Source organism: Mirounga angustirostris, unplaced genomic scaffold (genome assembly GCF_029215605.1).
Source record: "Mirounga angustirostris isolate CCGP_5_RB_7025 unplaced genomic scaffold, mMirAng1.0.hap1 SCAF_12, whole genome shotgun sequence".
In the NCBI taxonomy this organism is placed as follows: domain Eukaryota; kingdom Metazoa; phylum Chordata; class Mammalia; order Carnivora; family Phocidae; genus Mirounga; species Mirounga angustirostris.
This window is the reverse complement of record NW_026991720.1, coordinates 12,696,329-12,983,591: the sequence shown is the minus strand read 5'-3', so window position 1 is coordinate 12,983,591 and position 287,263 is coordinate 12,696,329. Positions and strand designations below refer to the sequence as shown.

The 287,263-nt window shown below is 44.0% G+C and overlaps 6 protein-coding genes and 3 long non-coding RNA genes across 28 annotated transcripts in view; 5 read left to right on the top strand and 4 right to left on the bottom strand.

The window, feature by feature from the left end:
- TMEM178B (transmembrane protein 178B) overlaps positions 1 to 23,897 on the top strand; it is a 341,694-nt gene extending 317,797 nt beyond the window's left edge. Inside the window, exon 4 of the mRNA XM_045864163.3 lies at positions 14,204 to 23,897. Within this exon, the coding sequence (XP_045720119.1) occupies positions 14,204 to 14,454 (251 nt within the window). The 3' untranslated portion in view covers positions 14,455 to 23,897. The remainder of the gene's footprint in view (positions 1 to 14,203) is intronic.
- On the bottom strand, positions 8,082 to 27,901 carry LOC123835236 (uncharacterized). The gene is made up of 3 exons (XR_006788686.2): positions 27,812 to 27,901; positions 9,722 to 9,831; positions 8,082 to 8,306 (listed from the first exon to the last, which is right to left on the bottom strand). It is a non-coding gene; the product is annotated as an uncharacterized LOC123835236 (long non-coding RNA).
- A 50,150-nt stretch (positions 27,902 to 78,051) lies between these two features.
- Positions 78,052 to 81,475, bottom strand: LOC123835233 (uncharacterized). The gene is made up of 3 exons (XR_006788685.3): positions 81,337 to 81,475; positions 80,850 to 80,972; positions 78,052 to 78,346 (listed from the first exon to the last, which is right to left on the bottom strand). It is a non-coding gene; the product is annotated as an uncharacterized LOC123835233 (long non-coding RNA).
- A 14-nt stretch (positions 81,476 to 81,489) lies between these two features.
- On the top strand, positions 81,490 to 163,624 carry AGK (acylglycerol kinase). Of its 4 annotated transcripts, none has more exons than XR_010406339.1 (17): positions 81,490 to 81,629; positions 84,717 to 84,834; positions 105,484 to 105,513; positions 108,353 to 108,392; positions 111,214 to 111,293; positions 116,901 to 116,976; positions 121,666 to 121,758; positions 123,685 to 123,717; positions 124,782 to 124,876; positions 132,390 to 132,459; positions 146,323 to 146,402; positions 149,640 to 149,697; positions 153,370 to 153,517; positions 153,925 to 154,022; positions 158,227 to 158,399; positions 159,507 to 159,577; positions 161,482 to 161,520. XR_010406339.1 is itself a non-coding variant. In XM_064574878.1 (17 exons), exons 2-17 carry the CDS (start codon positions 84,734 to 84,736, stop codon positions 162,749 to 162,751), a joined length of 1,296 nt encoding a protein of 431 aa, XP_064430948.1. In that variant the 5' UTR covers positions 81,490 to 81,629; positions 84,717 to 84,733; the 3' UTR covers positions 162,752 to 163,624. The 4 variants fall into 4 exon arrangements, 3 of the variants coding, with proteins under 3 accessions (XP_064430948.1, XP_045720116.1, XP_054361144.1); XM_064574878.1 differs by lacking the exon at positions 158,227 to 158,399 and adding an exon at positions 162,614 to 163,624 and having other exon boundaries at positions 161,482 to 161,566; XM_045864160.2 differs by lacking the exons at positions 105,484 to 105,513; positions 158,227 to 158,399 and adding an exon at positions 162,614 to 163,624 and having other exon boundaries at positions 161,482 to 161,566.
- Positions 163,625 to 166,807: 3,183 nt separating this feature from the next.
- On the bottom strand, positions 166,808 to 210,973 carry DENND11 (DENN domain containing 11). Of its 7 annotated transcripts, none has more exons than XR_006788684.3 (10): positions 210,387 to 210,663; positions 193,025 to 193,124; positions 191,919 to 192,077; positions 181,691 to 181,844; positions 176,200 to 176,338; positions 175,046 to 175,177; positions 174,680 to 174,830; positions 173,802 to 173,870; positions 169,667 to 171,532; positions 166,808 to 168,186 (listed from the first exon to the last, which is right to left on the bottom strand). XR_006788684.3 is itself a non-coding variant. In XM_045864158.3 (10 exons), exons 1-9 carry the CDS (start codon positions 210,652 to 210,654, stop codon positions 171,337 to 171,339), a joined length of 1,368 nt encoding a protein of 455 aa, XP_045720114.1. In that variant the 5' UTR covers positions 210,655 to 210,663; the 3' UTR covers positions 166,808 to 168,186; positions 171,318 to 171,336. The 7 variants fall into 7 exon arrangements, 5 of the variants coding, with proteins under 5 accessions (XP_045720114.1, XP_054361143.1, XP_045720113.1 ...); XR_008505222.2 differs by having other exon boundaries at positions 170,151 to 171,532; XM_045864158.3 differs by having other exon boundaries at positions 171,318 to 171,532.
- Positions 210,974 to 215,911: 4,938 nt separating this feature from the next.
- LOC123835229 (uncharacterized) lies at positions 215,912 to 256,156 on the bottom strand. Of its 4 annotated transcripts, XR_010406338.1 has the most exons (3): positions 255,951 to 256,156; positions 218,372 to 218,461; positions 215,912 to 217,518 (listed from the first exon to the last, which is right to left on the bottom strand). It is a non-coding gene; the product is annotated as an uncharacterized LOC123835229 (long non-coding RNA). The 4 variants fall into 4 exon arrangements; XR_010406337.1 differs by lacking the exon at positions 218,372 to 218,461; XR_006788682.3 differs by lacking the exon at positions 255,951 to 256,156 and having other exon boundaries at positions 218,372 to 220,043.
- Positions 220,055 to 250,780, top strand: WEE2 (WEE2 oocyte meiosis inhibiting kinase). The gene is made up of 11 exons (XM_045865193.2): positions 220,055 to 220,482; positions 232,318 to 232,514; positions 234,072 to 234,123; positions 236,299 to 236,471; positions 238,131 to 238,252; positions 243,442 to 243,588; positions 244,238 to 244,345; positions 244,462 to 244,547; positions 245,725 to 245,895; positions 247,581 to 247,723; positions 250,624 to 250,780. Exons 1-11 carry the CDS (start codon positions 220,138 to 220,140, stop codon positions 250,778 to 250,780), a joined length of 1,701 nt encoding a protein of 566 aa, XP_045721149.1. The 5' UTR covers positions 220,055 to 220,137.
- A 7-nt stretch (positions 256,157 to 256,163) lies between the features above and the next one.
- SSBP1 (single stranded DNA binding protein 1) lies at positions 256,164 to 272,329 on the top strand. 8 transcript variants are annotated; one of them, XM_064574874.1, is made up of 8 exons: positions 256,164 to 256,362; positions 256,833 to 256,899; positions 259,045 to 259,105; positions 259,708 to 259,848; positions 260,073 to 260,160; positions 261,627 to 261,715; positions 265,250 to 265,323; positions 272,181 to 272,329. In XM_064574874.1, the coding sequence occupies exons 2-7, from the start codon at positions 256,876 to 256,878 to the stop codon at positions 265,291 to 265,293; spliced, it is 447 nt and encodes a 148-aa protein (XP_064430944.1). In that variant the 5' UTR covers positions 256,164 to 256,362; positions 256,833 to 256,875; the 3' UTR covers positions 265,294 to 265,323; positions 272,181 to 272,329. The 8 variants fall into 8 exon arrangements, with proteins under 8 accessions (XP_064430944.1, XP_064430942.1, XP_064430943.1 ...); XM_064574872.1 differs by having other exon boundaries at positions 272,178 to 272,329; XM_064574873.1 differs by having other exon boundaries at positions 272,016 to 272,329.
- A 7,365-nt stretch (positions 272,330 to 279,694) lies between these two features.
- TAS2R3 (taste 2 receptor member 3) lies at positions 279,695 to 282,621 on the top strand. Its single transcript, XM_045865087.2, is given in 2 exon segments — positions 279,695 to 281,785; positions 281,788 to 282,621. Coding segments are annotated over 2 exon segments (948 nt in total). The 5' UTR covers positions 279,695 to 281,235; the 3' UTR covers positions 282,186 to 282,621.
- Positions 282,622 to 287,263: the final 4,642 nt, after the last annotated feature.

Below are 287,263 nucleotides of genomic sequence, written 5' to 3'. Positions count from 1 at the left end.
TATTCGTTCTCATTTAGGACTTCACATGTCATTAATACATTTCTGTTTTTCTATTTCTCTGTGTAACTAAGCTCTGTCGTGAATGAAACAAAAAAGAATCCTTTTTATCTTAAAAAAAAAATGCTTAAGCAGCTTTATGTGAAGGTAAAATGTAAATTAGTGTGATATTTGACCCCCCTGATTTTGGCCCTGGGTAGGAAGGAATGCCAATAGATGTGTTCTTCGCACCCCTCCCCCTAACAAAACCTAGGAATTTCTTAAAGATCCCACCATACTTCCAGGCTACAATTTATTTAATGAAAGTACCCCCTCTGGCTCAGCTCTTACCATTTTCAGACAAGTTCCATTGCCATCACATTTCCCAGAAGCCTCTGGGTCCAGCTTTTTACGGTGCCTGAGTTCGTATGGCCAAGGGGCAGTTGGACAGTTATCTCCTGATCTCAGCATTCCCACCAGGGCCCATAAAGTAGGAAAGCTGTCTCTTCAGGAGGACACGCCACCTTTCAAGACTCTATTTCCCAAGGAAGAAGAGGGGACTGACTTCTCTGCTGAGGCTGGCCAAGAGGCTGAGCTCGTGGGGCCTAGCACCATCTGGGTCCCCTGCCCCTGCTTCCTTCTCCACATGGGCAGCATTCCCAGGTTGAGGCCCCAGGGTCAGGCTGGCATCAGGAGGCCTATTTGTCTCTCTTTTCTGGGCCTACCAGTGTGAGTCAACACTTCAGGGTGAGTGTGTCTGCTTTGCAAACTGGAATGTTCCCTTAGGCGAATCATCCTAAAATGTCAGCCTGGGGGAAGGTATGGGTGCCCTTGAATGTGGCCAGGGGTCAAGTCACAGTTGCCATGCTATAGCCTTATCAGTAATAAAGCTGATGTGTTTTTGCCCCGTTGGCCTCCTTTCTATGACTCTCTTCTCACTACAGTATGAGTTCGGAAAGCCAAGATGAGTAATTATCATCCCCCAAATCTCCAGGAGAAAAAAGGGGTGGAAAGAGGTACCCAGGTTGAGACCCATGGATGAGCCAGGAGGAGCTGATGGGAGGGGAGGGCCCTTTCCATGGGCTGGGGTCCACACTGAGCTGCTGGGGGTCCTCTTCTGACCACCAGCTTACTCTGTCCACTTAGCTTCTGGCCAACTGGGAAGCTACAGTCTTACTGAAAGAAAGTTAAAGCTGTGATCTTGATTCGTTTCCTTTCTCGACCTCCTACCCTACACTGGCTAGGAAACTCCTGTTCCTCCACAGGAGCTCACCCCCCCGCCGTGGCACAAATAAGGAATGAAGCTGTGTACAGGTTATGAAAGGTCTTCCAAGTTTTCTGAAGAATTCAGCAGTGAGAGTTTTATTACCTGAGCCATGACTCTGAGTGGTTCCCAGAACCTCCTCGGGGCCGCCTTTGGTCATGACAGAGGCTCTTCTCCCAACCTAGTTGATAGGTCTTACTGAAGCACCACTGTGTACAGGGGAAGAAGAGGACTTCTCTGCTTATAATGCTTACAGTCCAGCCCCAGAGACAGTCCACATGCATGAACAATGAGAGCCAACATAACAAGCGTCCAAGGCATGGATCTGAATCCGGCTCCCATACTTGCTAGCTGTGTGACCTTGGGCAATCTCCTTAACCTCTCTGTGCCTCACGTTCCTTATCCACACCTCATAAGGTTGCTTGGAGGATTAAAAGAGCTAACATGTGTAAAGCACTTGCACCAATGCCTGCCACGTTGTAAATATTGCATATCAGTATTTGATCCATATAAAGCTATATATGTATTCAGTGACCCAGTGGTGAGGTGACATCAGCTCAAAGAAAGGCCAGCCCAAGCTAACAAATATGCCAGGCATATGGAGACATAAACCAAACCAGGTGGCAGACTCGCCTGATCTTCTGGCTACCACCCCAAGCCTCTTCCTGTCCTAATTAACATGGCATTGGCTCGGATCAGAAAGGGTAGAAGCCTGAGAGATTTCTTTCAGGAGCCAGTTTCTTCCAGACACTTAAACAGCTGGGCCCCCATCCTTCCACATTTAAAGTCAAGGCAGTTTAGAGCAGAGCCTCATATGCGCACTGGTGTCGAGTAATGACATCTCATGGTCTCATCCAGCAGCCCTTCTGTGCATGTCAGGAGGTGAGAAGCAGTGTCTTCTCTCCAGGTGGCTCGTGTTTGACAGAATAACTGGCAGCCCATCCTAGAGCAGTTCAGAGAGAATGGAGCCATCTTACCCCCATACCAAGAGTCAGGGCATCACTTAACTGGAGGGATCACAGAGATCTAGCCCTTCCCTCTGTGTATTGCATGGTTGAGGGATCACGGCCAGAGAGATGAGATGATCTGCCCACTTCGTGGGCCAGGGATGGGACCAGAACTCAGATTTTCTGATTCTTGGTGGAGTTCTCCTTCCACTATGCACATCCCCTCTGGCTGTAGTTCTCCTACCAGGCAGCGGGTGTAGACTGCCTTAGTGTACCTCTGGGCCAGGAGAGCCTTAGACCACCAAGACAGGAATTCCTACGTAATGATAGGTCTACTTGTGCTGGGCTTCCTGCTGGCCCTGGGGGGTGATGTGGCTTGTGTACCACTTAAGAACATCATTGACCGGAGCAACCAAGAAGCCGTAGCATCAGAGATGGTCTGTAGGAGGTTTTGAATTACTTCCAGCCTTGTCCCAAGCAAGAAACCCAGGACAAGATCGCCCTCCACCCTAGAGATTCTCCACGTTTGCTCTGCCGACCATCGTCATCCACCAGAAAGGGTTGGCCTACAAAGAGAAGGAGAGAACAGAGAAGCAGCGGCAGGAAGATGGCATGCGCTGAGTGGCTTTACTCTTGGAAGCTCACTGTTCACAGCTTGAGAATGTTCCTTTCTGCACAGCTGTAGATGCCACTCTCAGTTTAGTTAAGAAGCCAGTTGGATCCCACCAACTCTCAGCTCTGAACCAAGACCCAGATGGATAGGAAGCTCCAAAGATTCACATTGAGAAAGATGTGATGCTGTACTCTTGGTTCATTGTCTTTCTAGAACTCTTCACGCAGACATAGATGCCTATCATATGGAAAACTCATAGCTCACCACAGACCACCCACCTCTGATTTTCCCAATTCTTGCTCCATGAAGCATGAAATATCCCAGGGCAGGTGGGCAAAAGTGGAGTGGGCCAGTGGTGACTTTTTCTGGGGGATTTTTCTTAATGGGGGCAGTGGGAGCAAGTATAATGTATAGTTCTCAGATGTTTCTGCAACCAGATAGTCTAGGTTTTACGGCAAAATCAGGTATTTGCTCTGTCGCGTATGCTTTGGGACCTTTAGTAAGTTATTTAACTGGAGATTACATGTGGATTATATAATGTATGTTCTGTGCTGCACGTATTTGCACACATTTGTGATCCCAGCCTCGAGGTACAGAAGTTACACCACCTGAGACTTGCTTCGAGTCAGCTGCCTATGTCTGAATGAATCTTTACGATCCCAGAATGGCTTCCCTGTGAGAAAGAATGGTGGTAGTTTTACCAAAAAAAAAAAAAAAAAAAAAAAGGAAACTGTACTGTGTAGACTAAAAATGATAAAAAGATAACTCTCACAGTCCACTATATACTAGGTGTTTAATAAATGAGTGTGGGAGAATTCTAGATGCCGCCCCTATATGCCAGAGGAACCAGGTCAGAAGCTTTGTGGCAGCTTGAAAAGGTCCCCAACTCCTGTTACATACGGATTCCCAACACTGCTATTGGGGCTGCTTCCTTTTACCCATCCTGGTTGAACCACAGGCTTACAAGCTTCTCCACCCATGTCATCATGTAACCCTTGCTGGATGCTGTAACCTCTCTGAGCCCAAAGATAAGTTCCGTTACTGAGGAGGATCTGTCTCAGAAATGTATTCTGAGATCTTCCAAATCCTGTGGTTCTGGTTCCACAAAGTCCACAGAATCAAGAGTCCTGAGTGAGTCCTTCCTCTGGAAGCAATTGCTTCCCTGTGTGGCATTTACCCTGGGGCGGGGCCGGGGCCTGGGGGGCACGTGGAATGGGTGATGGAGAGGAAAACAGCAACTTCATTTTTTTCTTGTCCTCCAGAACAATTTTTCCTCACCCTCCTTTAAAGCCTTCCATTTCTAATATTATACCTTATGTATAGAAAGCAATTTCAACTTCTGTAAGCCTTTTCCCATTTATTATCGCTTTTCAGAATAATCCTGCAGAGAGGGTATTATTGCAGTGCAGAGTTTCTGTGAATATAAAAATGCTTCCTGAAACCCAAGGTGCCCAGTGAAACTGGGTAGGTGCGCACATGCGATCAGAACGGCTTAGGAGGGAGGACGGAAACGGAAAAGGATGGGAGGACCGGGCATGGCGTCAACTTCATTCCCCTCTAGGTTTCAAAGCCCGTATTTTCACTTGAAAGCCCGATAGCCTGGAAGTCCATTTCTTCTAGTGACATGGAGTTCATGCTCAGCGCTGTGTGTGATGCTGAAGGAGACATCACTTCCACGCCAATTCTGGAGAAAGTGAGGTCTAGCTGAACACAAACTAAAACAGAGAACAAGAAGGGGTCCCTATAATTGTCAGGTCACCTGTTCCAGACCAAAAAAGCTTTGTGGATTCAGAAAACATACGAATAATCTTGAGCTGGGCATTCTCAGGGAAGGCTTCTTGAGAGATGGGACTTGGCTTAGACCATCAAGGCTAGCTGGACTCTGCGTAGACCAGGTGGAGGATGGAAATGTCCAACTCCAGTCAAGGACATCGGACAGAGGTTCCTTGACCTTAGTAAATTCCCATCACAAAAAGCACTTGAACACCACCAATGCCCCCCTCCATTTGCTTAGCCCTTGAGATGTTTGCACAGGTTTGCGAAGGCTCCGTCTTTGGTGGAGAGGCTACGGAGCCATGGATGTTGTGATCAGATCTAAATCGATACCCAAAAGAATAAATGGATTGATGGGTATTGAGTGGCAGTAAGCATAGATACATTGGTGAGGAAGACCAGGTGGGGAAAAACCCCAGAAGATGCCCCGCATCTATTGTTTTCTATGGCTAGGTTTAGATACCTGTTGTAGATATAGGGAGGCCATGAAGTCTGGAAATAAAGATGGTCTTATTTTATCGTGGATTATAATGTTATGGTAATAAGCCATGTATTATGTATTCACCTGTTGCATTAGATTGCTAGGGCTGCCAAAACAAAAAAACCGTGGACCGGGTGGCTCAACCAAGAGAAATTTATTTTCCCACCGTTCCGGAGGCTGGAAGCGCAAGATCAAGGCATCAGCGGGGTTGTCTCCTCTGAGGCCTCTTTCTCGGCTGGCAGACGGGCTACCCTCTTGCTGCTGCCTCTTCCCTTGGCCTTCCCTCTGTGCATGCAGCTGCCTGGTGTCTCTTTGTGTGTCCTCATCTCCTCCTCTTGTAAGGACACCAGTCAGTTTGGATTAGGGACCCCCCCCCCCCAACAGCCTCGTTTTAACTTTATTAGCTCTGTGACAGCCCTGTCTTCTCTACGGTCACATTCTGAAGCACAGGGGTTAGGGCTGCACCATAGGAATTTCTCGAGGACACAATTGTGTCCCTGACATCAGTGCTTCCGGATTTGGTGGCCACCATACGGGGTATGAAAACAAAGGCATAAGGCTCCGGGTTCTAGGTTGGGAATCTGGAAGCATTGTCTTGAGAACCGATACCAAGCTGTATGCACGGGCCAGTCCCTTTCAGTGCTTGAGTTGGGGACGTTGCATTAGGGGGGTATCAGCATGCCTAGACATAGCAGTCTGGTAGCACGGAGACGCACCCTGCTTGCCTGGCGGCGGGGGTGGGGGCTTAAGGGGGTGCGGCGCTCCTGCCGTGTCTCTGCTTAGAGCGTTTGCAGAGTTTGCAGAATGACGGATGATTTTGTCCAAACTCAGGGCGCCATGCCTTGCAGGGTGTTCTTGGAGCCTGTCACTGCTCCATGCGTCATCCCAACGAACCCTAAGGCACCTTGGATGTGAAACCCCACGTGGGCTCCCTGTTGGCTGTTGGATGCAATGGTGTATAATTCAACAGTAATTTATATTCCATGCAGGTCTGAGCAAAGCTATAAAGTGCTCTTGAGAGCTAAATGCTGCCGAGACATTTAATCTCCGCAAAGGAAGGGCTTAGTATACATCAGCTTCCCGGGATGCAGATGCTGCTGTTGGAGGAGGAGGGACCCTTTTTCTGTTTGCCAATTTGCTTCTTTATGGTGTTAAAGACCAGAGCGGGGCTCGCAGGGGAGTGTGTGAGGGAGGACTGGGGCTGCCGCTTAGACGTCCCTGACCCCTGACGTGCATGCCCACACAGGCACGTCTGCAGCCACCGATCTGCAGCACGCTGGTGGGCTCTGGGCAGAACAGAGGCCCTTTGGCCACGAAGCAACAAGGGAATGGACGAGCGAGGGCTAGGGATACACAGACGTCATTCCTCCTTCCCAGGAGCAGAAAGTGTCACGCAGATGGATTTCCTGCCCTAGAAAGCTGCAGGAATGATACTCCAGTGAAGTTTTGGGCGCCACTTGGTCACATAAGGAATGGATATTTGGGAAAGTGCCTGTGCACACAATATGTAACTGCCCTGCATTCCTGTGAGAACCTTCTCGAAGGTCTCGGTTTCCTGGCTGATGGCTTCTTGAATTAGGAAAAGCATTTCTGCTGCCTAACCTGAGACTTCAGTGTTGCTGCTGTTTGTACACAGGGTCCATTGCTGGGGCATTACTCACATGGCTTCTCGGACAATCCCTGAAGGGGGTGGAGACACATACCCCCCCCACCCCGATCCTCTGTGTGCTCATATAGCAGCAGCCCCACGGGAGGCCCTGCCCACACCTCACACACCTGCAATCGTGCTCAGGAGTGAGCTGAGCAGGGGTTAACACCAGGACTCTGAATATTGGCTCTAAGATTATTGAGCTTTAAGGTGGTCCTGGGGTGGGACCATTATTGGGCTGCTGATTAAGTGTTCCTTGGTGACAACTCAGGGTGGTAGAGGAGTTAGCTGCCCCCAAACCGTGTAACCCCAGCGTGGCATGTCTCAATATAAGCAACACATTCCAGGCGTCTGCGTGTCCCTCCTCGCTGGGTGAGGGCATGATGGTTAATTTAATTTATGAGCAAGGATTTATCGGTCCCTGTGGCAGTACCACCGAAGGGCGCCGGAGTGAGGGAACCTGCAAGGGTGACTGATCTGTCCCACGTAGCCCAGGACTTTCCAGTTTTAGGATGAAAATCCCACATTCCAGGGCCACAGCCCCACCCCCACCACCAACCCCCAGGCAAACGAGGATGGATGATCACCCTACTAGGGAGGCAAGATTTTGAAAGAATAAAGAAGTCAGGAGCTTAAGGGAATTGGGGTTTGTGGGGAAAGTGCTGGAAACCTGTGTGTAGCCAAGGATATACCTTGACCATTCTGTGTCGCTGGGGGTTGGGGACACATAATTATAGAGCATAGGATATCACATAATACCACACGGTCCTGTGACTCCATCACGTAGTGGTGGCATCTCCAGTCAGAGAAGAGGGTGAAGTTGCCCGAAGGAGTGTGTTACGTGGGACGAGAGCTTGGGAACCTCAAGTCTGCCAAGACGAAAGGAGGATGAGAAGCCCCTGCAGGAGACGGGGCGGGACAGAGAGATGGCACGAAGCCGGGATCAAGGGGCAGCTGGGAAACTGAGGGAGGAGATACCAAGCAGGGGGAAGTCATCAAACAGCTGAGAAACTGAAACTCGGGGGTGGGGGCCTGGAGGGGGGGGACTGGAATCTAATATCTGGCAACCCGGGAAGTGCTAATTAGAGATGGCAGCGATGTGGAGGAGGTGGATGGGGAAAACTGTGTTTGGTGTTGGAACAGGAGCTGGGAGCTGGCAGGCCGGCATGCAAACTGGTTCCTCTCCCACCCCCCCTCGAGCCTCAGCTGTGCCTGGAGCGAGGGGGCCGGCGACGGGGCGGGCAGCAGCCTGGGAGCCCCGCAGGCCCTGTCCTCCTCAGCCGCGGCCCACGGGACACAGACCGGTGGGACCAGGCCGGGGCTGTGGGTTTGCAAGGTCGCGAGTCCTGAAGAGCTTCAGGTGGGAGCGTCATCAGAGGAAGCAGGTGGCGTGTTTGAAGAACCAGAAGGAAGCATTATGTTTGCCTAGTTCCTTCCGCCTGTTGGCCATCCTTCCCACTCCCAGGTGGGGTTCGCAAGCAGGGACACTAGAGGGGTCTGGAGGCTGCTGTTCTCTTGGAGCTGGAGGATCTCCCAGCACAGCCTGTCGTCTGCGTCTCTTCTGGCTGGACTTCCTGAGCTCTGAGTCCATGCGAGTGAGGGTCCTGGCACAGAGAGGGGCAATTAGATTTCACTTCTCCTTCCAACTGGCTGGCTGCTTGGGGCTGCCTGGAGGGGCAGGGCTGAGTGGGAGTCTAAGGCCCCTTCCAGGACCAGCGGCAGTGAGGGCTGAGACTGATTAGCTTTTTCTGCCAAAGGCATAGACTTGCAATTATGGGAACAGTCCATCAGACTTTGCTCTCCAATGCTTAGTCCCTGTAATGGCCTCCGTGAGGCCCCCTTGCGAATGGACAAGCCTGGTGCTCTTCAAAAATGTTGAAATCTCTGGACTCCTTTCTTCAAATGGAATTTCACACGGACACAGATCAAAGCAGGGCTATTCTGGCCAAAGAGAGGAGAGAGGGCTGGAGCCTCTTCTCCATCTCCCAGGGACAGCTCCTGAGACAACAGCTGGAAAACCACTGGGGGAGGCACTATTTTAGGAGGAGGCCAGAGAGGATCTCTCTGGGAGGATGACATTTGAGGAGTCAAGGTGAGAAATGAGGCCAGATAGGGAGGCAGGGTCCACTCGGGTAAGGAGTGTGGGTTTCGTTCTGAGTGTGATAGGAAGCTTATTGGAGGGTTGTAAGCAGGGGAGAGAATTCTGATCTGATTAAATTTTTAAAATATCACTGGCTACTCTACGGGGGCAAGAACAGAAGGTAAGCTAGCAGGGGCTTGTTACAGCAGCTCACGTAGTAAAGGACAGACGCTGGACTAGGCTAGAGCGGTGAGCCTTTTGGAACCAAGAGGCACAGGGACGGTGGTACATGGGCATGCCTTCTCATCTCTTCGTAGAGACCTAGGACAGGGGGGTGCTGAGGGTGAAGGAGGGACGCTCTCCAGACCAGGGAGGACCCCCTTCTGTGTACTACCTGGGGGGAATCCTGTTCATCCTTTCAGAACCCTGCATCACACCTGCCACTTCTCACAGCCAGGTCCAGAGCACACAGCAGAGCCTGGCTCTGGAAGGAAGAGCTTGGGGCGGAGTTCTTCTCACATAACTGCTATACTCTGACTATAGTTAGCCTTAGAGTCTGATTGGAATTAGGCCCAAACCCCAAGCCATGGGGGGAATTATTAAGAGGATGTGACTATGCATTATTCCTTGGATCCTCACTTAAAAGTCTCAGTAAGTGCTCATGGAGAATAATATGACAGACCCTGAAGACCTAGCCCCACAGGCTCCAGTCTGCTGCTGGGGAGGGGAGCGGAGGACCTCACACTGTTCTTGGGTGAATGAAGAGGAGGCCACCGTCCTTCAGCTGAGGCAGGGTTTCCACAGAGGCTTTTCAGCATCTGTGGTAGTTCTGCCGGAGAACCCCAGAGAGCTGTGGAGGCAGCAAGGGGTGGGGGCGTTCTGCACCCCACACCCCCCAGTTAGTCACCGGTTTACAGGTCTGAGAATTGAGTTCCTCACCTGAGAAAACTGGGTCAGTCAGGCTCCTCGCCCACCTTTGTCCCGCATCACATTCTTCACTCTCCGGGACTCTGGTCAAAGTCCTCCTTGAAGTGGGTTGTCAGAGGATGCTGCTGACGAACATGGCAACACGTTATCCATTCAGTCCATTTATCGAGGATCCACCATATACATGCATATATCCATGTCTTTTCTTTTTTAAGATTTATTTATTTGAGAGAGAGAGCGCACAAGCAGGGGGGAGGGGCAGAGAGAGGGAGAGGGAGAATCCTAAGCAGACTCTGTGCTGAGCGTGGAGCCCAACACAGGGCTCGATCCCAGAACCCTGAGATCATGACCTGAGCCGAAATCAAGAGCCGGCCGCTTAACCGACTGAGCCTCCCAGGCGCCCCTGTGTATTTTCATTTCTATTTCTTAATACACATTTTCAAGTTTGACTCTAGAAGCACAGAAGTACGTAAAATGATCAATCCTCGATCGTAACGGACAACAGCAGCGTCATGTGGAAGCTTAACAGCACGTGCTCCAGCCCTGGCCCCTTAGTCACACAGAACTTCCCAACAAGTAGCTTAGATGACTGGCTCAGAGGGCCGGCTTTGGTGAGAGCCCTAGAAGTGTTCGCCCATGGAGGGGAATATTGACAAGAGCTAACAAACAGAAATTTTAAAAAGGTTCCAAAGTCACAGAACAACTGTCAGGAAGGTAAGGCAGGAAGATCCCCCAATTAACTCCATTAACATAACACAAGATGTATTCTGTCAATAAGCTGGGCCATTTCCAATTGGTAATTAGGTCCGCATGGACCTCATCTCTTTACTCTCAATTTATCAAGCACATCTTTTCTGTCCTGTTCCCTCTACTCGCAGAACACACCGTTAAAGCAGTAGATAGAGAGCTTTTGCAGCTACGGGCAACTTGGGAAGATCAAAAGTTCTGGAGGTCAACCTTCTCCCCCAGAACAAATCACTTGATTTAATCAGGAGGATAGAGCACCTTTGGATGGGAAGAAATGTCTCCATTTTTTAAAGCATCCTATGTAGGTAACAATTTATATAAAGTCCTTGGGTGACCTCCTCACACACACAGCTTCAATGTATAAGATGATTCAGTCCACATCTCTAGCTCAGAACTTTTTTTTAAAGATTTTATTCATTTATTTTAGATAGAGAGCACAAGCAGGGGGACTGGTAGAGGGAGAGGGAAGGAGAATCTCAAGCAGACTCCGAGCTGCGTGCAGAGCCCGACGCAGGGCTGGATCCCATGACCCTGAGATCATGACCTGAGCCGAAACCAAGAGTCAGATGCTTAACGAAGAGTTGGATGCTTAGCCACCCAGGCGCCCCTCTAGCTCAGAACTTTCTATCAGGCTCCAGATCCATGGTTCCGAGTGCCTTCCAAGGGCAGCTCCGATTTGACCTCAGCACGCACGCACACATGCATGCACGCACACATGCACGCACACACTCACACACTTCCTGTCCTATGTCTAAATTTTAGAAATGATATCTGCACACTCAGGTTCCCGAACCAGGCAGTGGAAGAAGCGTACTTGAGGCACAGCGGGCCGGCTCTGGTTTGTTGGGATGTGGATTATTTGCACTCGCAGCCTGTCACTTTCTCTCTGGCCACGCCCCACAGGCTGCCCCTTCCTTCTGCACCACCTCTGCTCCTTCCTTCACCTGGCTCTCTTACACAAAGGCCCTCTGCCCTAACCCAAGGCTCTCACCAGCTTGATCGACAGAAATCAGCTGAGGGACTTGTAAAAACCAAAAGATTCCCCCAACCTCTGCCCTGGGAGATGCTGACTCCGCAGGACCAAGGTAGGACCTAATCCGCTGTGGACACCATAGAATTCCGTCTGAATCCCAGGGTACAGCAAGAGGGGCAGGGCTGCTTCGTAACTCCCCGAACTTTGGGACCCCTGTTCAGGCAGGCAATGATGGTGCCATATGTGTTTGTGCATGCTTAAGTGCATGGCTTTCGGTCGCCTCCATAAGGAATGTTCACTGAACAGTTATTCACTGCACCCTGCTCCCTCCACGCCAGCCCCCACCTCCCTTCCTCCTGGCCCTTGCAGCAGGCTCCTTAGTGGTCTTTGGGAGTGCAGATCAGAGCTACCAGAGGATCTCAACACCTTCAGTCACTCCGCGGAAAGCTTGGACCTCTCAGCTCAAAGAGCAGTGTTCACTGGGTACCTGGGGCTTGCTCTGGCTCCCCCTCCAACGGCCATGTGCTAGAAGCACCCTTCACCACGTGCACAGCTTTATAGTAACATCTTTGTTCGCAGGTGTAATTCCTTTCTTAATCCAAAATGAAATCACTAGGTCAAAGGTGTGAATATTTTGAGGATCACTTTCCTGTAAGGAAACACCAGCTTACACTTCCTTCCCCTGGAGGCCATGGGTTGGTCCATTTTACTGTTCCCTCACTAGTTTTGGAAATAATCATTAAAAAACAAAGCAAAACAAAAACCAAAACTCAGCTGATTTGATTATGTTCTGTTACTGCAGTTTTATTTTTCAAGTCTTTTGCTGTTGGCAAAATTGAGTGTTTTTCACTTGTATTGCTCATTTGTAATTTTTTCCCTCTGTCCTCTGAACTTCGGACTATTAATTTTCATCTTTCTCTACTAAAACCTTTTCCCGACTTAGTGGTCCCAAAGTGTAGTCACTGGACCAGCACCATCAGCATCACCCAAGACCTTGTTAAAAATCCAAAGTCTCAGGGCCTCTCCCTCACCACAGGCCTACCAACCAGAAACTGTGGGGGTAGGGCCCAGCCCTCTGCTTTAACAAGCCGTCCAAGCCTCCGGACTACCCTACCCCAGACAGAGTGATAGAGAATTCATCTTGAGCCCAGGTACATAACAGGAGGGACCCACCTTGCATGACTTAGCACAGAGGATAAGACTGCACGCTCTGGAACTAGCCTGCCCGAGTTCATAGCCTGGGTCTACCAGTTACTAGCTGTGTGATTTTAGACAGATGGCTTAACCTCTCTGGGCCTCAATTTCTTCAATCAAATAGGGATAGGGACAAAATAGGGCTAAGCATATAACCTACTGCATGGATTTATTTAGAGAATGACAGTTTCAATACATGTTAAGCACTTAACACAGTTCCTCGCACACAATGCTTAATAAACGTTAGGTACCGCTCCCTGCACTGTGGACATTGAAGTTATTGCACGCTCATGGGCCTGAGGCCCGGAAGAGACGAGGTTGGATCTTAAAGAAACTTGACCATCAGGGAGCAGGTGGTCTTATAATAAATATAATTATAATGCCCTGGATTCTTGTTCCCACCCCCTAAAATTCTTCCTTCCTCCAACCCAACCCAGCCTTCTCAGACTTCACAGGTCCTTCCTCCCCTATCAGGGCTGACAGAAGGACCGTGAGACACAGCCAATATTGAGAAAAGCTCTTGAACTCATTTTGGGGATACCACATACCTCTAATGGTTAAAAATGGGTTTATAATTCTCATTTTTATAACATTCTATGTCTTAAAGCAGCCTTCTCATTGAAGGTTCCTAGGAGTCTTTTTTTTTTTTTTTTTTTTAAAGAGGAGGTCCCCTCGTTCAGTAAGTTTGTGAAATACTCATACGGCTAGGTTAGATGCATGAGCTCATGCTACTGTGGGTGATAAATCTTCACGGGCGAGAAGTTGCGTACAGAGTTTCCCAGAGATGTGGACTCTGCTACCGCTTTGTAAAGGAGTATCTCCTAGGGTCAGTGTTCCATGGAGAATGCCTTGGGGAATGTTGTCTTGCAGGAGAAGGAAAATCCAGTGTTGTATAAGAACATTTTATGTAGGAAAGAATAGAGATCGTTTTCTCTTTAAAAAAAGTAGCAAACAGAGGCGCCTGGTGGCTCAGTCGGTTTAGCGGCTGCCTTCGGCTCAGGTCATGATCCCAGGGTCCTGGGATCGAGCCCCGCATCGGGCTCCCTGCTCAGCAGAGAGCCTGCTTCTCCCTTTCCCTCTGCCTGCCGCTCTGCCTACTTGTGCTATCTCTCTGTCAAATAAATAAATTTAAAAAAATCTTAAAAAAAAAAAAAAGTAGCAAACGGGAGGGGGGAGGTGTTTTTTGTGTCTCCCAAAAAAGACAGTGAATTTTCAGTGCTTTAGAAAAATGAATTGAATCCTTTTCTTCTGCCCCACTACACACCGTACATGAAACTCTACTGTGGTACTCATTTAGTATTTTCCCACAGGAGAGACTTGCCAAGTTTTTCCAAGACCAGGCAATTATTGGAAAGCAAGGAAGCCATGATCTCTTCACGCTAGTCTCCTCCCTGTGAATATTTCCAGATATTGATCTTGTTTGCAGGTGCCTCGTACCTGGGTCTTCTCATCTTTCCTACTCAAGAGAATTGAAAAGGCCATCAACCTCACTTCTCTCTCTCTCTCTCTCTCTCTCTCTCCCTCCCTCTCCTCCCCCCTCTCCCTCTCCCTCACCCCGTGTTCCCTCCCTCGCCCTCCAGGAACCTTCTGCATCATTTCACTGTGCACCTGTGTGGCTGGAATCAACTTCGAGCTGTCACGCTACCCACGCTACCTGTATGGACTTCCCGATGACATCAGCCACGGCTACGGATGGTCCATGTTCTGTGCGTGGGGGGGCCTGGGCCTCACACTGATCTCGGGATTCTTCTGTACCTTGGCCCCTTCTGTCCAACCTGTCCCGAGGACCAACTGCCCTAAATCCAGACCCGAGAATGGGACAGTGTGCTAAAAAACCCATACATATATATATATAAATATATATATAATATACATATATAAAACAAACTAACTCAAGATGATGCCACTGCCAAGGTAGAGGTGAGTTGGCTCAGGCACCCGCATCTCGTCGGACTTTGTGTTGCCTCATCACCAGGATGGGGAAAGCGTCCCCATCATGTGGCTCTTCCATCCCTTCTTAACTTTTGGCTCCATGGTTTCTTGAAGACAGAACGAACATCACCCCCCCGTGGTAGCGTCCTGATTCCCGTCCCTCACGAGGATGGGGTGGTGGGCCGGGAAGGGACATGTCGCCAGTGGTGTCTGAAGCGGCACGGATGTAGAGAAGGTGGTGCCGCCCTTGGGCCCGCAGTGAGGACACCACCCCAACACCGATCATATCGCAGAGAAACAAAGCCCGTACGTAGTTCATAGAATGTAACCAGATCTTTGAGATCATTTGCAGAACCACGTCTCCTGATCTTCCTGTTCTGGTTCCCTTCCTGGCCCACCAGCGACACATGAGAAGTGGGAGAGGAAACAGACCGAGAGGAAGTTTTCTCTTCGTTGCCGAACTTTTGGACCAAGCTTTAGAGGTGGGAAGGGGGAGAGAACAACGTGCTGAGAGGCAAGATCCACGTCAATAAAGGGACACTTCAGTGGATGCTCAGAAAACCCAGTCTTACCTTCCAGCTGCCTTATACCCAGTTAAACAAGAGGCCGCCCTGCCCCTGACCACACCTGCCGTCCTGCTCGGGCAGACTGGAGCCTTGGAGTAACGCTGTGATGTGTGCACGTGCGTGCGTGTGTGTGCGTGTGCGTGCAAGACGACGCCTGGTGGTTTCCTTTTTTTCCTTTTCACCTTTTAAAATGGAAAGACTGCATCCTGACTTGTCTCCATCATTTGTGGTGTTTTTGCGGCCCGGGGCGGAGGCCCGAGACCGAGGGAGAATAACGAACGGGCAAGCCAGTGTGGGCGCCTGTTCCGTAGCTTTGGATCCCTGGCGTGTGTGCGTGTGGTGGATGTTCTCTGAGCGTGGGCTTTTAGCGTTTGTGTTGCATTTTTCTATTATTTGTAATGTGCAGCTGAAATTCCCAGAGGGCAGAACCAAGAACAAACCCACTGGGCCTCAGAGGGCCCCGTGGTCCTTCACGTCACAGTTCTGGGATGCCACAGGATTTAGTCCTCTAAATCTGGGAGTTCAAGGCAAAGCTGGGTGCCAAAGCCATGAGAGAAGAAGGGGAGCACGGTTCAGGAGGGAGAAGGAACGTTTCCTCTGTTGCTGTTGTACAAGTACGTACCAAACCAAACCAGACCTTCACTCCCCATCGTGGAAGCTGTCCTTTGTCACTGGACATCTACCCCTCTCCTAGGGGCGACCTCTGTACAGATGAAAGAAAATGGGTCACATGCAGAGAGAGCACCTCCACGTCCCATGGGCTTGAGTTTGTACGATATTGTGTAAATTAATGGAGAACTCTGGACTCTTTCCATCTTTTTCCTTTTCCTCTTGATATTCAAGGCCATGCATCCCCTAATAGCCGTCATAGTGGCTGGCCCCCAGACAGAGGTGGCAGAAGTCCAGCCCAGTGTCTCAGGCTCATTTGAGCCGATTGGCCCTGCAGGTGTGGGCTAACCACGAAGTCAGCCAGAGTCGTGGGAGCTGTAGGGACGAGCATCTGCTGGGAAGAGTGGGCAGGAGCCGCTGACAGTCACCTTGGGGACCCTGCGGGGGCTGCGCAGCCCTGGGGAGGCAAAGAGTGAATCCCCGAGCTGCACAGTCCTGGGTCAAACCATGCAGCTGAGAATTCAGTTGCTTCATAACGAAGAGTGCTCGGGGCACTTTGCCAACGACAGCTCACCAGCCTTCCTTCCCATCCACGCACCTGTGTCATCTACCTGTCTTCTGATCTATCTTCCTACCTTTCCCACCTTTCCTCACCTACTAACCACCTCTCCCTCTTCTGTCCACCAGGCTACCAGTCCTGCCTGTCTCCTCATCTGCTCTCTCTGACTGTGTGTGTGTGTGTGTGTGTAATTCACATCCAGATGGAACATCCCATGGGCATGAATGGCCTGAATGTGGGGTGTCTGTATATGTGTAACCCTCCGGTGCATCTTCGGTGTGTTTGTATCAATATAACCCGGACGCGGGTGTGGATGTACTACTCAAGGCTTCCTCCCCACGACACTGGGCGGCTTCTGCAGAAGGTCTCACATGCGCTTGCCCCTTGTATGGGTGTGCCGAGAGATGTGGGATGAGGTATGGAGCAGGAAATGCTATTACCTTCCAACTGGGCTTCTAAGGATTTTTAAAATAAAGGATTTATTCTTTGAGAAGAGAAACCATTTTCAGAAAAACCCAATTTTTCTATTGTATATGGAATTTAAAAAAAAATTTTTTCTTGAAGAGTTAAGATTTCCCCCTTCGAGGCATACTGGGGCTTGAGGAAAAGTGAGAAGCATCCCAGATTGAGAGGCCTTGTGTCTTCCTTCCAAGTGTCTTGAGTGGGCTCCGCCAAGCAGGGAGGGGCAGGTGTCCATGAGCGTCTGTTTGGGGAACAGAGGGCTTGTCTGTGACCAGACCCAAACTCCAGCTGTTTCCCAGCAGGAAGATGGGGAAAGCATTTCGAAAGGGGGCAACTTGATACCATTTAAACTTCTCTTAAGCAGCCATGTTTGAACATACTGCTTCACCGACCTGTGACTATTTATACCTTCTTTTTTTTATCCCATGCTTGCCATAAATGGATCAGCCACTCTTTCCAGCTACTCATCTTTAGGATCGACCCTTAATTGTGTCCCTTCAAAACCTTCCTGAAATGTTAAGAGATTCCTGAGAAAGAAGTCAACCACCTGGGCTTACCTCAACCATCAGGAGAGCGGGAACGTTGAGCCAGATAGGAACAGATACACTCTGAGGTCTGAACCTGCTTGGGGCCAATAAAAAGCCTAAGCCACGGGTCAGGATGGAAGCCCTGTACAGATGGCAAGTCCTTGCCTGGGTGGCCTCGATCCCTCCGACCTAGGGGTCCAGGGTAAGACCTGCCGCCCTGTGGTATCATCGAGGCAGTGGCCTGGCTGAGGAAGGAGAAAGGGAGGGGGAGGGAGAAGGACGAAGGAGCCTCTGCCAACTTCACCTCATGGTAGAACCCAACCTTTGGATTGAATTTAGGGTTAGCAGCCTCATTAAAGCCCCAGCCCTGACCCCAGGTCAAGTTCAAATTTCTTAACAGGTGTGCGTGCAAGTTCTCTGACCATGGATGTGTTTTGAGCTCCATGTGAATCAGCCTTAAGCATGGGCCCATTTCAGCTTTCATTTCCTCCCTTACCCTATGAGATTGGGGATTCAGGGAAGTGGAACGTCTGCCTGGAAAGAGGTCCTATTTTTTTCTCTCCCCGTTTTGGGAGCTTTGGTTTCTCCATGTTTCCTTTTCCTCTCCCTCCACTCACTTCCACTTTCCTTCTGCATCAACTTGAAATAGTTGATTGAAAGAGTTCAGGCATTTGTCTCCAGAGGGGCTCATTCTCACACTCCAAGCAGCCACCTTCCTCGTCTGTTGTGGCTGCAGGCTTCAAAAGGAGGTCGGTAGCTTCCTGGCATGGAAATATTAAAAAAAAAAAATCTAAATGTGCCTATTACAGCTTCAGTCCTCCTGAAAGCCTCAGCCTTTCAATAACGACATCCTCTCAGCTTCAGGGATCACAAAGTCAGGAAGACTCAACATCTCCACCAAATCATGACAAAGCCTTCCTTGATCATGTGTCCATATGCAGCACCCTGAGCCCATTCTGGTATCTTCTCTCATTGGGGGTGAGTGGTTCCACCTAATAGTGCTTGCCTTTCCTTTGATAAGGGAAGATGATCTCCTGGAACTCTTTGAGTATGGGCCCTCCCTTGTAATAGTCCTCCACCGTCATGAGAAGAGGTCTGAAATGAACCACACGTAGTTGTTCTGATTTAATGGGGGATGTGCTGCTTAGGTCCCTAAAGCTGCCCACCGGAGTCAGACTCAGCGTAATGAAATCAAGCACCCAGAGGCATTGACTCTGTCTTCACCTGGCTTACTCTGGGAGCGTTAATTAACTGGTTTTCAAGCGTCTGAGGGAAAGAAGTGGAAAGAAATACACTCTGGTCATCTTTGGTGTGGTTTGTGAGGGTTGCTTGGGTGATTCTCGCAGCTAAAGGGAAGCTGCCTTTTCGGAAAATGTTCCTCCTTGCTCCAGGGGCCAACCATCCCAGTGGACAAATCCAGCCCTCTGAGTCTAGGGAGAGGTGATTTCACCATATTTAGAAATCACTGGTGCCTCCCGGCCAGGTGGGCTCCTGTGCTGTCTTCTAGCTGGTATCCGGCAGAGTAAGGGGACAGGCTTTTAAGCCCACCGGAGCTGATAGACACAGGAGATTCTGGTGTCTCTCAAAGCAGTCAGCTTGGTGGGCTGTGTTTGCACTCTTCCCACGGCTGCCTCCCTGGTGCAAAATGTTTCTTAAGCATTATTGTTAGTTCTTAGACTACACTATTATTGGCTATTGGGTTACCTTTTCTGAGTAATAGGAAACTGTAGAAAATTAGAAAAATAGAGAACAACAACAACAAAAAGACTAGAGGATTGTTTATAATTCCATCACTCAGGGGCATCCTGATGGTCACAGCTCCAGCAACTTCCAGCAACTTCTGGTTGTCTTGGGCTGGCAGTCGGGGCTAGGGGTGTAGTCCCAGACCGCAGAACCACACTGGTCTGCGTGGACTTGACCCTGTGTTCCTAGCAGAAGGAGACTGCAAAGAGACTTTGAAAAAGGTCAATGCCAGAGCTTAGGGATGGGCAGAACAGAATGAAGAGATTCCTACTTTGGGAATTTTTTTTCCTTTTCTCCTTTTTTTTTTTTGAGAGCTATCTCAATCTAATTGTAGGTGTAAGAGCATGGAAGCCAGAGTAACTCACTAATTAAGCTATGCTCTGTAACACAGTTACTGTAAAGTTCATTTCAGCTCTGCACTAAAATGATTTGTGACTCGGGGCACTAGGTCTTCTCCATACTTGAACTTCCTCATCCACAGAATGAGGACACTTTACCTCGTGGCATGTTAGGGTGACAAAGACATTGCAAAGTGATTTGCAAACAAGACGTGTCACATGAATTATGCACCGTTCAAATGATTCGGCAGCAGCAGAGCCCCCGCCTGCGTGGAATTCTTCCGTGTGGTGTCTGGACCTCACTGCTGAAAGGACAATTGAGAGTGAGCGGTCACCTTGGCCACCAAACAGGACCGACCCTATCCAGCTTCAGCACATGGGATTCTAGTCTCTCATTTGGGTCCCTCACAGAGGTTGACTCCTTAATTTACCCATTCTCAGGCTTCCTTCCTTTGGTCCAAAGCCAATTTTGCAAAGGGCACTCTTAATCCTTCTTGATTAATCCCAGAGGTCATGGAATGAGTAAACCATATGAAACAAATAGCATATACGAGCTGAAACAGTTAACTATTAAGCAGGGGCCAGTGCCTTTTTTTTTTTTTCTTTCCTGTAAACACTGATTTGTAGCTGTACATGCCCTACTGGTGGGAACAGATCAGGCTCTGAAACATTTTAATGGTCTTTTAAGTTTAAGATGGGAACAAGTTTCAAAGAACTGGAATCTTCTTTCTCTTGTCAGTTGGTGAAGCAGATGGCTTCATCAAAAGCATATGGGTTCTCATAGGAAGTCCTTTGGATGGTGCATTCACTAGGTGATGTTCTGGGTGTGATCCTATTGGGGAAAAACCGAATCCTAGGTTCTAGACAAGAATGTGCTTCCAAAAGGGTCTGCACACTTTGTGCTTTGCAGGGGATCCGGGTTCAGTGTGACGGTGAGACCTTCTCTAAGGGAAGTCCAAGTCCTTGCTCACTGGTAGGGAGAGAGCCCGGCCAGGAATGGGGGGACTACCCAACTATAGGGGGTGTTCGTTCACTACTGAGAAGCAGAAAACGGGGTGTAAGCATGGGGCGTGCACACAGCAGCAGCTCACACCTGGCCTCACTTTGACAGATGCCGACCTCGGCAACCGCCGCCCTGTTCTTCATTTCCAAGGACTGGGTGTTGCTTCTTGGGGGAACTCTCTGTGTCCCTCTCCCCCGTCTCCCCCGACTCCCTCTGGCCCAACCTTTCCCTTCCTTCCCTGGTCGCCTGGAGAGCCTTTCGAGGCTGAATGTATCGGTGTGTCTGTGTTGTTGTGGACGTGATGATGCTTTTCACATAAGCAGCTCTCACTAACTCATTCTCAGACTCCTTTCCCACTTCCACCCGTGGTGTGACTGTTTTAGATCCAAGACTCTCTGTAAAAATGTATAGATAAAAGCGGGAACTGAAAATAAGGGGGAGGGAATTGAGACTAAGCAAATGCATTGATGGAGCCCTCAGTTTTTGGAGGACTTATGTAGACTGCCCTAAAATCCTGAACCTGGGCAGGATTTGAAGGGAGGGAAGTCGTTGGCACAGGAGTTTGTTGTGGTTTTGTGTTTTTCTTTGTTTTTTGTTTGTTTGTTTGTTTTTCTGGTTGTTTCTCTGACAGTCACTAGTGTCTGCTTGGGACCCTGTGTTCTAAAGCTTTTTTGCCTTTGAAGTAAAAATATATGTTCCAGAAAGTAAAAGTGAGTCATCAAAGTCTGAAGGGTGAAGGTCATCGCGAAGGTCAACACAAAGACCTGATCCTGGGTTCGCACTCGTAGCTTCGTCTCTGGCTCACTTGGGGCCTCGGGCGAGTCTCGTTACCTCACTGTCTCTGCATCTTCTCGGCCACACGGGGAGCAGGGGGGCTCCCGGGGGCACCACGTCTCCTTGGCCATTCTGCTGCTATTCTTAGAGGCTTCGAGCCCCCGCGGGTGCTCGCTTGCCGCCTGAAGGCCCGTTTGGAGGGTTTTACTCCCTGCTCCTCTTGCCCCTCTCACTCCTCAGAAAGTAACCTTGCGCTAACAGCCAGTTTGTGCTCCAGTCCAAAGCCTTTGATCTACCTTTTTGTTCTCAGATGCCTTTTCCCACCCACTTTGCCATTCTCATTTTACTGTCCTTACCAACAGAGTTTTGCCAGCTGGGGTAGGAGAAGAGTATCAGAGGAGAGGGCGCCTGTGAATTGCTTGTCATCTGTGACTCACTGTACAAACCTGGTTTGCGAGGTCAGAAGCGGGTAGGCCGGCTGGGGGATGCCGCCACGTCAGAACGAAGAAAGCACTGGGGGCTGGGGGGTGGGGTAAGGGCAGTGGGCAGCAGCTGTGAGTTGCCAGTGGAGGAAAGATAAACCTTTCGGAAGGGGAAAAGGCAGAGTCACCAGAGCATCCTCCGCAAAGCAGCGAGACGGATCCCTGAAAGGCCAGGCACTCTGAAGTAAGGGAATGGGTAATCCGATAGCACAAGGAGCTGCCTCCCCTAGGACTGAGAAGATGAAGGGCCCTTGTGGGGGGCGAGGGGTTCACACCAAGCTTCACCTAACCCTCCCATCCATGGCGCCTTCTGTCCAAACCTTCCTCCCTTCCGACAGGCCACAGTGATCATCATCCTGGGACCGGCTTCAGGAAGGCGATTTAGACCAGTGCCGTCCAACGGAGATAGAATGTAAGCCACATATGCAATTTTGAATATCCTAGTACCCCCCCCTTAAAAGTCCAGATAAACAGGTGAAATTCATTTTAACACCTATTTCAACCCAACATATCAAAAGTCATTATTTTAACATGGAATCAATATAAAACATTACTGAAATATTTTACATCTGTTGTCTTTTCATGAAGCCTTTGAGATCCAGTGTGGATTTTATTCTTAGAAAACACTGCAGTTTGGACCAGCCACATCTCCAGTGCTCAACAACCACACGTGGCAATTGGCTGCCAGAGAGGGCAGCAAAGGTTTAGACTCTTTGTTAAGAGACCGAATAGGACCCCCTCCCCTGTAAGTCACTCGGATCTCCCAGCTGACAGAGGCCAGAGGTTGGCTTTGGCCAAGAGTAGGGAGCACAGCAGGGGTGGCCAGGCTGCCATCCTGGCCCCTGAAATTCCACCTCACCTGCCTAGTCGGAGGGGAGGACCATTGCTTGTCAAATACATGTCACATCTGCCCCACAGGGTGTCAGCACTACCCCTGGGCATGGTGCCAATGACTCATCAAAGTTCTAGAGGCCAGAGCAGGTCACTTTCTTCATCTACGGGAGCATCAACTTATCCCTTATGCCCACGTCCTTTATCTTACAATGGAGAGGGGGGCCAGACAGGCCTCCTCGTGGTCAAGAATAATGATCACATCATTTTGTCATCTAGTCCCAGTCACCTGCTAATAACATCTCACCAATATTGGGAGCTGTTTTTTTCAACCCCTTAATTTCCTTACATTTGTATCTTAAAGTCAAGTGCTGAAAGGGGATGTACTGGAGAGAGCAGTGACCACGGGCAAGGCTGGGTTTTCTAGGAGGTGGTGGTGACAGATTCTGTCCCTTGCACTGGGAACTCAGCCCACCATTGCCTATCTGTCCTCGCTAACTAGGGACCTTCCTTAGATGTGAAGAAACCTCTTCTCTTTGGGGCTGGGGTGGATGGGGAAGAAGACAAGTTGCAAGATCTTAGCACAGAGAACAGAATAAAATGCAAGCAGGCAACCCCTGGGCATTCTCAAAGCATTTCAAAGAGCCAGTATGACAAGATTTAACTCATTTAAAATAGAACATTCTGAGCCGTATGTATGTTACCAAGTGAAAGAAAATGAGCCGATTTGGTGAGTATGTTTTATATATGTGGTCATTAGACAGGGGCCGTAGCTGACGAAACTCTCAAACACCTGGGGAGTGTTTATGGTCCACCAGATTATTGCTTGGTCAATATAAATTTCTATGAATTTACCTTTCATTTGCATAGTGCTTTCTGATTGGTTAGACAAGGAGTGGTGTGTACTGCAGGATTCCAACACCACCTCCGCCCTGGGAGGTAGCAATTCCTGCGGTTATTGGTGCTAAAATAAGATTAAATATTATGTTAATTCGTTCTGATACGATGTGAATAAATGTGTTGTTTAATCTTAACAAGTATGCTACATCTTATCAGATCTATTGTACTGTCTGTTCCTTCTCATAATTAATTAATTACAGGAAAGGTGATCCAAACCAGATCTTGAAACTGTTGTGCTATTCGGAAAGGTGAATTTAACAGGGAAGTGGGAGGGGGGATGAAAAGGGAAATTGCCAGGTTCCTGTGATTTTTGCAAGGACTGAGGAAGCAGAGAGCATTTGGGGACTTCACTGACACTGACTGCATCTTGCAATTTTCTTTTTCAAATTGGCAGAAATATTGTCTTTCCATCGATTGAAGAAAAAAAAAGTGTCTGGTAATTAATTAAATGACTTGTTCATGGAAAAAATAAAAATAAATAATCTGTCAGTTGTGGAATGTAAACTGATTAAACAATTAAATAAAGAAGATCATGTTGTGTGTTTTAAGTAATTGTGTCTGCTTGTGGGGGAGGGGGAGATGCTGCAGTGTTTGGTAGAGAGCCACATTTTCCCCTCAGGTTTTGTATAGAAAAAAGAACAGCTCTTATATAGATAACAGATTGAAGACTAATCCTGGAGGAAATAGATCATAAACATTTCAAGTATGTGTAAGCAAGTACGTGCTTTCAGAGTTGGGTGAGAGCGGGAATCGGAGAGCAATTCAGAAGAGAACAAGAAAGAAACTCTTGTTCTTTTTCTCCTATTGTTGGCTTTAGTAACTTTTTGAAAAGTGCTTTATAAGATGCTGGAATTACTGGTTCCATTCTAGCCCCGAAGCCTCTTTTCCAGCTATCAGTGAGGAGAGAAATTTCTCTCTTCTGTCTTCATCATCTCTGTCCCTCACTTAGAATCACAGTTCCCATCCACCCATGTGCCTTTTAAAAGTTGCTGACTCCCCCCGGGGTAGGACAGCTCAGAAAGAAGACAGTGGGAGGCACGTGTGTGTTAAAGGGCATTATGTGTCAGTCGACACTAGTTTTAAGCAAAAGAAACTGGCTCCATCTGGTGCAAGTGGAAAAGTAGTTTACTGAAAAGCATGGGTAGCTGGAAGCCCATAGCACAGGCAGGAGGAAGCAGCCAGCCAGCCAGAATCACAGCCCAGGCTAACTTGGACCCCCGCCGATGCTGCTGTTGGACTCCCGGAGACCCTATGGGGCTGTCTCTGCCACCAGCTTCACCGCGATGAATTCCCGGCTCCCTCCTTCAGATCAGAATCCCAGGTGAGTGCACCATCCCAGGGGGTCCGGAAAACAGGCCTAGAGCCTTTTATTTCTCTCTCCGGTGGTAAGCTCCACCTTCCACCAAGATCAGACAATTCTCCAAACCCAGGAGGAGGCATATAAGGCTGGGCAGACAAGAGGGGGGAAATGTCCATTAGAGGTGGGATCCCCGGGGGAGAGGAGGGATCCCTGAATGAGAGGTATGTTGCTGCATCTTTGTGGTGCGTCTGGATAGTGGCCACGAGGGTATGTGTCTAATCGTCATGACCGTCATTAGCGCCGTGGCCGACAGCCTCCGTCAAAAAATGTGCATCGGGCTGGACATTGTACACGAAGACCTGCATAGATTTCATCTGAAAAGGAACACTAATATAGGCAGAGGGACTTGAAAAGGAGAGAACAAGGATTGTCATCATCATCTTGGAGGTAAGCAGTAAAGCGTTTCAAAAGTAAGTACAGGTCAAAGGTAAGTGCCTTACAGAATGGGTGGGGGAAGGGTTATAAATAAAGAAACACGTGAAGAAATGGGAGGCGGGAATCCTAAGGGCCCCCTCCACTCCTTGGTAGTCATGTCCCTTGGAAGAGAGAGAGAATGGAAACCCCACTAATGTTAAGAAATGAGCAAGGCTTTTCAACCCTTGTGAATCAGGGGGACTTCATGAGCTTCTGGTCCAGCCCGGGTGGGGATGAGGGGGCTTGGAATGATGCTCCCCTCAGGTGCTATGAATCTGTGCTGCAGAATTCCGACCTGAGGGGTGCGTGGAGGTGTCAGCAGCTACGTGAGGCGTAATGCGCGGATGCCCCACAGACAGCCTCAGGGGGAGCCACAGAGACACAAACAGTCTGGGTCTCCTTTTTCCAATGAAGCCCAACTTTGATTTCGGTGTCTGATGAATTATGCAGTCCCCTCGGTTTGTGGGAAACACACCTACTCCCTCGCACCCCAGCACCTGTGCTTCCAGGAACAAAAGTACCCCCAGGATGAGCAACTGTTACATAATTGGAGAAAGGCAGCTCCTTGAACTGTGACCAAGTCCCCCAAATCTCCAGGGTGGTCCACGAGGGATGCTGTCCTCCAGGAAGCCTTCCTTTCCTGAATGTCCATCCTGCTGGGTGCCCACCCCCGGAACCCCATGGCACCATGCTGTGTGTCTCTCTCTCACTTAGGGCTTCTGAATGAAATTGGTGTTTTCCTTGGGATCTCCTCAGGAACTGGGTTTTCTTGAAGAGCAGGGATTCTGACTTGACTCATCTTCCTATCCCAATGACTAGTATGGCCTGGTGGGTAGGAAGTGCTCAGTAAAAACTGATCTGAACCAAACTAAAGGCTTCCCCAATCCACCCACCCAAGTTGGCCCTCAGTACTGGTGTCGAGTTCTTCTCTAAGTGTTATCGGGGTCCTCAAGTCCACCCTCAGATTCAGTGATCTGCTAGAAGGTCTAACAGAACTCAGAAAACCTGCTACACTCAGGATGACGGTCTACAACACTGAAAGGACACAGATTAAAATCAGCAAAGGGAAAAGGTGCATAGGGCAGAGTTTGGGAGACACAGGACACTAGCTTCCAGTCCACGATCCACTCTCCCAGTGGATTTATACGGACGGCACTTAATTCTCCCAGCACTGCTGTGTGACAAAAAGAGTATCGCCTGGCCCAGGGAAGCTCACCCAAGCCTCGTGTCCGGGGATTTGGGGGAAGTCTGTTGTGTAGGCCTTGAGTGCTCATACAGCGGACCTTAGCTCTCAGCTTCCAGCCCATCCTAAGGTCAAACTGACACCCCATGGACAAGGCCTCCGCTGTAAATCACAGTGTAAACTATCTAGCATGGCCCAAGGTAAAACAAGGTGAGCCAAGGCACGCTCATCAAGCAGGATATTCCAAGGACTTAGAGGTGATCTCCCAGAAGCCAGGCAAAGGCCACACCTTCTTTGGAATTGTGGGGCTTGGGCAACCCAGAGCTGCAGAGTCAACCCTTTATTGTTCACACACTAAGTTCTGTGGTAAGTTAGATCACACAAAACATGGTTCCTCTCCGTGTTAACAGCTCCTCTCCGGGTATTCTAGATTTCTTCCTTATCCCCTTGACCCTCTACAGACAAGCCCCAACCCTACCCTTTGCAGGTCACTTGCTGAAGCTCTTTGTCCATGGTCTCCTTCCCATCCCAGCTCTTCAACCGGCTCCATGCCCCCTTCACAAGGTGCTGGGGGTGGGGGGGTCTAGGGGAGGGAGCACAGGTGCTCGAGTCTTTGAGCAGATCTGGATTCAACTCTGTCTACATACAAGTTGTGTCACGTGGCCTTTTCAGCTGGTGTGCTTGCATGTACGTGACTGGGCACTCTCAACACCACTTCAGAAAGTGAAAGAGGGGACGGTAGGAGATGCCTGGCCCCGAACCGTTAGCCCAGTGCCTATCAGCCACCCCACACCCCTGCCGTTTGACTTCTCATTCTTTTTTTTAAGATTCTATTTGTCAGAGAGAGAGACGGAGCGCAAGCAGGGAGAGAGGCAGGCAGAGGGAGAAGCAGGCTCCCCACTGAGCAAGGAGCCTGAGGCGGGACTCGATCCCAGGACCCCGGGATCATGACCCGAGCCGAAGGCAGACGCCCAACCAACTGAGCCACCCAGGGGTCCCTGACTTCTCATTCTTAAGCAGGCTCCACGTCCTACCCCCTTAGGAAGGCTTTCTGAACTGAGATTTGTGCAGCGTTCGATTCGCACACGTATCCCAATCGGTCACCACACCAAAAGCCAGTGGACAATGGACACACTGATTGCTTAGATACAAACTCGGCATGTATTGTATTCAGCCACCGCGTATTGTATTCAGCCACCGCATAGTCAATACAACTCTTCTACATAGGCATACAGCTCTGTGCGATAAAATCATCCCTTGAGATATTTTTAACTCAGGAGAGGAGAACAATCTGGGATTGAAAATACTCTCTCCCTTTGCGGAGGACTTCCTTTTCTAGGAGTGAGAGAAATGCTCTAGAACCTTGCCGCTCCCATCACCGTCCCCTGGGATCTTGCTAGAAATGCAGAATCTTCCATTTAACCCCAGATCCACTGAATCAGAATTTGCATTTTAACATGATCTCCAGGCAGTTTGGATGCCCGGGTCTGGAACATTTCACTTACCTAGCTACGTGATGTGGAAGTTGTTTTCAACACTTCTGTTAATCTCTTTTATCTAGGATAGAGATCACAGGAGGATTCCAAAGGACAATGAGAAAAATCAGTGGTCTGAGGTTTCAAGCCACACCGGAACAGGTATCGTTTTAAACTAACGTCCCAAGAAAGATCCTTTCTGCTGGGTTTAACCCTGGTTCTTAGGGGAAGCACCAGGGGAACAAGGCCACGTGATGAGGTTTTGTTTCTCCCCATGAGCAGCTGTCAGGCAGCATTAACACCAGAGCAGCTGTGTCCGGGCAGGTGTGCGTGAGTCCACGTGGTTTTCAGGCACCCTAGGAGAGCAGGCTCGCAGGGGCCCGAGGGGGAGGCTTTTGCTCCTCCCTCTTCCATAGGAAGCCTGGACTGTGAGACCAAGCAGATCCAAAGAATGGGGATGAGAAGCCCATCACCCCGATGTCCCTTCTTTTGTGTTCTTTGTGAGCTAGATGGCAAGGACTTAGTTCATGATAGTGTAACTTACTGGAGTCAGACCGCTTGCGTTCGAATTTGGTACCACCTGCCAATGGCATAACCTCTGGCAAGATACTCAGCCTCTGTGTGCCTCGATCTTTCCCTCGACAAATGAGGGTAATAGCAATACCTACCTTGTACAGTTGTTGTGAGGATAAAATGCGTTAACATTTGCCGCATGTTTAAAACAGTGCTTCACATAGAGTAGGTCCTATCTATGGATTTCTTATTACACCTTTGCAATTTTAAATGGCCTCTGTGAAGTCCCACTGGCTAATGAGACCTGAGCAGAAGGTTTGACTGTGGGGCGAACTGTGAGGACAGAGCTGTGGGAAAGAGTGGTGGTGGCAGATTTCTGCAGCACGTCCCCGTGCAGGTGAGGGGGTAGCAGGTGTGTGTGGGGGGGGATGGGAAGGCCTGTCTCCACGGGCAGTTGACAGTACCCCCAGCACGTCCATTCCCCTTCCCTGATTTTCCCCCAGAGAACTCACCATATTGACAATTATCATGATAATAGGATCTTCCTCAGGCTTTCATGCTTCATCTCCCCATTGCCCAACTTCTTAGGGGTTGGTTGAACCTACCAAGTAAAATGGAGGTTCCTTTAGCTCCCTTCAGTCCTGAGGATAAACTGCTGAGATGGACAGGCATTCAAAGATATTTTGAATGGGCTTAGCATATCTGGCACTGAGGATCCCGAGCCAGCAAAGGTCTTCACCATCTGTCCCAGACTACACGGTTCTCCCCCGAAGGTGGTGTAATTCCGGTGCTGTGAACTCAGAGATCACAAAGCATTTTAGTGGTTTAAAACACTTGGGGATATCACGACCAGCCTCAGATTTTATATGTAGTCATCACTGGCCTTCTCGGGATCTCAGTCACAAGAAGGATCCTCTCTGAGAAGAAAAAAGAAACAATTCCAAGAGATGTCAAAATATCAGGGTTCAGTGGGGACACAAAGCTTTTCCTCTTCTGTGTACCCCTTCCCTCCAAAGGAATCTCTGAAGTTGGTTTTCTTAATCTTTCCAAGAGTCTCCAAATTCCTTGGGTGTTTACCACCATAATTAGTGGTTTTAATAACCTGATAAATGTTCTAAAATTGTAGGCCTGAAAAGATAATTATCTCTGAGGTTCATAGACTAGAACACGCATGTGTTGGGAGCAAAAAAAAAATCAACTTTGATAATCTATATCTACAAGGTGAATGGAAGAATCCCCAAAAGGTACTGCTTTGGAATATGAAATGATGTCTATGCAAAGTAGTTCTCATTAATTCTGAGCCAAATGGTCATAAAAACAAAATGGCCTTCAGAAAGTACTCTAGCTATCCAAGCTTGAGAATCTGGTTTCTGGCCCCTAGAGGTCTGCCTTTTAATATAACTTTTAAATGTTGAAGGATTGAGCTTCATCTACACTAAAATTAGGACTAAGCAAAAATAAAATCTATCCTTAGCTATTTTGAAGGCCAAGTGTGGATTTATCTCGTTGAATATTCCATATTCTGGCATACGCATTTTCTTCTAGAATAACGCAGTTCCTCTGATACTGAAGAATATTCTGAAACTAAAATACACAATGGCTTTTTGCCATTTTAGAGGGAAAAATTTGATACGCCATCCTAGCCACACTAAAACTTCAATTAGAAGAACCAAAGGATTCTTACCTTAAAAAAAATTTTTTTTCATTGGAGAAAATAAGTTGCACACACACTCACACATTCACACACACACAAGAAGGAAGAGGGGATGTACTGCAATCTACCACCCAAAGAAGGTAATCACCAATAACGTTTTGACATAATTTCCTTCCAGCTCTTATTTTTTAAATCATAGTAAGCAAGCTGGTTATGCAGCATGAACAATATACCAGCTTGTAAAAATCAGAAGCATGCTCTTCCTTGCACGAAAGCTTTGACCTTCAGTCCTTCATCATATCATCTTCCTCCTGCAACATCAAAATGCTTTGGCTTGAAATGAGGCCAGACTCCAAGCACCAGTCCCAGACTCGATCTGGAAATCTATCTCAGTTTTCAGTCCTTCATATTGCCTTCAAGTGCACGACAGTGAAGCTCTGCTTTTAATTTTGCCCCCTTTTATCCCTTAATAATTAGCACAGTTGTTCTGCCAATAGCTACACTTCTAGTTGGCTTTTCCTCCATAATTAAATGGCTTTTCTTATTAGAACTTAAAGTGTTGCTTTTCCTGTTGGTAGCTTTTTGAAGGATTATATACAGAATATTCTATCTCTTCCCTTCCTCCCTCAATATCTTGCTCTCTCACTCTCTCCCTCTCCCTCTCCCTCTTTCTCTCTCTCTGCACACACACACACACACACACACCACTGAGTCCCACCAGAAGACCAGAAGTAAGCCTGAATACATAGCTAGGAGATGGGGAAAAGCTGTTCAGAAGGACAGTTAGGGTGTAGAGGGTTGGATGTGCATTCAGAGTTTCTGCATATTTTTGTACAAAATGACTATAATGCAAATAGCATCCCCCAGATTTGTGCAGTGTACAACCTGGACAACATTTACGGTGGCCCAGTGATGCAATACCAAGGCTTCAGATTTTGGCCTAAATAACAGAAAGGCCTTCTTCCCTGAGCACCTAATCAAAAGGGAGTCCTTCTCAGTACTGCCTCTGCTGCGACCACTAAGTTGTAGCATCTGCATCCCCCGATTCATTGCAACACTGTTCACAATAGCCAAGATGTGGAAACAACCCAAGTGTCCATCAGTGGATGAATGGTTTAAAAAATGTGGGCTACACATAAAAGGAATATTATTCCATCTTAAAAAGAAGGAAATCCTTTTGAAGGATTTGCAACAACGTGGATGAACCCGGAGGACGTTATGCTGAGTGAAATTAGCCAGTCACTGGACAGGTACTGCATGATGCCACTGATGGGGAATTTCTGAAGGATCAGACTCATAGAAGCAGAGAATACAATCGTGGCTGCAGGGGCTGGAGTGGGGAGGAAATGGGGGGCCATGCTATCCAGCGGGTGGGCAGTTGCACTTCTGCAAGATGAATAAATTCTCAAAACCCGCTGTCGATGAAGTACCTGGAGTTAACAGTATGGAATTGTACACTTCAGAATCCATTTGTTAAGAAGTTAGCTCTCGTGTTAAGTGTTCTTACCAAACACACACGCACACACACATACACACAAGACACGAGGAAACTCTGGAAGGAGCTGGATGCCTTACCCCTTGTAACGGTCTCACAGGTGTTTGCCTGTGTCCAAAGCCACCAAATCATGAGTTAAATGTGTGCAGCTGTCCTCAGTTATCCTTCGGTAACATCGGGAAGAACATTAGGGGACGCCTGGTGAAGTGGAGGGAAGAATTCAACTCTCCTGCCTCAAAACATTCCAAAATGGAAAATTGAAAAAAATAAAGGCAAGTAAACAAAAAGCAAGTCCTTTCCTGTTAGGCTTGAGCTCAGGCCCTCACTTTGTGCCCGGCCTTGGGCTGCACTCTTGTACTAATGTGGTTTTCCGCCTGGCCCGCTGCAGGTGCGGGGGTGGGAGGGCGTGGGGAGGGCAGAGGCCAGTCCGTCTGAACTGGGGGCCGCAGAGCCCAGCACGGAGCCAGCAGCAGGCACGCCGTGGCGTGTGAAGGGTGGGTGAGCAGAAGGCCAGCAAGCCGGCCAGCGGGAACCAGGTGGGCACAGGCCCCTGAGGCAGGTTTCCATAATAGGGCCTCCAGAAGGAGGGGAGGGAGGGACAGAAACGGACATGGGAGCAAATACCTTCCGCGTATCCCCTCTGCTTTTGTTCCATTTTCGTGGTTTCTGGAAACAATGAGCAAATGAACCGCCTGCCGTTCTGGCTTTGCTGCTCATCACCCCCTCTTCCCCTTCACTCTGTCCCCCAATTGTCTGTCTCCTGTCACCAGTGGGAGGAGGTCATCCAAACCACGACCTCCCACGTGGGCTTAGAAAAGGCTCTCTCTCCCCGTGTCTTGGATCCGTTTTCCCCCCTTTCCCCTCATTCCCCCAAACACAGTCTTGGGATCTTAGAGATGCGTTAAAGGGGGAGAGTGTTGTATGTGCCGCCATGGGAGATGGGGGGTGTGGGGGGCGGGGACGGGGAATCTACGGAAATCGCCAAGTAACAGTTTTGCCGGCTGTCTGGTTGCCAAGGTAATTGTGATCCTTCATGTCGAGGCTCTGACCAGTCGTGGCCGGTGAGGACCGGAGTTCTGCGTCCACCCACAGAAGCCAGCTGGGCTCTCTGGGTCGTATCTGTGAAGACCCCCACCCCAGCTCCCTTGTGCCATCTCCCTCCCTCTCTGACCTGTCATGAAGCAGCAGACTGTCACCTTTGCTCTTCGAACAGAGTCTTCTGTATGTTTGGGGGGCGGCGGGGAGGGAAGCTATCACATCTGCATGTGTGAGCACTTGTGTTCAGATAAAGGACAGGGATGGTGACCTGCAGACGTTCGAGCAGCAGATATCCAGTCTCTTCACACCCTGAGCACTGTTGTCTTCGAAAGACAGAGAAGCTGTCCACCCCTCAGCCTTCCCTAGCTGCTTTTCTGCTAAAGGATCCATTCATTGCGAAGATAGAGATGCACACCTTTCCTGGCAGCTGTAACCCCACCTTTTTGGGGGGGCTGTTCCCCATTCTGTGTCCACCAAACGACCACGAGAAATGAAGATTCTCCTTTTGTTCATTTCCCCCTCCCTCCCTTTACACGGCTAACTCATCACCTCCTGTGCTCCCACCTACACACAGAGCAAGGAGAAGGTATCTGCAATGGTCTTTAAAAAAGTTTTTCAAGAGTTTTTGGCAGGATTTTCAATTTCCTGCCAATATGTCTTTATTTGACTCTTTCCCCTTCCTTCCCCTGTCTTCTAGATTTTTATAGGCAATACGTTTTTTTTTTTTTTTTCTTGCGAAGGGAAATCGGATTGCTGCTAATAGAAATGCAATGGGGAAAACACTAGGCATGATTTAGGACCACCTGGGGATCCTCATTTTTCTAAGAACAATTTTATGGCACTTTATAATTTATATATGCATACATGATCTCATGTGATAAGAGAGGTTCCAATGGCATTGCCTGGCTTCCAGAATCATTGACAAATCTTTCTTTTTTCTTCCTTTCCCCCAGCCCTATTTCCAGTCTCCTCACTAACATGAGGATATGCTGAAGGAGTATCTGTGGGTTTTAAACAAATACTATATTAAGATTTTGTGCTTTAAAATGAAAGCGGCTTGTAGTATATCTACTATGAAGTATGGCTACTTCATTTTGAAAAGCATGTATCTGCCGAGAGGAGAAGATAAGGATCCCCTGACCCTAACATCTCTCTTTCATAGGGAGAAAAGGAGACAGATTTTGTAACTTTTATTGAATTTATTTATTTATTTATTTATTTATTTTAAAGATTTTATTTATTTATTTGACAGAGACACAGCGAGAGAGGGAACACAAGCAGGGGGAGTGGGGGAGGGAGAAACAGGCTTCCCAAGGAGCAGGGAGCCCGATGCGGGGCTCGATCCCAGGACCCTGAGATCATGACCTGAGCCGAAGGCAGATGCTTAACCGACTGAGCCACCCAGGTGCCCCACTTTTATTGAATTTAGTAGACATTTATTGATCCAGTCACCATCATATAGAAATTAGAACTTGACTCTAGGTTCAATTATTGCAGTGGGGTTATTTTTTTCTGCTCTTTTCCTTTCTTCATCAGCCTTGTCTGAGAGTATTTAGATTTGTGGGGTTTTTCCCAACCCCCAAATTCTAAGAAAGAGGCAAAGGTGACTCGGGAATTAATGAAAGTCACCCAGGGAGAGAGGGACAAACCTGAGACTTGAATTCAGTTCTGGCCCTGGATCTTGCTCTTCTAACATTTAAAAATCATATTTAAATCATTTTAGGAGACAATTTGAACAAATTTGAACATTGACTGGATTATTTGCATATATTCAAAAATCACTGTTACCTATTTTAGGTGTGTTAATGGTAATATGAGTACGTCTTCCTAAAAAGACCTTAAATTTGTAGGTAGACCCTGAAATAGTTGTGGCTGAAATGATAAGAAGTCTGGAATTGCTTCAAAATAATACAGGAGGTAGGGAATCGGCAGGTGTACAGATAAACAAGATGGGTCATGAGTTGATCATTGAAGCTAGGTGCTGGGTATATAGGGATTCATCACACTATTTTTGCTACTTTTATATATGTCTGCAATTTCCCATAATAAAAATTATAAATTAAGTTATAAAAATTAAAAGCGTGTTTTGCCCAGGTACTACCTTCCCAGACAAATAACATTGCGTAAGATCCTAATTTAGGGGTTTGGATCTAGTTTCTGCTGGGAACCAACCTATCAAATCTCAAAATAGTTTGCAGAACAGACATCAGGATTGAGAGAGCAGCTAAATATTCAGGCACAAATAGGTCACTGTTGAGGGAAGCCAAGAATCCCCTGGAAATGCAGGGAGCATGTCATTGAGTTACCAAAAATAAGCGCAGCTTCTGACAGATGTCCCCTCTGAGAAAAGCACAACTGTGCTCTCTTCTTCTGTGGAGTCAGCACCAAGGACCCCCAAAATAGCACCAACAATGCTTTGTTGAAGAGCCAAAGAATAACAAAAGACGTTTTGAGTTCTTTCCCCCACACGCCTGTTGGCCTTCCTTCATAGAGCCTTCTCCAAAAGAAACCTTCTTGGGTGCCATTGGTGGGTGGGTAAATCGGTGGAGGCTCTTTAGAGGACAGTTGAACAGAATCAAAATTTTGAAGGCATTTGCAGCAATTCTCTTTCTTGCAATTTTCCTACAGCTATATTCATGTGCAGACACTTATACAAGGATATTCACTGCAGCATTGTTTGCTGTCGCAAACACCATAAACAAGTTCACATTCATTCTTGGGGAATGGCAAAGGTGAATATGACCATATGGTGGAATACCCTGCAGCCATTAAAACAATCAAGGTCCATCTCAGTGTGTTGATATAGGGAGAGGTACAAGATAGTGCTCGAAGTGAAAGCACTAGGCATGTGGTTTGGTCCTATAGGAGACTAGCAGTTTCTGGAAGGTGTGGGGGATTATCCTTGGATGCAGTTGAGGCTCAACCTAGGCTGCGGGAGGAGAATGGACAGAGATGATGTTCAGTTCTGGGTTTGTCGAATCACAAAGCATGTGCCTCCAACATTTAATGGGCACTTTAGGTTGACGCAGTTGGCCTTCTGAAATTCTGGTGTCACGTGCTTGAGGATTCGGCCACTCTCTGCTATGTTCCCCATTTTGTTGGCCCTGTGTGCCCCAGAGTGCTTACTGAAGGAGCCCCTAAATTCTGGGACCAGAAAGAACAAGCAGAGCTCATGCTCCTATGGAGAAGCAAGGACCATCTGGCCACTGTCAGCCACTGGGGACTTGGCTTCCTGAGTTCTCCTACTGCAGGTGGGATGCAGTGTCCTCTTACTATATTTTTTTCCAGGGATTTCTTTTGAGGCAAGATGGGAAAAGCCTGCACTAGGACTTTTCCACTTCCAGTCCTTGCTCTGCAAGAATCTGGTATGTGATGCCTATGAGGCTCTTTCTCCTTTGTGTGTCTTTCTTCTTCTCTTTCCTTCTTTTTTTCAGGAGAGATTAAATGAAGCTTAAAAACCTCTGTAGAAGGTCAGAGAAGACATGACAGAGAACTGTTGTAAAGTCATTACTGCCTTTCTCCAAAATATGAAATTACTGCATCAGATTTGTCTAAAATCAGGAGAATCCTATGTTTTTAACTTCTGGAAGTCAGCATTGAGTCTCTGAGGTTGAACTCTCTCTACCACCATACCCAACATACCGTTATGTAAGCCATTCAAGTATGGAGGTAAGGGAGGAGTGGTGCGGACTCCCACAGGGATCTGCTGAAGACCAAGGGAGAAAATCTTTCACATACAGGCTGAAAACAAGTTCAGAAATCAGGTGGGGGCCACAAGGCTTCTGTGGCCAGTGTGGGGGGTCCAGCCATGAGCCCGAGTCTGCTCAGGGGCTTCCCTCTTGAATTCCCTGTAACCAGCATGTGGAGGTGGTAACTTAGTAAGAGCCCAGCACAGGTAGAGAAGTCTGTCCTTAATAAGAATTGATTATGCTGGGCTTTCAAGTCTTTGCAGAAAGAGACCTCAGGCAGGGGATCTTAACCTTGACTGGAAGGAGAGGAGAGAGATGGGGCTTCTAAAATTCTGTTCTGAGAGGACAACAAGGTGAAGGGAAATTTCTAGCTGGAATTCCCTCCCTGTTTGCCCCCTCTTTCTTCCTAGCCACTCAAGCAATCAGACAATGGGTGGAATCAGTGAAAAGCTTGCCTTCAGCTATCCAGATTCCTTAACTTATATTCTAAGTAATGATTTCCTGTCACTTTGTTCCCTGTTCTGGGCTCTTGCATTTCAAAGTGTGGCGAACTGGGCATCGTTTTCGACAGAGCTGACTAATGGAGATCGTAGCCTGATGATTGCTTCCTGGGCTTTGCATGTCATCCTTCTATAAATACAGCCTGGGATCATTTTGGCTTTTCAGCAATAGCCCTCCCTGGCTGTAGCCCTCCCTCTGTGGTCAACCAAGACCTCTCTAGTCTCTTCATGTTGCACCTGTGCCTAATCTGTCCTCCCCAACTCTGTCTGTCCATCACTGGCTTCTCTGTCTCTAAATTTACCACCTTCCAGATTCCCACTCTTAGACAATATGGCATGAGATTAGCAGGAGCCAGAACTATTCAAACTCTGTTCTCTTTCACTATTGTCTAGGAAGAGAAAACATCTTCACATTGGAAAGAGTATTAAGTAAACGCAGGGTGGTGGAGAAACCACTGTGTACAAAGTGGCAGTACATGTTCCAGTGAAAGGGGCTCACACTACAGAGCCCTGGGGTCAGAGGCCAGCTCCACTTTTCAGTAACCATGTGACCTTGGACAAGTCATTGAATCTCTTTGAAATTGTTTCCCTACCTCTAAAAGGATGCACTTTGAGGGGCGCCTGAGTGGCTCAGTTGGTTAAGTGGCTGCCTTCGGCTCAGGTCATGATCCCAGGGTCCTGGGATCAAGCCCCGCATCGGGCTCCTTGCTCAGCGGGGAGCCTGCTTCTCCCCTGCCTGCCACTCCCCTTGCTTGTGCTTGCTCTCTGTCTCTTGCTCGCTCGCTTGCTTGCTCTGTGTCAAATAAATAAATAAAATCTTTAAATAAATAAATAAAAGGACGCACTTGGAGTCCTTCATCTCTAGGCAACTTTTCAAAGACTCAAACTTCAATACCCTACCATAAAATACTCTATGAAGCTTATTACTTGGTCCCTTTTTGAAAACATATGGCTTTTTGGAGTTCCAGAGTTAGGTGGAAAAGACAAAGCCTGGCTTCATGCTCTAAACCTCAGGATGTTTTGTTGATCTCATGTATGACACATTATGGAAACAAGAGCATGGATGTATTCCACCTACTTCTAAAGCTTACATTCTGAAAAAAGGTAATAGGAGTAAGAGGAAAACTTCTCCTATTGGGACATCTTCATTATCTCTTGGTTCTGGCACTTTCTACTCATGAGAGCGACTTGCGGTATTATTAGGGAAAAGTGAGGTTGCCCTGTGGGCTTCATCTCGAATTCTAACATGGCTGACTGGAAGGTCTTCTTCTCAGTTCTTGGCATCTTGTGACAATTAGCTTGGCCCCTTGGTACTACAGGCCTTCATATGTTCAGCATCCAAAGATTAGAAGAATCCCAACATGTATAGATTCTTCATATCAACTCGGGAGAAGATTTAAAACATCCTGAGATGGATGAGAAGCTTCTCACCAGGTGGCCGTGTTTTTAGTGGAAGATGTTCAGGCTGACAAAGTCCTGTTCCATTGCCTCATCCTACAGAATTCCGCAAGAATCAGAAGAAACAATAATTGATCTCTTTGACTGCAGACCTTTGCCACTTACGAGTCCACAATGGCTCCCTGGTGCTTCTGAAGAGCACCCTCCACAAAGTTTGCTTAAAGTCTAAATAACTTTGTCCTGGGGTGTGTCAAGAAGTGGTCCTATGATCTCCTAGTCACAGTGGGTAATATTTGAGGAATCATGAGAGAGATAAATAAAATTGGATAAACCATCAGATGGAATCCCAACCATGGAAAATCAGCTCAATGTCAATGCCAGGCAATAAACTAAGATTTCTTTAAAGAAGGAGGGGACCATGAGATCTAGAAGGGCACAGGGGCCCCAGGGATGGCAGGTGCATGCTGAGAAGTTGTACCATACAAGCTGTGTTTTGAAATATTTTAATGGATTACTTGGCTGGAAAATTTCAGGGGCTGCTGTAGATGGAAATGTGTGTGTACTTTAGAAAATCTTTTTAAATTGTCATCCATAAGAGCTTTGTGGATAAGATAGAGAAATAAGGAATGTAGTATTTTGGAGTGCATTTTCAGCTTGTGGTTGATTACCCATACATTTTCTGAATATTTCTGGGTCAACATGGAAGTGGGTGGTTACTCTTAGAGCTTCTGTCTTAGTCTCGGTGCTTCCAGCATCGTTGTCAAAAACTGGGAGAAGAACAGAAAGAATAGGCATGTCAAGTTTGCCAGTGACCTGGAGCCAGGAAGGACTGTAATGTTTTCACTGACAGCATCAAATTCAAAGTGATTTTGGGCGCCTGGGTGGCTCAGTTGGTTGGGCAACTGCCTTCGGCTCGGGTCATGATCCTGGAGTCCCGGGATCGAGTCCCGCATCGGGCTCCCTGCTCAGCGGGGGGTCTGCTTCTCCCTCTGACCCTCCCCCCTCTCATGCTCTCTCTCTCTCATTCTCTCTCTCAAATAAATAAATAAAATCTTTAAAAAAAAATTCAAAGTGATTTTGATTGGATTTAACCTTGAGCTGCAACAAAAAATATAAAGCCCTATATTCTGGGTTCAAGATCAGTTGTACACATGCAGAATGGGGGAGATGTAGCTTGGCAGAGGTCCATCGGAAAACATCTTAGTATTTCAGGGTGCGTGGCTAGCTTATCCGGAGGAGCATGTGACTCTTGATCTCGGGGTCGTGAATTTAAGCCCCACATGGGGTGTAGAAATTACTTAAATAAATAAACTTTAAAAATGAGGAAAAGAAAACCTCTAGTATTTCAGCTGACCACAAGCTTAATGGGATATAGCTTTAAAACTAAGCTAACAGGGGCACCTGGGTGGCTCAGTCGTTAAGCGTCTGCCTTTGGCTCAGGTCATGATCCCAGGGTCCTGGGATAGAGCCCCGCATCGGGCTCCCTGCTCCGCGGGAGGCCTGCTTCTCCCTCTCCCACTCCCCCTGCTTGTATTTCCTCTCTCGCTGTCTCTGTCTCTGTCAAATAAATAAATAAAATCTTAAAAAAAAAAAAAAAAACTAAGCTAACAGTCTTCAGTTTCTCTTACCAGGAGTAAACTGTCCAGGCACAAAGTATTTTTTCGCCCTACATATTATGCTGGTCAAAGATCTGGTGAGCCATGTGTAATTGTTGACCTTTACAATTTTAAGAGAGCCACTGAATTGGGCTGTGCATAGAGGAGAGTGTCTAGGGTGAGAATAACCATAATACATGAAAATATTGGGATTTCTTTTTATCACTTTTTAACCAAAATGTATTGATCATTAAGTATGTGCCAGGCACGATAATAGTTCTTGGAAATGCTCATAAATAGACACACAGCATGGTCCTATTGTCAAGGTGCTGATAATCTAGATGGGCATCAGAGGTAAACAACATGAGGCAGATGAAGGAGATGCTACAGAGTGATGAGCATCGGAGGGGCAGGTGCGAGGAATTCTGATTAGAAGGATCAGGAAGAGGATCACGAAAGCTCAGAGGAAGTGAACTTTGAGAACCATAACCTTTTAAAGTTAGAAGAAACCTGTTTTGTTTTGTTTTTTTTCCTTTTTCTGATGCTTATAAAAGAGGGGAATGACTTCTCAATGGTTGCTTTGGTTCCAAAACTCTTTGGTATGGCGCAGGTCCCTCTCATATCTGAGGATTGGGCCCTGTGTGACAAGGTCACACAGCTAGTTGCAGTCTTAGAGTTAGAATTCCATGGCCACATGGTCCTACTGAATTTCATCCAGTTGTCTTTTCCTGTGGGCCAATTTTTTCCCAATTGCTAAACTGTATTTTGCATGATTTTCTGGTAGAATTCAGCTGGCCCGCCAAATTTAGAATTGCCTGACAATTTGACAGGCACATACTCAATTCCTTTGTCCAGATCACAAAGCCTATGACCAGAATAGATCCACCCTCAACCCAGAGCAGGTGGCTCACCACTAGGTATGTCCCAGGCCCCTCTCCAAGGATTCTTGCCAAGGACAGGATGGATGTGAAAAGACCTCAGGCTTGTGAGTGAAGGAAAAATAAGCTGTACTGGAAATTCTACGACATTGAGGAAAAGGCAGCCTTGAAAATAAAGTAAATAATCATACTGACCTCAGTGAAGTAAGTGCATATGCCTTTGACCCTATTGAAAATAAAGGAAGGAGGGGTGCCTGGGTGGCTCAGTCGTTAAGCATCTGCCTTCGGCTCAGGTCATGATCCCGGCGTCCTGGGATCGAGCCCCACGTCAGGCTCCCTGCTTGGCGGGGAGCCTGTTTCTCCCTCTCCCGCTTACTCTGCTTGTGTTCTCTCTCGCGCGCGCTGTGTCCTGTGTCTCTCTGTCAAATAAATAAATAAAATCTTAAAAAAAAAAAAAAAGGAAGGAAGGAGAAAGAATCAAAAGATAAATTCTATAGTTTAGTATCTTAAAAGCATGTGTGCCCTGCTGTTTGCACAGCAGGAGGATCCCCAGAAGTTATTTACTGGGGCTTCATGATCAGAATTTGCATCTAGAAGCTTCTTTTTCATTGGCTCTATCTTTCTATGCTGAGATAACTCTCCTCAAAGGTAGGGTGGGCTCCCATGGGTTGATTGTCCCTCCGCACCCTCCCCCCCACCCCGCTCTTCCCTGCTGTCCTCATTAGCTCTGGCTCCATTAGAATCCCTGGGGTCCAGGGGCACCTGGGTGGCTCAGTCGGTTAAGCGACTGCCTTCGGCTCAGGTCATGATCCTGGAGTCCCGGGATCGAGTCCCACATCGGGCTCCCTGCTCAGCAGGGAGTCTGCTTCTCCCTCTGACCCTCCCCCCTCTCATGCTCTTTGTCTCTCATTCTCTCTCTCTCAAATAAATAAATAAAAATCTTTAAAAAAAAAAAAAAAAGAATCCCTGGGGTCCAAAGAGCACCCAATTCCAGTTGGAACCTCCTAGAACCCAGAAGATTCTCTCCACATTCTATAGTCTTCTCTTTATCTACATCATCTCATGTTTTTGGTATTGATACAAACAAGATCTTTATACTCCTTACAATAGTTAATTTTATGTGTCAGCTTGGTGGGGCCACAGTACCCAGATATTTGGTCAAACATCCAGGTTGGATGTTGCTGTGAAGGTGTTTTTTAGATGAGAGGAACATTTAAAGCAGTAGACTTTGAGTAAAGCCAATTACTCTCCATAATTTGGGTGGGCCTCATCCAATCAGTTGAAGGCCTAAATAGAAAACAGAGTGAGGTCCCCAGAAGGAAGACGGAATTCTGCCTTACAATGCCTCGGAGTTGAGCTGCAATATCAGTGCTTCCCTGGATGTCCAGCCTGCAGGCCTACCGTGCGGGTTTTGGACTTGCTGGCCTCCACAGTCACGGGAGTGAATTCCTTAAAATCTCTCTCTCTCTCTCATTCACTTGCTCACTCTCCTGCTCTCTCTCTTTCTCTCTCAACAGGATACAGACACACACACATCTTATCAGTTCTGGCTCTCTAACCTCATATACTCTCCCAAATAGAGGACCCATAGTTCAAGCCCCCACTCAGTTTTTCCTTAGACCCCAGAAATAATCTCAGTCCCTCCTTGATAGGAAAATCAGGCTCCAGATATGAACTTCCTCACTTTCCAAGCAGTTACCTGGGCTTGTACATGCCCTCGCTTGTTACCCTCAAACTAAGAAAAGATGACCCTTCTCCTGTTTTGGGTTAGTCCCTCTCCCTGTGCTCTGGATTTGAATGAACCCTTCACTTCTTCCCCCAAACCAGGACCTGGCTCCATCTATCATCACCCCTCTCTCTGGTACGTAGAGACTCACATCCATCTCCTTCCCCAGTACCTAAAAGTGTGTTCAACTGTCTCCCACGTTTTATAAAAGGAAGCAAAACAAAATCTCCCCCAAACCTCAAATGGCACCTTATCTCTCTCCCTCCCTTCACAGCCAAGTGCTTCCTCCCACTCATTCTCCAGCCGCCACATTCTGCCTTCCGCCCCTCACTGTGCCATGAAATCCATGCCACCAAAGACAGTGGTCCCTGGCTGCCGAGTTCAAGGGCAGCTTTTTGGTCCTACTTTGCCTGGCCCTTCTGCAGCTTCCGACACTGACCACTGCCCTTCCTGGGCCTCCCAACCCCCAGATGCCACGACTTCATTCCTCCTGGCATTCACAAAGTGAAGGATTCCAACCACTGGTGACAGAAGGGGTCATTTTAGATGCTGTAAGACCACAGCCAGGGCTGGGTATACCGTGTAAAATCTCTGCATCTCAGCCCTGCCTCGACGTGGGATAAAACGGGAGTTGCAGAGTGAGAAGAGAAATTCTCTTAATTCTCTTCAAAGTCTTCTGATTGGAACAACGAAAAAGTCTCTCTGTTTGCAATTAGTGTGGCTTTAACATTTTTTCTAATGCTTGCTGATCTTCCTTTTCTAAAATGAAAAAGGAGAGCAGTCTTGTAGCCTTCTCTGGGCCAGTCGTCACCAGCTGGAATGTAGAAACAGGGTTTTCTTTTCCATTTGTGGTTATTTTTTAGGAGTACTATCTGTGGGCGGGAAGGGATGTTACTTTCTCATTTATTATATTGATAATACGTTTCCTTTCAAATAGTCTCATAAAAATTAATCAAAGTCGAGGTGAACTGAGAAAAAAACTAAGAAAACCATAGCCCAGGTGAGACAGGCCTGGGGTAGGCAAATGCCCACGTCTGGGAAACTCTGGCTTCCCTGCTGGTGTTTCTCAGGACTCTGACCTTGACCCTCATCTCTCGCCCAATACATTTGTGATTTCTCGTCTGGTCACATAGATTTGATATAATGTTGACTCCAGTATTTCTCTCTCTCTGTAGCTCTCTCCTGAGCTGTTAATGCAGATTTAACCACCTATGGGATAGCCTCACTAGATAGCCCACAGGCCGGCCACATTCAGCATTTTCTAAACTAAAGCCATCATCATCCTTTCCGTCCCCTATGCACTACCCCCCAAAGAATGGCACCAGCTTGTCATTATCTAAGTGGGAAAACTGGGAGTCACCCTTCGGACCTCCCTTTCCCTCATCACCGCCCTCTTTTACTCAACCTGAGTGGGCTCCCTCCTTTCCCTCCTCTCTGCCCTGCACTCAGACACCTCACCTCTTGGAAGGGTCTAACTGCCCCTCACATGCAGTGCCACGGGGCCTTGGAGTCTGGGGGTACCTACCATTCCCCGCCTTAGCCTCAGGCTGCTATTTTCAGCCACATAAGGAGACAAATGGGCCATTTGAGGACCATGTCTTAACCTGAGGTCCACAAATGAGCCATGGGGGTGACTTGAACCCACTGAGATTGATCGCAAACCTTTGTGCATATGGCTGTAAATGCATTTTTTCTAGGACACGAGCCCACGACTGTCGTCAGCTCCTCAGGGAGATCTTTAAGGCTAAGAGGGGAACCCCTTCTTGCCACACTGAACCATCATGAAGATTAACAAGTAGATCAAGTGAGACTGGATAGCATTTAAGGTTCTCTCCTCCAGCTTCAACCAGTCTTTCCCTGGGAGCCTCCCCATCATCAGTACCCTTTCCCCCACAAACACATACCTTTTAAAGCCCTCGGCTTCTACAAAGGCAAACTGCTTAGATAATAACATTCACTGTTGGAGGTACCTCCATCTTATATGGGCAAAGAAGATAATGTGGATAGATACATGCCTCCAGGAAGGAAAAATGCAGAGCTACAATACCACAGGTAACTTTCAAATAATATTCTTCGAAACTCCAGTAGGGTACATGGGGCTTTGGGGGAAGGAGCATATGTGTCTCAATGGCACAGAGAAGGAAATGCGGGGTTTTGGGGTGATCATTATTATAACAAAAATAACTGCCATTTATCAAGTTTACTATTGCCAGGTGCCCTGCAAATCACTCCGTGACATTAAGTCCTGTCGCTGTCATTTACCAGATGAAGACGCTAAGGCGTGGAGTAATGAACTTACCCACAGTCACAAGGCTAGACAGATGGGGCGGGGGGGGGGGGCTGGAATTCAAAGGTGGATCTGTTTGACCCTAACCACGATGCTATCCAACAAAAGCATGATAGATTTTTCAGTTTCTGCTGCTACGTAAACCACAAAACAAGAGTCACAGTCACGCATGTTCTGTACTGTGAGAATTACAAATATTTTATCAAGATAGAAAATAAAAATCTACACTTCTCTCTCTGAAGGCTCTGTGCTCCCCCCTCCCCCCCAAACATTTCATTCAGACTATGTCTATGGGTTTTTTGAGGGTAGCAGGTGGAGAGACGAAGTTGCTTGCTGATCAGTGATTGTATGACGGCACAGAGACACACTTTGAAACATGGGCTTTCGTGCGAGAGTTTTTGCAGTGGCCTCCTTAGCCTCCAGGAACAGCATCCTGGGGATGTAGGAGCACTCGGCCATGCAAGGCTGCAGGGGGGCTGCAGGAGGCCGTCCACACCCAGCTGGCCTCTCCCTCACATCCCGCTGGTGTTACAGGGACCCACGGGTTCAGCGAAGATGCTGGGGTTGGTGTCCACAGAACGGAGCCAGCCTTAATGCCCGAAGCTTGCCCAGATTTTCAGGGAGAAGAACCCCCGCAGGATCCCAAAGATCGGGCTAAATTTGAGGGAACTCTGAAGTGAAAGGTTAAGATGCTGGGACATAGGCGTCCGAAAGATACCGGAGGAACAGAGGGGGCGCTGGTGCAATAGAAGGGATAACCGTCACCCACCATTTATCGAGCACTTACTAGGTGCCAGGTACCGATCCAAGGAATTTACATCTAAGGCTCACAACCATGGAAGACGCCAAATCCATTTCTTTCTCCTCCTGGAAACACAGACCCCATTTCCCAGCCTGCCCTGCGGTTGGAGGAGCCCCATGACTAAGTTCTGGGTACTACGGGACGTGCGTCGCTTCTCCCGCCTAGCCCATCCCCAAATCATCTCTCTCCACCTAGCAGTTAGCAGAATCACAAAAGAGAAGGAACGTGGGCCCTTAAATGTCCATTTGGAAGGCCGTGCACCCAATACCCACTTGGACCATTACATGTGGGAAGCAAACCTTTAGATGTTAAGCCATTAAGATTTGAGGGCTTATCTGTTTTAGCAGCTGGAGTCCCCTACAAGATCCCGCAAGCCCACGAGCGGTGCTCTTCCTATCATCATTTCCAAATGAGGATCTTCAAACAGAAAGCTCTCCCAAGGCCACAACTCATAAGTGCTAGTGTCAGGACTCAAAGCCAAGCCATTGGGCCCCAGAGTCCCTGCTGGCAGCCTCTAGTTCTTTCCTATAAAGGGTTGTGGGGACTGAAGGAGACAACGCATGCACAGTGCCAGCACGGTGACTGACCCTTAAAGCTTGTTATTGTTCATGATTGTGATGAGTGTCCTCTGGGCCTTCATGGACTCCTTAAGATCCTACCCTACCACCTTGCTACCTCCCTACTCCCATGCTGACCCTAACTCACTCTGTCTGTGTCTCTGACAGTCTTTAGGGAATGCACTTACTATTTTCCTGCCTTCTTTTTTGGGAGCAATTATAGGTGTAGAGTGAGGTTCCACGTGCAAGCTGGGGCACACACGGGTTCCCTGCGGAATGAGGCTGACGGCCCTACAGCGAAGTTACTGGTTTTTCTCACCAGCTTGAAAGAACCTCTCATAGGTATGTGAATCAGATTGGAGGAGGAATCAAAGTTGGGGGGAATAGCTACTCGGATAGAAGACTAAACCGAGACTCTAGCAGTTCTCAACAGGCTGGAATGATGGGGCCAACGCCAAGAAGAAATCTAATAGAGAAAAGCAAATGGCAGATTCTTCGAGGAAAAGGACCCGAAAGGTCATTGAGCTTCTGATTAAATCCTTGACTTGATGGATTCCCTGCCTCCTGATTTTTACTATTCTAGTCACACCTGTTTCTATCTGATTATCTCCAGGCGTGTGAAGAAATTACTGTATCTGTTTTAAAATCTTGTTAAACTCCAATTAAGTGCACTGAGCCAGCTTAGATTTTTAAACCCCAAGCTTTTAAAGCAGATGTCTCTGAAGCAGACTGGTATGTAATCCCGAGTGTGTGATCTTTGCTTTGGGAAGTATTTAGTGAGTCAACTTCAGCATTGTTGGGTATTGATTAGAACAATGGTCCTGCGGGGGGGGGGGGGGGGGAGCTGAATCTACAGGTGAGATGGTCATTCTGTTTGTTCCAGTCACCTGAAGCAAAAGGGGCCACACAAAGGGCAAATACGTATTCTTCTAGTAAACTAGAAGGCAGGTAATTAGAACCAATTTACTAGTTTTCCACGAGAGAAACGTTAAGAGGTTTGATATCTGGCTAAGTTGCTAAAATCTCAGCCCCTCCAAAATGTTCTAGCTTTAAAAGACTCAGAGTAAACTATTTCAACTCCATCTAGCAGGAAACAAAGGGGTAGACTGAGTGAGTGGCAATGGGATCACTATGAATTAAAACACAAAACCAGTCTTTCCTAAATTGAGCTAGGCATCAGCGGCTCTGGTTTTGCCTCCTAAACCACAGTCTCCCAGGACATGGCCTGGGAACTTGCATTTTAGCAAGGTCCTAAGACAGTTGTTGTGCTTATGTAAGCCTCTGGAATAGAAAGAAAATACCTCTAAATATTCCCCGTTTCTTTATAGAAATAGAAGACCTACCATTTGAAACAATAATTTATGTTCTGCTAACACTAGTTTATGCAGCTCTGGTTTTATTCAAGATTCCTATTTTTATACAAAAAGTCTAATTGAGCAGAAAAAACCCATGCTATTCAATACTCTGTAGAAAGCCTAGCGGTTTGGATTCTAAACCCATGACCAAGTCACCTCCCCGCCCCCCTGCTTCATTGGACGGCAGAGTACCGAACAGAAAACATGTACCCAGAAGAAAATGGACTCACGGCTGCTGGGTGTGTGAGCCCAACCTTGAGTCCTAACAAACATTCACAGTAGGAATGACCCAGGCAAAATACAAAGGCACGTCCCTCCCAATTATTTTTACTGTGGGTCAATTCATGTTTGGATATATCCTTATCTGCTCAGCTGTCATCATTGTGTGCGGGCCAATATGTGTGCTCATTATACTGGATGAGAAGGCCTCCTTCCTCTTGCGTCCCTTTGCTCTGTGGCCTAGTTTTTGCCTTGGGGAAAATCCTGGGCAGGTCTTAAGATTTTCCTGGTGCTTGCAATCACAAGAACTGATTTCTTTTCGGAGTTACTATGTCCAGTCCCGTGTAATAAGGAAGTCCGCTTAGAACTCTGCTCCTCCTCCAGGTCTTCTGCCTCCCGTACAGGACTGGGACAGGGTGGCTGCTCCTCTCTTTTCTCCACTGGCTCTGCCCCCACTAGCTAGCTGCTCTTTCTGGCCCTGGTGAGGGTAGGGGAAGGGATTGAGGGAAAAGGTACCGTTTCTGGTTGCCGTAATGGTGGCAATCTCTGGCCTTGGTAGGACTGCAGAGCTGACTCCTCACTCAAGGCTTTCTACTGTGGTTTCTCTGAGATTCCCCACTAGAACCTCCCAGTGCCCTCCCAATGAGCCAGGCGATGGCTCCTCCCAATGGCAGCTTAAGCCTCCAACACTCAGGCTTTCAAAATCGGGGTCCGCCCTTCTGCTGGGTTGGTCTATCCTCCCAGGCTGCACTCCTCGGCCAGGTCCTTTTGAAGATGGCTCCAGGTCATCTTCTAGCATGTCCCACATTTATTCCACCAGGAAACATCATTGCCTATAGTTATGTGTGCAAGTGCATATTGTTTCCAGGTCAGTTTTCTCTCTCTCTCCCTCTCCCTCTTTTGCCATCTCAAGGCTTTGTCTTTACATTTTTCAGGCATGTATTATATACTAGTTCCCAGTATGCCCCAGAAAGAGGCCTGGCTGCCAGGTAATCCCTAGCAACCCCTGCTGACTTGAGGGGAGGACAAAGCATCAACATTCTCTGCAAAGGAATGGTGTCCTCCTTGGTTCTCCAAGGCCTTCTCTTTCATAGGACAGAGGATGGACTAACTCTGGTGACACTGGTTTAATCTCATAAGGTGTCCTGCCTGTGATCTAACATCCATTAGGGCATGGGGGGGGGCAGGACATGTATTACATCGCTCTCTACCTTTGGGGACTCCGTGCAAATAAGCAGATCTCGGGAAGGGCAGGATCAAACATTCTGTTTTGTTTGTATAAGTATAGCCATGTCCGTGGGTGCCAACTGGGCACAGGATAGCTGAAAAACCGATCAAGATGTTTTCTTGAGGAAACAGCATGAATGAGAATGGATGTGAAGGCATGTGGTAAATATAAAGTGATGGAAATGTCCATGCTATTCTCCGGTATTTGCGTGGGCCTCAAACTGGTGGGTGGAAAAGCAGAGAATCTGAGAAAATAGGGAGGAGAAACCCCCTGAAGGAGTGGTAGAGGGGATGGAAAATTTCACAAGAACAAGTGGACAAAGAATTTCAGGACATTAAATGAGCCCTGTAGAGAAACCCACTAGAGAAGGGAAGCTTGCGCCCAGCAGACACGTACGGGTCTAGCTCCCCTGTGATTGTGGGGATCAGCCTGGCTTAGAGCCATTCTCCTCGGTGACCTGCCCGGTATGTTACAGATGCTTGGGTCCGCTGTTTCCTATCACTGCATGATCCAGTTCTGTCAGTCCCCCCCATCTCTTTTGGAAACCATGGGACGAGGTGATCTCGAAAGTCCAATCCAGCTCTGAGAGTCTAGAAGGCGCTTTATGATTCAAAGACATCCCAATTATGGAAGCTAGCTCCAAAACCTTTCACAGCCGTTCTATCCTGAGTGCAGTCTGAGACTGAGCTCAGAAATGAGGCAGTATCTCCTGGGAAGCAAAAAGACTTAACTTCTTAAGAATGTTTATTTATAAGGCAGAACGCAGCTGGGACTTGCCATCATCTGGAGCCTACTGAGCGGTAATCTGTCAAGGTAACAAGGACGTCCATGTTTGGCCAGTATCACCAAGGCCAAGGGTTGGCGATGTGGCAAGCTAGGGGAACTTCCTAGTGTAGTTATTCCAGAAAGCGGGCTAGAGAACCACTAGAATAAGCTGAATCCCAGTGAAGGAGCACCAGGAAACCTTGGGAGCAAAAACAGGAGGACATACAGCAAGAACTAAAGGGAAGAACAGATCTCTAAGAACAGAGGCCTGGTAGGTGCTTGGTAGACCTGGACAGTTCGGAGAACTTCAGGGTGTGGGTTGGAAGCCTTGAAGAGGCAGGAATGCAAGCAGCGGGGACAGCAACCACTCATTGCCTTCCCCCAGATCCTGGGAACCTGGCCAAAGGGATCCCAAACCAGGTGATACCTGGAAAGGGCATTCAACTCCCGAGGAGATATTTGGGTGAAATGAGCACACCATTACCACCACTGTTCAGATGTAGCTAATGTGATGACGTGGTTTCCTTAGGTGGATGGTCCTGTCCAACTAATTACTTTAAAACTACACAGTATATGTCAGCTGCTCTCGTCCCTTACTATACACAGCTGAAAAGTCAATTGTGCATTTTAACAGACAGGCTTGGGTGGAATTGGGCCGTGAGGAGGCTTGATGGTAGTAGAAGAAAGTTCCCCAAGGTGCCTGAAGAAAAAAGCCTTCATCTGGGATAGCTTTGGGGATATCCTATTATGAAATGCCCTGCAGAGTCAGTAACTTCCACTCGTCTCCGGTGTGGCCCAGACGGAAGAAAAACAAGGGAGAAGAAACGCAAAAGAGCCAACAAAAGGAAGAGAGACAGAACAAAATCCAGGCAGACCTGATGGAGTGGAAGAGTGAACGGGCCCTTGAGGTCAGAGGCCTAGGATGGCCAGCGAGGGGTGGGGGGAGGAAGGGAGTTGCCTTCAGCACTGCCCAGCCCCACCTGTGCCTGGACTTGATTCCCCCCACCCCGTTCCCCCCCACCCCCACCCCAGCGCTTCCCCTAAGTGGCTCTATCTCTTCTGCACATGCTCTGTCTGCTAATCTCAAAAATGTTGCCTAGCATTCAGAGGAGAAAACCAGAAAGCGGGTTTGATCTTTTGTGGCTGATTCCTTGGCCGCGGATGCTTCCAGGCAGCCCTCTCCCGAGCGCCCGAATGACAGCCCCTGCACCCTCCACCCCACCCCGCACTCCTCGGCCTCCCGTTCCCAGCGCTGGGGTTTTCTGGCACAGCGGGCCGAAGTCCGGGGGCGGGGGGCAGCCTGCGCTGCCGGAGACCAGCGGCAGGTGCGACCAGGTAAGCCCAGGTGTGCTCAGGTCCGCCCAGTCACGGCGTGCGGCGCGTGGGGAGCAGAGCAGCTCGGGAGGGAGGACCAGCCTCGCTCCCGTCGTCTCTCGGTGGGCCGGTGGGTTTATTCCAAACGGAGACTGCAAAGTGGGAGCTTGGAGTGTCTTCAGGGGGTCAGAACCTCGCGTGCCAAGCACAAAGGGGCTTGCTTGTTCTTTCCCGCACTGGCAATTTGCCCTGCCTTCGTCTGAGTCTCTGCTGCCCCTCCTTCCCCGCCCCTGCACGCTCCCCCTCCTTCCCCGCCCCTGCACGCTCCCCCTCCTTCCCCGCCCCTGCACGCTCCCCCTCCTTCCCCGCCCCTGCACGCTCCCCCTCCTCCGCTCTCCCTGCTCTCCCGGGTGGGAGACGGGGCCGTCCTGCTCCCCCAATGGGGGCGCTCGGGCTCCGGGGCGCCCAATGAGCTGCGCGCGCCCGCGTAGTAACAGCTCCGCTCCCTTTCCCAGGCGGCCGCCCCCCGGGGCTCTTAAAGACACCCTGCCCCCTTTCTGCGCAGCCGGCTCTCCTCCCCACCCCCACCCCCACCTTTGTGTCACCTCTGGAAGGCTCTGGCCCTCTCGCTCTTTGGCTCCTACACCCCTTTCTCTCCTGTGTGACTTTCGCCTGGAGCTCCTCTTCTTTTCTCTCATTCACAGGCTTTTCTCTTCTCTGCTAGCCTTTCCCTCTCTTTCTTTTCCTTGTTCCTTCTTGAATCCCTTCCTCAGCTATCTTCCTAGCCAGGGGTAGCATGTGACAGCAGTGAAACCTAGCTGAACTGGGGAATTGGGATGAGATGCTAGAAATAAGTAAATTTAGGACACACTTCATTGACCAGAGCCCAGGTAATATACCTAGTCCTTTCCTGATGCCTCAGGTGGGCAGTGTTCCGGAGGAGATGTGGTTGGAGGAATCTTCCCGGGTTGACTGCCCTTTGGGGTCAGCATGGTTTGGTCCTCCACTGTGCATATTCAGAAACTTGTCTTTTTGGTTCACTGGGAGCAACCACTCATTGCAAAGTTGACTTACACTATGCCACCCACAAGAGAATAAGGACAATGCATTAATTTACTGGCAGGGATAAGCCTTTTGTGTAAGGAGTGGGCTAGATGCTGGCCAATCCTGCAACTTCTCCCTGGGCGGGTAGGGAGAATAGATAGACTCAGCTTCACTTGCCCATAGGTGGAACCGCCTGATTGAGTTTCAGCCAATGGAATGTGGGCAGAAGTGATAGACATGCTACTTGCAGACCTGGCCATAAATGTCCCAAGTGCTGGAAGTGAAGGGCTCTGCAACAGGAGACATACAATGGAAGGCTCTTGGATCTTTGAGTCACCATCTGGAAGAGAACCACCAGGAGAGATGCCTGACCCACATGGACTGTGATGTGGACAAGTAAACTTTTACTATATGATGACACTGAGCTTTAAAGATTGTTTATTCCATATGATAGCATCACTGTATCTTTCTAGAGAAAAATAAGTTGTTTCCACTGTTCTAAACACTCTCTTCCCATACAAGGTACTAATATGGAAACCTGTACAGAGAAAACTTGTTCTCAGAGGCTTGCTGGGTTAGCCAGAAGTGGACCAAAGCCCTGAGAGGTATTTATTTAAGCTGCGGTGCATTTCTGCCTTAGCTGGGGAGATACTGGAAAGGAGCTAATGGAAGTAAGGTAGATGAAGGCATTAAAATGGTCATTCCCCAAGCATAGGCTACTTCCTAGTCACCTGTTCATCTTTTGATTTAGGAGTAGGGAGAGGAGTATGAGGACCAAGAAAAAAAATGGTACCAACTCAAGTTCGGGGAGAGGATGGAAGTGCTCAGATTTAAAAACATCATGCAGGGGCACCTGGGTGGCTCAGTCGGTTAAGCGACTGCCTTCGGCTCAGGTCATGATCCCGGGGTCCTGGGATCGAGCCCCGCATCGGGCTCCTTGCTCTGCGGGAAGCCTGCTTCTCCCTCTCCCTCTGCTGTTCCCCCTGCTTGTGTTCCCTCTCTCTCTCTCTCTGTCAAATAAATAAATAAAATCTTTAAAAAAAAAAAAAAACATCATGCAGTTTCATGCCAAGATAGAGAAGACTCTGGGCTGGCCAGGAGGGAATTGGCCCCACCCTGGGGAGTCACGGAGTCATAAATTAAGTTCCAGGGGCACATGTCCCACTGCCTAATCCACATCTCCACTCAAATATCTTCCACTCGGAGGCATTCCAAATATAGCAGGTCCAAAGTTCTTCCCGAAGCCCACCTCCATCTCAGTCAGGGTCTGTTCTGTTTTCCCCATTTCTCAGGCCAGAAACCATAGTCTCAACTAGCTCTTCTCTTTCTCTCATGCTCCACACTTAATCCATTAGCAAATTCTCTATGCTCTACCTTCCAAATACATGAGGGGCACCTGGTTGGCTCAGTCGATTAAGGATCTGACTCTTGATTTTGGTTCAGGTCATTCTCAAGGTTGTGAGATCAAACCCCACATTGGGCTTTCTGCTGGGTGTGGAGCCTGCTTAAGATTCTCTCTCTCCCTCTCCCTCTGCCCCTCCCCACCCTTTCCCTCTCTAAAAAATAAATAAATAAAAATACATGGAGAAGTAAGCTACATTTTACCATCAGGCAGCTACCGCCCTATATCCGGCTGCCATCGTGTCTTACTTACATCCATTATTGCAGAGGCCTTCCAGCTGGTCTCCTTGCACCCATCCTTGCTCCCCTCCTATCTGTTCTTCCTACAATAGTCATACTGTTTTTGTTTAAAAATGGAAATCAGATCATATTGCTTGAACTCTCCAAATGCTTGCCATTTTGCTGAAAATAAAACTGAAATTTCTTATGGTGGGTCTACCAGGCCGGCATGGTTTGGGCCCCCACCTCCTCTCTGATCTCATCTCTGCCATTCCCTCCAGCAGAAGCTGCCAATGCCCCGTCCACATCCCCAGGGTTGCCCCAAGGTTACTGTAGACACAGACGGGGCCCTAGGCTCCAGTGGCCTACCTGTATCTGCCTGAAGGCATTCTGTGACCTCAGTGAGGAGCAGGTTCCAAAGGCCATTTTCATCAGTGAGCCGGGAATTGGATACATACCCAGCTTCCTGACTGCTCCCTGGGGCAGTTCTGAGGCATATTCCTTATGGTCTCAGAGATCTCTAGCGGGGGCAAACCTCAGGAGCCCACAGTGGTAACCCACTCATTAATGTCCCACTTAGTAGATTACCGTCCTTCCCTCTTTCACGTCCCCATCCTCTTTTAGTGCTTCGTAAGATCACCTCCAGAATAAACCACTTACATCCAGACTTTTGTCTCAAGGAGTTCACAAACTAAGAGACCTCCAAGTCTACCCCAGCAACACCAGCATCCTGTTTCTAGAACACATCAAACACCGTACCACCTCAGAGCCTTTGCACCTTCTGTTCCCTCTGCCTGAAATACTCTTCCTTTCCTGTCTTTCAGGTCTCTGCTCAAATATCATCTTTGTATTATGTAGGAACCCTGGCCCCCATGAATCGCTCTCTGTCCCCTTTCTCTGCTTTATTTCTCTTCTTTATTTATCACCTAAGGCTAGCAAACCCATTGTATGTTGGTTTACTGACTGTCACACCCAAGCAAAAGATAAGCTTCATAAAAGGGACTTAGTCTGTTTTGTTTTGTTCTGTTCTGTTCCTGGCAGGGTCAGGAGTGGTGTCTGGCATACAATAGGTCGTTCAGTAAATATTTGCTGGACAAATGGGCATTGAGATAGAGAATAGGAAGAAAGGAAAGAATGTTTGTGACCACAGTCACAGACATGCTGTGTGTCTTTAATGATCTTTGTTGGTAAAAGCTCAAAGTCTACAAGATGCGAAATGTACCACTGTATGAGAAAGATCTTAGGTCATCCTCCATTTCCTATTTTCCATAAAAGAATTTTAGTCTTTCCCCCAATTAAAATGAAGAAGAGAGTTAATTTCACAAGGATCTCTGCTTTATGACTTTTCTTATAAGAAGTATTTGAGATCCTAATTATAGCACCGTTCACAATTTTTTTTTTTCAAGAACTAGCAGACTTGAATAGATTGATGCTAATGAGTAAGCCTGACAGAAAATATGCGAGGTAGCTCCCAAACCTGTTCTGTTGGGTTTGAGGAGTCGACCTGAGCTCTCTTCCTCCTCATCTCTGGTTTTCCTTGGCACCCTGTTCCTGTGGGTGTGATCTGGGTCTCGCCTCCACATTAGGTCACCCCTCAGGCCCCCATTGAAACATCACCTCTCCCTGACTCCCCTCTAACGCTGGAAGCCCCTGCCGGGTGATTCTCCTTCATGGCGTGCTTCCGTTTCCCTTTGTGGCATCTTTCAGGACCCGTAGTCACATCATTATTTATTTCTTGCCATTTCCTTAGTTATTGCCTTCCTAGAGTGCAAGCTCTCTGAGGGCGGGCCCACGTCCACTTTGTCACAACCTCATGCAGAGTGTCTGGCGGACAGTAGACTCTATAAAGATTCGATGGACCCAGGAATGAAAGAGCACATAAAGGCAGGTTGGCAGCGGCGTGCTCAGGTGGGATCACCGGCCCAGTGCGGGGACCCAAGCCTCCTGACGCCCCCTCCGAGCCCTCCCCGCAGGCCCTCCCTCTCTCTGCTTCACCAAAGCTGTGAATCACCTCGCTGACAGGCAGGGTCATCTGAGAAAGTAGAAAGAGGAAAAGAAAAATGAGGCACGGGTGGGTAGAGTGGAGAATCTAGGCTCTTTTAACAGCCACTTTTCCTTATTTCTTGCTAAAGTATTGGCACCTTTAAAAGCCTTGGCTGTCCTCCCCAACCTCCCCACTCAATCACAAACCACAGTGCCTCGAGAAAATAAAGGGGGAAAAATCAATGTGCTAAATCTTCACTGGGCTCAGTAGCAACTCCCCATGTGGCTTCCCCCCTGCTGGCCGGCCAGCTAAACTCTCAGGGCCTCCCTCTGAAAGGGACTCCAAGTTCAGATGTGGTGGGGAGGACTTTCATGTTAAAAATGTTCAAAAATCATTATCTGAGTTGTAGGTGGTTGAGTTGAGAACAGAATCATATTTATTTTGAAAAAGTTAAATATGACTTATTTTCATTTCTCCTTTAAGTCTTCTTTCAGCCCCACCCCTTACCCCAAGTCTGAGGGAGTTTACTGCCCCAGGGAGGGAGAAGGTGGGTACAACTAAGGGGTAATGAACCTTTGGGTATCAAATCTCTTAATCAAGAGCCGGGACTGGAAAGCTGGGTGTTGTGGAAAGAGAACAGGGATTTCTAGATTCCCAGACTCCTCCTCTGACATGTGGAGAGCCATGCCCAGTTGGTAGATGAGTGGGTTTTAGAAAAAGGAGGTCCGCATCAGAGAGAAGACCTATCCCAGTGGGTGCTAGAAAGGACGGTATGAAGGGCAAGGGGAGACCAAGCTAGGACCTGAGATCATATAGGTTCTTGTCGCCCATTCCTAGGGTCAGGACCCTGATGTGTGTGTGTGTGTGTGTGGAGGTGGAGGTCAGGGGAGAGAAACGTAGAGAAACAGGTAGTTATGGGGGAAACTGAGAATATCGAAGTGAAGGGCTTCTGTCACCCTGGGCTTCTGGCCCATCTTAGAGGAGGCTGCCAGTTCCCAGCTGAAGACCCACCTGTGCAGGATGACAAAAGAGCAGTTGCTAGGCATCGACCAAGGAGGTGGCTGGATGAAGGGGCCAGCTCAGGGAGAGCAGAGCATCTGGAGTTCTCATCTGGCCAAGAAAGGATGTGGAGAGTGCTGGGTGGGGGGCAGAGAGAAGCTTGGGGTTGGGGCTGAAAGAAGTCAGTGGGCAAGGACTTCCTTTTGTTCATTGTTGTATATCCAGCACTGGGAGCACTGCCGGGTACATAGTAGGTACTTGATCAATATTTTTGACCGAAATGATTCAATGAAGGTTCTAGGTACCCCCCCACCTCTGCTACCATAAGGCCCTGAATACTGTCTACCTTCCCACACACCATCCTTTAAGGGAATAGGGTGTGGAGGACATCTGAACAACTGAGCTTTACACCACAAAGTAGGTGGGTGATATATTTAAAAAGACCATTTATAGCAAAGTAATTGGTGAAATACACACTGATTAAGTTTTAATTTTGTTTCTCTTCGTGGTTTCGCATTGGGATGAGGGGCTGATACCGTAGAGCATATCAGTTATGGGAAATAAAAAAGCATATCTGAGTGAACTATAGAAATAAGCATACATATGCTTCACTGTGGCTCCTCACCTGAGTTCAAGGGTGTGTGTGACCAACCTGCTGTTGTATGTGATGCTACAGAGGATGCATGAGGCAAAACAGCCGTCTAAAAGCTATCCAGCTAGTCGGGGTGCTATGCTACGTACTCTGTAGCTGGAGACATCCTTGGGACAGCATGTGGCTGGGTCCAATGACACAAAGCCACAAAATCTTTGAACAAGTTGGCCTGGAGGAGGTTGCACGCCCCTCCGTGGTGGTGGGTTGTAGGGGATGCGGCTGCAAAGACATGGCAGCCAGTGGCGGATCTCAGTTACTTGACTGAGTGGGCCAGGCTTGGAGCAGGTGAGGGGAGGTGTGACCTCCCAGAACTCACCATCTGTGTCCCTCGCTTGGGAGGCATTCCTCAAGACAACCGCTCCGAGGAAGGCTTCAGTAACCATGATAGGGGTTGAATAGGGAAACACTGGTTGCCATAATTGTAGGAAAAGAAGAGGTCATTTGAAGTCTCACAGGAAAGGAATCCATGCCCTGGCATGCATGTCTGGATGGTGTAGGAATCTTGGCCAACAGAAGCTTTATCTCTGCTATCAACATTCATGACAAGATGTCTAGATGTGGCTGTTAGGACACACCCTGACGGTTTGTCATCTTTTGTAACTCAGGGATTGTTGCTCTTTGACCAACAAATGTGGATTGCCCACTAAACGTGTCCCTAGCAGCCCATGATGGGGAAGAACTGCCTTCAAGGAGCTGACTTGCCAATCAGCGTGGCCCTTGCTTTCACAAGGGTACGTGAACTGGCCAGTCCAGCCCCTCCCACACATCTCTGCCAATGGGGAGCAGTTCTGCATGGTTCCTCTATTGATGATCTGTTGCTGAGTAAACAATTATCCTGAAAATTTAGGGATTGAAAAGAGCAAACATCTACTTTTTCACAATTCCTGCAGGTCAGGAATCCGGGAGTGGTTTAGCTGGTGCCTCTGGCCCAGTGTCTCCCGCAGGCTGTGGTCTTCCCTGGAAAGTCAGAGGGCCACTTGGAAACTCACTGGTGTGGCTGTTCCTGGGTGCTGTAGTAAACTCCACCATCTGGGCCTCTCCACTGGGCTGCCCCCATCACAGGTGACAGCAATAGGTAAAAAATATTTAACCATCTGAGCCACCCAGGCGCCTGGTAAAAAATATTTAATAAGGAAGGGGACCACAAGCATGTCATTTTTTTAAAATAGGATAATATCATTTTTTTTAAGATTTTATTTATTTATTTGAGAGAGAGAGAATGAGAGACAGATAGCAAGAGAGGGAAGAGGGTCAGAGGGAGAAGCAGACCCCCAGCTGAGCAGGGAGCCCAATGTGGGACTCGATCCCAGGACTCCAGGATCATGACCTGAGCCGAAGGCAGTCGCTTAACCAACTGAGCCACCCAGGCGCCCAGCATGTCATTTTCTTAAACCTTTCTATGGAAGCATACACAGAGAGGAAAAGCATACAAATCTTGCCTGTACAGCTCAATAAATTTTCATAAAGTGAACACACTCATGCAACCACCCAGGTCAAGAATTAGAACATGACTGAGAAGCATCCAGAAGTGTCCAGAAGCATCCAGAAGGCCCAGCCCTTCTCTTAGTCATTGCCTTTCCTCTTCTTACCTAAATCTAGCCACTTCCTTGACTTCTAGCGCCATGTTTGCCTATTGTAGTTGGGTTTTTTTTTTCAGCTTTATTGAGGTATCATTGGCATGTTTGCTTGTTTTTAAACTTTACATAAATGGAATCCTGCCATAGGTTTTATTTTGTGCTGGCTCCTTACTTACCATTATGTAAGGTCCATTTTCACTGTAGCATGAAGTTGGGACTTATTTATTTCATTGCTGTAAAGGATTCTCTTTTATAAACATACCACAGTATAAAATATATAACAATCTATTCTACCGTTGATGTATGTTTGGGTTATTTCCAGCTTTTGGCCAATAAAGACTTCTCTAGACATCCTTATACATGTCTTTGGATGCACATGTGCATGCATTGCTGTTGGCCATTGTGGTAGGCAGAATAATAGTCCCCCAAAGATGTCTACATCCTAATCCCCAGAAGCTATGAATACGTTACATTTCATGACAAAGGCGAATTAAGGTAGCAAATGAAAGTAAATTTGCTCATCAACTAAACTTAAGATAGGAAGATTAACCTAGAAGATCTGCCTGGGCCCACTGTAATCACAAGAGTTTAAATGTGGAAAAAGGGGCAGAAGAGAAGGTTGGAGTGATGCACTGTGAGAATTCACCCACTGTTGCTGGATTTGGGACCATCATCCAAGGACTCTGGGCAGCCTCCAGAAGCTGAAATGATTGAGGATTCTTCCCTAGAAGAAACACAGCCTTGCTAACACCTTGATTTTAACCCAAAGGAGCCATTTTGAACTACAGAACTATAAGATGACAAAAATTTTAAGAAGTATTTAAAGGTTTTACTCTTTAAAAATAATACAACATAAGAATTCACAGTAATAGTTAGGAATAGCAACAAAGACCACTCCTTCCCCCAGGGAATGGAAATAGACACTTAGCAAAGACACTACATATCTAGAAATTTGCACCTGATTCTTCAGAGAGATGTCAGATATGATCCACTGGAAAATGTCTTTCAGAGTATCATTTTCTGAAGTTCCCCTTTGAGACCTGTTTTTGGTGGCTTTCGTCATAGCCAGTGGCCGATACAGGTGTAAGAGGTAATTTTTGATGTACTTAATCACTCAAGAGATTTTCTATGATAGCAAAATTTTGTTTGAGGTTCATAAGATGATACATTTGTTGTTTTAAGCCACTGAGTTCATGGTAATTTGTCATGGCAGCAACAGAAAATTAATATAATGATCTTCCTATCAGTAGAAACGTTGGGTATGCCTATGTTCATCGTTTCTAGATATTTCATCAAACAGGTTATACCAGTTTTACCCCCACCAGGTATGTGGGAGTGTTCCCCTTGCTCCAAGTCTTCATCATGGCCTGATATCATCAGTTTTTTTTTAACTATAGCCATTCTGTCATGGTATCTCATTTTTATTTCAAGGTGCAATTTTATTTCAAGATGATTACTAAGGAGGTCAAGTAACTTTTAGTGTAATCATTGGCCATTTGATCTCTTTGGTAAAGTGCCTCATCAACTTTCTAGCCACGTGATTCCTTTTTGCTGTTGTGGTAAAGGAGAAATGGAATTTAGAACATAACCCTCCAGTTCTATTCATAAAACCATTCTGCATCCTCAAGTCACAAAATTGAGATTCTCTTTAATGTTCTATGAGACTTTTTTCTTTTCGTACTCTTCTATAAAAATAAGCATCATTAAGCATCGGACTCTTGGTTTTGGCTCAAGTCATGATCTCAGGATCCTCGAGCCCTGCATCAGGCTCCACGCTCTGCAGGGAGTCTGCTTGTCCTTCTGCCTCTGTCCCCCTACTCGGGCTCTGTCCCCCTACTGGTGCTCACACTCTCTCTTTCAAATAAATAAAATCTTTAAAAAAAAGAAAGAAAAAAGAAAGAGAAGCAGCTTCTGCCTGTTTATCACAGAATGGCAGTTTTAGTGAGCTTGCAATACACACACACACACACACACACGCATGCACGCACAGAGTTAAGAACACGTAGGGGTATCAGGCAGTGCAAAGAAATAGGCAACAAGTACAAAAGTCCCTAGCAAATATTTTTAAAAACAGTAGTCATAAATACCAACAGACTATTAGGATGTTATTTATAGGCTAATAATCTCTGCATGAGGCTATTTCACTCACAGGCTCTGTGATGAGTGTATTAGGCCTGGGTATTGAATGTTAAGATCAAAATATGCTTTTCTTTAGCTGATATAGCTTCCAAAATTAATCATTCATACAGTCAGTGACTCATACAATCCGTTCCAGTGTGCTCTGCTACTTGTTAGGAGATTTTTATTTAATTTAAGCATTTTCATTATTGTGGATTTTTATTGTGCACTGTTCAGTTCTGAGTCTTGGGCAATTGTTGTAATAAGGTTACTAGTCGGAGGCTGCAGATAAAGAACAGCAATTCAATAATTAAAAGGCAACCAAGAGTGCAATCTGTCAAATAGGAAAAAAAAAAAAACCCCACAGATCTGAAAGTGCATGAGGATGAGCTGAAAGCCAAAACTATTAATGTAAAATATGATTATTTCCAGAGGTGAACCAATATGGGTGGCAGCTCCCGTGTTACAGAGGGGATTTTTGTAAGATAATCAGACCAGCGGTGTGTTAGCAGGACAGTCCTGAGTTTCATCTTCCCCCAAGTCTTAGATGATCTCTCAGAATTCCCTTTTAAAACCCACTTTCAGGGTTTTATTAGACCAGGTTCTACTTCTTCCTCTTCCTATTTATTCCTGTCCTTACCTACTACCACTCCTACCTTCCCCATGGTTTTCTGTGCTCAGTAAGAGTAAGATTTTTGCGGATAAGGATCTGGTTTTTTCCTTTTTGTGCCTCTTTCTAAATATCTTTTGGAATTGCCGGTTCACCTCTGCTTTCATCACCCTAGTTCAAGCCACAGTGTCCTACTTTGCCTCCTGTGGACTCCTGATCTCTCCACATCCATCCTTGCCCCACCCCACCCCCCCTTACAGCCTCCGCACAGCAGCCAGGGGAATCTTGTTGCCACACAAAGATGTTCCTGTCATTCCTGCACTTAAAATGGATTGCCCTTACTTCAAACTCCTCGACATGGCCTGAATGGCCCTACCTGGTCAGGCTCTGGCCTGCCTCACCAGCCTCTTCTAGAACTACTCTACCCTCTTCTTCTCTGTGCACCGCCTTTCAAATCCAAAACCACACTGTGCTCCTTACCGCCTCAGGGCCTTTGCACATGCGGTTCCTTCTGAGTGTGGAAAGCTTTCTCCCGGCCTCTAACCCCTTCCGCCTGGCCCATGGCCACCAGTCCCTCCGGCCTCAACCTAAATATCACTTCTTCAGACCAGCCCTCCAAGTTGTCCCAGACTAGGTCAGGTCATGTTACTGTTTGTTCTCAGCAACCTTTATGTGCCCTTCCTAGTACTTACACGGTTGTGAATTTTTAATTGCATAATTCATTTCTGCCTTCACTTTGCTGAGTGCCCACGATATGCCTGTGCGAGATTGTTATGGCTGTCATAAGAAATATCACAGACTGGGGGCACCTGGGTGGCTCAGTCGTTAAGCGTCTGCCTTCGGCTCAGGTCATGATCCCGGGGTCCTGGGATCGAGCCCCACATCGGGCTCCCTGCTCAGTGGGAAGCCTGCTTCTCCCTCTCCCACTCCCCCTGCTTGTGTTCCCTCTCTCGCTGTCTCTAATAAAATATTGAAAAAAAAAAGTATCACAGACTGGGGGGCTTCCACAACAGAAATGATCTTCCCACAGTTCTGGAGGCTGGGAGTTAGAAATTAAGGTGCTGGCAGCTTTGGTGTCTTCTGAGGCCTCTCTCCTTTGTTTGTAGATGATGACCTTCTCTCTCTGTCCCCTCTTTTGTTTTTCTAATGTATTGCTCAAGTGTCTAAGTGATTACTTAGCTGAAAGCAGATGCCTCTCTTGGGAATTTTCACTCCCCTCCTCCACCACGTCAAGGAATTCTGGAGGTTTGCACGGTCTCCAGAGGAGTTAGTATGGTCTCCATACCCCAGAGAGCAAATGAGGGTGTCGTCTGACTTTTACTGCTATTAACTCTCAGTACCACAAGGTGTCGCTGTTGACAAACTTGCTCTGCGCGGTCCGCCCGTGGATGCTGATATGCTCTGGGACCATGATGCCTCCCAGAGGCTCACCTCCCATCCCAAGCTGCTGTGGTTCTTTAAGGAGAGCAATCCCATATCTTCAGTGTTATATTCTATAAAAATGCCCCCAGCTTCTTCTAGCGCATCTCTGCTTTCATTCTTGTTCTAATGGATTATCCTTAAAGTGGAGAGGAAGCCAAGATTTCAAAAGACACTGGAGAAAAGAATTGGTAGGAAAAAAGTTAAAGATGCTGGTTTACATATGAAATCCTTGTATTACATCGTGTCAAATAGCCGTAGACTGAAATCTTGTAATTTAGTGTATATCTCTATCGAATTGAACTCCAAAACATTGGGAGAAAGAAGAATAATCACTGGAGAGTGCCGAGGACTGATATCAATTCCTTGCCTGCAAGTACTTAGGACATAGAGAAAAGCAGTCTGGATCTGGAACAAGAAGATATGGGTTCAAGTCCTTGCCCTGCTGTTTAATTAGTTGCATGAACCTGAGAAGTCACTTGATTCCCTTGCCCTTCATGCCCATATCTATAAACTTGGGACAATACCAGTCCTTGACATCTTACAGTGCTCTTGTGAGAAACAAGTGGATTGATCTGAAAACTGCAAAGCACTATGTAAATATGAGGTCTTTCCAAACAGACTTAAAAAAATTAACAGACTGGTTTTTTGGGAGCAGTTTTAGGCTGACAGCAAATTTGCTCAGAAAGTACAAGGAGTTCCTGTATACCCTGACTCCCTCTGCAATTTCCCCCACTGCTAATGTTTTGAATCAATTAGTTACAATTGATATGTCAATACTGATGTATTACTAGTAACTAAAGTCTATCGTTTACATTAGGGTTTATTCTTGGGTTGTATGTTGTATGGGTTTTGCCAATTGTGCTATGACATGTATCCACTGTTAGATTATCAGACAGAATAGTTCTACTGCCCTAAAACTCCCCTCTGCATCTCTTCCTCCCTCTCCTCCAGCCCCTGATGACCACTGATCTTTTTGCCGGCTCCATAGCTTTGTCTTTTCCAGATGTCATAGGGTTGGAATCATAGAGTATGTAGCCTTTCCAGATTGGCCGGTTTCCCTTAGTAATATGCATATAAAGTTCTTCCATGTTTTTTCATCGATAGCTTGATAGCTCTTTTCCTTTTATTGCCGAATACTTACTCTTCCATTATGAATGAATTCCCCATAGACTTTTTTTTTTTAAAGACTTTTATTTTTTAGAGCAGTTTTATTAGGCTTGAAACAAAATTGAGAGGAAAGTACAGAGATTTCCAGTATACTCCCTGCCCCTACACATGCAGAGCCTCCCCCGTTATCAAGGCCACTCACCGGAACGGCTTGTTTGTTACAATTGATAACCTATATTGATACATTATAATCACCCTACTTCTCTAGTTTACACTAGGGTTCACTTTTGGTGTATATTCTATGGGTTTGGACAAATGTATATCTATCAAAGGTATTTCTATCATTCATCTCATACAGAGTATGTTCACTTCCCTAGGCTTTTTATTTAAAACAACCAAAGACTACATTGTAATAGAGTTAAACTAAAATAAATATCAGTAGCTCCATTAAAGAGAAAAAGAAGGTGCTAAGGTCACCTTGATATGGGGGTGGGCGGGCAGAGAAGTTACATGGCCTTCAGGCAGATAGTGTATGCTAAAGGGGGAGGTGTTATGGGCCAGTTGTAAGTACAAGAACCACAATATTTCCACCTCTGCTCCCTCCTGGAAACACAGCTCAGCTGCCAGCAACCTGGTCCCCTCAGTGCAGGACCTGAGCAGTCCCCTGATGCGTGGTACCTGGGTTTGGTGCTGATGGCAGACTAAGAAAAAAAAAATGCTCATGTCCAGGATCTCTCAAACTACCTCACTCCTGGCTGTATGCCTGATATGTAAGAGCATGCAATAAATGCTTGAATGAATGAGTGGCTGAAGAAACAGGAGAGGCCCCAGATCTGGGAACTGAGGGAAGGTTCTGGGAGGAGGCAGAATGATCTGGTCAGTAATGATTTTGCGATAAACCCCTGGAGATACTATTGCCAAGCCCAAGACCCCCTTTACCAACTGCTGAGCACTGCAGAGGGACTGTTTGCATTAGATTCAAGCCAAGATATCCCCAAGATCCCTGACAAAAAAGGAAATAGGAGCCTGGTACCAGCCAATAGACCCAGAGGAAATTAACACTTGTGCGGGTTTATCCCTAGTCTTCTTCTACAGCCGGATCTTCAGCGCCACCCAGTGGTGCTCCCTTGGGGCTCACTGCCCAACCAAAGCACCCAACAGGGCTTCATGCCCTCCTTTAAAGCTGGTAGGATTAAAGCCTTCCTCTTAAGGTTCAAGATAAGAGACTATGTGGAAATAAGGAATAAATCGAGAGCTTTAGATTTAATGTCAGAGAATTTTAAGTCACAGAACTTAATCTCAGCAATTACATACACAATTAGTAGCAGGATTTTGTATCCATGCTTATCATTCTGCAGTTTTGGAGACGGAGCAGTTTTTGGACAATGAGGCCAAGATCAAAGGTTAAAGCTGTGCAAAGGAAATGCAGAACTGAGAGGTGGAAAAGAGAATCGGATCCAGCCCCTGTCATTGCCATTTCACAATTAAAGCAGAAAGGCTTCGTTAAATGTCCAAGGTCAAATGTCCAGTAAATGAGGCAAGGACCATGATTGGGTGGAGTGTCCTTTTTCTTTTCCTATGCTGCTTCAAAGTGCCCTCTTGCTTTTGATATTTTCCTGTTTTGCTACAATTGCTCTGATATTCTCCTACAAACGGGTCAGTCTTTATTCTGTTTTATACTCACAACCTGTTCTCCTAAAGGCTTGGGTTACTCTGTCCCTCATGCAGGAGCTAGAATTCCTGACATTTCTTATAATGTAGATGGCATTTTTACATCTGTTATATACATTAAATATCTTATATATAATGTCAATCCATATCCCTTTTATCGGTTATAAAATTTTAGGTTCATTGCTACATGTAACATTTAAAATCTTATTAATGCAATTCACAATGGATTTTTAAATCTGCATTTTCTTTAAGAGCATATGGTTTGGAATTGAAAGAACACACATGTATTTGGCATTAGATACTGAGTCGGGGATAGCACCTTCAATAACCCATTTTATCTTCATGACTAGCCCTATAGGTAAGTTAGAACATTATATTGACAATGAGACAGAGATTCAGACATTTTAAATAAGCACCCACATTGGCATAACAACTAGACAGAGGAGCTGGACATTGAACCTGAGTTTCCTGTCTTGAAGGCTAGTAGTATTTCTACCAAACCACTTGACTCTACCAGAATTGAAACCAAGAAGTGAAGTTTTATTCCCAGCTTAAACAACACATAAAACACTATCTCTTATATCACCCTTGGGAAATTTGCATGCTCATTTGTATGTCAGAGGTTCTATTGAATTCTAATATAGACACATGGTTAGCCTCGTGATTCCCAAGCTCATGGCATCATTGTTTTGTTGTTGTTGTTTGGTACGTGTGTGTAACTATTTTTTTTTAAAGATTTTATTTATTTGAGAGAGAGAGAATGAGAGAGAGCGAGCACATGAGAGGGGGGAGGGTCAGAGGGAGAAGCAGACTCCCTGCCCAGCAGGGAGCCCAATGCAGGACTCGATCCAGGGACTCCAGGATCATGACCTGAGCCAAAGGCAGTCGCTTAACCAACTGAGCTACCCAGGCACCCATGTGTGTGTAACTATTGACTTCCTTCTGAAATAGTGCTCTATAAACACACCGTGAGCAGTGCAGGCCGGAGAGTCTGGGGAGATATGGACTTGAGAGGTAGTTGCCAACCGAAGGAGGATTCAGTCTTTCAAGGCAGGTTCTGGGTTTATTTGCCAAAAATAGCTTAAGGCATAATTTAATTTAATTTTATTTTATTTTATTTTTTAAGATTTTATTTTATTATTTGACAGAAAGAGACACAGCGAGAGAGGGAACACAAGCAGAGGGAGTGGGAGAGGGAGAAGGAGGCTTCCCGCAGAGCAGGGAGCCCAATGTGGGGCTCGATCCCAGGACTCTGGGATCATGACCTGAGCCGAAGGCAGACGCCTAACGGCTGAGCCACCCAGGTGCCCCAAGGCATAATTTTATTTTTAAATTCTTGTTTGTGACCTTCTTTGTTCAAGGAAGAATGTAGGAAAGCAGGAGTTCGTGGCATGGTGATGATCTCCATGGTTCTCCATGAAGATGTAAAATTATCTATGCTGTGGTATCATTTCTGCTCCTTTCTGTGGCATCTGTGACATCTCCCACCTTGTCTTGTACCTCTGTTGGTCTCTCTTAACCTGCCCACGTCCACACGCACTGGGCTTCAAAGTGACCTCTGACACCCACTCTCATTTCCTCAGCATTTTATCAGTTTAATGTTAGGGGGAGAAATCTGATCAAATTCACATTGATTATATTATCAGTCCTTAGTGCTTCAGGAGTATTTGCAATTGGAATAAATAAATCTCTAACTGGAAAATTTCAATTAGCTTTGGAGAGATCTGAGGAAAAAGGTATCAAAGATTGTCTGTCTCTCTAACCCCAAACCTGCCTATTCTATTTTCCCATGTCATTCAGTGTCTGCCAGTGGATTCAGTGCTGCCCAGACTGGGACTCTCATCCCAGTCCCAAATCTAGGACAGGAGGCACAGATAAATAGATGCAGAAAAAGCATTTGAAAGAAATGCAACAACTATTCATGATAAAAACTCTCATAAAACTAGGAAATGCAGGGAATGCTTTTAAACTGATGAAGGGCATCTATGATCAACTTTAGGTATGATCATTCTTTTTATTTTTCCTTTTTTTTTTTTTAAGTAAGGTTTATCCACAACATGGGGCTCAAACCTAATGGCCCCAAGATCAAGAGTCACATGCTCTACTAACTGAGCCAGCCAGGCGACCCTATGATCATTCTTTTTTTTTTTTTTTAAAGATTTTATTTATTTATTTGAGAGAGAGAGAATGAGAGAGAGCACATGAGAGTGGGAGGGCCAGAGGGAGAAGCAGACTCCCTGCCGAGCAGGGAGCCCGATGCGGGACTCGATCCCGGGACTCCAGGATCATGACCTGAGCCGAAGGCAGTCACTTAACCAACTGAGCCACCCAGGCGCCCCCTATGATCATTCTTAATGGTGAAATTCTGAATGCTTTTCTCCTTAGATCAAATATCAGACAAGAATGCCCATGCTTATCAATCCTATTTCATATTACCTTATTAATTAAGTAGTAAAATAAAAAAGAAAAAATAAAATGCATTCAGATAAAAAGGAAGTAACACTGCCATTATTCACAGCTGACATGATTGTATACATAGAAAATCCTTAGGCATCTACCAAGAAAAAACACCATAATTAATAAAGGAGTTTAGTAAAGTTACAGGATCTAAATTGCATTTCTACATTCTAGAAATGCACCATTAGATATTGAAATTTAAATAGTACCATTTACAGTAATACTAAAAACATGAAAAACATAGGATATATTGAACAAAATATGTGCATGACATGTATACTTAAAGCTTAAGAAACATTACTGAGATAAATTAAAGACACCTAAATAAATGGAGAGAAATACCATGTTCATGGATTGAAATATTCAATATTGTAAAAAGGTTGTTTCCTTGCCATCAAAATCACAGTAGCCTTTTTTTATATAGAAATTGACAAGATGACTTTAAACTCCATATAGAAATTCAAAGAACCTAGAATAGCCAAAGTATTTTGAAAAAGAAGTACAAAATTGTAAGATTTACACTACTTAATTTCAAGACTTCCTTCAAAGCCTTATTAATCAAGATAGTATTGCATAAGGATAGACACATAGACCAACAGAACAAAATAAAGAGTCCATAAATAGATCTATGTATCCGTGGTCAAATGATTTGCAAATGTATTTCAGTGGGAGGAAGGATAGGATCTTGGAAAATAATGCTGGAACAACTGGATAATCATATGGAAAAAAGAAACCTCACCCCTTACAACATACCACTCACAAAAATTAACCTAAAATAGATCAAAGACTTAAATATAAAAGTGGAAACTATAGAACTTCTAAAAGGAAACGTATAAAATCTTAATGATCTTGGGTTAAAGATCTTAATAAATTTCTTAAATAGGCCACATAAAAATGAACCATAAAAGAAAAAAAAATCAATAAATTGTACTTGACCAAAATCTAAATCTTTTGCTCTTCAAAAGACACTGTTATGAAAATGAAAAGGCAAAACATAGACTGGGAGAAAATATTTGCAAAACATACCTGAAAATGAAGTTGTCACTAAAATATGTAAAGAACTCTTAAAATTCACCTAATTTTTTCACCTATTTTTTCAAAATGAGCAAAATATTTAAATAGATGCTTCACCGGAAAAGATACATAATAGACAATTCGATCCAGTAGGATATCTAGAATTTAAAAACTGACATGCCAAATGTTGGTGAGGATATGGGGCCACTTGACCTCTCATACACTGCTGGTGGGAATGTGAGATGGTACAACCACTTTGGAAAATAGTTTGGTAATTTCTTAAAAAATTAAATATATTCTTATCATACAACTCAACTATTCCATTTCTATGCATTTACCCTTGAGAAACGAAAACATAAACAATAGTCTACACAAAGACTTGTATACAAATGTTAAATGCAGCTTTATTCATAATAGCCCAAACTTTAAAATGACCCAAACATCTGTCAATGGGTGAGTGGATAAACAAATTGCAATAGACCCCAAGAGTAGGCTACCACCAGCAGGAAGGGAATAAACTGTTCATACACACAACAACGTGGATGAATCTTAAAGACACTATGTTGAGAGAAAGAAACCAGGGACAGAAGGTGACTACTGGGTAATTCCACTTATATGAAACTCTAAAAGAGAGAGATGTCATTTACCCTGGCAGAAAGCAGAGTCATGGTTGCTTGCTGCTGGGGCAGATTAGGGGCATGAGAAAGTTGGCTAGGAAGGGTGAGAAGACACTGGGGCGGTGATGGAAACGTTCTATATCTCCATCATGGCCATTACAGGAATATGTACAGTCATCAAAAGTCACCAATCTGTACAGTTAAAATGGGTGCATTTTGTCATTGGTAAATTATATGTAGCAGGGAATTGGAAGATCAGAAGGGGTAGGTTTTGGTATATTTCTATGTTGAAGTGGATGGGTTTTGAGTAGGTGTATATGCTAAGAGGGAAGGACAGTGGAGATGGAGGGAGAAAATACTGCAGAGAGAAGATTACTGATGAGGCACGTTTCTCAAAGAGGAAGAAGGGGTGCTGTGCAAAGCGTAGGTGGGTGCAAGAACCTTGGATGGGAAGAGGGAACATCCTCTCCCAGAGCTTATGGTGGAGGAGGGTGGTGTGTGGTATTGTTTGAGTAAATATGCCTGTAATTTAGTATGCGGGAGGGCAGAGAATGGAGGAAGTTCATGGTTCGTTCAATCCTTAATATGTATTTTCTGCCAAAAGAAGAACGTTGTCACTGCCTTACAGAATTTAGAACACTGTGGTGGGAAGAAGGGTCAGGCATTAAATAACCACATAACTAAATATATAATTGCAGATTATTATGAATTCCATAAAGGACACAGGAGCTATGGGTGAGTGTAGCAGGAGGAACCTGATTTAGACAGATGATGCAGGGGAGGTCTGTTGGATGAAGTAACCATTAGGCTTGGGGGAGGAGAATGAGTGGGAACAAGGTGATGAGGGGCTGCAGTGGAGACCTTGAAGTTGGAAAGATTTTGGTACATTTTGATACAGAAACATAGTTATGGGTGAATTTTTTTATTTTATAAGAAAATGAAACCATAGAAAATGAATATGTATGTGAATTTCTAATCATTAGAGGGCTCTCTAGGACTAAGATTCATCCACATAAAGTTCAAAGTTTTTGTTTTGTTTTTCACGTCAAAGGTATCATAAACCAAGCACAAAGGCAAATAAACCAGGAAAATGTTTGCAACAAACAAATCAAAGGATTACCATCCAAAATCTATAAAGAGCATGTATCAAATTGATGAGAAAAGCATTAAAATTTCAGTAGAATCCAGTTACTATAGTATCTTTCTAAAATGTGATATTTTGATCATTAAATAAAGTCAGAGAATTTTAAAAATAAAAATAAGCATAGAAGACATGTTGGGAAAATATAAAAATATAAGTAAAACACATAGCAAATATTTTATGGAAGAGAAAATAAAAATGGCCTGATGGCTTAAAAAGCATTTTTTACTCATAATCAAAGAAATGTTTGAAAAAATATGAAATGCCATTTTCCCAACAATTAAATAAGTAGAAATTGGGGGAAAACATTAATCATGGTGAAGGTGCTATCCCAAACAGATAATGGGAATATAAATTGGTTATGTTTTTATTTTATTTTAAAGATTTTATTTATTTATTTATTTTAGAGAGAGAGAGAGAGAACGAGTGGGGACCAGGGAGAGGGAGAGGAAGAGAATTTCAAGCAGACTCCCAGCTGAGCATGGAGCTGATGCAGGGCTTGATCTCACAACCCTGAGAAGGGTTGATCTCACAACCCTAAGTCGCAATCAAGAGTCGGACACTTAAATGACTGAGCCATCCAGGCATCCCGGTTATAAGTTTTTAATAAAACAGTCTGGGAATATGCATCTGGAACCTCCAATATATTTCCTCTGATTCCAGTTGTAAAAATTAGCCCTAGGAATGCCATCATAAATGACTTCAAAGATCTTCATTTGTTTTTTAGTTAAAACCTTTTTTAAAGCCCTATCTTTTAACCATGAAGGGATGTTAAACAGTGATGTATCCAAATGTTGCAATATCACACATTAATTAAAAAGGATTTAAAAAATACTGTGATCTATGGTCACCTAGAACTATGCTATGCCACCACTGAGGATAAGAGACTTTCCCTGCTACTCTAATCCAAAGACATGGTATTGGCTGGTACACTCCATTAATGCTATCACAGTGAAGGAAGGGTGCTGGGGCCTCCACCACAAGAAGGCACATATTTTTGAGGCAACAAATACGAGATTTGTGTGTGCTGCAATGGCCCACTTCACAGGTGAATGAAAAGCTCTCAGGTTTGAGTGGGTTCAGAGCATGAGAAACCTCCTTTGCTGCGCTGGTACCATCAACTGGGTCCTTCAGCCATTAAGACCTAGCAGATCTAGTGCCCCCAGGGCCTAGGGGCCGATTAGGATGTTGAGTGGAGCTCAGAGCAAGACCCCGTGAAGGATCCACAGATTTGCTTTTATTTTCCCTTGCCTGTCATGCCTTGCCAGAACCACTGTCTGGGGACATATCAGAGGCCTTAAAAATGGTCTTGGTGTCTTGCACAACATTGCTTCTACCCGAAGAATCCAAGTTAGATAATGGGTTATAGCCCATAAGAATCACTGGTCTTATCATGTACCCAACACCCAGAAGCAGCTGGTCTTAGAGAATCGTGGAATGGTCTATTGAAATTCACTTGTGCCTCTAGCTGGTTAAGTAAGCACTTTCAATAAGGAGTGCTACCTGCAAGATTGAGAATATTCTTTGAACCAGCACAATATATGATGCTATTCTTCCTTTAGCCAGAACACATGAGTCAGGGAATCAAGTAGTAGAATTTGGAGTAGCACATCTCACAAATACCCGGTTACCTCCTTCTAAAATGTTTACTTCCGTGTTCCCATTGTATAAAAAACTTAATATCCAAAATAGAAATGGTGGTACCAAGAGGATAATATTTTTACTGGATTTGAAGCTTAGACTACCAACTGGGTATTATATCTCATGAGGTCACTGGGTAAACAGGCAACCATCAGGATTATGCTTTAAGCCAGTGTATCTGACACATCTTACCCATCAGTTCATGTTTAATGACCCCACCTCTCTCTTGTTCCACTGTGGCAACCAGCTTTGCATGTGCTCTGACTGACTTTGGAGAGGCACAGCCAGACTGCACCCATCTTGAGTGTGGGCCTCAGGCTCTTGAGGGATAGAGGTATCCCTGGTTTCCTTGTTGATATTATTGTGAGAGCCTGCTCAGCACCCATGCCTACACATTCCCATACCCTGCGGGAAGTTAACAGCCTGACCGTGGAAGGCAAGAGCCAGGGGATAGATCCTTCCCCTACTTCTCCTTCACAGGATGGTTCTGAGACTTAGTTGATGTGGATTTTTGGAAGACAGTCCCATTGGATGAAGCAATAGGTCCACTTAAAGTGGCCAGCTTTTGGAAGACAGTCCCATTGGATGAAGCAATAGGTCCACTTAAAGTGGCCAGAACACTTCCCTGTTCGTCCTCATCTTCCTCCTCCCTGGGAGTCATGTCTTAAAAAGTAACAACGCATTAGCTCTCAGCCTCAGCCTCTGCTTTTGTAGAACCCAGGTTAAGATAGCAATATGCAAGGGGCATGGATGAGCATGTGCACACATGGGCAAACACACACTGCCTCATGCAAATACTATTGAAGGTGTAAAGGAAGGTCTATGGAGAAAAACTTACAGCAGCAGCAAAAGAAGAATAAGGGAAGAGAAGGAGAAGGAAAAGAGTGTGTGTTATATGATCCCACAAACTCTCATTATTCCGTACTGATGTGCTTAGATTAGGCACAGCTGGGCATACCATGGGAAGTCCTCCAGTAGTGAAATCCTGTCCCTCCTACTTTCCATATTCCTAGGGAAATTGGGAGAGGGACAGGAACATCTGGTCTACTATGTGACAAAGGGAGCATCTTTACTAGGGAAATAACTAGGATTTGGAGCTCAGCTAGCAGAGTCTACACCCAATGCCAGATCTTGAATTCTTTGTTGAGCTGGCTGAGTCCCAGTGACTCAGCTTGTAGCCAAGCCTACATAAAGTGGAGATGGAAAAGTGTCATCAGGGGCCTTAAGCAAAAGATCTGTCTTTCCTGGTGAGAGACTTTTGCCCAATTTTCAAGGGCAAACAAAGTTGTCGCTATACAATGAGAGCAGGTAGTTATATGCATGAAATCCAGGGGATCCCTGAACACTTCTTTATATTGCCAGGTCTAAGGGCAAATGTTAATGAGGGAATACTGCATCTCTATCCAGGCAGGACCTTGAACTCAGTCCCCCAGGAATGAAGATTTGATTTCCCTCCTCAAATTTTAACCAGCAGAAGCCTGGCTTAAGGTGAGGAAGTGTGGAATGGGTAGCAGAGGGGCAGATTATAATCACTGCTACAGGTTAGAGACTAGTGGCAGAACAAGGATGCCACCTTCACCCATGTTTATACATTTTCATTTAATTTCCTTTGCCTTCCTCTTCCTTTGGGTTCTTTTAGGATTTTGCCTTTAGTGTTGTACAGTTTCTGTCTGCTATATCTGCCAGTATTTTTGAATACTGCTTCTTCCTATTCTCTATTCTCTCCTTCTGGAGATACCACTAGATGGTTATGGGATCTTCTCATGGTCTCTTGCATGCCTGTTAACTCTATTTTATATTTTGCCTCTCTGATGAATGAAATAAAAGAAGAATTAAATAAATGGAGAAATGTTCCATGTTCATGGATAGAAAACTCAATATTGTCAAGATGTTGGTTCCTCCCAATTTTATCCATAGATTCATTACGATCCCAATCAAAATCCCAGCAAGTTAGCTTATGGATATTGACAAACTGATTCCAAAGTTTAAACAGAGAGGCAGAGACCCCAAAATAGCTAACAAAATGTTGAGGGAAAAGAACAGAGTTGGAGGACAGATGCTATCCCACCTCAAGACTTACTATAAAGCTACAGTAATCAAGACACTGTGGTATTGGGGAAAAAATAGACAGATCAATGGAACAAAATAGCCCAGAAATAGAGCCACATAAATATAATGAACTGATCTTTGAAAAGGAGCAAAGACAGTACAGTGAAGAACAATTGTCTCTTCAACAAATGGGGCTGGAACAACTGGACATCCACGTGCAAAAAAAAAAAAAATCTTGACACAGACCTTATACTCTTCACAGAGGTTGCTTCAAAATGGATCATAGGGGACACCTGGGTGGCTCAGTCAGTTGGACGTCTGCCTTTGGCTCAGGTCATGATCTCAGGGTCCTGGGATCGAGCCCCGCGTTAGGCTCCTTGCTCAGTGGGGAGTCTGCTTCTCCCTCTCCCTCTGCTGTTTCCCCCACTTGTCTCTCTGGCTCTCTCTCTGTATCAAATAAATATATAAAATCCTAAACAAAACAAAACAAAACAAAAAAACCCAAAAAACAAAATGGATCGTAGACCTAAACATAAAATAAAAAACTATAAAACTCCTAACGGTAACACAGGAGAACACCTAGATGATCGTGGATATGGTGATGCCTCTTCAGATACAACACTAAACATGATCCCTGAAAGAAAAAAGTTGATAAGCTGGTCTTTATTAAAATGAAAAAATTATTTTGTGCAAGAGGCAGTACTAAGAATTAGAAGGCAAACCAAAACCTGGGAGAAGACATTTGCAAAAGTCACATCTGGTAATGGATGACTATTCAAAATAATCAACAAGCTCTTAAAACTCAACAAGAAGAAAACAATCTGATTTTAAAAATAGGCTAAACACCTTTACAGAAACCTCACCAAAAAATACACAGACAGCAAACAAGCATATGAAAGATGCTCCACATCACATGTCATCAGGGAAACGCAAATTAAAACAACGAGATACCACTACACATTTATTAAAATGGCCCAATTCTGGAACACTGGACACCACCAAATGTGGAGCAACGGGAACTCTCATATATTGCTGGTAGGAATGCAAACTGGTACGTCCACTCTGGAAGACAGTTTGGTGGTTTCTTACGAAACTAAACCTATTCTTACCATATGAGCCAGCAATCATGCTTCTTGGTATTGACTCAAAGAAGTTGAAGACTTATGTCCACACAAAAACCTGCACACATATGTTTATAGCAGATTTACTCATAATTGCACAAAACTTGGAAGCAAACAAGATGTCCTTTAGTAAGTGAACAGATAAATAAACTGTGGTACATCCAGACAATGGAGTATTATTTGGTGCTAAAAAGAAAGGAGCTATCAAGCCATGAAAAGACATGGAGGAACTTTAAATGCATATTACAAGGTGAAAGAAGCCTATTTGAAAAGCCTACATAATGTATGACTCCAATTAGATGACATTCTGGAAAACGTAAAACTATGAATACAAAACAATCAGTGGTTGCCAGGGTGGGAGTGGGGAGAGATAAAGGGGCAGAACACAGAGGATTTTTAGGGCAGTGGAATTACTCTGTACAATATTAAAACGATGGAAATATGTCATTATACTTTCTTTAAACTCATAAGATGTACAGCACCAAGAGTGAACTGTAGGGTAAACTGTGACTTCGGGTGATTATGATGTGTCAGTATAAGTTCAGCAATTGTAACAAATGTACTACTCTGGTGAGAACTGTTGATATTTTAGGAGGCTGGGCAAGTGTAGGGGCAGAAGCATAGGTGGAAAATCTCTCTGCTTTCCTCCCAATTTAAACTTAAAACTGCTCTAAAACGTAAAGTCTTAAAAAAATTGACTCAAGATTCATTATAGATAGAATTACCCCCTTCTTGTTCCAGAATACTTAGCATTGAGTTACTTTGGGAGACTGGGTTTTGCAGAACAAAATTGGAGACCTTGTTTGATGCAATTAGTGGGGACCACACCTTTGTTGCTTTTCACTGCTATATTAAATTAAACAGGCAGCTAGAAAGTGCCAGCCAAGGCCAGATGTCATGAGGAGGGGTAGGTGGCAAAGGATGACAAGGAGATACGTTAATAAGAGAAGTCACATTCAGAAAAAGGCAGGGCCCATATAGATCACGGGCGAGAATGGGCATTACAGAGGGTCTTATAAAATCTTGTGTTACATTGTGGAAGATATTCTCTCTCCTAGGAACCTGCTGGTTTCTTAAAAGGCCTCATTTACATGTCTCCAATCTGGTTGTAGTAAATGCAGTGGATAGTAAAGGTCACAACAAGGAAGAGATTTTAAGTATAAATACCACAAGAACACCATTTTGTACCTTTTCTTAGGGGAAACAAAGTAGTCTGAAGAGGAGTCTGTATGCATAAAATAAGTAAACAAACCAAAAATGAATGTTAAAAGAATTCATACATAATTTTCTCTGATAGAAGTTCTGACTGGGGAGCACCTATTCCCACAGGCAGATTTCATCTGAGATGCTACGTATAAGGCTATTCGTAGGGATGAGCATTATATCAGTTTTTCTGAACCTTTAACTCTTTTCTTGTTAGTAAATCTATCGACAACAAGCACGGCATAGATCCAGGGGAATGGCTGGAGAATGATTTTAGGATCAATAAAAGGTTAGACATACCATTGTTATCAGTAGTATCTGCCATTTACTTTCACCTGTATTCCTCATAAAAACTTAACATCTTTTAAAAATACTGTCTTTACTATGTCTTCTACCCACCAATAGCCTGTGGCTTGCAGTTTATCAGTTCAGTGCTCTTGGCTTCAAGAAACAGAAAACCCTGACTCTTAACTCGCTTACACAATAAGGGAATGTGTTATTTCCTGTAATAGGATGTCCAGAGTTCGAGCAAGCTCCAGGCATAGTACAACCATGTGGCTCAATGATGTCATCGAGGACCCAGGTTCTTTCTGTCTTTTCTCTCCCATCCTCTGTGAGTTGGCATCGGCCCAAACTGGTTCCCTTCATGGCTGAACTCGGGTTGTGGCAGTGATGCAGGCAGGCTGGCTCTGAGCACCCAGAGGAAGGTCCTGTAGGACCAGCCAAGATGGTCCTTGGCTTCATGCAGGATAGAAATCAAACGCAAGCTGGAAAAAGTGAAAACTGAGTTTATTGAATAGTGTGAGTGACTGGTAAAGAATAGCAGACGGAGTGACGGGGAGACTCAGAAAGCAAAGGAGAATGAGTCTCGTCATCGCTTGGGATTCGGGGTTTATATTGCAAAGGGGTCTAGGGTACATGTTCCTTTAAGAATCCAGGGTAGGGTCTGATCAAAGGCAGGTGACAGGTGAATAATAGGTGTTATAAATTACCAAAGGTAGGGGTATTGATGCCAGCATCAGCAGAGGTTTGTCTGAAGCTAATGTCCTGGAACGTGGTCAGGATCTCGCTCTTCTTTGGTGTTATCGGGTGTTTGGAGGCCTAGGGCAGAACTAGAAATGGTTAACTTTCTTGTTCCCTCCTTGAAGTGGAAACAGCTTCTTTGACTTATTCAGAAGCAAATATAGAACATGAGTAAATGGGGCTTAGCAGAAAAACAGCAGAGATGGAGTCTTTCTTTTCTTTTTTAGATTTTTATTTATTTATTTGATAGAGAGAGAGGGAACACAAGTAGGAGGAGTGGGAGAGGGAGAAGCAGGCTCCCCACTGAGCAGGGAGCCCGATGAGGGGCTAGATCCCAGGACTCTAGGATCATGACCTGAGCCGAAGGCAGATGCTTAACGACTGAGCCACCTAGACGCCCAAGACGGAGCCTTTCTAAGATGGAATCCCTTCAGCTTCTCCACCTCGGCAATTTGGGGTATTATGTACACGTACGGTCTTACCTGAGGGAGAAAGTGAGACCATCGCTTTCATTCTCATTGCAGCTGTATTGCGATATAGTTCCCATACCATGCAATTGTCCCCTTATTGTGTTCCTCGAGTCCTGCAGCTGTCACCCCAACCAACACATTTCATCCCAAAAGGCAATCTCATATCCATTAGCAATCATTTTCCATTTCTCCATAACCACCCCCGCCCCCAGCCCTGGGCAACCTCTACTCCACTCTCCATCTCTACGTATTTGCTAATTCCGAATGTTTCGTGGAAATGGAATCACATAGTATGTGGTCTTTTGTGACTGGCTTATTTCACCAAGCATAACGACCATAATGTTTGTAAGGCTCATCGCCTTTCTTGAAACCTTTCCTGAGATCTCTCAGCAGGCTTGTCCTTAAGACCCTTTATCTAAACAGAGCTACATGTTCCATTTTTAATCCAATCCCTGGCACTGGAGGAGGGATTACTATGCGTATCGTAAACTGATGTAACCCCCTCCTGGCAGTATACTCTTCACCCAGATTTCCCAAATATTACCCATAACCTATAAATTATTTACCATTTTCACATTTACTGCCCGCCTCTCTGATTTCTGGTCTCCTTCTTAAAAGGACCTTTGTGATTACACTGGACCCACCTGGATAATCCAGGATAATCTTCCCATCTCAAGAGCCTTAACTTAATCACCCCTGCAAAGTAATAGATTCCAGGGGTTAAGGACATCTTTAGGGGGTTATTATTCTCTCTACTACAGTGTTTGGTGTTCAGCACCAACACTTTTGGTGAAGGAGAGGATACAAGCCTGGGCAGAGGGAAAAGCAGAGCTAGGTTGTATCCGACAGGCTCCGCTGACCCCATGAGGATCTCTGGGGCTCTCAGAGATGTTTTACTTTGAGCCAAATGACCGAGCTTTTGAACTCCCTCCTAGATCAGTCCCTGGATGTGGGCCACCTCCAGAAGGGTGTGACATTGGTGAAGATGACTCACTGCATTGGAGGCTGTCCCTGGAGGGGACTGCTCCCAGCAGGTGGGACAACAGGTGGTACATCTCCATGGACAACACTCGATGCTGGTACTAATGTCTGAAAAGAGCGTTTGAGAAGTTTCCATGTTTGAGCATCATTTGTGTCCTGTCCTTACACATTTACAAGCTACATGCTTAAGATGCGGCTTTCACTATAATCCCTCATAGGATGGGAGTGAGGGGACAGGGTCCCTCTGGGAACGATTCGAGGGGACAATCGTTAGCTTAACCAAAGGGCCAACGGTAGCCTTACTACAGGGAAAATATTAATAGCATGAGTTATATAACTTCAAAACTAAATGGGATACTACGACAATGCATTAAAATGTCAGTAAATACGTGTCTTGTAATGGGTACAGTTAACTCCTGGAAGATGAATTTATGACTAATTTATGACTTAGTCCTATTTTGATGCAGATATTTCCCATTTGTAGGTGACATGTGTGAGTCATAGGCCCCCCTGTTTCTATCTGTACAAGCATGTAATTTAAGGAGAGAACACAAGGTCTCTTTCAGAGACCTGCCATGCCCCCTCCCCCCCCCACTGCTCCACTCCTCTTTTGCATATGTAATTCTGAGGTTTTTATTCCATGGAGATGTCTCATCTTTTCTAGTTTCATAATCCATGCAGAAACCTGGGAGTTGTTTCCAGATTTCTCTGCTGGGAACACAACAGGCTGACATCACCATCCCCTTTCACCACCGTACTGGCCACAGTGAATCGAAGACTTCATATTAAAGAAAGAATGTAAACTAACAAATATTCCCCAGTGCCCCCAGGAGCACTTTTCAGTTAGGGATGGTCCTAAATGAGGCCTGTGATGCTATGCATGTCTGTGTTTGCCCTCCATGGAGGGGCTGCCTCTCTCCAGGGGTGTGGTTTTCTCCCAGGCAGTAGAGACCTGCTGCCCTTCTTCACAGGCTTTCTGGGCATCTGCCTTGTGATGCCTGATCTTTCCAACAGTCCATGGCTCCAACTCAAAATCAAGTTTTCCTCTCCTAAGTTTTAAGAAAAAAACTTCTTTCTAGATTTTCTGATTGGAAAATCATGGTACGTTCATCCAAGCAGAACTTTTCTCATTTTTGGAAACCGCTGTTTTGCTGAAGCCCTAAAGCTTAGTCTGCCCATTGGACCATCCTGCCTGTAGTCCCAGATTTTTCTAGCCTTACAGGGAGGCAGTTCAGCAACTCATTTTCAAACGCGAATGTGCTAAATAGTTGGGAAAAGAGAAGTGGAAATAACTGTCTCCCATACCTTCAATGTTACAACATTTTACAGCTAGAAGATGTGTTTTATGATGATCTTCTCACTCCCCTAATTGTAATTACAGACAGCCTCGGGAGAGAGGGCCAGCAAGTTCACACGATCTAGTGCGGCCCAGTGAGGATTAGAAGCTGGCAGAGTATGCTTTACTGCGCCATAACCTTTCTGGATGTCCTCGTTTCCTAAAACGTACATGTAGCGCAAGACAGGAAGGACTCACGTCTGTATGTAGCAAACGGGGAATCTAGAATGCAAGGTGTACGGAGGCAGGAACCATGAGAGGTGCGGTACACGAGCAATCCCCAGCGCCGGGCACATACTCCACACTCAGCAAAGCTGGTTGCTGGAATGACGGAAGGAAGAAGGTAGGAAAGAAACCTGGATTGACTGGGGTAGTCCCCAAACTATGTGGGGTGGGGGAGGGGAGAGGCCCTGGGGGGAGGAGGACGGAATTAGAACTGCTGCCCGGTGGTCAGCATGGGCCCTGGCTTCCCTGTAGCTCTCTTGCTCTCTGGAATTTACTCACTACACCGCGGCCACGGAACCGGATCCCATCATCCCCCTGCCTGAATCCCCTCAGTGCCTTCCCATCACATCAGTTGCCCCTTGCTCGGAAAGGCCGCCTTCGACCGCCCGATGTAGACGAGTGCTCTCGCACTCGCTCCCTTCATATCCTGCGGTTCGTTCTTTCTTTCTTTCTTTCGTACTTAGGATCTGAATTTGCCCGTTCGTTTATTTTTCCGATTCAGTGCCAGGTCCCAAAACAGCGTCTGCCTTGGTAGGCTTCCCCTCAAATACCATGTAGCGACAAGCGGATGGTGAAGGGACGCACGGAGGAGCCAAGGAGCGAAGGAGCCACGCAGGCGGCCCCCAGGCGGCGGCCCCCGCGCGTCGGAAGGCGCAGCGGAACCCGAGGGCGGCGGCGCGGTTTCCCTTACAAGCGCGGGGGAAGCTTGAGGGAGCACACAGGAAGGCAGGGCGGTGAGCGGGAGCGGCCCGGGTGAGTGGCGCGGGGCCGCGGCGCGGAGCGGCGCGCGGGCCGTTGGGAGGGGGCTGGGCGGAGGGTTCCGGGGCGCGGGCTGGAGCGCGGGAGCCCGCCGGGGCCGGGGTGGGGGGCCCTCGGGGGCTGCGGGGGCCGGGCGTCGGGAGGGTGGGAGCCGGGGCCCCCGGGATGGCGGGGTCCGGGTGTCACTCTGCGAGTCAGCTGGCCTGGGTCCTGGGACCAGAGCTGTTGCTGCCTTGTGTGACCCTTACTCATTTTCCCCTTTGGGCTTCGGCTCATTTGCAAAACGGGGAGAATCGTTTTTGATCGATTGATGGATTGGTGGGTTCATTCATTCCAGGTGCTTTACTAGGTTGTGTTTGCTAGAGAGGCATAGACAGCGCCTACCCGTGAGGGGTCCAGTCTAGTGAGAAAATCCCCACCTTACAGGTGAGGAGGGCCCAGTACAATTAGAATTTGGGAGTTCTTTTAAAAAAACAAAACACGGGATGGGGCGCCTGGGTGGCTCAGTCGTTAAGCGTCTGCCTTCGGCTCAGGTCATGATCCCGGGGTCCTGGGATCGAGCCCCGCATCGGGCTCCCTGCTCGGCGGGAAGCCTGCTTCTCCCCCTCCCACTCCCCCTGCTTGTGCTCTCTCTCTCGCCTCTCTCTGTCAAATAAATAAATAAAATCTAAAAAAAATAAAAAAATAAAAAAACAAAACACGGGCTCCCTGCTCGGCGGGAAGCCTGCTTCTCCCTCTCCCACTCCCCCTGCTTGTGCTCTCTCTCTCGCCTCTCTCTGTCAAATAAATAAATAAAATCTAAAAAAAATAAAAAAATAAAAAAACAAAACACGGGCTCCCTGCTCGGCGGGAAGCCTGCTTCTCCCTCTCCCACTCCCCCTGCTTGTGTTCCCTCTCTCGCTGTCTCTCTCTCTCTCTCTGTCAATTAAATAAAATCTTAAAAAAATATATATAAAAAAACAAAAAAAACAACCAAAAAAACCACGGTAATAACCAACCAGCCGGCCAACCTGCTTTACAGAGGAGAGATGTTAATTTGAACATATAAAATTTAGACCTTAACTGAGATTGAGGAATATGAATTCTGTTGGGTACTTAGAAGGAATATGCATTGTTGGCTCATATATTGCCCATTGTCATGACAACTTAAATCCAGAAAAATCTACAAAGTGCATTCACAGTTCTTTCAGATGTGATCTTTTTAGCCAAATGACTTAATCAGAGCAGGTGTTGTATCCTCATCTTACTAATGAGTAATGCGCATTCACAACCTCATCAGATGTGATTTTTTACAGCCAGCTGAGTTAATCAGAGCAGGTGGTGTGTTCTCACTTGACAGGGAAAGAGAGTAGAGGCCAAGTGACTTACCCAGGCTCTCACTGTCAGGAAGTGATCAAGCGACTCTGGAATCTAGGCCTCAGGATCCTTGCACCGCTGCTCATTTCACTGCACTAGATTGCCTGCGTGTTTCCACGTTTTTATGCACGAACCGCTATTTTGTGACAAAAAGGGAGTTCCCCTGGATCATGGATGGCCTGTAAACAGACTTTTATTGACTCTCAGATTGTTCTCTGACAGTACTGGCGTTTTTCCCCCTCTCTACCCTTGCCTTGGGTGATTTTTATGTGCACTCAAACTTGACCTCCTTCACACTGACGAGTCCTAAATCTGTATCTTCTACCCAATTTCTCCTAGCTTCAAACTGCTAGATCCAGACATCCACTGATCATTTGAATGTCCCCTTGGATATCCCACAGGCATCTCAAACTCACTGTCTCAACTGCACATGCTACCTTTCTCCACAAACCTACGCTCCAAATCTAATGATCGAAAGCCTTATTCAGTCAGTTGCCTAAGTATAAACCTTTCTTGGTTTCTCCTCAAGTGAATAAAAAATTAGGTTTGATGAAGGGTGGACAGTCGTGACGGAATATGCTAGGTTGAGTATGAGGAAATCGAAGTAAACGGGAAACTTAGCAAGGCCTGTCTGTCAGGATTCTTCTTGGCATCGCTTTGTCTTCAGAGATGATGCTCCTCTCTTCTGGGTTTAGGGAGGGCACTTCATAGATGAGGGTTTTATGACCTATTTCAGGGAAGTAGGGTCAGGTGGGGAGGTCATTGTCTCAACCTCCTTTAGCTTAAAATATTCAATATGCTAGGTTGCCATATTTTGCGGTAGTATGTCCTGAACCCTATGACATTCAGCAGGTAGCTGTTGAATGGCTCTTATGTGCCAGATCTTATTTTAGGCACTGGGGATATAGCAGTGACCAGAACAAAGTCCTTACTCTTGTGGAGTTGACGTTCCAGTGGGATAAGCTCATAAACAAATTAGCAAATAAGGATCACTAAATGATAAGTGCTGTGAAGAAAACAAACAGAATAAGGATCTATATTGTCACTTGGTTTTTTAGTAAAGTTGTGTGAATTTACTTTGCTTACAGGAGTGCATGAGTGTGTCTGTCTCCTTTTATTTTGTCGTTAGTGAATGTGGCCATGTAAAAATTTATTAGTTTTAGAGGTGAATAGTGCTAATTCTTTGTAATTTGCATGTCTTCGATTACCTAGGAAGTTGAACTTTTTCACACAGCCATTTGCATTTGCCTTTTGAATTTTCTGTGCACGTTCTCTGCTTATTTTCCTATTGAGGGGCTAGTGTTTTCCTCTGTTTTGAGTAAGCGCTTTATAGTACTTACTTATTGTTGAGTCCTTTATATATAATAGACAAATACTCTTAAACAGTGGTATAGTGAATGTAGGGAGAAAGAAAAAGCAGGAAGCCTGGAATTCCCTTCTCTGCACTTCTCCACTTCTAATACAGTCAGGTTCAGGTGAGCAGAGAGGGAAGAAGTGAGTTTAGGTAGAAGGAAGTGAAGAAAGAAAGAAGAAAGGCAGGTGGGCAGTGAGAAGATGAAGTTAATGAGCCTGGAAGGGAGCAGATGGGAAGAGGCCAGAGAAGTGGCAAGAAGGAATAGGAATGAGGGAAGGAAAACAGGACATGTGGATGGAAGGCAGTCAGGGGGCCTCTAAACAGTGAGTTGGGGTACTTACCTTTTTCTTTTTCTGCCCCTGTTAACCTAGCAAATCCTTAGGAGAAGATGACCGTGTTCTTTAAAACACTTAGAAATCATTGGAAGAAAACGACGGCTGGGATCTGCCTGCTGACATGGGGAGGCCATTGGCTGTATGGAAAACACTGGTAAATATCTAACAGCCCCCACTCCACCTTCACCTCCAACAACAAAACCATCTGAAAAAAGGGCCTAAGGTCAAGATCTTGCTCAGCTATGCTCGTCTCTGTAAAACATTGTGGTGTAAAAATAAAATGTGAAAACTACAAAGGCTTCTTGTTGTAACCAGTTCTGGAAAACTGTAACTAGCAGTGCTATTAACACTGGATGACAGTAGACATAGACTGTAGTGGTGAGAAGCTGAGGAAATTGAGAGGGAAGTCCACTCCCACGTTCTTACTAGACTGGGATTGACCTCCTATGCCTCCTTGCAATTTTATTCCTTCAGTTTCTTACTACAGTCTCTTCTTCTGTTATCACAGCTGCTTTTGGACCCTGACTGAAATTGCTTGTTCCACCCCCTGTGACTTTTCCACATTTATCCCATTAGCCTAGGTTAATTTAAATGAGACAAAGACTTTCACACCTTTTGTTTGAATAAGGAATTCAACAGCCATGGTTTTATTAGCTGCCTCCAGGCATGAAGGGAGAAGAAAGTGCCAGAGCTCCCTTCTGGTTTAACATGGTAATAAGATTTAAATAAAGGTTTTGTCTAAAAATTATATAAATAATTAAGAGAGCCAATTAAATGGTCTTCTTTTGGGGATTAAGGGTTACATCTTACGTATTTAACAACACCCTGCCTCCATCCAAGTGTCTTAAATGACTGGTTTGTTAAACAGAAAACAGCTTTTGTAAAGGAAGTCTCCACAGTGGAAAGGAGATTCTCATACTGATACTTTTGTAAACTCAGTTCATCTTTGCCTCTGTCAGAGATAATCTTAGGATGCAACATGGTGTCGAGTTTTTTGGCAGCTGTAGATTAAAGGGAACATGTCCCCCTTTTCCCATCTAAGTATTCTCAAGGCTCAGTGCTTGAATTCTATTAGCTAGCATGTAAAGAACAGACCTGAGAAGCTTAAACTTTGTAGTATATATAAAAAAAATAGGTGGAGAGAATGTTTTGACAAATAGAATATGAAACATATAATGTGTGCCTTTTCTCCCTTTTCTAACCACCCTTGAGTCCTTACACCTCCTGCCACGTGGGAACTAGGATTCCCTTTGCAGGAGTCCCCAGTCCAGGCCACAGCTAATGCAAGCAGGAAGAACCTCCCACACCCTGGGGAATCACTGCCCATTTCTGCTACTAGGTGAAGATTTGAGGAAATAACCGTGTACCCTGTTTAGGATGTCTTGTAGATACCCTAATAATTAATTAGATCTGAAACAGCTTGAACAGAAATGCTGTCAGAGCCTGGAGGCCTCATTTTGCTCTGTCTCCACCCTTGACATTCAAGGGTACATTCAGAATGGAAACCCTTATTGTCCTGTTGCTCTTCCTTTTCTCAAATTTTTCTCCTGTGTTCTGTAGTACTATGTGGTCTTTTTGTTTTAAAATTGTAGGAGAAAACACATAATTTGTCACCTTAGCCATTTTTAAGTGTACAGTCAGGAGTGTTAAGTATATTCCCACATTGTTGTGCAACAGAGCTCTAGAATTTTTTCATCTTATAAAACTGAAACTCTATACCTTTTAAACACAACTCCCCATTTCCTCTCCCTGCCCCCAGCCCCTGGCAACCACCATTCCACTTTCTGTTTCTTTTAGTTTTACTACTTCAGGTACCTCAGATAAGTGGCATCATACAGTATTTGTCTTCTGTGACTGGCTTATTTTACTTAGCATGATGTTCTTAAGGTTCATTAACGTTGTAGCACACGGTAGGCTTTCCTTCTTTTTAAAGGCTGAATAATATTTTGTTATATGCATGTATATAATCACATTTTCTCCATCCATTCATTGTTTTTTTTTTTTAAGGTTTTATTTATTTGAGAGAGAGAATGAGAGAGAGAGAGAGAGCACATGAGATGGGGGAGGGTCAGAGGGAGAAGCAGACTCCCTGCTGAGCAGGGAGCCTGATGCGGGGCTCAATCCCGGGACTCCAGGATCATGACCTGAGCCGAAGGTAGTCGCTTAACCAACTGAGCCACCCAGGCGCCCCATCCATTCATTGTTGATGAACGTTTGGGTTGCTTCCATCTCTTGGCTGTTGTGAGTAATGCTACTACAGTGAATTTGGGTGTGCAGATATGTCTTCTAGATCTTGTTTTCAGTTCTTTTGGGTATATACCCAGAAGTGGGATTGCTGGGTCACAGGGTAGTTCTAATTTTTTGAGGAAGCACTACACTGTTTTCCGTAGTGGCTGCACCATTTTACAATCCCTCCAACTGCAGGAGGCTTCCAATTTCTCCACATCCTCACCACCACTTGTTATTTTGTTTTTGTTTTGTTTTGATGGTGGCCATCGTAATGGGTATGATATAGCATCTTCTGGTTTTGATTTGCATTTCCCTAATGATTAGAGACGTTGCACATCTTTTCAAATGTTTAGACACCCATTTGTTTATCTTTGGAGAAATGTCTGTTCAAATCCTATGCCCGTTTTTAAAAACCACGTTCCTTGTTTTGTTTTTTTTTGTTGTTGTTGTTAAATTGTAGGACTTCTTTAACCCATTATGAGATGGTTTGCATGATTTGCAGATATTTTCTCGTGTTCCATAGGTTGCCTTTTCACTCTATCGATGATGTCCTTTGATGCCCAGAAGCTTTTAAGTTTGATGTAATCCCATTTGTCTATTTCTATTTTTGTTCCTAAGAAATTACTGCCAAATCCAATGTTATGAAGCTTTCCGCCTGTGTTTTCTTTCTTTCTTTCTTTTTTTTTTTTTTTAAGATTTTATTTATTTGATAGAGACACAGCGAGAGAGGGAACACAAGCAGGGGGAGTGGGAGAGGGAGAAGCAGGCTTCCTGCCGAGCAGGGAGCCCGATGCGGGGCTCGATCCCAGGACTCCGGGACCATGACCTGAGCCGAAGGCAGACGCTTAACGACTGAGCCACTCAGGTGCCCCTCCCCCTGTGTTTTCTTCTAGGAGTTTTATAGTTTTAGGTCTTATATTTAGGTCTTTAATCCATTTTGGCCCTTTCCCCATTGTGTGGTCTTGGTGTCCTTGTCTAAAATCAGTTGATCATAAATGTCAGGTATTTATTAAATCACTCATTCTCTATTCTGTTCTGTTGGTCTGTATGTTCGTGCCAGTACCACCAGCTTTTAAGCTTTGTAATATGTTTTGAAATTAGGAAGTATGAGGCCTCCAACTTGGTTCTTTTTCAAGATTATTTTGGCTAATTGGGGTCCCTTGTGTTCCATATGAATTTAGGTTTTTTTTTTTTTTTTTTTCTGTTTGCAAAAAATGCCACTGAGATTTTTGATAGGGATTGCATTAAATCTGTGGCTCATTTGGGGTAGTATGGATATTTTTGTGATATTAAGTCTTCCAATCCATGAATGTGCATTTATTGGTGTCTCTAAATTCAGCAGTGTTTTGTAGTTTTTAGTATATAAGTCTTTCACCTTCTTGGGTTAAGTTTATTCCAAAATATTTTATTTTTTGGTGCTATTGTAAATGGGATTATTTTCTTAATTTCCTTTTTGGATTGTTCATTGTTAGTGTTTCAAACAATGGATTTTTATGTGCTGATTTTGTATTCTGCAACTTTGCTAAATTGGTTTGTTCTAACAGTTTGTTGTTGTGTGGAATCTTTAGGTGTCATCTGCAAACAGAGATAATTTCTATTCCTTTCCAATTTAGATGCCTTTGATTTCTTTTTCTTGCCTAATTGCTCTGGCTAGGACTTCCAAAACCATGTTGAATAGAAGTGGCAAGATTTTGCCTTGTTCTTGATCTTTGAGAAAAAGCTTTGTTTCTAACTGTTGAGTATGGTGTCAGCTCTGGGCTTTACATATGTGGCCTTTGGTTATGTTCAGATAGTTTCTTTTAATATCTTTTCTCTTTTATCTATATATCCCCAACCTTTCCACATGACAGTCTTCACGTTCTTCTTTTATATTAATCTAGTTTCTTCTCTGAGAAAATCTTAACCTGTGGCTATCTTGAATAGGAGCTGCCTTGGCCCTTCAAATGGGTTGTAAGGTGGGATTGGCATTCTCTTAACTCCTCAGTACCTATTCCAAACCATTAGTCTTCCATCTTCTTATAAACATCTCTTTTCCTTTGAGGCTCCTATCTGGCTATATCATATAACTGTAAACCTCCCAGCTTTCTGGGATCTCCTCTACTTTAGGCTTCAGTGCCTGGTTGACCAGTGTCCCTTTCACTCTGAGTCTAGTTGTCTTCCTGAGTGCCCTGACTCTAGATGTGAAAGCCCCATGTAACAGCTTGTCCTTTACTTTCCCTGATTTCATCTACTCCCGGGACTTTCACTACTACTCCACACTCCTGCAGCTCCATCTACCCTTGGTGGCTGAGAACCTTATCATCACTTGCCCCTGTTCCACTTCTGAAATCTGGAGCTCCAGTGTCCCAGTCTCTCATTTCAGTCTGCCATTATTCGTTTCCTGACCTTAGGCCTCTTTTTCAGTATTACCAAGAGTCTTATCCCTTGGGCCCTCCAGTTCCTTCCAAATCTATCACTCTTCCCTGCTTTCTTCACTTTTTTCCTATCCTAATTTCTCAATCCAACACATCAGATACTTCTCAGCTGCACTTTTCACATGTCCTCCCTGCCTTTTCAATCTCTCATTCCTCCTCCTCTTCACAGTTAAGCCGTTTGAATAGGTTTTGTCTGTTTCCCAACCTCCTACTCATTCTCTATCCTATCCCATCTTCGTTAGAATTATTCTCACCAGTTTTATTTCTCATTCTTTTTGACAGCTCAGCTTTAGACACCGTTGACTGTCCTTGAAGTACTTTTTTTTCACTGGCTCCTGTTCTTCCTCCTCAATGTCTGGGTGTTCATCGCTCTCATTGTGTGCTCTTCCCCTCCACTAAGCCCGAGGGAGGTGGTTGTCTAGGACTCTGCCACAGGCTGTCTTCTCACATTATGTCCTCTCCCTATGTCATCTCCTCTACTCACAGTGCCTGCAGTTTCCAGCTGTCGTAGGCAAATCCCAGATTCATTTCCATAAAGACCTCTTCGGAGCTCCAGACCTATATATGCGTTCACCTGCTTGTCTACTTGCATGCTTCACCAGTGCCTCAAGCTCAGCGACTGAGAATCACCTCTTTCTTGCCATACCTGCTCTTCTCCGTGATTGGTACCACTCACCATTTTCTAGCTTCCCAAACTAGAAATGTGAACATCATCCCCGTTTGTCCTTGATCCTCCTTTCCCACATTCAGGCTGTGCGTTTTAAGCGAAATTTGCCTCTCCTAAATCTCCAAATGTGTTTGATTTCTTCTGCCTGCTCCGCTTCAGCACCACCGTATCGTCATCCCTGGCCTCGATTCTTACTAAATGTATCCTAACTGTTCTCTCCTCACATCCGCTCTTGCCTTTTGCTTATCTACTTTCCCCAGCCCTGCCACAGTGCTCTTTTAAGAAGTGCAGACTGCTGTTCCTTTTAGACTCAACTCTGTGTGACTTGGCCCCATGTGTATACATCTGCAGCCTCCCCACCTCTACACTTTAGCCTGTGGAACGTTCATGTCACTTTGGAAGAAGTTCCCTTTCCATGAAGTTCTGTTTCAGGGGGCCTTGGAGGGCCTCTACACATGGAACACTCTTGGGACACTCTCCATCTCTTCTTACCCAACCAACTACCTTTCTTCCAGGTCTCAAACGTTCTTTCTTCCCCGCCCCACTGCACACCTTTATATTCTTCCTTCTGTCTCATTGGCTGAGGTCACCATCCTCCTGCCCAAGGCCAACCCTTCCAGTGCCGATCTAAATCCTGTTCGTCCTCATTGGTTATCCTCTCCATCACTTCATCTTTAATCTCCCCCTTCCTACTTTCCCCTCCTACTTGTCAGATTCCTTGTGGTTTGAACATGTCCTCTCTCAACTTTGTATTTCCATTTATTTACTGCCCTGTCTCTCTTCCATTTTTGCCATTCTTGAAAGCATACCTCACCTCTGTAATCTCTGCCTTCACTTAAGAATAAGCTTAGTAAAATTTGATTTCTAGTTCATCATTTGATTGAACCTGTTCTTGACAAGGTCATTAATAGCTTCTTGGTTGTCAAGTTCAGTGGATACTTTTCAATCCATTTCTGTCACATTTGATTCTCTTTTTTTTAAGATTTTATTTATTTGACAGAGAGACACAGTGAGAGAGGAACACAAGCAGGGGAGTGGGAGAGGGAGAAGCAGGCTTCTCGCCGAGCAGGGAGCCTGATGCGGGGCTCGATCCCAGGACTCTGGGATCATGACCTGAGCCGAAGGCAAACGCTTAACGACTGAGCCACCCAGGTGCCCTGCATTTGATTCTCTTTGACTACATCTTTTTTAGTTACCTGGAGGGTGTCGTCTTGCTCTGCTCAGCCCTTTGATGTTGGACTCTACTAGGTTCCAATATGCTCATTCCAACACTGCTGAGGTGATCATAACCACACTACTTTTTTCAAGTATGGGACATAGATTTTGGAGTCATAATATTGTTCTAGTCCTTATCTTGCTTCTCTTGACATTGTCTGCAAATACTGGTCCTGGAGTTATATCGCACAATCAGCCATTAGAAAATTCTTCCCAGAAGAGAACTCAGATCATGTCATCCTTCTGCAGATGACCTGTAAATGGCTCTGCACTGCCTAGAGGACAAAGACCCAATTCTTCAGTCTGGCACAGAAGGCCCTTTGTGATTCTGCCCTGGTCTTCCTCTCTAGTCTCTTCCTGGTCCCTTCCCGTCCCACCTCCATTGCCCATCAGCTTGACCTGTGTTCCAGAGGTCTCTAAAAGGGGGCCTGTTCTGTTATCCTTTTTTTTTTTAATTTTTAAAGATTTTATTTATTTATTTGACAGAGAGCGAGAGAGGGAACACAAGCAGGGGGAGTGGGAGAGGGAGAAGCAGGTCTCCCGCCGAGCAGGGAGCCCGATGCAGGGCTCCATGTGGGGCTCGATCCCAGGACCCTGGGATCATGTCCTGAGCCGAAGGTAGACACTTAACGACTGAGCCACCTAGGCACCTCCTGTTATCCTTCTCTTTACGTTTGCATGTGTTCTTCCCACCCCCCACACAAACACTTTTACTCTTCTTCACCTGGCCAGTAACTCAAAAAATGTGTCACAGGGGTGGCATTATTAGATGAAGAGGAAAGAAAAACAATAGTTATTCAACAGTGTGTTGAATAATTACTCTTTACCCCGGGGGCTGGATTAGTTATTTCCATGTGTGTGGTCTCTGTGAATCCTCAGAATCCCCCTGTGAGAGAGGTAGTAAGATTTCCATATCCTAGATTAGGAAATTGAGGCTCAGAGAAATTAGTAACTTGTGGGATTTGGACCCAGGTAAGTCATACTCAAAATCCCATGTCTCTTCTTTGCTGGTGACAAACTTTGGAGAGCAGTGCTCACTTTAGTGTGTAAGTTCCACTGTATTAATGACACATACTACATTTTTTTTTTTAAGATTTTATTTATTTATTAGAGTGCAAGAGAGCATGAGCAGGGGGGAAGGGGGAGGAGGGAGAAGCAGGCTCCCCGCTGAGCAGGGAGCCGATGCAGGGCTGGATCCCAGGACCCTGGGATCATGACCTTAGCCGAAGGCAGATGCTTAATGACTGAGCCACCCAGGTGTCCCACACACTACCTTTTCGCTGCCTTTCATGTAACTTCATCAGAACTCTGCGCTTATGTTCCTGTTGCAGTTTTAACTGCTCCAATAGAATAAAGCCCTTAGAACACATTTATTGGCATTTATTATACATTAGTGGTGAGAACTGAACATGCTGCCCAGGGACCAAGATGCTCATTTCAAAACTTCCTGAGTGTCGTTGATTGTTGCTCTGTGTTCTGTGGATGTCTTTGTTCATAGCTTTGTCAGACTCCCTTTTTGCTTACTGTTCTCTCCCTTTTACCCTGCCTTTCCCTTTTTAGCCTCCTCACCTGTTTGTAATAAATAGATGAGTATATTTTTCCTAAATTTTCTGAAAATATTGAAACTTACAGCAAAATTGAAAGAATTTTACAGTAAACACCTGCCTATCTAATTCTTGGATTCTAGATTTTACTGTATTTGCTTACATGTTCTGTCCATCTCTCCATCCTTCCCTGTCTTACTTTTTGATGCATTTCAAAGTAATTTGTACGTGTTTGTGTACTTCCACCTAAATACTTGAAGATGCATATCAGTAATTAGAGTTCAGTATTTTCTTCTAGTGTTTTTTCCCCTTTGTTATAAAGTTAACGTACAATGAAATATACAGATCTTAAGCATATGTTGGCTGAGTTTTGTCAGGTGCTTACACCTGTGTCACCAAGATTCCTAGCAAGATACAGAATGCTGCCAGCGCTCCAGGTGTTTTCTTCATGTCCCTTCATGGTCAGTCCCTGTCCCCTGCCTCCTGAGGTAGCCATTGTGCTGATTTTTTTTTTCCCCATCATAGATTCATTTTTCTTAGTTCTAGAACTTTATATATGTGGAATAATATGTATTCTTTTTTTTTAAATAAGATTTTATTTATTTGAGATAGAGCGTGTGCACGTGAGTGGGGGGAGAGGCAGAGGGAGAAGGAAAAGCAGGTTCTCCATTGGGCAGGGAGCCCGACATGGGGCTTGATCCCAGGACCCTGAGATCATGACCTGAGCCAAAGGCCGACCCATAACTGACTGAGCCACCCAGGCGCCCCATATGCATTCCTTTTCGTAAGACTTCTTCCTCTCAGCCCAATGACTTTGAGATTCATTCGTGCTGTTGGATTTATCTGTAGTTCATTCCTTTATATTGCTCAGTAGTGTCTAGATGATAAGCATATAATGTTAATATCTTATACTTAGAGAATTTTAAGTTACTTGATTTCTAAGACCGGTGAACATAGTTTCTTATGTTACTCATTTTAAAAAACAAATTATTTTATTATGTGAATTTGACTTTTTTCTTCCCTTTGAAAGGAAAACAGTATCTCCTGATAGAGGATTCACATGACAATAACAATTGCCTGTATTTTAACGTTGATTTCTTAAGATTTTAATAAGGGTCATGGTTTTCCTAAGAAAAAGTTTTTTCTGCAACAGAATTGGAAAAAGTTGCACATACTTATTTTTATTTGCCCCATTTTTGGTTGCTGCCTTGAATTTATCTTTTGACCCAGGTATTTTATTTGCAGGCTCTTTTCCATTGTTACTATGTTTGTAAGTTTTTTTCTCCCTTCCCATTCCTTTCCCTTTTTTCTCCCTTCCCTTCAGTTTCAAGGGAAAAAAACCTGTGATATTTTTCCCTCTGCCTAACTTCCCCACAGCTGTTTGCAGGTGTCGACAGGAGCAGAAGGGACTGCTCTCAGGACTCGTAAGAGCAACTGAAGAGGAGGAAATGACCCTGTTTGCTGAAAGTAAAGAGAATCTAAGTATTGCGCATTCCTCTTCAACTGCTCTCCTCAAGCTTTCTGGGCTCCCTCGGGGAGATTATGTTTCAGGTCCTTCAGTTCATCATGCCAACAGTTACCTGCAGTCATCCTCACCCTTTTAGTAGCAAAGAATCTAATAAAAAGCTCAGAAGAAAGGAGGCAGTGTAGTCTTAAAGTTGTCTCTGGGGTCAGGCAAGACTGTTAGTTCCTAGCAGTGTGATCTTGGGCTCCCTGAGCCTTACTTAGGCCCACCTGTACAGAGCGATGGTAACAGTACCTCACTGGGTCATGGAAGGCTCAAGTGGGGAACCGTAAAACTCTTAGCATAGTGCCTGATAGACCTAATGGTTCAATAAGTGCTAGTAATTGTGAGTAAATTTGATATACTGTATGTTCAGTACTTTGAGAGTTAAAATGAATTACTTCTGGTAACCGAGCAGTGAATGATTCGAGAGACAGCTAGTGGGGAAGGGAGGCGAAGATCTGCCAGATGGTCTAATAACATCTCAGTCTTATTTATTCCACCTTACATGTGTAACAAGACAGCTTGGAAGGTATAGTTTGAAGACAGAGCATAACCTCAAAAGAGGCGGGGCTGAGCAGTTACAGCTAGCTTGGTCTGCGCCATTATGCATCTGATTGAAGCTCAGATTGTTCCTTTCATTGGGGGAATCTTGTCCTTGCTTATCCTGGCTCTGGTTTCTCTTCCTGTGATTTTGGTGTGTGGGCCTTGGCCCAGCATCTCAACTAAAACTCTCGCCTCAGCAGTTAACAGTAGCCCCGCTCTTGCTCCGTTCTGGCTCCTGGCATTTGGCTGAGTCCTTTGGCTCCGTGCCCTGGTGCTGGTTCTGCCACCCACCTTGGCCTGTGACCCATAGCTCCCTACTGTTGATTTCTGGGGGGCGTCTAGCCTCCCAGCCAGAATTCCTGATATTTCCTTGGAGATTTTAAAATCCCGTGAACACTATGAATCCCTCAATATGAAACTTGCAAAGCAAATATGATACTATAGTGATGGTCCTGGGTCATGTATCCCTAGGTTTTTATTAATATTGGAGTTTTTTCCCCCTCTGAATATAGAAACAATCTTATTATACATCAACTTTCATAAGCTGGGTGGCAGCTCACCTTTCAAGGTCTGTGGCCAAAAACAATTGCTTAGAAGAAGTAAAACTAAGTGGTTAAAAGTTGGCCTGGGGGGTGGTGTGTTCAGTGTCATTCAGTTTTATTGAGAACTTAGTAATGATAGTAATCACTAACACTTAATCGGTGTTTGTCACGTACCAGACAAAATTCTAAGCACTTTACGTTTATTAACTCATTTTAACTTCCGAACAACTTTGAGATGGTTCTTAATCTCCTACTGGCATGAGATTAATAGCCCTATACAGATGAAGAAACTGAGGGACAGCAAGATTAAGTAATTTGCCCAGAGTCACACAGCTAATGAGTACTAGAGCCGTGATTCCAAACCAGGTGGTCCTCATGTTAACATCTCAAAATGGCTTCTGTGTCTAAGGGAGCATGAGAACAATGAAGAACCGTAAGCTGAGGTGGTCTTCTGCCACAGCCCCTTAGGGTGTAAGGCAGATACTGTGACGTAGTACTTCAAATCTGGGCTTCTGAGCCAGGCGGGTCTGGATCCGAGCCTTCTGTTTGTCGCTTGCTGGATGTGTGACTTTGGGCAGATTATTCTGTTAAACTCCACTTTATTCGTCCTATAGTATCTGACAACCTTATTGTGACACTTAGGAGATAGAATCACAGCTCCTGGCACAGATTAAAACAGTTACTTTTATTACAGATGTGTGAGGCACTCTGTGCTATGTCCTGTTTGAGGGTACAAAGTAAATGTTAGGGGTGCCTAAGGAAAAAAAGGATTATTTTTATTTTTTAAAAAAAATTTTATTTATTTGCCAGAGAGAGAGAGAGGGAGAGTACAAGCAGGGGGAGTGGCAGGCAGAGGGAGAAGCAGGCTCCTTGCTAAGCAAGGAGCCTGATGCGGGACTTGATCCCAGGACCCTGAGATTATGACCTGAGCTGAAGACAGACACTTAACCATCTGAGCCACCCAGGCACCACCCCCCCAAAAAAGGATTACTTTAAAGTTTTTTTTTATTATGGAAATTTTAATCATATAAAAATTAGAATAGGATAATTAATCCCCATGTGTCATCACCCAGCTTCAATAAATATCAACATTTTACTACTCTCATTTCTCTACTTTTTTTTTTCTGGAATATTTTAGAATAGATTCCAGAAATTCTAGCTTATAGCATTTATACTTCAGTACCTTATCTTTAATTAAGGACTTAAAAAAATCATGCCATAATGATGAACCTAACAAAATTAAAAATCTTTCATGTCCTCTAATATACAGCCTGTTTATATTTTACCTGTTATCCCCAAATTCTTTGTTTTATGGTTTTGTTCAAATCAGTATCAAAACAAGTTTTCACGCAAAGCATTTAGTGCCTGTCTCTTAAGTCTCACAAACTCTAACCTCCTCCTGCTTCCACAGTGTTTATTTTCAAAACCTGGCAGGTCTACATTTGCCCTGGAGAATTTTTCATACTCAGGTTTGGTGGATAGCTTAACGCTGATCAGTGCTGTGCAGAGTCCTATAGCCTGAGGCAAAAAGAAAAATCAGTGCTCCTGGTTCTCCAATTAAAATTGCGATACTGTGAGGAGCGCCTGGGTGGCTCAGTTGGTTAAGCGACTGCCTTCTGCTCAGGTCACGATCCTGGAGTCCCGGGATCGAGTCCCGCATCGGGCTCCCTGCTCGGCGGGGAGTCTGCTTCTCCCTTTGACCCTCCTCCCTCTCATGCTCTCTGTCTCTCATTCTCTCTGTCTCAAATAAATAAATCTTTAAAAAAAAAAAATTGCGATACTGTGTTCATCATGGGTCTTTTGCATTCATTTTGATTTTTCACATTATTGTATTAAAATATTTGTCTCCATTGTGTTTTTTGGCCTAAATTTTGCATCCGAGACAAATGCCTCCCTCTCCTCTTTGTAGCCTTGGCCCTGAGTTGTTTAATCTGATCCTGTGTCTTGTAAACTGGTGATCAGACGCAGATACTAGAGCTTTGCTGTGGCCCCGCAACACAGTTACTCCTGGGAACAGATTAGAGATGCAGCGTCTCGGCCCCACCCCAGACGTGCTGAGTCAGAATGTGCATTAACCAGATCCCCAGGGGATTTGTGTCTACTGAAGTTTGAGGAGCCCTGCTCTGGGGGCATAATTAGATTTAGGTTTAATTTTTTGGTGCAAGAATGTTTCATACATGTGTTACAGATTTTTTTAAAATATATTTTATTTTAGAGAGACGTGTGCAAGCAAGCTGGGGGAGGGGCAGAGAGAGGGGCAGAGCGAATCTCAAACACACTCTGTGCTCAGCGCAGAGGCCAATGCGGGGTGCGATCCCACGACTCTGAGACCATGACCTGAGCCGAAATCAACAGATGCTTAACCGACTGCACCCCCCAGGCGCCCCATGTGTTGTGGATTTCTTATTGTATCACGTCAGAAAGTACGTGGTGTTGAGTTGTCCTGTTTTGGGGGATATTAAGGTTGATCGGTGCATTCAGAGGCGATCGGCTTAGTCCACCCATTAGAAAGTCAAGATGGTCACTTCTGAGAGTTGCTAGAGCCACATGGTTAAGAGGAGGGGCGACCATACGGGTTAGAATGTTGACTTGACACCTGGCAGCTTTGCAACATGCGTATGCTTCAACTCTTCGTAAACTGGAGATGGTTGTAGAAGCATCTCCTCAGGTTGTCATGCCGATTTTTCTTAGAATAGGGCCAGGCACAAAGAAAGCGTTCCATCAGAAGTAGTGCTTCTTTTCCTCTTCTGGCTTTTGTATCCTTATCGGAGAAAGCATCATAACAACTACGTGTTTTGAGTTGGGCCTTCAGTGAGTGGGACAGCATGCTAGGCAATATTAATGACTTGAGCATAGGCAGAAAATGGAAACGCACCGTGTATTTTTGGAGATTGGCAAAGAGTTTGACTTCAGTATAGACTACAGTTAGATTTTTTTTTTTAGTAGAATGGGTGGAAAAGCCCGATTGTGGAAGTCTTTGTAGGCCGTTTGTAGTATTTGGTGAGCAGTGGAGACTCGGTGAAGATGTTTAAGGAGAGGAGCTTGTCATGAACAAAGCTGGGCTCAGGAAGCTTAGTCTGGATCCCTTGGGCAAGAGACCCCAGAGTGGAGGGCATGGGAAGGCTTGGGTGTGTGTGTGTGTGTACATAGAAGCTAAGAGAGGCCAGAAGGCTTGGGTGTGTGTGTGTGTGTGTGTGTGTGTGTACACGTACATAGAAGCTAAGAGAGGCCAGACCAGAGTGGTGGCATTGGGTGTGGAAAACTAAATGCGTGCAGTGAGGCTTGACAGTTTAATACCTGCGCATGAGTGCTGTAGGCAGATAGACTTGTGTGTGGTTTGCATTTTGCTGCTTACTAGCTATGCGACATTTATCAAGCCCCTTAATGCACCTCGGTCTCCTTCTGGGGTGATGGGGATAAGGAGATGTGTTTAGCAGGTTAGGTGTAAGGATGAAGTGAGCTGATGCATGTGCTGGTAACTGGTACGATGCCCAGCTCATGGCTTACCCTCAATAAATGTTAGCTCTTACTAACATTAGATAATGGACTGGCTGTTTGGTTGAAGGAGGGGAAGAGAAGTCATTTTTTGGTTTCAAGACTAGGATAATTGGTGATACAGAAAGAGGCAAGTCGCCAGGGAGAATTGGTTTAAGGAGGAGGTATTATTCTTTTCCCTTTTAGCTATGTTGGGTTTGAGACCCTGACAGCATATCCAGGGGGAGATGTGTTAGATTCCAGGGGTAAATTATGCATGAGCCACACTTGACTGGACCTGTATTATTTCTTTTGGTACAGATTATGGTTTCAGTAATGTCTTCGGCTTCCTCTTTCAGTATCTCGGGGGTTCTGACAAAGCAGATGTTTTACCTTGACATCAGTTTGGACTAGCTTCTGACTTTGCAATTGGTGGTCTAGGGCCTGGCTGGTTCAGCACGGGGGGAAGGTAGGGAGGGCTTTTCCCCTCAACGGCTTTTCCTCATTTCACATTCTGGTTGTGGTTTTAAGAAAGCAGTTCATATTGCTTTTCAGCCATTTCAGTGTTCTCTCTCTCTCTTTTCTCTCTGCACAAGCTGATGCTAAAGTTTGGGGTATTAATAGGTGCTATTTAAAGAAGCTCATTTGTGGGCAATTAAATAGCATGCCTGTCAGCTCAGATTTGATAGGGAATAGGAGAACTTTTCTTTCTTTTTTTTAAGTGCAATGAAGTTTAATTATATTCCCTTTCCTTTTGGCTCTTTTGTCATTTTATTTGGAAAACATTTCTTTAAAAAAAAAAAATCTGTATTCTTTCCCATATGTTTATGGTGGTGGATGGGCTAGGGAGGACTGAGCTGGAAGGGCAGGAGGTGTATTTAAATTTTGTTGATTTCACCTAATTTTTAGGGCTGTTTCTGTCAGTGGTATTAGCTGCTCCAGGCACTGCAGAGAGAACAGTCGTTGCTGATGCTGAAACTAACCCCTGTCTAGGTAGCCCCTGACATCTCAGTGCATGTCGTGGAACAGCAGAAACACTGACCATAGTCGCTGACTATGAGTTGCTAAGTCAGAAGGTCTGTCCTGCATCCTAGAGCCCAGAATAAATACCCCTTTATGCCTGTGGTTTTTTTTTTTTTTTTTTAAGATTTTATATATTTATTTGACAGAGAGAGTGAGAGAGTATAAGCAGGAGGAGGAGTAGAAGGAGAGGGAGAAGCAGGCTCCGCGCCGAGCAGGGAGCCTGATGCGGGGCTCGATCCCAGTACCCTGGGATCATGACCTGAGCCAAAGGGAGATGCTTAATGACTGAGCCACCCAGGCGTCCCTATGCCCCTGGTTTATAGAGAACAGCTGGTAGGCCTGGAGAGAGAGAAGAGACTCTCCCTGTGCTTCCTTCTCGAATAGCTGATGTAACCTCTGTGCAGTCTGTTTTCTGTCTTCCCTTTATCTGTGTAAGTAGGTGAGAGTACCTCGTGTATAACTTATAAGAGTAGCTATTTTCACTAGATTTTTAATTTCAGTGCTGAGTTATCCATTCTTGTTCACTGTGGACTCGAGTGACTGATGCCCTCCCTCCTTCCTTTTTTTCCTGTTTTAGTAAATACAGTCTGGGGAAAATGCCCTTGGTTTGCTTTATATTGTTACTGAAAATGTTAAAAAAAGAAAAATGTTGATCCTTGTATATTGTTGAATATACCACCAAGTAAAGAAATCCATCCAGAGGTACCATTTGACCTCAAGATTCCTGAATGCAAGTGTGTTGTACTTTTCACTAGCCCAGACAGAAGTGGTGCGATACACTTGTCCTTTACATTTGATGGTAGACTTAGCTTTGTTTTTCCTTTGCTAAACTTCACCAGTGGCAACAGGGATGACAGAATTTTAATGTCAGGAATTGCTTGTCTGAGTCCTTATTTTCTCCCTCCTTTTATGCACTCTAGGGGCATTGAACTGAAGACAGTCACCACTTAATATATGGTTATCAGTAGGATTTCTTCTTGACCCTTGATACTTTCCTGACATTAGGGAACTTCTTTATCTCATGTGGTTGGGAGAGGTAAGAAGAAACAAATTTCTGAAGTAGTAGGTACCACATCATGGGGAGGGGGGGGAGAACAAGAAAGAACATCATCCTCTGGTTAAGTGGAAGGACCAGACCAGAAGGCCCTAAAATCCTTTTCAAAGTCATTAATGCCTTTATTGTTTTCCTGGAGTTTGTGACCTAGCATTCTACCCATTTACTTCTCTTGACTGTGCATTCTTTAGGCCCAGAAGATCCAGCATGTTCTTCAGCAGGCTGCCTGTCTTCCTGCTTGGTGACAGGTCTTTTTCTCGGGCAGAGATGAGCAGTATGGTCCCATGTGTGATCCTCCTCACTGTGGCAGCCTGTTTGTGTTTGGGTGGGGAGTTGGGGTGTGGGGTGTGGGGTGGGTTGGGGTGATGTGTACTTGGCAAAGCTCCCCCACTCTGCACACAAGAGAATCGCTTCTCTAAGGTTCTGTTCTGTCTGTGCTTCTGTTGCCACTCCATCCAGGCTATTATACAGATAATCTGGGGACCCCGCCACTGGCAATCTCATGATTAGTTATTCTAGGAAGCTCGGGGAAGTTGGAGTAGTTGTTATAAACATCTGAACTTGAAATCCGTTTTGCGTAAAGCAGAAACTGGGTTTGCAGGCACCACGGGAAAAGCCGCTGGTAGAAATTGCTGTACAATTTGCTTCTAGACTGTAGTGGGAAATAATCTTTTTTGGGAAATAGGATGGATCAATATGATTTTTTTCTTTCCGTGTAAAGTTGTTATTGAAATAACAACTTATCTTATTTTGCAGTCCTAAAGTAATAAATAAGACCTTTATGGCTCAGAATAAATTGTGAGCGTCCCATTTCCTGTGGTAGCAGCCATATTCATATTCTTCTAAAGCCTCAGGCAGAGTGACATCAGCAAATTTTTTCATTTTCTAATCCAGAAGCTTCTGGTTTCTGTCAAAGAACCTGTATTTTAGTACTGAGCAGGTAGATCTTCAGGGACCTTTTTTGATGTGACTATGTTTTAAATTGTGTTAAACTTCAATTCTCTTGGGAGGCAGCATGATGTAGTAGAAAGAGCACCCTGGGGCGCCTGGGTGGCTCAGTCGTTAGGCGTCTGCCTTCGGCTCAGGTCATGATCCCAGGGTCCTGGGATCGAGTCCCACATCGGGCTCCCTGCTCAGCGGGAAGCCTGCTTCTCCCTCTCCCACTCCCCCTGCTTGTGTTCCTGCTCTCGCTGTCTCTCTCTCTGTCAAATAAATAAATAAAATCTTTAAAAAAAAAAAAAAAAAAGAAAGAGCACCGTCTTGGAATTTATAAACAGTACTTTTTTTTTTTTTTTTTTGGTCTTAGGTTCACTTTCAGATTCTTGCCCCATTAGCAATCTAGAATTTCTCTGATACCAGACTCAACCACTGGGACGGTCTTGTGGGGCTTCCTCGTGTACCAAAAGGAGTTCCTCATTTAGCTTTTTAGATGGTTCTAGTTCCATTACCGTGTCCCCTGAACACACACACGCACGCACACACCTGCACGCGCACGGCCGTGGGTCTTGATCTGGTCAGATTTCCATGACTGTTCTAACTCTTCATCCTCCGCTGTGCCACAGCGATTTCTCCTCTTGCCCTTTGGTGGTAATCACAGTGAAGAACTATCCCAGGCGATCTGTGGGCTCGAGAATGCCAAATACTCCTAAAAAGAATCACCTTCAGTTTTTCCCTGCAGGACAAAGCCTGCCTGTGAGCACGGTGAGTCAGTCTCTCCTGTTTAAACATTTGCCGCTTACTTATTAAACAGTTATTTATTGAATACCTTTTATCTACAAGAGTCTGCTGTGTGCTGTGGAAGAGAAAATGGTGAATTATCCATGAATTCAAGGCTATTATAATGAAGGAAGAAAGAGAAGACAAGCAGTTCTGGGTGTGGTGGGGTAAAGGGGTGGGTGGGGTTGTGCTTGGCCTTCTAGTTCTTAAAAGGGAGAGGGGGTAGAACAATCAAATCCCTGCAGGGGTAAAGCTCATTGTGTGCTCTAGAAAGAACAAAATGTGCAGCTTGCCGAGAGTGGGGCAGCATCGAGGGCATGATGGAGAATAAGGAAGTGGTTCTTAACCTCTTTCCTCAGTTATCCATCCCATTTTTCTTTTCCTTTATTTTTTTTTAAAGATTTTTTTTTAAGTAATCTTTGCACCCAACGTGAGGCTTGAATTCACAACCCCAAGATCAAGTGTCGCATGCTGCACTGACTGAGCCAGCCAGGCGCCCCTCTGCACATTTTTCCTTTGGTTTTCAAGTGAGGTGCAGTGTCAGTGTAGTTGAGATTCATCTGGCGTTCTCTGTCCTCTGTCGCAAGGCTCAGGGCATCTCTTCCTGCTGCTTCTCGCCGCCTCATGTAGATAATCTGCTCCACTCTCAGCCCACTATTACCACATGTGTCTTTAGTCAAGATCAATGTCTGCAATTTCAGACGTGTATTTCCAGTTGTCCCCTGGACCCCTCCACCTGCACTCACCGCTATCTCAGATCCACAGATCCAGAATGAAGCCCAGCTTCCGCCCTCCTGAACCAGTACCTCCTCCTGCCTTCCATCTCTGAGTGGTACCACCTTCTGCCAAGGGCTCAGTAAAAAAAAAATGTGGACACTGCCTTTGACCCCCTCAATCCCCACAGGCCAGCCATTAAGTTTGCCTCTTAAATATCAGCTGCCTCTGTCCTCTCCTCGATCCTGGTTCCAGGGGTCCTCATGTCATCATCGCTGACTTACGTTCCTGAAGAACCCGCTCTGGTCTCCTTAGATCCCGTCTTGCCTTGACCGTGGCCGACTTCACACTACAACTAGAATGATCCTTCTAATGTGTAAATCAGGTCACTTCACTTACCTTCCTGAAACTCTCTCATGGCTTTTTTTTTTTTTTTTAAGATTTTTATCTATTCTTTGACAGAGAAGGGGAGAGAGGGAACACAAGCGGGGGAGTGGAGAGAGAGAAGCAGGCCCCCCACCGAGCAGGGAGCCCAATGCGGGGCTCGATCCCAGGACTCTGGGATCATGACCTGAGCCGAAAGCAGACGCCCAACGACTGAGCCACCCAGGCACCCCTCTCATGGCTTCTTATGGCCCTAAGGGTCAAGTCCCAATTCCTTAAATAGCTTCAAAGTCCACTGGGGTCCGGCTGGTGCCTGTCCTCCTCTTTTGGGGCTCCTCCCATGGCAGGCCACCTCCAGCTGTCCTGAACTACTTTCCGTTTCCGAGGTTGGCCGGCCTCGTACTCTCAAGCTGTGTTCTTTGCCTGTATTCCCCTCCCTGTTTTTGCCCTGCTACTTTTTATTTCTCCCCTAGATTTACACTGCAGTGTCACTTCCTGTAAAAACCCTTCTCTAATTCCCCTAAGACTAGGTTAGATATTCCTAAATGGGCCCCTGTTATGGAGCATATAAGAGTCATGTCACGTTACCACTGTTGAATTGTCTTTCTCCCCTTCTAAACTGTAAACTTCGTGAGGGTGGGGAGTGCTGGGCTTATTCACCAGTATATCCACACCTAGCACAGTGCCTGGCACGTCCTTTATCAAGAAACAGGTCTCTTACTTTATCACCGATACTTGTCAAGAGCTGTTCTTTGCCACTCGATCTGAAGCTGCTTCAGGTCAGGACCAAATCTGGGTCATTGAACCATACCCAGCACTGTGTGTTAAGTGAGTTGATTTCACCTGCTACTTTTGGGAGCTTTATCACATTAGAAATTATAAAAAAAAAAAAACAACACTATGGATGTAAATTTTAAAAATTAGATGGAATTAGGAAGTAATGTGATTAATGAATGTGCTATAAAATCTATATACTAATGAGTATTGTGCATTCAATGTTGTCTGAAGTTAAGAAAAAGGATTAAAGCATTTATTTTAGAGTCAGGTTGGCATGGGTTGGAATTCCAGTCTACTGTTTAGTAACACGGTGATCTTGGGCAAGTCCGTTCCTTCTCTGAGTCTTAACTTCTTCATACATAAGCTGAGAATATAATGTCTGTCTTGCAAGGTTGTTACAAAGGTTAAAGGTTTGTGAAAACAGGTGCTGTAGTATCTGGCACGTGGGATTGCTCCATGAATTTCAAGTTATTTTCTCTTTTATTCCGATAAACATGGCTTTCCTGGAACATTTTTGGAATTTCTTTTTTGAAATAGTTTTCAGAGCTGGCTATCGATGATCAGAATATATCAATGGGAGAAATCTTTTTTCTTTGAGGACATGTTTGATTTCTAGAAACAGCTTGGTTGAGAGAGCAAAATCAAGATGGTTAATACCATTTTTGGATATTTAAAAAGATTAAGTATGGTTATAATGAGATTTTCTTTCATAGTATTTAAATTGGTACATATTCTAGCTTTCTCACAGGTGGCATTGACAGCATATTCCATCTGGCACAGTAAGATCCAGGGAAATAATTATAAAGAAATCTTGATTTTTGAATAGCACTCTGATAAATCAAGCAGTATTAGCAAGCTCAAGAGAACTGAGGTCTTTAATCATATACTTAATCACAAGTTAACATTGAAAATTTTACTACTAGCAAAAAAGAATTTAGGAAACTGTGATCCAAGGTGCTGTATTCTTGTATTTATTTGGGGCCATTCTCTTTTCATCTAGGCCCACAGGAATCCATGTGGCTGAAATGCGGTAAGGAGGATGGTATCTTACTGATGACCCCGAGGATCCTGGCACCTTCAGAGGCCTGCCCCTAGTGGGACGGGAGGAGCCAGCTGGGGGAAATGGACAGGGATATACAGGCCTTTATAGTATATACAGCCTTTATAGTAGTGTAGAGAGCTTGTACAGAACAGTCTGTAGGATGCGTTCATCAGAGAAGAGACCGGAGGCACAGGTTATTCTATCTGTAGGAAAAAAACAGTCGGTGTTTGGAGGAGCACAGTTCTGTGTGGTTCTGTGTGGTGGTAGTGGTACCCCCCTCAGGGCTAGTGTGGAAGCTGGACTGAGGATTAGCCTAATTCAGGGGGATCCAGTGACAATGCTCAGGTTACTACAAGGAACGCAGGTTTATTTGGTGATCTAGCGGTTGCTAAGGATTTAGTATCTTACCTCATCATTGTATAGAAGTCATGAATGGGAGGTGTCAGAATCAACTATTAAGGGTTGTTGACATATTATTTTTAAATATTTGACTATTCTGTACCTTGAATTGACCTCATCTTGTATGTACGTGTGTAAGATCTATATAATCGTTGCTATTAGGATGATTCACTGAGAGCATTTGGGTAGGAGAGCAAAACGTGAATATTCGTGAGTCTTGCATGGGGGAAGGGAGAGAAGCTCATGCACCTACCTTTTGCCGAGGGGGAATAGTGGGGCAATATCACTCAAGTAAGTGGGGACTGAGCCTGGCAATTAAGGTGCCTTGTGGACTAGACTTCCAAGGGATTGGTCCTCCTAAAATGTTTATTATAGAACAGCATGCACTTTTGAGGTATGGTGGTGTAATTTTAATTGAACATTGTTCTTAGGTTTCAGATGGGCAGTATTTTTTAAATTAAATTTTAATTCCAGTATAGTTAACATACAGTGTTCATTTAGTTTCAGGTGTACGGGAGTGATTCTACACTTTCATGCATCACCCAGTGCTCATCACAAGTGCCCTCTTTCAGCCCCATCACTGATTTTACCCACCTCCCCTCTGGTAACCATCAGTTTGTTCTCTCTAGTTAGGAGTCTGTTTCTTAATTTCTTTTTCTTTCCCTTTGCTTGTCTTGTTTCTTAAATTCCACATATGAATGAAATCATATGGTGTTTGTCTTTCCCTGACTGACTTATCTCACTTAGCATTATACTCTCTAGCTCTATCCATGTCCTTGCAAATGGCAAGATTTCACTCTTTTTTATGGCTGAATAATATTCCTGTGTGTGTGTGTGTGTGTGTGTGTGTATACACCCCACATCTTTGTCCATTCATCAGTCAGTGGACACTTGGGCTGCTTCCATAATTTGGCTCTTGTAGAAAATGCTGCTATAAACATAGGGGTGTACATATCCCTTCAAATTAAGTGGTTTTGTATTCTTTGAGTAAATACCCACAGACAGGCAGCATTGCTCTTTCCCCACGCAGGGTGCTTTCTTGCTAAAGCCGACTGCTTTTTGACATCTAGAGGTTGTTCTCCAGCCTGGCTGTGGAAGGAAAATCATTGTGTAGCCTTGGACAGCAGCTGTGTAAAAAGCGGAAGTTGTTTAATCTCTTTTAGTTCAGACTTAACTATCAAAATTAGGTTTTGAATAACTGTAAAAATGCAAAATTCAAGGTCTTCAATGTTAGAAGGAAGGTCTAGGAAGAGATTTTTTTTTTTTAAGAAAGAATTTAAGTGAAAGAACCTTTTCTCTCTTTAGTTCTTTGCTATAAATTGTTTATTGGCTGAGCGTTTTTAACTGTTGTTAACCAGGTTGAAGTTACTATCTTAGCAATGCCAGCAACTTGCATTAGAGTTGACTCAACAAGAAGATTCTGGCGCCTGGTGGGCAATCAGCCATTTAAGGTACTCTTACAGGTATAAATGGCATAAACACATTTTAGGAACCTTTATGTTACATAGATGAACATTTTTCTGATAGAACGTTTTCATTTTTGCAAGCCAAAGTTTCACCTCATGCCAAAATTTCCCACTTGTGCAGTAATTGAGTGTCTGACAGAGATATAAAAAATAAGAGCTAACACAGTAGCAAAAGCAACTAAACATCAAATTTATTTCTGGCAAACAAACTGAGTAATTTCCACTGGATAAGACACATGCAGGATATGTGCATTGATCTTCTGTTGCTGCGCTAACAAATTACCATAAACTTCGTGATTTCACACAACACACATCTATTATCTTACAGTTCTGTGGGTTACAAGTCCAACACAGGTCTTAGTGCACTAAAGTCAAGGTGTCAACAAGGACTGCATTCCTTCTGGAGGCTCTAGAGGAGAAGCCATTTCCTTGCTTTTCCAGCTTCTAGAGGGTACCCGCATTCCTTGACTTGTGGCCTCCTCCCGTGTTGAGTGCCAGCAAGCTTGCACCTTTCTGACCCTTTCTCCACAGTCACATTTGCTGCTGATCACAGCCAGGAAAATTTTCTGTGCTTTTAAGGACCCTTGTGATGAGATTAGGCTCCCCTGCATAATCCAGGATTATCTTCCCATCTCCAGATCCTAAACTTAATCACATCTGTTAAATCCCCTTTGCCACCTAAGGTATTGTATTTTCATGTTCTGGGAATGAGGATGTAGACATCTTGGAGGGAGGGGGTCTTTTGCCTACCATTCTATGGAAATACTTAACACAGGATTTCACTCAGAGAAAGTACTTTTCACATGTGCTCATAATGTGTCACAGGTCTTTAAGAAACTTTCACTTGGGTGTTTTATAGGAAAGAGTTGTGCATATTTAAAAAAGAAAAAAAAAGTTTTATTTGTTTGGATCGTAACCTGCTTATTAAAGCTGATGTTCATTCTCTTTGTTTACTTTGATAGTGACAACCTGCTAAGGAGAGCAGCCTGTCAAGAAGCTCAGGTAATATCATTTAATGTGCTAAAATTAAAACCTGCTTTATCTCCGTTGTGCAGAAAACTCGGGCTATTCCAGGGGACCAGCACGGTGCCTTGCATCGGAGCAGTGTGGATTTTTCCCCCTGCTGTCAGGGGATGATGAGTTAGGTCGAGAGCCAGCTCGGAACAGAGCGGGAGGAAGTTAACCATCTGGTGAAGAGCAGTTCTAACGCCCACCCCTTGAGACTTGTTTACTTCTGGATTAGTCCTAAGAACACATACATGGGCTGGTTGGAGCTCTCGGAATTTGTTTCTGTCTGTGGTTGTCCTTAAAGATCGTGCTAAGCCCTGAATCTTCCCTGATCCAAATAACCCCCAAGGATTTCTGTTCAGGACAGGTGTTACCCCTTAAAGTCAAATCTTCTTTAAAGCCCTTGATTCATATTTTTAAAGCCTGTCTGTTTAGCACAGCTGATTCATACCATGTGTGCATTGTTCTCCCAGGCCCATGATACTGCACTTAAATAATCCTATCTGGCGGTATTCTTGTTAAATTATAAATCCTTTGGAGTTCAAGACCACCTTTTTGTTCTTCCCTCCCTTCCAAGTTTGTACGTTATGCCTTGCAGGTGAATTTCCCTGACTGAGTTGCCTTTTTGTTGTATGTCGTTTAAGCTTATGATATCAGAAATACCAAAAAAAGAAACTGAAGTAAAAAATGACAAAGGTATGATGTATTTAGTGGAAGGAGGTGGGTGGCAGACCTCATGTTTGTTACCGAAATGTTTTCACGGATGACAATGACAATAGATCGTATTAATACATTCCTCTCTTTGGTGGTGATCTAAGTGTTCTAAAACTGTGTTTTAAGATTTTGATTACTCTTTTGTTTTATCTCCTATGGCTCTGCTGTTTTGAAAATGAATGATCCCCACCCCAAGGTGAGGTGATTCCCCACCCTGAGCTAATTTTCCATTAGCAAGTAGAAAAGCTTGGGAGGGGAGCCTTTTCTTGGTCTCCCAAAGGAAGGGTGGTCGCAGGGTCCTCTTTCTTGTGGACGCAAAATGCCTCTTCCCCCTCTGCGCTGAATGCCGTCTCATCCTTTCTCAGAGACTCTTCCTCTAGTCGCTGCTCATTCTCCTATTTACCTCTTCCCATGGCTGGAGTTCGTTCCTTCCCAGCACCCAGGGAGCTCCTTCCATCTGGCAAATGGAAGCGAATTCATCCTTAGAGCCTACTCCAGTTACTTTTCCTGTTTATGGCTTCCCTTTACAGTCTAAATTCTTGAAAGAGTGATTTTTTTAATCTCACATAATCTCAATTCACTATAGTCTTACATAAACTCCTTAACGCACCGTAAACCTGCGCCTGGAGTTGCAGGTAGGTAAGAAACTAAGACAAAGAATAATCTGGAACTGTAGATCTGGAGTCTGGTAGGCTGGAGAAACTGGCTGACTGAGTAATTTCTGGCCACATTCCAGAAAAACTATGGATAGAAAAAGAACACATTACAATGTTTGGAGATTTGGCAGCAGAATATTAAGGTCGAATTCAGGAAACAATATTTCTTTCTGAAGCATTCAGAAAAAGTGTATTTTTTGTTTTGTTTTAAAGCAAGAAATAGACCATGCAGAGAACGGCTCCCTGGTGGACTGTCAGGGAGGTGGTGGTCACTTAATAAAAATCTTGGTGTAACTCATTTTTCTCCTGTCTTTACTTTGTGCTTCCATACCTGAATTCTGCCTCCTTGGCCCAGACCTGATCCCCACCAACAAGACTCAACATTTTGACTCTGGTGTTTTCCTCATTTTTGTTGGTGGTCTTCTTCAGTCCAGGTGGAATAGCATTAGCTCACGTTCTTACTTTGAGGCTGCACACCTGGTTCTGTGTGCCTCCGAACTCTGCCTCCTCCTTTATCTGCTGTTCAGAGCTGACCGAGTAGAAGTTGGGGTTTTGGAGTTAGATGTGAATTCTAGGCTTGTAATTTATTAACTGTGGGACTTTGACTTAATCTTTCTGCATCTTGGTTTTCTGAACTATTAAAATGAGAACATTTAATACGTCCTAAGTTTCTGAGAGCTAAGGATAATGTGTAGGACAGCGGCAAATACTAGGTGGTTAGTAAATATTAATTATATTTCTTTTCCTTGTCAGTTGATGCTATTTATTATTATTGTTCTTATTTCAAGTTTGTATTTAAAGTCTAGTTAGCTAACATATATGGTAGATGGGTTTCAGGAGTAGAATGTAGTGATTCATCACTTACATACAACACCCATTGCTCATCACAAGTGCATTCCTTAATCCCCTAGTTGATGCTATTTAGTTATCAAGTTATAGAAGGTTGCAAAGAGGAGGAGGCAAATAGACGATTAAGTTTATTTTTTTACATGTATGAAAATATGAAGATTAATTGGTATCACAAAAGTTCTTTATGAATAAGCTTTAGTAACAAATTGAAGGAGAAAAAGATTATACTCTGAAGACTGTGGGCAGGTGGATTAAACTTTACTTCTGATAGACTGTGGCCTTGCTGGTTATGTGTTTATAATAAACCTAGCCACATCTTAGAATAGTTACTTACCTCTGTTGAAGCAGGGTTTTGTTTTGTTTGTTTTGTTTTGTTTTTTTGTTTTTTTACAAAATTTAGCTGATTGTCATTAAATAATGGTAGACTTGGTTGTTGTTCATGGTATTTTTGTCAATATGAAATCATGAAAGAACATTTTTCCCCCCAGAGTAGGTACCATGTCTCCTGGAAGAAATCCCTTTGGAACGAAAGAATATATATAATCGCTAACTGAATAAAGGATATTTGCTTAAAACTTTCCTTTTTTCCTTTTTAGGTGTTTGGCAATCAACTCATTCCTCCCAATGCACAAGTGAAGAAGGCGACGGTTTTTCTCAATCCTGCAGCTTGCAGAGGGTAGTTCAGTTTGTGATTTGTCACATACTCAGTTTTCCTGCGGCGGGGGGGGAATGTCACAGAATATCAGGAAGCTGGTTGGACTGTGTAGAATTGGAAGAAGTAGGTTCCCTGCTCGTCTAGCAACGAGATTAATTTGTAATGGAGAAATAGCGATTAATGAGCTATAACTGTAAAGCTAACTGATGCTTGGCAAACTTGTCTAATTGAAATTTAATAAAAATCCCAGAATTAGGGGTGCCTGGGTGGCTCAGTCAGTTGGGCGGCCAACTCTTGGTTTCGGCTCAGGTCGTGATCTCAGGGTGCTGGGATTGAGCCCTGTTGTTGGGTTCTGCACTTAGTGGGGAGTCGGCTTCAGGATTCTTGCTCTCTCCCTCTGCTCCCCCCTAAAATAAATAAATCTTAAAAAAAAAATCCCAGAATTAATACTCTCAAGTGAGTCTTACCTGCTTGAGGATAGTTCCTGCTGTTGTGATGTAAATGATTGGGACTTCTCTGTTCCAGGATGTTCCACAATGGCCAGGAACATTGTGGGCTTGTGAAATCAGAAACATTCTAAAAGGAGTGAACCTTGAGCTAAGTCTTGGAGGTCAGCAGAGGGAGAACACTCAATCTTCCTGACTGAGGAAATAGCTCGGGGCAGCGGGGGCCTAGCCACAGGGGTAACTTGTTATGTCCCTTGCTATATTGCAGGCCAGTCTGTGACCTGGTCTAGCTGACCTGGAAGAGTTGTGTGAGGAAATTGTGGGAATTCAGGTGTGAAGAATAGGTGGGACTTTGGTCGATAATCACGTATATCTGTTCATTTATTGTAACAAAGGTCCCACCCTGGTGCAAGATGTTGAAAGTGGGGGAGGCTGTGTGTGTAACAGGGCAGAGGGCCCATGGAAATTCTGTTTTCCACTCATTTTTACTTTGAACTTAAAAACTGCTCTAAAAAATAAAGTCTATAAATTTTTTAAAAAGTACCTTAAGCAAAAAAAATTTGTTTCAATGTTCGTTGCAGTTCTCATTCAGTTGGAGAGGTGAATAAAAAAGACCTTGTTGAAGGTTTTTAGAAGAAATCATTTAAAACTTAAAATTATTTTTTAAAAATAGTAAGAATGAAAAGGTTCTGTGGGGTGGGGAGGGGAGTGATATCTTTTATTATCCCTAGTGACCAGAACAATTCTTTGTCTTTTTTGAGGATTGGAAAATTAATAAATATGTATTAGGTTGGATTCTGGGGCGCCTGGGTGGCTCATTCGGTTAAGTGTCTGCCTTTGGCTCAGGGTTCTGAGGATCCTGAGAGGATCCTCAGGATCAAGCCCCGTGTTGGGCTCCTTGCTCAGCAGGGAGCCTGCTTCTCCCTCTCCCTCTGCCACTCCCCCTGCTAGGGTGCTCTCTCTCTCTCTCTCTCTCTCGGCCAAATAAATAAAATCTTTAAAAAAAAATATGTGTTAGATTGGATTCTATAAGATCTTAGATGACATCAAGATATTAAGAACAACAACAAAAAGACTAGTTGGGACCAGCTTGTAACTAGTCTTGTGTAAGACGCAGGAGTTCTGAAATAAGTTTCTCTAGTAATTTGAGATAGTGAATGTGGCTTTACAGATATAAGGACAAATCATGCTTTTTTTTTTGGATAGAGCGAGAGCTTGAGCAGGGAGGGGCAGAGGGGGAGAGGGAGGGAAAGAGTGAGAATCCTAAGCAGGCTCCACACGTAGCATGGAGCCTGGTACCGGGCTCAGTCTCACAACTCCAAGATCACGAACTGAGCTGAAATCAAGAGTCGGACGCTTAACCGACTGAGCCACCCAAGCACACCACGCCTTATTTTGAATTCTGCAGTTTAAGATATTTACCTACAGATTGTCTAAACTGGCTCTGTGACTCTGCCTAATTGAATCCTACTGGACGGGCTTTGTTAGGGCCGCTTCCCTCCCCCATAAACACCAGTCTTAATGCCTATTGATCATTCTTGTTTAATACCAATACTAAACAATACCAACAAATGAACAGGTTCTAACACAACACAGTCAAAATATCTAAGATAATTAAGCAGTGGTGGCCTGTGGCAGAAGCTAGTAGAGAACTGTGGGCTCTGGAGTTTGAAGGACGGGACTTATATATTCTTCTGCTCTGTGATAAGGGAGTTACTTAGCTTCAATCCTCAGTGCACTCATCTGTAAAGTGGGAAAAGTAATAGTTCATACCTTATAAAATTGCCATATAGAATAGGTGCCTTTGCAATTAAGTGAAATAATGGCTATGATGTGCTCAGCATTTCCATTTCATGGTAAGCACTGAGCGAAGGGAATATAAGCCACTGTGATTATTATTGACCTGTCGGCTAGGTTCAAAACATTCTCTACTTTGCTCCCCCACCCTTCCTGAAAGTGCTCGTAGCTCTCCCTCTGCCTACTTTAATATAACTGTTCTAGGTCCTGTTCCTTTAGAGACCTACTTAGTTAGGAACTTGCTAATTCTGATACAGAAAAATATATGGCAGTTTGTTTAAGCTATAATCTGTTACTTTTAAAAGTTCCTACTTATAAGGGATAATTACATTAAAAAAACAAACTTTTTTAGAGCAGTTTTAGGTTCTGTTTATATTTTTACATGTAAATGTATTGGCGTTTTTAAAGTTGGATTATTGTTTACAAGTAGAATAATTTTATCTTTAAAGGTGAGGCTAGGGAAAGTCTGCTAAAGTTATTGTCCCCTTTAGCAAGGTGAATCCCTGTGTGCTTCTGGGTATCGACCACTCTGAAGCTCTCCAGCATCTTTTTTTTTATTTTCCTAAAGCTTTCACTATTTAATTGCACTCTTTTTATCATCTTGGCTCTACTCTGACACGTAATATATAATTCATCATGTAGCTATTTCATTATGTAGTACTGGTTTAAAACTACATAGGCGCTTTAAGAAGTAAGATAACTGTGTGTTTAGCATTAATAAATAATACATTAAGAAGTAATTATTTTTGTGTGTGTACGTGAACCTGGAAATTGCGGTAGGTATCTAAAGTTTTTATTTAGTTCTGGTGCTGTCTCACCTTTAATTATATAATAAATAATGCATTTCTTACTGGTAGCACTTGTTTTTCAATCTTTTATATGGAACATTAGAATTTTAGAGATTTTCCGTAGCTGTGGCATCACATAAAGATGTGAATAAAAGCCCAAATGTTCAAATCATTATTTCTTCAACTTGGAGGAGCTTACAGATTTGTTAAAAATGATGAATATAGGGCGCCTGGTTGGCTCAGTTGGTTAAGCGACTGCCTTCGGCTCAGGTCATGATCCTGGAGTTCCGGGATCGAGTCCCGCATCGGGCTCCCTGCTCGGCAGGGAGTCTGCTTCTCCCTCTGACCCTCCCCCCTCTCATGTGCTCTCTCTCTCTCATTCTCTCTCTCAAATAAATAAATAAAAAATATTAAAAAAAAAAATGATTAATATAGCTGACTGAGACTTGTCCAGAGTTTTGCTTCTCAGATAGAGCTGATCTACCTCCAGCTGATACTGTCTTATCAATCCAGTAATGAAAACCACCCTGGAAGGGGAAACATTTGTAGTATCACCAGCTTAGCCTTTTGTTGTTGGGTTAAGCCCCAGAAGTGGTGAGCTGGAAAGGGGGAATTTTCATTTAGCCTTTCCTGTTTGTTCCAATAAGCATTCAGGTCAGGAGAAAGGGGAGGGGATATTTGTATAATTTGCTTACAGCATGCTCAGGTAGGCCCTTGGTCTGAGATACTTTTTTTTGAATGGTCCTTGTGAAAATGTGTTTCAATTTCTCCATTTCTTTTTATTTTTTTATTTATTTTATTTTTTATTTTTTTTAAAGATTTTATTTATTTATTTGAGACAGAGAGAATGAGAGAGACAGAGAGCACATGAGAGGGGGAAGGGTCAGAGGGAGAAGCAGACTCCCTGCTGAGCAGGGAGCCCGATGCAGGACTCGATCCAGGGACTCCAGGATCATGACCTGAGCCGAAGGCAGTCGCTTAACCAACTGAGCCACCCAGGCGCCCTCAATTTCTCCATTTCTATTTTAATTCATAAGATATGTTATGTACTTCTGTCTGCCATTTGGTGGTTATTTCTTTTTAAAGAATGTTGAATTTGTTTTGTGCATGACTATACATGCACCTCATTAGCTACCTTAGCATCTCTAGAATTCTAGTATAAAATACTCTTAAGAGAGTCAAAGCATGCATCACTGGTTTAAAAAAAAAAAATCTTTGAAAAAGGACTGAGTAAATGTGGATGTGAAAGTTACATGTTCGCTGTTGTTTTGAAAGTTCTAGTTTTTGTTTGCTTTTTTCCCCCTGATGCAATAGTTGAAAATATTTGGGTGAAAAACAGGTCCACTGATTGGCATGTTAAACTTTGAGACCATGCCATTGGGGACTTCTTGCAACTTTTGCATCCCTTGATTCCTGGGCTGTGTTTCTGACTCCTGACCGGAATTAGACAAGAGTCACTCTAAGAATGATGTGTACAATGCTTTTAAAACACACGCACACGCACACACACACACTCTCTCTCTCTCTCTCTCCAAAGGCTCTTTAACTGTTTCTGTTCTCACAAGACTTCGCAATCCTGCTGTTTCCTTTCCCGCAGAATTTACATGTCTGCATTTGGGGCAGGTTCATTTATTCACGCATCAGTGCATTAATTCATCAGATACTTAAGTATCTTCTGAGTGTGCCAGACATAATCCTAGAGGCTGGGGGGCTCTAGGATTATAATATTTGGTGTCTGTTTTTGCAAGGCTTCCAGTCTCATCCCAAAGACTGTCCTGCAAATCACTGATTGTCATGCCATATGGAAATTCCTCACAGGGGTGTATACAAAGTGATGGGGCCACAAAGAGAAGGATGTGACTGCCTGGGAGCTTCAGACAAGCTGCCCATTATCCTAAAGTTGCATTAGATAATTTCAGACTTTCCTTTTCTTAGCAGAATTTCTGCCTTCGTGGAAAAGAATTTTGCTCTTTCTCCAGGGATTTCACGACAGGTTTGAAATTCAAGAAATGGAGATACCTCTAGTATAAAAAGGATGTATTTCTCCCTCAAAGGTTGTATATCCACTGAGTTAGAATTAATAAATTTATTCCCTCAGGCCACATGAAAAATGTTAAATACACTGTCCTCCCTCTACCACTGGAATATAAATAAGTTATATGAGGACTTATTACATCCTACTTAAGTTGCAGGTGTTTTGTCTACTTTGTCTTGTTATATCCCTAGCTCCGACCCCCTGTGTCTAGCACGTAGTAGGTGCTCAATAAATACTCGCCGAATGAATCAAGCATTATGTCCTGAGAGGGGCCATATGTAGTGTTGCATTCTTCCTCTAGAGGAGCTAGATAATGAACTGCAAGCATCCCAAATGGTGAGAGCTGATTGTATTAGAAAGTAAACTCCTGGAGGCCCCAGAGTGTTAACGTCTCCATTTCTATTCGTAGAACCTGATGACTCATTGTTTGACTTTCTGCACTTGCACAAAAGAAGGAAACCTGTGTTTCTCAGGCTGTTTCTTGTTCTACTCTAGCGAAGATGGTTGGGCTATTTTTTCTTCCTCTTGAGAACTTGTGTCAAAATTTTTTTTTCCTTTACAGCAAAGCAAGGACTCTATTTGAAAAAAATGCTGCCCCGATTTTACACTTATCTGGCATGGATGTGACTGTCGTTAAGGTAAGAACACTCCAGAGTGTTGATTTTATCCGAGCTACCACTCCTTATGACTTATCCTCTTCTCTTGACTTTGTAGCAGAAATCACTTATCACGTAAGAAGCTGGGAGCAGAGAGATCAACGTTGTGTCTTTGTTCTGATCGTTAATAAAAGTGGTTTTGTTTTTTTTCAAAGCATTGTCAGCTTTTCATTTTCAGAATAAGATTAGATGGAGGCATGAATTTGGTTCCTGTCATCTGAAAGCTAGGATGTGGAATCATTGTCTCTTGGAAGATGAAAGTAGTTATAGCTGTAAGAATTCTTTTCCTAAAAATAAAAATATTTCCACTTTGAGTAGTTAATTTCTTGGTAGCTCCACAGACAGGTAAACATTTTCTCTCTGGTGAGGAATTTTCAGTGGTAAAGCTTTAGAATTGGCAATATTTAGCTAAGAAAAAGGGACAAAAATAAGTTAGAAGGAATTGTGCTAGATAGAAGATGCCCTAAGACTCCACCTTGTTGACTTTTAAGTGATATGTGTGTGGTGAGTACTCAGGTGTGTGCATTTGGTGAAAATCACTCTGTTGTCATGTTTGTAAGTCTGTGGTTTATTTTTAATATTACACACTTTCATGAAATCAGAGATGAAAAGGTAATTTAGTCCAGCTTACCATGAAACGTTGAACTCTTTTGTCCACCTGGTCTTTGATGTGGTCTTCCAGGTGTCTGTCTCCAGGGATGGGAGAAAGGGGAAGAGAACTGACATTGATGTGAGTGTTTGTAATGCACGTTAAACTCTATGTGTGAGAGAGCCCAGAATACTTACATAAGAGATCTTCCTTGAATGTTCGAGTGAACTCCAATCAGACCATCTGGACCTGGAGCTGTCTTTGAGGGCAAAATGTTTTGTATATTAAATGTCTTTAATGGTTCTAGAAGTAGTCAAGTTCTATTCTCGAATTAATTTTGGTAAGGCGATATCTTCAAGGAATTTGCTGCTTCCATCTAGGTTTCAATTTAATTGGTATCAAGTTAATAATTTCCAATTTTTAACTTGTAAGTTTCTGTAACAGTTGTAATATCTTGTTTTAATCCTTCATTTATTTATTTGTGCCCTCTTATTTTTCTCTCAATAGTCTTGTGAGAAGTATGTCAATTAATCCTTGTCAAGAATCATTTTTTGGCTTGTTGATCCTCGTTTATGTTTGTTTCATGAATTTCTAGTCTGTTTTTACTATTTCCTTCATTCTACTTACTTTGGATTTTTTTCTGCTGTTCTCACATTTTAACTTGGATGCTTATTTTTTACCCTTATCCTATGTATTGAAAGCTATAAATTTCCCTCTATTGCTCCAACTGCATCTTCTAAGTGTTGATATATAGTATTTTCATTATCATTCATTTAAAAATATTTTCTAATTCCCATCATGATTTTTGATTGACCTATGAGTTATTTAGACATGTTTTTAAATTTCCGAATATAAAGTTTTTCTACTTATCTTTTTGTTATTGATTTCTTGCTTAATTGCATTATGGTCCACTAATGGCCTGGGGTGTGTTTTGTTTTCATTATCAGGTACCAGTTCTGCACATGTCCAGTAAGTCAAGTCTGTTCATTGTGTGGTTCTGGTCTTCTGTGTCCTTACTGATTTTTTCTTCTGCTTTAACTATATTGAGAGGGGGCTTTTGGAAATCTCCCACTGTTATTGGGGGTTTTTCTGTTTCCCTCTATAGTTCATTTTTGCTTTTTATATCTTGAGATGATGTCAGTAGATGCTCTCAGGTTTCAAATGGCTTCATTTCCTCGCGTTTGGACCCTGTCCTAGAGCGATTCTCTTCAGCACCAGCACTGCCTCGGCCCCAGTCTGTCTGCCTTACCTAGTGTTCCTAGTGACTCTACTAGCTTACTTCTGGTTGGGTTTTGCTTGATGTAATATTTTTATCCCTTTACTCTCAGCCTTTGTATCTATATATTTTAGAGGCCTTATTGGTAAAGCATGAAAAGATCTAATCTTTTTTTGGCCTTTTTACTGGGTCACTGAATCCATTAACATTTTATTGTAATTATTGCTATATTTATTTCTATACGAGTTATCTACTGCTACATAACAAACTACCTTGACAACTGGTTCTCTGCTTCCGATTCTGTTGGTCAGCAGTCTGTTCAGAGCTGCCCTGTGCTGGCCACACCTGGGCCCCTCCATGGCATGGCTGAGCAGGGAAGGCCTGCCTCGCACATCGGTAGGTCGGGCCTGCTGTTGTCTGGTTCGTGTGGCCGCCAGCAGGCGTCTTCACATGGTAGCTGGGTTCTCTGAAGTAAATGATAGACATCATGTCATTTTACCCCTCGATACTTCAGTGTGCACTTAAAAAAAAAAATAAGGCTACTTTTCTACGTAACTTCAGTGTCATTATCATACCCAGCAAAAGTAACAATTCTCTAGTATCATGTTATGCTACCTATTGTCTTGATTCACTTTTCTTTATTTAATATCATTAGGCCACTTTTTTTTTTTTTAATCCTTGCTTTGTTGCTGCATTTGGAATTTTCTTCTTAACATCAGAGCCTCACGTAGGTTATCTCTATAAATGTTGTCTTTTAAATTATGGCCTATTAAATCTGTCAAAATATTTTTGAATTTTGGTTCTTTCATTTGTGTACTTATATGTATTAATATTTTTTGCTGGTATTTATTGACTCCCTCCTGTGAGCTAAACCCTGTTCTAGGTATTGGGGATACAGTCTGAACAAAATAAACTTTCCACGTCTGTCCCCAAAGAGCTTCTCTTCGAAGTGGGAAAGGGAGAGATGCAGATCAAGAAACAGATACATAAACATGGCTTGTCAGATGGTGATGAGTGCCATGAAGAAAGTCAAGCTGAGTAAGGGGACCAGGAGTAAAGGGGTGTTAGTTTAGTTCAGAAGGTGAAGGAAGACCGGTTTGAGGAGATGACTGTTCAGCAGAGACCTGAGGCAAATGAGTGAGTACTGCAGATGCGGAAGGGAAAGAATCGGGGCTAAGGATATTGCATTGCATGGTCAGGACTTTGAAGCAGGAGTATACTCGGCATGTTTGAGGAGTAGTACGAAGGCCAGTGTCTGTTTTGTAAAAGATTGTCATTTACATATTCAGTAAGTGGCCTTTCACCTCTGTCGATAGCACTGGATAGAAAAAGGCTCGGGGCACCTGGGTGGCTCAGTCCGTTAAGCATCTGGTGCTTGATTTCAGCTCAGGTCTTGATCTCAGAGTTGTGAGTTCCAGCCCCGAGTTCGGTTCCACTGTGGAGCCTACTTAAAAAAAAAAAAAGGCTCAAGGGAAAGCCCTAAAGTAATGTCACTAGGAATCTACCTGCAATTTGATGTCACTCCACTGAGCTGCTCCCTTGGACCACAGACCTTCCGCTGGTAACTAACCTACTTGTATTCTAGCATATTATTTCCACATTTCTCCATCTTGTCCCCGTGGATGTCATCAAATAGCTTACCAGGTGCCTTGCTGAAGAGCAGGTACAACGTCTGTCTGGCTTCCTTTATCTACTGATCCAGTTAATGTCAAAGAAGTTGAGGATAGTCTGAAATGCCTCGTTCTTAGCAAACCCATACTGATTCCCAGTGATTGCTTATTTGGGGGTACTCACAAGCCATTCTTTTAATAAGGATTGACATATATTCTTTTTTAAAAAAATTACTATTTGCATATGTGTAACCATAAAGCCAGCCATTTCATTTTTAGAATAAAAATGGAATAATTCCTCATAAAATTCATGGTGTTAGTTTAGGGACTTCCCTTTTCCTCTGTGTTATCTGTGCTCAGGTGCTTTAGCCCATCTGAAATTCACATCTTTAATTTTTGTCTATTAGTGTGTCTAGTACTGTGTCAATAGGAGAGAGGATGTTTCCTATGTTAGTATTAGCTGCATTATGCGTTCTAGAATTTAATGTTTGGTTTTAGAGGCAGTGGCTTAGATGATTCATTGAAGCCTGCATACATAGCGGAGAGGAAATACTCTCAGTAAAAATGGTGAGGTTTAGTACAGTTTGTCACTATTCTGAGTCACACCGGTACTTTATTGTATAATCATAGCAGAACCCAACCTTTCACTTAAGTACAGTACCGGTCACGAACAGTTACTTGCTAGTTGCTTTATGTACCGCTTTACAACAGCACCATGGGGAAGCTATTATTACCCCAACCCCAATACACATAATTTCATTGGTAAGGCAATTAAGGTCCTTAGAGTTTAAGGCCACTCAGCTGAAAAGTAGCAGAGCTGGGGTTTAATATGGGTCTCTTGGGCTCCCAAATCTGTGCTCTTTTCATTACATCCGTGGCTCTCTATTTGGGTATACACTTGACTTCCTGCTTTCAGGTGAAAGGTGCCGGGTAAATGGTGTAATAGATTCTGCACTGGCCTGGAAATGAGGCCTTTGACTAGCTAACTGTATAACTTTGAGACAGATCACTGGGCTTGGGTTTTATTTTTAAGGGAAGGTTAAAGATGGTTTCTGAGGTCCCTTCCAACTCTAAACAGTGCAAAACTGTATACAGGATTGCTTTGATAGCTGTTGAATTTTTTGTGTCTATCAATTATGTAGAATTTGAGGAAAGACTCTGTGTCAAACTTTAAAGAAAATGTCCCATATTTTTAAATCTTTGATTTTTATGGCCCTAGGATGGGAAATTTACCAAAGACTTCTTTTGTATTTCAGACCGATTATGAGGGCCAAGCCAAGAAACTCCTGGAACTGATGGAAAACACAGATGTGATCATCGTTGCGGGAGGAGATGGGACATTGCAGGAGGTATGGCTGTTTTTCTTTTCAAAACCATTTTGAAGGTGAATAAAATGGAAATTAGATCTTAGAGCAATGGCATAAAGTGGTTATAATTTAAGGAAATTCTTTGTAATTTATTTTTTTAGGATTCCTACTCCCTGAAACAGGTGTAGCATTATATTTCTGTCATGCACTTTTATTCTGTTGTTTTGTATAAACTTTATACCCAGCATATAGGATTTTTGTTTTGTCAAATTTAAGTAGGATAAAATTGAATAAATAAGGAGAAGAAATGGTGGTGGGTTTGATAAGCTTTTTACATTTTGGAAAATGATGGAGTAGCCTGTGTGTTAGGGAGTTAGGGAATCAGTTTTAATTATGAGGGATGGTTCTTATAAAATAAACTTAGATCCCCTTTTGAAAAAATGCTTCTGTTCTCACATCATTTCCATCGCATGGAATGTTCTCTCCTAGTAGTACAGTTTGAGGCAGGGATGTACAAGTTCAGGTGTATGTATCTGCCTTTGTTTTAAAATTTCATGTCCTTAATGCTTACTCTGGTTCAGTCAGGACAGTAAGTACATTGCCCTAGAAGTGCTCTTCCTTTCGAGGGCAACAGACTGGAACCTTCATTACGTATTGGAAGCCCCTGAAGAGCCCCGTGCAGGGGCCCCTCCTACTGCTCAGTCCTTCCATCCTGTGGGCCATAATTCACAGCTGGGCCTCATTTCTGATGGCCTTTTTGCCTCCATTTGGTGGTTTCCTCAGTGTGGAGGGATCCGGAGGTAACAGCAGACAGAGCAGTGTCCTATGTTTGACTTAGCAGTTATGTGAGCCTTAGTAAGCTGCTTTTAGAAAGACTGTGCTAATGATCCTGGAATTGTTTTAATGGCTTTTTAATGAAGTGTGAAGAATACTGATAGCATGCCAACAAAGAATGAAGTAGACCTCATGACGGCCCCATGTAACCCTGAAATTCACTGAGGCAGGAGGTGAAGGGAGAAGATTGGCATCCGTCCTTACTTTACAAAATGTTTTTAAGAAATAGACCAAATCGTGTATTTGGTATAATCTCAGTCATGTACAAATATGCGGTGAATAAAAAAAGGATTGGGGGGAAATATGCCAAAATGTAAGCAACTGATTCATGATGGTTATCCAGCATGATGGGATGATGAGAAAGCATTTCCTTCTTCAGGTATTTTTCACCACTAATACAAGGCATGGATATCATATTTTATTTTATTTAATTAATTAATTTATTTTTTAAAGATTTTATTTATTTGACAGAGAGAGACACAGCAAGAGAGGGAACACAAGCAGGGGGAGTGGGAGAGGGAGAAGCAGGCTTCCCGCGGAGCAGGGAGCCTGATACGGGGCTCGATCCCAGGACCCTGGGATCATTACCTGAGCCGAAGGCAGACGCTTAATGACTGAGCCACCCAGGAGCCCCCATGGATATCATATTTTAAAAATAAAAAACCATCATGTACAAATTGAAATTAAAAAATATCTTTTAAAAGAGGAGCTACAGTTCCCCTTGTCTTCATAAATCTTTGTTGAGCACAGACTTCTCTGCAAGTAGCAAAGTGTGACTTTTGTTCCTGTGTGGCTATGTGTAGTAGAACCCAGGCTCCTCTGTATGATTGCTGTGTGGCTCACATTTGTATCCAGTTTAGAGAATGCAGAACAATTTTGCTAATATAATGTGGAGGTTTTGTAATTATTTCACCTTAGCCTTTATTGGACTATTGATCTTAGGTCAAGAATCAAATCTAATTTTGCTCCGATCCCCCTGCAGAACACTGTATGTTCGAAGAGCCAGTACATCTTTTGACGTAGTCTCTAAGAAGAGAACAGACATAAGTTTGTGATCCGTGAAAACTGAATCCAATTCTTGTTTGATAAGGGAGCCTACACGTTGTTTATAATAATTTTTTTTAACGTTTGTAGGTTATTACTGGAGTTCTTCGAAGAGCAGATGAGGTGAGCTTTCAAGAGTGATTGCGTTTTAGCTTTTACATTTCCGTGCTTTTTATCTCCTTTTACCTTTTTTCGCCATTTTATAACTTAAGGTGGGCACAAATTGTGCTTCTTTGGGTTTTAGCAAATAGAGTACTGCTGCCTGTGTCCTGGAACACTTTGATTAATCTGCGGCGGACTCCTCTGTTTTAGTGTGCCAGAGCGCCCGAGAGCTTTTACCAGAAAAACTATTGTTTGAAATATAAATTTTTCCCATGGAAACTTCTCTTCACAGAATTCCTTCATAAATAAATGATGGTATAATCATATCCTGGAAGCCATGTAGCAGTAAGAATGAATGACTTAGATCTATAAATATCTATAGATATTTATAGGTTTAGAGACATATAGATATATAGATATCTATAAACATGATTAAGTCTAAAAAATACTGACTATAAAAGGCAGGTTGCCAAAGTATGTTATGCAATTCAGAAAGCAACACTGCATACTGTTAATGGATGTGTAAATATGTTGTAAAAGAATAATAACGTGGCGGGAAAGGTACCACAGCATCAGCAGGATAGTGGTTTCCTCTGGGGAAGGGTGCGGGGAGAGGGAGGCATGACTGCTACTTGAACTTGCTTGTCCTCTTTGCCTTCTTTACACTCGAGATAGTTTATAAAACGCTGTCAGTAGTTACTGTACAAATGTTAGATATTTCTGGTTTATCCACAACTTTTTTGAATAGTGTGACAACAAAATGCAGTCTCTGTCACAATAGCACATTTATCCAATATCTTTAAGACCCTCCTTTTTGTAACCAAATTTCTTTCAACAGTTGCTGTTAATGAGTACCCACATATTTCTTCCAAATTCGCAGAGTCCTCTTGTTTTCGAGGCCTGCCTCATTCTAGAAACCGCTCACTTAGTGTTATCCGATTGCTGGTCTAGCCTAGGGCAGGGAGAGATGGGGTGGTGCACTGAGGGTCAGTTACTTTGTCATAGTGAACATGTGTGTGTCTCTCTGTTCAGTCTGATTCTCTGACCATAACCGTAAAAACTTTCCTCTTCTTTTTTCCCCTTAGGCTTCCTTCAGTAAAATTCCCATTGGATTTATCCCACTGGGACAGACCAGTAGTTTGAGTCCTACCCTCTTTGCCGAAAGTGGAAACAAAGTCCAGTAGGTTGTCAATGTGGGGTAGTGGCATTTGTGGGTGAGTGAGCCTGGGAATGGACAGTTCACATGTGGGTGATAAGAATTTTTTGTTTGTTTTTAGTTTGGATAGCATGGAACTTCAAATCATTAAGAGGAGGACCTAGATCAAAGTACAACCTTTCAGTTCATTGGGAGTTTCCCTGTTGGGTTCTGGGGCCCTGCTGCTCTGGTATCCAGTGCCCAAGTCAGGTGTAGAGATGAATACTGATGTCCTTCTGTCAGTTTTGAAGATAGCATCCCCTATCTGAACTATCTTTGTGCCTTTATTTTGTAAGATGCTCTAGTGAAGTCAGATTTGCATTGATCATTTTTTTGCTTTAAAAATACATGATGACAAATAGCAAGTCCCTTGTGAAAACTGAACGGCTAGACTTGGCTTCATTATCTTGCTAATATAAGTAACTAGAACAGCAAAATAATAGTCTCATCCTTTGGGGAATGCCGAAAGTGGAAGGCAGGATGGATAAAGCAGTTGGGAAAGCATTGTAGCCCTAGCATCTAAATTAAATTGCTGTGAGTCTGTCTTCAGGAGTCAGGCAGGTTGTTGTTATCACTCTTTTCTCTTGAAAACGTTATGTAAACAAAGCTATAGTCTTTCAAGAAGATAGGAATCTTGAATTTGAGTCCTGGCTTTGACAGTGATAAATAGTATAATCGAGCAAATTGTTTGCAGGCTGTCATTGTCAATTGCCTGATCTTTCATGTAAGCTTTGTGACACAGTTGCGAGAGGTCCATAAAGAAATACTTGTTGAATGTATTAATTAAAATCTTCTTACAACATTTCTGGTTATATAACCTTCTAGAATCATAACAATAGTAATACTCAGGTGATTTTCTGTTTTTTTTCTGCTTTGGGATTTTGATTAGGTTGGTTTTTGTGAATTTATTTTTGCTGTTAGAATTTTAGGAGTCATTTTATATCTTTTAACAATTCTCTGTCTCTATATATCATAAAAGCCTTGGTCCATATGTCATACGCTAGGCCCAACCATAGACCCGTATATCAGGCCTTCGTCAAAACGTCTCCTGCTTCAAGCCTTAATTTAATGGGGACGTTCAGCTCTTCACCAGTCATCCTGAAGCCTCAGGTGGCATTTCAGTTTGCCAGACTTTTTATTCTTAGTTTAGAATTTCTGAGGGGCGATGGATATAACAAATAATGAATTATTCAAGCATTTTTGCTTATCTGAGATAAATTCTATCTGGTTTGAGTCTTGGTTACCTTAGAGAGTTAGTCTTTCCCTTTGTGTCAATATAGATTATTTGAACTGCTTTGCCAACATTCCCAAATATGTCAGCGATCCACAGGGAGACCATGTTCCTTGGAGAACGCCTTGCCTGTCCCAAAGCCAGGTTATGGGCAGCGTGGCCACCCTCAAGGTCTTAGTTTCTTGCAGATCTTCAGTTTTTTGGGAGCTGATTTTTCCTGGGTTCAACTAATGTTGTTGCTGCTTCTATTTATAATTTAAAGATTTATAAAACTTAATTTATAAGCATGCCCCAGTGCTCTGAGATAATTAAATAAATCTGCCCTGGGTTCAGAATTTTGTAGACCTCTCAACATGGCAGATGCCTAAGGCCATTTAAAAGAACAAGGCTTTGCTTTTGCACTGCTGTCAAGATTTGTTGTACCATAATTACTACAGGAGAATAAGGAATCTTGCATTTGGAATGTTGCAGGTAAATAATTCTAAAAAATAGCTGTTTGGTGCTACAGTGCTGCTTTAGCTAGAACTTTCAGTTATTGCTGGCGAATGATAAATTTGTGGTTGTATTTTAGCTGGGTGCTGCCAGATAATTTTGGAAAAAAATTAATATTAAAAGGCTTTTTCAGTTGCAGCGTTTGTTTTTTTTTTAAGGTCAGTCTCTTAAAAGCACTTCCTAAGCCTCTCAATGTGCTCGGTACTACTCAGAGTAAGTACAGAGCTTTTGGATCCTTTCTAATAGCTTCCTTCAGAATTAATGTATTCCTATGAGATTAATCTAAACTTGTGATCATGCTTCTTGCTTTCTCCTAAATTGAATCTCAATTTCTGCTACCTACTTCCCAGATAGCATCTGTATTGGAGGGAAAAAATGGGATAAAGACGTGTTGATAGGGAAATATGGGAAAGTAAAATAGGCTGTTTCTTTACTTTGATTTTGCTTACTAGGGAGCCCAGAATGTAATCTAAGTGTTTGAGTTAATGTGTATATTTTGGGTATCTTAAAGGGTCTTAAATTATACCTAACTTTGCTAGAAGTTAGCAGGACGATTCAAGTGGATGGTGATTCCTGACTTAGATGTTTACATTTTAAACCTGGTCCCACTGTTAGCTGTGGGCTTGCCCTGTGGGAACCCATGGCTATTCCTCTGGTATGTCCGCAGCAGCCTCACTGGGTGAGAGAGCACACCCTTGGAGTGAGACCTGCAGTTGAATTTCGTTTTGCCACAAGCTTGCTCTGTCATCTTGAGAATTTTATTGAATCTCTCTGAACGTCAGTTTCTTCACCTGCCTTTATCAAATGCCCAACAACAGTACTTACTTCAGAAGATTGTTAACAAGTTAAAATAAGGACCAGTTAGGTAAACAGATAAATACGAGTTGGTAACTTATTGGATATGTTGAAGACTTTATGCATATTTATTGATAATTTAGGATGGAAAACGGTTAATAAAAAAATAGGATAGCTGTACAGTTACTGAGACCAATTCTATAATTAAAACAGTATAAGCAAATTGAGGAGAACATTCTCTTCTCTTGCTGTTTCACCTAAGGCAAAACATTTTTAAAGGAAAAGGCATTTTATAGATACTCCAGTCAGTTACTATGGAAAGGTGATTTTTTTCTACCAAATTGACATTAACCAGAACTGTACAGTGAAGAATAGATTAGGAGAAGCCATATTAGAAGAGAAACTACACTTTTTTGAATGGAGATTATAGTAATTTCTAAGTGACTCCTTTCTTATAGTTGTACTTAAACGCTAGACACAATAAATCTTTAACTTTATTAGTAATTACTGTATTTTTCTAAAATACAACAACAAATAAGGCAATGTAGTACTAACATTGCTAAGCTTTTACAAAAAAATACTTTGGGATAAATCTAACAAAATACAAGATTTATATGCTAAAAACTATAGAACATAGAGAAATCAAGAAAACAAATAAATGGAGAGATATCTGTGTTCATGGACTTTAAGACTCAATATTTAGATGTCTGTTATCTCCAAATGATTTCTAAATTCAACACAATCTCAATCAGAATTGCAGAAGACCTTTTATAGATGTTGACATGTAGATTTTGAAATTTATATGGAAAAATAAAGGAACTAGAAAACCCAGAATAACTTTGAAAAAGAATAACAAAGTTTGAGGACTTACTGTATCTGATTCCAAGACTTATTTTCTAAAGCTACAGTAATCAAGATAGTGTAGTGTTAGCAAAAGAAGAAATGAGTAGATCAATAGAAGAAAATGTCCAGAATTAGGCCCACACATATGTAGACACTTGATTTTTTTTGACAAAGGTGCCAGGCAAGTCAGTGGAGTTTTTCCAGCAATTGGTGCTGCAACAGTTAGCTAAGCACATGCAAGAAAATGAACCATAACCCATCTCTCATACAATATGTAAAAATAAACATGAAATTGATCATGACTTAGATGTAAAACCTAAAACTGTAAAAATTTCTGGAGGAAAATCTTTGTGACTTGGAGACAGGCAATGATTTTTTTTTTTTTAAAGATTTTATTAATTTATTAGAGCATGCAAGAGAGAGCACAAGCAGGGGGAGAGGGAGAAGCAGGCTCTCCGATGAGCAGGGAGCCCCATGTGGGGCTCAATCCCAGGACCCTGGGATCATGACCTGAGCTGAAGGCAGACTCTTAATGACTGAGCCACCCAGGCGCCTCAGGGCAATGATTTCTTAGGACACAAAAAGCAGAAACCATAAAAACAACAAGAAATAATTTCAGCTTCAGCAAAATTTAAAACATTTGTTCTTTGAAGAGTATTGTTTTTTTTTTTTTTTCTTAAGATTCTATTTATTTGAGAGGGAGAGACAGAGACTGCTCAAGAGAGAACACAAGCAGAGTGGAGGGGCAAAGGGAGAGGGAGAAGCAGGCTTCCCGTTGATCAGGGAGCCCAAAGACAGTGGGCTCCATCCCAGGACCCTGGGATCATGACCTGAGCTGAAGGCAGATGCTTAACGGACTGAGCCACCCAGGCGCCCCTGAAAAGCATTGTTAAGGAAATGAAAAGACAAGCTGCAGACTGGGAAAAAATATTTGCAAGGTACCTATCTGGTAAAGGACCAGTGTCCATAGTATACAAATAACTCTCACAACTCAGTAATAAGAAAACAAACAGTCAAATAATAGAAGGGCAAAATATTTGAACAGACCCTTCACCAAAGACATGGATGGCAAATAAGCCCATGAAAAAATATTCATCATTAGTTAGGGAAGTGCAAATTAAATCCACTATGAGATGTGTCTATTAGAATGGCTTAAACAAACCAGACAGAAACCTTATGTCATCAAGTACTGGCAAATACACGAAGCAATTGAAACTCTCATATTGCTGGTGGAAATGCAAAATGGTATAGCCACTATGGAAAAGAGTTTGGCAGTTTCTTTTAAAATTAAATCTATGAGCAGCAATCATACTGCTAGGTATTTACCCAAAAGAAATTAGGACATATGTCCATACAAAAATGTATACATGAAAGTCACTTCATTTGTAACTGCCAAAAACTGGGAATGGTGCCAATGTCCATCAGCTGGTGAATGGATAAACTGTGGTATGTCCATACAATGGAATACAAGTCTGCAATAAAAAGAAACAATCTTTAAATCCATTCAGCAGCATGAATGAATCTCACACTCATGTTAGGAGTTTTAAAAAGCTAAACTGTTAAGGCTTCATACTTTTGGTTTCAATTTATATGATATTCTGAAAAATAGAAAACAGTAGTTGGCCAGGAGCTTATGGTGGGGTGAGTGGGTTGGCCACAAAGGGCCATGAAGGAACTTTCTGAGATGTCATAAATGTTCTATATCTTGGTCATGGTGATGGTTACATGACTGAAGGTATTTGTCAAAAATTGTAGAACAGTTTACCTAAAAGGATGAAATCTGCTATGTGTAAATTATATCTTAACCAATCTAATTTTAAAAAAGAAGTTAAAGTATTAAACTAATTCTTTCAAACATAGATAACTCTACTTGTGTGAATAAGTGCTAGGGAGGAGCTCTTAGTTCCTCAATTTGGTTGACATTGACAGGGTCGTTCCTTGGCCCCTCTTTCTCATTGTTCATTTCGATTATCTACTGACCCTTGACCCTTGTACTCCACCCTTGAAGTTCATTCATTTGGGACAGTTTGAGTATCAGTAAGGCTAATAACTATAATGCATTGAAACATAATCAAATATATTTAAAATTATTTATGAGTTCATAATGATACTCGGAAATAAAGGTGAAAAACTCATTGGGTCCTTTTTAGAGGATACTGGGATATCCGCTTATTACTTTGAAAATTGGTGAAGTTAAAAAATCAGATATTTCTTGTATGACCTCTATTTTATGGTACCTAAATCATTGATGAGGGAAAGTTTCTTTTTGTGGACCAGATAATAAATTAGAAGGAATAATAGGATTAAAAGATCACCATTTTGCAATTCTGTTAACTAATCTAGCTATTGATTACCAATGGGGGCTACTATTCCACACACAAAAAAGGCAAACAGATTTTATGTACTTACTGATAGAAGTACACACCACTACCTCTGGAGTATGTTTGCCAAACACACCAAGCTGAATCAGATAGAGATTTTTAGGAAATGCAGGGAATATGGACACATGTTAATACCATGGGAATGCAATCAGTAAAATCCAGCCCCTCAGCAACACAGTAAGACAACCCATTTTTTAACAAGTAGGGAAAGAAAAGGAGAGGGAATCTATAGATCAGAGAAGACTTGACATATAAGCCCATTGCAGTGTGTTAGATCCAGATTTGAACAAAGAAACTGAAAAAAATTGAGTTAATTGGGGAAATTTCAACATTGACTAAATGTTTGTTGATGGAAAGGAGTTATTTAAAAGTTTTAGATAGGATAATGACATTTTGTTTTTTTTTTTAAAAAGTCTTTTAGGAATAAAGGAATATGTCTTTTAGAGATACATAAAGGAGTATCTATGGATAAAGTGTTAACGCTGTCTGGGATTTCCTTTGCTACAGATTGGAGAAGTGAGTGAGAGTATTAAAAAAATAAGATCAGCTCTGCATTGATACTTGTGGAGGCTGGATGAGGAATACACAGGAATTCATGATACTATTCTCTCTGCGTTTTTATATGCTTGGAATTTTATAGAATAAAATCATTTATTCATCAAATACTGATTGCCTATTCTATACCATGCTCTATGCTGGGTGTTAGGTTTTATATTGGTCAGTAATGGATGTAAATTATTACTAACCTTGTGGAACTTTCAGTCTCCAGCAAGAGGCAGATAATAAAGATGTAAATAACAAGTGTGTATTATAAATTGTGATCTATGATCAAGGAAAATGAATACAGTTCAGTGCTAGAGAATTACAGAGAAGGCCTACAGGCTGGTTAGGGTAGATGGTGACATTTCAGCCAAGATCTGAAGGATGAGAATAGCCAGCCAAGCAAAGAGACAGTGGGTAAGTGACAGGAGGGGTGGACAGGCTGGGCAAGGAGAGTGTTTGAAGTGGGTTGACTCATTCTTTCTGCTGCAAGAGCAAATACTGTCTGGCCACTTGTTGATTTAATATTTCTTTGACTGTCTGTTGTAATTTAATGTGTGTCTGACCTGGGATCTCATTAGAGCTTGAACCCTAGAATTGCTTTTAAGCCTAGCATAGTTTCACATGCCCTGAACAGTTGTCGATGGTACTAGCCTTTCTTACTTACAGACTTTTCAACTGACGATCAGATTGTAGATAGGAATGGTGTTGTGTCTATGAACAAAAGAATCAGCCATTAATCCTGGTAATCCTGGTAAGTCAGAGAAATAGGTCTTGGGTTCCAGATCATATTTTGCTGAGATAGCTCAAATCCTATCTTTTAGTTGCCCTTTAGATTATTAGAGTCAAAAGAAATAATATTTTTTCAAGTGCTTGAATTTCTTTGAATGAATGAAAGATGCTGTTAATATTAAGTATCATATTTTCCAGTGATAAGACACATAGTAGAGATTCAATAAATGTGATGTAAACAAATGATTGGCGCCTTGTATAAACTTCTCTTTGCCAAAGGCTTCCACTGTATTTTTATCAGTAACTCTTTTATATTCATTTGTTGTGCTATCTTGGAGTATTTTGAAGGAATAGGTCTTTTTCCTGACCTGTTAGTACTCTGGGCAGGAGTGTGTGTATGTGGGTGTGAGTGTGGGTATGGGTGTGGTGGGGGAGGGGTTGCTTGTTTTCCACACGTGATCATTTCCTCCCTTTGTCTTTTTAGACATATTACAGATGCTACACTTGCCATTGTGAAAGGAGAGACTGTTCCACTTGATGTCTTGCAGATCAAGGTAGAGTCTTTTCTTCAGAATTTGACAAAATTACCAAAGTAATGCACGCATACGTGGTAAAGAAAGTATGATGTAGCGGTTCAAATGGAGTTACACTGAAAATAATATCCTTTCCTATCCCAAGGATAACTCTCAGAGAAAAAGAATTTTACCTGTTTATTCTAGTTGTTATCACTAGTTAATATGCTTATGATGCTACTTTTTAAAATTGTGTTAAAAAACCCCACAAAACCTAAAGGTTGCCATCATAACCATCTTCAGGTGTACAGTTGATCATTATTGTTTAGTCTATGAAATTGCTTTTTGATTTATCAGTTTTAGATTCTATCTCTTGACCTCTTTGTTATAAGTAAGAATTCCTCTAGATCTCCTCTCAGTATAGTGTCACTATTTTTAGTTCCTCCAATGATTACCTTTGGACCACATAATTTCTCTGTCTCCCACGGTGGTTTGGAATATTAAAAGAGCTAGTAATATAAAGCCCTTGGGACAGTGACTGGTTTCCCCTTAACCTGCGCGTGGTGGTCACCTCTTGCTCTCATGCTCTGCCAGAGGTGAAACCTTTCTCCTGTGGGCTTGTCTTTGGAATTCAGGTTACTTGGCTGTCTTGCAGTCTCAGCTCGTTCTCTGGTGGGCTTAAGAAAAATTATGATTTTGTAGGTTATCTGGGTTTTTCTCATTTTTGGGGTGGGGATAATGTTCTTTGTAGCATCCTACATCCTGGATGGGAGCAGAACTTCCCATTTTTCTATTGGGTTGTCTAACATTTTTTTGATTTGTAGATGAACTCATGAATTGTTTAAAAAAAAATATTTGCTGGTTACGCCCACTGAAAAGGCTTAGAAGCAATGACACCCCACAGTAATGGGCATACCTGGCACTCAGATTTTGGTCTCTAAATACCGTTCTCTAATAAAAGTTACCAGGACTCTGTGAAGAGATGGCTTTCAGAGGCAAGGCAAGAACAAAGCCAAGAGCTACTCAAAAACTAATGGAGATAACCTGAAAAGACATAGGAGCTAGCCTGATGGTATCCATCTGGCCAACTGTGGGACAGTTTGAACATCAGAAAGAATAATAATGCTAATGGATTATAATGCAGTAAATAAAAATAATCTATGAGCCTACAGTTTAAGAGAATTTCCAGCTTGTAAATGTAGAAGGAATGATGGTTATTATTTTGCAATCACTAATGAAATAATTGATTCAGATAGAGATCATCAGAGGATGCTAAAACCATTGGATAGAAGATTGTTAGGGAACATATATCGACACAGTCTTAAAGCATCACAGGTTACTAAATGATTACATAGGGGAAGATGTACCTGTATAGTAGAGAGACCCAGCATACACCACCTTAACCGAGTGATCAAACCTAGCATCACCAATAATGGGATAGATGGACAATATCTGCCTCCTCATGTGATCTATTGAGAACGATACAACATCACATATGGAGTTTCTTGCCCAAAAGATCCACTTCTCTGAATCTAACTGAAACTAATAATGAGAAAAAAGTCTATCAAATCCAATTGTGGGACATTCTATAAACAACCATTGGCCTGGCCTCTTCAAAAATATCAATGTCCTGGGTGCCTGGGTGGCTCAATCGTTAAGCGTCTGCCTTCGGCTCAGGTCATGATCCCAGGGTCCTGGGATCGAGTCCTGCATCGGGCTCCCTGCTCGGCAGGAAGCCTGCATCTCCCTCTCCCACTCCCCCTGCTTGTGTTCCTGCTCTCGCTGTCTCTCTCTCTGTCAAATAAATAAATAAAATCTTTAAAAAAGAAAAAAAAAATCAACATCCTGAAATCCAAGGGAAGTTAGTCTGTTCAAGATTAGGGAAATGAAAGCAATATAGTTAAATCCAGTACAAAATCCTGGATTAGAAAAATGAAAAACAAGAGCACAAAGATATTATGGGAACAATCAGATACTTAATTCGGACTGTATATTTGATATATGTCAATGTTAGATTTCTTGAGAGTGACAGTAGCATTATGCATATGTCTGTCCTCGTTCTTAGAAGACGTAGGCTGAAATATTTAGGGGTGAGGGCCATTGAAGTCTTCCATTTATTTGCAAATGATTTAACAAAACTACAAAACACGTGCACACACAGATAAAGCCAATAGGGAAAAATGTTGGTAGCTGGTGAATGTGGTTGAGAGATATAAACGGTGTTCGTTGTATGTTAAAGAATTTTTTGGTTTGACATTTTCCCAAAAGAAAAATATTGGAGGGAAGAAGACCCAGTAGTCATTCCAGATTCCTGATTGGAATCCTCTGTTTAAAAAGAATTGAATTAAAAAAAAAAAAAGATATTCTTACTGGGTGGTAGTTAAGTAGCTATTCCTCCTTCATCAAAACTACCCCCCCTTCCCCACCACAGAAGGGCAGATTCCTCAGAAGGCTAAGCCATAAAGCCAAACATTTTTATGAACAGTGAGCCTAGTCATTTACTCAGATTTGGTCTTAAAATGTACCAGCTACATTCAGGTTGTCCTTCAGAGGCTCTTAACGTTTTATATTCACTCAAGTTTCCCGATATCTATGAAAGAAGGTTCCACACACTGTCACGATTCCAAACTTCAGTCCTGTAATGTTGCTGTTAGTTATATAGCGTTAACCAGATGCAGATTTACGATTGGCGAACCCATGCATTTACAGCCGTTTTCCTTTTGTTTTCTTTTGTTCTTCATGCAGTGATGTCTGGACTCTCCAACATGACGTCACTGGTCATGATAAAAGTGATTTAAGTTGCCTTTGATTCTTTAGCGTATAATAAGTCTAAGTCATTCTCACAAAATGGAAGGGCTGTGTGAAAGAAATTCTAGTCTAGGAAGGTAGCACAGATTGGCGTCTATGAAGATACACTCTTAAAATGTTATTTACCAAAGGAGGGGAGTCAGGCTATATATCCTAATAACCAGATGATTGCTGCTTATAAATGTGTGAGAAGTAATACATTCCAGAGTAATTAGGATTTAATTGGAAATTGTTGACCGTGCTTGTATTTAAAAGTCTTACCTCCTCTTTTTCTTTTCTTCCAAATGTACTGATTTTGTGAATTGATGAAACCAGTATCAAATTTGCCACAGACTCTGTGTGTTGATGACACAGCCCAGGAAGCAGAAAACTTTAAAAATTAATTCCTAGAAAACATAGCATGGCAGCCTCCACTGTGGTTTCTGAGGCACCCAATTAAGCTGAATTTGTCTTCTCTATCTTCCTTAGTCCTGGAAATTGTTTTCAGAATATGGGGGAAAGCAATATAGGTAAAGCCTGGTACCAGATTCTTCTTTTAAAAAATAAACCCAAACCCAATTAAACATAAATAACTGAAGAGTCTCCAAAGATACAGTTCTTAGAAGTTATAATAATCCTTTATATTTAGGTTTTTACAGTGCAGTGTGTGCTCATATCTCATTTGGACCTCCAGCTTGAGAAGACAAGATGTGTATTAGTATCTTCACTTGACAGTTAAAAAAGAGAGTCAGCTGGTTATCAGACTAGTCATGCTGGAGACAGAAGTAGAATCTAGATTTTCTGTTTTATGGTCCATTGCTTTTTGACTTGACCGTTTTGTCCAGGTGGTATCATTCTTGGCACCAGGCCGTGATTTCTAAAGGGCATTTTCCTGGGCGCCTGGGTGGCTCAGTTGTTAAGCGTCTGCCTTCGGCTCAGGTCATGATCCCAGGGTCCTGGGATCAAGCCCCGTATAGGGCTCCCTGCTCAGCAGGAAGCCAGCTTCTCCCTCTCCCTCTCCCCCTGCTTGTGTTCCCTCTCTTGCTGTGTATCTCTGTCAAATAAATAAATATAATCTTAAAAAAAAAAAAAGGGGCATTTTCCCGTATAGACATCTACAAAGCCTAGTACTTGACTTTAAAGTAACTACTGGAAAGAATTACGGGAGTCTTTCTAGTTCTTTCTTTTTTAAAATTTTTTATTTTTTTTATTATTGTGTTAATCACCATACATTACATCATTAGTTTTTGATGTAGTGTTCCATGATTCATTGTTTGCATATAACACCCAGTGCTCCATGCAGTATGTGTCCTCTTTAATACCCATCACCAGGCTAACCCATCCTCCCACCCCCTCCCCTCTAGAACCCTCAGTTTGTTTCTCAGAGTCCATAGTCTCTCATGGTTTGTCTCCCCCTCCGATTTCCCCCCCTTCATTCTTCCCTTCCTGCTCTCCTTTTTTTTTTTTTTTTTTTTTTAACACATACTGTATTATTTGTTTCAGAGGTACAGGTCTGTGATGCAACAGTCTTACACAATTCACAGCACTCACCATAGCACATACACTTCCCAATGTCTATCACCCAGCCACCCCATCCCTCCCACCCCCCACCACTCCAGCAATCCTCAGTTTGTTTCCTGAGATTAGGAATTCCTCATATAGGTGAGATCATATGATACATGTCTTTCTCTGATTGACTTATTTCGCTCAGCATAATACCCTCTAGTTCCATCCACGTTGTTGCAAATGGCAAGATTTCATTCCTTTTGATGGCTGCATAATATTCCATTGTATATATATACACCACATCTTCTTTATCCATTCATCTGTCGATGGACATCTTGGTTCTACCATAGTTTGGCTATTGTGGACATTGCTGCTATACACATCGGGGTGCACGTACCCCTTTGGATCCCTGCATTTGTATCTTTGGGGTAAATACCCAGTAGTGCAATTGCTGGATCATATGGTAGCTCTATTTTCAACTTTTTGAGGAACCTCCATACTGTTTTCCAGAGTGGCTGCACCAGCTTGCATTCCCACCAACAATGTAGGAGGGTTCCCCTTTCTCCGCATCCCCGCCAACATCTGTCGTTTCCTGACTTGTTAATTTTCGCCATTCTGACTGGTCTGAGGTAGTATCTCATTGAGGTTTTGATTTGGATTTCCCTGATGCCGAGCAATGTTGAGCACTTTTTCATGTGTCTGTTGGCCATTTGGATGTCTTCTTTGGAAAAATGTCTTGTTCATGTCTTCTGCCCATTTCTTGATTGGATCATTTGTCCTTTGGGTGTGGAGTTTGATAAGTTCTTTATAGATTTTGGATACTAGCCCTTTATCTGATATGTCATTTGCAAATATCTTCTCCCATTCTGTCGGTTGTCTTTTGGTTTTGTTGACTGTTTCTTTTGCTGTGCAAAAGCTTTTTATCTTGATGAAGTCCCAATAGTTCATTTTTGCCCTTGCTTCCTTTGCCTTTGGTGATGTTTCTAGGAAGAAGTTGCTGCAGCTGAGGTCGAAGAGGTTGCTGCCTGGGTTCTCCTTTAGGATTTTGATGGATTCCTGTCTCACATTTAGGTCTTTCAACATTTTGAGTCTATTTTTGTGTGTGGTGTAAGGAAATGGTCCAGTTTCATTCTTCTGCCTGTGGCTGTCCAATTTTCCCAACACCATTTGTTGAAGTGACTGTCTTTTTTCCATTGGACATTCTTTCCTGCTTTGTCAAAGATTAGTTGGCTATAGAGTTGAAGGTCCATTTCTGGGCTCTCTATTCTGTTCCACTGATCTATGTGTCTGTTTTTGTGCCAGTACCATACTGTCTTGATGATGACAGCTTTGTAATAGAGCTTGAAGTCCGGAATTGTGATGCTGCCAGCTTTGCTTTTCTTTTTCAACATTCCTCTGGCTATTCGGGGTCTTTTCTGGTTCCATACAAATTTTAGGATTATTTGTTCCATTTCTTTGAAAAAAGTGGATGGTATTTTGATGGGGATTGCATTGAATGTGTAGATTGCTCTAGGTAGCATTGACATCTTCACAATATTTGTTCTTCCAATCCATGAGCATGGAACGTTTTTCCATTTCTTTGTGTCTTCCTCAATTTCTTTCATGAGTATTTTATAGTTTTCTGAGTACAGGTTCTTTGTCTCTTTGGTTAGATTTATTCCTAGGTATCTTATGGTTTTGGGTGCAATTGTAAATGGGATCGACTCCTTAATTTTTCTTTCTTCTGTCTTGTTGTTGGTGTACACGAATGCCACTGATTTTTGTGCATTGATTTTATATCCTGCCACTTTACTGAATTCCTGTATGAGTTCTAGCAGTTTTGGGGTGGAGTCTTCTGGGTTTTCCACATAAAGTGGTCATATCTGCAAAGACTGAGAGTTTGACTTCTTCTTTGCCGATTTGGATGCCTTTGATTTCTTTTTGTTGTCTGATTGCTGTGGCTAGGACTTCTAATACTATGTTGAATAGCAGTGGTGATAGTGGACATCCCTGCTGTGTTCCTGACCTTAGGGGGAAAGCTCTCAGTTTTTCCCCATTGAGAATGATATGAACTATGGGTTTTTCATAGATGGCTTTTATGATATTGAGGTATGTACCCTCTATGCCTATACTCTGAAGAATTTTGATCAAGAAAGAATGCTGTACTTTGTCAAGTGCTTTTTCTGCATCTATTGAGAGGATCATATGGTTCTTGTTCTTTCTTTTATTAATGTATTTTATCACATTGATTTGCGGATGTTGAACCAACCTTGCAGCCCAGGGATAAATCCCACATGGTCGTGGTGAATAATCCTTTTAATGTACTGTTGGATCCTATTGGCTAGTATTTTGGTGAGACTTTTTGCATCCAAGTTCATCAAGGATATTGATCTGTAATTCTCCTTTTTGATGGGGTCTTTGTCTGGTTTGGGGATCAAGGTAATGGTGGCCTCATAAAACGAGTTTGGAAGTTTTCCTTCCATTTCTATTTTTTGGAACAGTTTCAGAAGAATAGGTATTAATTCTTGAAATGTTTGGTAGAATTCCCCTGGGAAGCCATCTGGCCCTGGGCTCTTGTTTGTTGGGAGATTTTTGATGACTGCTTCAATTTCCTCAGTGGTTATAGATCTGTTCAGGTTTTCTATTTCTTCCTGGTTCAGTTTTGGTAGATTATACATGTCTAGGAATGCATCCATTTCTTCCAGATTATCTAATTTGCTGGCATATAGTTGCTCATAATATGTTCTTATAATTGTTTGTATTTCTTTGGTGTTGGTTGTGATCTCTCCTCTTTCATTCATGATTTTGTTGATTTGGGTCCTTTCTCTTTTCTTTTTGATAAGTCTGGCCAGGGGTTTATCAATCTTATTAATTCTTTCAAAGAACCAGCTCCTAGTTTCGTTGATCTGTTCTACTGTTCTTTTGGTTTCTATTTCATTGATTTCTGCTCTGATCTTTATTATTTCTCTTCTCCTGCTGGGTTTAGGCTTTATTTGCTGTTCTTTCTCCAGCTCCTTTAGGTGTAGGGTTAGGTTGTGTACTTGAGACCTTTCTTGTTTCTTGAGAAAGGTTTGTATTGCTATATACTTTCCTCTTAGGACCGCCTTTGCTGCATCCCAAAGATTTGGAACAGTTGTGTTTTCATTTTTATTTGTTTCCATGAATTTTTTAAATTCTTCTTTAATTTCCTGGTTGACCCATTCATTCTTTAGTAGGATGCTCTTTAGCTTCCATATATTTGTGTTCTTTCCAACTTTCCTCTTGTGATTGAGTTCTAGTTTCAAAGCATTATGGTCTGAAAATATGCAGGGCATGATCCCAATCTTTTGGTAGCAGTTGAGACCTGATTTGTGACCTAGGATGTGATCTATTCTGGAGAATGTTCCATGGGCACTAGAGAAGAATGTGTATTCTGTTGCTTTGGAATGGAATGTTCTGAATATCTCTGTGAAGTCCATTTGGTCCAGTGTGTCGTTTAAAGTCTTTATTTCCTTGTTGATTTTTTTGCTTAGATGATCTGTCCATTTCAGTGAGGGGGGTGTTAAAGTCCCCCACTATTACTGTATTGTTGTCAATGTGTTTCTTTGCTTTTGTTATTAATTGGCTTATATAATTGGCTGCTCCCATGTTAGGGGCATAGATATTTACAATTATTAGATCTTCTTGTTGGATAGACCCTTTAAGTAGGATATAGTGTCCTTCCTCATCTATTTTAACAGTCTTTGGTTTATTTATTTATTTTTTTAAAAAGATTTTATTTATTTATTTGAGAGAGAGAATGAGATAGAGCATGAGAGGGGGGAGGGTCAGAGGGAGAAGCAGACTCCCTGCCGAGCAGGGAGCCCGATGCGGGACTTGATCCCAGGACTCCAGGATCATGACCCGAGCCGAAGGCAGTCGCCTAACCAACTGAGCCACCCAGGCACCCCCAGTCTTTGGTTTAAAATCTAATTTGTCTGATATAAGGATTGCCACCCCAGCTTTGTTTTGGTGTCCATATGGTAAATGGTTTTCCACCCCCTCACTTTGAATCTGGGGGTGTCTTTGGGTCTAAAATGAGTCTCTTCAGACAGCATATCGATGAGTCTTGTTTTTTAATCCAATCTGATAACCTGTGTCTTTTGATTGGGGCATTTAGCCCATTTACATTCAGGGTAACTATTGAAAGATATGATTTTAGTGCCATTGTATTGCCTGTAAGGTGACTGTTACTGTATATTGTCTGTGTTCCTTTCTGGTCTATGTTACTTTTAGACTCTCTCTTTGCTTAGAGGACCCTTTTCAATATTTCCTGTAGGGCTGGTTTCATGTTTGCAAATTCCTTTAGTTTTTGTTTGTCCTGGAAGCTTTTTCTCTCTCCTTCTATTTTCAGTGACAGCCCAGCTGGATATAGTAATCTTGGCTGCATATTTCTCTCATTTAGTGCTCTGAATATATCCTGCCAGTCCTTTCTGGCCTGCCAGGTCTCTGTGGATAGGTCTGTTGCCAATCTAATGTTTCTACCATTGTAGGTTACATATCTCTTCTCCTGAGCTGCTTTCAGGATTTTCTCTTTGTCTCTGAGACTCGTAAGTTTTACTATTAGATGTCAGGGTGTTGCCCTATTTTTATTGATTTTGAGAGGGGTTCTCTGTACCTCCTGGATTTTGATGCCTGTTTCCTTCCCCAAATTAGGGAAGTTCTCTGCTATAATTTGCTCCAATATACCTTCTGCCCCTCTCTCTCTTTCTTCTTCTTCTGGGATCCCAATTATTCTAATGTTGTTTTATCTTATGGTATCACTTATCTCTCGAATTCTGCCCTTGTGATCCCGTAGTTGTTTATCTCTCTTTTTCTCAGCTTCTTTATTTTCCATCATTTGGTCTTCTATATCACTAATTCTGTCTTCTGCCTCATTTATCCTAGCAGTTAGAGCTTCCATTTTTGATTGCACCCCATTAATAGCCCTTTTGATTTTGACTTGGTTAGATTTTAGTTCTTTTATTTCTCCAGAAAGGGTTTCTCTAATACCTTCCATGCTTTTTTCAAGCCCAGCTAGTCTTTAAAATCATCATTCTGAACTCTAGTTGCAACATCTTACTAATGTCCGTATTGATTAGGTCCCTCGCAGTCAGTACTGCCTCTTGTTCTTTTTTTTGAGGTGATTTTTTCCATCTTGTCATTTTGTCCATAGGTAAGAGAATAGATGAATGAAAGAACAAAATGCTAACAGGGTAATAACGTGCCCAGAAAATATACACTAAACAAATCAGAAGAGACCTGAAACCGGGTGAAAAGAAAGGGAAAGAAAGAAAGAAAAAAAAAAAAGATAAAAACAAAGAAACAAAAACAACAAAAAAACCCAGAATATGATCAGATATGATCAGGCTGGTGCATAGATCAGTGCCACACACTAGATTTTGGGCATATTTTGGTCTGTTAGAAGAAAGTGCCTCCCAAAATTTTAAAGAAAGAAAAATTTGTATATGTACAAAAATAAGGGTTAATACGATGAAGGGATGGAATATGACTGTAAAGATGAAAATTATAAAAGATTTTATAAAAGGAATTGATAAGTTGGTTGAAAAAAGAAAGGATTAAAAAAAAAAAAAGAATGTGATCAGGCAGGAGACTAGAACAAAGCCATACACTAGAGATTTAGGGTATATTTTGGTCTGTAGAAGAAACTATATCCCAAAATTTTAAGGAGAGAACAACTTATATATATATATATACCAAAAATAAGGTTAACTACTATGAAGGGATAGAATATGACTCTAAAAATGAAAAATAAAAAAGATTTTTAAAAGGATTGATAGTTTAAAAAGGGAAAAAGAGAAATTCAAAAAAAAGAAAAAAAAGAATTAAAAAAATTAACTTTGAAAGACTAAAGAATCATGGTAAAAAAGCCATGGATTCTATGTGCAGTATTCCCCTAGCTCTGGAGTTCTGCCGTTCTCATTGATCGGTAAACTTGGTCTTGGCCGGCTGCTCCTGCTGATCTTCTGGGGGAGGGGCCTGTTGCCATGGTTCCCAAATGTCTTTGCCGGAGGTGGAATTGCCCCACCCTTGCCGGTCCAGGCTAAGTAATCTGCTCCGGTTTGCTCTCCGGGGCTTTTGTTCCCTGCGAGCTTTCCGTACAGCTTTAGAGGATGAGAGTGAAAATGGCGGCCTCCCAATCTCCACCCTGGAGGAGCCGAGAACTCGGGGCCCTGCTCCTCAGTGCACCCCCAGAGAAAAGCAGTCAGTCACTCCTGTCTCTCCTGTCTCCAGCCGCACTCCATGCTCACCCTGCCTGTGATCGTGCGTTTCTATCTCTGGCACCGGACCCCGTGTGGAGTCTCCAAACCCAGCAGATCCCTGCGGTGCGCTCCTGCGCTGCTCCTCCCAGGGGAGGAAGGGGAGTCTCCCCGGACCTGCCGCTTGTTGGGTCCCTGCTGGAGGAGCAGTGGCCCGACTGTGCCACGGATCATGGTTTATGGCCACCCCGGGCTGAGAGCCCGTGCCTCGGCTCCGCCTCTGCAGCCGACTTCCCTGCTCCGATACCTAGGAGCTCTGGGAGCTCTACCGCACTCAGGCACCCCCGGTCTTTCTGTGACCCCAAGGGTCCTGAGATCACAATGTCCCACGAGCGTTCCACACCCCCTTAGCCACTAGAGCGACGTCCCTCAGTGGAGCCGACTTCTAAAATTTCCGATTTTGTGCTCCACGGCTCTATCACTTGCCAGAAGCGGCCAATGGAGGCCCCTCCCCCGCCGTCTATCCTCCCGAATATCGCCTCAGATTCACTTCTCTGCACGTCCTACCTTCCAGAAAGTGGTCGCTTTTCTCTTCAGAGAGTTCCTGCTATTCTTTTCTTCGATCTCCTGTTGAGTTCATAGGTGGTCAGAATGGTTTGATCCCTATCCAGCTGAATTCCTGAGACCAGACGAAATCCAGGTCTCCTGCTCCTCCGCCATCTTGCTCCTCCCTCCTTTCTAGTTCTTTCTTTTTGCTCCTTCAGTTGGATTCTTAGAACCTGCCTACCAGAACCGAAAGAGGAGGTTAGGGTTGCTGGTTGAAGTTAGAATCTCTTTCTTCTGTTATTCCTGGCTTCCTTCGGTTAAAACCCTGACTGATCAAAACCTCAGAACTTCCGAATTCCTTCTATTTGTTTCTGTCTCTTCATCTAGAATTCCTTAAATTCCTAGATTAGGTACCTATCTAGTTGACTAGAATTGTTTTCTTTTCACTGTCCCTTATGCTTTTATTCTAACCAGATCTCAGAGTTGTTATGTATTTACTTATTTTTTAGGAAACCATTAGGCCATTTTCTCTTTCTAGGGTGTCTGTGACTTGGGACAGCATATCTCCTTTGCTGTTAAAATCTGGCTGTGTGCCTGTCTTTCTGTATCTGTTTTTGTTTACTGACCTGTCCAACTGGTACTCTTATCACCCAGGCCTTCATCGGGTGGTATTTTGTCTATTGGCTTCTACTCTGTCCACCTGCCCTTGTTCATTTTTCTTGTGTACCCCAACAGGGACCAGTCTCTCCATTACTGACCCCTAGGCCTCTCCTGAATCCTGAGGGCTCTGTGCCCATCTGGCTGATAGCTAGGCTTCTCTAGATCTTTCCACACTCATTTCCTATTGTCCGGAGTCCCACCCCTTGCTAGGATAGCACCCCAAAGCAGTGACACCTTGAGGTTACAGGGTTTTGCAGCCAATCTTAACAGAATATTCCTAAAATCACAATGAAGAAAGAGAAAATATTCTTAGTGTACCAGTTGGGAAGTCTTGAGTACTCAAAGCAGGACTTCGTGTGACCCTGCATGCTTTAGATCAGCCTTTCCCAAGGAATATTAGTTATGCAAACTGCCTGCCAGAGAGGGGTTGCACAGTTAACAGGTCAGGGAAACTGTGTGTATTTCTCCTTTTGGAAGTTTATAATGTATATTAACATATTAAAGATTCTAAGATGAACTGCGGTAAACATACCTTGTTTCGAACCAGGGAATTTTGATATTTCTCAACTCCTTGGACCATTGAATCCTCTACCATCATTACTGTTTTTATTTGTTGTGACGCTTACTAGCCCCTCTGGAACATTTGGGAGAAATACTGTAGATACTGCAGACTCACCCAGTGCTGCTTCTGCCCTGAGGCTAAAGCACCCCTTCTTCTCTCTTTTCTGTCTCTCCATGCTTCTCCCCAGCCTCCCTCAATGTAGGCACCTTATTCTTTAAAATTTAGTGTGGGTGTCATTTGATGTTGTATTTCCCCGGCCATCGGGGAAATTGCTCCCCGCACACCGCATACAGTCATACCTGCTCTGTGTTTTCATAATCCTCGATGCCTGTCTCTATCATGTGAACCTACTGCATTGTGTTGTCATTTTGCGTGTCTGCAAACCCCCCGTTGCACCCGGAGCTCTTTGAGGGCAGATACTTTTGGTATCACCAGGCCCTAATACAGGATATGTATTCGCTAGTGATAATTCCATGAAAAAAATGATTAGCTTTCTATCATCAGGATGACTCCAAGCCCTGCCTATATTCCACATCCACTTGGCACCCAGGAGACTAACCTATCCTTGCTGTGCTGGGCCGAGGTGCCTCACCATCACCTCTGTGCTCCACCGGCTCTCACCTGAGTTCCCTTTTCCTTGCTTAAGCTGCTGCAGAGGGCAGAAAACACGTCTACTGCTTGAACTGGGACAAGAGCCCAATGTCTTTACTTATAAGCTGCCCCTATGAGTGTGTGATTCTCCTAGAAATCCCTCACTTGGTTTCAGTGTACTGGGATCGAAGTGGGATGGAGGGAAAGCCTTCACATACTTTCTCTAGACCAGCAGTTGACAGTGTCGAGGGTTCTCCTCCAGGTCCCCATTTCTGCTGATACTGGTTGTACTAATGGCGTAGAAATTGAACCAGTTCTGCCCCCAGTTACCAAGTTCCGGGGAGTTGTGTGTCTAGCATGTGACAGCTTTGTTTAGGATGGGGGCAGAGTCTTGGGCTTTGGCTGTATTTACAATCTTGAGATATATATATATATATAACTTATACTTTACGGAAGGTCCATTATGAACTCTTAAAGACAGTGGCTCTGTTGTGTATGTTTTCTATATATTGCTAAACTCACTGATTGTAATATGCAATATTTTGCCATAAAGCACTGGACTAAATCCAAATCACTTTTTATTCTGACTTGTTATGAGAGATGCCTGGCTGTAGTTTTAGATATTCAGGTGAACATTCTAGAGTCCCAGGATTCTCCTCTTACTTGAGAGCGCTTGGACCTCTAAAGAGAATGCAGGCTTAAATTAGCTTTGCCTTGGACAGGTCTCTGAGAGAGGAGAAATTCTGGCCGACCCAACCACTGATTGGTCGAAGAGCCAGCCTAGTTATGTACTTGGGAATTTATAGTCTGAAGTATGGTAATATGTTCCCTGGCCAGCAGATTCATGAGGCCTACTATAGAAAAATTAATTTCATTTACAGTTTGGTTTACTCAAGTCTTTTTACTGAGTACTCAGTTAATTTCTGAGATTTTGAATATCCTTTATAGAATTTGGTTTGAGGACAAGTAGGCCATGAACATTTGCTGGGTACTTACCTGTAGAGTGTTCCAAGTTACTGTAATCTTTGATTTAAAATGAATGTATTTAACTTCCAGGGTGAAAAGGAACAGCCCGTGTTTGCAGTGACTGGCCTTCGATGGGGATCCTTCAGAGATGCTGGCGTCAAAGTTAGCAAGTAAAGGATCACTGTACTGATGTGGGATGATTTTTTAAAAAATCTTTTTCTGCTCCTGTCTTTGAGGTTTCAATATACAGTGATCATCTAAGAAGAAATTTGATGGGCCTGGAGGTTGAATTTCTTATGAATAATAGAGGCAGAGGTTTAGATCTGACACACAGAAAGGTTGGGGAAGGTTCCCGTTTCCTCCACACTAGCTTGGTAGTAAAGCGGCGGAGACCGCATCTCTGTCCCTGGACATCGTGTTTGAGCACAGGCCAGGCTCACTCCAGACTGGGGTTGCCTGGCATCCTGCAGCCTGTTGGGCTGGCCCTGCGGGGGCCCCAGCCTTGTGGAGCCTTTCCAGCCCTGGAAGACTGGCCCTGAGAGGTGTTCTTGTCGAAAGCCTGGTGGATCGAGAGACCACAGGCTGCCTCTCTCAGAAGGAAGAAAGGTGGACGCCTGGCTGTGTTGTGAGCTGAAGAAACAGGCCTGTCTCGGCAGTGAGGAGAGGGCCATGACTGGCTTCCATGGGAATGAACTCTCTTTCCTGAGAGTTCATGGTGCCGGATGAAACTGTTGGCTTGGAAAGCAGCTGAGTTGTGTTCTGTTCCCAGTGGAGGGTAGTGCAGGTGCAGGCTTCCTGAGGGGGGACTGACTCCATATCTGGTGGGTAGTGCTTTTTCTTTACCTTTTTTTTTTAACATCAGGCTTATAGTTTTAGTATAGTTTAAGTGAATCATGATTGATCTCACAGCAAAAGATGCCTCTTTCCCCTCATAGGCTTTCCTGCCACACTCTTTTTATGGAAATTTCTCTTAATTGTCTCACTTTGTTATTCCTGCTAATGAGGTTCTCGAGAGTGGAATGCCAAAGAGAGATGTGCTGTATTGTATTATACACTGCACTGTTGAGCATTTCAACATTGTTTTTATGTGTAAGTTGGCCATGATTACCTTGATTCCACAAATCCACCTTATGGTATTTATTTTTTTTTTAAAGATTTTATTTATTCGGGGCGCCTGGGTGGCTCAGTCATTAAGTGACTGCCTCTGGCTCAAGTCATGATCCCAGGGTTCTGGGATCGAGCCCCGCATTGGGCTCCCTGCTCAACAGGAAGCCTGCTTCTCCCTCTCCCACTCCCCCTGCTTGTGTTCCCTCTCTCGCTGTGTCTCTCTCTGTCAAATAAATAAATAAAATCTTAAAAAAAAAAAAGATTTATTTGAGAGAGAGAGCATACAAGTGGGGCGGGAGGTGGGGGCAGAGGGAGAAGCAGACTCCCTGCTCAGCAGGGAGCCCACAGCGGGACTTGATCCCAGGACGCTGGGATCATGACCTGAGCCGAAGGCAGATACTTAACTGACTGAGTCACTCGGGGGACCCAACAAATCCCCTTATGTTTTATCTGTGATCTTGAATATGAGCAACTCACCAAGAGTAATTGCTTTGTTTTCCCTGAAAAAGTCTGGTGAGATCAAATTGCTTCCTGAAGTGTGTTAATCAACAACTGAGCGCTAGCATAGGTCAGCCCCTTTAGGAGTATCTCACACACTTGCCCCTATTTTGACTGATTTTTGAACAATGAATTTTAAAATTTTGGTGGTGATTATCTAACAGCTCAACTGGGAGCTTCCACGGAGCCCCTCTGTGTGCCGTGGAAGAAACAGTAGGATGCAAGAAATGATTTGCTGTCTGGCCATCAGGCTACAAGCATAGTGTCGATGCTGTGCCATTGGTAGAGATGAGTGCAACTACGGACAGCGTCTCTCTGGCCAGCTGGGAAATGAAACAGATTATTATGTAAGCTTAGAAAAAACCAGATGATCAAGGTGCTCATTTGCAGCATCACAGTATGAACCTGAATAATAATTAGGATGACTCCACATTGCTCTTTGGATTCTATCTAATCCCCTTATTCTGGCATTCAAGGCCCAACTTGATCCGTCATCAACCCTAATTTCATAGTTATGTATCGTTACTTTTAAGTCTTTAATGTGGATACTGTTCTCAGTGTTTCCTGTGCCTTTGCTATTCCTCTTGCCTAGAATGACTTCTTTCCCTCTTTCATGGATCTAAATCCAAACCATGTTTTTAAATCCCACGCCCTTACTTTGCTCTTGTGCCATTCATCATGCAGGCCTGGTTGTCCTGATGATTTCCAGTCCTTAGTGATTTCTTTTCCCTTCTTGACTCTCCTCACCAATAAATAGTGATCAGTTGACACCGATATATATATATCACATATATATATATATATATATATATATATGGTCATTTATTGTTTTCTGTTACTTTTTTGGGCTTTATTTTCTCAAGTTATAAGCCTTCTAAGGCAGGAATTTTATACTCTTACTTCTGTTTCCTTCATATACATAGTAAATGCTAAATAAATGCATATTGAACAGAATCAAATAGGGAGCACTTAAGATGAGCTGGTAGGAGACAGATAAATTTTAAGAGAGGAATCCATTTTATGTCACTTTTCTAATTCCTGGTAGGCATCTTTCTCTCTACACTAGCTTTTATGTATTTAGCAGTATGCGGTAGGCCCTCTTCATTCCCAGATTTAGCATTTCCCATTTTGAAGCTGCGTAACACGAGTAATGTGAAGTTAGGCTGATTTACAGATTTTAATTGTGTGTGTGTGTGTGTGTGTGTGTGTGTGTGAGAGAGAGAGAGAGAGAGAGAGAGAGAGAGAACATGGTGTACAGGATCCAGTCATTTAGCGTGTGTGTGTATGTGTGTGTGTGTGAGAGAGAGAGAGAGAACATGGTGTACCAGGATCCAGTCATTTAGCATGTGAGGCACACACCAGACCACCCAGCATCTGCATCTCATTGTGGCTTCATCATCCTCCACTCATTGCTCTTTTGAATGTAGACTCTGCTACATTCTGTGGTTGAAAGTGTATATTACGGTGATACCTGTGAATTGAGAGAGTCAGGGAGACGCTGATTATGTATTTCTTGTAAATTGCAAAGATCTATGCACCATGTAACTAATTACGCCCTATTTGACACGACATTGAAATGCAGATTAAAAACTGTCCTGCTTTTTTGTGCGAAAGCACAATCCCCAGGCCTCCAGAGCTGTGAGTAGAGAGTAATTCATAGTACATCCCTCACACTAGAGGTGATTGTGAAGAGTATCCACAGTAGAGGTGCAGTTTTAACGTACTGTCCTTCGTGAATGGTGTCTATCACGTTGACAGTTCTCTTAATATTCTAATCAGATTTTTGTCTTGATCTTTCTCAGGTACTGGTATCTCGGGCCTCTAAAAACCAAAGCAGCTCACTTCTTCAGCACTCTTAAGGTAAATGCAATTTCCAGTGTAGAAATTTCCCGTGTTATTTTGTTGTTACTCTATGATGTGTGGATTTGGATTTTTAAAAATTCCCTGCTACAGATACATCTGACATGTTCCAAATGGGGGATATTTACTTAGATACGAATGCAGGAAGCATTCCTGTTGGATAAGCCATCACTCCTCATCTACCAGCTCATTCCCTCCCTTACCAAACTCATACTTAATTTCTCTTTAATATTCCACTTCCCTTTGCTTACTTATTCACTCACTCTTGCCAGACAAACCTGGAGCAGAATGACCTATATCTTATCCATTATTTGTAAGGGTATCTACATTAGTATCTGGAAATGAATTGAAGATTTGCGTCCGAAAGTATGTAATTGAACAGACTTGTGTATAATAGAGTAGGTTTCAAACTGCTAGCAAAATATGGGTAGTGGTTACGGTCTTAGACCGTACAAATAGAGACTATTTCCAACGTCAGAGAACATTCCATCGGGCACTGCTATGATAGCCTGTCCACTGAAAGATGTTGGCATAGAGAAAAGCTGGACAGTGTGTATTGATGAAAAGCTAATAGCAAAGTCATCCTTACCTGTGGATAACATCCCGTGTTCAGCTTTTATGCAAATCAAAGCAGTGTATTCAGAAGTTGGCAGGTCAATCTGAAAATTGGCTTATGAAGTTTGTAGTGAAAATATTGGTTCTAATGTTAATATTCAGAGCATCAAGTGTTTTTCTAATTATAAAAATGATGTATGTCCATTACATAACATTTGGAAAACAGGTCCCTTCACCTTCTAAATAAATTCTTGTTGTGTTAAAGAAATGTAAAAAAACCCTTAAGTACTGGAGGTAGCTGATTAACATGATTATGAACATGAACTTGGAGGGCAATGCCTTTCTACACTGAAGGCAGACCGTTTTAGTAAAATGCATTGTTACTCTTGCTTAAGGGAGTAAAAGTGGTGGAGTGGGGGTGCAGTTAGGGACAGTAGAGTAGCTGCGTATTTAAGTTGTCAAGTCAGGGAGAATGTAACCTCTTTCCAGCATTTCTTCAGCAGTTATTAAATATCTAGTGTGGCCAGTCCTGCTATCTGCTTGGAATACAAATTCAAGTAAGGCAGGTTTCCTGCCCTCAAGGAGGATGCACGTTTGGGGAGTGTGAGGGACCAGTAAATCAGGGGTCTGGCAAGTTCTGGGAGAGCGTATGGAAAGATAAGGTGGGAGCAGGTTGGGGGGCAGGGGCATTCATATCTGGCTCAGGGGCAGCAACCTTCCCAGGGCAGGGAACACTTGTACTCAAGTTTGAGTCTACACAGGACTAGATAAAGGGCATTCCAGGTGGAGGAGCCGGGACATGTGAAGTGGTCGTGATGTCACGTGGCCATGGCCGGCTGGCGGGGGGGGGGGGCAACAAAAGGGCAGGAAGGGAGGGTTGGAGGGGAGGGGAGGACGTGGCAGGTTGGGATGCTGCGGCTGACTTTCACCATGAAAGCGCTGGGGAGTTACTGAGTCTTAAGCATGGGAGAGACATGAGCGGATCTGCGTTTTAGAAAAGTTATTTGTCACCAGTGTAGACAAGTGACTGCATGTGGATGGTTAAGACAAGAGTACCAGATAGAAGATGGTTCAAGTAAGCCAGGTGAGAAGTGATGAGGTCCGGACTAGTTTGCTAACTAGAGTTTTCCCTGAACGCTGACAATATTAGAGTAGGATCACCTGTGTGAAGATGAAATTTTCCGTTTGGCATATGGCGCAGACAGGCCAGGGATAGCCCCGAAGAATGGAAGCATGGGAAGCGCCGCAGAGCCGCCCATGAAGCCCAGAGGGGAAGGGGAGGGCCCCGTGAGTCCCCCTGAGAGAGACACTCTAGCCAGTGGGCGCCAGAGCGTCAAGAAGGGGCAGCACAGAGTCGGAATCAGGACGGGAAAGTGCCCGCTGACCTCGGCAGCCTCTGAAGGTTTGCTCAGCTCTTAAGTGGAGGGGCTGAGCCCCATCAACGAGAGTTAGGGGATAAAGGGGGATAAAGATGCACAGACAGCAGGGCTGGGCCGCTCCTTCAAGAGGCCTCACTTTGAAGGGAAGGAGATAGAAAAGGCAAAAGCTAGTGAGAAATATGGGGCCAGCGGAGTGTTGTTTTTATTGATTGGAGAGAGAACCGTGTCTTTCTACCCTGAAACAAAAGACAAGAAGAAAGGGAAGAGGTGAGAGACAAGGAGACACAGAACCAGGCTAAGTCAGCAAAACCCACGTGCAGGTCGGAGGGCGCGGGGCCCACGGTGCCCGGTCAGCCTTGGACAGAGGAAGGGATGCCTTTTTCCTTGAGAAGGAGAGAACTAGAGCAGAGGTCCAGGTACAAACAAATTTATAGAGCATCAGGCAGTTCTCACTGATGTTCTCACTGAAGTGAGATGGTCTCACTGAAGTGTGAGAAGCAAGGTGATCTGTTGAAAATGAAGTGGGTGGTAGTGATGGGATTTTGAAGAGAGATGAAAATAGGGAGGTGTGGAAGGATTATTGAGTGGCATTGAGGACCCGAGACCAAGAATTTGAAGTTGGCACAGGTGTACTTACCCGGATTGCCCCTCTACTAACATGGAGCCACGATGTGCAAGTACAGAAACCTAGTGACAGGATTGATCCAGAATAGGGGCTTTTCGGGGCACATATGATGTAACACCAAAGACACAGCAGGACCAGCAGTGATGGGAAAAGAGTGACTTAAAGTTATCAGCTGTTAATTAGGCACTGAGGGAAAATGGTTTAGTCAGGGACTGGAATTCTCAATGGGATTGGAAATTTGGTGTGGGGTTGGATCTTCAGGGGCCAAAAAAAACAACACCTCTCTCTTCCTGAGTTTGAACCAAGTTATGAAAGCAAATGCAGGAACCAGGCAGATGGAGATCAAAATACCAGCTTTATAAATGTCAGCAGGAGTAAAGGACACAGCTTAGATAATGCGGTCACAATCAGATTTCCAAATATTCCAAATTGAATTCATCCCCTTAAAACATCTCCTTCAGGGCAGACACTGCCATAGGAAGCCGACTGCATGAGGAAGCAGTGAGTCCCCAGGACAGCCACTTTCATGGCGGTGGGGGGGGAGAGAGAGAGAGAGAGAGAGAGAGAGAGAGAGAAGAGCCAGAATTGTTATTCCTTTGTAATTTACCACATGGAAGCCTGAGAACAGGGGAGTGGGTCACCCTGAGAGACATACTGGGCACAAAAGAATCAGTCAAAAAAAAACAAAACAGAAGAATATGGGACGTGGTTAGAGAGTAGGATATCAAGGTTTTAGATTTCTAGGATGGAATACTTCTGGGTAACAGGAAGGACCAGGATGTGGCCATGGAAATGGGTGGCTGGGGGCTTAGGACATCAGGGGCTGAGTGACTAGGGGGGTGTTTTAACTATTCCTGTGGACACTGATGAGCCTGGACTGGGGTGTCAGGAAGTAAAAGACAACCTAGAGTCTGAGTTCATGGTTGTCAAGATCGGCCTTCAGTAGGAAAAGAAAGCTTGAGGATTCCAAGCTCCAGAGTAGAGCTCATGCCAGTCAGTGAGATTACTGACTCGCCTTCTGGCAGGCATGGGTCGCTCCCTGACCTCTGCAGAGCTCCTCCCGGGGTTTGGCCTTGGGTGTGCCTGACAAGTTTTCTCTCTTCACGTTGAAAGGAGTGGCCTCAGACACATCACGCGTCTATCTCGTACACGGGACCTACGGAGAGACCTCCCAGGGCAGCAGACGAGACCCCTCCGCGGCCGTCTTTGTACCGGAGAATATTACGCAGGCTCGCGTCATACTGGGCACAGCCGCAGGACGGTGAGCCGCATGCTGGCTGCAGAGGCCTGGCCGGTGCAGGGCTGCCTAAAGCGGCCCCCACGTCAGCGGGAGCCGCTTGCCCGGTGCAGGAGAAGCCTTTCAAGGGCCCCTGTGCCACAGCAGGACCCAAACCTGCGCTGTCCCATGCATGCGTCCTTGGTGACAGACCATGACTGACTTTTATGCTTCTGTGGCTGCTCTGGTAGGGATGTTTCGGGTATAGAGACTGCATTTTGAGCCTGGCTCTTCGTCCTGGGTGTAAGAAACTATGAAATAAATAAAACTGAGGTGGCGAGTCCGCGGGCAGGCCTGGGTCCGGGCCAAGCTGAGCGCCAGCAGCTCGCCGTTGGTGCGGGAGTGATGAAATGTTAGCGGGAGACACTGACCTGAATCTAATCCCCCCACAGCCCTCTCCCAAGAGGCGAGCCCCGAGGTCTGGAAGGAAGTGCAGCTGTCCACCATCGAACTGTCCATCACGACGCGGAACAGTCAGCCTGACCTGACGGTGAGCGTGCCCTTTTACTAGCCAAGCCTTTGCTGTGGGACTACATGCTCTTCCGCTAATTGGGTATTTTTCTTTTCACCCTTTTGGGGGAGAGAGGAAAGGATCAGGGAAAAGAGGGTGTGGTGTGGTGTTTAAGGAAGAACAGCGGAGCGAGGCAGTAGCTTCAGGCTGGGCGGGCACTGCGTGGTAGCAACCAGGCTTTCTGAGAACTGAGGGCGGAAGGCCTTTAGAAATGAAAAGTTTGCCTGCTCCCTTTTGTCTCAGGAATAAAAAATTGTGGAACTTTTACTTGAGTGAATACCCATTATTTTTGTGACTATATTAAGTATATGGATTTAGGCCCCCAGGAGAAAAAAAAATATATACACATATACATAGAGTCTGCCCTGCTGACAGGCACGGTCCAGTGTGGTGGCTGCTAGACCCGTGGCTGTTTGAATTAAATAAAATTGAGCATTCATTTCAAGTGCCCGTAGGCCGTATGTGGTGAGTAGCTGCCGTACTGGAAAGCGCAGATACAGAACGTTTCTGTCAGTGCAGAAAGTTCTGGATGGTGCTCCTATTGACAAGACACCAAAAAAATGTCGAAATAAAAGCAGAGATTGACAAACTGGTCTGCCACCTATTTTTGTTTAGGTGGCACACAAACTAAGAATTGATGTTACATTTTCAAATGGTTGTGAGAAGATCAAAAGAATTTTTTGTGATACGCAGAAAGAATACGAAATCCAGGTTTCAATATCCATAAGAAAAGTTTTATTTGGAACAGCCACATTCATCCATATACGTGCTGTCTGTGGCTGATTTCACGTCCTGATGGCAGAGTCGAGTCGTCGCCACAGGCTCTCTGGCCCCAAATCCCCAAATACCGACTCCCTGGCCGTCTAGAGTTTTCTGATCCCTGCTGTAGAAAAAACCTGAGTAGTCTGCATGAGCAAGAATGTGAATAGAAAAGTTACCCTGTCCTGTGGACCCATCCAGGTCATCTGTGCACAGTTGACCTGGTCCGTCTGGAAACTGCATGTAGACTTGAACGTGGTGATGAACGTACGCATGCAGCCCGGAGTTCGACTCTGACATTAGTAGAGTAGTGAGTTGTTTTCTAATTAGAAAAGTAACATATGTCCATTGTATAACACGTGGGTAACACAGCTCCCTTCACCTTCTAAGTTCTAGTTGGGTTGAAGAGTTAAATTAGGAAAATCATGAAGCACTAGAGTGAAATCGAGGTGATTATCAATATAAACTCAGGGGAGGACCAGGCCTTTCTAAGCATGATGTCTAAGGCAAAAATCATATTGATGCATTTGTCTACTTACGATTAAAGAAACTATAAACAAAATTTTTAAGGACAGATTGGGAAAAAGAATGTGATACAGCAGGAGTTAATAGCTTTCCTTACAACAGACTCTTAAGAAATAGACAGAGGACTCCTATAAGTAACAGGCACGACAAGAATAGAAATTCACAAAGGAAATAAACATGGAAAAATAGCTTCTATTTGCTGAATATGTACTACCTGCCAGCCACTGCCCTGAGAATTTTACATACTTTTATATGCATGTAATAGGTCAGGAAACAGAAAAAGTGCTCACATCAAAGAAATGCAAATTAAAATAACAACGAAATGTCCTAAATTAAGCATGCTAGGGTGTGCCATGTTAGTGTGGGTGGGAAATGGGTGCTAATGCATTTCTGCTGGAACTGTAAATCAGAACACCCTTTCTTGATGGTGTCTTGCTGGTCTCTCTGAAGCATCTCAAACAGACTCAATAGGGCCCAGGGTATGCTTCTATTTCTAGGAATTTCTCCTACAGGAATAATCAGATGCATACACATACATAGTGTAGCCATTCCCTTATTTCTTACATGATGGAATTCTGCAAACACTGGTGAAAATGTATTAAGGTTGAAAAAAATAGATTATATTCCAGAGGAATTTCAAAAAGAAAGAGGAAATTTCTAATTATACATTGCTTTTATACCCCATCTCTGATAATAGGTATTTCTAGTGTTTTGTTCTTGTTCTTTTTACATTTTTCTTTTCTCTGATGACGGAATACCAATGAATGGATGGAGTTCGGTTGAGGGTGTGATTGTGGCCCCAGATTAGCCACATGCAGAGTGCCGAGTGCTTTTGATCTCAGTGCCAATTATGAGAGTGTAAGATTCTGTGCCGCTCATCACAAGGGGCAGTACATTCATTTTCTGTTTCCACACCTCTTCGTAAAAATAAAAGCAAATGCAAGAAAATATTCAAAGACAATGAAGCTGCCATGTGATAGCTCCAAACTCATTTATCATTTAAAAAAGTACATTCAGAGTCAAAGAGGCTTTAAGGGGTGTGCAATGTGTGGAAATTAGGATCTCTTGTACAGCTCTGTTCGCTGTATTTATAATAGCAAAATATGTGAAACAAATGAACCAGGGGACTGATTAAATCCATTCTGGTACACTTATTTAAGATGTTCTCTGTTTACTGACATGGAAAGATATTCATCATATATTGTTAAATGAAAAACCAGGGGCGCCTGGGTGGCTCAGTTGGTTAAGCAACTGCCTTCGGCTCAGGTCATGATCCTGGAGTCCCGGGATCGAGTCCCGCATCGGACTCCCTGCTCAGTGGGGAGTCTGCTTCTCCCTCTGATCCTCCCCCTCTCATGCTCTCTGTCTCCCATTCTCTCTCAGATAAATAAATAAAAAAAAAAAAGAAAAAAGAAAAACCAGGCTGCTGTGATACACATCACATGATTCTATTTTTACTTTAAAGAGAAACACTTTCACCTATAATTGAGTTTTGCGAATGATGGAGGTAAGGTAAGGCTTATAATCTTTGCCCATAGAAAGCCAGTTGTCCAAGCACCGTTTACTGAACATACTCTTCCTCCCCCTCCCCCATCTGCAGTAAGTCCCTCTTATGCTGAGAGAGCAGGTGTACACGGGCGTGTTTGTAGGTTCTCTCTTCAGTTGCTTTGTTCGTCTAAACCTGTTGCTACTACGCTTTTGATTATCATTGTTTTATAGTAAGTCCCTCTATGTTTTTCTTCTTAGAGAGTTTCTTGACTACTTTTGGCTCTTTGGCCTCTATAAATCCCTTAAAAGGTTTCTTTTATTAAGTTCCATATAAAAATCTGTTATATTGATCACGGGATTACACTGAACTTGTAGATCAATTTGAGGACAAATGATACTTCTCTAATATTGACTCTTCTGTTACGTGAACATGGCCTGGCTCTTCATTAGGCTGGGAATGCCTTTTAGTGAGGTTTCATAGTTCTAATATTTTGCCTTTTGCTGGATATATTCCTGGTTATCTTAATTTTTGATGCTACTGTAGATATATCCTTAAAATTTTGTTTTTGAATATTTGATTTAGATGGACATGTAATTGACTTTTTTTATACTGAATCAGCAACCTTATAACTAAATTCTTACTAAGTTTATTTTATGGATTCCTTTGGATTTTGTATAGATTCAATCATATCAGCTGCAAATAGTGCAAGTTTTGTTTTTCCTTTCAAATACTTAGCCTTCTGATCTTTTCTCTCACCTTACTACCTTGGCCAGGACCTCACTACAGTGTTCAGTAGACGTAGTGATAGCAGGCGTCGTTGTCGGACTTCTGATGTAGACAGAGAGGTTTCATTGTGGGATGCCTCGGTGGCTCAGTCGGTTAAGCAGAGTCCTGGAATCAAGTCCCACACCGGGCTCCTTGCTCAGCGGGAACCTGCCACTCCCCCTGCTTGTGCTGTCTCTCTGACAAATAAATAAAATCTTAAAAAAAAAAAAAAAAGAAAAGTCACCCCTACCACCCACACCATCTGATGTTTCTGTATTCTTTTCTCTCATTTTTCTGATGAACTCTCATATACTTCTAATATACTTATTTTCTAATATATTTCGTAATTTACCATTTCTCTCTCTATATAATTTACTGTTTTTGTACTGATACATTCTAACATGCTTCGAATATATTCTATAACTCATGGTTAGATTTTATTTTATTTTATATATTTATTTTTGTTTATTCCCTCCACTCTTCCCAGTAGAAGATAAATTCTTTGTAAGCAGAAATACTCGGTTTTTTAGTTCACTGATGTAACCCAAGCACCTGGAAGAGTTTGTGGTAGTTGACACTCAGTAAGTTGCTGCATAAAAGGTGAACTTAGAGCCAAGTCATCCCCCATATGTTCTGTAATTCCAGGCTGAGAGAGCGAGCTGCGTTTTGGTAGTGCTCTTTACTCTTCGGCAAAGGCTGTCCGCTCTCAGCAGCTCATGGATTATCCTGGGGCTACAGACTTTTGAACCTGCCCAAAAAGAAACAGTACCTGTATGAAGCAGTCACAGAAGTATTGGTTCTGATTTACAGAGAGCCAGGTTTGTACTGTTAGCCACTAACTGGTAGTAAACGGGGGGCAGTGCTCCAGGGACCCAGTCTGGTTTTACAGCCACTTCCTTGTAGCTCAGGTCTTCTAGAGCTTTTGGTGGACGGTAATGAGAAGTTTTTAAAATCTACTATGGCAGAAATGGATTGCTGCTCTTCAACTCGGGTTGCATATCAAAACTGCACGTAGAACATTTGAAGACACATACTTGGGGGGCACCTGGGTGACTCCGTCTGTTAAGCGTCTGACTCGTGGTTTCAGCTCAGGTCTTGATCTCGTGGGTTGTGAGATCGAGCCCCCCGAGTCAGGCTCTGTGCTCAGCAGGGACTCTGCTTGAAGATTCTCTTCCCCTGCCCCTCTCCTCACTTGCGCTCACTCTCTCTCTCAAGTAAATAAATCTTTAACCAAACCAACCAACAAACCCGCACATACTTGGGCTCTGCATACCAAGAAGCTGATCCGGCAGGTGTGGTGTGATGCTGATGTACAGTGAGGATGGAGGCTGGCTGGGGTAGACGGGCTGGAACTTGACCCCCGGGGAGGGAGCCCCAGAGACCACAGCAGCTGTGACGAGTAGTGTCGGGGCTTCGCAAACCTCCTACTCCGAGTTCCGACAAACCTGAGTTTTTGTTTAGCTTATCTGGGTAGTAAAAACCAACCAAACAGGGGCACCTGGGTGGCTCAGTCATTAAGCGTCTGCCTTCGGCTCAGGTCATGATCCCAGGGTCCTGGGATCGAGCCCCGCATCGGGCTCCCTGCTCTGCGGGAAGCCTGCTTCTCCCTCTCCCACTCCCCGTGCTTGTGTTCCTGCTCTCGCTATGTCTGTCTCTGTCAAATAAGTAAAATCTTAAAAAAAAAACAAAAAAAACAACCAAACAAGCAAGCAGTGATGAGGTGATGAGTTTTATGGTATGTAAATTATACTTCAGTAGGGTCTTAATGTAAAAAAGAAAGAAATATATTCAAGATTAAGTTACTAAAAGTAAAGGTCTCTGTATAATAAACAGCTTTAAAATATGAACCTCTGAGGCTAAAGGAGGACAACAGGCTGCATTAGCCAAAATGTAGAGTATTAATGTTAGTCTTTTTGACCTTGCAGAGCAAAGAAGACTTTATGAACATCTGCATTGAACCGGACACTGTCAGCAAAGGAGACTTCATAACTATAGGGTAAGTGGGCTGGGGTTTGTAGGAAATGCGGGTTAAGTAGTTCATATTCTAGCACGTACTATTCCGGATCCCCATGAAGTCTAAGATAGAGAGCAATGGAGGACTTCTGTGGTTTGGGGACTGTGTAGCCTCTTTCTTTCAAGTGTTTGGGTTGACACGTAAAATGTACCTCTCCTCCTACTTTGGCTTTTCCTGTTCGTTTTGGAAAAAACCCGAGTGTGGGGGCAAGCTGCCTTTCCAGTGAGAATAAGGATTCATGGGTGCCTGGCCCAGTGTCCAGAACTCTGGCTTCAGGGTCACAGTTGCTGGCTACAGATCTCGGTTCCGCCACGTTCTGGCCTCACGACTTGGACAGATCCTTTAACGTCTCTGGATCCTTTTCTCTGTGTATGGAACGGAATACTGTAATCACATCTAACTACCTCAGGATTGTTTTTGAGTCTCAAATGAGAGGATGTGTGGCAAAGTGTTTTTTGCGGTGAAGCACTTCACTGTTTCGGTTACTGCTCACATCAGACCACCTTGCCCCACTTGCAGGGCAGTAATGGAAAACCTGAAAAGGTATGGAGTACTTCGCACAATCTCCAGGCTTTTCCCTCTTCCACTAGAAAATATCCTCCAGTCCTGTCTGATTTGTTAAGCCCGACCTCTGCTGGAGTTTTATTGGTTAAGAATGCTCTAAACCCCCCACCCAGCTTCAGCACATCCTAGGAGCCCACGTGTTGCCATGCCAACTGGTAATCTGCTCAGCCAAGGTGGTTTGGTGCTTTGTCTCAGAGCTCCCTCTTGTGCCCACGTAGGGAGCAGACATTTCTGCTGTAGCCCCGCGGTCTCCATGGCTACTCTGTCATCTGCACCGCACGGGCAGCAGAAGTCTTTCACTGGTTTGCGTTGATCTTGCCTTTGGTACAAATTCTTCAGATGCTGAATAGCTGATTCTGCAGCCTTTGATTTCCTTGCTATCTGTAGTAGAAGGAAGAAAGGGAAAGCCTTTCCTTTCTCGAGAGTGGCCAGAAGTCTCACACTGTCTTAATTGAGAGTCTGGCCCACGGGGCCAGCTGTACTCAAATTTCCTTCATAATACTGACATCCAAAAATAGAAAGAAAAACCAATTATGTTGCTTAATGTAGGTGAGTCATTATGTTCTGCATCACTGCTGTCATCTTCAGCAGCAGGAACACGGTTACCTTTGGTCTCTACAGGAAGTGAGATTAAGTAATGTCTGTTTCCTCTGGGTACTGGAATAGAACATTGTGAGGTTGCTCTAGAAAACTCTGAAGCTTCATATACTAAAGAATTAACGTTATCATTTAATGCTAAAGAATGGACTAATTTACTTGGATTAGCTTTTACTCTTTCCACTGACCACGACTGGCTCCCAAGGATACATGTGCATGAGGAGTGAGTGTGTGTAGGCTGATAGTTTTACTCCAAGGTAAAGACAGTAGTATGCTAAGCAGACTGTTAATATGAATATAGAAAATCAGAAAGAACTGGTTGTTCATATGCAATATGTAAAAGAAATGTCTGCTTTAGAATAAAAAATGTTTTCTCGTTCAAGTAATGATAGACTCACAAGTACCAAATAACACAAGTTTAGTACTTTCCCTAAAAAAATTTTCATTCTAATTTTTAAAAGGATTTTTAATAGCCCATGAATTAGGTACAAAATCACTCGGTCTTAACTTCACACACAGTTCTCTACAGCAAGTTAACCTTCTCAATCTAGAATATATCACACTGCTGAGCAAGAATCATTGTGGGAAAGTTATTCACAAAACCCAAGGTTCAGCATAGCATGAGTCCATCCGTTTAAGCTCAACAAAAGAACTGGCTGTGCTCTCGTGATTGGAATGCAGTTGCCCGCCCTGGTGTCCAAACGTGCTTTTTCCTACACCGACAGAAGCAGAAAGGTGAGGGACCCCAAGCTGCGTGTGGCCGGCACCGAGTGTCTCCAGGCCAGCCAGTGCACTCTGCTGCTTCCTGAGGTAAGTGGGGCGCCCGTCCCACAGCTTCGGGTTCATTCTTGGTCCGTCTTCCTTTCTGTGAACAGACCCTCATGTCTAGGCGCCTGGTATGGGCTGAGCACTTGGGTCAGGCTCTGGGTGATGTTCAGGGATACTTGAAGAGATGAGAGGATCCCCTTCTGAGTCCGGGGCTGAGCAGGGGACTCCTGAAGACTTCTAGCATTTGTAAGCCACAGTTCTATAATGTGATCTTTACATCTCCTGAGCCTTTATTTTTCTGAATGGACATTGTGCAGAGGTTACTGTGTTGTAAGACACAGAATTCTCTAGTTGGCAGATACTCATCATGGATCCTACTTTTTCTTTAAACACAGGATCTGGAAACCGTTTTTGGGATGGCACTGAGTTTTCCTGTAGTATAAAATGCCAAGCTTAGAATAACCTATATAAGAGAGGAAAACGTTAGGAATATAATCTAAATTCTATAGTTATTCTAGGAGTCATGCCTCAGGAGAAAGTTACCACAGATGGCCTCTGCAGACTCCGGACCGTTACCCTACGGTATTCAGAAAGGACTGTAGTAAAACAGACGCTATCCCCCAGAGTGGGTGGCCCTGTAGTTTCAGCATAGCAAATGTTGAACTAAATGCATGAATTATGGAAGGTTTTATAGAATCTGTAACATTAATGCTGCTGTATTTGAGGGATAAAGCTAGTAAGTCCTCAAGAAGAACCATGAAAATAATCCAGTGGGCATCACAGCTTTCCTAAGATGAGGGCCGACAAGGTCCTAGAACATTGTATGTTAATGAATTCCTGGAAGGTATGGCAGGACCCCTGTATCCTAGTAAGTATTTTTAAATTATGGCCTTGTTTCTCAAGTCCCAAAATACTCTGGGAGGCGATAGAAGCCCCCCTCCACCCCCCAAGACAAAAAGCAGATAGCAGAATTGGGAGATTTCCAGAAGCAGCCCCGTGCCCGTCTCCATCCTCGGAGAGGATGCTGTGCTCCGTGGTGAGCGGCTCCTGGTGCAGAGGTGCTAGACCCCCCTCTCCTCTTCTCCACAGGGAACGGGGGGCTCCTTCAGCATCGACAGTGAGGAGTACGAGGCCATGCCCGTGGAGGTGAAGCTGCTCCCCAGGAAGCTGCAGTTCTTCTGCGATCCCAGGAAGAGGGGACAGCTGCTGCCCAGCGCGGCCCCGTGAGCCGTCGGGGGAGCCGGCCGCCCCCACGCTGCACTTTAGGCCTCGGATGGGACCACAAGGGAACTGAAGCCTCCCCTGTCCCCGCAGTGTTGTCACAGGACCCCAGGGCACCTCCATGGCAAGTACCCTGCCCTCGCAGTGCTCCCCCTGCCGTCCTCCGAGCCTCCCGCTAGCGCATGCTCAGCCTTGGCTGTGCGCCTTGCTCCCTCCTCCGTGGTGGTTTGCCTCAGGTGCGACCCAGCCCGGAGAGAAGGCGCCCCCCCCCCCCCCCGCCCGTCCGCTGGGAAAGGGCCCGACCTCGGTCATCCCCACACGTGCAGCCACCGTCGGGGCCTTCCCCCCCGCCGCTGCTGTCCTTTTTCTTGGCTTCTCCATGGGTGCTGCTACTTTCTGAGCTCAGATTCAAATTAAGCTTGTTTCAGTTCTTCCCTCAATCCAAAAACAGGGGAGGTATTTCCCTCTTCAGCCAAGGCTGAAACACTGTAAATGGCTAGTTTGTATTATTTTTTTATAGTAGTGCTTAACTATGGGTTTGCATGAGAACCACCTGGGGGTGCATGTTGAAAACTGACGGGCTTGGGGCCCACCCCAATCCTGGTCACTCAGAGGCTGGGGCCCAGGAATCTGCATTTTTAAAAAGCAGGCACCCTCCCCCAGGTGCTTCTATTCTAAGAGGTCCCCCAACCTCACCTGTTCAGCATTGTAAAGCATACCCCCCACTATTATGCTCATGCACCCCCTAAAAGTATTTTGAAAGATCATGTATCCCCTCAGTTTCCAGATATCAACTTAAGAGTTGCCAAAGTATGTGTTTCCTGGTGTCATGTAAATACTATTTTAAAATAAAACTGTTATATCACTCTTTTAAACATATTTGGTGCAATTTAAATGTACAGCAATTTGACACTTATCCTCCATTTACAAACATAAACCAATAGGTTCTTTGGTATTTCCATTCCGCTTTCAGCAAAGAATGCTATTGTAATGTAATCTATTTCCAGGCCTGAAATTTTATCACTTGCCCTATTTTCTTGCCAACAAAAAATATACATGGAAATAATTTTTTAGTGTTAACTCAGTACAGGATTAACTGTTATAATTACTGCGATACAACTGACGAAAACAATACTGCAAATTTTTGATAATTAAAAACTAACACTTTGAGTTCAAGAACGTTATTTACAGCTAAGATTAAAACAGGACTCAACACCATTTATAGTCCTTGTTTCATTTTTTTTGTACATCTAAGTACCTAAATTAAGACAAAGAATTCTAACGTCCTACAGTTCTTTGAATTTAGTAGCTTGATTAGATCTTCCTTTAGTTTGTTGAAAGCAGAGAACTAGAAAGTACCTGATTTGCTAAGGATCTGTAAGCCAGGCTTTATAATCATTGATTTTTAATAGTACTATCAGGATTTTCCTGTGTTTGGTTGCCCCCGAGGTTTCCATACTCCAGAGGGCAATGCCCAGAATGGATGAGGAGGGAGGATGGGGGTGAAGGGGGGAAATGGGAAGCAGAACTCACAGGCTTTGGCCAAAGGCTCATTCCCCAGGCAGATCAGTTTTCGGACCGTACGCGTATACCTTGCCCATGAATCCCTTGGAGAGTGAAGACCAATGCTTAGAAGGATTATAAAGCGTATGAAGAAAGATCACAAACCACCAGGCTTACCTGTTCAGTTCTGATTCTTCAGAGGTTCTGATTCTTACAAGCTGTGCTTCACCGCCCAAAAACAGGTGGGTGCGAACCTGCAGGAGGAGCGCTGCTCCACAGTGCCCACAGCGGGGAGGGGGAACGTTTCTCCAGGAGCCAGGGGAGTCCTGAACCATCGTGGTTTTCTGATTGTGAAGGACCAGCACAGAAGCTGGCTGGCTTCATCCTTGATCGGCTGGCTACCGGGGCGTCTGTTTAGCGATTCTGATCCGCCCAGTGAAATAATGGGATGTAGGATCGGGGAAGGGTATTTAAGAGATCACTATTTTTATCCCTTTTGAAATCTGTGATCCCTGCTGGGGATTTCGCTTTCTTGATTCAGGCTAGCTCCTGCAAGAACAACGGTTTCCTTACCGGTCACGGCCTTGTTCTTGCCACGGTCCTGCTGCACAGCGTCCACGGGAAGGACACAGCCACAGTGCAGCGCAGAGGGTGCCTTGTCAGCCCGGCCCCGGATGCAGAGATGTGGAGAGCCAGGGCCCCCCACCTCCTGTACGCACAAACCTTCTGCAAGGCTCTACTCAAAAGCTAGGATGATTTCTAATGAAAGCCCAGCAGCTGTTTTCTATCCACAAGCCGTGTGCTGAGCGCCGTGGCTGGTCCGCGCCCACAGCTGTAGGTACGACGTGCTGGCACTTTCTTTACGCATGCAAGGGTTTCCCTCCGTTCTGCCCCAGCCCGAGGAAGTAGGGGACGTCAGACGGGCGGTCACGGACCTCGGAAAGGGGGAAGCCGGCTTTGAACACAAGAGCCAGCGACCTTAGGAATTTACCCTGCGCTGCCTTAAAACTTGAGCGTGTGGCCGCGTGCGTGCGTGCAGAGCTGGCTCTCCTGGACGGCGCGGTCAGGCCCGGCTCTGCTCCCCTGGGCCTGGAGGTGGTTTACGGAGAACAGGCACCAGACGCGCCGGGCGGGGGGCTCCGTCGTCACTGTGAGGTCCGCGCTCCGGTCCTGCTCCTACCCCAGGCCACCCCTCCTTCCTGCACAGACCCCACCTCTCGGGCCAGGGAAGGACAGCCACACACATGCTCGTGTTAAAATGTGAATTTTAATTGTAAAAACCATATTCTGTAAATATAGTTCTAGCAACCTCTCTGCCCACAACTTGGCTCAGAGATATACAGACAGGATATACATGGATGTTCCTGGTACCACAGATCAAAATCAGGTAAACATTTACTCCTAGCTTCAGGATTAACCCCAGCTTTCTTTAGGCCATTAAAATTCTTACCATTCGAAACAGAACAACATACCTCTCTGCACCAGTATTCAGGGTAAAATCATCAACTGTCTTACTAATTTCATACTATGAGGTAAAGAATTTAAACAAAAATAGATTCAGTGTCTCTTATTGCTCTAACTCTGATGCTGGGGTATTAATCAAAATAGGGGGTTGACACTTAAGGCGAAAGGGAGGCTATGCTGATCCTAACGGGGGAAAAAAATAGAAAAACCATTTTCCAAGGCTACAACTATTCCTTTTTCAGAAAAGGTTTATGTCCCGGACCTGTAACAAAAAATTTAGCCAACAAGCTTGGGTAAATAGGGGGTTAATTTTGCTTTCCTCTACACCCCTAGTCTGTTCAGAAGCACAGAATCTATACCCTTCCTAATGATGGTCTTTGTGGGCACCCTATATGAACTATTCCTGATGCCACCTTCAAAATTTTTGTCTCCTTTTATCTTCGCTTGATTTGGCCTAAGGAAGTTTTCACTCCAACATCAATGAAATACGTTTGCAACCAGCTAACTCAGTGACCACTGTGTGGATTTTTCACTTTCTGGATCATCCCTGGCTAATTTCTAAGGCCCTAACCTACCCGTGTTCCCCACCTGTCCTCAAAAAAGCAGAGTAAATGTATCGTTAGTCTAAACCCGAATTCTACAACCAACGTAAGTAATTCACACCTATCCTTCTACCGAGGTAAGTAAATAAATTTTCTGAATTTAGGTTATGTTACCGCTAATAGCCCATGTTATGCTGAGCTTCTAGGATAACTCTAAAGGGCTTTATTTCCCCATCATCATTTATAAGCACTAGAAAATTCTTACTTCCTTTCTAAATGTGCAGTTTCATCCAACTGCCCCTGTATTCTGGCTCCAGAAAAGAATTAAAGTGCCAGGTTCTAAAACCACACCGCTCCAGTAAGAGGCTCACTAGTCAGCATTATCACGTTTACATGCTTTGTAAAAGAATTTTCCTTAAGGTCAGGGATTGCGTCATCCTGCCCAGGACCATCACATTCATCTCCTAGAGAGTGTGGTTAATACTTCACAGCACCGTCTCCTTATTCACGCTCGCAAACAAGTAGTAAAACTTTTATGGGGTCTCAGTTGCTTCCAAATGACAAAACTTCCGCATTTCGAGGCTTATAGTTTTGAAATCTCCTTCCCTTTCAACATCTGCACACTCCATTCATCACATAGTAATATCGATAGAAAAATAGACTCCCATTTCTTATAAGAAAAATATTAACTTAATTCACAGCCTTTCTCCCAACACTCGGGGCTCTAGCAGCTCCTGGGAACAGAGGTATATGAGTCTTAGAATGGAATACCAAAAATCCACCACTCAGGAGTAAGAGGAGCCCTCGACTCCTGCTCTTCCCCTACCTGCATCAGAAAAGGGTTTCCCTGAAATGAGAAGGGACAGGTCGGGCCAGCGGAGGGCAGCGTCCGGCTCTAGGAGCCTTGCTGTGAGGTGCGCTGGGAAGATCCTTGGGCCGGACCTCACAGATTCCGAGCCTGCTAGCGAGGAACCGGACAGGGAGGTGAAAGCCCCTGCATGACACGTTGGTCCCCATGTTGACTTTCTTGCCTGTTTCAGAACTGACAGACTAACGAAACAAAGTTCACGGTCAAGCTGACCATCGCCTTATGATTTATTCAGCACCCTCCTGCCCCCTTACCTCTGCAAGTCTGATCTGTCCAGGGACTTGGAGAAAGCGTCTCAATCCATTCCCTGGCTATAGTTTCAGAAAAAAAGGAAAACAAAAGGTCCCTGAGGTCCCTGCCTCTATCCAGAGGGCTGCTGCCCCGCCGGTTTAATTCACGACTGCCCTTTCCTGAAGGCTCCCTGCAGGCCTCAGCTTCAAGCTGAATAATCTCATCTTTTTATTGTGTTAGAAAGGCTTTCAGCATATCAAGACAAATAGCAAGTTCATCCTCATAGCCACCAGAATGAAAAACAGCGACTCAGCTATGATTCATCTTTACCTTTATCTTCTGGCGAAAATACCAGGTAGTTATGCTGACAAATGAGTCGGCACAGGTGGTATTTAGAATGGTCTGCGCTACCCTGAAAATTCCCACCCTGATGTTCATGGGGAACAACACAAGGTAAGTTCTAGATGCAGATTCTGGGCTCAATGATTTCTATCATGATCAATGAATTCAGCACCCGTTTCCTGGCCAAACGGAAGAAGAGCTGCCATGCTGGGTGGCAGTCGTTGGGGGGGCAGGTGCCTTCTCGTTCAAGGCTGTCCTGACTGAGGACCGGACGAGGCCCCAGGTGGCGCCGTGGACAGATCTACACCAGGCCCGAGGAGAGCTTCGTGCCTGATGAAAGCCATCGTTAATGCTAAACCATCGTCCGGCCCACACTTCTGGTTCTCGTAGGAGATAAATCCTACCGTTTCTGACTCCTTCTGGAGAGAGAATCCTACGCCAGAGCACAACTGGACATTTTCTCCAAGGCTGAATATTACCATCTGCCAAGCCTGCAGAATTGGAAAAAAAAAAAATCCCACTTTAATAGGACTCTGTCACATTTTGCTGGACACCAATAAACCCTAAGCCTGGATTCCTGGCCCCATAAGGCACCTTGCCACCTGGCTTTTGTCAGACTCAATTCAGAAACGACAGCAGCCCAGATGTCTCGGGTCAGCAGTGTTTCCAGGTGAGCTCATGGCTCACAGCATGGCATTAGATCAGGCTTCAAGGTCTCGGGAGGACCAAGCCAGCTGGGGTGGGAGCGGGGGCGGGGGATGAGGTTCAACAGTCGAGAGGGCAGAAGGTGATCATCAGTCAAGCTCCTCCACCCTCGGCTTCCAGCCCTGCTTCAGGAGTCCGTGGTAAGAATCCCTGCCCCTCCAGAGCTTACGGACCTATGAGGCAGGAAAGAAGGCTGCCGATCATGTCTTCTGAACAAAAGCAGAAGGCTTTTAAGGAAACCGCTCAACAATGACAGAAAAGCAGGTCCGTGCGGCTTCTCGCTTCTGCTGTCACCGCGGGGAGTCCTGCCAGGTACCCCACACCCCCGTGCCCCTTTTAGCGGAGGGGCAGCAGATGATGCTGAGTGGGCTGCTAACCGGACACACGGGGGAGGACAGGGGGACGGGAGCAGAGTCGGGTACAGAGCAAGTCTTCAAAAGGTGACCTCAGAAGCAAGAGGCTCCGTATCACCATCGAGGCAAGAGACGCTCGGGGGACGGTGAACAGTGACCACGGGGAGTACAGAGCCAACGGGCATGCTGCTCAGCCGGCCAGGGGGTGTGGCGGCGGGCTTCTGGCCCAGAGGGAAGCTGCAAGGGAAGGACAGAGTCCTTGGGTTCTCCCTTAAAAGCGATACGGGGTGGGTGGGGGAGAAGTTCTGTTTTGGGGTCAGCTGAGCCCAGGCTCGCTTGTACACTCCCCCCGGCGCCCATCCCCCTGCCCCCTGCACGAGTGTGAGGGGACCGCACGGAGAGGCCACACAGCCACCTGGAAGAGGGCAGAGCTGCAAGGAGCCCGGAGCCCTACCCACCATGCAAAGGAAAATACCGGAACCTCATTTTCACCTTATGACCTTTACACGAGTACTTGTGACCTGGAGTTACAATTCCCCAGAAACACAAGTGTCTGCGCGCAGAAGTGCTTAAAGACGGTCATCTTCCAACAGACCCCTCGGGTCCTGAGGAAGGGGGCCTACGTCCACCGAGAGAATCCGACCTTTCCTGTCACCCCTACCCCTGCTTGAGACACACCCCACCCCCCCAACTTCGAAAACCTTGAGCCTTCAGACACCACGGAAAGTCACCATTACTTGACCCAGGCCAGAAAGGCTGCTCCTTCCCCAGAGACAAGAGAAGGCTGCTCTTCAAGGAAAGAGGTGGTGAAGCTTCTTTTGTAAAAATACATCTGACTGAAATGATGGCTAAACCCACAGGGAGGAGCGAAGAGTATTAGTTGTACACTTTACATTTCAATGCCCAAACTTACATATTTACATCAAAGATGCTACTTTGATTAACCAGGATGTATTTCCATCTGTCCATGTGAATTTCTTTAGTCTTGAATCCCGTATCAAGGAGCTACAGTGAAAATACTTCTGAATAAAGCAATGAGCCCTAAAAAGCTAGTCTTGAGATCAAACGTGTGATCCATCCATTCGAAGGTTATTTCTCTGCTGTATTAGCCCGGCTGGAACCCGGGCACAGACGTGGATCCGTGGATGGCTAGGCCAAAGACACAGCCAGGCAGAAGGTCCAAAGGGAAGAAACGGTCACCAACAACCCAGGAGCCCAAGTCCAAATCCTAAACTATGGCCCCAAAGACCTCAAATCTACTCACGAGAGCTAGCTTCAAGCTACTCCCGTCTCGTCCAAGTCGGTGTCCCTGCAATGGGCCGGCCGGAGAGAAGAGGCAGGGACCGACAGGAGTCATGTCAGACCAAAACATGTCAGGGGAGTGCAGGCGAACTCACCACGGACACCCAGGGGTTCCAACCCCTTCCCCGGGTGAAGGCACTGTCAAATTCTCGCTCTTGACGCACGTGTCAGTATCTGGCCCCAACTACTTCGCTCAAGGAACGTCCTCTCCGCGAGAGAGAAATCGGCGAGGGCTCCGAGCTGCTACCCAGTCTTGCTCCGGACTCGGAGCGACCAGCGCAGACCCTTGCTTGCTTGACTACGGAACCCAGCCAGTCTCGGTTTTGATCCAGAGGCTCTGCCAGCGATGTGTCCAGAGAACTCTCAGATGGAGAAACCTCTTCTCTCTCCTGTTTGAACCCCAATGGCTCTGCCTTTGGTAGCAACAAACATTACTCTGTAAAAATACCAAAATTACTCCAAGAGGATAGTGAGCCCTTCAAGGAAACTACACTGTAAAATGAGTTTGCTTGCGAGCTCCAGGGCCATCCCTAGAGGAGAGGGACTCAGGGAAAAGAAGGCAGTATCACATGGAGGGGCCACCACTAATTTACTCTGAGGGAAGTTTCCAGGCTTCATTCTACAACTTGAATTTCCAGCTGGCTGGCAAGAAACCTCTTCCTGTCATTCTGTCCTCAGAGAAGCTCATCCTTAGCGACAGAAACATCCTTTTGTTCCTCTCTGAGGTCTCTACCCACATGAACAGAGAAGATGCAGGTTTGCCCTAGTGAACAGGAAGAGGGATTTGATCCCAACCCTGAACTCCCGGAACGGAGAAGAACCTTGAAGGGTCATGAGGTCTAGCTAACTTCCATCTCCAGGAGATGCACATCCACGGCCATCCGGGACAGCTCTCTCATTCTCGAGTACCTCAAGGTACTCTCTGAGGAGTCTGCCCCAGTGTTTGCAGAGCTCGGCCCGCTCCTAGTGATAGATGGCCTTCACCACAGCCCCTCAAGTCACTCAACAAGGAGATGAGAGAATCTGCTCTGATCACCAAATCAGGCAGCAGTTCTGGGAGAAAGTGGTAGATTCCCACATCGTACCAAAGCAGGACATAAAACCAAGGTGGTCTCGTCTTACCACTAGGGAGGAGGGGAAGAAAGGAGACTGCAAAAATCACATTTGTTGGAAAGTAGAAACCATAGTCCTGTGCGTCAACTTAATAAAAAAATGAGGTCTTCTGGGGCCCGGCGTGAGAGCCCCACGCGAGAGAGGCTCACCAGCCTTGGCCCACTCTTCCTATGGGCAACAGGGGTTGTCGATGACCAACATGACGTCGATGCCGTAGGCCTCCAGCAGGTCCATCAGAAAGCTCCGGTCCCCTTGTGGGTCTAGACCCATGCCGCGGGCATGCTCAGCGGTCAGGGTTTTATCTTGACTGGCGGACACCTCCAGCAAAGTCTGAAATATCCGGTTGTTTTGCTCTAGGAAAAACCTGCGTTCACCAGATAAGACACAGGGAAGGGAGGGCAGAAAAGCCAAAACAAACAGGTCACCCAATAATCCACACACGAGGAACCAAAACTACATTGCTGTAAGATGATTTTAAATGGTTTCAAACTCAGAAATACCCCTGAGAATAAGGGAATAGGATCAAAGTTCCAGGGTTGTTAAAGGGACACCAAGTTTAGCAAAGAAACCATGGGCGTTAATCACCGTGTGATTGGCCAAGTCTCTGAACCAGTGATGGCCTGAGTGCCAAAGCCCAACTTTCCTGCAGAAGGTTACTAGAGATACCGTGTTCCTCTGCTTCCCGGTTGTAAGGGGAAGAGAAAGGAAAAACAAAACTCCCCAAAGCCCCCTGATGATGCGGTTCTGAGGTCAAGACTGAACGTGAGGAACTAAAATTCACCTTCAAAGCCCGGGGACAGGCCACTGGAGCCAGCAGCAGGGGCGAGGCTTAGCGGGGACGGAGCAGGGTCCTGAACTGGCCCCCAGCCTGAGCCACCAGCTCCCCCAGCCTGAGCCACCGGGCCCCCCAGCCTGAGCACCGGGCCCCCCAGCCTGAGCCACCAGCTCCCCCAGCCTGAGCACCGGGCCCCTCAGCCCGAGCCACCAGCTCCCCCAGCCTGAGCACCGGGCCCCCCAGCCCGAGCCACCAGCTCCCCCAGCCTGAGCACCGGGCCCCCCAGCCCGAGCCACCAGCTCCCCCAGCCTGAGCACCGGGCCCCCCAGCCCGAGCCACCAGCTCCCCCAGCCTGAGCACCGGGCCCCCCAGCCCGAGCCACCAGCTCCCCCAGCCTGAGCACCGGGCCCCCCAGCCCGAGCCACCAGCTCCCCCAGCCTGAGCACCGGGCCCCCCAGCCTGAGCCACCAGCTCCCCCAGCCTGAGCACCGGGCCCCCCAGCCTGAGCCGGCGCAGGGCATGCTGGGCTGCTGCTGGCCGTATACACAGCAGAGGTGGGGCTCAGAAGTTGGGGCAGGCCTGGGAAGGTTCCACGGCCAACAAGGCTGGGAGAGAGGGGTGACGGGGACGTGGAAGCTGTAGGCACCCATCCCGCCATAGCCCCCCATCATCCTTGGTGTTTTTTTTTTGGTTGGGGGGGTGGGATATACACGGAGCACGATTCAAATGTCACGGGTTTGTGGTACTACGTAAACATACAAGCCATATTCAGAAAAGGCATGCACTGTCTGGACTTTTTAGCTGTACCCACAGGGCTCTCAGGTTCGGCAAAGGCTCCTCGGGCCCAAAGAAGCTCTCAATGCTCAGAAATTTCAGATGCAGTGGAATGTCTCAGACCCTGACGACACTGCGGGCTCTTTGCTCAATTCCAAACACTGTCACACGTCAACACCATGGAAGGACTGGAAAGTACACCCCATCAGAACCAAAGCACCGCCCTTCCATGGAAATGTCAACGTGACGTTTTCGACCTCCGAGGCAGGCACGGTCCTAGCTGCGAGGGCCCTTCCTCGCCCGCGCGCCAGGACCCGGGGGAGGAAGACCGAACAGGGAGCTGGCAGGACGGTCTGTTCCAAGCACGCTTCCGTCTTCCTTGCGGAGGGCTGGTTCACACAGCCGCTCAGCAGCGAGACAAATGCCGTGAGGTATACAGACCATGGCTCCTGCCCCGACCACCAACACATCTGGGGCAAAGAGCTTTCACTGGGTTCAAAAGTTAAAATTTCTGGGGCGCCTGGGTGGCTCAGATGGTTAAGCGTCTGCCTTCGGCTCGGGTCACGATCCCAGGGTCCTGGGATCGAGTCCCGCATTGGGCTCCCTGCTTGGCGGGGAGCCTGCTTCTCCCTCTGCCACTGCCTCTCTCTCTCTGACTCTCATGAATAAATAAACAAACAAAAAATTAAAAAAAAAAAAAGTTAAAATTTCTGACTACCCCGTAATACTGAATGCGAGGAACGGCTTTATTTGAACGAGGCGATGGAGGAGAAGCCCCTGAGCCTGAAGGACAGAGGTGTCTATGCAGCGGACATCTGCGGGGAACGCTCAATGGAGAGACACATGAGGACTCCCGTTTTCTCTGAACTTCCCTGCTCCTCTCCTTAACGCCTCTGGGGGGTCCCCCGATGGCACCTCAGGGCTCACGGTGGACTCCATACGGAGCCCAGCTCTCAGTGGACCTGGCAGCAATAAAGGACATCCCTGGGCTGCCGAGGGTGACGGGGGAGGGGTCGGGGCCCAAAGCGGTTGGCGCTGCGGGATCCTCAGGGAAACCCCACAAGTGCCGCCCAGGCTGACTTACAGCACAAAGAGGTCCTCCTCACAAGGGTTGTACTCTTCTTCCACCTCCTGGGAGTACAGCAGCATCTGCCTGTGGGGAGGGAGGCCACCTTCACGCTCTGCTGCCACTACAGGACCCCCGACATCGGCCAGGTCAGCGGTCAGGCCCCTGCATGGGCCACCCCCCGACTCCCCGGAAGAGCAGCCCCAACCCCTGGCCCCAAAGCCTGGAGAGATGGATGACGGGAAAGGAACAAATGGGGCTTGGAGTCCAACCCCTGGGGTCCAGGGCCAGTGCCGGCCCCGTGTGGTCTCAGGCAAGTGGCGATCTTTCTTCAATGCCCATCGAACAGGGATGATGGTGATGCTTTTATTTATTTCGCCACCGATACCACATGAGACCGCTCGTGTCACGGATTACTGAGAATTACGTGAGATAAGGAATAAGCACGTGGGCAATACTGTGCTCACTGGGTGCTCCTTAAAGGCTGGTGCTCTCCCTTGGGCCGCCCAGGTTCCGAGCCCGTCAGAAAGAAGTCACCGGGGCGCCTGGGTGGCTCAGTTGGTTGAGCAACTGCCTTCGGCTCGGGTCATGATCCTGGAGTCCCAGGATCGAGTCCTGTATCGTGCTCCCTGCTCGGCGGGGAGCCTGCTTCTCCCTCTGACCCTCCTCCCTCTCCTGCTCTCTGTCTCTCATTGTCTCTCTCGCAAATAAATAAAAAAATCTTAAAAAAAAAGAAAGAAGTCACCGCCCACGTACGTGCCACTGCTACGAACCGCGGGGCGGGGGTGGACAGGACGGGCTTCACGGACGGACCCCCGCCGGGCCGTCTGTGGGGCTGCGCGCCGGCCTCGGCCGCGCCCCCCACCGCCCGCGGGCCCCGGGCAGGCTCCCGCTACCTCTGCTCATTGAGCCGCCGGTACTTCTCACGGTCAGCACTGTTGATCTTCAGCAGGGGCTGCAGGTGGTCGTGGTGTGTCTTCACGTTCTGGTTATCCACATAGACATCATACAGTTCCCGCTTCTCCTCGAAAATCTTCTCTGTGGTGCCTGGGACATCCAAGTTCAGGGTCTGGCAAGCTGGAGGCCGGCACCGAAAGGCACCCGCCCGACCCCACCAAGGAAACGAGGGGCAGGAGCGCTGCGTCTGCGAGGAGGAGGGCCCCTGGGGAGCCGCAAGGCCAGAGCCCGGCTTCCAGCGGGGCTGTCGTGGGGAATCGGGGCAAGGATGTGTGGGCAGGACGCGCGGAGGGCCCCGTACTCACAGGCCACATAGGACACCTCTACCTCCAGGCTCTCGATGTCAGCCACGTTCACATAGAAGAAGGGCTTGGACTCAGGAACGGTGCCCCCGATGCCCGGCAGCGAGACGTTGGCCAGACAGCAACAGCAATATACTGTGGGACGGGGGCGGGAGGGAGAAGAGGAGGGGCAGGAGGAGGAGTGTGCCCCTCGGCCCCGGCAGCCTGCTGGCCACCCCTCCCAGCAGTCAGCCTCCAAGGACGCTGGGGAGGCTTCGCCCGTGCCGTCCTAGAGCCTGAGTCACCACGGGGCTCTGGCCTTCTGAGGGGACGGGGCAGGGCCACGAGCCTTTCGGGGCCCACAGCAGAACCCGATCTCCAGGGACACCAGCGACGCCTTACCACAGCCAACAGACGGTTTCCAGTCTTCACCTCACGAGGTCTTGCTTAGGATCTGGCACTGGTGACCTTCCCCTTCCCCACAGCTCCTGCCTGGGGTAAGCCCCGCATCTCCCGGTTCCCGCCCTTCTTCCGACCGCCCCCGCTCAGTCACGTCTGCCGTCCCGCTGTATGACTTCACCTCGAGTGCCTGCATCACCTCGAGTGCCTGCATCACCTCCCCTCACTCGCGCTCTCCCCGAGGGACGCCATCCAGCCCGCGGTCACCGGCACTCTATATGCCACTCTCAAATCTTCATCTCCAGCCTGCCTTTCCCCCAAGGTCCTGACCCAGCCGCACCAGCGCCTGGTGTCCACTTCGCATACAAAGCCAATGCTATCCACTCCACCCCTTCTACTCCTCCGGGACCCCCAGCTGGTGGCCCCACCATCCTGGTCATCCTAGACCCTTCCTCCATTCCCTCACACACATCAGAATCACAACCCAAATCACACACCAACGTTTGCCAGGTTTACCTCCGCAGTGTATCAGAATCTATCTTCTCTCACATCTACTCTCTCTCACCAGACTACGGATGTGTCCCCCAACCCACCTTCTGCTCTGCTGCCAGAGCCCACATTCTAGAACACAAGTCCAACCCCGGCATTCCCAGGCTGAAAACCTGGGACCCTCTTGGGACAGCCCAAACTCTTCTGAACTTGGTCAACAATGCAAAGACTCAAGCAGTTGCTACCCCAGGACACCTAGGAAAGAAAACCCAACTCTGGCTTCTAGTTACCTCTATAGCATACGACACCCACGGGAGGGGGAGAAAATATCAAAATGCGCTTTCGAAGTAAGGCAAATTTCCAAAGGATGATGATCTGTTCTCCAAAGAACTTGATAAACTGAGACATGCAGCCAGCTGGGTGTGTGATCTGGAAAAAATAAAGGAGAGGAAGAGATGAGCCTGTTCAAAATGTGAAAAACGATTCAGTACAGCTGTGTGCTAAACAACCCCCCCACCCAGCCCACAAACTCCAGACCACAACCAACAGAGGCACTAAGGGACGGTTACTTCTACACAAAATGGTATTGTTCACTTTAAAGTCTCACTTTTAAATGAGATTTCAATACTCCAAAAACTCCCCTGATACAATAGATGAAGTCTGAGTTTCGGGATCATTAAGTACTTTGCTCAGTAGAGAGGGGCGCACAAGAAACAATGCTGAACGTGCTTTTGAAAAGTCAGAAAGAGAAGTTTCTGAAATAACAGTATGCCCTCAGTGAGAACATTCAGCTCAAAACCATTACCGGGCCCTAATGGTTCACAGGGAGGCCGGTGCTGGGCTTGGGGCTGGGAGAACATTCAGCTCAAAACCATTACCGGAAGGGGTGCAGTGATGAGCTCCCCAAGCGTACGGAGACTGCTACTGTGTCAGGTGAGTATCTGTGCAGGTTACGGGCAGGAGGACCTCACGGGCCCCCTTGCCCAATAACCGCTGTATGTGGGGTCCAGCCTCTTCCTTCCTGCCAAGTGCAAGGAGCCTGTTACCCCCTCAGGAGCCCTGAGCTGGGAAGACTCCAGGAGCTCTGACCCCGGAAAAGCTGAATTCCAATCCCAGCTCTGCCATTTACTAGTGGGCGGCCTTGAGGAAGTTAGCCAACGCTCCCTGTTCTCTCCTGATCTGTGAAATGGGGAGACCATCCTGCCCCTCACATGGCTCTCAGGACCACCTGAGGAAAAACACATGAAATGCTCAGCCTGCAGGTGCTGATGAAACAGGAAGTCTTCAAGCTCTGCTCCTCAGGAGCGCTTTGGAAGGTCACTTCCGAGCTCAAGTGTCCGAAGCAATAGCGCTCACCACCCACTGGGGGCGCTGGTGAGCGCACCTCCGAGGAGCTGTGCCCACAGGGAGGCCGGTGCTGGGCTTGGGGCTGGGAGCCCTGGCGACCCGCAGCATGAGCCTCCCTTTCCAGGGTGGGCGATGTCCCCGCACCTGTGCCTTTCACTTGCGCTTCCCCCCCCCTCCCGCCCACTGGCAGAGAGGCTGCCCTCCTCTGAGGGTCCCTGTCCCACCCCTGTGCCTACTCCTCTCCCAGATCTCCGGGAGGAGAGGCACTGAACCACCATGTCTGGTCAGATTCCTCCAACCCCAATCTTTCACAAAAAGTACTAAGGCAATGAGACAGGAACGGGAACCCAGGCCCTGCGGGCCCCTTCCAGCCTCCCCTCTGGTGATCCTCAGCCCTGAGGACATTCTTCTACTGCATGAAGGCCTGCCAGTGTTTTGCCCAAACGTGTCCTGGGCCCTAGGATCCCAGAATAAACGATCAATCCTTAATTCTGGTCTTATTTATTCATCCATTCAAGGAAGCACGGATACACTCGGACAAGAAAGGTTTCTCACATGCTAACTTTGCACCAAACACTGTGCTAAGCAGGCTCGGTCCAACAATGAACTCTGGAAAGGCCCAGCCCTTGCCCCTCATATAGTATAGAGACTACTGGGAGAAGCAGGTGTAAGCGATCAAATCCCAGCCTGAGAGCTGATGGGAGGCAGCAGACGCTGCAGGAACACACAGGAGGTGCCCGACCCAATTCTTGGAGAGACACGGAAGACTTCCTGGAGGCAGCGTGTCTCAGCTTGAACACGAAGGAGAAACTAGACCGACAGTGTTCTTGGTAGAGGGATCAGCATGTGCAAAGGCCCAGAAACAAGAGACAACACGTCACTTCCTGAGAACTGCCAGTAACTGAGGCGCTGGGCCGGGACTATGCCAGGGCAACGCGGGAAGGGGTTATATTGAGGGACATTTCTCCTGCTTTCACCTAAATCTATTTCCCGGGTCTGGGCCTCATTCTGCCGTAGCTTTTATAGGAAACTCTTTTCCTGACTTATGCAGCTCCCTCCTTCACGTTTTTCCCTCCGACCTTCCAGGGGACATACTCCAGGCTCTCTTCACTCCCTAACCGTGGCCAGCAACCCTTGGGCTCTCTCTCCATCCCTTGCCTCCCCTCTATCCCGAATCCCTGCCCAGGGACTCCATCCGCTCCCTGGGGCTCAGTCCCTATTATCTGTCCCACTTCCCCACTTCCCAAAGCGGGGCATCTACCAGGCACTGCCGGGGCCCTCAGAGAGGCCTCAAGCCTTCCTTCCTCCCTTGCCAGTGATTTTTGACTCTGCAACCATCTCAGATCTGACCCCGAATTTAAAAACTTAAACTTTTCTTCACGTGTGTGTGCGCTCTGTAAAAATTCACTGAACTATATATGTGGATTTTTTTAAACTTGTGGCTACAAAATATTATGTTTCAAGAGAAAGCTTCTATAGACATTTCTTTATATGTACATACATGTGATATTCCATAAACGACCACTGGAATCATATATATATATCATTGTTTCACGTGCTGTCATTTTCCTCCTGGTCCTTTCCTTTTTCACACATATATGCATCATCCCTCCATATCTTATCTCATCCCCAGGTAATATATGTATTAATAACCTTGTATACACCCAAGCATTGTCCCATGCAGATGTATGCGTGTGTGTATTTATACCTACCCCTGAGGCTGTGATTATTTTACAAAAGTACAAGATCATATCACATACAGTTTTCTGCACTTTGCTGTTCTCACACAAACACACTTCCTGGTAGACCTTCCACGTCAGTGACGTATGTTCTAATTCATTATTTATACTGGCTATATGATATATGGGGCATTCTCATTTTCTACCACTCTATACAATGCTGACTTAAAACATTCTTATATAGACATCATTATATTCTGGTGGTTTATAAATAGAGGGCAGATCCTAAGGAGTGGGATTGCTAAAGCAAAGGGTACATGCATTTTTAGTAAGTACTAACAAATTGTTTTGTAAAAAGGTCATTCACATTTCCATCTGCAACCTATCGCAAAGTACCCTTTCCCCTGCATCACCTAGAATTTGACATGTATGTTAATGAGCTGCCCTCAAGGGAGCAAAAGCAGAAGGCAATTTTACGTTCTCTCCCCTCTGTCCCTCCTTCGTGGCCTGTTGGGGAGTGGAATCCGGGGACACCCAGGTCAGATGCTGCTCATCTCCCTGTGGGTTTGAGATAGCCCAGAAGCAATTTGAGAAGGAAAAAACGGGTCAGAGTTAGGAGTGGCAAGGAAAGGATCCAGGGTTCAGTCAATACTGACCCAGAATCGCCTTAATGACCCTCTGACCATTTCTTAATTATTGCCTCTCAGGGCATGCCATGGTGCGGGGAAATCTTTAAGCGACGTTCCCTGGACTCCCATGGCAGCTGGCTTCCTGTTATATTCCTCCCCTGGGATGCAATGACTGGCAACTGGAAGGCAGAAGGAAGGGAGAAGGAGCTCTCTTCAGTTTCTCACTCCTGCTGGTATTTCGCCAGCAGCAGAGGACATCTCTGACTCTAGCCTCCAGCTTCTCCCAGCAGCTCCAGCTGAGCCACGCCCCTCAGCAGGTCCAGCATCAGCAGGTGCACAGTGCCTAAGACACCTGAGCACAGGCTGTGTAGGGCCCCTCCTCAAGCCCCTGGGAGGGTGCATTCAGTAGGCAGCCTCTAAGAGGGCCCTCAATGATCCCCACCTCTTGGTATTTACAGCCTTATGTAATCCCCTCTCCTGAGTAACTTGCTTTAACCAACAGAAGATGGCAACATTGCAGGGTTGTCATGTCCAGTTAGGTTACAGAGGATTTTGATTTCCATCTTGCTAGGAGATTTTTTCACTTGCTGACTTTGATGAAGCAAGCCACCATGTTGGAGAGACCCATCTGGCCACGGACTGAGGACAACAAAGAGGCAGCGGTACTGAAGGCCTTAGTCCACTAGCCCTCAAGGAAACCAATCCTCCAACAACTGCATGAGCTCAGAAGTGGATACTTCCCCAATCGGGCCTTCAGACGAGACCCCAGACCTGGCTGATACCTTGACTATGGTCTCATGGGAGACCATGAAGCAGAGGACCCAGCCAAAACATGCCTCAATTCCTGGCTCACAGAAACTGTGAGATAATAAATATGCACTATTTTAAGCCACTAATTTGGGGGTACTTTGTAATGCAGCAGTAGATAACTAACAGAAGGTGGGAGTTGTCTATAATTACAAATATCTAGATTCCCTTGTTCCCTTTTGGCTCCTTCAGTCTTCTAATGCCTAGATTATGGATTCCCTGTAAATTAAAGTATCTTAGAATATCTAACGTAGTTTGTGTTTTCCTGGCAAGACCCTAACTGGTACTTACTGGGTTCAAATTCCATAGTCAAGTATTTAAGGTTCTCTACAATTTGATTCCAACCTATTTTTCCAAACATTTCTCTCCTGGTCAGTTGACATAGAAATTCAATCCCAGTCAAACTACAGGCAGACCTCATTTTACTGCACTTCACTTTATGGGGCTTCGCAGATACTGCATTTTTTATAAATTGAAAGTCTGGCAACCTTGCATCAAGCAAGTCTACTGGCGCCATTTTCCCAACGACAGTTGCTCACATCGCATCTGTGTGTCACATTTTAGTAATTCTTACAATATTTCAAAATTTTCATTATTATTGGGGGCACCTGCGTGGCGCAGTTGGTTAAGCGCCCGACTCTTGGCTTCAGCTTGGGTCATGATCTCAGGGTCGTGAGATCAAGCCCCATGTCAGGCTCCGCACTCAGCGCAGAGTCTGCTTGAGGTTCCTTCTCCCTCGCCCCCTCCCACTCATGCTCTCTAAAATAAATAAATAAATCTTTAAAAAATTTTTTCATTATTTCAATAATTTCAATAAATATATTTATTACTTCATGCTCATACTCATCTCTGTACCCTCCCAACACCTCACGCTTGTGAACTGTAAATGAACACATTCTAGCACACAGGCAAAGGACTTCAGAACAAATACGTAATTAAGTAGCATCAGAAATATGGAAACTATGAAATACTACATCTATTCATTACATTCTTCATCTTTCATCTTTTCAGTTCAAGGGTCTGGTTTTAAAATATCTAAGCCAGTAACCGAATCAAGTCCACCTTCTCCCTGCTGGGAACCCACCATGACGGGCCTCTCATCCCACACGGCTTTGCACCATGCTCGCAGCAGTGCCTAGAAAGCACATTGTTGCCTTGTGTTTTACAAGAATCCAAATGCTTAGGTCAGAAACCTATCCAAACCAGACTTTGGGCATAAGCCCAAGACATAAATTCCTAATTAATTAAAAAAATAAATAAACCACCACCACTGTAGCAGACTCGAGCCCAGGGCCATGTGAGCGCACGGCTAGCCCTACCTTCATCTCGGGATACATGTATCGGTGGATGGAAGGCAGCCAGTAGACGGGGGGCAGGCTGCTGCCTCTCCCCAGACCGGCATGGAGCACCCCTTTCTTGTCCTCGTAGAATGCAGCCAGATGGGAGTAATGTCCCGGTGTCTCCAGCTGGTGTCTGCAAACACACACACGCACAGTGAGAAGAGCTCCCCGGCCCAGCTCGGCCTCTCACTGCCCTCACCCCAAGGCCTAGAACGCTTAGGAACCAACTGATAAACTGAAGAGACCCCCATTTTGAGGTTGCCTAGGATGCCTACTTTGGTGTTCCAGAAGATCCTCATGGAAAGCTCAAATGTGGGGTCTGATACTCCCTGGCGCAATCAAACACATTCTCCTCCTTGTGGGAAACTCACAGAAGGAACACACTCTGACTAACGTCTATCGTTCTAGAGTAAGGTGTGCTCAAGGGTGTGCCCCTTCCCGGAGAACGCTGGGACAGGGACAGCTCGCAAGACCCCAAATCCCCTGCTTAAAGCTGCTCGCTGTTGAGAAACCATGCTTGTTTGCTTTGTTAAAGGAGACTCAGAGGAAGTTTACCCCTCAGTGTCTCAAGGGAAAACAATTATTACTGGATGTCACCAGGCCTTATACTTTCTGTATCAAGTAATAAAGTAATAAAAAATTCAGAATCTCTTATTTTTCTTACTGGGCCTGCAGAGACTGGGCTGTGGGGAGCCCTGTCAACTGTCCCCAAAACCAAGAAAGCCACACGGAATCCCTGGACCATTTGGACAATGGAGAATCCTGCCTTCAAGTCAAGCACAGGAGCGTTGTGGGTACTCTGTGGCGCCATGCTGAATGGAGGTGCTATGGGTTGAATTGTCCCCCTCCACTCTCCTCCAGAAAAAAGATCTGCTGGAGTCCTAACTCTCAGTACCTAAGAATGTGACCCTCTCTGGACACAGTCTTTACAGAGATAATCAAGTTAAAGTGAAGTCACTGGGGTGGATCCTAATCCAATAGGACCAATGACCTTATCAAAAGGGGGAAATCTGGACACACTGAGATACACACAAGGAGAACGCCACGTGAAGATAAAGGCAGAGGTTGAGAGTGATGCATCTATGAGCCAAGGAAAACCAAAGGTCACCAGCAAACCACCAGAAGCCAGGAGAGAGGCAAGGAGCAGATTCTCCCTCGTGGCCGCAGAAGGAACCAACCTCCCGACGCCTTGACGTCAGACTTCCCGCCCCCAGAACGCTGACAGGATTTCTGTCGCTTGAAATCCCCCAGTTTGGGGTACTCTGTTATGACAGCCTTAGGAAACAAATATAGGGAGGAATACACAGCATTAGAATCTTTTTAGTCTTATTTTCTTGGTGCCCTACAAGTGCCATCATATTGCAACAATCAAGAATCCAAATTATGTCCAAATCATGGTTGACCATGGAGTGACCATGACCGCAATAGGCAAGCGCCCCAATCCATCGTTGTTGGTCTACCCCAAACTCGGACATAAACCGCTCAGAGTCAAGATTCTCATAGTCCAGCCGGGAGCCAGCTGCCTCCGAACTGTCTCTTCTCCAGAGTGACTCCCAGCTCCCGATGTCACGGTGATGCTGCCACTCCACACGGTGACATCTCCAGCAAGTTACCGAACTGTTCAAAATCTGCCCTTTCCCCCACCTTGCCTTCAAAGAGAGATACTAGTCCCACGACAGTATCCTTTTGAGGGGCAAATGAAATGAAGTAGAAAGAACGCTCACACAGTTCGTGCCCCACTTCGGTCACTCACAAACGTGAGGCTCCTTCCTCCCCAGCAATCCTGCAGTGTCTAGCCGGGTGCACGGTGAGGGCCCAAAACACCGGGTAAAGGGGGGAGATTCAGGCCAAGCCCCTGGAAGAGATCTTAGGGCAAATTCACATTTAAAAGAGAGAAAAAAAAAAAATCAACATCAAGTATATTTTAGAAACTTATTACTCCGGTAAGTTCCTCTGGGGTGGGGGAGAGGCTCTCTAATTCGGGGGTTCCTATACGTTCCGTTTTAAGCTTTGCACAAGAAGGCAGTCACATGATGTAATAATAAATGCCTATGAGAGGTGGGGGCTTATAATCCTTTCTTTGACTCTTACTCGCATGCTCCACGGGAAACCATGGTGGCTCAGCTGTGTTTAATTCTGAGACAATGGCAGATTTCAGATACTCTTCAAGGATGTGTGTCCAACTGATGAAAATTTGCTTAATACAAAATAACGCAAAGATGATTAAGTTCAAAGGTGTTTTCAACTAGGATGTAATTTCCCTAAAGGAACAGTGAGAATTAGTTTACCGTATTTTCAAAACTCTGTTTTCTGCACTAAACGGGGATGTATCAAGGGTAATTTCTACTCTTTCATTTTCTAGGTTGTTGACTGGGTGCTCAATTGTCTTTTCTTTTTGACTACCTTATAAAGCTATACTTGAACCGAGTTTCTTTTTTTTTTTTAAGATTTTATTCATTTATTTGACACAGAGAGAACACAAGCAGGGGGAGCAGGAAAGGGAGAAGCAGGCTTCCCGCTGAGCAGGGAGCCCGAAGTGGGGCTCGATCCCAGGACCCTGAGATCATGACCTGAGCTGAAGGCAGACGCTTAACTGAGCCACCCAGGCGCCCCTTGAACCGAGTTTCTAAAGAAAAGCTCACTAAGTCAGAGAACCTTAGACAAAAAGCTATGTCCTCTGACAGTCGGAGATATCACTGACAGATGGCACAGAACAAGGCAGTAATACGGAAGACAGAATACGAGCACGGACATAAATATAAACTGGCAGTTCCGGATCAGTTTTAAACAACTGTTGTGTGAGATTTTGCAATAAACAACACTGATGAGCAAGCCATAATACCAAGATAACCCAAAAGATACTGAAGCAAGGCTGAGAGCTGGAAGGTGTGTTGAGCTTCAAAGACGTGCAAAAGGGGACCTTCTGGGCGATCTTGTCTAGAAGGATGCCTAGACAAGGAAGTGCCACACTGAACACAGGCCAAGCCATTTATGGAAAGTGTCTAAGAGACATGATATCGTAAAAACTAGAGAATGACATGCACAATATATACTACTGATCTGAAGCCTCAGGCAGGCTTCTGGGCCAGATCGAGGGTTCCCCTGCAGGACCAGAGACACTGGGGCTCTCCTTAAGCCCAAGCCCCTTCATAGGTAGAACATAAGCTTACGTGACCACGCAGATGCCCACTGCAGCTAACCCTGCCTTCCCCTACACGCCCCGGCAATAAGGTATCCAACGTGAGAGTCAGAGATGCGTTTGTACGACAGTTACCCTTCATTACTCCGTGTATTCGCTCCTGCTCTGAACCTGTTTGTCCTCTGGCTTTGCAAGTACAGAAAAACAGGCATTCCCTTTTACTGCTGGTGGACGTACAAAATGGTACCACCTTTCCGAAGGGTCACCTGCAATTTGTATCAAACTGTACACCGCATGTACTTTCTGACCCGGTGACTCCAGTTCTAGGAGTGTGGCCCAAACGACTACATCTGGATATGAACAATCATTTACCTACAGTGATGCTCATGTTTACAGGGGCGAAATACAAGAAACAACCCAAAAGGGGCACCTGGGTGACTCAATCGGTTAAGGATCTGCCTTTGGTTCAGGTCATGATCCCAGGGTCCTGGGATCGAGCCCCGCATTGGGCTCCCTGCTCAGTGCGGAGTCTGCTTCTCCCTCTCCTCTCCGCTTGTGTCCTCTCTCACTATCTCTATTGCTATTTCTGTCTGTCTCTCTCAAATAAATAAAATCTTTAAAAGAGAAACAACCTAAAAGCCCAGTAGCAGTGATACAGTTAAGTCATGATACATCTATATGCTGAAATGCTCTGGAACCACCATGATGTTGAGAACTATTATGCATGATATTCATGGAAAGATTAACATACCAACTCAGACATTTTAGATGCTGAGTGACCTTGACATTCTTTTTTAAAAATTGTGTATGTATATATTTATACATGGGAAAAAGACTGGAAAATTATAAATGTTAATAGCAGATATGTCCGGCTGGTGGGATCATGTTCTCTTTACTTTCTTGAACTTTCTTTTTTTTTTCAGTCTTCTACAATAATTATATGATAATTTTATATTTAGTCTTCTAAACTTTTCACTACAGAAAATTTTAAACTTATACAAAAAGTAGAAAAAAGAATCTTAAGCCCCATTACCCATCAATTAGCTTCAACAATGATCAATATTTTATCAATATGGTTACATCTACACCCTATTCCCCCACTGACAGTCTTCTTCCTGGAATATTTTTTTTTTAAAGATTTATTTATTTGACACAGAGAGAGACAGCAAGAGAGGGAACACAAGCAGGGGGAGTGGGAGAGGGAGAAGCAGGCTTCCCGCGGAGCAGGGAGTCTGATGTGGGGCTCAATCCCAGGACCCTGGGATCATGACCTGAGCCGAAGGCAGACGCTTAACGACTGAGCCACCCAGGCTCCCCTTCCTGGAATATTTTAAAGCAAATCCCTTATCACAACATTTTACCCATAAACACCTTGGTATACCTCTCTAATGGATAAAGTCTATTTAAAAAAGAGCATAAACACCATGCCCTTATCTCTCCTAACAAAATTAATAATGAAGCCTGGATACAAATTAATACCCAGGCCACATTCGAATGATACCAACTGTCCCCAAAATGTTTTACAGTTGGCTGTTTGAATCATGATCTAAGCACGGTCCAGAGATCTCGTAACGTGTTCTAAGTCCCTTTTATTCCATAACACTCCCTCCTTCTTTTTCTACTTTTTTAAAATGATAAGGTAGTTCTCCAATGTCTTCTGATTAATAAGAACTAGTCACAGAAAGGACTAACTAGATATTGAAGCTAAGAGTTGTGGAGGAAATCTAGTAAATAAGTTTGGGGTAGGAGAAGTAAGAATGAATAGAAAACACAGATACAGTGTTTTCAGAAATCAAGTCTAGTCACGGCTGCAGTCAAACATGGCCCCGACCTGGGCTCACCTCACACATGCCTCTCCCCCCCAGAGCCTCACGCAAGTCCCTCCTCCCGTGTCACCTCGAGCCCTCTGTAATCACTAAGCTGGAAAACCTTCCTAGTGTGACTGCAGATCTAGGAGCCATGAAAAAATAAATGACTTCAATGAAGAAAAACATCTGCGTGACAAAAGGTAATGTGAAAAGATGAATGACAGGGGCGCCTGGGTGGCTCAGTCAGTTGAGCATCTGACTCTAGATTTCAGCTCAGGAAATGATCTCAGGGTGGTGGGACTGAGCCCCGCATCGGGCTCCGTGCTCAGCGCTGAGCCTGCTTGGGATTCTCTCTCCCTCTCCTTCTGCCCCTCCCCCCAATCACTCTCTCTCTCTCTCTCTCTCTAATCTTAAAAAAAAAAAAGATGGATGACAAAGTGGAAAAATATTTTCAATTTATTCCACAAAGAACAAATCTCCCTACTACACAAAGAACTCCTAGAAATTCATAAAACAACTAAAGGAAAAAAAAAAAAAGAAAGAAAACTGCAGCAAAGGTTAGAAACGGTTCACAGAAGAGGAAAAACAAGTGGCTCAAATATAAAAGTGCTCAATCTCACTCATTAGAAAAATGCAAATTAAACCTAGACTCATATACCATGTTTTATCCTTCAGAACGCCCAAACTCTCAAAGTTTTATTTTGTGTTGGCAATGTTGGGAGGAAACAGATTTGACAAGAGCTATCACAATTACAAATGCCTCTTCCTTTTGAACCACCAATTTCATTTCTAGAAATTTAATGTACACATACTCTGTTCATCTGCGAAAGGATACTTGCACACAGGTATTCAGTGCAGCATTATCTGTAACAGCAAAAGACTGGAGATGACCAAACGTCCATCAATAAAAAAGACTCGCTAAACAAAGTGTGGTTCTTCTGTATAAGGCACATACACAACATACACAGCTGTGAGAAACGATAAACTCTCTGTACAGATCCAAGAATAGATCTCCTAGATATCTTGTTCATTGAAAACGGCAAAATGCACATCAACGTGGATAACCTGATACTCTGTCCATGAAAGGGGGGCAGATAAAGAATATACATTTGTGTTTGCATATACACACATATTTTGGAAAGACAGAGGAGAAATTGACAGTAATTACTGAGATTATTGGATGGATATGGGAACTGGACCTTTCATTTTTTTTTTAAAGATTTATTTGAAAGAGAGAGCAGGAGCCGGGGGAGGAGCAGAGGGAGAGAGGGCGAAGTAGGCTCCCCGCTGAGCAGGAAGCCCGACTCAGGGCTCCATCCCAGGACTGAGAGATCATGACCCGAGCTGAAGGCAGATGCTTAACCCACTGAGCCACCCAGGTGTGCCTGGACTTTTCATGTTATGCCAGTGGTAGAGTCTGCCTCTCTCTTCTTCCCTGAGCAACAGATCTTTCTGATTGTAGCTCGTCACACAGTCACCTCGTTAAGGACCACAAATAGCAGACCTTCTTGCTGCCAGGCGTGGCTACGAATGAAGAACTGGCCAATCGCATGTAAGGAGAAGGGATGTGTTTAACTTGGGGCATGCCTGTGTTTTTCCTTTGCCTGCAGGCGGCAAGTACATGACCTGGTGACAGTGGGTTGGCTTCTACCACGCGGGCAAGGACAATACTCTAGGAGACAGGAGCATTCAAGACAGAAAGACTTGGGTCCCAGGATGACCCCGCAGAACAGAGACATCTACCCGCCCCCCCCCGGACAATTTGTTCCCCCCTCCCCCTGGGACTGTTGTGCTAGAAAAGCCGTACGTCTGTCTCCTTTGAGTTACCGTATCTTGGGTCTCTTTGTTGTCGCGGCTAAAGCAGAAGACGGTACCTAGAAATGAGTTACCCCATATCAGAAAACATTGTGGCCTTTGGCTCAGCAGCTGGCAAGGGAAGGGGGTGAGAAGAGGTGTTGCAGCCCAGAAAGCTGGGAGCCCTTTTTACACTGTTGCCCAAACTTGTTGGAACTGCAGTAACTTGGAAGACAGGCCCTGTGTCACCCGAACTTGTAACTTCAGGGGAAACAGAAATAAAATGTTGATTGCTCCTGATTTTCAGGGAGCCAGTACAAGAGGAAGATGCAAACAGGCAAGAACTGGCCGGTTTGCAAGCTGAAACGGAAGGGAATGCAGCCGAAGGGCGGTGTGTTCTGAGTCTGCAATACAAATTCAGACTCCAACTGTTTGGGGATCCCAAAGGACTGGGGAAGCCAACTGCTTTTGTACCCCAAAAGCAGGAGGTAAGAATTTCTCCCAAAGCTTCTATGAAAGTCTCCAGTTAAGAGTGGAGTCACGGGAGTCGCGCCCATTTGCAAAGATCAGATTTAGGGTGCAGCCTCGGGGGTGGTTGCCATTAAAATGAGGAAAAGATGGATAGGCCAAAACCAGAAACCAGTAACTAGTCTGTAGTCCAGTGATTTAAAAACTAAGACCCCAAAGAAATTTTGGCAGTGGATACTTTATCTGGAACTGACTGGAAGCAAACAGACCAGAAGCCTATTTAGTTTCTGAGGGACCTGTATTGCCACACAGAAATCCTGGATTTTAGACTAGAAGCATTAAATGGATGAGCCTCTATGAGGTCTCTCTTGGGATTGGAGGAATGTTCTCTAGTGTGAGAAGAAGAGTGCACATGGATATCTGAATAGTCAGAGGGGCTGCTGATTTTGCCCCCAAATCCATCTGTCCTGTCCCTTTCTCGTTTGCAACAGAACCACTCGATTTTTAACTGATCACAGGATCCAACCTAGAGACTACTTCTTCCAGTCTCCTTTGCTGTTAGGTGTGTCTTTGTGATGGAGAACTTAAAAATGGTATGTGAGAAGTGATGATACAATTTCAGGGGCTCTCCCCCTTCCCTCTGCGCTAGATGCAAACAATAGTGGTGAGCAGCTTTGAACACTGGAGAACATCTTAGAATACGAACTTCACTCTTAGGATATGGTAGAACAATCCAAGTGAAGAAGTGTGGGTCCCTAAACAATTGTAGGGAACAGCAGGCTTCCCACCTTGAGCATTGCCCACCAGCAGACTATTACATCAGAAAAAATCTTCTAGCTTATTTGAACCATTGTATTTTGGGGCCTCTGTTACTGCCATTTAGCTAGGACCCTAACTAATATAATGCCACCTTATAATTTTTAACATTTGAGCCATGAGAAAATAATGTCTACTTGGGAAAATTATTTTTTTTTCCCCAAAAGGAATAATTTTTTTAAAAGTGTCAGGATCCCAATAAAAATGTTTTTTTAACTCCATAATCTTACTTCTGAGACACAAAGCTGAGGAAATATTTCAAGAACAGAAAAAGAAATCTATATGAAAGTGTTCTCTGCAGTTCCAGAGTGCAGAGGAACAATTAAAAAAAAAAAATTAGAAACATGCTAAATGCTCAACCACAGGGAACAATCAAGAAAACTTATGGGACAACTCTAGCATTATAGAGGTATTAAAATAACCATCAACATGATAAATGCGGCGGGCGAGGCAGAGAAAACGTATGTATAACCAGTGCATAAAAGAAACAAACGGAACGGGAAAGTTGAATATTTTCTTACAGGTGGAACGGTTCCTGAAATTAAAAATAAAAGACATATCTCTAGATCAAAAGGGACAAACTATCCCTGGAAAGAAAGTTCAGACACTTCACAAGTAAAGAATCTACAGGGATCTAGAAATCAGAGACTTCTCCAGACAATCAGTATCAGAAGACAGCAAAGCAATACTTATAGCATCCTGAAAGAAGGAAAGATTCCAGAACCTTCTACCTGCCCAGAGGAAAGGTGACAGACACGTGATTAAGGTGCAAGACCTCAGGGAAGGCAGCACCCACGATCCTTTCATGGGGGACAGAATAAAGCACTTGATGGCAAAACCCAACCAGCCAAGAAACAAATGCAATCAAGAGCTGGGGAACACAGCAAGCCACAGCCAAGCCGTGGCCATGGTGGTACACACGGAACCGAGACCAAAGAACGCTGGGAAGTAGGATTATAGAACTAAATACAGAATAGGTCTCACCATATGTAAGAACGGAGATGTGAACTAGGGCAGAGGAGCTGAGAGGCGGTAGATAAGATGGCCGACTGTGTCCACAACTGAAACACTGAAAACCACCAGTGACACTTATGCTGAGAATATATATGTTATTTCTCAAGAAAAATAAGAATGACACCCTATCTTTGTGGTTTTCATAATCTTTTTCCTTAACTTTGAAGGAATATTTCAAGAAATAATGTATCTTATTGTAAAAAAATAAAATTCACTTGAAGTTTGACAATTCCTTCAGTTTCATTATTCTTTTCCTCTGATCTCTATAAGGAAGATTGAATTCAACGTATTTCAAACTAGGCTGCTATGTGATAAAGTTAAATCCTCATAAAGCATTAATCCTATTTTTGTAAAACTATTTCAATTTTAGAATGGCATTCACTGAATATTCACAATGGATAGCTTGGTGTTGAAATTTAGGAGGATTTTTAAAAAAAACTCATTTATACTTTTATATATACTTTACATAATAAACTTTTTTCCCCATAAACAAATTTCCTGTTCTTTCAAAGATGACCAAGACAGTTATATAAGAAAGTTAAAATGATAAATTTTAAAAGGGTATAAAAATGTATGCAAGAGTATGATGCCAAATATATGTATTTTTTAAAAGTATACACACATGTATACCAGAAAAGAGGCAAAATGTGCCATAATTTTAATAATGCTTCAGGGATTAGGGATAGATTTCTCTGTCAAAATCTGAAATGAAATTAGAATTAAAAAAATGTATAAAATCATGAATAGTTTTGCTGCTTCAGTCAAAAGTTCCTTTCCAATTACCACAAGTAGTAATAAAAGCCCCAAATAATAAAGGGTTAGGCTTAAGAAGAGTTTAGAGTCTGTCTGCCTACCTGGGGCAAGGAGGTATTTCCCGCAGCTTAGGGTAAACAAAGATCATGTAACTGTCAACAGATTACGTCATTAAAACTGATGACAGTGTTAACACAAGCGAAGACAAACCCACCCTGCTTTCCCTGCATGTGCAGAATCTTTAGGACAGAAAGGCCACCCCCTGAGGCGTGAAGTGTGGCCATGGAGGTTCGTGGAAGACCATCTGCCCTGCTAGCACACAGACTTCATCTCAGAGAGCTCCTCCCTGCACCCCCCCCCCCCCCCGGTTGGCACATCCCCGTGGCCTCCCCGCACACGAATGCAAGCCACGTACCGAACCTGGTTCTCCAGGAAGTGCATGTACCGGTAAAGCAGGGTGTAGGACGGAGACAGGATGCCCACAGACTTCATTCGGGCGCCGCGCTCCAGCTCACTCTCCACAGGCATGTTGGCGAAGCAGGCCAGGCCGAAGAAGGGCCCCTTTCGGAAATAGCTAGAACGGATCCAGTGCGTAGCGCGGCTCACAATCAGAGAGAAATTTTGTTCAGCTTTGTTTTTTTAATTTGAGACGCAGTCCCGAGGAAAACTAGTAACGGTGTCCAGGGCCTGAAGATGGATTTTTAGAACCACAGGGGAACACTGGTCCAGGCCACTCAAACCCACAGACGAGACAACCGAGGCGCAAGGAGATTATGGGATGTGCCAAGGGTCAGCCCACGGAATCCAGGACCTGACCTTGGCAAGCCTGCTGCTCAGCCGCCCAGACCATGAACATACCCTTCTCCTCTCCTGCAACACAAGCCATGATAGGGAACCAGAACAAAGATTTCTCTTCAGACCCGTCTGGAATGGTACTGTTTTATGAGCATAAACCACGTTGGTTTCTTCCCTCACTTCCTGAGTCCCTGATACTTTTAATAGGGCGAGGACCAGAGCTGTCACTTTATTCCTTCCCCTTTCTCACACTTGTCCTGGTGGCAGCCCAGCGAGAAGATTCAAGCTACCTCGTTCGGCCCTACCCTGATGTTCTAGCCGTCTGTCCTCCTCACGTGGATCTTAATTACACAGCACTATAAACCGGCCTTACTAAAAGCTGGAATTTCAAGTTTTGGCACAAAAATGTCTTAAGGTAACCCAAACTGAACTGAAAGTCCGTTCTTTCAATAAAGCCAAACCTTAAGCGAGGTCTAGTATTTTCCTAAAAGGAGAGAGAACCTCTGATGGTTCTTAACTTTTAGGGGTCATGAAACCCATTGAGAACCTAATGAAAGCTGGGGACCTCCTTGCTAGAAAAGGGATATAAACACAAAACTACATGTATATTTCCTGGGCATTTCCACACACCTTTGGAAGCCTCCCTGAGGAGAGCCCTCACGCTCTAGGTAAAGTATGAGAGAAGAGGAAATGATACAGAGAAGATTTACATTCTGAAATACTTACATGAAGTCAGACTGAATTTTATGGGACCCACTGGCCATAGACTTGAACTCAACACCTTCAAGGTCAATATCTTGAGGTAGGCACCATTCCACCATGTTCCCTGCAGGGGGGAAGGGAGGAATCTAAGTTAAAAGAAACAAAGTCATTCAAAGAAGAGGGCCTTGGGCAGGAGCTGAGGGCATATGGCTGCCCAATACATGCGTTTCTGATTCGGCCACCAAGACGCTCAAGTGGGTCATCTCATCCACCACCTGCACGCTGGCCGAGTTCCCCGGTTACTCCAAAGCGCCAGGAGACCGGCCTTAAAGGAGCCTTCCATCTCCACCTTGAGATGAGCACAGTCTCCTGTCTAGCAAGGATATATGGTCTTTGGTGATGTCATTCTGCTTAATTACTTCCAAACCTCCTTCCTTTCACAGGCTCACTTCCAAGGGCGTGTTTTTACCCTCTCTCCCCATTTCCTTTCCTTAACCCCTGCCCCCGGCCCCAAGATCTTGCTCCATCTTGTCCTTCTACAGCTACTGACTTTGACAAACCTCAAAGTCTGTATTTTGATTCACATTTTCATTGACCTCTTTGTGGCATTTGAGAATTCCTCAAAAATTTGTTTTCCTTGATTCCAATGATAAACTACTACAGTTCTTTTCCTACTTCTCTGATCTAGGTAGCTGTTTCCTTCCCCAACTCTTTCTCCTCTCTCCCCAGGTGAGGCCCATATCCTAGGTTCAGCCATCCGTTCTTTGCTTCCAGAACCTTGGGGCTCATTCACTCGTCATTAATTACTGAGTTTCTACTGAGCTAGATGTTGGAGCTACAAAGTCAACTAAGACATAGCCCCTGACCTCAAAGAGATTAGAGTCCAGGGATAAACAAGGAGACCAGATGATTACACTTCCAGGGGATAAACGCCATGATAGAGGAGAACGTGGGATTTTAGAATGAAGCAGGCATGAGCATCCATCAGATTGAGGGAATCAGAGATATGCGCAATTAACAGCGTTATCCAGAGACTTGACAGAGCACCGTGGAATATTTCCTACTATTTTCTTGCATATTCAAAAATTTTCAAAATAGAAATACTAAGCTATGTGTGAGATTTCACTTTTATTTTTTTCCTAACAGCTTTACTGAGATACAATTCACATACCGTACAGTTTACTCAAAGCAAACAATTCAAGGGAGAGTTGTGTAATCATCACATTTTCGACTTTCTCCCATTTTTAAGTATGATGAAACAACGAGACATTGGAACTTGCTTCGTCACCCCTAACCAGCTGAGCGGGTGCCCTGCAGGGGCTGTCAGGAGCTGAGGGGCCTGGCCTGGCCTCCCTGCATGAGGCTAGACCGGTCACCTGGCGGTGGATAGTGCAGCAGTTAAACACGCACCTGAGCTTGGTTAGACTTGTCTTCAAGGCTTGGTTTTGTTACAAGCTGTGTGACCTTTGGTAAAAACCTCTTGGAGTCTTGGTTTCCCCATTGCAACATGAGGGCAATTCAGTAAGCGAGGAGGCTGACTCACCTGTAAGATCGCTCCCAGCTACTTAATTCCCAACTTCAGTGAAGGGAGAAACATAATTAAAAATAAATTCCTGAGTATCCAGTACCAGAGGGATCCGAATTCCCTGAAGACAGAGGCTTGCACGCTTCCCTTGTGCTGAGCACCTGGCAGAGGCCTCGGCGTTCCTCAGCGACTGGCCTTGGCCAGGTGGGAGAGAAATGCGTGCAATGACCCTTCCAAAGGCGGAGAAGGGTGGGAAAAGTTTGGGGTGCGGGGGGCAGCGGAAGCAGCAGGCCTTGGGATGGTCTGCCTGGGAGTGGACGGCGGCCCTGTGAGTATAACCGGGGTGGCAGGGATTGCGGGGTTTTCTTTTAGAACAAACTTCGTAGGCATGGGAAATGCCATCAGGAATGCAGCCAACAGCACTTGCGGATCATTGCTTGGCCCATCAGCGAGGTCGCGAATCCAGTCTCCAAACATGGCAGACAGCACAGAGGGTTACCCAATCCCATATTCACAGCCTAAGAGCTTTCAAATAGTTTACTTTCAAGAGAGGAAGCATGAATCTAATTGTGAGCTAAAACAAAAAGCATGGAAAGGGAAATGAATATTTTATAAAACAGGCGAGAAGGATGTTGTGTCTGGGTTAACGATAAGAAAAAGCACAGCACACTCCGAAAGAGGGGTGAACTTGGGGATAAAGGTATTCCCATATTTTCCCCTTACCATCCAGGCCTACTGTCTCCAGAGTTCAGTGGCTTTCTGCCTGTGGAGTGCCTCAGGACCCCCAGGGAACTTAAGAAGGTACCAGGGCTGACCCCAGATATACGGGATCATGGTCCCTACCTCGTGCCATGTGGGCGAGTCTGCTGGTGAGCTCCTGCTTCGGCCTCTGTGTACACGGCCCTGACCCTTCACGATGGCAGCAGATGGCCAGCCTAGGAAGGGACAGCCTGGGACAGAGCTGCGATGCCCCTCAGGTAGACTCTGTCCTCCTCCCTCACGGAACCTGCTTCCTCTCCCCGAGCTAACTGCGTCTCTTTCCTCCAAGCCGGCTGGTCCGTGACTGGTTAAAACTTTAACTGACCTCAACTTTTTTACTGGAAGCTAAGTACAGAAGAGCACACAAGTCTTAACTATCCGGCTCAGTGACTCTTCCCAACAGGCACAGAGCTGTGTAACCAAGCACCCAGCTCAAGCAGAACAGCCTCTGCACATCAGAAGCCTCTCTCCACGGGAACTGTTATCTTGACCTCTAACACTGTAAATTAGCTTGGCTGCTTTGCAATGTATATGGACACAATCATAGTTTGTACTCTTTTGTGTCTTCTTTTGCACAATACTTTTTTTGCAAGATTCATTCATGTTGATACACAAAAGCAATCGTCTGTTCATTTACTCCTTCCATCCTGCGCATGGAACACAGTGGCTATTTAACTGCTGATGCACTTTTAGCTTATTTCCAATTTGAAGCTATTACAAACAGACCACTGTAAAATTTCCTATGCTTGTCATCGGGTCAACACACGTGTGGCGGCTTTGTTAGGCGTCAAGCTGGCTGGGCTGAGCCACGCTGCTCAGAATTCCCTTCCTTGTATGTTTCCCGGTGAGACAGGCAATGCGGAAAGGAAGCGGTACGCATATCGTATTCACTCAGACGGCTGGTACAGAAGCGTCGGGCACCTCACGTGCATCGTGGCTCATCTGCAGGCCACCTCGACTGGGCGCGGGCAGCGAGGTGGCAGCCAAGCCTGTAAATGCTGGACCCACCCCTGGATCCTCTCTCACCTTCTCGGACTCCTAAGCCAGGTGTGTGCTTAGCTCCGTAACGAAGGGCATCAGCTTCATCGGGACACTCACATCATTAAAGCTGGAGGCAGACTGACCTGGGTTCCTGTACGTCCTCATGAGCGTCAGCTTCTCTCCATCTTCCCAACCATACTCTCTTCTTCCATGACTGCCCACCTGGTAGAGTTCAAGCTCCATCATCAGGTGGAAAGAAAGCAGCTTCACACAGACTGTCTAGCCAGCTCCCACAACTGGGTAAGACCAAATTCTTGCAATAAATCCCTTCAGACATCTTCTAGTGGTTCTGTTTCTTTGATTAAACTTTGACTGACATAATATGCACACATTTCTGTTGACTACATTCCTAGGAGTAGAACTACTGTAAAAATGTCTGCATCACTGCAAACTAAGAAACCTTTAATAATTCCCAAAGCAGTGTTTCCCAAAGCTTATGCTAATAGGGTTTCTGTGAAAAAGAAAACAATTTTTTTTTTAAGATTTTATTTATTTATTTGAGAGAGAGAGAACGAGAGACAGAGAGCATGAGAAGGAGGAAGGTCAGAGGGAGAAGCAGACTCCCTGCTGAGCAGGGAGCCCGATGTGGGACTCGATCCCAGGACTCCAGGATCATGACCTGAGCCGAAGGCAGTCGCTTAACCAACTGAGCCACCCAGGCGCCCAGAAAACAAATTTTTAAAAAGAGATTTCGGCCAAATTATCTCAGGTTAAACAAGGACAGACACATTACTGCAGAACTTCTCAGAGGCTTTAATACGTTACTCTGCATTGTGAATTTCTATGAGACCTTAATGTTTCCAAAATTTTTTGCCCAATAAACCTATTTTTAAGGAGCATCCTAAGGGACTAATTTTATAGAAGGCATTTTTTTTTTTTAAAGAAAATATGCTAGTATACAAGGAGATGCAAGTTGACCTCAGTATCCATTCTTCCTTTCTTACAGAGAATAGAATATCCTGTATTTAGCCAGGCACATGGTCTTTCAAATGACAACTCTGTTTCTCAGTACCTTCTTGCATGTAGGTAAGGCTACATGAGTCAGTTCTGGCCAGTGGGATCTGGACAGAAGTGTCTAGTTGCCAAGAAGTACCCCACAGGGAGAGAGTATGCTGCCCCTTCCTCCATCCTGCTGCCTGGGATGTGGTGACAAGCCATCATGAATCTAGGTCCCCAGATGAGCCCATGGATCTGAGCCAGCCTTCCAGCCCTAGGCCAGCTATCTCCTGTTGCATGGAAGAGAAATCGACTCCTATCTTGATGAAGCCGCTGTTCATCTGGGTCCCTGGGATTCACGGCCAATTCCCCGTGTCACTCAATACAACTGACCTGTAGAATGAAGCCCCCATTCCTCAGCCTGGTTCTCAAAGCCACCATCCTTGCTCCTTTGTGCCTGCCCAATCCTTACTGTACAGAAACTCAAAGACTCAGACAGAGGGAAATGACATCCTGGTAGTGACATTCTTAACTTCTAGATGGATGCAAGTCCCTCAGGGGAAAGTTCCATCGGGGGCAGGCTGGCGGATCATGGAATGAACACCTGCTCCAGAACATAGCTCTGGGAATAGTTCTCTTTATCTCGCAGGAAGGATGCTTCTGCTGACACACTCCTTCAACGAAAGGAAAGTAGATGAAGCTACTCTGGTCCTCACCCCAGAAAACATAATTACTGTCTAAGATGTCTATCTCCACAGGAGAAGGGACTCCTTCAAGACAGGAACTGTGCTTGTTTATCTTCAGATCCTAACACAGCACACTGCTTAGCCCAGGACAGGATGAGTATTAAAAATAATAATAAAGAGGCGCCTGGGTGGCTCAGTCGTTGGGCGTCTGCCTTCGGCTCAGGTCATGATCCCAGGGTCCTGGGATCCGGCCCCGCATCGGGCTCCCTGCTCGGTGGGAAGCCTGCTTCTTCCTCTCCCACTCCCCCTGCTTGTGTTCCCTCTCTCGCTGTGTCTCTGTCAAATAAATAAATAAAATCTTTAAAAAATAATAATTAAAAAAAAGAAAAAACAGCTTTATTGTGGACAGGCATTTTTTAAAAAAGCTAATCGACGAATTAATGTTAATCACCTTAGGGGTAATGATATTGTGGTCATGTAAGAAAATGTCCTTCTTCCTAGGACGTTTATACTCAAGAATTTAGGTGTAAAGTATCATCGTGTCTGCATTTGCTTTCAAATGGCTCAGGGGGGGAAAAAAAGTATTTCTGTATATAGTCAGTTCTGATATGATGCTTGCTGAATTAGTGAGATATTAGAGAACAATCTGAGCATAGGGAATTTCACATTTCCTTATGCTATAGATCCAATGCAATTTCAGTCAAAATCCCAACAAGTTATTTGTGGAAATTGAAAAGTTAATTCTAAAGTTCATATGGAAAGGCAAAGGCCCCAAATAATCAACACAATACTGAAGAAAAAGTCAGGAGGACTGACACTACCCAATTCCAAGACTTAGTATAAAAACTACAGTAATCAAGACAGTGATTAGGGGTGCCTGGGTGGCTCAGTTGGTTGGGCAACTGCCTTCGGCTCGGGTCGTGATCCTGGAGTTCCAGGATCGAGTCCCGCGTCGGGCTCCCTGCTTAGCGGGGAGTCTGCTTCTCCCTCTGACCCTCACCCCTCTCATGCTCTCTGTCATTCTCTCTCTCTCTCTCTCAAAAATAAACAGATTCTTTAAAAAAAAAAAAAAAAAAAAAAGACAGTGATTAGACAAGATTAGACAAACAGATCAAGGGAACAGAATACAGAGCCCAGAAATAGACCCATGCAAATACAGTCAGCTGATCTTTGCCAAAGGAGCAAAAGCAATACAATGGAGAAAGGATAATCTTTTCAACAATGGACGTCCACAGGCAAAAAAACAATCTAGATACAGACCTTATACCTTTCACAAAAATTAATTCTATATGAATAGTATACCTAATTGCAAAATACAAAATTATAAAACTTCTGGAAAGTAACATAGGAGAAAATCTAAGTGACCCTGTGTTTAGCAATGAGTTTTTACATATAATACCAGGAGTACAATCCATGAAGAAAAAAATTGATAAGTTGTACTTCATTAAAATTTAGAACTTCTGATCTGTGGAAGACACCATTAAGAGAATAAAAACAAGCCACAGACTGAGTGAAAATATTTGTAAAAACATACTTGATAAAGGCTTAAATCCAAAATATCCAAAGAGCTCCTAAAACACAACATTAAGAAAATATAGGGCGCCTGGGTGGCTCAGTTGGTTAAGCGACTGCCTTCGGCTCAGGTCATGATCCTGGAGTCCCTGGATCGAGTCCCACATCGGGCTCCCTACTCGGCAGGGAGTCTGCTTCTCCCTCTGACCCTCCCCCCTCTCATGCTCTCTATCTCATTCTCTCTCTCAAATAAATAAATAAAATCTTTAAAAAAAAAATTAAAAAAGAAAAAGAAAATATAAACACCCAATTTACACATATATACGTATATATACGTGACTCCTGATCTCGAGGTCATGAGTTCAGCCCCACACTGGGGGTAGAGATTACATAAAAAAAATAAAAAAATAAAATCTTTAAAAATATAGATATATTAAAAAAATAAAAATAAAAAATGGATGAAAGATTGGAACAGTCATCACACCAAGATATACAGATGGCAAATTAGCATAAGAAAAACATGCTCAAGGGGCGCCTGGGTGGCTCAGTCGTTAAGCGTCTGCCTTCGGCTCAGGTCATGATCCCAGAGTCCTGGGATCGAGCCCCGCATCAGGCTCCCTGCTCAGCGGGAAGCCTGCTTCTCCCTCTTCCACTCCCCCTGCTTGTGTTCCCTCTCTCACTGTGTCTCTGTCAAATAAATAAAATCTTAAAAAAAAATGCTCAAAATTATATGTCATCAGAGAATTCCAAATCAAAACAACAAGATTCTACTGCACACCTATTAGAACGGTCAAAATCCCAAACACTGAAAGCACCAAATGCTAACAAGGATGGATAGCAATGGGAAATCTCATTCATTGCTGGTGGGAATGCAAAATGGTACAACCACTTTGGAGGACAGTTTGGCAGTTTCTTACAAAACTAAACATTCTTCCCACACAATCAGGCAATCACACTCCTTCACAGTTATCGAATGAGTGAAAGCTTATGTCCACAAAAAGCCTGCACATGAATGCTTATAGCAGCTTTATTTATAATTACCCCAAAATGGAAGCAACCAAGGTGTCCTTCAATAGGTGAATGGATAAACAAACTGTGGGACATCCAGACAATAAAATACTATTTAGAAATAATGAGCTATCAAGCCACAAAGACATGAAGGCACCTTAAGTGCATATTACTAAGTGAAAGAAGCCAGTCTGAAAAGGCTACATACTACGTAATTCCAACTTTGTGACATTCTGGAGAGAGACAGTAAAAAGATCAGTGAATAAGGAAGGATGAACAGGTGGAGCACCGAGGATTTTCAAGGCAGTAAAACTATTTCTGTATGATACTGTTACGGTGGATACATAACATTGTGCATTTTTCAAACCCACAGACTATACAACACAAAGAGTAAACCCTAATGTAGACTATGGGCTTTAGTTAACAATTTATCAATATTGGTTCATCAATTGTAACAAACATCTCACAGGAATGCTAGATGTTAATAATACAGGAAACTGTGTGGGAAGGTGGTATAGGAACTCTTACTTTCTGCTCAGTTTTCCTGTAAATCTGAAACTGGTCTAAAAAAAAAGTTAAATTTAAAAAATAAATAGATGAATTTACCAATCCTAGGGTAATTAACCTAGGTTATGATATTATGGTTATATAGGAAAATGGCGTTATTCTAAGGAGATTTTTCCTGAAGTATTCAGAAATGAAATGGCACGCCTGGAACTTATTGTCAAATAGTTCAGCAGAAAAAGATAAGCATACCTATCTACATAGTCAGTTCTGCTACAATGCTGGCTGAATTTGTTCCAAAGCATTTGATACATTAGGGGACAATTTGATCACAGGGGATTTCCTGTTTGCTGATTCGTGATTTTGATCACAAGGGTCACAACGTGAATGCTGAAAACAGCACCCAGCTGAAATGAGCCGCACAGAAATACACAAAATGCACCCCCCTCCACACCTCAAGCACTCACGCGTTACCCGAGTTCACCGTTAGGAGCTGCACCTGTCATTTCTAGGGTCACTACTGTCCATCAAATGTCACACAGCCCTGCTTCCACGTCACTATAAATCACAAGCTCAATCCTTCCGACAACCACCTTCATACGCAAAGTCAGGCCTTAAGGTAAAGTGCCATACTTTGAGTATATATTTCTTAACTAGTTACGGTATGTAAAATTGTCCTACCATTTGTATTTGGTTCCCATCTTTTTTTAAACTTGTCACTGACAGTTTCTGAGTGCTGTGCCCTGACCCCATCTTCTTCATAAACCATGTGACTTTTGCAGCAAGTCTTAACAGCACAGTGATTTTTTAGGAATGCATGTTTCACATCATAGCGGAGCTGTGTGAGGATGAAGCAAATACGGCAGAGTTGTCCACAAATGGGGGTGGACTCTAAGTTTTCATTGCACTATTCCTCCAACTTTTCTGAGGTTTAAAAAATTTCAACACACAAATTGGGGAACACAATGTAAATAATAGGGATGTGAAAAAACGGAAGGTAAGCAGAAAGGACTTTGCAAAAGCAAAATATAATGGAGGCAATGTGCAATAAGTAATATCGAAAATAACGAGGCACCATGGCTAAAGGTCATGCTTAACAGAAATATTATACTAATTGCAAAAAATTGGAAACCAGCTTACATATACAACTTGTAGAGGCTTAAAGGAAAGTGATTCTGCAAAACTAAAATCATGTGGCGAGCCCAGAAGGATTCGACAGAGAGGGCTCATCTGAGGGGTCATCAATCAAAGAGAAAGGAGTCAACGATGACAAGTGCCTTTCCCCCTCTTTCTCTCCTTCCTCCCTCCTCTTGGCCACCCGTGGACCCACCTCGAGGCCCTGCCTCGCAGCTAGCTGCAAAGACAACTTATAGGGAAGGGCCACATGGGGCCAAGTGCATTATGTACATCCAGCCAGCCATTCAATAAATATTGGCAGAGCAGAACTTGGCAGCAAGTGCCAGGGGCTGGGCTCACACAAAGGAAAATATGTCCCTGTTGAAAGGCACCTGGACTGCCCAGCTTATTGGGCGGGCAGCTCGGTCACCCACGGGGAGCCAGAGGGCAAGGCTGAGGCTGGCTGTGGTCACACAGATGGTGTGAACCTGCCACTCGCTGTTCTGCGGGTCAGCCCGGCAGCTGTGTGTGCGCCGGGCGCCTCCCAGGGCTGATGCCTGACAGCTCCTGAGCTCGCTGAGCCATACGCTGTCCCATCCCCGACAGCCAGGACTGCCTCAACCTTCTTTCTGCTTCTGTGCAGCCTCTGGGAGAGCGGACCTCAGTGCTGCTCCTGCTGCCTGCTAGGAAGTTCAGCTCAAAGTATTTCGTGATCCAATCAAGAAATGGGCAGAAGACATGAACAGACATTTTTCCAGAGAAGACATCCAAATGGCCAACAGACAAATGAAAAAGTGCTCAACATCACTCGGCATCAGGGAAATCCAAATCAAAGCCTCAATGAGAGACCACCTCACACCAGTCAGAATGGCTAAAAATTAACAAGTCAGGAAACGACAGATGTTGGTGGGGATGCAGAGAAAGGGGAACCCTCCTACGCTATTGGTGGGAATGCAAGCTGGTGCAGCCACTCTGGAAAACAGTATGGAGGTTCCTCAAAAAGTTGAAAATAGAGCTACCCTACGACCCAGCAATTGCACTACTGGGTATTTACCCCAAAGATACAAATGTAGGGATCTGAAGGGGTATGTGCACCCCGATGTTTATAGCAGCAATGTCCACAATAGCCAAACTATGGAAAGAGCCAAGATGTCCATCAACAGATTAATGGATAAAGAAGATGTGGTATATATATACAATGGAATATTATGCAGCCATCAAAAGGAATGAAATCTTGCCATTTGCAACGATGTGGATGGAACTAGAGGGTATTATGCTGAGCGAAATAAGTCAATCAGAGAAAGACATGTATCATATGATCTCACTAATATGAGGAATTCTTAATCTCAGGAAACAAATGGAGGGTTGCTGGAGTGGTGGGGGGTGGGAGGGATGGGGTGGCTGGGTGATGGACACTGGGGAGGGTATGTGCTATGGTGAGTGCTGTGAATTGTGTAAGACTGTTGAATCACAGACCTGTACCTCTGAAAAAAATAATACGTTATATGTTAAAAAAGAAGAAGAAAATAGTAGGAAGGGAAAAATGAAGGGGGGGGAATCGGAGGGGGAGACAAACCATGAGAGACTATGGACTCTGAGAAACAAACTGAGGGTTCTAGAGGGGAGGGGGTGGGATGATGGGTTAGCCTGGTGATGGGTATTGAAGAGGACACGTTCTGCATGGAACACTGGGTGTTATATGCAAACAATGAATCATGGAACACTACATCAAAAACTAATGATATAATGGTGTTTACCATAATAAAAAAATGGCTTTCAAAAAAAAAAAAAAAAAAAGGATTTCGAGTAGACAGAGCAAGGATCTTAACCAAAATGATCGCTAAGGGGAAACATGTGACTTCCCTTCCTCCTCCTCCCTCCTATTTGCGTGGTTCCCAATCACGAATTTCCTCTTGAACACAGGGGAAGGGAAGGAAAAATAAGATGAAAACAGAGAGGGAGGCAAACCCTAAGAGACTCTTAACTCTCGGAAACAACCAGAGTTGCTGGAGGGGAGGTGGCTGAGGGATGGGGTAACTGGGTGATGTGATGAGCCCTGGGTGTTCTAGGCAACTGATGAATCACTGACCTCTACCTCTGAAACTAATAATACACTCTATGTTAATTCAGTTGAATTTAAATTAAAAAAAAAATTTCCTCTTGAGGTCTTCACATCAGAAACAGTGGCTGTGTCAGCTCATGGTCCTGTTACAGCTCCTTCTGACCTCAAGACGGAGCTTTGCACCCCTCTTTCCTCCCCAAAATATTTTTTTTTTTTACTCGGTCCATCAGCTTCTTTTCATCAGCATACACACCTCCGCAAATTCCGGTCAGGAAGTAAAATGGAATCTTGTCTCTGGAAGAAAGGCAAGAATCCAGGGGTACTTGTAGTCCCAACAGCCCATTCCCCTCATTTCCTTAGGAGGCCACCAAATGCCAGAGAAGGAAGAAACCTCAAAAGACTCCAAACACCAGAAAAGGAAACAGCCTCTATTGACTTTCGGTCTTAAATGGTTTTAAAACCACCTGGGATGAGAGTATGCGCCAAGCAAAGGAAGAGTCAGTATAAAGAAACTTAAGGCAGGAAGAAATCAATCCTGGTGATTTCAAGTCAGCCCTAGGCCAATCCATGGCTGAATTCCAATGAATTAATTTTAGGTAGAAAAAACTGTACCATTTCATAGGCCCTGTATCATGTTACCGTGGGCAGCGGGGTGCGGTGGGAGGGCAGGCCCCTGAGACCCAGTTCGTCGCTGAGCTCTGCTCTCTCTGCTCCAGGACTTCAAATGGCTTAACGGCTCAGTGCATCTGCTTTTCTCACCATGACAGGGATGAGCAGTGCTGGAAGGATCAGAGGCCAGGTCCCTGAAAACCCCCAGCCCAGCTCCCGGCCACAGCGGGCCCCCCGTAACTGGTAGCCACGATGACTCCCACTCCTGCTTTACTCTCATCTCCTAAGAGAAGAAACAGAATTCACAGCCGATGGCCACAAACGGACTTCTCCCTGAAAACCACAAGCAGGTTGCATCACCAGTAGCCGGGGAAGATTCTGCCAATGTGGGATGAATGAAATGAACCACAACTGTATTCCACCGATATCTGAGGGAGCTACTGAGAAAGGATGTGGCCCGGATAATCATTCTAAGGCCCTCCTGGTTGACCGACCACACCGGCCCTCTCTTCGCCCTTCGAGCTGGCTATTCTCAGGACTGCTCTTTGCATCACAAAATTATGTTCCCAATCTTCCATTCTCATTCTGCTTTGTCGCTTCCCCAGCCATGGCTGGAGCCGTTTACTGTCCGCGCAAGTCAGGCGACCCCGACGGTGCTCCAGGCTTGTGCCTAGGCTACCACACCTAACCCGAATCTGCCGCGTCCCCCTCATCTCCACTGCGTAGAAGAAAATGCTTGGATTGTGTGGACTTCATGGGGAATATATGGAGGTTAAAATTAGCGTGAGTGATCTTAAATACACTCATGTGACATAAACAGGAGCACTGAGACAGAATTAAACAGGTGTTGAGCTGGAGCGGTTGAGGGAGGAACAGGTAGTAAGTAATTCATTTCTCATCAGGAAGAACAAAGGGAAAAGAGGGATCTTAAAAAACCTCAGCTCTCCTCCTCTCAGGCTTCCCCAGTGGCCCAAGGCAAACACACAATGCATAGGAATTCCCCCCAGGCTCCCCACGAAATAACTCGGTGTGTGTGTGGCCCAGGGGCGGGGAGTGGATGTAGCCTCTTAAAGTGGATTTCTTATCAAGAAACACTCCAGTGATTCACTGGCGTCAGACGTTGTGTACAAAGCCTTATCCCCTGCAGGCCCACACACCAGAGGGCAGAAAAAAAGTAAGAAAATTTTACTAGAAACTCAAAGAACAAAATACAAATGAAAAATCTGGGCTTGAATCATGGGTTGAACACAATGAAAAAACAAGATTCTGGCTGCCAAACCTCTCCCACCTGCCTCGCATAGTTAGCATCTGGGCCTGGTTTCAATAGCAGCTTTGTAGCCCAGATGGCCAGCACGGCCATCCTAAGGGCTCCCTGCTCCAGGGACAGACTGAATGAGGGGGAGAGGGGGGAGAGGGGGGAGAAGGGGGAGAGGGGGGAGAGGGGGGAGAGGGGGGAGAGGGGGGGAGAGGGGGGAGAGGGGGGAGAGGGGGGAGAGGGGGGAGAGGGGGGAGAGGGGGGAGAGGGGGGAGAGGGGGCCTTACTTACTCATCCTTGGTCTGCTTGCTCATGGATGAGCCTCTCCTTCACTTGAACCCGAAGTTCCTAGTCCTCATATCATTTATAGATTGGCCAGCATAATTTTCAAGCCATGAATCCAAAGAAAATCCTATTCTTTATGCCTTTACCCTCTTCTCTGATTCTTTCTACAGATGCCTAACCGAAAACCTAGTGTCTCATTGCCATATCCCAGACTAGGAATCACGAGGCATAGTCCTGCCGGCCGCGTGCACACCCGCCCACACTCCAACAGGGACCCACTCCTCCCTCCCACCCTCTCTTCAACCCCTTTCACCGCAAGGACCACGCCCACCCCACAGATGCAGCACAGCTGTGCCTTCTCTCCTACATCTCTCGCCCTCTTGGGTGCACAGCTGCCAAGAGTTACACATGCCAGGTGGGAAGCTCAATGAAATTGCCACGGGGCCGGGCAGTAAATGACTGGGTAGGTCTGGCAAGAAGGGAGGAGCTCCTAGGGAAGGAAACGGGACACAGGTGCAAGAAACATGGGGGAGTGGAGAGGTAAGCAGGCAAGAGAAAATCCAGACAATTTCTCCCACCTGAGAAGTTCTGTGATACGTCCTGATTTTTGTAAAGAAGCCAGTATTCGCTTTACTATTTTTGGTATGACAGGCTAAGGAAGGGCAAAAGTCTTGGTGGACCCAGGTTACTAGCACTGCGCTCTAAGTAACCGAGCCACCTGGCCACTCCTGGTGGACCAAGAGTAAACAGTAACCAGATCTGCCTCGGTAGCAGAGTCAGGAGGGCACTGAACTAAAACCAGGAGACGTGGCCTGGTCCCGTGGTGTCTCCAGCTCACTGGGCAACGGAGGGCTGGCCTCTCAGTTCTCCAGACCATGACTCCCTCACCCATCACACAAGGGACAGCGCAGGAGCTCTGAGTCCTGGTGCTACCCTTGGAGGATCCGGAAACCTCAGGAGCATTCATTCCAACCTCCACTTCGGGAGATGTACCAAGTAATTTTCACTTTATAGAGGTACTATCAGTATTTCTATAAGATGCCAAGTAGCATCTTGGACGGCGATAGATGACAAAAGACAGGTAAGTTAATGGCCAAGTAAATGGGCAGGGTTAACAACAGCTTTCCAAAAAAACAAAAACCCACCAAAGTGAAACACAATTCTCTTCCCTGTCCTCTCCCCCTGCTCCTTCCCTTCCTCTCTACTCCCCAGACACAGTAATGATAAAAAAAAATTGGGGGACAGAGGTTCAGGCAATGCAGTACACTAGAAAGACAACTGGACTTAAAGCCAAGGGTGGATTGGCTAGTTAATATTTTCAAATTACTTACTCATCCTTGGTCTGCTTGCTCATGGATGAACTGGGGATAAATGATGCTCACAATTACATGAAACACCACTGAGAGTAAATGCCTGCACAGAGCGTCTAGCAATCAGTTACAATCCATTCTTTCCACACTAACCTTAATTTGAAAACCGTTCCACAGACCCACCCTTGTGTGTATGTGCATCACGCCATCACATGTACACACAAATATTCCATATACACAAACCCAGCCAACCGATGGTCACAGCTGGGACTGACAAAGCAGTGGAAGGGTCCCAGCTCTGCTGTGCTCTTCCATTTTATCAACTCCATCTGTGGTTAGTGCAGGATTTTTCTTTTCTCCTTCCTCTCCCTACACTCTGCTGCCAGAGCTACCGCTGCCGAATCAGACCCTGTTAGTGTTCCCTTGCTGTTTCTTCTAGTTATCCTTCAGCGTTTCCCAGAATGAGTCTCACGCCTGCATCTATTTACTGATAGGTGATGGGGTGGGGCCTAAGGAATATTATTAGTTACAAAGTATCTGTTTTTGTCTAGCAATAAGGATTACTTTGGTCAAGGGCGCCTGGGTGGCTCAGATGGTTAAGCGTCTGCCTTCGGCTCAGGTCATGATCCCAAGGTCCTGGGATCGAGTCCCGCATTGGGCTCCCCGCTCCTTGGGAGAGTGCTTCTCCCTCTGCACCCCCCCCCCGGGTCTCTCATGAATAAATAAATAAAATCTTAAAAAAATAAAATAAATAAAGGATTACTTTGGTCAAAAGAGTAATCTTTCAAATTATTGGTATCTGGGAGTCCCAATCACACCAGACGACCAGTCTCACTGCTTTGAAGAATTCTTAATCTCAGGAAACAAACTGAGGGTTGCTGGAGTGGGGGGTGGGGTGGGAGGGACGGGGTGACTGGGTGATAGACACTGGGGAGGGTATGTGCTCTGGTAAGCGCTGTGAATTGTGCAAGACTGTTGAATCTCAGATCTGTACCTCTGAAACAAATAATGCAATATATGTTAAGAAAAAAAAGGAGGAGGGGAAGAATGAAGGGGGGAAATCGGAGTGGTAGACGAACCATGAGACGATGGACTCTGAAAAACAAACTGAGGGTTCTAGAGGGGAGGTGGGTGGGAGGATGGGTTGGCCTGGTGGTGGGTATTGAGGGCACGTTCTGCATGGAGCACTGGGTGTTATGCACAAACAATGAATCATGGAACACTACATCTAAAACTAATGATGTGGGGCGCCTGGGTGGCTCAGTCGTTAAGCGTCTGCCTTCGGCTCAGGTCATGATCTCAGGGTCCTGGGATCGAGCCCCACATCAGGCTCCTCGCTCCGCGGGAGGCCTGCTTCTCCCTCTCACACTCCCCTTGCTTGTGTTCCCTCTCTCGCTCGCTCTCTCTGTCAAATAAATAAATAAATAAAATCTTTAAAAAAAATAAAATAAAATAAAACTAATGATGTAATGTATGGGGATTAACATAACAATAAAAAAGAAAAAAAAAAACAGTAGAAAATACCAGTATGTACTATGTGTAGAAGGGGGTTAGTATTACCTCATAAAACTTCAGTTAAGTGTGAGTGCACTGACCGTGATATGAAATTAATCTCCAACAGTGGGTCACAGTCAAAAAAGTATGAAAGCCACAGGGACAAGGAACAGAAAGGAGTCAGAAAGGCCTAGTCCCTCCACCTGTTGGCACGATTTCTTTCTGAGTCGTGCTGGTTTATAATCCCTGGCCCTAGTTCAGTGACCCGGCCAGGAAACTGTGTCTTCTGCCATCTGAAGATCCCAACCCTTCCCCTCCCATCCCTTGGCAACCCAGCCGGTTCTTCAGAACCATCCTTGGAGGACCAGGAGGAAGCAGCTCTTTTCCTTCACTAAGAGGCACTCCACATTCCAGGACTCCGTTGGGGAGTTAGGGTGAGAAAGAAACACCTGGGTTTCCTAAAACCCCAGACCCTGGACTACCAGCCCTCCTTCCTTCAGTGCTGAGAGCAGATGCGCTGGGCCTTGAGCCCCCTCACCGACCACCTAAGGCTTTCCGAGAGAGCGTATTTACTCACTTTGAACCCCCATGAAGTCTCTTACCGTTCACTTGGACACTTCCTTCCTGGGTGGCTAAGCCCAAGATTATTTTAGATAACCCTCTGATTCTCCAAATCAACCAGAAAGAGTCTAGTTGAGGAGGCTTCTCCTTTAATCCGTCTCCAGCTTAATCCCCCAGTCCCATCCCTTAATGCTCCCTGCACTAATTCCTCCAAACGATGCTGTCAGAGCAAGTGAACTTGGCCGCTTGGAAAGTTACCGTGCGGGGGTGAGTGATGGGGAGCGAGGGCGGGGAAGCAGAGAACCTGGAAGCTCAATACAATCCGTTGCAGGAGTTCACCTGGGGGGCGTTTCTGCTCTTGAAGGAAAAAACCTTTCAGCCAAGCAAGAAAACAAAAGCCAGCGCGCCCGGGGCCGCAAACAGGATCCTCCCGCACTGGAGAAGTGCAAACAAGGCTATGGGGAGCGGGGCGCGGGGCGCGGAGCGCGGCTCGGCTGGGAGGCCGCGGGACGGGAAGAAGAGGGGTTCGGAGGGCGCAGGGAACAAAGCCCCGCGCCCAGACCTCGCGGGGGCACTCTGCTCGCTCCGAGGGAACCCGGCGGCGGGGTGGGGGGGGGTGCAGGTGTGCGGGTGCGCGCGCAGCGAGCCCCTCCCCCCGCCGCCCCCAAAGCCCGGGGGTGGGCGACCCTCTCCTCGCCCCCCTCCCCCCGGAGCGTCTCTCACCCGAGCGGGGATCGAAGGTGACCACGAACACGGCCACCACCTGGTCCTCCTCCACGTCGCCCAGCTCCAGGCGCCCGGGCTGCAGCAGCACCTCGGAGGCGCCCAGCTCCTCGGGCTCCCGCCTCCTGGGCGGCTCCGCGGCCGGCCGGCCGCCCCCGCCGCGACCCCAGCCCCGGCCTCCAGCCTGCAGCTCCGGGGCCTGCGGCGGGGAGACGGCGGGGCCCTGGGCCCAGCGCAGCAGCGGCGCCGAGTCTCCCCGCTCCACCATGGCGCGGCGAGGAGGAGCCGCGGGCGGCGAGGGGCGGGCGCAGGGGCGGGCTGCGGGCACTCCCCTCGCCGGGCCGGGCCGGGCCGCCGCACCGCCCGAGGCCGCACCTGCCCCGCGCCGCCCCGCCCGCGTCCGCGCTCCGAGGCAGCCGGAGAAGGCGCCCCCCCCCCGCCCCTTCCCGGCCTCGCCGAACTGAGTGCCGGGTTTGGACTCACGGATGCCTGCGGGTGCCCGCGTCCGGGAAACGTCCGGTGGCCTGGACGCGCCTCCTCCACCTGGCTCGGTCCACCTGCGCTGGGCTGAAGGGCGTTCTCACCTAGGATCCCGTCGGAGAACTGTGCATGTGCAGCGTGCATGTGTATACGCCATCACTATTTTTGTGATTCCCCTGGTTATGTGGACCGTGACAGAAATGTGTTACATAATCCTCAAAGCGTGGTTAAAGCTAGCGCGGGGCTGGAAGTGAAGCAAAAGAGGCAGCCAGGCTGTTCTGATGTTATTTGTACTTTGGCCTGGCCTCCTGGAGCTGGGGATTTTGGTGTTTGGCCTGAAGTAGTTGTGTCTCTAATCCAGTCTGCTGTGCCCTTGAACGAGCTGGATAGTGCCCTGCCCTGGCCTTCACTGGACCCTGTCCGGGGCTCCTCCATTTCGGCGACTAAGTCTCCACAGAGGGTGGTGGATGGTCCCTTACCTGCCGCGGTAGGGAGCGGGGAGGTTGAGCTAAATAGATAAACGATGAAAGCAGTCCCCCTTCTTTAGGCTAGCTACCTAAATAGATTGTTATGTCATAGATTTTGGCCTGGAGGTAGCAGGAGCCCTGGGCCGTCACTGACGATCTCCTGGGGAAGATGGGTTAAATTGTATCATCATTGTATCTCTGGCACATAGGGTATGAATCTTCATCAACACCCCCCCCCCCCAGGGGACACCCCGTGCATAAATCCACTGGGTCCTTCTGAGAGCAAGCAGACTGCTGGGCCTTCCTGAACCTTGGACAAATCTGGTGTCTGAACAAGTCTCTCTCCTGGCTTCATGCTTTCTTATATTAATGGCTATTCCTATTATTCCCACCTCCTCTGATTACTTAGCCACCAGATACACTCAAGGGTTGAGGCATTCAAAATAGTATTTCTAAATAATAACGATGGGGTTTCCTAGAAAAATCCTTAGCCAATTTCCAAAGCCATCAGTTTCAGTTCTGACTTGTCTTTCTCCCCCGAGGGACTTCTTTTTCCTGATCTTTTGTATGAACTCCATCCTGAACCCCCAAGTTGAATACCTTCAAGTTGTGTATGTACCAAGAAATAAACTCATAGTCTCTATTCTATATATAGTCATCCTACATATATGTCCTATATATATAATTTGCTATGTAAACAGAAGACTCAAATGTCCCAGGGCGCCTGGGTGGCTCAGTTAAGCGTCTGCCTTCGGCTCAGGTCATGATTCCAGGGTCCTGGGATTGAGCCCCACATCCTGCTCCCTGCTGGGGTGGGGGGGAGCCTGCTTCTCCCTCTCTCTCTGTCTACTCCTCTCCCTGCTTGTGCTCTTTCTCTCTGTGTCAAATAAATAAATCTTTTAAAAAAAAGTCTCAAATGTCCCAACCTTAAACCTAGAGCCTTTCGCAGACTCCGTTTATGGGTTTTAGCTCACCAGCCACCATGTCTATCATCAGATTCCTAGAGCCTTGCACAACAGACATTTGTCAACTAAATAGGTGAATAAAAGTAGAGACTCACACCTCTGTACCACTGGCTACAGTATCTTGCACATAACAGGTGCTCAAAAATTTTAATGATGGTGATGATAGGCCTCTTAACACACATTCACAGTCTGAAAGAGGCTTTATACCTGACCATCAGATTCTTATTCTCTGGATCTACTGAATTTCACAAAATGATAGGAAAGAAACTAAAATTAGCTATTAGAATAGCTCTGCTGGGAAAGGAGTGTGAAGGGCAAGAGGAAATGCAGGGCAGTCACATTCGGAGACCCTAGGATGGAGTTATATTTTAGAATGAGTTCCCCTAGAAGCCCATATATCTAAATTTTAAAATTATTTTATGTTCCCAAATAGTGAATATATCTGCATTATATAAAACATACCTAGGGGCGCCTGGATGGCTCAGTCGGTTAAACATCTGTCTTCGGCTCAGGTCATGATCCCAGGGCCCTGGGATGGAGCCCCGCATCTCACTCCCTGCTCAGCAGGGAGCCTGCTTCTCCCTCTCCCTCTGCCCTCCTCCCCCCTGCCTGTGCTTGCTTGCTCTCTCTCAAATAAATAAAATCTTTAAAAACATATCTACATTATATAAAAATATACTGTATATAAAATACATTATATAAAGTAATTTTGACCTCTAATCTCATCACTGAGTTGGCCACTTAGGATTTTGCTTATCCTGTTTCACCAATTCTAGGGTGCAGCTTTTCACTTGCTAACATCGCTATGGTGACTCCGAATTGCTGCCAGCCCCACTGAGGTCGAGTTCTCACAGAGGAGGTTTGTGTTTGCTTTTGTCAGCCATCTGGAGGCACCACCAACCCGAGACTACTTTGAGTTAAATTCTCTGCTTGAGGTTCTTTGGGCCACACTGGTAGTGGGAATTCAAAATGCAAGGTAGCGTAAACACTGGCTTATAGTTTAGATTCTTGGGTGAGATGTTTTCCTTCTCTCCGGCCAATGAAAATGTAGAGACGAGCATGTTTCCCTGGCCAGCTGCATGTGGGCTATCGTGCTAGACTCCTCATCTGGGGCATTCAAAAATTCTTAGTGGCATGTAAAAATAATGCTACATCTTAAAATAAGTGATATAATTAAAAGTTTTCTGTTTATGTTGACATCATACCATATGTCAGTTTTGTATTCTTTTTTTCCATAGCCTCTGACTGCAAACATTTTCCCATCCTATTAGGAACTTCATATATGCATCATTTTAATGGTTCCCATTGTATGTATGTTTGAAAATTTACTTAACCATTCTCTCCTTGTTGGACGATCAAGCCCTTCCTCTTTTTGTTATGCCTAAAGTGTTGGCCAAATTTCACTCTGAACTAACACTACCCATTATATGCCAAGCCCTGCACACAGTACTGGGGCAGCTACGAAGAAGGCCGACATCCATTCTCATCAGGCTTAGAGCCTAGCAGGGAAGGCAGCTATCAGGCAAGGAATGAAATCTGGAAGGAGGGGTGACAGGGCAGGTGTAATTGGCTATTCGGGTTGTTGATTTACGGCAGAGTGCCAGAGGGGGCAATGCTGGGTTAAAATATATTCGTGTTTTTAAGGTTTTTGATAATCTTGCCAAATTGTTGATTCACTGTAGTATAAGGACATCAATTTCGTTTCACTCTTGCCCCGGTTAGATATTGCCATTTAAAATATTTTTTTGCCAATTTGTCAGATGAACATGGCGCTTTGTTTTTAAATTAATGTTTTGTGACTGCATCTAATCATGGTTTCAAAGTCTATGTGGGTGATTTGTGGTTGTTCTTTCTGCTCCTGATGCCTTCTGCTTGCTTATCTGCTGGTGTCTTCATGCTCTTGTTTTCTATTTACATGAGTTCTTTATACAATAAGAATATTAATCTTTTGTCTGGCATAATTTTTGTTAATCTTAGTTCCAATTTATTGTACGGTTTCAATGCTGCTTAATTGCTTTATGAAATTTAAAAGTTTGAAATCTTAAGTCGTCAAACTTACCCATTCTTTTTGTGATTTTTTTTTTTAAAGATTTTATTTATTTATTTGAGAGAGAGAATGAGAGACAGAGAGCACGAGAGGGAAGAGGGCAGAGGGAGAAGCAGACCCCCTGCCGAGCAGGGAGCCCGATGTGGGACTCGATCCCGGGACTCCAGGATCATGACCCGAGCCGAAGGCAGTTGCTTAACCAACTGAGCCACCCAGGCGCCCCATTCTTTTTGTGATTTCTTATGTTGATTTGACATTTAGAAAGTTGGTCCCTACCCAGAAATTGGATCAACATTCACTTTTATTCTTTTAGTTATTTATACATTGGTTTTCCACATTTGATCTCCTAATCTAATCAATGTTTATATTGCTAATGTGATAATGAAGTAAGACTCTAAAATTTTTATTGAATTTAGTAACCAATAATTGCTATACCACTATTGAATAATTCTTTCAATTCCTATGATTTATAATTCCCCTTTAAATTACAATATTAAATTCCTGATATTTACTAATTTATGTATTCTTTATCATTGATGTGTCTATTCTTACAAGTTTGTAAGCTTTTATTTCTAGGAGAGGTAGTCTTCTCTTTTTACTCTTTTAATAAGTAGATCTCCATGGCAAAATAATCAAATTACACGCAGGACATACAGTGAGCAGCAATTTCCTTCTCCTCCAACCCCCCCCCCCCCATACCCTTCTCCCTCCTCAGGGATAGCCACTTTTGACAGTTTCTATCTTTAGGGTTTCTGGTGGTTACCCTCTGTGGAGGAGCTGTAATTCTTCTTTATCACACTTCCCCCAAATCATTAAGTGTTTGCTTTGTTTTAGGAAGGTAAAACTTCAGCGTGGGGATCTTGTAACTGGATCAGAAGCATGAAGAAATGGCTGGCAATGTTTGACCAAGTTACTAGTGACTTCTTGAGCCCCAGCCCTGGGAGCAGAGAGATAGTCAAGATCTAGGCACAACAGATCCAGCTCTTTGCCATTCCAACGAATCTCTTCCTATGAGAGCAATGAGTGTGTGTGTGTGTGTGTGTGTGTGTGTGTGTGTGTGTGTGTGTGTGTGAGAGAGAGACGGAGGGACACAGAGATCTCATCTCTGTGGCCGGGGATGGCCTTGGACCAGGTCATGTAGGCAACCCAATCTGCTCTAATTTTGGAGAATCTGGGAATGGCCAAGTGCCACATAAATTTTCCTAACTGTGGGTAATAGAGAACAGACCAGCAGACTAATGAGTCTAGACCGTAGTTTCAAACTACCTGCTCCTTAAAATATGGGTAGTACATCAATGGTCTCTAAATTATTGGGATGTCACGTTAGCAATCTGTTCTTGTTCTAAGAAGAGTACCATGTCTTTGTGAGTGGACAAGGAGGATGTCTCTATTATAAAAGCTATTTTGACAGACATCCTCTAGTCTTAGCAAATGGGACATCTTGGCAAGAGAAGCAGTTTGTTAGAATCTGATTTATTCATCAGGTAGATTTATAGTAGATTTGAAGAGAAGAGATGACTGAGGATTTTTACTAATGGCACTAAAGTCTTCATGAGTGAAACGACATGATATCAGTGATTTGCTTAAAAAAAAATCCAGTACCCACCACATCCAACAAAATTGCAGATACAAATGAGACAAGATTTTACAGCTGCCCATAATTTTTGAAGCTACGTTGCTGATACATGGAGACTCATTATGCTGTATTTTCTCCACTTTTGGTATGTTTGAACATTTCCACAAGAAAAAGCAAAACAAGAAGAATTAATGAGGCTTTAAAATGACCTCCAGGCTTCATCTTACTCAGCCCACCATCTCTCCTTGGAATTCCGTTCTGCTGTCAATGCTACTTAGTAGATACAGCTGTGTAAGCACTTGGAAACGAGAAACGTGGAAGGCCAAATATAAAGTATTGTTCATGATTTACAGAATTATCACTGGATTCCCTGCCAGTGACAGGTGTCTGCTGCTGTGCACTCTCTTGGGAGTGCGGAGAAGAGGTCAAGAGAAGGTCCCCTTCGAGGCTCTTGGGCTTGCTGAGCACCCTGGGCTGGGAGAGGAGTCAGGAGCACCTGAGATGCTGTGCTGCCGTGGGCCCACGCCGGTCACGGCTGCTGGTGGATCTGCCCCGGGAGCTGGCCAATGTCGGTTGCTGATGAACACAGTCTGCTCTTCTCTAAGTTACTGCAAACTTCCCTCTGCGGGGATGAAGCAACACTTCCGGTTGTGATGGGACACTGAGCGAGCTAAGGAGAAGGAAGAATATGGGACTGGGATGGGCAGGGACCTCAGAGGTGCTGTCTAGTCCTCTGGTTTCCTCAGTGAGCTAGAGAGGATTCCTCCCCGAGTCCGCGAGGCCCGCAGGCCCTAGTCTGAGAACGCTGACCACTGCACTGTGGTCTCCCAAGGGCACGTTCTGGTGACCAAGGCCAACGTTCCCCTACACCACCCTGGACTTCCCTCAGGTTTGTCTCTCGTCTTCAGAGTCCAGGCCCAACAGTCTGAGGCCCAGAACGCTGCTTGCAGCCCCAGCCCCCTTCAAGTCTTTGCTTCCTGTCCTGGAGCCTGCCAGCTTCCCAGAAGGCCTCAGAGGAAAAATGTCCCTTTCTTGCTTGGGAACCCAGACCTCCCAATGGGTCCCCGTTGGGCAGTCTCATCAAGTACACCATAATACAACACCGGTATTTTTCAGGGTCTGGAATGACTCAGTCTTAATTTAGTCTTCCATAAATATTGTGCTAGAGCTTCGCTTTGGCTTGTTCATGCATTTTTTTTTTTCCTTTCACAATTCTCCCTCCTGAGGGAATAATGAGGCCAGCATGTCCCTCCTTGGAGCCAGACTCTCAAACAAATAACTCATTTTCCATGGCCTTAATTTCACTTTTGCAAAGGAACAGTCTACCCCAAAGCTGAGTATGAGTTTCTACCTCTTCTAAACCAATTTGAATGGATAGACTTTCTTGCTTCTGTTCTTCCCATTGGTGTTTCAGAGGCCTCAGCACCCAGGTTGGGTCAGAGTGGGGCTCTGAGTCTAGCTTTCTCGTCACTCAGCAGTGGCAGAGAGCTTCCCCCAAGCACCGGGCTTAGGGATCTCAGACCTGAGATGCAAAGCTGCCTTCCTCCTTCCACATCTGACTCCTTGGGAACGTTGCTTTTCTCCACTGCAGCAACCCCTGAAACAATAAGAAAAATATTCAAACTTTTAAAAAGTCAAACACTGAGTATTTGAAACAAAACTGAGATATATTAATTTTACCTTCCCAAGTCCATTCAAAAATGACTTAGGGAACACCCACTACGTGTCAGGTATTAAGGGAAAAAATCCCCCTTTTCCCCTTATTGCCACAGATTTTCTGCGTTCCGCTTTGACCCCTCGTCTCATGATGTGAAGCTGTTTGCCTGGGATGGATGCCTAGGGTACTAACACGCACTGAAACAGAGGAAAATTTTTTTAAAATTTATTTTTTTATTAACATATAATGTATTATTTGTCTCAGCGGTACAGGTCTGTGATTCTTCAGTCTTACACAATTCACAGTGCTCACCATAGCACATACCCTCCCAATGTCCAGCACCCAGCCACCCCATCCCTCCCACCCCTCTCCACTCCAGTAACCCTCGGTTTGTTTCCTGAGATTAAGAGTCTCTTATGGTTTGTCTCCCTCTCTGGTTCCATCTTGTTTCATTTTTCCCTCCCTTCGCCTATGATCCTCTGTCTTGTTTCTCAAATTCAAAGAGGGAATTCTTCATAATGTGCAGAAAACTGAGAACAAAGAACAAGAGTGAGGCATGACACCCCAAATAGTGAGGCTGTGGGCCAGAGGCAAAACGCATGCTTCTGGGGATCCCCTTGGGCCATCAAGATTAGCAACCACCCAATTCCCCTCATTCTAAATTAGGAGTCTCCAAATTGGGAGTATCTTCTCCACCTCATGGCCTGAGACGGGGACACTGGTCAACATCCAGGCTGTAGTGAAGGAATAATATCACATGGCCTGCTGTGATAGTTGTGAACAAGGAACTCACTCCCAACTGCAGAATCTCAGTTCATAGCAATTTCTTTACTTGTAACCTCAGTCCTCCTTTCCCTGGTGATGACTTTCTTGTCTCTGGCCCCTGTGGGATGACAGAGGTGGGCAGTGAGCTTCTGCCTGCTATGGGCAACAGGATTTCCTGTGGAATGATTTGGGAAGGTCAGTGTGGGTGGGATGGGTTAGGGAAGGGAACGGAAGGATCTGATGGTGTGCACACCTATATAAAGCTGGAGCCTGAGGAGGATTTTAGCTGAAAAAATGCTTTCACATCCTCCCAGTTCGTTTTCATTTGGATTAACGTCCTCATGAGTTCAGGTCAGAGATGGGAAAGATTGGAGAGGAGAGGAGAAAGGCATGGAGGGATTAATGAAGAGAGAGGAAACAGAAGACAGGTGATGGGCAACGGGTAACCAAAGACTGTAAGAGAAATTAACTTTGTTTCAGCCAAGATCAAAATACTCTCAGTACCGGGGCGCCTGGGTGGCTCAGTCGTTAAGCGTCTGCCTTCGGCTCAGGTCATGATCCCAGGGTCCTGGGATTGAGCCCCGCATCAGGCTCCCTGCTCCGCGGGAAGCCCGTTTCTCCCTCTCCCACTCCCCCTGCTTGTGTTCCCTCTCTCACTGTGTCTCTCTCTGTCAAATAAATAATAAAATATTTTTAAAAATATCCTCAGTACGTCTCTCTTCCACCCATGTTTATCATGTAACTAAGTCCATGTGTCCAGTACCTCTAGAGTCCCCACTGAAGGTACAGGAGGGCTCCTGTGTATCATTTTCCTTTTCCGTGGATGGGCTTTCACACGGTTTCTCCTATAAAGTGATACTGGTAGCTTTTTTTTTCTTCAGAGTTTTACCCAAGCAGCCCCTCCAAGAAAGAAATTAAATGATTTAAATGCTGTAAATACTGTATTAATAATTTAAATACTGTAAATACTAAATACTGTATGTTAAAGAGTAATTTTTTTTTTTAACAAAATAAGGCATTTCGGGACAAAGTAATTGCTGTTTTCAAGTGATACATACCCGCTTCTAGGTGTCGCTGATCTTTCTAGGCTTTTATCAGTTTAGAAATTCGCCCTATTCCCTAAAAGTTTTAACTGCTGATACCTGGGGGTGGGTGGAGGGCGTGAAATACCTGAATTCGGGCAGGTGTGCCTGGCAGGAATCTAAGGCGTCTCTCTGCTAGGGAGATGAACTCCAGCCAAGATAAGTCAGTGGCTCTTTAAGGATGATTATGCTATCCCGGTGATGCTGAGTTTAATTAACTGCGGTTAGCCACCGGGTGGGTGGAGGAGACAGAAGAGCATGATGTTTCTAAACGGTAGGTAGAAACAGGTGAAAATGATTTCTTTCCAGTAATGAGCTTGTTCCCGAATTGGCTAGTGGGTATTTTTAAAGCTGTGCTAAATTAGAGGAATCCAACTATCTCACCAGTATCTTGTAGCACATGGGTTGAGGGAGACTATATGGGATATCCAGAAGAGTTCTATACATAAATTGGATTTAATTGCTCCAAGAGTCACTGGAGCTTTCTTTAATCAGACTGGAAATAAGGTTAAGCTGAAGTCTTACAGATATGTGGTACTTAAGGGAGCAAATTAATGGCATGCCTCTGTGTAGCTGTGAGTGGGTAGAGGGAAAGGCAGGCTATGACTGGGGGGGTTTGCCAACTCACAGTCTTTTCTCCTCCTTACTTCTGCAGCTCTGTAGTGTTCCCGTCTGATAGGCCTTGCCTGCGCCGTAAAGCTCTCTGGCTGCGATGGAGGACTGCAGTATTAACAAAGAACTAAAGCAGAAGTTGAACTTTTCCCACTGTGGAGAAGAGAGTGAGAGTGAAGGGCAGAGGGAGGCAGAGGAGAGCAGGGAGGCCCCGAGCCAAACCCCAGACAGGGCTGAAGGTCAGGACTCAGAGGCTAAGTTCACACTCCCCAGGCCTCCCCTTAGTAGCGTCCATGAAGTCGGCACCCTTCAGGCAAAAGGCAAGATGAGTCCAGAACAGGTTTTGAGGACTCCAGTGTCAGGCTCTGGCAAAGGTCCAGAGACCCCAGCCCAGCCAGAAGGCAGGAGCAAGCTGCTGCATTGTGAGAGCCCCTTCACTCCCAAAGTAAGTTGTGGGGCAAGGGGACCTGGGCCGCCAAGATCTGTGTTCCTTCAGTTCAGCGGACGGAGAAGCAGGACGTAGTTGTGTATGTGTATCTGACCGACTTGTCTCATGGGCTATGGATCTCCTCAATTATGTATTTATTGGTGAAAATGAAGAAGAGTTTAAATTGCCAGAAAACAGAACTAAATACCTTGCTAGCTGTCTTCTCAAAACCATTGATGTCAGCAACTATTTGGTGTGGGCCACAAATAAATCTTGGTGGGGAAAAAATATTCCTAGCTAAAGAATATTGGAAGTAGAAGGAATATTGAGATCTAGAGCCCTATGATGCATTCTGCATGTGAGAAAATCCGGGTTCCAAGAGATAAACTGGCTTTTGGCTCAGCCGATGGCAGAGGCAAGACTAGAAACCTGATCTTTTGGTCTTCGTCGACTGCTATTCTTTCCATTACTCCAACTGGCTCTAGGTTTATGTAATTATTTACTAATATTTCCTCCTATAAGAATGTTCACATCCCCCGTTTTTTTGTTGTTGTTGTTGTTTTTTGTTTTGTTTTTTAAAGATTTTATTTATGTGACAGACACAGCGAGAGAGGGAACACAAGCAGGGGGAGTGGGAGAGGGAGAAGCAGGCTTCCCGCGGAGCAGGGAGCCTGATGTGGGGCTCGATCCCAGGACCTTGGGATCATGACCTGAGCCGAAGGCAGATGCTTAACGACTGAGCCACCCAGGCGCCCCACAGCCCCCGTTTGAACATATTCACATATCTCTGCTATTGCTCCTCCCCGAAGGAAGTCCCCCCATTCTTCAGTCTAGTGAGGGGCAGGTTCTTATATGTGAGCAAAGTGTTGACTTGCTGAGACTTCTTTATAAGCTGGGGATGACGAATAGGCAAAGGTCCCAAGTAGTTCACTTAGTCCTTTATTCTTGCTGTGATTATTCTCCTGTTACATCTACACATTATGAAAGCCAGGGAAGGGCTCTGACAGCCCAGTGCCATGGTGTGTGAGCCTCAGGACTGGTATGAGCTCCGCTTTCTGCTGGCTCAGCTTGAGGTACATAAGGCCGTCCTAACAACATCTGTGCTTCTGGTGGCAGACACAGTCACTGTCGGCAGGCCCCTTTAGTTCCTGCTGAGTATGCACATCACATCCACCAGGAAGGACTAAGCTTCTTGTCTGTATCATAGACAAGTTTGTTGTTACTGTACTTATGTGTCCACCTGTGGGTTTTCCAATGGTCCCAACACCAACCAATCGATCGTCCATTTATTTTTTGAGAACCCAGTGTGGGCAAGGAGCACAAGGCTCGGTCTCTGCCCTCGAAGCGCTTACAATCAGCAGAGAGACAGAGAGGAGATGTACCTATAGACACTATGTGATAGGTGCTTTGAGAATGGTTTTGACGTATGTAAATTAGCGGGAGAGTGGGCTGAAGGTATGTGGCTCTGAGCAAGAGTAGGCAGGCAAGGAAGCATGACACGGTATATCTATTTCATTCATTCATTTAAGACGGAGCACATTGATATCAGACCTTCTGCTGGCAAATCCTTCACTGTGTCAAAAAGTGCCCATAAAATGAATTAAGATAAACAACTGAGACAGTGAAGTTCAGATTAGCTGTGCATGGGGAGTGCTGCAGCATGATGAGAAAGAATTGGGAATTAAGTCTCAAGGTCAGGGATGCCTTTCCAAAGAAAGTCAACTCTGAGAGTGGCCTTCAAGGATGATCTAGAGCGATCCAGGTAAAGAAGAGAATGAGAACTTGAGGCCAAGGGAAAAGCAGCTACCAGGCTAGGAGGGGAAAGATCATGTCACACCTAGAAATTGCATGGTTGCTAGGGACGGGGAGGGTGCAGGCAGCGAGGTCAGAGTAGGTAGGCAGGAGCGAGATCGAGATTTTATTCTGAAAGCTCTGAAACCTTCATTAAATGGTTTTGATCAGAGGGCTTTTGGAAAATTTGGCCTTCATGTGCAGGCTGCAAGGCGTGGGAGAGACCTGGGGGCAGAGCGGTATTTACAGCAGATCTGTTGACAAAGGAGAAAGGCTGGAACCATGTCAGCGGTGCACAGTGATAAACTGAGAGATGTTTAGGATTTGCTAAGTGACTTTGATGCAGGATCGTTGAGCCCAATGGTCGAGAAAGAATTCTAGAGACCTTTTACGGTGCAAAAAGGTGTTTTTATTCTAGCACAGGGACAGGACCCGTGGGCAGAAAGAGGTACATTGTGATTGTGAGTGACTGATTATATAGGGTTTTCTAGCCTATGGAGGTGATGGTGACTTTAGGGCTCCAGGAAACTGAGTCTATAGATTACTGGAGGTCTATTATTAAGATTGTGTTTTTCTTGTAAATCATTAAGACAGTTACAAAGTCTACTGGAGTTTCATGTCCTACATGACTGTGATCTTTATCAGTTGACCATTTGTTTTTCTCCTGCCTTTGTTCTTAGGCAGCTACTAGTGCCCGAGGAATGTTTTATATATATATAAATATATATAATATATATAAATAAATATATATATATATAAATATATATATATATCTCGCACCTTAGGGGGAGGGGGTTTAGTGGGATGTCAGTTCATGTTTTGCCCTCAGCTTGCCTTTTCTCTCATCATTTCCCCACCCCCTCCCCCGAACAACCCTCACCCTTAAATCTTTAAGATTGTCGAAGGCAGAAGATCTCATCTTCTGTAGCTTCTTCCTGTTGAATAGGGGCACAGAGACGTCCCTACCTATGGGTCAACGTTGTCCAGTTGGCGAACCTATAGGTGAGTTATGGAAGGCGGAAGCAGCTGAGTCCAATTTGGACAAAGAAGTAACTCTGTGGGTGGTAAGGACCGTCTTCAATCCTTGCTTGAGGACGAGTTTGAGATCTTCTACAGGTTCACAGGAGTAAGAAGGCACGTTAGTTTGTTCATGGGTTCCCTGGGAAGGAGGTACATGAGTCCAGGAAGAGGGTCCCTCTAATATTACTGCAGTGGGAGTACATAATACAACCCAATATGGACTTTTCCATTTTGGGTTGGAGTCCCCTGCTGTATTTGACTTCCAATCTTTTAAACAAACTACGTCTCTGGGGCTTACATGGGACTGACCTTCAGTTATAGTTAAGTCAGGTTTTGGGAGCACGTGATCAGTATACCCATTAAGTAACATGAATTAAGCCAGCCTTGAGTGAACAATTTAATAAGGTATTATAATCTTCATCTAATAACAGGTCCGCTGTAAGAAATGGTTTTCCATATAGTAACTCAAAAGGGCTTAGTCCTAGAGGTTGTTTTGGAGCAGTTCTCATTCTAAGAAGTCCTATTGGTAAGAGAGTAACCCAGTTTTTCTGGGTCTCTAGACTAAGTTGTCATTTTAAAGTATTAAAAGAGGGCGCCTGGGTGGCTCAGTTGGTTAAGCGACTGCCTTCGGCTCAGGTCATGATCCTGGAGTCCCGGGATCGAGTCCCGCATCGGGCTCCCTGCTCGGCAGGGAGTCTGCTTCTCCCTCTGACCCTCCCCCTCTCATGCTCTCTCTATCTCATTCTCTCTCTCAAATAAATAAATAAAATCTTTAAAAAAAAATTAATAAAGTATTAAAAGAAGGACCACTGTCACTTTAGAGATTGTGGAAGGCAAAATCTAGGTATAATGTCTCTCCACAAAACTTTGGTTACTTCTGTGGCTCTTTCAGTTTTACATGGAAGGGCTTCGATCTATCCAGTCAAAGTATCAACAAACACTAGTAGGAACTTACAGCCTCTGTGAGGAGGCATTTGTGTGAAATCAAGCTGCCTCCTGGCTATGTTCCATGGCCTTGGACTGGTTTCAAAAACGGTGGGGGGACGGGGGGCACAGACTGCACCTTCTGGATTTACTTGTGCCCAAACAATACAGGATTGGCAATCTGTTTTATTATAGCTATTAAATTCACTCCATCAAATATATTTTTAACTAAATGTTTTAAAGCATTTTTGCCCAAATGAGTAGCCTGGTGTAAACCCTGTATTACCTTCCATGAGTTATTTTTGGATATAAAGATTTTCCCCTCATTATTAACAAGCCAGTTCTGTGCCTTTTTTGAATTTCCTTGTTCCTGGGCCATGTGAATTTCTTGGTCTGGATAGACTGGAGTTATGGACTTGATTGGAATTAAGACTGGTATGAGACTTAATATTTGTTTATTTTGTGCTGCCTGCTTGGCTGCATGGTCCTTTAGATTATTTCCTTTAGATTCCAAGATCCTATCCTTTTGACATCCTCTGGGGTGAATTAAAGCTACCTCCTTAGATAGGTGTATAGCCTCAAGAAGAGTATTTATTTCAGGCTCATATTTGGGGAGTTATGGCTTGATAATAATCATAATCCATTTCCTTCCAAATTTCCCCATGGGCATGTAGCTCCAGGCAAGCATATTTGGAGTCAGTATAAATATTAATTTTTAGGCCTTTTGCCATTGAAGAGCATGGGTAAGTGCTATTCATTCAGTCTTTTGAGCAGAAGTATTTATTGGAAGGGCTTTTGCCTCAATGGTCTTAGCTAAGCTAACTATAGCATATCTGGCTTTTCTTTCTCCCTTATCCATGAAGCTGCTGCCATCAGCAAACTGTCATCTGCATTTTCAATAGGGGCATCTTTTAAATCTGGTCTGCTAGAAAAAACAAGATCGATCATCTCTGAGCAGTCATGCTCTAGCATAGACATAGGATGATCAGGTCCAGGCATAAAGTTTGATAGGCTTTCAGTATTATTTCAGGTATGTCTAAAAGCATAGCCTGGTATTTAGTAAGTCGGTATCCTGTCATCCATTGGTGGCCTTTGGTCTCTAGGACACTTTGGACCTGATGTGGAGTCTTCACCATCAAGAATTGTCCCAGAGTAAGTCTGCAAGCTGCTTCTCCCAGGACGGCTGTTGCAGCTACTGCTTGAAGACAAGCCAGCCACCCACATTGTCAAGCGACTTTGAAAAATAGCCCACCCATTTTGTTTCATTTCCTAATTTCTGGGTAAGAACTCCCAAAGCTTGTCCCTGTTTTTCTGTTACATATAAAGTGAAAGGTTTTTCTAAATTTGGTAAAGCCAAAGCTGGGGCTGACCGAAAGCTTAACTTTTAATGTTTGAAAGGCTGTCTGTTGGGCCTTCCATCCAGAGTAAAGGTTCTTTACCAGGGCCTTTAATTGAATCATACAATGGTTTGGCTAAGAACCTAAATCCAGGAATCCACAGTGGGCAAAAACCTGCCATACCTAGGAAAGTACAGAGTTGTTTTTTTTGTAGCTAGGGGTCCAAGATCTAATACTGCCTTTTTTTTTTTTTTTTCTGTCAGTAGACAGGGTAGGGTGACTTGTTGTTAGCTCGTATTCCCAAATATTATATTATACTTTTTGTTTCGATATTTGTGCCTTTTTCGGGAAGACACGATATCCTCTGTCTGCCAAGAAATTAAGTGAAGTTATAGAACGGCTATCAGACATTTCTTTTGTGGGACTACAGATGAAAATACCATCCACATATTGAACTATAGTCCCTTGAAGCAGGGAGATACCACGGAGGTCTTCGCTAAGTGCAGCCCTGGAAAAAGTGAGGACTGTCCCTAAATCCCTGTGGCAAGACTATCCAAGTTAAATGGAACAGCCGTGGGCTTGAATGTGAGGCCCATTCAAAAGCAAATTAGTGGCTGTGTTTCTTCACTTTGAGGGATGCAAAAGAAGGTGTCTTTTATTTTATTTTTTTATTTTTTTTAAAGATTTTATTTATTTGAGAGAGAGCACATGAGAGGGGGGAGGGTTGGGAGGGTCAGAGGGAGAAGCAGACTCCCTGCCGAGCAGGGAGCCCGATGTGGGACTTGATCCAGGGACTTGATCCAGGGACTCCAGGACCATGACCTGAGCCGAAGGCAGTCGCTTAGCCAACTGAGCCACTCAGGCGCCCAAGAAGGTGTCTTTTAAAGGACGCCTGGGTGGCTCATAAGCGTCTGCCTTTGGCTCAGGTCTTGATCCCAGAGTCCTGGGATGGAGTCCCCCATGGGGCTCCCTGCTCCGCAGGGAGCCTGCTTCTCCCTCTGCCTCTGCCTCTCTCTCTCTCTCATGAATAAATAAATAAAATCTTTAAGAAAAAAATAAATCAAGTACTGTAAACCAGTTGGCATCACCAGGGACCTGGGTGAGAAATAGTATATGGATTTGGCACTATGGGATGAATAGGCATCCCGCTTCATTTATAGCTCTTAAATCTTGTACCGTCTGATAGTCTCCATCTGGTTTCTTTGCTGGTAAAATTGGAGTGTTATAAGGAGATTGACAAGGTTTTAAAATACCATCTTTAAGAGATGTATCAATAAGTGGTTGTAACCCAGCCTCTGCCTCAGGTTTTAAGGGATACTGTTTTTTTGTTTTTGTTTTTGTTTTTTATGAGGTATAGTGGTTGGGTCCTTTAAGGTCACTTTAATAAACAATATTAATAAACAAATATTAAGTCTCATGCCAATCACAGACCTTTGGATTTACTTCCTTCCAGATATTAGGAATGATATCAGGGCAAGGTTTAAGTTTTCCGGGTGTTAAAGAGAACAAGCTATCCTCTTTAGTCGGAGCAAACCTGCTTCCTGGTTTATACATTAAGTCTCACCCAACTAATGGAGTGGGACAAGATGAAAGGACTAGGAAAACATGAGTAACCAACTGGTTTTTGTATGTACAGGCTAAAGGCATTGTCTGGAGGCATGTTTTAGTTTTCTCTTCTGTGCCAACCATTCTATGTTTAGAAAGACAAGTAGGGCTGAGTAAGAAGAGTAAAGCTCCTGTATCAGTAAGGAAATTGATAAACTTACCTTCCACATCCAGGGTAACCTGGGGCTCAGTCATCCTGATTTTCAATGTCCTTCTTTCTTACAGACAGGACATGGCCCTGGTGGAGAGCCTTTGTTTGGACATTCTTTGCTCCACTGTCCAACTTGGCCACACCTGTAGCATGGGATCTCACCTGCTCCTTCGTCTGATACCGGCTTTATCTTTGGCCCCTGGTTAGTCTGGTGTTGTGAGGAATCCGCAATAGTGCCAGCCGATATTTGAGCCTGTTTTTTACCCTGCATTTTAGCTCTCTAGTCATTTTCTTGCCTAAGGGCCATATTTTTATTATTAAAGACCCCAATAGGGCGCCTGGGTGGCTCAGTTGTTTAAGCGACTGCCTTCAGCTCAGGTCAGGATCCTTGAGTCCCAGGATGGAGTCCCGGGATGGAGTCCCGCATCGGGCTCCCCGCTCAGCAGGGCGTCTGCTTCTCCCTCTGACTCTCCCCCCTCTCATGCTCTCTATCATTATCTCTCTCAATAAATAAAAAAAAATAATAAAAATAAATAAAAATAAAGACCCCAATAGCTACCTCTAGTGGGCGCTGGGTGGGGGTTTGAGGGCCTAAAGCCATTTTAGCCAATTTTTAGTGGATGTCAGGTGCTGACTGACCTAAAAAATTAATGTTTAATATAGTTGTTCCTTCAGAGGAGGTTGGGTCCAGATTTGTGTATTTAGGGATGGTGTCTATCAAACAGCCCTGAAATAGAGCTGGATTTTCATCAGCAACTTGGGTAACTTCCTGAGTTTTATAAATCCCTTAGAGAATCCTTTTTTCATTTCTTCTATTAAACAAGTGGTCATATGGTCTTGTCTTTCCCTTCCCTGTCTATCATCTTGGTAATTCCAGTAAGGTCCGGTATTGGGAACAGCAGTGCCCCCTACTGGATAATGATGGGTAGGGGGTTATCTCTGACTGCTACTTCATCAGCAAATTCTTGAGCCCCTGCCCAGATAGGGTTTTTTCCCTCAGGGGTGCAACAACGAGTTAATATGATGTATATATCTCACCAGGTCAAATAAAAAATAATTGGTAATTGTTGAAAGTCCTCATAAATTGAGAACAGGGTTTTCGGAATATCGTCCTAATTGTTTATCTGAGCCAGGTCTGCCATGGAGAATGGAACATGACTAACTGTGCCCATTTCTCCATTAGCAACCTCCCTAAGAGGATGCAATCCATATTTAGGTAGAAATCCTAGAAGACAGGGAGTTCCACTCCTGGTATGTCCATCTGGCCTGGGAGCAGAGGGGTCTTTAGGTTTATAAGGAGGAGAGAGAGTAACAGAGCCAGTGGCTTCTTTGTTTGGATTGGCCAGTGATTTCTACAGTAACCCAGGTTTGTTAGGAGAAATGGGCCTATTTAGAGAATCATCATCCAGTATATCCAGAGGGGGTTTATTAACCTGGTTGGTGGTTAGACACATTTTGCAAGAGGCCCTTAGATCAGGATCCTGATTTAGGGCCATGAAGGCCTGGACATAGGGTACCTCAGTCCATTTGCCCTGTTTCCTGCAGAAGAGTTCGGATAGATCGTATTAAAGTTTAATGTCCATTAATGGGCCATTTTCCCTCATTTCCCGAGGAGTACTGAGGCCATGCAATGTTACAGAAGAAGATCAGTTTTTTTTCTTTCTTAGATCTTGCAATCTGAATTGATTCCAGTAGGTTAAAAGGCATCCCAAGGGAGGATACTTGGGAACTAAAGATCCCATGCTGCTAGAAAAGTAGAGGTTTATTACCAAAAATCCCCCCTGCCTCCTATGTGGCATCTATGCAGGATATGTCCGAGGTTTCTAGTGTCAAAGTGACCAGAGGCATCCTTCTAAGAAGGTGCTATGAACACTGCCTTGCCTTGGAGGAATGCTGGTGTCCCTCAAATTCCCCATTGCATTCTAGATGACTAATGGGTGCCCGCGAATGGACCAAAATGCCATGGAGAACCTGTCATTCTTAACCCATGGAAAACATCAGCAAAGTTTTACAAGGGGAAATTATATAATATTGTAATTTAAGTATTCAGTAGGGGACATTGATGAATAATAGTAAAGATAGAAATCCATCCTGGTCTAAGTGACATTCCAAAACATGTAGTCTTTTATAGCTGACTTCTCTAGGAGATGGTCCCCAGTTGGGTTTTAATTCAATTGGGTACTGGTTTCAGTCAGCTCTGAGAGGAGGTCTCGTGGCCAGAAGTGGGTAGGCCAGGGATTTGGATGGGATTGCATTAGACCAATGAGGAAGAAACCTTACATGAGATTCTTAAGATTGGCAGCTGTCCTAGTGACTTAGGTGGCTGTCCGTGCCCAAGAAAGACAACTGTGTATAAGAATAGGAATAACGAGAGGGCATTGAGTTTCTGGGCCTTAGAACCATTCTGGCCAACAGAATGAGCTTCCAGTCAAAAGGAATTGAGTTTCCGGTCAAAAGGCAGGCTTTCTCGTCCCCATAGAGTAGCCACGGGCTAGACTATTGCAGCCTGAGCTATTGACACGAAAGTATTCCAATAAGACCATATTCCTTGAAGAGCCTCTGAAATGAAAGTAAAAGGAGAAGAGAGAGTAACTCACCAAGTTGTGCTGAGGCTCGAAGTCCAGATGAAGGTAAGATGCAGAATGCCTGTATGGGCCACCAAAATATGATGCAGGATCATTGAGCCCAATGGTCAAGAAAGAATTCTTGAGATGTTTTGCGGTGCAAAAAGGTGTTTTTATTCTATTAAAAAAAATATTTATTTGACAGAGAGAGAGTGAGAGAGGGAACACAAGCAGGGGGAGTGGGAAAGGGAGAAGCAGGCTCCCCACTGAGCAGGGAGCCCTGATGTGGGGCTCGACCCTAGGACCCCGGGATCATGACCTGAGCTGAAGGCAGATGCTTAACAACTGAGCCACCCAGGTGCCCCCAAAGGTGTTTTTATTCTAGCATGGGGACGGGACCCGTGGGCAGAAAGAACTACATTGTGATTGTGAGGAGTGACTGATTATATAAGGTTGTCTATCCTATGGTGGTGAAAGTGATGTTAGGGCTCCAGGAAATTGAGTCTATAGGTTCCTGGAGGTCTATTATTAAGATTGTGTTTTTCTTGTAAATCATTAAGACAGTTACAAAGTCTAGTGGAATTTCATGTCCTACATGACTGCGATCTTTATCAATTGACCATTTGTTATTCCCCTGCTTTTGTTCTCAGGCAGTTATTAGTGCCTGAGGAATGTTTATATATATATATATATATATATATATATATATAATGTTTATATGTTTATATATATAATGTTTATATATATAATGTTTATATATAATGTTTATATGTTTATATAATGTTTATATATGTTTATATATATGTTTATATATGTTTATATATGTTTATATATAATGTTTATATATGTTTATATATATATATATATATCCCACCTTAAGGGGAGGGGGATTTGGTGGGGTGTCAGCTCATGTTTTGTGCTCAGCTTGCTTTTTGTTCTCTCATCAACTTGATGGAGGCATTGAGGGAAAAGGAGGATCTAGGGTCCTTTGATGCTTCTGCCTTGACTGAGTAAATTGTAACTTGAATCAAGATAGGTGATGCTAGAGGCATTTACAGATTTGGAGAAAGCAGAGGTGTACTGTAAATCATTGGATAAATGGGTCTGGAGTGCAGGAAAACAAACTAAATTGGAGATCTATATTTGGATATCATTAGCATTTTGGAAGTTGTTGAAGCCTTGGGTGTGGATGAGCTCAAGCAGCCTGAGTGCCAGAGTAAGAAGAGAAGTGGTCCAAATTAGTAATCCTGGAAGTGCCAAGATTGGAGGGGCAGGAAAAGAACAGAGCTTGGGAGGGAAACTGGAAATGCAACTGAAAAAGTGCACGCTTTATGAGGAATGCAGTTTGGGTTAGAAGAGAGAGAGTGGGCAATGATCAGTGGTGATGTTATGCTGAACACAAGGATGCAGAGGAATGGAGGACTGACTTAGCTCAGCCTTACCCAAGAGAGAGGACTAGAAATCCTGTGAAGTGACTTTAGGTCACCATAAAGACTTCCTAGCACAACTAGCTAGAATAGAAGAGCTTCCCGAGGAGGTAGTGGGTCCCTGAGCTAAATGCATTGAGCACTAGTTGATGATCACTTGGTAGGAACTTTGTAAAAGAATTCAAGCATCAGGGACTAATTGTACTAACTGGGCCTTTAAAGTCTGCAAGTCCTGAGATACAATGATGTTGTGTCTTGAAGGTGGGAGGTTGCCTTCTCCTCTTGCCATCTTCAGACACAAAAGAGCTATTCCTGAATTTTCCTTTCCCTCGATCATCTGTAACAGAGCTGTTGCTTATGGAATTAGCTACACTCCCTGGAACATATTTATACTCTCAACCTGGATATCTTTCCAGAAATTTTTAATCTGCTTTACTTTTAGACAGAACTTCCTTTTCATAAGCCTTGTTCCAAACTAAGTTCTTTTGGATTTGCAAAAGGATTACTCACAATTCTACCATTCTGGCAATACAATCCATATTAAATATAATTAATACCTCTGTACGCCTTAGCATCTAGCCCAGCATCGGCTACTTAGTAGGCACCAAACAAATATCTGGATGAATACTTGAGGGGAAGTTAAAGTATACACTGAGAACATAAGGACCAGGTCTTCTAGAGTCCTTTTCATTTCTCTAAGCTGGAGTATAGTCTTTAAAAAGCTAGAGGTAGTAGTAGAGTTGGTGCTTTTCATAGCTGGCCATCAGAATTGCCCAGGGGGAGGCGGTGGATCTTAACACAAGTACAGATTCCTGTGTTGATCCTCTAATCAGAATATCCAGAGGAAGACTAGGAATTTGTATTTTTCATAAGAGGAGCAGTTATAATGCAACTAGTTTGCACCAAACGAGATAACCTCTAATTCCTTTTCGGCAATAACATTCTTTGGTTCAAATATTAACTAGCTGATATGGAACTGCTTCTTTTTTTGTACTAACCCCATTCTGTTTTCCCTTTTTGTCATCCTCATTCAGGGTCTGCTAAGCCAGTCGGTGATTTCTTCAACAGAGAAGCTCCCCTCCAGAGGCTCTAAACATTTGAGGTTCACACCTGTTCCCTTTGTGGATGAGATGACCTCATCGGCTCTGGTCAACATTAACCCCTTTACCCCAGAGGCCTATAGAAAACAATTCCTTCAGTCCAATGGCAAGAGGAAAGCCCGAGGAGATCTGTAAGTGTACTGTTGCCTCTACCTTTTGAGAACTGATCTTACTATGGTCAAGCAGAAGGGAGAGTGTGAAAGTAAGATTGGGAATAGGAACTCTACTTGAATGCAACTGATATCCTGTTCACACATCCACTCCTTCCTAAATGTTAATGTTGGTCTGCTTTGTCATGGAGATTCTAGTGTCTCCCTATTCTGAAGTGTACTGGATGGTGTCTTCTCTCTGAAAGAATAGGGCAGAGTAAGCAATACTCATCTGACTTCCATTAGCAAGTTGAATGAGCTATGGAACTGCATTCACGTGGTCTCCATGTTACTGCATGTTACTTGTGCAGTTACTTAGGGACTGTTAGGTTGTGCATATTACTTAGGGACATTTCTTTACTATGTCTCTTTGATGCTTCCTTTTTTTTACACAAAGGAAGCGCCTTTAAAATGGGCCCGTCATTTGTGCTCATATGTACTCAGCAAAATAAATGCACGGCTAACAATCTGAAGTATGCAGAGCATTTAATGTGTTAGGTTGAGTTGTTTCGTTTGGAATCAATGACTCTGTATTAACCAGCTTTGTGGCCAGAGTAGGTTTTTTCAATACTATCTCCTGGATCTTAAGTAAACAGAACTTCAGTCCAAGTATATAGGTCCACTTTTATTACCAAGAATTCTATTGGTTTTAGCTCTTGAGGATTCTTTGCAAATCATCAGAATTGATTCACCTCTCATGGACGCTAGCCAGAGGAGACAGTTAATTTGAGTTTCCTGCAATGAAAGTGATGACACTTTAGTAAGAGCTCTTGGTGCTTCTGAGTGAGCATTTTTCTCCCTTATTGTGCTGTTATTTTTTTGTGGTGTTATTTTATAAGGTATTAGAATGTCGTATTAAATTTAAGTCACAAATGTCCAGCATCAGTTTGTCTCCATCAGTGTAAAGTCTTCCTCAATTTGCACTTTCTATCCTGTGCTTCTCCAGAAGAAAAATCTATAGCTGGCTGCTCTAGAGATTGAAATCTGGCTTAGAGATCCAGAATGCAACTGCTCATGCCAAAGAGGATGTTTGGCAGAGCTTATTGGAAAGTAACTGAAAATATCTTAGCCAGTGTTAGAGCTTATTCTGCTGTACTGATGGTCTGCCTGTGAACCTAGGGCAAAGCAGGGGAGGTAGGTGCTGGAGGGGAAGGTTGCAGTGAGGCAGGAAAGCGTGCTCAGTTTCCTGTGTCCTGTGTGCTCTCACCTCCACTGTTCAGTGTCGCTCTGTTTGCCTAGAACCCCACTCCTGCCCCTTAGCTGATTCTTACTCGCTCTTGAAACTTAGCCCGCCTATCCTCTCTCGGGAAAGACTTTTACTCTTGGAATCATGATTTGGGTGCTGCCTATGGTGTCGCTTGGTATCTTGTTCTTATTCTTGTTTCTTACATTGAAATTTTCTATTTATCCTTGTCCCCAGTTATAAACAGAAGTGGGGAAGGAATTGTCTTATTTACTCTCACAACCCCAGAACCTGGTATAGTATCAAGCCCATGCCAATCATACATTGATATCACTTCTTTTTTTTTTTTTTCTAAGTGAGGAAGCTGGTCCAGGGGAAGGCAATGTAGAACAAGGGCTGCCTGCCAAGGTGAGCACAGTTCTTTGTTTCAGCGGTCATAACTTAGGCACTTCATCCTGTTGTCAATCTCTCTCTCACTATCTCCTTCTCCCTCTCTCTCTCCATACCACCCACCCCACCTCACTTTGTAGATTTACCATGTGCCTTACAGCTGAATTGATCTGGACTCTCAGCAGGGTCTATATTCTTAGCTAGTTACTACTTTATCAGATACTGCCTGATCAGTATATCGCTAAATCATTAACTTGCAGTGTTTTTAAATTAATGGCTACTGTTTCTATCTTGGATTTATGGAAAAATTCTATATTCGTGGGGTAGAGAAATGAAGGGAAAATTCAAGATATTTAAGGTCCAAAAATGGAGAAGCAGAAGAGAGCAATATGGCATAAAGCCAAAAGTTTAAATGTAAAATTTTAGCTCTTAAATGTATCAGTTATCTATTGATTTTTATTTATTTATTTATTTTTAAGATTTATTTGAGAGAGAGAGAGAGAGAGACAGAGCACAAGCAGGGGGAGAGGCGGGGAGAAGGAGAAGCAGGCTCCCTTCTGAGCAGGGAGCCCGACATGGGGTTGGATCCCATGACTCTGGAATCAAGACCTGAGCCAAAGGCAGATGCTTAACCATCTGAGCCACCCAGGCTATCTATTTATTTTTAAATAATGTTCACAATCTTTGTTGTAGCATCCCTCATTTGATAACCTAGCCTAATAAAATAATATTGTAAATATTATCACCAGAGATGCTTATTGCAGCCTTAACTTGTAATGGCAAAAAAAAAAGTACTAAATGTCCAATAATAATGGCCAAATAAATTATAATTTACAGTGGAATATTAAATTGCCATTAAGTTTATAATACCATGAAAACATACTTATGCTCAATATTCAGTTTACAAAAGTGGAGGGGAAGGGCTTGAGACTGGGGAATAATGTAGATGGTAAGGTGGCTTATTTGGTGTCTGAGATGAGGATGGCAAGGTACTGGCCGAGCAATTGGTAGAAAGCCTTGAGGCCTCTGACCAGAACTTTGGATTCCTTGTGGGAGACAATTAAGTGTGTCTGATTCTACAGTATCATTTTGCAAAAATAATTTTCACTATTAGAAGAGATGGAGAGAGGGCTGGTAGCTATGGCAGCTCCAGACATGGGGGAAACAGAATTTGAGATTGGCTAAGGGCAATGAAAATTCTAGATCTTGCTAATGAAGACTGGTTGGTATTAGATGTTGAAATGAGGAGCTAGTAAGAGTCAAGACTGTTTAAAATCAAGTTAGATGAAAAAATTCTTGCTAACAGGGATATTGCAAAAGGATGACCTCATGGAGATAAACTGGTTTGGATTGAGATTCATATAAATTCATGGAGATTTTTATTGTCTTAGCTATGATTTACTGAGAATTTACTGTGTGCTTGGCATTGAGCTAAGTCTCACACACACACACACACACACACACACACACACACACACACGTTTTCTCATGTAATATTTAAAAGAACCCTGAGTTGTAGTTACTAGGATGCTCACTTTACTTTAGATGAGAAAACTAATAAAGGAGCTCAGTGATTTTTGCCTAGGGTTACCTACTAGTTGGAAAAAGAGAGATGTTGCAAGTCAGCCAGTAAGTGGAAGGACTGCTATACCTGAGCACGTAAGCTGAAATAATCAATTTGACAATTTTGTTCTCCACACTAAGATTTTTGAGGAAGCAAATTGAACACAAATAAATTTATTCAATTTGAGGTGGAAACATTAGCAGCCAGAGTGTGAGGCAGGTAGACAAGAGTCAAAAGGAGGTGTCTTTTTTTTTTTTTTTTTTTCTTAACATGTTCTACTTGGATCCCAGCCGTTCCTTCAGCTGAGGACAGTAGCTGTGAGCAGGGGCATCCCCTCTAAAAACATATTGAGAAGAAGAACATCCCAGACAGAAGAAATAACATAGAAAAAGACTTAATATATGAAAAAATGCCAGTACAGCGTTGTATAGATGGTTATGAAGAGTACAAAGAAGGTAGTCAGCAACTGGGGAGGTTCTTGCTACCATGAATGCTGACACAGACAGAATCAAAAAGATTTGCCTCAAAAGTCTTTTTGAAAACTTTGAGAAATTTTGGCAAATGCCTTAAATTTATTGCTTACAATATTTTAGAAAGAATTATTTTAATATTTTAATAAAATATTTCAGAGATGTGTTCTACGAGAAACCAACATGGCTTCCCGCTATGAAAAAGAATTCTTGGAGGTAGAAAAAATTGGAGTTGGGGAATTTGGTACAGTCTACAAGTGTATTAAGAGGCTGGATGGATGTGTTTATGCAATAAAACGTTCCACGAAACCTTTTGCAGGATTATCAAATGAGTAAGTGCCTTTGAAATGTACTAGAAGTACAAACTTTGATTTGGAAAGTTATTTCTTGTCAAAACATTTTAAATAATAGTACTGATGTCATTAAAAAACATACCCATTGCTATCCCCTCCATTTTTTTTTCTCATGGTTCTTGAGGCTTTTCCTACTGGTCTGACTGCTTTTGCTTTAATGAATAGATTTATGGAATGATCTTCTGCCTGTTAGTTCATTAGAAATATTGCCAAGTAGGAAGTTACTATTAACTCACTGGTTATCTCCATTTTGTATTAATAATGAATTCAATAATGAGTTCAATGTTTCCAAGACTACAAGTGAGGAAAAAGCAACAAAATTTAACTTTCACTCCCAGAACTAATTGTTCAGAAGTTCTTCCTTTTACAAAGAAAACAATTATTTTTAGATTCAGCCAATGCTTTTTGTGAACTGTGGGAATGTAATACTTAGTTTGCTAAATCTGAAATTATGGACCTTCTTCATTTTTATACCAAAATTCATCGAGTACTACATTTTACTGTTTTTTTTGTGTTGGATTTCCTGTTCCATAATGAATCTCTCTCCCCAAGGCTGTCCCTGTGACTGTATCCTATTGGCTGAGTGTAATATTGACTCTAGTGATGTCTAGCCTTCACAGAGAAGACAGAGGATCCATTACAATATCAACCATCAATTCCATAGTGGCTTTATTAAGCCCATCAAAGTTTTTTTTTTAATTGTAATACAGTAAAATTAAAACTCAAAGTATGTCTGACACTGAGATAGTAACAACCTAACACTCCTCTTTACATATGCCATGTTCTATTAAAAAAGCGCTGTGAATTGTGTAAGACTGTTGAATCACAGACCTGCACCTCTGAAACAAATAATACATTATATGTTAAAAAAAAAAAAAAAAAAGGAAGAAGAAGATAGCAGGAGGGGAAGAATGAAGGGGGGGAAATCGGAGAGGGAGATGAACCATGAGAGACTATGGACTCTGAGAAACAAACTGAGGGTTCTAGAGGGGAGGGGGTGGGGGGATGGGTTAGCCTGGTGATGGGTATTAAAGAGGGCATGTTCTGCATGGAGCACTGGGTGTTATATGCAAACAATGAATCATGGAACAGTACATCAAAAACTAATGATGATGGTATGGTGATTAACATAATAAAATAAGAAAAAAACAACCATGGATTTTGGTACCAGGATGATCAAGTTTCTGGTCTTAGGTCCACTATCACCAGCTTGATGTTGGGCCAGTCCCAGCTTTTCTAAAGCCTTCATCCTTGCCGCTATATCTTACTGAGTAGTTATGAAAATTAAATGAGATAAAATAGTAAGCAAGCAGTGAGTACTCAGTAAATGTTCTGCCACTGTTAATAATGCCTCATATGTTGTCTTATATTTTTTTATTATTATGTTCAATTAGCCAAATTATAGTACATCACAAATTTTTGATGTAGTGTTCAATGATTTATTAGTTGCATATAACACCCAGTGCTCATCACAACATGTGCCCTGCTTAATACCCATCACCTGGTTACCCCATCCCCCAACCCCCTCCCTTCTGTAACCCTCAGTTTGTTTCCTGGAGTCCAGAGTCTTGCCTTTTAAAAAAACATTTGTATGTATTTATCTTGGCTAATTTTTCTTGATGCTTTTCTGTCTTTTAGGAATTTGGCTTTGCATGAAGTTTATGCTCATGCAGTGCTTGGGCATCACCCGCATGTGGTACGTTACTACTCTGCATGGGCGGAAGATGACCACATGATCATTCAGAATGAATACTGCAATGGTAAGTATGTGGACTAGTACCTATGGAGAGGGAGATGAACGTTTAAGTCTCCAGGAAAAAAAATCTTTGCCGCCTCCTTGTAGTTTATGCCAGGCATAGCAGAGTTATACCTAAAAAGTCTGTACTGTAGTTTTGCTTGGAAGCAGGGAGCTGAGGACACGGAGTTGTGTTGAAAAGGAATTTCCATTTTATGCTATGTCCTATTTCTTTCAGAGCTGATGTGTGGCTGACACATAGAAGCTATCAATCCCTTCACACTTTACTCAGTACTTAGAAAAATTTTGCCCTAGTGGTTTGAATGGTAAATCCTCCTCTTATATTTGCTAGGTATTCTAAAAGATGCAAACCATATTCCCTACCATTTTCAGGGAGGGAGCGGTAAACTTACACAGCCAACTTTTGATTAATTTTCAAGTGGATTCCTGAATTGGGGGATAGTTCATGCATCTTGATGCTTTTTACCTTTGAGCTTTAGTGTTCTCACTAGAGTTTGAGTGTGGGGTGGGTGCTGGGAATGAAATGCAGTGACTTCAGGACTATACATACACAAGAAACTGGCAGACCTTTTTTCTGGGCTACATAAATAAAAGTTGTCTTTTAGTTTAACATATTTTAATCTGTGATTAAGAGGTTGACATAACAGTACAGTTACACATGATTATTCTCAAATATGTTTCATCAAAATGTTCACTGGTAAAATAGGAAAGTGCTACCAAATTAAATAGAAGCTTGCTGGCATTTTAGGAGCAGCAATCCATATTCTGGCCACGGTAATATTGGAAAATGGCATCCCTCCCAAACCTGCTCCCCCCCCCCCCAAACAACATGTACACCCACCCTCAAGTTTCTCTGATAGTACAGTCTTTGAGTAATTTTAGTAATCACTAGGTAGTTCTGAGTATGTATGTGCAGCCTGACTTCTGAGGAGAGCGGTCAGTGGTAAAGCTTCATCATTATATATACAAGTAGGTTAAGTAGGTAATATTATGAAATGCTAGAAACATAGAAAATATTACACACATGCTGTGAAACAATGATTTGGAGTTTCGTTAGGGCCTGATTTCCTTGTAGTATTAACTGTGAACTTCGTTGGTTTCTTTTCTCTAGCAAGTTCACCTAAATCCCTTTTTCTAATAGTCTCTTTAGGATAAAAAAAAATGGACCCTTTCCTTGTGATTGAGAAGTTGAGACTTTCTTAATCTCTTCCTAATTCCTTCTTATCATAACCTGAGATTCCCTATTCTTCTCCCTCCCCACCCCCAAAATTGGTTTTATTTTCATGACTTTTAACTACTAACAAAGATAATATCAACAAAATTAGCCAAGAAAGTCAAACAAAACAATTAATTTAATCTGATTTGGGTCATTGTAAAGATTTCAAATTTTAAAAAGAATAGAAGGAGTGATTGTTCCTATTACAAATCATCTTCTAATTCTGTTCAACATTTGAATACCTTCTACAGGTATGATATTAAGTTCTAAGGTGAGATACACCATAGAGTGAGCTAAGGTAAGTCCTTCAAGGAGCTTTACTCCACTTGCTCTGTTACAATGAATACTCGAGAGACAATTTGCTGCAAAGCCAGGTGGTACAACTACGGATAAAAAGCATTCAGAGAAGATGGATGTGAGAGAGGGGCAGCACAGTGTGGTAGAATGGGCCTGGGCTTTAAAGTCAGGCAGACCTGGGTGCGGCCCACTAGTTTATGATCTCTGGGATGTCAATCCCGCTGAGTAAAGAGATCGTAATATTTACTTAAGGGAGCAGTCTGAGAAATAGCAACAATCTATGTCAAAGGCCAGCACAGTGTCAATACCTGATAACATAGTAAGAACTCAATAATAGTTGTTATTAGAGCAAACCAAGAAAGTCTCATAAAGGAGGTAAGACTTGAAAGAGGGCTTGCAGAAAGATTACCAGAGTTTAAGGAAGTAGAGGGAAGACTTCCATTAGAGGAACAGTATGCAAACAAAGGGCATGGTATTGTGAATGGGTCTGACCAAGCAGACAGTAAGGAGACTGACAGGACTGAGGTGATCCCTAAGGAAGTAAGATCAGAAAGGTAAAGTGTGGGAAGACTATGGAGGGATTGTGGATGTTTCCAGGCAGTCGATTTCGGAGTATATTATGAGGAATCACCGTCTGTTTACCATGGTGGTCCACTAACTTCATTGCATAATTGCCCATTAAAATGTAATTCTGATTTATCAAAATGTAATTCACATACATCGCTTTCAAATGTGAACTGATCATTGAAAATAAAGCATGCCTTTATACTTGCCTTATTTGTAGTTATGGATAATCCATGTTGAGACTTTGCCCTGTGGCTCTAAATAAAGGAGAGTTAAGTCCAAGTATTTGTAAGGTGGAAGAGTAGCCAGTGCCTGATTCCTTCTAATCCTTCCCACCTCCATTCTCTACCTCTCCCTCTTTCTCATCTCTTCATCATCGTGCTTGCCACATTTACCCCTGTACCCCCAGCGTGTCCTAGCAGTAAGGCTAGACCATGTATAGTTATAGTTTTGCTCAGATTATAAATTAGATGACTTAGACAATGTACACCATAATTAGTAGAGACAAGCAGTTATCTGATTTTCCCGACTGTGCCTTGTGAGCCCTGAACCAATCAAATGTTCTTTCCTCCGCCCTCACCCTTGCCAAGATCTCTTACACATCACCTCGGGGTCAGCCTCTGAAATCTGAAGGTCTTCCAGCAAGTAGATCAATTGTGCAGCCACCAGGATTCCAAACGACTCAGGATGGGATGATTAATCTGTCCCTAACGGCAGTATTTTCTTGTGATGACTTCTGTCACTGAAATTTTATAGAGCCTGCTCCCCTAGGATGGTGGTTCTTGGATTTGTTCCAGTGATGTGACCTCCAGAAGCCTGCCTTCTCTGTGGAACACCAATACTGGTTTTGTTTTCCCACCAAACAAGGAATAACTTTACCAGCAGAAAAATATGCTTGTGTTGTAGAGAGCAACATAAAATCAAGATTTGAGACTACAAGTGTATGAACAAAATATCCTGTTGAATTGTTGTTCTGCTGTTTACATTTCATTGTTGGAAGGCATTTGCTATTTATTTTAGTATCTGTCAGGCCTCATAAGCAGATGGAAAAACATAGATAAGTCTTTCTTAAGTTTTTTTTTTTCCCCTGCCAAGTGGGGAAAGCACTTTTATCTAAAGAAAGAATCCAGCCGGCCATCTCATAAAGACGGTTTGAGAAGAGCTGTCCGGAAGCTGGTTGTTTCCTCCTAGGGCACAATGCTGGCAATTCTGGTACCATCTCCAGGTGGTACATTGGGGTATGGAGTTAAGGCTCCAGGGTAGCTGACATTAGTAGGGATGAAGTTTATAGTTCATTCAGTATTGCTCTATGAACACCTACTTCCTTAATACTATTTAGCAAAGAACAGTTAATAATGCTCTCCGATAAGAGGGAGACAAGCAGCTTTGGCAAAATAAAGACCTTCTAACACCTTTGCATAAATGCTTTTCAGTAACTTTTACTGTTAATTATTACTTAGCTAACTTTAATATTATCTACAGAGCTTCTAAGTAATTAAAAGTGCTGCTCTCACTGGTCTAGTTACCCTTAATAAATACCTGTAGTTCTTCAGGGAACTGACAGTATACCTCAGCTTATAATCTAAAAGACCATCTTAAAGGGCTCTCACGTACCCACAGGAGGCTTCTCTCTTTCCACACCTTTTATGGGGTCCCTGTCCCAGTCTTTCCTTTCCTTCTGTTACCAGGATAGACATTCAGTTCAGAATATATAGATGAGATGCAAGACCTTGAGAAAGTGGAACTGCATAAGACGGGGACCTGTCTTGAAGGAGCACCTAGCCTAGTGGGAGATGAGTTCCAGTGGACATAGGAGCCTTAGCTGCAGGCTACCTTCTCCTTGCCACACCTCACGGCTTCGTCTGCACACTTAGACTCGAGGTGACTTTGTTTCAACACCCTCTTCCTTTCTATCTAATGTCCTCTCTGGTACATAAATTCTGAGAAGAGTTCTGACTGGGGGAAAAAAAAAAGATACACCCTTCACTTTAGGCCTCTTTGTGTTTCTGAAAATGGCTGAAATTCTTCTTTCTGAATTTAATTATTTTAACACAACAGATCAATCTTTATATTGAATTTTACATAGGATATGTTAAAGTATGGATTTCCTAAAAAATACCCTTACCATCTCAGATCCTAGATTGTTCTGGACAGATACTTAAAGGCTAGAGCCCTAATGGCCAGGGAGACCCAGGACTATTTTTTAACTGAAGAGGCTGCCAGTGAATGCAAGTTAATGGAATAAAGGGTTGAGAAGCATTCTAATACCTTAGGACAGGGGCAAGCAAGATCAGGTAGTCAGATGAGTCCAGGCCTTATTTTTTACTGATAACAATGATAAATCAAGAGTCTGTCTATAGTTGATATGCAAATACTGTGGCTCAAATAGGATTTAGGTGTATATTGAAGTTTTATATTTTCCTTGGGTCAGCAATCATTAAATAATCTTATTTTGTGATATATTTTTAATGGAATTAAACTTAGAATCAATTACATTAAAGTTACTAGTAGCCTGTAATTACTAGCTTGACACTGACTTAATCATCGATGCTAATAGTAGCTATTTGTCTAGGCCTGATTGGGCTTCCGGTTAATAATTAGATATCTAACACTTTTAAAACATTAGTTGGGCATACTCAAGGCAATACAACCACACATTGGATACCTGGGGTGTGGCCTTTTATTTTCTTCTTTAAAAGTCCTATAACTCTTTTCTTTTTTTTTTTTTTTTTTTAAAGATTTTATTTATTTATTTGAGACCGAGAGAATGAGAGACAGAGAGTATGAGAGGGAGGAGGGTCAGAGGGAGAAGCAGACTCCCTGCCGAGCAGGGAACCTGATGCGGGACTCGATCCTGGGACTCCAGGATCATGACCTGAGCCGAAGGCAGTCGCTTAACCAACTGAGCCACCCAGGCGCCCCAAAAGTCCTATAACTCTTTTCCAACACATCTGTGGTATAGACAGGGGCAGATACTATGTTTTACACTGAAACTGAATAAACTTGTTGGACTGAACTCATTCACAAGAACTTTATCGAATGTTTACTATGCTTTCATGTTACGATTCATGTCTTTTCTCTATTCTGTGAGGTTGCTCTCTGTTGTTCCTTCCTAGGTGGGAGCTTGCAGACTGCTATATCTGAAAACACGAAGTCTGGCAATCATTTCCAAGAGCCAAAACTCAAGGACATCCTTCTGCAGATTTCCCTTGGGCTTAAGTACATCCACAACTCTGGCATGGTGCACCTGGACATCAAACCTAGTCAGTATGGCTCCCCTCTGCTCCTGGGCCAGATTCTCCACTGAGTCGGTGTCTGTGGGTCTACTAAGCATCGAAGATGCTGTTTGCTGGCAAAATCTCTTTCATTTATTTCCCTAAAAAACTTAAACAGCTTTATCCATTTTCCCCCCTGGGCCTAGAGGACAGAGAGAGAAAAGGCTCTTTCCCAGATGGTGAAGCCAAAGTATGAAAGTAGGTCTCTAACTTACTGCATAGCTAAGTGACAGCGTTTTGGCTACATCCTAAACGTATTGACAACTAGTGCTGTATATTACTTTTTCTAATTCAGCACTGGCTAAAGTGAATAGAACTGGTTTTGGCACTCAATAACATGAAACTCAAAGAAACACTGATACCATTTTTTCAGGCTATTTCTTTGTTTTGAGGCTACTAGCCTCTTCAGAGGATGAGGTGTATCTGAGATCAGTTTCACTTAAAATAGGTATTCTCAATCACTGAGCTGTTCGGAAGTAGTGTGAGAGATTCCACAGAAGGAAAGAAACCTCGGTAGTTTTGTTACACAGAAGAGGAGAGGAGGGTGGCTGAAATGTCAGACACAGAAAAGAATCTTCGGGGTGAAAAAGCTAAGGAATCATTACTTTGTCAATTTGGTATTTTTTTTTTTTTTTAGGTAACATCTTCATTTGTCATAAGATGCAAAGTGACTCTCCTATAGTCCCAGAAGAGATTGAAAATGAAGCTGATTGGTTTCTCTCTGCCAATGTGATGTATAAAATTGGTGAGTTTACCTTAAGCCCTGACCTGTATATTATAAAATTTATAGTGATGACTCCATTTGTTCCAGTTTTAAAGACATGCTTTTAAAGGGCTCCTATTTTTTCTTTATTTTTTTAGGTGACTTGGGTCATGTGACCTCAATAAGCAAACCAAAAGTGGAGGAGGGAGATAGTCGCTTTCTGGCTAATGAGATTTTACAAGAGGTAAAGATTAGGGAAACAAAGGGTTATTTTATAATTCATTGAACCTTTTGACTCTCAAATGAAGGTTCACAGTGCAAGAGCTGAAAGGTATATATTTATAATTTTTAAAAAAGACTTATTTTTTTTTTTTTAAGATTTTATTTGACAGAGAGAGACACAGCGAGAGAGGGAACACAAGCAGGGGGAGAGGGAGAAGCAGGCTTCCCGCGGAGCAGGGAGCCCGATATGGGGCTCGATATGGGGCTTGATCCCAGGACTCTGGGATCATGACCTGAACTGAAGGCAGACGCTCAATGACTGAGCCACCCAGGTGCCCCCAAAAAAGACTTTAGAGAGAGAGTGCTAGTGCATGAGCAAGGGGAAAGGCAGAGGGTGATAGAGAGAGAATCTTAAGCAGACACTGTGCTGAGTGCAGAGCCCAGTGCAGTGCAGGGCTTGATCTCATGACCCTGAGATTATGACCTGAGCTGAAATCAAAAGTTAGATGCTTAACTAGCTACCCAGGTGCCCTGAAAAGTCTGTATTTACAATTTAAATTGATATTATCCCTTTTCCTATTCAGAATTGAGACCAAAGGTAAGAGAGAAACTCCCCCCAACCCCACCCCCCAAAAAAGGCATAAGGAAAGCTGGCTTGATCATGGATTAATATTTTTACTGTTCTTTATAAAGGTCCTTTACTATTGCTGGTACTTCTTAGAATCCTAAACTCATGGATTCTCTAGCAGAAAGGAAGCCTTTATTGGCTCAGCCCATCTTTATCATGCTATCATCCTTTTGATAGCACCACCATGGGGCTCTGATCAAATGACCTTTAGTTATTGCCCACCTAATAGGATGTCGGTGGAGTCAGGGCTAGGAAGGACTTAACTCCCTCCAGGATGATAATATCTGGGACGTGCCAGTCTATGCTTGAAGCCTCTTTGAGCACGACAGAACAAAATGGCCCTAAGATTCTGCCTAAAATGCTTCAGGGCACAGCAATGTGAATCCGGTGGATTTATGATGTATCGTCCATCTTCTCTAGAAGTAAACTAGTAGCCACGGCAGATGTGACCTTGCCCATCGTGTCTGTTTAAGCTCATGTGCGCTCAAATGAACCTCTTTTACCAGTTGTCTTTGCTCTACACTCACTTCACTAGGCAACCTAACTGGCCTTCCTGTCGTCTGTTTTGAAGGATTATCAGCACCTTCCCAAAGCAGACATATTTGCCTTGGGATTAACAATCGCACTGGCTGCAGGAGCACAGTCATTACCCACCAATGGCACCGCATGGCACCATATTCGTGAGGGGAACCTTCCAGACATTCCGCAGAAGCTCTCAGAAGAATTTTCCAATCTACTCAAGGTGGTATCTCTTAGGAAATGAAGAGAAGATAGAAATGTCTATTTTTTTAAAAAAAAATATAATGGCAAGGAGGTAGGGAAAGGGAAAAGGAGATGTTGGTAGTGCCACTGAGAGAGGAAAAAGGAATCATGACCCCGAAGCCCAGAAAAGCCTCAGGACTGATTGAAAGCTTCTCAAGGAAACTTAGAGGATATTATAGAACCTTTCAATGTTCTAGTTTAAAATCCTGTTACATTTTTTTCTCTGCCCTTCCCAACAACCCTGTTAAGGTGGGCAGTTCAGGAAACAGAGGCTCAGAGCAGTTCCTGGACTTGTATTCTCACCTTTGATAACTGATTAACTCTAAAAGCAAACCTGATCTTTTGCTCGTTTCAGGGTTTTTTAACTATGGTCATTGGTAATGGTGGTATTACAAAAAAAATTTGAATTCTGAGTGTATAGAAGAAAGTATAAGCTACTTTACTGAGGAATAACTGGTGCAATCATCTGCACTATTGGAAAAAGGCATGTTAGTTCAGGAACCTATGTGTTACTTGTACTCTGTGATATCTGACTGTGTGTAGGGACAAGGAAAGGAAGCTTTCTGTTGAAATCGAGGTACAAGAAAATGACACTGTTGAGAAGCTTAGAATTATACTAAGAATAAAAAAAGTCTATGTAAGATTTCATGGTTTTAGGAACAGGATTGGTTAGGATCCCTACAATAGCCTTAGAAACATTTACTCTTGGGGATTAAATTTGAGTTTCATAGTTTACCTGAAAACTTCAAATTTCGTTACAAACTTGTCTTTCCGTGCTTCCGCTTTCCTGAAAGAACAAGGTAAACCCTTGCTCACAGTGAACTTTCGTGCATATCCTAATCACTTATTTCTATGTGTAAATTACTCTTAGATTTAGTTGATACATACTGAGTACTTCAGTGCTGGCCCAGTGCACTAGTTATACATATATGTTAATTTATTTAATTCTTGCAATGCTCCAGAAGGTGAATTTTGTTATCCCAAGTATCAGGAAAGGAAAAGTGAGTTTCGGCACGGTTAAGTCACTTTCTCAAGCTACTTAGTGAATGGTGGAACTGGCTCTGAACATGCATCTCCAAATGGAAGGTCCAGTGTTTTCTCCATTATACAACATTGCTAATTGCTGTAAATAATTAGCTATTTTCTACTGTATTTAAGTTTTTTTAGGTTAAGGTACTTTCTACCTGAAGATTAGTGCTGTAGGAATACTGTCATGGTGGGGTGTCCTTAGTTTTAAGTGAGAAGGAGAATGTGGTAGTAGAAAGCAAATGGAACTGGGACTTGGGTGACTTGGGTTTTAGTCTTGGTCCTGTCGATAAGTTGGACAAGTCACTTTCGACTTCAGGACCTCAGTTTCTTCCCATTTAAAATTAAGGCATTAAAAAAATAAAAATAAGTAAAATTAAGGCATTAGATTAGTTAATCACGCAACTAGCTCTAACATATGATAAAGACAAGTCAAAGGTATGGATGATGGATGCCACTGTGTAGGGATGATGCTCCGTCCCTGGTGGAGCTAAGTTTTCATTTATTTCTTCCCCTACAAAGTTAAAAGAAGAGTTTCACAAAACTCACCAGCAGTAGCTGGGTTTGAGTTGGCTTGGGTGGGGAGATCTTCCCAGGAGTGAAGCTTCTGTATCTTTTGTTTTGGTCCAACATCAACAGAACATGATCCACCCTGACCCAAGGGAGAGATCTTCTGCAGCAGCTCTGGCCAGAAGTCGAGTTCTCCGGCCCTCCCTTGGGAAAGCAGAAGAGCTCCAGCAGCAGCTTAACTTGGAAAAGTTCAAGACAGCCACCCTGGAAAGGTAGTTTTTTGTTTTGTTTCCTGCTTTTTAAAGTAGAGCTTAAACTCACAACCCCAAGATCAAGCCACTTATTTAACCCATCCCTCTACCCACCTCCCTTCTGGTAACCATGAAGTTGTTCTTTATAGTTAAGAGTTTGTTTCTTGATTTGTCTTTGTATTTTTTCCCTTTGCTTGTTTGTTTCTTAAATTCCACATATGAGTGAAATCATATGGTATTTGTCTTTCTCTGACTATACTCTCTAGTTCCATCCATATCCTTGCAAATGGCAAGACTTCATTCTTTTTTATGGCTGAATAATATTCCATTAAATATATATACCACATCTTCTTTACCAATTCATGTATTGATGGACACTTGGGCTGCTTCCATAATTTGGCTACTGCAGATAGTGCTGCTATAAACATTGGGGGTGCATGTATCCCTTTGAATTAGTGTTCTTGTATTCTTTGTGTAAATAGTAGTACAATTGCTGGATTATAATGTAGTTCTATTTTTAACTTTTTGAGGAACCTCCATACTGTTTCCCACAGTGGCTGTATCAGTTTGCATTCCCACCAACAGTGCAAGAGGGTTCCTTTTTCTCCACATCTTCGCCACAACACCTGTTGTTTCTTGTGTTGTTGATTTTTGCCATTCTGTCAGGTGTGAGATGGTGTCTCATTGTAGTTTTCATTTTCCTTATAAGTGATGATGACCAAGTTTTCATGTGTCTTGTTGGCCATCTGGATGTCATCTTTAGAGAAATGTTTATTCATATCTTCTGCCCGTTTTTAATTGGATTATTTATTTTTTGGGTGTTGAGATGCATTAGTTCTTTATATATTTTGGAAACTAACCCTTTATCAGATATGTCATTTGTCCAATATGTTCTCCCATTCCATAGGTTGCCTTTTAATTTCATTGATGGTTTCCTTCACTGTGCATAGGCTTTTTATCTTGAGGAAGTCCCAACAGTTCATTTTTGCTTTTGTTTCCCTTGCCCCAGGAGACAGATCTAGTAAGAAATTGCTATGGCCAATGTCGAAGAAGTTACTACCTGTGTTCTCTTTTAGGATTTTTATGGTTTCAAGTCTCACACTTAGGTCTTTATTCTATTTTGAGTTTATTTTAGTGTATGGTGTAAGAAAGTGGTCCAGTTTTATTCTTTTGTATGTTTTTTTTTTTTTTAAGATTTTATTTATTTATTTGACAGAGAGAGAGATAGCGAGAGAGGGAACACAAGCAGGGGGAGTGGAAGAGGGAGAAGCAGGCTTCCTGCCAAACAGGGAGCCCGATGTGGAGCTCGATCCCAGGACCCTGGGATCATGACCTGAGCTGAAGGCAGACGCTTAATGACTGAGCCACCCAGGCGCCCCTATTCTTTTGTATGTTTTGTCCAGTTTTCCCAACACTGTTTGTTGAAGAGACTGTCTTTTCCCCATTGGATATTCTTTCCTGATTTGTTGAAGATTAACTCACCATATAATTGTGGGTTTATATCTGGATTTTCTATCCTGTTCCATTGATCTATGTGTCTATTTTTGTGCTAGTACCAAACTGTTTTAATTACTAAAGCTTTGTAATAAAACTTGAAGTCTTGAATTGTGATGCCTCCAGCTTTGCTTTTCTTTTTCAAGATTGCTTTGGCTATTTAGGTCTTTTGTGGTTCCATACAAATCTTAGGATTCTTCTAGTTCTGTGAAATATGCTGTTGGTATTTTGATAGGGATTCCATTAAATATAGATTGCTTTGTGTAGTACAGATATTTTAACAATATTTGTTCTTCCAATCCAGGAGTGTGGAATGTCTTTCCATTTCTTTGTGTCGTTTTCAATTTCTTTCATCAGTGTTTTACAGTTTTCAGAGTACAGGTCTTTCACCTCTTTGGTTAGGTTTATTCCCAGGTATCTTATAGTTTTTGGTGCAATTATAAATGGGATCGATTCCTTGATTTCTCTTTCTGCTGCTTCGTTATTGGTATATAGAAATGCAACAGATTTCTGCAGATTGATTTCGTATCCTGCAACTTTAATGAATTCGTTTATCAGTTCTAGCAGTTTTTTGGTGGAGTGTTTAGGGTTTTCTAAATATAGTTTCATATCATTTGCAAATAGTGAAAGTTTTACTTCTTTCTTACTGATTTGGATTCCTTTTATTTCTTTTTGTTGTCTGCTTGCTGCGGCTAGGACTGCCACTACTATGTTAAGTAAAAGTGGTGAGAGTGGACATCCTTATTTTGTTCCTGATCTTAGGGGAAAAGCTCTATTTTTCCCCATTAAGGATAAATGTTAGCTGTGGGTTTTCATAGATGGCCTTTATTATGATGAGGTATGTTTCCTCTAAACTTACTTTGTTGAGGGTTTTTTTTTTATCATGAATGGATGATGTACTTTGTCAAAAGCTTTTTCTATATCTACTGAAATGATCATATGGTTTTTATCCTTTCTCTTATTGATGTGATATATCGCATTGATTGATTTATGAATACTGAACCACCCTTGCAACCCAGGAATAAATCCCACTTTTGGGAATGATTGTGGTGAATGATTTTGAAATGTATTGTTGAATTCAGTTTGCTAATATTTTATTAAGAATTTCTGCATCTATATTCATCAGAGGTATTGGCCTGTAGTCCTTTTTTAGTGGTGTCTTTATCTGGTTTTTATTTTAAAAAATTTTAAACATCATTTGTGCCCCAATCAGTAGGATTTAGGAAACCTAATCTGCCATGTGTTATGGCATGTGTGTGCCAGCCATTTTTAAAGAAAATCACAGGAGTTAATTTTCTATTCTATATATAGCTCAGCCTTGTTTCTATAAATACTGAAATAAAAAGAAAAATCTGTGTTAGTTTAGATCATAAATATCATCTTTAATTTAGGATCAAGTAATATATTTTTTCCCCTTTAATTGCCAGGGAACTGAGAGAAGCTCAGCAGGCCTGGTCCTCCCAGGAAGAGCATAGTGATGCTGGGGTCTCAGGGACCCCCACAGGATCAAGAAGCACCAAACGCCTGGTGGGAGGAAAAAGTGCAAAGTCTTCAAGCTTCACCTGGGGGAAGTCTTCCCCATAAGAACTCACTTCACACCAACCCCCCTTTTGCCTTATAGCTTCCAGAAATAGATAGCTTCCAAGTCTCCCTCTTGTAAAGGGGAAGATTAACCAACTGGAATGCCCAAAGAATTCAAAAACCACTCCTAATTTAGCATTGACAGTCAAGATCGTCAAGCTATTACGGCCTTGTATTAGCAATGGTCCCAGGTACAATCATTGGCAGCCATTTCTCTTCTCTGTTGTTATATTCCTAAGGCTACCTATCACCGGTTTACTTCTCACACTTACTGATGCACAATGGGAAAGCACACAGACCTGAACTGAAAGAAGAGAAATCAGCAGCTCTAGGCACATTGCCTACCAAGGAACAGGGACTCCCCCTGCACAAAGAAAGGAATATAATTTTGTTTTGAGTTGAGGTAACTGTGCATGTACTTCAATAATGTTTCTCAGGGTGAATGATGGTATTCCTAAAAGAATTCTCAGTCACTCTGAGCAAGTGGTTTTCCTACTGTATTCTTTGAGTGAAGACAATCCCTTTCTCCGATATTATATTTATTAAATAAGTTCACCATTATGTGAGGTGGGTAGAAATAGCCTATACATAACTTGTAATTTCTGAACTGGCTACTAACTTATGGAACAAAACACTGGACATGGGATTCAAGGAACATTTAATGTGGTGGTTCTTCAGAATATTTGCCCTGACCCTCTTGTAATTGTTATGACTGGTTTTGATTTTGTGGTTGTCACCAATTTCTCCTTGATTTTTATCAGAATTTGGCTTTGTTTCCTGTGATTTTATCATATTTTAATCCAAATTATTTTCTCTGTATATATTTTAAGGGAATAGAACATTTGTAAATAAAGGTTTTATCTTGTCCAAAGCCAAATATGGGTAAAGTACTCTTCTTTGTAATATGTAACTAACAAAGAGTGAGAAATTTCTGTTGGAAACCATTTCATGAGTAGATAGGTGAGAAAATTCAGTAGGTTGGTAGTAACAGGTCTTGGCTGTAAGGCCCAGCTTTGCGGGCCTAAAAGCTAATAATGGTCAGGCTCTTATACATAAAATAATATTGGTCATAAAGGCATTTCATACTTTCTAGTGTGTCATGTTAATGAAGGTAGCCTGTTAATGGTTTGCAGGCTTATTTGCTGCCTTATATTCTTCTTTATCCTCCATTTAAAAAAACAAATTAAGAAGTGTTTTTAAATCGAATAAGCCATCATATCATTCTTTGTTCTGTCTTGGAGTAGCAATTCTTCCCATGCAGTTAAGCAGGGTAAAGTGCTCTGGATTGTCCATTGCCATTTTAAAAAATCTAGTCTTTATTCAAGGTCTTAAAATGGAGTTGGTTTATCTCTTGCCTCCCCAACCCCAGTCATATCCCTTGCAGTAAAGTGCAAGGTCAACCACAGTTTGTGATTTAGAAACAGGTTATATTATTAAGCATATGCAATGTATAGACCAGAATTCTTTGATTATACTTGTCTTCTCAGGCATTTACAACTAGTACTATTAAGGTCTACGACCTCTTCTCTACCCTGCTCCTCAGAGACCATGTCGGCACCTGAGTGCCAGACTACTGCTTTCTCTCCCTCTCTCTCTGGAGGTGGGGGCTCCACAGTAACACGAAGTTACTAAATCAGCATGTAGCTGCACAGACACTGTTGAGTGTAAGAGGGACTGGGTCTTCACTGGGCTGGGGATTTAATCCCTTCCAGTTCAGCTGGAAGTTGAAGTTGACCCCTTGCCTCAGTAAGAAGCTCCATCCTCAGTCTGAAGTTCCGTTTCTGCACATAGATCACAAGATAACCCAGGAACTAGTTATCAAATGTCAAACTATCAAATATTAACATCACTGGACTGACGATATTAAACAAGTTGCACTTAAATATTTTAGGATAAAAATATGCTGCTTTCTATAGCTATATCTTAAACACACACAGACGTTATGTTGCCCACAGATAATCTTGAGACTTAAAGGAATACCGTTGTGCTTAACTAAGCTCTAACCTATGTGTCAGTTTATAGATGCTATTATCCAAAACTGTATAAAGATGAACATTAAAAGATAAAAGTCACCATTTCAGCCTGAATGGTTAAGCTTGTTTTTTTAATCTCTGTATGAACCATAATTTCAATCCTGAATTACATAAAAATTGTCAGATTTTTTTATTTTGAACAATAAAAACTGTGGATTTTTTAAATAACAAAAAGTAGTCATAATAACTAATAACTATGAAGTGCTGCTAAAATTGCTTTTGAGCCACTTTAAAATAGATGCTGTAATCCATTTAGATAGTAAGTCTATAATCTTCCAACTGTTATTATGAGTTTTGAGGAAAATGGATTTATTTTTGTAAAAGATTTTATTTATTAGCACACATGCACAAGCAGGGAGGAGGGGCAGAGGGAGAGGGAGAAGCAGACTCCCCGCTGAACAGGGAGCCCGACGTGGGACTTGATCCCAGGACCTTGGGATCATGACCTGAGCCAAAGGCAGACGCTTAACCAACTGAGCCACCCGGCGCCCAAGAAAAACTGATTTAGAAGCAAAGTGAAAATTTCCAAAAAATGTTTTTCTACTGCAACAAAATTGTCCAGAGCTTCCTATCTGTGATAAAGCATTGCCAGCCCTGGTCTCTACCACTTGATGCCTCTAGCTGAGACTTTTTCTAATTTAGAGGGGAAAAAAGGCAAGGCCAGAGATAACTTTGTGGCCCTGGTCATCTATGATAGACACTTCTCTTTCTCAGCTAGCTTTGCAAAGGATGAAAGCCCTGAATTATTCCACTACTGCCAGGGGTAAATGGTAACTGATTAAAGTCACATTGCTATCTGTCACTACTTCTCAGCATCGAGAAGGACCTTTCTGGGTTCAGGGATGAACTATAGACAGTCTATAACTATGCAAATTGGAGATTCTTGAAAGAGTGGCATCTCTATTACAAAAATACATTTCAGTCACTATTCCAGGTCCCTGATTCTTCTGTTGTTTGTTTTTAGTCTCCTAATTTCAGGCTTAATTTGAGTATCCCTCTGGGTTCTTCCTATTTTTTCTTTCTATTTCTTCATTCTAGCCTGTGACCTGAACCCTTCTAAAGCGTCTCCTTGCTTTAAACCATAATTTTTGATTGGATATTCACAAGGTCCCTGTCCTCTAAGAGCTCACAGTCAATGGGGAAGATGTAGCACCTTCATGGTCATCCAAATTATAGTACAAGATAAACAGAATGTGTAAAGAAAGTGAGATGGGAGAACAAAGTAAGGACTTTGAGTAGAGAATTTTGAACGTATGGAGAAGGGCATTTCAGATGCTGAGAACAGTGAGAGCAAAGCAATGCTGGAGCATTTGTTGTGGGGAAGGAGGATCTAGTTGATAATAAGAAAATGCTTTAACTCATGACATCATGAGTTAAATGTCTTCCATGACATCATACATTTATATATTTTGTACATTTTAATGGTTTTTTTTTTTTTTTTGGTCAAGAAGAAAAAGGAAAGTAGCACTTGCAATTTATTTCAACAACCTAAGGAGCAAGTGTATTGGTAATTCCTGTCTGAAAGCTGAGATTAGCGTAAGATGCTATTTATTTAGATTAAGATATTATTTATAAAGTTATGAGTTTGCCCAAGGCTGTCTGTTTTCAATTGGCGTGCTTTCTGCTTTTTTAATTTAAACAACCCTTTCCACACTCCTCACTCAGAAGTATGTGCAAATAGAAAGAGGGATAGGTCAGTGGCATCATGAAATAACTTTTAGGGCCGAGTGGATACGGACAAATGGATGTAGGTGATGGGGGGAGAAGTTTTAAAGATGATTCCAAAGTTCAAGTCTGGGATAATGTTGGTACCATTAAAATAAACAAGTAGCTTAGAAGGGGGAAATTGGTTTTGGAGGAACAGATGAATTTTGCTTTTCATTTGACTCAACAGCTCAAGTAGAAGGAAGATTTTTATTTAAAGGAATTTTTTAAAAGACTTTATTTATTTTAGATGGGGGGAGCAGAAGGGGGAGGGAGACATTTAGGAACAGGTTAAAGTGTGCATTGGAACTGGGTGTTAAGCACACACAATGAATCATGGAACAATACATCAAAAACGAATGATGTAATGTATGGTGATCAACATAACAATAAAAAAAAGTGTGCATTGGAAACCATGTTAAGTAGTTCGTATTTTCTCCTTTAAGGGCAAAAATGGGCCAATGAAGGCCTTTAAGTAGGGTCCCGAGAAGGAGATTTACTTGTTAGAATGATCTGGAAGGTACCCTCCTTTTCTAGAACTGGGACAGGACAAGGACCAGCAGAGCAGAGACCCGGGGAGGCCTGCATCCTGCAATCCGTGGGACCCCAACACCCTCTTGCTAAGCAGGGCCAAGATTAGGATGAATGAGGCAAAATTTAAGGGGTGCCAAGAAACACGGAAATCAAGATCAAGGTCACTTTAATGCAATATTTTAAAAATATTAAAATTAATGAAAAGATCCACAATGAAGAACATATCAGAATTTTAAATAAAACAAGATCAGTCAGCTGATGTTATTTAAAACTGTTTAAGATTGCAACTTGGGCAAGAAAAATGGTCAGACATGGCAATTCCCGTAATTGGAAATAAGATAAGCAAAGAAGTAGATTTTTGTAAATATTATCGATCAACTTACTTCTATTAAAGCCAGGAAAGTAAAACTACAATGACTTCTGGTTTTGGTATAAATAAAATACTTAAACTTAATGTGAGTTTTTAAATACCTTCTCTTCAAATTTTCGATATTCAAGTACTTTAATGTTCTGGAATTTTTTTTTGGTATATGTAAAAACGTTCGTTTTTTTCTTGTGCCTCAGGATTCAATATGGCTCAGAACTTATACGTAGTCAAAATTTTGATTTTTTTTGTTCATCACAGATTTAATTATATGTATTTAATTAATACATTCTTAAAATATTATCCCGATTCTTCTTAAAATATTATTTTGATTGCCAAATTTTTTGGCACCCCTTGAATTTTTCTCTCCCAGCCCTACTACTTTTTCTGGTTTCCTTCCTACTTTAGCAGGCCTGGCCAGTCTTTCCCTGAGGCCCACCTATCCTTTGTTTCGTCTACCTCGGCCCCTCCTGGTCCAGGCTGGGAAGCTTGTCAAATAATCTCATTTCGTTAGAAACTTGAAATCGGCTCCACTCACCACTCGGCGGCGTTACCTCATCCGCTCCCGCCCGGAAAAAAGCTCGCGGAACTACCTCATCAAGGATGCTTGCTTCCCGCGGCGCTGGCCGGATCATTTCTACGACGCACGCTGCAGACTTTCCGTTTTCTTATTCCTCTCGCGAGGCTTGCGTCATCTCTGTATCCGGAAGTGCTCGCCTAGCGAGAAGCTGAGCCGGCTAGAGCGTCCGGGGCGGGAGGGAGGGAGCCAGGAGTTCTTCGCTAGGTGTGCGTGCGGCTCTCTGTGGCTCGGGAGGTTGTTCTGTGTCTGTCTTGGCCGTTCTCTTCTCACCGGGGCGGAGGACTTCAGGGTTTTCGGCCACTTCCCCAGTCCCTTTACATTGCTGGTTAGGAGCGCCACCTTTCAGAAAGGGCGCCCATTCATCCCGGCGGTGAGGCCGGGGAGTCCGGGGATCTCCGTGGTCTTTGCTAACGGGATTGGAGGCAGTAATTTTTGCAGCAGCAAGTTTCAGATTTAAGCCCCTTGGTGATATTGTGATACTTTGAATCCTCACTATGTGCTAGGAACTAACTCAGGAGTATTGGATGTGGCAGTGAATAAATCAGACGAAAATCCCAGCTCTAAGGGGGCTTGCATTTTAATGAAATTTGAGAAGACTGGAATGCAAATGGGTATAAATCAGAAAGTATTTTTTGTATGTGTTAGAAGAAGCCAAGGGGAATAAAAAAGACAAACTATTTTTTTGGAGGGGGGAGTCCTCGTAAAATGTGCAGGGATGTTGATGTTTATGGTCGCAAGGTGGACCGCATAAAAATTATGACTGCAGTTAGGAATTTAGGGTTAGTGAATTTGTGCTCTTGCTCTGAGATGTAGTATTTCTCTCTCTCTCTCTTTTTTCAGGGGAAGACCAGAGACTAGTTTGTAGGAAAACCAAATAGAAGCCATGTTTCGAAGACCTGTATTACAGGTAATCACTTTTCCGTATTAGTGTTGAGATGCGTTATTATCAACCGTAGTGATCAGATTTCTTCAGGCTTTGACTGCAGAGGCAAAAGACCTTTGAGCCCACCTACTTTTATGTGTACTCATTTGGTAGGGAGGATTTACGACAGATTTTACTTGTGTAAATGATGTTCACTAAGACAAAACAAATTTTCTAGCTTGCGTGTATAATGGGAGTCATAGTTTTTTAAAACATGTTACTTGCATTTAGATCAGTTAGCATTTAATGTCGTTAGTGATCTAAAGACTGAGAATCATTTCCAGCAGTTTTCTATGAGACACGTGGTTCCATTTTGACCAGCCCCCTCCTCTGTGGTCAACCTTCCATCCCCCATCTCCCTGTGCTGAAGAGTGCAGCTGAAGTCCTCGCGTCACCACAAATGTACTATGTCCTGAATTCCTTCTCGCTCCCACCAGTCTAACTCCTTATTTCTCCAGACACTAGCCAGCCTTCAGCCAGCCTAGACTACCCATTTTCCTCACTTACATTTGGGCACGAAGTTTGTAGGTTCTTCTTCATAACACCTCTCTCACTCTTTATCCTTTTAAGACTGATGAAGAATAGGTTCCTCTCTGAAACCTGTTCTCATCTCCCCCAGTCTGCTGTAGAATTGACCCTGTATTCTTGGATCCCCACTTTAACCTATACATAGTTTTAGCCTGTCCTAGTGTATGTGTGTTGAAATGTGGAACGTAGAAGAGTTACTGCTCTCTTAATACTACAGTGTTAAGATATATAAAAGAGAAGTTTAATTTTAAAAGTTACCCCAGTTAAAATCTTTCCCTATTTCTGCTTTTCTAGTGGGTCTTAATTTTTGTGTTTCCCAAATGAGACCTATTATTCTGAGACTTGTGAGCTCTGGCTCTTCTGAGTACTTCAGTTAGTACCTTTCTAGAAGCGTGATACCAGTACTAGTTTGTCTGAGTCTTTACTGTGTGGTTACTCCATCTTTGTTTCTTAACCACTCTGTGTCCCAAAACGTAGTGATAGGATCCCATAGTCAGCACTAGCCCAGGAACGGGTATTCATTTGGTTGGTGTACATCTGCTTTTCAGAGAAACAGTGCTACCACTCGACACATGCTTCTCTGATGTAGTGAGTAGCTCTCTGAACGCTGAAACCAGCGACATGCCCGGGGCTGTGCGCTCCTCATGGCAGGAGCCCTTGAACAGAATGTCTTCAAGGAGACAGCAGAGGGCAGTGGGAAGAGTGGCAGCCTTGGTGTCAGATGGCCCTGGGTTCTAGGCACGACTTGCCAGGTATTTCTTGTAGGATTTTGGGCAGGGTACTTAATCTCTCTAAACTGTTTTTTTTTGGTCTCTAGGGATAATTTTACATAGTTGATCGATTTATTGCAAGGACTAATTTGTAAGAGGTAAAGCACTTAGCTGGTATTCAGTAGTGATGGCTGTTACATCATTGCTGCTATTTTGTGTCAGTTACTACCTTCCTCTGACAGACTGACTTGAATAGTCCTCTTTTTGTATTTTATCAGAGACTCCCATTTGTCTGTCTAGACTTTTTCCTTTGGTCTATCTAAAGCATGAATTTTTCCAACATACATTTGACTTTACCCTTTGTGTGCAGCCACGGAAGCACCATAATCAGGAAGGTTGCCACGGAAAAGAAACAGGAGGGGATTCTTTTTTTTTAAAGATTTTATTTATTTATTTGAGACAGAGAGAATGAGAGACAGAGAGCATGAGAGGGAGGAGGGTCAGAGGGAGAAGCAGACTCCCCGCTGAGCAGGGAGCCCGATGCGGGACTCGATCCCGGGACTCCAGGATCGTGACCTGAGCCCAAGGCAGTCGCTTAACCAACTGAGCCACCCAGGCGCCCCAGGAGGGGATTCTAAATCCACTTTCCTGGGCTTGCCGTCTAGGACTTGGTACCCTTGGGCTTCTGGAAGAGTCGGCCCTCAAGGCCCTCAAGCGTTTGCGTGGTCCTCCTGGTGCTGTGAGGGGGGAGCACGTGACGTGCATTGCTTATCCTCTGGGGATGTGCTACGGGAGCTGCTGACCCGATGGTGACCGAGTGTGAGCAGGTCTTCTGTTTGCGTTTACCTTTCCTCCCAAATTAAAGCCATTTTACTCATTTGTTCCACTTTAGGTATTTCACCAGTTTGTAAGACGTGAGTCTGAAATAGCTAGCAGCTTGGTTCTTGAAAGATGTAAGTAGTAGTTAATTCCCTATTTTAAAGTATGTTATTTATAGCAACGTACAGAAATTTTTAAACGTGTTGTAGAAGAGGTGCACTAGTTGGGGTATAATCTGTTAATCCTCAGGCCCTTGGCTCATGTTTGCGTCTCTGCTCTTGGCCTCGCCCCCTCAGGCTGCAGGGGCCTTGTAGGATTTCCTTGAGTCCTGTTTGGTTATCTCAGTCTTCCAAGGTCACGTGCCATTTGGCTGAGGGAGTGAAAGTTTGTGCAAGCTGTTCTTTCACAGAAATATTCACTCATAAAGATTTTCAGATCTCAGATTTGTTCTTTTAATCATACAGTTTTTTCCAAAAAAGGTATTTTAATAAAGAATTTAAGATGAAATAAAGAGCTTAATGTTTGTTTTGTGGGATACTTTCTCTAAGAATATTTTCTCCCTTCTTGCCAACCCTTCTTTTCCCTCCCAGCCTCCCTTTATTTGCCCCAACTTAGCTTGGATCTTTTAGAACTTGGGTTTTGTTTAATGCTGAGATCGAGGTTGAAGTAGTATTTGTAGCTGTTCCCCTTCTGGACCTTTATCTGAATCTCATTTTATTTCCACACTGTGTTTCAGCTCTGAACCGTGTGCAGCTGCTTGGGCGAGTGGGCCAGGACCCCGTCATGAGACAGGTGGAAGGGAAAAACCCAGTCACGATATTTTCTCTAGCGACGAATGAGATGTGGCGGTCCGGGGAGAGTGAAGCCTACCAGATGGGTGAGTATAAAAGACTAGGGTTTTCATTGTATCAGCAATAAAGAGACAATATTTATTCTCAGTTAGTTGATTAGAGATGAGCTACTTTTAGAAAGAATCTTTCTTCTCTAATTCTGTTCCTTTCTTTTAGAAATTGTGACATTGGTTTTGCTGGGCATGTTGTCTTTTGGCATTTGTTTTGTGTGCTGGCATTTATAACCATGTTTCCTATTCTTGTGATTTAGGTGATGTCAGTCAAAAGACAACATGGCACAGAATATCAGTATTCCGCCCAGGCCTCAGAGATGTGGCATATCAGTATGTGAAAAAGGGGTAAGTTGAGGAAGGAAGGATCTTATAGATTGGTTTAAAGAACTGGTCAAAGGTGTTTTCAGGGAATGCCTAACTCCTTTACCCTAATTACTCTGTTAACTGGAGCTATTTATTCAGAGCTTAGTACTTATGCATGGCGTGTTGCCACGTGTGAATAATTCAGAGGTATGTAAAACATGGTTTAGCTTTCTAAGAACTTACAGTTTAGGGCAAGTAAGGGGTGTACATAAATAGAAGCAGATGAGGCAAGAGAGAAGGCAGAGTGTACTGAGTTCCGTGTGAGCATGTGCAACACGTGCTTTTAGGAGTTCCCATGTGGCCTCTTGGCATCTACTTAGAGTCCTTAGTACAGGACCTAGAGTGTCTGAAGCCTGACACAGGGAGGTATGGCAGTGTTCACAGCAGTTATGTTACGTTTGATAATTTTATGTCGGCTTAGTAGTTCCCTTTTGGGATGCTTGGATTGATTTTAAATAAAAATTGTCTTTTCCAAACCCATAGAAGGACAAAAGGGTGTGTTGAACAGCATTTGTATCCATAGTTAATATATTTAGAAATGCACTTGTTTTATAGAAATGAAGTATATTTCCTGAAAAGTAATTTCAGGAATAACTAAAATTTGTTTCTTTTTAATAACTTCATGCCTTTTTTTATATATACTTTCATAGTCCTGTATGTATGTATGAATTTGTGCATTTATACACACCTATAAATACAGGAAATTTCAAGAAAAATATCTGTATGCAATGTCACCCACTGATTGATGAATTTGTGTGTATTCCCTTTGGCCTACAATCATTTTACCAGTTTTGTCTACTTTCTATATTATGCTATTTTGGTGATGGTAGACTCTAAAAATTGATGCCAGCATGTATTTTCTACCCTTTAAAATCAGCTATGGTTGTCTTGTGGTTCAGCCTTCTAAATAGTGCAGAAGTGGTCGTAGTAATTAACTCTAAGTGAAATACTAAGCTGAAAATCTCCATTTTGAATTTTAATAATTTAAGTCCCTTGAGAATAAGTTCATGAACCTGACTATGGGAAGGAATTTGAACAATAAGTGAAAATCAGCAAATCTGTTAGGGAGTCCAGAATCAAAGGTGGGGGAAAATGACACTTTGGAAATCAGTCCTAGAGATTGGAAGGATGCCACTGTGTTGCTCTTCCATTTCATGGTCTTAAAGTCGCTTTTTTTTTTTTTTTAAACTTTCATGAGGACTGCTGTCAGCTCAAGGCTGAGAATATTGTCCTTTTTCCCTGGGTGTGTCAAGTGTGTGTGGACATTCTGTTTCAGTACCCTTAATACTCCTGATGTTGAACTTTGAGATGCGGTAGCAAAAACGAGGTTATGCGATGATTCTGTGTTTCATCCTTAGTATGTACTTGTTACTGCCTCTCACCTGACTCTCTCTTGTAAAACAGATGAGACTCTCCAGACTGAAAACTGTAAATTTTACATTTATCAGGTCCCGAATTTATGTAGAAGGGAAAGTAGACTATGGTGAATACACAGATAAAAATAACGTGAGGCGGCAAGCAACAACAATCATAGCTGGTAAGAAGCTTGTGATAATATCTATTCCCCCCACCCCCTTCCCCTTTTTAAAGGCTTGGCTTGTTGTTAGTAACTTGAACAGGGGCTTTGAGTACTGATGGCTGAGATTGTCAGGCAGCTCACCATGAGAATTGTGAGTCTGTTTGTGGGTTTGCTATGAGTGTGTACTTCTGATCCTTCAGAAGTTGCCTCTGTTTCATTTCAGTAACTTTTGAGTAGAGCATCTGTGTCAGTACTTAACTGCTTGAAGCGAGAAAACCTTTAATGTCTTTGAGGACACGGTCTAAACAGGGAGAAGGCCGTGCCAAGATAGAGTTGCCCTACTGTGAGTGGCATTAGACATTTGTGCAGGTTTATTCACAGCCTGCCTGGTCCTTAACATGATGATTTTAAGTTCCTGTTGTTTTCCTTAGACAAAATGTGAAACAACGTAGGAAACATGGACACGAAAGCTTAAAGGTCAGGAAGATACCTCCCAGAGCAGAGTTTTCAAACTTTTTTGAAAATTCTACAAGAATTTTGAAACAAATGTAGCCCTTTGGACATGTTTAAGTTGACATGAAAATATTTTTCAATATGAAATTGTTACTCTGAATTGTATTAATGGATGTAAATGCCATAGCAATTTGATACCCATCGTCCTTGAAAAAAACACATGAACAAGCTCTTCAACATTTGGAAATTTTATGTTATTTCTTTTTTTCTGAGCTTGTTTTTCCATTTTCTCCTAAGAAATGTATCTTAATAAATATTGTATAGTTAAGAATGTTTTATTATTCATACTATTATGTTCATAAGAAAAACCTATACATAAATAGAAATTTGAAAATATTTTTAAAAATTCTGTGATATTACGACTATTAATATTACATTTCTTCTTGATTGGGTTATCATTGTGTTGTTTTTAGAACATAAAGTACCAGGGGCACCTGGGTGGCTCAGTTGGTTAAGCGACTGCCTTCGGCTCAGGTCATGATCCTGGAGTCCCGGGATCGACTCCCGCATCGGGCTCCCTGCTCGGCAGGGAGTCTGCTTCTCCCTCTGATCCTCCCCCCCTCTCATGCTCTCTCTATCTCATTCTCTCTCTCAAATAAATAAATAAAATGTTTTTTTTAAAAAAAAAACAAGAACATAAAGTACCAAAGCAATTTTAATATATAAATTTGAAAACTGAAATTTTATTGGAAATGCATCTTTTAATGAGAGAGATGGCCATTTTTTATCTCTTCAATAAATTGTTAAGATAAGACCCATTGTTAAACATTAATTCTATTCTTTTATTAGTTTTTATGGATATAAACACTGAGAAACCTTTTGTATAAGTAAGTACATAGAAATGAAAGAAAGTAATGTCTCAGTGTTTATGCACTTCTGAGATATGCCAAAATTGGATATCCTTTAAAAATTAATTTTTTTAATTATCGAAAATGTCAAACATATACAAACATAGAAAAGTGGAAAAAAAAAATTTTGTCATTTAGCTTCGACAATTATCAACTGATGGCCAATATTATTTCTCCTATTTCTCCAGCCCACTTTTCCTCCACTTGGATTATTTTCTAGTGAATTCCAGACATTATATTATTTCATCCATAAATATTTTCAGTAGGTATTTCTGAAAGATAAGGATTCCTATTTAAAGCATAACTATAGTGCTATTATCGTACATAGTATTAAGAAATTATTAATTTTTTTTACCATACATCACAATGTTTAAATTTCTTTGACTGCTTCATAAATACAAGTCCATAGGTTATCTTACATGGTTTATATGTATCTTAAGTCTCTTTCTTAATTTCTTTTAAATAACAGAAATTTATTTTCTCACAATTTTGGAGGCTAGACCTCTGAGAACTTAAGTCTCTTAATTGACAGATTTTCTTTTTACCTTTCTTTTTTACCTTGCTCCAGAGTCCATGTCTTAACCACTGTACCATATTGATAAATTATAATTTGTTATAAATAATAAATAATATATTTTCTTACCGGTTTCTTTGAGGTATATTGACCTTGAAAACCAACATAGTTATCTTTCTACCCTCATTATCAGGCCTTAGAGGAGGTCCTGTCTGACCATTTTGATTTCATAATTCTTGGGTGTCTTGATAGTATTTCATTTCTGCGAGCTCTTCTTCCTTAGGCCATCTCTCCAGAGATATCTACCTGTTTAAAAATTTTTTTGTAGACCTCTACAGGGCGTAGAACTACACCTATGATTTCATCAGTGGAAAGTCAAATTTTCTAATAAAAATTTAGCATTTCTAAATCTCTGTCAATTATCTATTTATAAAGCATTTAACACTTTACTATTCCACTATAAACCAAAAGTGTGGGCAAACTTTGGATTGTATGAATTGTTCTGAGCCAAGCCAACCACTAAATAGAAATAGTTCAGATCATCTGTCACTTTCTTTTCTTCTTGTCACTAGTATTCACAGCATGGGTGAGTTAATTGAACAATTAATAGATTTATGGCCAGTAGTAAAAATGAATAGATCTTTAGTGACATTTGAATTGAAAGAAATAGTTTCTTTTTTTTTCTTCAATTAACCAACATATAGTACATCATTAGTTTTTGATGTAGTGTTCAATGATTCATTAGTTGCGTATAACACCCAATGCTCAGAAATAGAATTTAAATTTGGTTGCTTGGTGGGTTTTTTTCTCCTAGGGATCCATGTCTTTAACATAAAAGTAACCACCAGTGGATGGCACTCTTGCCTTTTTACACTGTGGTGTCAAGTTGTAATAATCTCTTCTGCAATAACCATTCTGTATCAGAATATTCTGTTTTTAGAAGACTATAGTCATAAATATTGTAATAACCACTTCTTGAATAATTCTAAAGTTACAAGAATCTGGATTTTTTTCAAGCTATACAGGAAATACTACTTCTTTTCCTTTGCTCGTCCTAAGCTAACTCCACCTGGGACAACATTTTAAGTGCAGTATCTGATGTTCTTGTGTGAAAATGCTCTCTCTGTAATACTGATTAGTAAAAATTTTCCCAAGAATGAGTATATAAAAGTCAATCTGTTTTAAAATGTAAAAATAGAATGTCCTCTGTGTGAGTGTGACAGCCTACTTAAAGACATCAGTCTGTCTGTGCTCACAGGGCCATATGTTGTACCCCATCCTTTCTCCACACCTCCAGTGTGTGAAATGTTATGCCTGGACCCTCTTCTGTGTGAGGACATGCTGCCTGGTTTCATGGCATCTGAGCATTGCCGGCATTGCAATTTGTGACTAGTTCTTTTGTAGGAAGTTACTGCTGAGCAGTTATAATTGTCTTCAGGAAAGACAAGAAATACCACACTTCTTCTCACAAGGTCTGAATTGTCACGTAGCTGAAGCCCAACTTCTAGCTCCTTTGGTGCCTGTCTGTGCCTCTCATGAACATAGCAGGAGTTATTTCACATTTTGGGAATTTTTCTAAAATCCTGTTAGGTAACAGCGCTAAAGTATGTATTATAGGGGAACAATTAAATGAGAAAGAGTTCTGAAAATAATATTTATGATTTGGTTTCTTTACAGATAACATTATATTTCTGAGTGACCAGACCAAAGAGAAGGCGTAGAATGGACGATTCTCCTTTGGCCATTGTTTGGTACAGTCTCATTTCCAAATCATGTATAGTCTTTATAGTTCCTAAGGACAAGAATTAAAATATTTATATAAAATGAGTGATAAGACTTCTCCTGACTCTTACTCCCCCTCCCCTTTTTGTCTCATAGACCTTTGTAGCTAATTGTTTATTCTTTTAAGGATGGTTTCTGTGTACAAGTGTGCAAAGTAGTGAACTGTCAGGTTTGTCTGTGTTAGGGCAAAGGGACAAGTGTCCTTTGGGATGCCCCCTTGTTTTCTGTGCACACTTTTATAGTATTGATTCAGCCACTGAGTTTGTTGAGCCTCACTATGTGCCAGGCATATTTTTTTTTTTTTAAGATTTTATTTATTTATTTGAGAGAGAGAATGAGATAGAGAGAGAGAGCACCAGAGGGAGGAGGGTCAGAGGGAGAAGCAGACCCCCCGCTGAGCAGGGAGCCCGATGCGGGACTCTATCCCGGGACTCCAGGATCATGACCTGAGCCGAAGGCAGTGGCTTAACCAACAGCCACCCAGGCGCCCTGTGCCAGGCATATTTATCCCGTGGTTGTGAAAAATGATTTTCTTACCGTTTGCTCTATAAACTAGATGGCAAGGACTGTATCTTCTCTGTTTACCTGCACCTTAACCAGTGCTTGGCACAGAATAGATCCTCGATAAATGGTGACAGATGAATGATCCCAATGGGATATTAAGCTTTAGCCCAAACTGGAAGGGGTTGCTGAACAGTGGTTGGTATCTAACCTAAACAGCTTCAAGACTAACCTACCTTCTTCACCTCTTCTGTTTTTGGACAAATTTCACTAGCAGCATTTATGAAATAGATTTTTTCAGCAGTAAAAACCTAAAATAATAAGGAGGGATGAAATAGTTCATCTCCAGGTGATGCCACAGGAACTCTGGTTCCACTATTTTCTATCTTTCTGAGCCCAATTCGCTATCCTTTTTGTCTCATCCAGAACTTGGGGGAGTCCCCTAAACAACCTTTGATATTGCCTCCCTAGGTTAGAGCCTCAGGTGTGACATTTTCCTTTAATTTTCCACATGGTCCCTTGATGCACATAGATCATTGTGTATACAGTTACTTTCATGATAAGATTCTGGAAATTACAGAGTTCTAGTAATTTCCTAATAAATATTACATAAAATAAACTCAGGTTTTCAGTGCGTCTTGTACTGTTTTTTTTTTTTAAAGATTTTATTTATTTATTTGAGACAGAGAGAATGAGAGACAGAGAGCATGAGAGGGAGGGGGGTCAGAGGGAGAAGCAGACTCCCCGCCGAGCAGGGAGCCCGATGCGGGACTCGATCCCGGGACTCCAGGATCATGACCTGAGCCGAAGGCAGTCGCTCCACCAACTGAGCCACCCAGGCGCCCCGCGTCTTGTACTGTTTAAGTCTGCATCAGACTTGCATGGGTCTGCCTGCTAGTTGGCTGCTGCTGAGTGCGGTGTCTGGATCCGATGATAGAAGTCCCTCATTCTGTCTAGGCCACCTGGGCTCCAGCTTTGCCTCCGGCCCAGCCTGTCGATGCGTGCCCCAGACCGCATGTCTTGTCCTCTCCGCCTGACAGCTGGATGGCCGGTCTTGGGTTCGCAGTTCACGTGCTGCACTACGGACCCCACACTGAGCAGCATTTTGTACTTACATACAGTTTGCTCAAGGAAAGATGGAGCTCCTTAGCTTTACTCTCTTCCTGCCCAGAATTGTGGAAGAGTGATTGCCAGTCCCTTCTGTCGGCCATCTTTTTTTCCTGCTGCTGGGACCATTAATCAGTACGTTAACTATGCTTCTAACCGTCTGTGGCATAGTCTTCACTCCTTCGTGCCACATTCCTTAGGCAAAATATAATGTAGATGAAATTGGTCTTTGGGCCACTCTTTCTTGGCACAGCTACTTATGTACTCCTTAAAGGTTGTGAGAAGGATGCAGATTAGTATTCCTGTTTAAATAGTGTGCTTTGGGAAGGTAATATGGTGAACAGAACAGTTTAATGACCAGCCCAAAGCAGCTGTGAGTCTAGGGCACAGGGGCAGGAAGGTGGGCCCTGCAGGATCCGTGCGAGCCGAAGGCTTCTGCACACTCCTGCGGGAGCTTACTTGAAGGGCTCTGAGGTTGGGCAGCAGAGCTTTCAGAGTCACCTCTTCAGTGCAGAGGCCTCAGCATGTGCGTGATGCTGCAGACCCGAGGTCCACAACCGGGCAGGCTGCCTGAGCCCAAACTCTCCCACCTGGGGAGCCCCCTGTGCTGAGAAACTATGTACCTCACCCAAGCTGGTCTTGGAGTACATGTGTGGAATTTGGTAGTGGGAATAGTCAGTAGGGGTCTCCTAGGCCACTTTTTGTGTCTTGCATTCCCTTTTTCATGTTGTTACAGTGTCAGGGAATATACCTATGGAAAACTGTCCTTTGACTTTGATTTTGGGATTCTGTGTTAGGTGGAAAGATGAGTATGATAGAAGCATGGGAGAAAAAGTTTCAAACAGCATGTGTGGTATTACCCCATTTTTGAAAAAGAAGTAATTGATAAAAAGTATAGGTTTAGAAAAGTCTGGGAGGAGAAACATCAAAAGGTTGTGATGATCTCTGGCTGGGGAGATTATGTGTGATTTTCCTTATTTTTTGCACTTTTATATATTCTATTTTTTTTTTTTAGCATTGAACATATTATTATTATTATTATTTTTATTTTTATTTTTTTATTTTTATTTTATTTTATTTTATTTTTTAAAGATTTTATTTATTTATTTGACAGAGAGAGACATAGCGAGAGCAGGAACACAAGCAGGGGGAGTGGGAGAGGGAGAAGCAGGCTTCCCGCAGAGCAGGGAGCCCGATGTGGGACTCGATCCCAGGACCCTGGGATCATGACCTGAGCCGAAGGCAGACGCTTAACGACTGAGCCACCCAGGCGCCCCGAACATATATTATTTTTATAATAAGAAAAAAGAAATGAAACTTTTAACTTTGGGGAAAAGGTCTTTCCATTATTTCCAAGCCCGGCTTGCACTTCTGATTGACCATCCGCTGGTACTGCTTCTTGTACTAGAGGTGAACAAGATAATCTCTCATGTATTTACCCCCATCTTCTGCATCTTAGTATTATATGCTTAGATACTTCATTCACCTTTTTTTCTTCTTTTTCTTTTGTTTTTCTCTTAATACATGTATGTAACCCAGAATGACTGACCTTAAAGACCAACACATATGAGATCCACTGTTTGCTGCCAGTACAATTCTCAAGGAGTCATTCATTTCTTAAAAATTACTGGGCAGTGAATCCAAAGACATCCCAAAACACCAAAGACGTGTTTTTGTGGCTGTTTTGGGGATTGTTTGTCATTGCCAACTGGGTTACAGCCCAACCTCTACAACTCAGAAAAAATTACTGGTAGTTTCTCTGTTCCCAAAAGAGACTCATGCAGTTTTTGAAGGCAGGGTTGTCTTTTACTCAGACTACCCGTTTGTCCCCATCCAGCTTAGCCTAGCACAGTGGTGTTATAGGTCTTTCTAAATGTTGTTTAGTTGGATTGCACTGAAACACTGACATGAAAGTGAGGGCAGAATCACTTTCCTTATTTTTTTGTCAGGGTTTGCATTATATGCTGTGAAGCGTGGTGGGAGTAACAGCAAGCAAATCATTGTAGAAAAGTTAATGAGTTATAGAGAAATCTCTTAGAGGGTAATAATTACCATATTAATGCCTGACATTTATTGTGTACTTACCAGGTGCCAGGCCCTGAGCTCAGTGCTTTTTATCGTTGTCTCATTTAACTGTTACCCTAAGAAAGTGGTATCATCCTGATTTTACAGGTGAGGAAATGTGAAACTGAGAGGTTAAGTAACATGTCAGAGTCATGCAGCCTATGAGGCACACCTAGAGTGGGAGTTTAGGTATGTGAAGTTCGCATTTTGCTTTCTGCCCATTCTCTGCTTCCTGCTGCCTTGCACTTCCATTGGTCGTGCTATCCCGAACCCTCCATGGCTAACTTCTGACCATCTGGGGTGCATTGAAGTTACACTGGGAGTTGCACTACATAGTAGGTTTTGGTTGGGACAGAATTAGGAGTGAGGGGGAAATACCTCTACCTCTTTATTATTTCTCATTCTCAGTCTGATGACCCTCTAGGAAAATAAGTCACAGTTAATCTCTGTACCAAGTTATCTTTACATATTCCTCTTGCTTCCTTGTTACCAAGCAGTGTTTCTTTACTAGTTAGAATAGGTTCACAGTGTCTGCTCCTCTCGTTTCCTCCAATTGTTTCCTTCCTACTGAGGGTTGAAATTGTCAGCAAGATTGCTCAGAAGTTTGACAGGCTCACTTCTCAGAGGATGAGGCTTCTGGCAGGTGTCAGCGGGGCTGCAGTCTTCTCACTACTGTATTTGCTTCTGTGCTGTTCCCACAGTCTGTGCTAGGATGGTGTGTAGCTTTTTAGGCTGTCCAAATCATGCAGGCAAAGTAATGACATTTCGCCTTTTGTCTCTTTATTCTTCATCCGTTTGCCTCTGCCATGCTTTGGGACCTTGGGGTGTTGTTTACCATACACATGTACACTGCAACATTTTTTAGCTTTCCTGCTGCACCTGCTGTTTGGAAGAAGGGTGGCCTATCGTGATAGTTCAGTTAAGGCTGTGTAGTCAGACAGCTTGGATCTGCTGCACTTACCAGCTGAGGGCCCTCTGCTCCGTTTCTTAACTTTCCCTGCTGTGGGTTTTTTTTGTCGTTTTGTTTTTCTGTGAATAAAATAGGGAAAATAGTAGTCCTACATTATAGGCCTGCTGTGGGGAATAAATAATGCATATAGTTTACTTAGCACATATTAACTGAATCAAGTGCTCATACACACTGGCCGTTATTACTCCTGTAGTTATTTTAAACAAGGCATATCTCTTTTGGTCCCCATGCCCATCTCCCCAAGTCTCATAGGATACTTACTAACTTTAGATTAGGTTGTTGTACTTGGCCTTTGTTGTTGTTGTTGTTAGTGTCCATGGGTTACTGAGAACATAGTCCGCATTGTGTTTTTTTGTTTGTTTTTAATCTTCCATGGCTATTTAAGGTTAATCTGGGCATCTTTTTAAACTCAAAAGTCAGTTGGGCACCTACTTTGTACCATGCGTGCATGCAGGCCTAAAATAGGGATAAACAGAACAGCGCTCCTGCATTGAAGGAGCTCACAATCTAGGATGATGGGGGCTGGGTGGGGAGGACAGAAGCAGGAGCCCATGTACAAAGTGTGCTACCGTGTGAGGAGCACTCTAGTAATGGTAGAAATAAAGTCCTGTGGGCACAGATGAAAATAGTTAGGTTAGTTTTCAGCAGGGGCAACAGCATGAACGAAGGCCCAGAAACATGAAAGTATATGGATCAGTGAAAGATAAAACATGAAAAAAGGGGTTGGGGCTGGATCATAAAAGGCCTTGAAAGCTTACAGAGGACTTCGACAGTGGGGAGCCACATGTTTTAAAATGGATGTATCAGAACTGTGCTTTAGAAAGAATGGAAAGACCTGTGAAGGGCTAGAAGGGGGGAAGCCTGCAGGCAGTTAGGAAGCAGCTGAAGGAGCCTAGAAAGGTTAGCAGAGTGGGGATTGTAGGTAACACGAGAGAATGTGGTCTTCCTGTTTTGTTCACTGTGCAACAGTTATGTGCCAGATCCCGTTATGGGCTCTGGGTAAGGGATACAGAGTAGAAGAAGAATACGTAACTCCTGCCCAGGGTGCGCTGGGGACCAAGTAGGTGCTGGTGGTAAGAGAAAAGGCCATTACGAGAGAATTCTGAAGCTGCTTAGGCAGCTGTGTGGATATTTTGTTTCTGAGACTAAGGAACGTGAATGTGGGAGCCGATTTGAGAAGAGGATAGATCAGGAGTAATTTTGAACATAGTTTAATCATAGATTTTCTAGCTTATATTTGATATTAATGAGTGGAGCTCAGAAGAGAAGTCAAGATAAGAGTGACTTTTTTTTTTTCTTCTGCCAAACACTTTGGAAGCACATTTTGTGAGAGAACATAACAAATGTTGTCAGGATTCCGGCTTTCTGTTGTGGAAAACCATATTACGGGAAAGATTTCCAGTTGCTTACCTGTTTTACAAGGTAGCAGGGATTTGTATTAATCAGGTGTGGCAAGATGATAGACATGAAGACAACTGTCTTGAAAGAAGAATTTATTATTATAGTTCTCAAGAGGAGTTCTCATGCCACCACATGGAGGAGCACCAGGGTAGGCCAGAAGGCAGAAGGAATGAGGGGAAAATGTTCAACAGAGCTTTTATTGTGGTTTTTGTGGGACAGAATAATTTTTACCAGGCTTTGGGCAATAGGGGTGGTCCCTAGTTGTCAGGTACCTGGGGATTTTGGGCAGAGGAATAGTGTTCTGGACTGCAGGAGCCTGATAAAAGGAGGCTAATGGTGGGTGTGGAATCAGGATTGGTTGGTTTGTGTATTAAAGACATGTTCATGGGCAAGTATTTACTATTTCTAGGAATTAGGTAATGTTGGGAAGGGGTTTAGTTCTTCCCAGGGTCTGCCAGGCCCCAAGATGTCAAGCATCAAAAAATACGGAAACATGATTAATTCACTACCCAATATCCATTTTCCTTTCCACTGAACCCATTAATTTACAGAGTCCATATTTAATTAGGGGTGACAGTGTGCACAGCTGAAATACTGCATTTCTATTCTCCTTTGCAGTTAACATTGGCTAAGGGGGTGTAAGCAGAAGTCATTTGGTGGTGCTTCCAGGAAAGCTCCTTAAATGATTAACTCTGTTGGGAGGCTCATCCTTTGTGCTTCTCCAGACCCTCACCTGGCTTTTTCTTGTCTGAAATGTGGACATGATGGCTGAATCTCCAGCAGCCATCTTGGACCATGACACGATCTTCAGGATGGAAGACAGAAGAGGCTGGGATCTGTGATGACCATGTGGAACCACCATACCAGTCCTGGACGGTGTATCTCTGGATTTCTTTGAGAGACACAAATAAATCTCTACCTTGTTTAAACCACTTATTTGTGCTTTGCAGTTAAACCTCATTCTTACTAATTCATACATTCTTTATCTCCATATACACAGTGAATTCATTACTCTAATTCTTTCTCTTCTAAGACCTTCCACTGCTAGCAGAAGTAAAATCTTACCTCTATTGTCACAGTCCTTCAGAATTGTAACCTATGTCTCATTCTAAATTTGGGGAGGGACTGGGACATACAATGTGCATAAAACCTTAGCAGTTAGCCTTAAAAAGAGTAAATATAAGTATATAAATAATAATTTTTCATTAAATAAATATTACTTAATTTTCCTTGATGCCTCTACTGAGGACCCTTAATTAGCAGTCCCTTGTTAAATAAAGTAGTGCTTAAGAACAGAAGTAGCACCCTTATGCTTCTCCTGGTAGTATAGCGGACTACATAATCTGGAGTGAGGAGGTGTCCCACTGCAAAATAACCAGATGCTAAGTATGACATAGTTTTTATCGTATCCTTGGGTATCTTAGTTTGGGCTTAACAAAATACCAGAGACTGGGTGATTTAAACAGCAGACATTTTGTTGCAATTCTGGAGGCTAGAAGTCCAAGATCAGGGTGCCAGCGTGGTTGGTCTCTTGTGAGGTCTGTGTTCCTGGCTTGTAAGCGGCCACCATCTCGCTGTGTGTTCACATGACCTATTTTTGCTGGCAGAGAGCGAGTGAGCTCTTGGTGTCTCTTATAAGGACTCTAATCCTGTTGTGTCAGGGCCCCACCCTTATGACCTCATTTCATTTAATTGTCCTAAGGTCCTATCTCAAAATACAGTCACATTGGGGATTTAGGGTTTCTATATGTGAATTTTGAGTGGACACAGTTCAATCTGTAGCATTGAGCTTGTAGGAAGAAAGGGACTTCCCCAAGTGATAAGTTCTAAACTAAGCTGAAACCAGAGCAGTAAGTAGGAAACACACCAAAGAAAGGGAGTTCCCTGATGACATGCTAATCTTGACATTGTGGTTTGCACATAAAAACAAAGGGTATGTGTCAAAGATGTGGCTCAAACAGTCTTGGAATTAGAAGAGCATTTCTCTTCAACAGAAAAGGATGTCTTATCACTACTCTTTGACAACTTACTTGCACTGAGGCTTTAGCAAGCATAGTTGGGAAGGAAAGAAAAAGAATTATTAAGATGGAAAGGAAGAAAGTTACACATGCTGTGATTACATAGAAACCAGAAAAGAATCTGTAGATGAATAATTAAAAGTTGCTGGAAATAAGGTCAGTATACAAAAGTCAATTGCAAACAACAGCAAAGATGCCATATACAAGAGTGTCAGAAAATGAAAGGAGTCTTCCAAGTGCGTGGTGTCTATGGAGAACATAAAACCTTATTGAAATACATTAAAAGACTGAATGTATTGGTAAACCATCTCCCCAAATTGGTATTACAGATCAGATAAAAATTCCCAGTTTTTTTTGGCAACTGGACAAGTTGATTCTAAAAATGCGTTGGTAAGCAAAGGTCTAAGATCAGACGACAACTCCTAAAGAGGAGATGGGGGACTGACTTTGCCAGTTGGCAAGACTTTTTATTAAAGCTATAGTAATAACAGAACTGTACTATGGATGCAGGAATAAACAGAACAATGGTATAGAATAGAGAACCCAGAAGCAAACCATGTATAGGTGGATATGATAAACGATGAAAGTGGCATAGATCAGTGGGTATAGATTTTTTCAATGAAATATGCTAGGGAGATTTGTTATTCATACAGAAAAAAAAATGAAATCAGATCTCTACCTTATAACTTATGCCAAGATCAGTTCTTGGTTATTTAAAGACTTGTGAAAGGCAAAACGTTAAAAATTTTGGAAGAAAATATGAGTGTCTGTATGATCTGGTGGCATGGAAGTTTCTTTTTAAAACAAATGTAAAGATAGAAAGGAGGGATACATTTAACTGTTAAAAATAGCCTTTGTTTATCGAAAGTCACCATAAAGAAAGCAAAATGACAAGTCACAAACTGGGAGAGAAGATATTTGCAATAGTATAACTGAAATACAGTCTAGAATATATAAAGGATTACAAAGCAATAAAAATACAATCTAGAATATCTGAAGGCCTACAAAGCAAAAAGGAAACAACAGCTTAGTAGAAAAATGGGCAAAGACAGAGACTGTGAAATACAAATAATCCATTGATCTATGAAAAAGTGGTTGACTTCATTAATAATAAGGAAATGCAAACCAGAAACTGCAATGAGATTTCATTTTAAGCCCTCCACACTAGCAAATTTCAACACATTTGATAGAACAAAGTGTGAAGGAGGATGTTGTATACCAGTGGAAACTTACGCACTGATGGGGAGACTGTAAATTGGCACCTCCTTTTGAGAAAATGTTTTGGCATTAACCAGTGATGTTGAAATTTCATCTAGTTATTCCATCTTTAAGGTACAGCCAATAGGAAACTCTTGCCCATATGGCCTAAGAAACAGGTCGAAGAGTGTTCTTAGCAATGATGTAATAATAGTACAACCAAGAACCCAAAGGAAACTACCCAAAGGTTCATCAACAGAGAATGGGTAAATAAATGTTCACACAGTGGCATACAGATGTGTAAATGGATTACAACTATTCCAGAAACAATAATTCTTAGAAACATAATATTGAGTCAGTATCAGTTAAAAAATGAATCTGAAACTTGAGCTAAAAACAAAAATCAAGCTTCCTTTAGAAAATTTGTTTATTCGGGGCATCAGGGTAGCTCAGTCCACTAAGTGTCTCTTGATTTTGGCTCAGGTCTTGATCTCTGGGTTGTGAGATGGAGCCCCACCTTGTCTTGGGCTCCACGCTCAGCTGGGAGTCTGCTTGAGATGCTCTCTCCCTCTGCCCTTCCCCCCCCCATGTGCGTATTCTCTCAAATAAATGTTTTTTAAAAAAGGAAATTTGTTTATTCAGTATGTATTTATTGAGGTTCTGTTACGTGCTAAGGTCTGAGCCTAGGGCCTGAATGTTTAGTGAGTAAAACGCCGAAAAGGGGCACTATTAATAATTACTTGGTATGACAGGCTGAGCAGGGAGCCTGATGTGGGGCTTGATCCCAGGACCCTGGGATCATGACCTGAGCCGAAGGCAGACACTTAACTGACTGAGCCACCCAGGTGCCCCTGATCATTCTTTTAGTAGGAAATTTATATTGCAATGAGAAAAGTTGTCTGAAAATAACCCCAGTTCAAACTAGGTTGTCCGGAGAATAAACTAGCTGGGAAAAGAGGGTTTCTTTCACTTCTCCCACCAGTAAGTGCTTACATAAGCTCAGTTACCACAGAACTGTTGACTCTAATACCAGTGTGAACTATATAACATCCTGTGGGTTCCAAGGTCCCCAGGTATTGGTCATCTGGTCTTCTCAGATAACTCCTATAATAATTCAGATTTTCTGGCACCTAAGACTGTTTCAGTACTGACGAAGTTGCTTTCACAAGTGAGAGCACTAGGGAGGGTGAGGCACTTCCATTGGCATACTCATTGCTCACCGAACAGTGCTCTGGTTAACCTGTGTGTGGATGAAGGAGGATGAAGGGGAGCCATGCTTTTATTTCTGTTGTTGATATGAGTTTTCTCTTACTCCAATAAAGCCTGTTCTTAGATCATGTGATATAAAATTTATCTTGAATCCTGGTGCATGCAAGAGGACATGCAGAAGAGATTCTTAGCATATAGTATAAGGAGTTTACATTTTGTAGTTGCACTTCAAGGCCATTGAAGTGTTTTAAGTACTGGAGTGATATGATCTAATATACATTTTAAGGTCATTCTTGTGGCTATATGGAGAATCTGTTACAGAAAAAAAAATATTAGAAGTAGAGAATGAGTTAGGGGGCCACTGAGTAGTTCAGATGAGAGATCATGGTAACTTGGACCAGGATGAAGGCAGTGAAAATGGAAAGTTCAGGATATGTTTTGTGATTAAAATGGAGAAGTCATTGATAAGTTGATGTGGGGTTATAGGAAAGAATCAAGTTAATTCTTAGGTGGTGCTTGATTTGAGCAACTGGATGGATGATGTTGCCATTTGCTGAAATAGGGAAGATTGGGGGTAAGAGAGAGTTCTTTTAAAATGAGAATAAATTGAGAGTTTTATTTTGGACATGTTAAATTTGGGATGTCCGTGATAGAGCCAAGTAAAGAAGTTAGGTAGGTAGGTGGATATGGGAGTATAGAGCTCAGAAGAGTGGTATGGCATGAAGGTGTGCATTTTGGACTTACCAACATAGGATGATTTAAAATAATGAAAATAATATGTATTAAAAACTTACTGGGGGCACCTAGGTGGCTCAGTCATTAAGCGTCTGCCTTCGGCTCGGGTCATGATCCCAGGGTTCTGGGATCGAGCCCCACATCGGGCTCCCTGCTCAGCTGGGAGTCTGCTTCTCCCTCTCCCTCTCCCCCTGCTTGTGTTCCCTCTTTCGCTGTGTCTCTCTCTGTCAAATAAATAAATAAAAATTAAAAAAAAAAAACTTACTGGCAGGAGTTGCAATATGAAAATGGCATTATAAGTTAAATGAGTTTCTTTTTCCTCTTGAAAATAACCCCAGAACCCCAAGGAGAATGTGAAACAGAGATGTGTCTTATATCTTTTTTGAAATTAGGAAATAACTAAAACTTCAAACCAAAAGTAGGTGGAAGGACTGTGTGTCGTTCAGAGTCCAGTCAGGAAAGCGGGATCCAGAATAGCTATTTCAGACAGAGGGAATTTAATGGAAGGGATTGTTTACAAAAGTGTGGGAAGAGAGAGAAGGGTACTGCCAGAGCAAAAAAGGAATGGGTTATACCCAGAGAACAGAAGCTGATAACATCCCTGGGCTGGAGCCTCTGAGTGTGCACCTGTTGCTGGATTACTAGGGAAGTGATTTCAGGTGTTTCTGGTGTGCTAAAGAGGCTTTACCTGGCCAGGGTGGGAACACAGTATAGATGGTTTTATCCAGGTTCCCGGAGTCTGCAATCATCAATCTTTCCCTAGAAAGGAACTGCCACCAAGTGACACCCTGTTGGAGTGAGAAGCAGGATTTTTCTTTCTCCTTCCTGCTCATCTGCCAGTTTTCATATTGGCAGCTACCAACAGCAAAGCATCTGGAGAGGGTGTCTGGGAAATGGTTTATAGAATTCCAGACCCCACAGTATAGAGCAGAGTATAGGCGGGGGTTATGGGTTTGAGGGAGAAAATAATAACTAGAATAGGCTATTGAGAGCCGTGGTGATCAAATTGAGGTTGGCGGTGGATTTGGGATTTGATTTTACCCTGTTGACAAGCTAGTGAGTTAGCCTGTTACTGTTTCGTGGAAGCTGGCAGAAGACATGAAACCTCTGGATCAGAGAAAAGTGATCATATTCTTGGCCGCACAGCAAGCAGCATGAACACCAGCATGTTTGCATCAGTTCCCTTTGTCCCGAGAGTCCCTAGGGGCAATGCACAGGGCCCAGATGGATTTCATCATGGAGAGATACACTGAGCCTGGAGAACATGCAGCTTTTATAGCTAGCAGTAAACAAGCCTGCTTCTTGTCCTGGAGGGGCACATTACCTCCTCCTTTCTGGTTGCTCGCGTCACGAAATGGCCCTGGTCAAGGGTGGTCAGGACCTTGGATACTTAGCACACTCAGCAAGGTGTGTCCAGGATAGAGAAATCCTGGAGGAATGTCTCTGTCCCCAGTGTTTGGTAGGAAAAGACTGGATGAACATTTTTGGGTAACATTATGACAGGATAGGGCCTGAAGCTGGTGTGTTAGCATGGTAGCTTGGTATTGAAAGCATCTGGATAATAGACTCTTGTTCTCTTTTTGTAAAACAGTTTTATCAGTTTGGGGGATGGAACTGAAGGTGATAAATGAGGCCTATATTCATTTGGAGTGGGCCATATGCTATGGTGTTCTGTAGTGGGGTTGTATGTGGTGTAAGACTAAGGTTGGTAAGATGCACACATCCAAATTAGCCATAGAGAATGTATACATGCATATATGGCTTGAGGGTGGGCCTTCAGGACTCTGATGAAATGCCTACTTACTCAGACTTACAACTTGCCATTGTGCACTCTCCAGGTGAGGATTTTAAGGGACCCAGAAGCCTGCACTCCACTTATCATTGTAGGTCAATCTCTCTGCTGTATATATCCGGCCATGCTGATTTCCTTCTGTATTCTGCAGATCAGTGAACCTCAGCTGATAGAAAGGGATATTATTTGTGACTTGTCTTGCTGTCAGTCTGAGTGTCCGGCTGATACTTTTCAACACAGTTATCATGCTAGTATTAGAGCAGGAATGATGCCAAGACCTGGAATGTGATGCCTGTGGAGAAAGTGCCAGAATAATGAAGGGGAGGAAGATGATAGTGCAGTGTCTTGTTGGTCTGTTGGCCTGTGTTTTGAGGTTTATTCTCTCAGCGCACTCTCTTTGGGGTCTCCCAACTGAAAAATCTCAGCGACTGTCAGGAGGTCCCCTCCACATAGCCCTCTGTTTCTCAGAGTGGTATAGTGATGTGGTGCCCCACTGTTCTGAGCCCTGGGGCACTGCGCTAGCTGTTTATGGTTTCCCCATCCTCTGTCCACACTTTTGTAAATAATTCCGCTTTAACACCCTTCTGGAATTACCCAGTTTGTGCCAGTTGCTTCCTGTGGACGCCCTGACTGATACACTTCCTTTGTTCTTTTACTCAGAAGAATGGTTGAGAGCAGTAGTCTTTCTAGATGTCTGCAGCCTGGGATGAAAGATCCAAGGATCAGGTACCATGGCTCTGGCATTGATCCCTAACAAACCATGTTTAAAGATGCACATTTTGTAGAGTTGGACTTGAATATATGTGGCTGTTTCAGTGGAGGATGGTGAATGTACATTTTGGAAGCAGCCATTACTAATGCTATGAGATTAGTCATACTATGATAGTTGTAGTGTTTATTAAGAAGGGGGAATGGTATAACTATGGGCTCATAATTCATATCAGTGTAATAGCAGTGATAATGCTGATATCCAACAATGTCTTGTCTTTTCTTTTTGTTCCAACGATGTCTTTTAAACTCTGAAATTGAACTCTGGTCACCAGCTAATGTGGTATGCATGGAAACACTGTCCTGGGAAAGAATAAAAACTGAGAAAGAAAAATTATTGTTAGCCCTAAATTGCTCAGTAATGACTTATAAAAAGGTAAACATTCTAATTTTGGAAGGGGTAAAAATAATAGGACTTGTAAAACTGTATGATCAGAAATAAGTGGTACATGAAATGAATTCTCATATGTTATGTATTCTAAAGTTTCTTCTCACTGGATAATTCTATACTTGGGTAGAGGAATCTTTTTAGTGTATTTCTTCTTATGAGGGGGTGTAAAAGGTATCATAAGAACAAAAATGTACATCTATAGAACCAAGGCCGTGAGAAAAAAACTGAACAGCGGCGGTGGTAGGTTGTGGGATCAGCCCTACACCTGGGCTAAGGTCCTGTTAAAAGAATGCCAGAGACAGTTGGGAACTGCCTTATTCTAATTCTGTAGCACAGAGTTCAGGAGCATTTGGCCAGGTTGTAAAGTTAGCCCGAGAAAGCTGAGGGTGATTATTAAGGAGGACTGTGTTTATGTCCAAGTATTCTTGGTAGTGCTCTGTAATCATATTGTATACCACATAATGCCAAGACTGATGAGGTTCACCTGGCTTCTTGGCGTGTATCCAGCAGAGACTATGTATTGTTTGTGGAGATTTGTCATCCGCTACTGTGTGAGGTCCTTTTGAGGGGACCTGAAAATATATCCCTCCATTATTTGGATAGTGTTGCTAAACTCTCTGCTTTGTATCTTGATGGCATTGATTTCTCTCTCCATCCTTCAGATCAGTGTTTTCAAACAGTATTTATCACAACTCATTCGTAAGTTGTAAAATGAAGTTTGTAATATACAAGCAGCATTGGAAGAAATAGAACAGGATAGAAAATATCAGACTGCCACACATCTAGAAAAGGGAAATAATTGTTTTGTGAATGCTTTGTGTTCCCAGCATCATATGTATATGTAGGTGATATATATAAAACCATATAAAAAGTATTACTGTTGGCCATGGTCAAAATTTGTAAGGCACTGTTTTACATAAATAAGGCTTCTTTGGTTGAAGAGATTGTCTGTGTATGATTTCTATCAGCCTGAACTACTGTTGACGTATTGATACACTGGTCATGCACTCTGAAAATCTACAAGAGCTTATAGGCTATAATTCATTATTGTTATCATTTAAATACTCAAATAGTTAAGAATTTCTCATGATATGGCTCACTAGGGTAGAACATGGAGCCCCCTCATGTAAGGCATACTCTAAGAGGCACACCTTTTAATTCTAACCCAGCACCAGTGGCATTGAACTTTCTCTGTTTCATGCACTTAAACCTCCCTCCAGAGTGACTTTGATAGTGCCTTCTGGTGGAATTCTGATCTCCCCCTTTCTGTGTGTGTCCCTGATTCTCCTCCCAGGAAGAAGACTTCTTACTCTTCAGAGTGATTCTGTATGACTCTTCTGGTCATGCACCTTTCTGTCCTGGGTGGCTCGGAACCCCCCTCCCTTTGGAATTGGGTGCAAATCCTCACCTTCTTTGTGAGTCAGATCTCTTCCTTCTTTGTGTGACATTGAATACTACTCCATTTGCATTTTGGCAAAGAGCTACTGAGTTTAGATCATAAACGGAATGTGACAGTCCATGCCATCTGTGAAGAGGACAGACTAATCGGAAAGATCCAGAGAGGGTTCACTAAACTGTGCTCTACAACAGACTAAATTGGGCAGAGATAAGAGACAGGTACAGCGAAGCAACAGGTAGAAGTGACAGATTCACAGAGAGAAATTTCAAGTCAGCAAGGAGATTGTCCATCAACAGAAAGAACAAGGTCAGGTCTACCTGGTAGCTGATATGTCAGGGCTGGAGAAATGGATGTTCCTGGTTCTGTTTGCCACTGAGTTCATTCTGGGGATGCTGGGGAATTGTTTCATAGTACTGGGCAGTGGCAGCAGCTGGTTCAAGAACAAGACGGTCTCTTTGTCTGACTTCATCGTCACTAACCTGGCTCTCTCTAGGATCGTTCTGCTGTGGATTCTCTTGGTTGATGGTGTTTTAATGGTGTTCTCGTCCAAAATACATGATGACGGGATAGTGATGCAGATTATTGTTATTTTCTGGACATCTACAAAGCACCTGAGCATTTGGCTTGCCACCTGTCTCAGTGTCCTCTACTGCCTGAAAATTGCCAGTGTCTCCCATCCTACATGCCTCTGGCTCAAGTGGAGAGTTTCCAGGGTGGTCGTACACATGATTTTGGGTGCCCTGTTCTTATCGTGTGTCCGTGCCATATCTCTGATCCAGGAACTTAAGATCTATTCTGTTCTCAGTGGGATCGAAGGCACAGGGAATGTGACCGAGCACTTTAGAAAGAAGAGAAATGAATACAAAGTGATCCATGTTCTGTGACTCTGTGGAACCTCCCTCCTCTAATTGTGTCTCTGGCCACCTACTTTCTGCTCATCCTTTCTCTGGGGAGACACATGCAGCAGCTGCAGCAAGGTGGCGTCAGCTCCAGAGATCCAAGCACTGAGGCCCACCAGAGAGCCATCAAAATCATCATCTCTTTCTTCTTTCTCTTCCTGCTTTACTTTCTGGCCTTTTTGATTACATCATTCACTTATTTCATACCAGGATCTGAGATGGTTAATATAATCGGAAAAGTAGTTACAGTGTTTTATCCTGCTAGCCACTCATTCATTCTCATTCTGGGAAACAACAAGCTGAAGCAGACATTTGTGGAGATGCTGTGGTGTGAGCCTGGCCATCGGAAGCCTGGATTCAAGGGACCTTTTGCCCCATAGAGTGACCGAGGGCACAGGTGGGAGCCTGGGAGTCCTTTGGTCTGGCTCAAGGCTAAGGGCTTTTCCTGACCCTTCCGTGGCACCCATTCTGTGACATCAGGAGGAGGGAGACACGACTGCATTGCCTTGGCCCACTGGGGACACGTCTCATGGCTTCTCTTTGTATGGTGGTTTTGGAGAGAGTGAAACAGTCTCTGGAAAATGTCAATATAGTAAGAACACTCTCACTGTATAGACGTGAAGTTGTATTTTAATAGCTATCAATGTAATGAGCTGATTCCTAGCTTTAACTTCAAGTTTGTAGGGACAGTGATGAGCTGATGTAAATAAAACAGTGTAATGGGCCCGAGGGAAAGAGCAAAAGCTTTGCAGTTCCACAGACTTGGGTTTGAATTCTGGTTCTGTCCATTTCCAAGACTTTTGGCCTTTGGTGAGTTACTTTCATTTTCTCTCTGATCCTCTCTTCCCTCATTTTATTTTATTTTATTTTATTTTATTTTATTTTATTTTTTTAAAGGTTGCATTTTTTTTTTTTAAGATTTTATTTATTTATTTGACAGAGAAAGACACAGCGAGAGAGGGAACACAAGCAGGGGGAGTGGGAGAGGGAGAAGCAGGCTTCCCGCGGAGCAGGGAGCCCGATGCGGGGCTCTATCCCAGGACCCTGGGACCATGACCTGAGCCGAAGGCAGACGCTTAACATCTGAGCCACCTAGGTGCCCCTCTCCCCTCATTTTAAAATGCGGATGGTGACACTGACTTCACAGGGTACTAGGGATTCAGGAGGCAACGTGCCTCAGCATACTCTATAGAGCCCTCGCTCCATGAAGCTGGTATCTGACTATCAGTGAATTGTGTAGCCAGAGCAATTCACACAGGAGATGAGTTTCCACACATCCACCGTATGAGGACAAAAGCAGGGGAATGAGAATCAAGACCCTTGGCTATTAGGCTCCAGTCCAGTCTGGTGGTGGTCATTTTACTTCAGTAGTCCTGGCATTCCTTTATCGTTTGGCTGAAGTAAATTGCCAAGTAATTTTTTATTTTTTAGATCGGGCAAAAGTCCAAGCAGTTTTTTGTTTTTTAAACTAACCAAGATGCATATGAGCTTTGAAAACTTGAGAGTTTTATGAAAGAATAATATAAGCAGTTTTTATAAGTTCAATATATTTTCTTTTAATACAGTTACACAGGCATTGATTTATATCCTATCACACTGAACAGTGTCACAAGTCAGTGAGAATGTTATTACTTACGATCATGAAGAATTCTCAGACTCATGAATGTATACAGTTAGGTCCTTTGGCAAATCTGAATCCAGCTTTCTGTCCTTAATGGGCTGTCAGGTGTAGAGCGTTGTGGCTATGAATCTGGGCCTTGAAGGCAGATACCTGGGTTCTAGCCCCGGCCCCTGTGAACTGGGTGACTTTGGGGAAGTTTTTTCTCTTCTCTCTATTTCACCTTCTTCATTTGTAAAGTGGGAATAGTAATAATATGTTGTTGATAGGGTTGCTGGAAGGAGCGAGTGAGTTACCAGATGAAAAGTGCTTAGAGTCCCAGGTGGAGTAAACAATAACTATTATTGCTATTATTATTATTTTGTGGAATGAGTGATATTTTGACATAGCATTAAGGATCCCCATACTACTTGGCATTTGGTCATATGTAACCAGAAATTAATTTGGGGATTGTTCTGGGATTTATGTATTCATTTCTAAAGTTACAGGAATAAATGTCTTTTGGTCTGCACTGTTTGTTTTCAAATTAATACTTGCTTCCTGAAGCTGTGGCATCAAAGACTAATGTGCTATATGTTGGCTAATTGAACATAATAAAAAAAGGAAAATTCCTAATTCTGACATAAAATTCCCTTTCAGAAAGGTATCTGTTGAAACTTAGAATAATTGTTTAATATTCATTCATAATTCACTACAATATAGGGATTCTGAAAAGGGTCCTTTTGTAATTAGTAAAAATCTGTGCTGCTTTCCAGCACAGGGAAGTGTAACTATGGAAATCCATGCTGTCTTGATTGGCACCTGCTTTGTTAACCCAGATCCCCACTCTTGAATTCATTGTCACCCACTCTTGAGCACTTGCTCCTACTTTCTGTCACTTGGACGACTTCTCTGCTTGGCTCTGACCTTCTGGTTCTTTAGTTCTTAATCTGACTTCCTGATTCTGCCTTCTAGTTTAGGTGTGGGGGGTTTTCTCTCTTTTAACTGAATGTAACATTCAATTCTCTCTTTTAATTGAATGTAACATCTTACTGGAGATTTTGGCTTAGCTGCCTTTTGGTTCTTGGTGTCTTTGGCTAACTTCTGAAGAATCCCTCCCTTCTGTTCCCACTGTGGCTCCATTAAATCCTACCCTAACCTAACAGATTCAGATACGGTGCAATGAACAGGCTGAAGTTAGGACTGTTAGTCACTTCACTGGAGTGTGGATGGAAACAGAGAGTGGGAGCGTGTTGTGGTAGTCCAATTGGCTGAGTGCACAGTTCCCTTCGCTGAGAGTAAAGGAAATCAGATTCGTATGTGTGGTATCCCCAGCTGCTCCTGTTTCTTCTTTCAGAGAAGTTTGGAGGTGGCTCCTGGAAAATATCGGACTCTGTTATATGACATCAGTCACATGTGGACTGCCATTAATCAAAGTTAGGGGTGAGAGTGGGGACATGAGTCTGGGTAGTGGGTGATTTGCTGAGGAAAGGAGTCTCTCATCTGTTGCTAGAGGCACAATGCTGGGAAGTTTTGGCTATTTTGGAGAGGATCTGGTCTTCTAAATAGAGGGGGAATACCTAATCTGCCAACTCTTTTTTTTTTTTTTTTAAAGATTTTATTTATTTATTTGAGAAAGAGAAAAAGAAAGTACGAGCAGGGCGAGGGGCAGAGGGAGAGGGAGAAGCAGGCTCCCTGCTGAACAGGGAGCCCTACGACAACATGAGGCTCAATCCTAGGACCCCAGAATCATGACCTGGGCTGAAGATAGAGGCTTAACTGACTGAGCCACGCAGGTACCCCCTGGCAGCTCTTCAATGAGTCCCCAGTACCTGGGGAAGAATTACCTAATACCTCAGGCCCTGTTTTGAGAAACCCTGAGAGGCCATCTTGTTTGTTTTGTTTTAGTTCGGTAAATTAGTTTTAGTTACTAAAATCCCTTAAGACTCTCAAATCTAGTTGTTTCATGAGCAAGGGGCCAGAGCATGGCTTTCCCACACTGTGAGCAGGTTCCTTAGGTCAAAGTATGGGCATGAGAATTGTCCATGCATTTGGAGTGCAATTGCATGCCAGAGCTTATGTTCCCAAGGCCACCTCTCTCAAACATATGTTTTCTTCAGTGCATCGCGGTATATTGCTTTTGGTGTATTAACACGTGAATCAACAGCAACTTATGACAATAGCTCACGAGACCTTCCAATTTTCCATCAGAGGCCCCTACTTCTCATTTTTAGTGTTCTCTGAACTCTTGGGCCGAGTTCACAGATCCTGATCCTTAATGAGATTGAGCTGCAGTTTGGGTGTAGAAAGATCATAAATGAAAATAAATAAGCAACAAAACTAAAAAAAAACCAAAACGCAAAATACATTCCAACATTTCTAAACAGTTTCAGTGTCTACCAATGCCTTTTGCCTTAAATAACATCCCTGAAATTTACCAAGTTGATGAACAGAGCTGTCTAGATCTTAGAGTTGTGTTTGTGATTTTCTTGCCTTGGGATGGGTGGAAGACAAAGTCTGATATTCTGTTGATATTCTGCAAAAAGTTTTAAGAAAGCAAAAATGACCTCAAAAACTCCCAACAACTGCTGATGACATTGTATGTTATTTTCTGGTGTTTCTACATTTTGCTGGGCTAGAAAAATGTATAGTATAGGGACAAAGAGCATTATTTCTGGAGCCTAACACATTGGATTCAAATCCTGACCTCATCACTTAATAGAGGCATGATCTTTGGCAAGTTACTAAACCTCCTTGGACTTCAGTTCCCTTCACTATAAAATAGGTGATTTTATAAAATACCTCATAGGATTGGTGTGTGGATTAAGTAAGACAATGTATGTAAAGTATTTTAGCAACTAAAGCTTAGTAACTACACAATAAATATCAGCTACTGGCATTTTAGCTTATTGGGGTTGAGCCCGGAGAATGTGCCTCATGGAGTTCTAGTCTTATGACTGTTGCTGGTGGTGTAAGAGGACATGATCTAAGCGAAAGCCTGCTCCTTCTGGTCCCCAGGGGATGGTGGGAGGGGGAAGAGGGAGACCGAAAAGGGATTACAGGGAGGGCAGGTGAGAGTCTAGATTTCCCCTCTCTTTGAGGACTGCTTAAAAGCTCCCAGGTTGTGGTCAGTGGGAGCAAAACACAGGCACCGACTCAGCCCTGAATATAGGCGGGGCAAGCAGCAACCAAGGAACAAGGACCTCTCCCTGGAAGCCTGAAGAGACAAGGACACTGAGGCTGATATTTTTTCCAAGCAAAGCATATCACAGCAAATGATTATAGCACAAATGTATGTGTCTGGTGAGGGAATGCAAAGTAAAGGAATCATCCTGATAGATGGAATTAATTGAGAAAAGGCTTTCTTGAGGAAGTGTGAAGTCCTTGAACTTGGTCTGTTTGCAACTGTGAATCACTGTGCTCAGGGATGAAAGAGTAACATTGGCAAGGCCAGATGAGAGATGGAGAAAATAGGGCTGCAACATATCAACAGGTTACAGGGGAGAGAGAAGCTGGATTTCAGTAATCTAGGGATGTGTGGATGAGGGTGGGTGGGTAGGAGTGAAGCCTGGGAATTCCCACCATCTTCTGGTGTGAAAAGAAAAGCTTCATTCCCTGTGAAACAGGGACAGAGACATTGCTGGACTGGAGTTCTGTCACTAGGATTTGAAGTCCTATGGAGCATTCTATAACTCTTCCCTCCAGCTGTCCTTCTCTTGGCAGAGGGGACTCCCAGGTTCACTGGGGCCATTTTAATAAGGCATTTCTAAGGAAAACAGGATATGAATGAAGAAATAGTAATGCAATCCTGGGAAGATTTGCATCTCAGGAAAAGCAGCTGGCTTTTAGACCATTAATGGC

Excerpts from the sequence above, each read along its gene's own strand:
- AGK (XM_064574878.1), top strand. The coding sequence starts at position 84,734 with ATGACCGTGTTCTTTAAAACACTTAGAAATCATTGGAAGAAAACGACG. Across the intron at positions 124,877-132,389 it reads GAAAGTGGAAACAAAGTCCA|ACATATTACAGATGCTACAC; the intron begins GTAGGTTGTCAA and ends TTGTCTTTTTAG. Across the intron at positions 159,578-161,481 it reads GGAGACTTCATAACTATAGG|AAGCAGAAAGGTGAGGGACC; the intron begins GTAAGTGGGCTG and ends CTACACCGACAG.
- DENND11 (XM_045864157.3), bottom strand. The coding sequence starts at position 210,654 with ATGGTGGAGCGGGGAGACTCGGCGCCGCTGCTGCGCTGGGCCCAGGGC. Across the intron at positions 181,845-191,918 it reads TTCCTGGAGAACCAGGTTCG|ACACCAGCTGGAGACACCGG; the intron begins GTACGTGGCTTG and ends GTGTGTTTGCAG. Across the intron at positions 175,178-176,199 it reads GGGTGTCGTATGCTATAGAG|TATATTGCTGTTGCTGTCTG; the intron begins GTAACTAGAAGC and ends CCCGTCCCACAG.
- WEE2 (XM_045865193.2), top strand. The coding sequence starts at position 220,138 with ATGGAGGACTGCAGTATTAACAAAGAACTAAAGCAGAAGTTGAACTTT. Across the intron at positions 220,483-232,317 it reads AGAGCCCCTTCACTCCCAAA|GGTCTGCTAAGCCAGTCGGT; the intron begins GTAAGTTGTGGG and ends ATCCTCATTCAG. Across the intron at positions 234,124-236,298 it reads AACAAGGGCTGCCTGCCAAG|AGATGTGTTCTACGAGAAAC; the intron begins GTGAGCACAGTT and ends AAAATATTTCAG.
- SSBP1 (XM_045864147.3), top strand. The coding sequence starts at position 256,876 with ATGTTTCGAAGACCTGTATTACAG. Across the intron at positions 259,106-259,707 it reads CAGCTTGGTTCTTGAAAGAT|CTCTGAACCGTGTGCAGCTG; the intron begins GTAAGTAGTAGT and ends ACTGTGTTTCAG. Across the intron at positions 261,716-272,177 it reads AGCAACAACAATCATAGCTG|CAGCCATCTTGGACCATGAC; the intron begins GTAAGAAGCTTG and ends CTGAATCTCCAG.